Consider the following 217914-nt stretch of genomic DNA (forward strand, 5'->3'; position numbering starts at 1 on the left):
CCACATATCTTTGCATGGTCAGACAACATCTCTGGAGAACTTAGAACAGTCAGCACACATGCACAGACCCGACAGCCCACGATGTCTGTTCCAAACATTCCCAACACAAGACCAACACGAATCTGCCTGCATTTAATCCATTTCCTCCACGTGCCTATCCAAAGTTTCTTAAATGCCACAATCGTATCTGCCTCAACCACCTCTCCTGGCAACACATTCCAGGCACTCACCACCCTCTGTGTAAAAAAAACCTGACTTGCACATCTCCTTTAAACTTTGCCCCTTTTATCTTAAAGCCATTTCCTCTAGTATTTCATTTTTCCATCGTGGGGAAAAAAGCTCTGACTGTCTATCCTATCTATGCCTCTCATCATTTTATATATTTCTATCACATCTCTCCGCTCCTTTGATGTTCCAGATAAATTAATCTAAGTGTCCATCGGCTCCCTGCAGCTCATACCCCCTAATCCAGGCATAAACCCTCATCTGCATCCTTTCCAAAGCCTACACACCCTTCCTATAATGGTGTGTCCAGAACTGCACGTAAGAATCCAAACATGGGCTGACCATGGAGGACTTGGATTGAAGCCATTTTGGGTCATTACGTTTCTTCAGACCCGACCCAAAATGAAACCTATCCATATTCTCCACAGATGCTGCCTGATCCATTGAGTCACTCCAGCACTTTTTTTTTGTAAACCAGCATCTGTAGTTCATTGTGTCTCCAGATGGCACTCAATCAGTTTAGTTCAACTGAAGAAATTATTGCTCAATATTTTCCAGATTACTTTAATGATTTTGAAATAGCATCAATATATTTTGTTTTATTTATTGGGGACATCATGCATTATATTGTGAATTTATTTAATGGAAATGATGCAACTCATTTAGTTAAGTTTAGTTTATTATCGGCATGTGTACCGAGGTACAGTGAAAGGCATTTTTGTTGCATGCGATCCAGTCAGTGAAGAGCCTACACATGATTACTATCAAGCCGTCCACAGCGTACAGATACAGGATAAAGGGAATAATGTTTAGTGCAAGGTAAAGTCCAGTAAAGTCTGATTAAAGATAGTCTGAAGTTCTCCCATGAGGTAGATGGTAGGTCAGGACCCCTCTCTACTCAGTGATAGGGTGGTTCATTTGCCTGAAAACAGCTGGGGAGAAACTGTCCCTGAATCTGGAGGTGTGCGTTTTCACACTTCTGTACCTCTTGCCCGATGGGAGAGGGGGGAAAAGGGAGTGAGACTCATCCTTGATTATGCTGGCAAACCAAATGAAAAATTGAAAGGAAGTCAAAGACTGCATTAAATATTTTTGGAAAAAGAGCTATTAGTATATTGCTAACGTTGCGCTTATATGAGATAACCTCAATTTATCAAATTCTTGGCGTTTTAAAACATCTTAATCTATTACTGCTGTTCATGGTTAATGTGTAATTTATATATTTTTCTTTGGATCTTATTGGTAGCAACAACTTCAGAATTACATGCCTTTTCACCAGGATAAATGGCTATGTGAATCGGTGATTACCCAAGTGAACACAGTATTGTGCCCTGTAGCCCATATGCTAAACATCTTGCTGATGCACCTTTTCAAGTCATTCATGAGCTGGTTAGCAGCACTTTCTGATCAGACTAACGCAACCATTAAACATTTATAATTCCCCTGATTTTTAAACATGGCTGGGATTCTAGCAGACTAAAACATCAGAATGAAAATTCATCTTTAAGCAAAGACTTTACCTTTCTCTGTGAAATCCAAAGACAATCACCATTTTGGATGGGAAACTTTACAACAGTTATTGCAAAAACCTTTAAAAATGGCAAAAACATTTGCAAATGTTGTCTTTTCTCAAAACTTCTATTATAGGAATATTATTTGCTCCCAAATGCTAAAAATGACATAAAATAGCATTGTTCATGCATTTAGTTTGTTTGATAGAATAGCATTGTGCTCCAATGAATTCTGAGTAGGCAAGGCCAGAAGATAAAACAGCATCTACGAGCCACAGAGAAAATATATGATTAGACAGTCTTTGTGACTAAATAAAGGGTTAAATAATTAAAATTCTTCATCCTAAGAATACCCAGGAAAGGTAGCGAAACAACCAATACAGATTGATTAATGAATCATTTCTGAAGAATTTGAGGGATTGGGTGAATAAGTCGAGTTGAGATGAACAGAAAAACAATCTGTTTCAAGGGGCGAATGATTTGTGCATTACATTCTGTTCCACGGTGTGTGGGGCCTTATTACTGCACACTGTGCCAATTAACCCTGACTTAATTTCTCCCCTCATCCACCATCGATTGTCCCCAGCATCTTGATAACCCCCTCCCTATTTTCGCCCCTTCCTCTGATCTCTGCCATTCCCTGTCTCTCTCCCCAGTCCTTCCTTGGAGAGAGTTCTCTCACTTTCTACCAGGCAATGTGAAACATGATGGCAACCAATAATTTTGGAAAACCACCAATGTTGAAAGTGTGTATCTCCTTTAAGTGTATGAAGTCCATGATAACGTTTTCTCAAAGTAATGATGCCTCAGTTTCTAATTTTTTTTTAGTATCACCCAATTTGGCATCAGAGCAGAACACCGCACCCTAAATGGGCAAAATCCATTTTCTTGGTTAATATATTTTTGGAAATGGGCAATTATGGGTTAACGCTGCCATACACATGGGAATTTCATTCAAAAAGATTATTAACGGCAAAAAGTCAAAACTGGACAGCGTAACACTAAATAATCTAGAAACAAGGAACTATAGATGCTGGTTTTTCAAAAAAAGACACTGTGCTGGAATAACTCAGCGGGTCAGGCAGCATATCTGAAGAACATGGATAGGTAACGTTTCAGGTCGGGATCCATCTTCAGACTGAAAACCTACACCATTTTGCAAGTGAGAATCGCTCATATGGTTCACAAAGTTTTATTACTGATTTGTTGTTTGCTTATATGTGTGTCAAAATGATATAAAGCATTTACAAAACAAGCATTGCCATCTTAACGTAGCTAAATTGAAATCTCTATACAAATCTGTGCCAATTTTTTGAAGGACTATGGGGCTTTGTATCAATGTTGGTTTACATTTAAAATTGCTTGATTTTAAAAGAAGAAACGTTGATGTGTGAGACTAGAGCATGAGTATTATATGGATTGAATAATAGATCACAACCTGTGATGTTTGCAGATGCAACAGAAAATTAAATCAAATAACTTTCAAAAAGGTTTTCCAGATTAAAGAATCATTGCATGCAGAACACATCTTTCACAAATTGTGTCCCATTACTTTTGTGCAAAGTTTTTACTTTTGTTATTTTGGCTCTAAATGTTTGTTGATTTAAGTAAATTGCACGTAATTACAAACAGGAAGACATCGTAAAAATGCAAGTAGCACAAGGACCACTTGTAAACGACGGGCACATTCTATTTTGTTTTATCTTTTTAGTTCACCTTTGCAGTCATGGGGTGGTATATTTACCTGCATCAATTTTACCACAAGTTTTCTAGGCTTTGTTTCACTGGTAAGTGCTTCTGTGTGCGATTGTAAGATGCTAGCCCTGTATTTATGCTGAGAAATGCTATCAGTGTGAAATGAAGTGGCCACCCAGCTTGAAGAATAGAATTCTTATGCAGGGACAACTTAAAATGGCTCTGGCGTTGCTAATATTATAGTTTCTTGTGATAAAACGTATTTGCATGGGGAAGTGCATTTGGAAAATGTTGACAAGATTTGTAAGCTTGCCAGATTGTTATTTTTTATTAGTAAATTTGTTGAAATATCAATTTCACATCACACTTACAAGTCACTGATAAGATATTCCCGATGGTGATAATTAGGATTCATTAATAAAATAGTTGTTAGAGAAGCCTTTTAAAATGGGGCAAATTATCTAAGGGAATCATATTTGTATTGTTCTTTTTGCCGTGGATTTAAAATAACTACCAAATTAACATAATAGGCTTAAGCAAGCAAGATTTGGATCGAAAAAATTATGCATTTTACTTATTTGTGAAGTATATAAAAATTCTGCCATGCCTAGTTTAGTAGGTAGACAAAAATGCTGGAGAAACTCAGCGGGTGAGGGGGCATCTATGGAGCGAAGGAAATAGGCAACGTTTCGGGTCGAGACCCTTCTTCAGACTGATGTGAGGGTGGGGGGGGGGGGGGGGGGGAAGAAGAAGGGAAGAGGCGGAGACAGTGGGCTGAGGGAGAGCTGAGAAGGGGAGGAGAAAGCAGGGACTACCTGAAATTAGAGAAGTCAATGTTCATACTGCTGGGGTGCAAACTGCCCAAGCGAAATATGAAATGCTGCGCCTCACTGGCAATTTAGTAGGATTGTATGTCCATACAAATAAAAGTCCTTTTTGATAATGAATTTCATCTAAATCCTTATTTGCTTATTAGTTATCTCAAAATATTTAGTTGGCACATATGAACCAAGGGCCATGCAAAGGCATGCATCTTAAATATCAAGAGACTATGAAAAAATAACATTTTATTTAGTTCCTTGTGAGTGTTAGCTTTAAATTTGGAAGGGTTCAAAACAAAAATGAGCACATAAACAGTGCCGGCACTTCAGTGAAGACGTGCTGTATTTTTGAAGTTGTTGCTTGTGGGTGCCATGTTAGGCAGGCCTTTGTTTACATTGCTGCACATAAGAAACTTCACGGGACCATTTGGGAAGGATTATGGGAATATTTCTGCTTTCCTGGCCACCATTTATCTTCCAAATAATATAAATTAGTCCGTAAATGATCTTATTGTTATATATGTGCTAATGGCTGTTGTGTTTGCATGCTTTACACCAGTCAACACATTACATAAGCATTTCAGGATCTTCACAATACTTTACAAGTGGTAGTCAAGGGGAAGTCCTTTCTTGTTCTAATTACTTGTTCCCCTCATTGTGTTCGCAGCTGAAATTTTAATTGCAGTCAATTGTAAAATTTGTTAATTTCTGTGTTTAACACGGAACTGCAGATGCTGGAAAATCGAAAGTACACAAAAAAGCTGGAGAAACTCAGCGGGTACAGCAGCATCTATCGAGCGAAGGAAATAGGCAACGTTTCGGGCCAAAACCCTTCCTCAGAGAAAGGGTTTTGGCCCGAAACCTTGCCTATTTCCTTCGCTCCATAGATGCTGCTGCACCCGCTGAGTTTCTCCTGTTAATCTGTGACAGTTTCAGCCATTAAAATTGGTTGCTTGTGGACAGATGACTGATACTGTGTGGAGATGAAGGCATGGAGATGCAGCTGGATTTCTCTTAACAAGATAGTTTTATCATCTCTATCATGTCTAGGCTTAAGCTATTGACAAGATTTAGGAACTATTGTTGTTTGAGCAATTAATTACAATGCTCATGTCTTTGTAAATTATTATTATTAAGTTCAAAATAATACCTAATTGTTAATAATTTATAAATCCTTAATGTGGACTGATGTCAATATTTGATAACTAGTTGGGGAGATGGTACTATTTATTGGAATTAAGTAATTTTAATTGGATTGATACCCATTAAAGATGCATATTTATAGCAATTTCCTTTTATGTTAGACTACCAACATTAAATTCCATAATTATCAAATCTCTATCTCAAAGTCAGATCTTCTTAATTCCACAGCTTGCCTGCTATTTACAAGTGTTTTTTTTGTTAATCTTTTCAACATTTCATGTCAGTTACAGCTTTGGAAGCAGTCCCATATTGAAGGACCATGAAAAGCAATTGAGAAAATATATCTGTTAAAAATCAGATGCAAAAGGCACAAATTCTTGAACTCAGAATTAACTCCTTAAGTGCTGAATTGTTTTTATGTGACTTTCAAGATGTGTACATTTTCATGTCAGGAAAATTATTTCCATTAAAATTTTAAATATTGAATATTACAAAATAGAATTATAGAAAAGGTTTCATTTGAATCATGAACATTTCTTCTTTCACATCCTTGGAAAGAACTAAACAGCCATTTGCAGGTTCTGATTTTTGTTGTGGTGCAGTAATACTACTGTTAATCAAAAAATGAATACATCCTCTCTCACCTTTCAAGGTCAGGAGTCTTCTTTTCTAAAAAAAAAGAACTGATTAAAAAATATAAAATAATTGTAAAGGCTTGTAATAGAACCTAATGAGTTGATTAATGTGGTATAATTACTGTCTTCAGCTCATTTTAATCAAAATATTATGAATGTATCCACAACAATAAACAATAGAACATTATAGTTTTGAAAATTGACTTGAGTAGACCAACAAAAAATACAGTAAACTACAGCATCTTGAGTACATTCAGAGTAAATCCTCGTGGATAACCAAATGGTCTTTTCATTTCTTGATGCCAAAACTAAGATAATGTTACCTTTTGTCTAGGTTGTCTACAGTTCTTCTCTTCAAACAATGCATATTAAATCATTGAAGTGATGGGGAAGCATATTTTACCATTCTGTCATGCCACAGAGCTATTTTATTTATGCCATTAACTTTGACTAAAATCCAGTATTGATATCTAGGAAAGGCAAAATGTGAAGAACTTGACCACGTTCTCAGACTTTTTCATATTGAAGTACATCAGTTTTCTTTTACACAGTTCATTGACAAATAGGCATTCAAATAAAAAAGTGGATAAACAAAATGGCGACACCAATGTTTAGCAAAATCACCATAGCAACCAGAATGGGATTGGAGCCCTAAAAGAAAAAAGAAACAAGATTTACAAGTCATTAATATTATGTGTCCACAGCAAATCTCACAAATACATACCTGACATATTTGCCCTTTTGTTTTTAAAGGAAATGTATCTATATTATTATTTACAGATGTTAATTATTATGAATCATAATCTCCTAAATAGTTCATCTTCATCTGTTATCCCATAATTAAGTTAACATTTCCAAAAGATGGAGTTTGTCTGTACACATAGACTTGAGCCCAACATTCTGGTCATAATAGTCACCATTTAAACAAAAGTATTTACATGAAAACAAAGCAAAGGACAGTTGAAATTAATGTCAAATGTTTTCATATAATTCATAATATCTTACATAATTAAAATGATTTAATAATATTTTGTGTTTCAAGTCTCCTGGCCATGTGATCCTATCCCTGGATCATTCATTGTGAAGAAATCACGACTTAAAAATTGTGAAGAAAACCTGCCCAATTTGCTGGAAGAAACTTCACTCTGCCTTCCTTATCAAGAAGTGTCTTGAAAGCATACTTGGGTTGGTGAGTGCTTACCAAAATTATGGCAAAAATGGCAAAAGTGTCTACAATACCGGGAATTATGATGTTATGTTTTAAGTGAAAAATATGAAGTGCCTCTTAGCCAACTAACATTTTGAAATTCTATCCAAAACATCAATGTGTTGTGTCGTGGACTTTCTGTGTTTGTGCTTTTCTTTTTTTTAATTCAATTCAATTTTATTTTTAATATGTTTTATTATTTATTAATTATTTATTTTTATGATACTGCCTGGAAGGAAAATTCATTTTGTTGTCTCTAATTGAGACGATGACAATAAATTTGAATACAATACACAATACAATACAATCCTGGATCATTACGCATATATAATGCATTTCGTTGTCTCTGTACTGTACACTGACAATGACAATTAAAATTGAATCTGAATCTGATTACAATTTTTCACTTTGTGATTTGTCGCTTCAGTGTACAACAGCAAATAATTGTTTTAAGTTATTAAGGTTTAGTCTGTGTTCACATATAACAAGACAACCTTCAAACATCAACTAATAAGGACAAGTAGCATATGTGGCTCATAAATGTTAGGTGAAGGTGGTCTCGAAGTATAGAAAGTCAAAGCAGATTCCCTGGATATATGCTGATAGACACATGTTGTAGAATCAAGTGGCAGAATCTGCGGAGAATTCAAATATCAAAATTCTTTGGTTCAGCAAAGACCAGAAACACAAGTGCATCAACTGTGCCTTGTCTACAAGGACAGATACCTTATTTAATGTTATCTCCTTTCTGCAATCTATGAGGCACACAGGGACTGCTGGAATACACTTTGCATGACCGGATAGGTGCAGGTCCTACAACAGTCAAATACCCTGGCATTATGCTGGATAGACAACTGATCCTTGATAAACACACATTACTTCAACCACCACCAACATAAGGTAACCTGTAGCAACTTATTAAAGTTTCTTCACTACATTTCCCAGTACCATGTCCTCCAGTGCCCAGTGAAGGACAGCAGGACTAGGCTGCTGCCAATTGTAAGTTCCAAATTACTTTATAATGACTTGAAATATATTAAATATATTACCAATTCTTTATCATAGCTGAATGAAAATCCCGGAAATCCCTGCAGAATAGTTCTGTGGGAATAATTTCTACAACCTGATTCTAATGCTTCCAGGAGGTGGCTCACTCCCACTCTATCAAATGTAATTACAATGGCCTTGAGAAATAAAAATACGCTCATTTGCACCTTGTACGATTTCATAACGCCTCTGATAGCTACTCGTAGAACCATTTACTGTATCAGAAACCCATCAACTCTCTCAAGATTCTGCCACATACCCATACAATTTACAACGGCTGTAACCTACTGGTCAGCAGTTGTTTGGGATATGGGGATCCCATAAAATGGCAGGGAGAATGAATAAAGCCAACACAGACGGGACAGGGGATTTACACCATGAAAACACAAGTTATTTAGTTAGCTTAAAACCCAATGGTATGAACATTGAATTCTCCATTTTTAGGTAACGTACCACCACAATTCCACTCATTCCCTCCCCCAACTCTCCTTCCTGTTGCCCACCTGGTCATGCACTTGTTTCTCCTCTCCCCACCCCTCCCACCTACATTCCTTTCTCTAGTTTCACTGTTCGTATGTCACATCTCTAGTCTTTCCATCCTTGGCTTTTGATGAACCATCTACTATATGCTCCCTGTATCCACCTATCCTGCCCGCCCTCTCATCAGTCTGAAGAAAGATCCTGGGCCAAAACATCACCTATCCATGTTTTCCAGAGCTGCTGCCTGACCCTCTCGGTTACTCCAGCACTTTGTATCTTTTTTTTTAAACCATCATCTGCAATTCCTTGTTTCTACATTTTGTGCTTTGTCTAACTCAATTTCTATATGTGTATCTTTAAGCGTTATGAAGGAATGTAAAGCACGTTTTCCATGAATTATTTTATGACTACCTAAGTGGATTGATGCACCATGTGTGTAGGAAGGAACTGAACATGCTGGTTTACACCAAAGATAGACAAAAATTGCTGGATGTAACTCAGCGGGAGAGGCAGCATCTGGCTGTCCCACTGAGTTACTCCAGCATGTTGTGTCTATTTTCCATGCACCATGTTGTACATTGTAAAGCCTATGATGTTATTTGACTCGAGGTAGCAAACTAAGAATCTCTCTTCAGGGGGAAAAAAAATGAAGAAATATTTCCTTGTCTTTTTCAACATTTAGTGCGTTTCCACGAAGGCCCAGAAACGGCCATTGTCAAACCTTGTAGGATGATGGGAGAGAAAGAATTTAAAACTGAAAGGAAAACTAATTTAATGAGAGGATAAGGAATGTTTAATGCTTTCTGCATGATGGATTAATATGCCATTGTAGAAGAATATTAATGTCTACATGAGAAATTAACAATAATAAGCAAGGTTTATCATGCATTATATTTTAGATGATGATAAATGTTTCAATTTAATATTTCTGAGCATAGGAATCTTCAAATAACACTATCTGTAGTGTAACGAGCCTTTGTTTCCCTCCCTTGACCTGACATATATGAAATCTTATCTGACCAAAATGTGAATTCTGCTTTTAATCAAATCTTGCATTTTACAATGACAACAAAACAGTTATGCATATCATGCTCCACTGCAGTGGAGATTAAAAGATGTTTGCTTTATGCAGGCACAATCCAAAGATAATTTATAATGTCCTACAGGAACTTAGATTAAGCACATAATGCCAAGTACTGAATCTGAGCCTGGATTACATGGGCCACTTTCATCAGCCTTTGAACATACTATGAAAACGTATATACTCTTGAAAAATGATTTTGTAATTAGTGTGTATTAATATTTTCTATACAAAGTAGTGTTATTTAGTTGCAGGTAGCACCGTTCATTTCTGGTACTTCAAATGAAATCCAGTGAGCCTTTAAGGTATAAGCTGTTGCTAGGTAACTACCCAGAAAGCCAATGACATGCCTGTATTTCATGGCTCAGCAGATTGGAGGTTGTTGTGCTTCTGAAAATGAACTACATTGGGGCGGAAAAAACCTTGCAATATATTGATGCTTGGATATGAATTGACTTAATAATTAGATATGCCTCCTTGATTCCTTGGTGCTTAACATGAATAAATGATGTATTCATTACAGGATGTGAACAGCTGATTACTATAAATTGATTACACCTATCAATTTCATAAAAATATGTTCCCAGCACTGTAATATTATTTTTCTTATCAGGCATATTTCATTACTTACTCTGCACAATAGCAGTAGCAGTACACCATCAGAATTAGATTTAGTTAGCTGATGCAATTTGTTATATTGTACTTTATTCCATGTTTTATCCTCACACTTCCACTCAAGCAAAATTCATAACTCTCTCTACAGGTGGACCTCTCAATTGCATTGGTCAAATGTTCTTTTTATATAAGAGATATAGTGTGGAAACAGGCCCTTCGGCTCACCGAGTCCACGCCGACCAGCGATCCTAGCACTATCCTACACACTAGGGACAATTTACACTTTTACCGAAGCGAATTAATTTATAAACCTGCATGTCTTTGGAATGTGGAAGAAAACTGGAGCAATCGGAGAAAACCCATGTGATCACAGGGAGAACGTACAAACTGTGTGCAGACAGCACCCGTAGTCAGGGTTGAACCAGGGTCTCTGCTGCTGTAAGGCAGCAACTCTACTGCTGCGCCACCGTACTGCCCTATGGATAAGAAACTCCAGTCCATTGTGTTTTGATTGGAGGTATAGGCATTGATTTGACATAGTTGTGTTAAGTGTATGCAATAAAATTCACGGCCTGAATTACATCTCCCAGTTTTTATTTCTGTTGAAGATGGAACTGATTGTAGAATTCTTATTGCCAAAATGTTTTACCTGCCTTCTCATGGGTATTAAAAGCCTACAGTTATGGAATCTTATGCAATCCTCCAACAACAGGGACGTACACTTCTTTATTGCAGTAAAGACAATCTTTATACCTTGAGTGGGATGAAATATATAGGACGTGTGCCAAAGCCAAAGGCTGCTGGTCTGTTTTAGCCTATGCCTGTTGCAATAGGTTTTAAGGTCGAATTAATACATTCAATAAGGGCCATGAAGAGTCGTTAAATAATCCTGGTATATATACAACTGATGTGGATCTGGGTATCTCAATGATACAAAACTTTGCAACATAGTAAAGTGAACATACTGTAGAACAAGTGAACAAGATATTATCAAACTTTGCAAGGCCTTGGAATGAAATGGGTGACCTCCTGGCAGTGTAATCTAACTGGTACTACTTTGATGTGCATGCACGGTGGCTCGGCAATAGAGCGACTGCCTTACAGCGCCAGAGACCCAGGTTCAATCCTGACTACGGGTGCTGTCTGTACAGAGTTTGTACGTTCTCCCCGTGACCTGCGTGGGTTTTCTCAGAGATCTTCTGTGTCCTCTCACACTCCAAAGACGTACAGGTTTGTAGGTTAATTTGCTTGGTATAAACGTAAATTGGCCCTAGTGCGTGTAGGGTAGTGTTAATGTGCGGGGATCGATCACTGGTTGGTGAGGACTCAGTGGGCCAAAGGGCATGTTTTGGTTCTGTCTCTCTAAACTAAACTAATTTGGGGAGCTTTTTTCTAAATTCCAGAAGATGGCACAGCAAGTTGATAAAGCAATTAAGAAAACATACTTGCCTTGAATACGGGAACGATATTAATGGCAAAACTTTTCAAATCACCGGCTAGGTTTTAACTGCAAAATTATGCAAAATAATTAGACAGGCTATGTAGAGAGGTCAGCTGGAAAGCTTCCAGAGATTAGAGAGTTCAATTTTATGATTGGAAAAGATGGGAATGTTCTCCCAGAGAAGAGAAAGTTAAAGGGAGGCTAAAGGAAAATATTCACAATTTGGAGGGGCTTTGATTAACCACCTGGGGGGAGCTGTTTCAGCTGATGGCGGCAAGTCATTAGAAATCATAGATTGAATGTACTTGGTTGGAAGGATTCATAAACTGAAAACAATTACTAAATATTAGAGAAATCAAAATAAATTCTTTGCAGCCAGAGGGTTGTTAAAAATCTGGAACGTTCTTCTAAAAAGGGTGAAGAAATAGACTCAATAGGAAATTTTAAAAGGTCACTGATTAAGTGCTTGACCAATTGACACAATTGCAATGGTACAACTGGGAGGGTGAATGGATGAATGTATGAATGAATGAATGATTGAATGAATGAATGAATGCATGATGAATGCATGATGAATGCATGAATGAATGAATGAAAGAATGAATGAATGAATGATTGAACGAATGAATGATTGATTGAATGATTGAATGAATGTATGATTGAATGAATGATTGAAAGAATGAATGAATGACACGAGTCACAATGAAATTCTTTGTTTTGCATACCCAAGGTAATTGAGAGGTGAGATGAAGACAGGTGGAGTGTAATGATGAACAATTAGAGGATGTCATCCACTATGGTGCACACAAGGGAAAGGTGAAGTGTTTATTACATGGCGAGAGACTGGCTAGATGTGTTTCTGTACATAAATCATTTAAAACCAACATGCCCAAGGTATGCAAAGAGTCGCCACATAAATGACACTAAATAGAACAGCTGACTTTAACAGCTTGCACAGGTATGTGGGAGCAATGAGCTTATTCAAGGACTCTATGAATATGTATTGATCAAGTTTCTTATCCTCTGCTGATTAGGTTTTTGGAAGAAAGCAGAGTAAGATTCTTAGGAAAGGAAAAGTGACTTGCATATAAAACAAATTGGACATATTACAACATAAATTGCCATGGCAGTATTCTTGTTATGTTAATAAAATATATTTTGTCTGTATGTTACAACTACATTCCAACTTGTCTCACTGGTAAACCATTTACTGGGATTACATGTCCTTCTGTGATCAGTTCATTTTCTTATTTGAGCTATTTGAAAGTTTAGTTTAGTTTATAGATACAGCACGGAAACAGGCCCTTCGGCTCACTGAGTCCGCGCCGACCAGCAATCCCCGTACACTAACACTATCCTATACACACTAGAGAGAGTATTTACCAAAACCAATTAACCTACAAACCTGAAGGTAGACAAAAATGCTGGAGAAACTCAGCAGGTGAGGCAGCATCTATGAAGCAAAGGAAATAAGCAACGTTTCAGGCCTGCTCATCCTCACCCGCTGAGTTTCTCCAGCAATTTTGTCTACCTTCGATTTTCCAGCATCTGCAGTTCCTTCTTAAACCGACAAACCTGTACGTTTTTGTAGTGTGGTTGGAAAACGGAGCATCTGGAGAAAACCCACACGGTCCTGGGGAGAACTCCATATAGACAAGCACCTGTAGTCGGGATCAAAACCGGGTCTCTGGCGCTGTACGGCAGCAACTCTGCCGCTGCGCCACCGTGCCGCCGTAATGTTGGTAGATGTTTGTAAAGTGTACATGAAAAATGAAGCAAAGACTCAACATACAGTTGCGCGTAAATCCCACTGAATAGCAAAATGGTGGTGAGAAGCTGTTTGTCTTCCAGCTGTCCCTGTGTTTCTGTATTCAATTAATTGTTTACTTAATTAATTATGGTTGAGGCTGTCCTTAAATATTCTTATTTATGACTTGCAAAGAAACATTTCCCATTATTATTACTATCCAGAGAATGTGTGACGATTTATTAGCAGCAATTCCTTTTCCTCTTTAGATTTGATAAATTGAAAGCAGTGACAGGAGTGTCCCCATGACCCTGTGAATCCTCTCTGTCCTTCAATCAGATCACTGCGGATCCCTAGCTTTGCTGCCTTATCCTCATATCCTCTGGATGTTCTTAAATTAACAACTAATATACTTAGCAATTTTGACATGTTCATTCAATTTTGTACTGAATTTGGTCTGAATATTGCTGCAAATCTGGATCTTTTTGCAGACAAAGGGTTACTTATTTAATTGTATAATTATTGTGCCTGAAACACATTTAGTGCATTATTGTTGTTTGTTGCTGACAATGTGGTGTTGTGCAACAAATGATAACAATAAGGATCTCGGCGAAAGAGCTACTGCCTTACAGCGCCAGAGACCCGGGTTCAATCCTGACAATGGGTGCTGTCTGTACGGAATTTGTACATTCTCTCCGTGACCTCCGAGATCTTTGGTTTCCTCCCACACTCCAAACACGTACAGGTTTGTAGGTTAATTGGCTTGGTATAAATGGAAATTGATCCCTAGTGTGTGTGAGTGAGTGCGATAGTGTTAATGTGTGGGGATCGCTGGCTGGTGCTGACTCGGTGGGTCAAAGGGCCTGTTTCTGCGCTGTATCTCTAAACTAAACTCAACTCATCTCAAAAGAAACCTACATTTAAATCTACTGATTTCTATGACATTAAAATGACTGGTAGAATTTTATTTTCCGTATGTCAGCTGAACTCAGAATAACTCTGAAGAACCATTTACTCTTGTACTCTGCTTGTACTCGCTAGAATTTAGAAGATTGATGGGGGATCTTATAGAAACTTACAAAATTATTAAGGGGTTGGACAGGCTAGATGCAGGAAGATTGTTCCCGATGTTGGGGAAGTCCAGGACAAGGGGTCACAGTTTAAGGATAAGGGGGAAATCTTTTAAAACCGAGATGAGAAAAACATTTTTCACACAGAGAGTGGTGAATCTGTGGAATTCTCTGTCACAGAGGGTAGTTGAGGCCAGTTCATTGGCTATATTTAAGAGAGAGTTAGATGTGGCCCTTGTGGCTAAAGGGTTCAGGGGGTATGGAGAGAAGGCAGGTACAGGATACTGAGTTGGATGATCAGCCATGATCATATTGAATGGCGGTGCAGGCTCGAAGGGCCGAATGGCCTACTCCTGCACCTATTTTCTACGTTTCTATATCTATGTTTCTATGATCTGCAACCAAATTGGCAGCATGAGTTGTAACGTCATATTTGCCTTGTGGTGCTTTTTAAAGTGAGGGGAGGCAGTGCTGTGGACATGGATACTGAGGTAGACACATCTTTGAGAGTCAGAAGCACAGTTACACCATTGGTAGTTATTGAAATAGACAGGAGCTGCTTTTGTTCTCTGGCCAGGAAACGTCAACAGTGGGAAAAAAATAATATTTCTATTACACATTGGTAAGGTGGCAAGTTACTTACTGAATTAGATTTATATTGAACCATTGTTTCTTCATCAGACTGAGATATATTTACTGACTGTGAGTTTGGTGATGTACTAATGTCATGCCTTGATCGAGGCTCCAGCTTTACATTCATTCTCAGGTTCTCCAACCTCTGTACATTGGGCTCAGAGGGGGACATAAGTATAAAGTTCTCTTTATTTTGCATTGTGGGCTTTAGCCTCTGTACTCCATAGCTAAGGAAATCTGGATGGTAATCTTCCATCATGTTTCTGGAGCTGAGTTTATTGTAGTGTTGTTCTGAATATGTGTCTTGCACATAGGAATCCATGCGTTGTAGGGGTTTCATTTCCATTTCATAATTACTAAGTTTTTCTTCATCCTGTTCATGCAACTGTTTACTGGAATCATGATTATGCAACTGGTAGGATGTCCATGAAAATGTTGGCGACTCGGCCCCCTTTCTGTCAGTGAGTCTATGGTTGTACTTGCATTCGTTGCCTCTCACCCTGATCTCTTCAACCAGTGACGTTGTGTTTGAGCTGCTGCTCCCTTTGCTGCCTCCTCTACGAGTTCCCGATCTCTGCTTCTCATTCCACTTGGCAGATCTTGGATAGTCACTCCTTCCCCCTTCCAGCAACATCTGAATGTCCTGCCCTTTGTCACATTCCATGTTCATCTGCCGGACAAGCCTGGTACCCTTTTTCCTGTACTTTGGTGGCGAGGTGGATGGTGAGGTGGATGACCGGCTTGGCACAGGACTATGTTCGGGAGTGAGATCCGGGGGTGTCGTTCCTTTCCTGTAGAGCTCTGGACTCTCTTCTAGTGGGAGACTCTCTGAGGAAATTCTGTCGATCTCATTCTCCGTTGAGTTTTGGAGTGTTGGCCTTTGATACTCAATTCCTGATGGGAAAAGAAAGAACACAAAATATTTAATACATAGCTTCCTGCCCCTTTGTCAACTACCACAGCATTGAATACCCACGGCACAGTTTCCTCCTGATCTGATTACAAAGGATAATCTCCAACAACCCTGAGCTGTCACGCGGTTCCTCGTAAAACACGTTATCACAGATTAGGTTGAATAAATGGAATTGACATCAATTGCAATTACCTTTGGATAACCAATAGCTTTGGTGGAGAATTATCTCCGTATTTGATACAAAGACAGTCACTTCCTGCAACAACTCAATCCAAGATTCACTGATAGACATCTGGAATATTAGATTGACAACTCTACCATACACGCTATTGTTTTATGACTGCTTTTCCTTTCTAATACATATTGATAGAGTTTGCAAAAATTAATTTTGGACTTAAGTAACGTTGACTATCTTCACCTGTGGTTAACTTAATGCATAATTCGACTTTTTTTAAATTCTGGAATAAATGTAATAAAAAAATATTAACATTGGAATTTCACCCGGAGAAATGAAACTATAGTAGATTTTCTATCAAATGTGTAGCAATGACATAGAGTGTGTAAGAAAGAACTGTAGATGCTGGTTAAAATCCAAGGTAGACACAAAATCCTGGAGTAACTCAGTGGGTGAGGCAGCATCTCTGGAGAAAAGGAATGGGCGACGTTTCGGGTCGAGACCCTTCTTCAGACTGATGCCAGGGGAGTGGCAGGGCAAAGATGGAATGTAGGCAGAAACAGTGATATTAGTGGGAGAACTGGGAAGGGGGAGGGGATGGAGAGGGAAAGCAAGGGCTATCTGACGTTAGAGAAGTCAATGCTCATATTGTTGGGGTGAAATATGAGGCGCTGTTCCTCCAATTTGTGCTGGGCCTCACTCTGACAATGGAGGAGGCCCAGGACAAAAAGGTCAGATTGGGAATGGGAGGGGGAGTTGAACTGTTGAGCCACTGGCTGATCAGGTAGGTTAAGACAGACTGAGTGGAGGTGTTCAGCGAAACGATCGCCAAGCCTGCGCTTGGTCTCACTGATGTAGAGAAGTTGACACCTGGACAGCGGATACAGTAGATGAAGTTGGAGGAGGTGCAAGTGAACCTCTGCCTCACCTGGAAAGACTGTTTGGGTCCTTTGATGGAGTTGAGGAGGAGGTAAAGGGACATGTTTTGCATCTCCTGCGGTTGCAGGGGAAGGAACCTAGAGAGGGGGTGGTTTGGGTGGGAAGGGACGAGGTGACCAGGGAGTTTCGGAGGGAACAGTCTCTGCAGAAAGCAGAAAGGGGTGGAGGTGAGAATATGTGGCCAGTAGTGGGATCCTGTGGGAGGTGGCGAAAATGTTGGAGGATTATATGCTGTATGCGACGGCTGATGGGGTGGAAAGTGAGGACAAGGGGGGACTCTGTCCTTGTTACGAATGAGGGGAGGGGGAGCAAGAGCGGAGCTACGGGATATCGAGGAGACCCTAGTGAGAGCCTCATCTATAATGGAGGATGGGAATCCCTGTTTCCTAAAGAATGAGGACATCTCCGATGCCCTGGGAAAGCTTCATCCTGGGCACAGATGCGGCGTAGACGGAGGAAAGGGGATGGAGTCTTTACAGGAAGCAGGGTGGGAAGAAGTGGAGTCTAGATAGCTATGGGAGTCAGTAGGTTTGTAATAGATGTCGGTCAATAGTCTGTTTCCTGTGATGGAGACGGTGAGATCTAGAAATGGTAGGGAGATGTCGGAGATGGTCCAAGTGAATTTGAGTGCAGGATGGAAATTAGTAGTGAAGTTGATGAACTCAGTGAGTTCTGCATGGGTGCAGTAGGCAGCATCAATGCAGTCATCAATGTAGCGGAGGTAGAGTTCAGGAATAGGGCCAGTGTACGCCTGTAGGGATTGTTCGACGTACCCTACAAAGAGGCAGTCACAACTCGGGCCCATGCGAGTGCCCATAGCTACGCCTTGGATTTGGAGGAAATGGGAGGAATTGAAGGATAAGTTGTTGAGGGTAGGGACCAGCTCTGCTAGGTGGACATGGATACTGTTCAGGGACTGACATATTGCAAGTGGGAATTTCCGTATTTGCAGTGTCTTCTTAGTCCTAGCTTTGCTGCTTTACAGTTGTATAACAGTGTACAATGCAATAAAATTGTATTGCTGTATTGCTGCATTGAATACATGGATCATTGGGCTGCCTCGTTAATTAATATCTCGTGACATCTTCAGTACGAACCGAGTCATTCTCAATTCCATTGTGGTCTTCAAAAGGATAATTAGGGACAGTTAATGGCAATTGAAAAAGAGCATGTTGATTTATTTTACTGACCTTACATTAAACACTTGTCCTTGCTTCATCTCAGTATTGCAGATTGTTACCTTTCCACCTGCATTGCAAACTTGCTCCCACTTTTCCCTGGAGTCCACTGTTCGTTCTATCATTGTAATGCTGAAACTACTTTGAAGTTGGAGTTGGTATTTTTTTAAGACTAATCAAATGCCATTTTCTGGTATAAAGTTGGAAAGCCCAGGCCCTGTGACCAGCTGGGCTCTTCACTTTTGAGTAGACATTGAAAGTGTCTCAGAACTTCTTGGTCTGGAAGTTACTCATTGTGTAAACATTGGACTTGGCAGGAAAAATGGTTCATCCGTGCAGGTTCATGGTTAATAATCAATGTTAGCGTAGATGGTACAGTAACAAAAAGATCTGCTTAAAGTTTCAAAATGCCCAGACTTGTTATTTGAACAGGAATCCTGTTCTTGGTTGTCGAAAGAAAGCACTCCAGATGCTGGTCACTCCAGATGCTGGTCAAAAGGTCACATTGTGTTGGAGTAACTCAGCGGGTCAGGCAGCATCCCTGGAGAACATGGATGGGTGAGGTTTCGGGTCAAGACCCTTCTTCAGACTGATTGTGGTGGGGTGAAGAAAGCTGGGTAAGGGGAGAGGCAGGGTCTGCGGGGGAGGGGATGGGTCGCCACTAGTAAGGGAGAGCTTACAGGCAGCTCTTTGGGGAAAAAGGACAAAGATAAGAAAGGCAGGAAGGAGGATGTGAGACGGTTGAAGAGTTGTGGGTTGTCAAGCCAGAGGGTGGAAATTGGTGGTGAGTGTAGGTGGTGAGGGGGGGTGAGTGGAGGGGGGTGGTGTGGGAGGGGGGGTGGTGAGGGGAGGGGGAATGAGTGGAGGGGGGTGTGTGGGGTGGAGGGGGGGAGTGGAGGGGGTGGTGGAGGGGAGGGGGGGGGTGGAGGGGGGGGGGGGGGTGAGTGAGAGGGTGGAGGGGGGGGGGGAGTGAGGGAGGGGGGGGGGTGAGTGGAGGGGGGGGAGTGGAGTGGGGGGGGCAGTGAGTGGAGGGGGGGCGGTGAGGTGGAGGGGGGGGTAGTGGAGTGGGGGGGTGAGTGGAGGGGGGGGGGGTGAGTGGAGGGGGGGGGGGGTGAGTGAGGGGGGGGGGGGGGGTGAGGAGGGGGGGCAGTGAGTGGAGGGGGGGCGTGAGTGGAGGGGGGTGAGGTGGAGGGGGGGGTGTGAGTGGAGGGGGGGTGGTGAGTGGAGGGGGGGTGTGAGTGGAGGGGGGGTGAGTGGAGGGGGGGTGAGTGGAGGGGGGGGGGAGTGGAGGGGGGGGGAGTGGAGGGGGGGGGGTGAGTGGAGGGGGGGGTGAGTGGAGGGGGGGGGGTGAGTGGAGGGGGGGGTGGAGTGGAGGGGGGGGGGCGTGGTGAGTGGGGGGGGGTGAGTGGAGGGGGGGGGTGGAGGAGTGGAGGGGGGGGTGAGTGGGGGGGGGTGGTGAGTGGAGGGGGGGGTGAGTGGGGGGGGGTGGTGAGTGGAGGGGGGGGTGAGTGGAGGGGGGGTGGTGAGTGGGGGGGGGGGTGAGTGGAGGGGGGGGGGGGTGAGTGGAGGGGGGGTGGTGAGTGGAGGGGGGGGTGAGTGGAGGGGGGGGGAGTGGAGTGGGGGGTGGTGAGTGGAGGGGGGGGGTGAGTGGAGGGGGGGGGGTGGTGAGTGGGGGGGGGGAGTGGAGGGGGGGCAGTGAGTGGGGGGGGGGGCAGTGAGTGGAGGGGGGGTGGTGAGTGGAGGGGGGGGGGTGAGTGGAGGGGGGGGGGGTGAGTGGAGGGGGGGGTAGTGAGTGGAGGGGGGGGGTGAGTGGAGGGGGGGGGTGAGTGGAGGGGGGGGTGAGTGGAGGGGGGGGCAGTGAGTGGAGGGGGGGTGGTGAGTGGAGGGGGGGTGAGTGGAGGGGGGGGGGGGTGGTGAGTGGAGGGGGGGGGTGTGAGTGAGTGGAGGGGGGGTGGAGGAGGGGAGGGGGGGTGGTGGAGTGGGGGGGGGGGTGGGAGTGGAGGGGGGGCAGTGAGTGGAGGGGGGGCAGTGAGTGGAGGGGGGGCAGTGAGTGAGTGGGGGGGGGTGGTGAGGGGAGGGGGGGGGGGGAGTGGAGGGGGGGGTGGTGGTGGAGGGGGGGGGGGTGAGTGGGAGGGGGGGTGGGAGTGAGGGGAGGTGGAAGTCCAGGTGGGGCACAGGGGAGGGAAACGGTGGGGGGATAAGAGAAGGCGGGGTGGGCGGGGGGGGATGGAAAGGTTAACTAAAATTGGTGTATTCAATGCTCATACCCTTAGCTATCCAAAGAGAATATGAAGTGCTGTTTAGTTTATTGTCACGTGTACCTTGTTACGATGAAGCGCATTTTGTTGCATGCTAACCAGTCAGTGGAAGGACTATAGACGGTTACAATCAAGCTGTCCACAGTATACAGATACTGGATAAAAGGAATAACATTCCGTGCAAGATAAAGTCCAGTGCAGTTCATTTAAGATAGTCCGAGGATCTCCAATGAGGTAAATGGTAGCTCAGGACTGCTCTCTAGTTGGTGATAGGATGGTTGAGTTGCCTGATAACATCTGAGGAGAAACTATCCCTGAAACTGGAGGTGTACGTTTTCATACTTCTGAACTTCTGGCCTGATGGGAGAGTGGGGAAGAGGGAGTGTCCGGTGTGAGACTCATCCTTAATCATGCTGGTAGCCTTGCTGAGGCAGCGAGAAGTGTAGATGGAGTCGAAGGAAGAAAGGTTGGTTTGCGAGATGGTCCGGGCTGCATCCACTTGTGCTTATTGGTTACAATTTGAGGAGTATGATGATGCTACTGAGTATGATATGCCAATATACCAGCTAGCAACTGACCTTCTCCATAAAGACTTGGTCATTTACTAGAAATTGTAATTTCTTTACCTGTCTGTTATGGACTTACAGCACATAATACAATAATATTAAAGTTCTGATCTTGAGAATATCACATTTTTGAATTAAGGCAGTCTGGGTGTTTATTACTATTTCCATCACAACGGTCCATTTTGTAATGATCTACATTAGGTAAATAACTAATTATATGCTTTAATTTCAGGTCATCCAAGTAAGATGTTTCATATTTGTTTCAGAATGTTTCAATCTACAATAACTGAACGTTTCATTCAGTTCTCTAAATTTTTAAGAAAGTTATGGGCTTTTGCCTGTTCTCGATCACAGCTTGTGTGTTAATCATTGGAAAAGCAATAGGGAACAAGATGCTAATTTCCAAATATGAAAATTACCATAACGTTTTTAATACTGAAGATATGAAAGTGAATTAGGTGTCAAATTAAAGATCTTTTTATGCTTTATCTGATTTTTAGAATCTCAAAATTTTGTAACATTCCTAGTTATTGTGGTAAGATTCTCATTTACTGTTTTACATTATTCTCATTGGTGACCCTCGGGCTATCCTTGATCAGACTTTGCTGGCTTTACCTTGTACTAAACATTATTCCCTTATCATGTAATCATGTATTGTCTTTCAGCTGACTGGATCGCACGCAACAAAAGCTTTTCACTGTACCTTGGTACACGTGACAGTAAACTGACCTGAACTGTCATGTTATTCCTGGTAACCTTTTAGTCATAGACACAAAATGCTGGAGTAACTCAATGGGACAGGCAGCATCTCTGGAGAGAAGGGATGGGTGACGTTTCTTCAGATCTGAAGAAGGGTCTCGATCCGAAACATCACCCATTCCTTCTCTCCAGAGATGCTGCCTGCCCCGCCGAGTTACTCCAGCAATTTGTGTCTATCTTCAATTTAAACCAGCATCTGCAGTTCCTTCCTGCACAACCTTTAAGCCATGCCAGTCAACTTCCCATTGCAAGATTATGTACATTTCTTCTCTTGGATATTTCACTTTGCAATTACACTGGCTAGCAGAACAGAAAGATCTTTCAGATCCCCATAGAGATCAAAACAGGTTTTAGCTTCACTGTCAATCCTTGGGGGGATGCTGCTCCATTTATTACATTCATTCAAGTTATAGCGAAGACTTTACTTGAACCCGCAAGTTGTAAATACACTTACTGTAGTTACATTGAGAACTTGGTCAATTTGTGCCTTCCAGGAATGTTCTTCAGTGACAATGAAAGAGATATTATTGCGTTTATGAATCAAATTCTTATTTGATCTTTGAGTAACGTGGCCTACGATCTTTAGTGGCCGAATTCTTCTTAAATCGTACATTTGCTCAAAATGCTCCTTTAAGTACCACTAAACACTAAAATGTGGACACACTGTAACATAGAACAGTACAGCTCTGGAGAAGGCCCTTTGGCCCACAATGTTTGTGCTGAATATGATGCCAAGTTAAACTGATCTCATCTACACACCTCTGGTTCCACCAACACCACTGGTACTGCGGTCCACGCTCCCACCCATCTTGGTGTAAATACACTTGCCCCACCCACCCATCTCCATTAAACTTGCCCCTTCCCACCTTATAGCAATGCCCTCTGTTGGACATTCTTCACCCTGGGGAAAAGATCCTGACTGACTACATTCTGACTCTCTACCCTACCAATGATGAAGGAAAAATAGGCCACGTAAAATGTATTAAAAAAACACAAAACTTTGAAATAATTATCAGAGGAAGTGCTAATCCAGACATGCAACATTGGTTGTGTTGGGACCTAAGTGATTGTTAACCTGTAATTATGGTTTTGTAATGTCCCAAAAGACAAGAGAACTTTATGCAATAAAGATCAAAGATTCAAAGAGGGGTTCATATATTCCTAGATGATTGCATGTTTGCTGATTATGCTGGAGGAAGCTGCATGGACCTGTGCAAAATACTGAGTTATGAGACTATCTTCTGGATCTCCGTGGAATTGATATTTCAGAAGTTCCCCTCACTTCCTCGCCCCAATCAGATTGGAATCAGTTGGAGTTCAGAAAATAGGTGCAGGAGCCATTCGGCCCTTTGAGCCAGCACCGCCATTCAATATGATCACAGCTGATCATACTAAATCAGTGTTTAAGAAGGAACTGCAGATGCTGGAGAATCGAAGGTTACACAAAAAAGCTGGAGAAACTCAGCGGGTGCAGCAGCATCTATGGAGCGAAGGAATAGGCAACGTTTCGGGCCGAAACCCTTCTTCAGACTGATCGGGGGCGGGGACAAGAAAGGAAAAAGGAGGAGGAGCCCGAAGGCTGGGGGATGGGAGGAGACAGCAGGGGGACTGAGGAAGGGGAGGAGACAGCAAGGACTAACAAAATTGGGAGAATTCGATGTTCATGCCCCCGGGGTGCAGACTCCCCAAACGGAATATGAGGTGCTGTTCCTCCAATTTCCGGTGCTGCTCGCTGTGGCCATGGAGGAGACCCAGGACAGAGAGGTCGGAGACGGAGTGGGAGGGGGAGTTGAAGTGCTGAGCCACTGGGAGGTCAGCTTGGTTATTGCGGACCGAGCGGAGGTGTTCGGCGAAACGATCGCCCAACCTCCGCTTGGTCTCACCGATATAGATCTGCTGACATCTAGAGCAGCGGACGCAATAGATGAGGTTGGAAGAGATGCAGGTAAACCTCTGTCGCACCTGGAACGATTGCTTGGGTCCTTGAACGGAGTCGAGGGGGGAGGTAAAGGGACAAGTGTTGCATCGCTTGCGGTTGCAAGGGAAAGTGCCCGGGGAGGGGGTGGACCGAGAGGGAAGGGAAGAATTGACAAGGGAGTTATGGAGGGAGCGGTCTTTGCGGAAGGCAGATATGGGGGGAGATGGGAAGATGTGGCAAGTTGTGGGGTCACGTTGGAGGTGGCGAAACTGACGGAGGATTACTTTTTGTATGTGACGGCTGGTGGGGTGAAAGGTGAGGACTAGGGGGACTCGGCCCTTGTTGCGAGTGGGGGGATGGGGAGAGAGAGCAGTGTTGCGGGTTATGGAAGAGACCCTGGTGCGAGCCTCATTTATGGTGGAGGAGGGGAACCCCCGTTCCCTGAATAATGAGGACATTTCAGATGTCCTGGTGTGGAACGCCTCATCTGTGGAGCAGATGCGGCGTAGACGGAGGAATTGGGAGTAGGGGATGGAGTCCTTACAGGAAGCAGGGTGGGAAGAAGTGTAGTTCAGATAGCCATGGGAGTCAGTGGGTTCCTTACAGGAAGCAGGGTGGGAAGAAGTGTAGTCCAGATAGCCATGGGAGTCAGTGGGTTGTCCAGATAGCCATGGGAGTCAGTGGGTTGTCCAGATACTAAATCAGTACCTGGTTCCTGCTTTTTCCCCATATCCCTTGATTCCATTAGCCCTACTTGAATACGTCTCTTGAGTTCCTCTAATTGCAACGGAAAAAAATATTCATAAATGGGCCTAGATAATGTTCATATAGAGTGTTAAACAGGCAACAATGACAGGGCAGTGTGATGCTCATTTAGAATCTGACATACCGTTAAACAACTCTTCCTCCAGGTACCAATGTTACCAATTCACGCTGGATAATAATTGAACCAGTACACTGGATGCCTAAAATTCATGTGCCCATTTGTCTCAATTTATGAATCTCACTAAAGAAAGAAAAGCATTGCAAATGCTTTTTGAGTGAAAGCTGGAAATATTATTCAAAACTGGTTTATAGACACAAAATGTTGCAGTAACTCAGCGGGACAGACAGCATTGCTGGAGAGATTTCTGAAGATCTTTCCTAGACCCAACACACTGATGCAATTATAAAGAAAGCCCATTAATGTGAGAAGATTACAGAGATTCGGTATGTCAGAGAGGATTCTCTTGAACCTCTACAGGTGTACAGGAGAGAGCATATTGACTGGTTGCATCACGGCCTGGTTCAGCAACTTGAATGCCCAGGAGTGAAAATGACTGCAAAAAGTTGTGAACACTTCCCAGTCAAGAAGAGTCTCGACCCGAAACGTCACCCGTTCCTGCTCTCCAGAGATGCTGCCTGTCCCCCTGAGCTACTTCAGCACTTTGTGTCTATCAACATGTACTCACCTCCCCACCATCGGATGGGTTTTACCAGAATCGCTGCCTCAAAAAGGCAACCAACATCATCAGAGATACACATTTTACCCCTGCCATCAGGAAGAAGGTGCAGGAGCTTGAAAACAGCAACATCCAGGTTCAAGAACAGCTTCTTCCCTACAGCCATTACGCTACTGAACACTAAAACCTGCATTAAGCCCTGAACTACATAGACTATTATTGCACTATTATTGTTTGTTGTGTTTTTTATCTGTACGTATGTGTGCGTGTGCATGTGCGTGAGTGTATACATACATAGATATATAAATATTTATGTATAGGATCTGTATACATGTGTATATGTGAGTATGTGTATATATATATATATATACCGACACACTGAACTTTTTTTTCTCGTTTAACATGTTGTTTACATGTACTATGTTTACATATTGTGTTGTGCTGCTGCAAGTAAGTATGTCATTGTTCTATCTGGGATATCATATACTTATTGAAAGTCTGATCTTGTACGTGTGTATATGTGTGTGTATATGTGGTTGTCTTTACATCTTTGCAAAAACACTACACTGTAACAATTACATTTTTACATATCCCGATTGACATTTTTCCCTTCGAGGCCGGGACCACCTTATCTGAACATTTTATGCTTTATTTCTCGACTTATTCTCGACTCATTAATGATTAAAAGTCTAAAAAAGTCAAAAGAGTTTGAAATTAAAACCACCAGCTTCAACTGATGACATCACAATGGCTTAGCTAGCAGAGACCAGCCTCATCCTATATTTGACACGTGATTCGCTATTAAAGCTTTAAATGTACCAACTTCCACAAGATTTTTACATAGTCTGATTCACATTTCCCCCCTCTAGGCAGAGATCACTTTCACTGAATATTTTATGCTTTATTTCTCGACTTATTACTGATTAAAGTTTTAAAAATCAAAATACCTTGAATTTCAAACCGACTAGCTTCAACTGATGACGTCACAATGGCAGCTTCAACTGATGACATCACAATGGATAGACTAGCAGGGGAGGGCGAATTGCTCTTGCAACACACAGGGCAACTGCAACTGGAATTTTTTTTAAAGAGCACCGCTGAGGGAGGCAAGGGGAGTGTTGGAATCTTCCGTTCTGGAACGGCTTGAGTTGGAGGATCACGCCCCCTGTGGGGGCTACAGGTAGGGAACGGGTGCATTGGGGGAGCAGACCCAATGGGTCTGCACTTAGTCTAGTACAACAATAAAACACTCTTGACTCTTGAGAAGGAATCTGGGTCTGAAGAAGGGTCTCGACCCGAAACGTCACCTATTCCGTCTCTCCAGAAATGCTGCCTGTCCCGCTGAGTTCATCCAGCTTTTTGTGTCTCTCTTCGCTTCAATGACTGGTTTGGTAGGAAGGCCATTCATCCCTATGCCTTGAGCCACAATTTGGTGTTTTGCATGTGTATGTCACCTTGCCTGATTGGAATGGCACGGTCTGCATTTCTCATTCAAAATCAGATAACTTCAGATGTAAAGAAATTTGAAATAAAAGCAGCAACTGGACTGCTGGAAACATGTCAGCATCTGTGCAATGTTAAACACAGTTAACCTATCTGGTTGAAGATGTTCGTCTTCACATAATGAGCTCTTTCTGGGTGTGGCAGAGCTGACCATTTCTGCTGGAAGTGTGTGATATTAGTTCTCCATTTGTACAGTCGCCATTAGAACGTTCAATGGTGCTTCATTATCACGTGTGTGAAGTGCAAACGCACTATAACATTTTTTTCTTACAAACAGTCCAGTAGAGTATTGCCATACCTAAGCACACTCCCGATTAGCAATTGCCCAGTAGTAGTCTACTGAGCCTGCATGCATGAGGTGCCATATTTTGCGCCCTTTTCCAAGTCCAGTCCACGCTCCATTTGTTTTGAGTGGTGGTAATTCAGGCAAGGTCCAGGCTGCTGTGGGCCTCCAGCCATTGCCTTCCTTGGTCGACCAGCAAGCAACATCTTCTCCTCGCCCGCCCGCCTTTATTCCCGGGGGAGCCTCCTGCACCCGACCTTGAGGGCGCGGTAGGCCAGATCCCGGTTCCCTCTCCTCTCCTACCGGCCTCGCCTCTCTCCCGCCACATCCGCCGTCGTTGCCGGCTCCATCCTCCTGGCCTCTGGTCTTCGGGGGATGAGCAGCGATGGCTCGCGATGGGCTCCACTTCCATGCGGCAGACCACCGGGTCCTCCAAGCATGGGCGAGCTTGGCGGCTACAGGCCGCTCCGCCGGCTCTTATAGTCGCTCGTGGTCCGTCGGGCCTTGCGTTTTCACTGCATTCCACCGGTATTGGCCGCGGTCCGCCACGTGTTGTGATCGACCACAGTCCGCATGGTCGCGGTTCCCTGTAGGCTGCAGTGCCGTGTTTCTTTGATTGTGTTATCACTCTCTAATTGACACTTTTAACCCATTTGACCAAAGGACAGCTTCATCTTGGGTGCATGACAATCCTATCATCAATATTTGTGTTGCCTTGTCTTCAAACAGCATTCAATCTTTCCTTCTTTTCATAAATGCAACCTAACCATCTATTTGGTCAGAAGCAAAAAGATGGAGTAACTCAGCAGGTCAGACAGCATTGTTAGCTGTGGGCATCCAAATGCAAATTGGAGGAACAGCACCTCATATTTTGTTCGGGCTAATTACAACCCAGCGGCATGAATATTAATTTATCTAATTTCAAGTAACCCTTGCATCCTCTCTCCCTCCATCACCCCCCCCCCCCCCCACACACACACACACACACACACACACATTCAAGTTATTGTACCAGCATCAAAGTCATCTTGTTGAGTCTCATTGTCTGTAACTCGTTTTCACCAAGCCCGCAGCTAACAATGGCCTGTCTCCTTTATCATCGTTACTTTTTTGCATATCTTTCATTCATTTGTTCTATATCTCTCTACATCACCGTCTATATCTCTCGTTTCCCTTTCCCCTGACTCTCAGTCTGAAGAGGGTCTTGAACCAATACATCATCTATTCCTTTTCTTCACTGAGTTACTCCAGCTTTTTGTGTTTATCTTCAGTTTAAGCCAGTATCTGCAGTTCCTTCCTACACATTGTGTTGTTAGTTAGTTTAGTTTATTGTCACGTGTACCGAGGTACAGTGAAAAGCTTTTTGTGGCGTGCTATCAGTGGAAAGACTACACGTGATTAGAATCATCCACAGTGTACAGATACATGATATCGGATAAAATAAATAATGTTTAGTGCAAGGTGAAGTCTGGAGGTGTGGGTTTTCAAACCTCTGTACTTCTTGCCTGATGGGAGAGGAGAGAAGAGGGAGTGTCCGGGGTGTGACACGTCCCTGATTATGCTGCTGGCCTTGTTGAGGCAGCGTGAGGTGTAAATGGAGTCAATAGAAGGGAGGTTGGTTTGTGTGATGGTCTGGGCTGCGTCCACAATTCGCTGCAATTTCTTGTGGTCTTGGATGGAGCTGTTCCCAAACCAAGCTGTGATGCATCCCGATAAAATGCTTTCTGTGGCGCATCTTTTGAAGTTGGTGAGAGTTGTAGGGGACATGCCAAACTTCCAAAGCCTTCTAAGGAAGTAGAGGCGTTGGTGTATTTTCATGGCCATTCGATGTAGCTAGTCTAGGACAAGTGCTGGTGATATATCAGTGTATACCGGGGTATGTGCACCGCTTCCCATCCTGAAGTGGACCACTATCTCCTTTGTCCTGCTGATATTGAGGAAAAGGTCGGTGTCAACTCCTCTTCCCCTTCCCACACTGACCTTTCTGGCCTGGGCCTTCTCCACTGCCAGAATGAAGACACACACACCAACTGGAGGAGCAGCACCTCATATTCCGCTTGGGTAGCTTACAACGCAATGCTATGAACATTGAATTTGCCAATTTTAGATAACGTCCAACAACCCCACCCATCCCATTTCTCGCTCTCAGTGGTCGGCAGGACTGTAGCACTGATCCTGGCTCTGAGGCACAGCAAGGAGGGGTAGTGTCAGGCAGAGTCACAGTGGGAGGAGGTTAGAATCTGCAGCAGCAGTCGAGACTCCAGGATGGTGTGCTGCCTCCCTGGTGCCAGGGTCCAGGACGTCTTGGAGCAGCTGAATGACATCCTCAAGGAGGAGGGTGAAGAGTCAGAAGTCGTTGGGCAAGTTGGCACAAATGTAATGGGTAGGTAATGGGAAGAGGTCCTGTAAATGAATATAGGGAGTTAGGCAAAAGTCTAAAACAGCCGGAACTCTAGGGTAGTGATCTCTGCATTACTCCTCGTGCCACTTGCCAGTGAGGGTAGCAATAGGAAGATCGATGTAGTGATGAGTTACACCTGAACTGGGGGGAACCGACATCCTGGTAGGCAGGTCCGCTAGTGTTTCACGGGTGTGTTGTCATGGTAGGGGATTTTAACTTTCTCAATATAGACATGGTGATACTGTCATGGTGAAAAAGATAGATGGGGTGGAATTTGTCAAATGTGTTCAGGAACGTTTGCTCAGGCAATATGTAGAGGGGCCTACATGGAGAGGGCAAAGCTTGATCTACTCTTAAGAAATTGGGAATGGCTCATAAGGTCTAGGGGCAGAATTAGGCCATTCAGCCCATCAAGTCTACCCCGCCATTCAATCATGGCTGATTTATCTTTCCCTCTGAGCTCCATTCTCCTGCCTTCGCCTCATGTTAGCCTCTTAGGACCAGACACCACTGTTCTATTAGCTTTAAGATAGTGAAAAATAAGGACAGGGCGGGCCCATTAGTTAAAATTCTGAATCAGGGCAAGGCCAAGTTTGATGGTATTAGACAGAAACGTGCTCAAGTTGATTGGACCTGGTTGTTGGTGGGCAAAATAACATCCAGAAAGTGGCTGCTTTTAAGGGTGTTATAACACGAGTTCAGGTCATGCATGTTCCTGTTAGCGTGAGGGCAAGGTAGGTGGGCATAAAGAAACAAGGATGATGAGAGAAATTGAGGCCCTGGTCAGTAAAAAGGAGTTATGGAGCAGGTAGAGGCAGCTGGGATCACGTGTATCCCTGGAGGAGTTTTGTGAAGAGAGGAGCGTACTCTAGCAGGGACTCAGGAGGGGAAAAAGGGGACTGGAGGTAGCTCTGGCAGATAATATTAAAGGAATTCTAAACAAATTTTACAAGTATATTAAAGGAAAGAGGGTGACTATGCAAATCGGGCCCTTCAGAAACCAAAGCGGAGCTGCAGGAGAAGAGCAAATCCCTCAATGAATATTTATCCCCTGTGTTTATTGTGGAGAAAGACTGGGGAACTTGGGGACAGTTAATGGAGGTGTGTTGAGGATAGTCTGTATTATGTCGAGGAGGTGCTGATCGTCCTAAAGCAGATAAAGATAGATAGATCCCCCAGGCCTGATGAGATATGTCCTCGGGCACTGTGGAAAGCTGGAGAATAAATTGCAGGAGCCCTGTCTGTGATCGATGATTCACCATTCACTGCAGTTGAGGTGCTGGAAGACTGGAGGGTGGCTAATGTTGTGCCTTTACTTAACAAGGGCTGCCAGGAACAGCCTGGGACCTATAGACCAGTGGGCCTAACATCTGTGGTAGTAAGCTGGTTACTGGAGAGTATTCTGAGGGATAAGATATATATATATATATACATATGTGTGTTTGGATAGACAGGGGTTAATTCGGGATAATCAGCATGGTTTTCTGTGTGGGAGGTGGAGTTTCGTGAAACTGATTTTTTTTAAAAAGTAACCAAAGGTTAGAAACAGAAACATAGAAATTAGGTGCAGGAGTAGGCCATTCGGCCCTTCGAGCCAGCACCGCCATTCAATATGATCATGGCTGATCATCCAACTCAGTATCCCGTACCTGCCTTCTCTCCATACCCCCTGATCCCCTTAGCCACAAGGGCCACATCTAACTCCCTCTTAAATATAGCCAATGAACTGGCCTCGACTACCCTCTGTGCCAGAGAGTTCCAGAGATTCACCACTCTCTGCGTGAAAAAAGTTCTTCTCATCTCGGTTTTAAAGGATTTCCCCCTTATCCTTAAGCTGTGACCCCTTGTCCTGGACTTCCCCAACATCGGGAACAATCTTCCTGTCCAACCCCTTAAGAATTTTGTAAGTTTCTATAAGATCCCCTCGCAATCTCCTAAATTCTAGAGAGTATAAACCAAGTCTGTCTAGTCTTTCTTCATAAGACAGTCCTGACATCCCAGGAATCAGTCTGGTGAACCTTCTCTGCACTCCCTCTATGGCAATAATGTCCTTCCTCAGATTTGGAGACCAAAACTGTACGCAATACTTCAGGTGTGGTCTCACCAAGACCCTGTACAACTGCAGTAGAACCTCCCTGCTCCTATACTCAAATCCTTTTGCAATGAAAGCTAACATACCATTCGCTTTCTTCATTGCCTGCTGTACCTGCATGCCTACTTTCAATGGCTGGTGTACCATGACACCCAGGTCTCGCTGCATCTCCCCTTTTCCTAGTCGGCCACCATTTAGATAATAGTCTGCTTTCCTGTTTTTGCCACCACAATGGATAACCTCACATTTATCCACATTATACTGCATCTGCCAAACATTTGCCCACTCACCCAGCCTATCCAAGTCACCTTGCAGTCTCCTAGCATCCTCCTCACAGCTAACACTGCCCCCCAGCTTATTGTCATCCGCAAACTTGGAGATATTGCCTTCAATTCCCTCATCCAGATAATTAATATATATTGTAAATAGCTGGGGTCCCAGCACTGAGCCTTGCGGTACCCCACTAGTCACTGCCTGCCATTGTGAAAAAGACCCGTTTACTCCTACTCTTTGCTTCCTGTTTGCCAGCCAGTTCTCTATCCACATCAATACTGAACCCCCAATACCGTGTGCTTTAAGTTTGTATATTAATCTCTTATGTGGGACCTTGTCGAAAGCCTTCTGGAACTCCAGATACACCACATCCACTGGTTCTCCCCTATCCACGCTACTAGTTACATCCTCGAAAAATTCTATAAGATTCGTCAGACATGATTTACCTTTCGTAAATCCATGCTGACTTTGTCCAATGATTTCACCACTTTCCAAATGTGCTGCTATCCCATCTTTAATAACTGACTCTAGCAGTTTCCCCACTACCGATGTTAGACTAACTGGTCTGTAATTCCCCGTTTCTCTCTCCCCTCCCTTCTTAAAAAGTGGGGTTTACGTTTGCTACCCTCCAATCCTCAGGAACTACTCCAGAATCTAAAGAGTTTTGAAAGATTATTACTAATGCATCCACTTTTTCTGGAGCTACTTCTTTAAGTACTCTGGGATGCAGCCTATCTGGCCCTGGGGATTTATCGGCCTTTAATCCATTCAATTTACCCAACACCAATTCCCGGCTAACCTGGATTTCACTCAATTCCTCCAACTTCTTTGACCCGCGGTCCTCTGCTATTTCCGGCAGATTATTTATGTCTTCCTTAGTGAAGACGGAACCAAAGTAGTTATTCAATTGGTCCGCCATATCCTTGTTCCCCATGATCAACTCACCCGTTTCTGACTGCAAGGGACCTACATTTGTTTTAACTAATCTCTTTCTTTTCACATATCTATAAAAACTTTTGCAGTCAGATTTTATGTTGCCTGCCAGTTTTCTTTCATAATCTATTTTTCCTTTCCTAATTAAGCCCTTTGTCCTCCTCTGCTGGTCTCTGAATTTCTCCCAGTCCTCCGGTATGCTGCTTTTTCTGGCTAATTTGTACGCATCATCCTTCGGTTGATGACGGCAAAGCCATAGATATAGTCAATATTAATTTCAGCAAGGTATTTGATAAGATTCTGCATCATAAGCTCCACTAGAAGGTTAGACCGCATGGGATCCAGGCCGACGTTAGAAAATTGGCCATGGAAGGAAGCAGAGGATGATTTAAAAGCTTGCCTTTCGGACTGGAGGCCTGTGACTAGTGGTGTGCCTCAGGGTTCGGTGTTGGGCCCATTGCTGTTTGTGATTTATTTCAACGATGTGGATGAGAATGTAGAAGGCAGGATTAGTAAGTTTGCAGATGATACTATAGTGGGTGGTATTGTAGATAGTGAAGATGGTTGTTAAAAATTACACCAGCACCTTGATCAGTTGGGCAAGTGGGCTGAGGAACAGTTAGTGGGGTTTAACGCAGCTAAGTCTGAGGTGTTGCCCTTTGGGTGGTCAAACCAAGGCAGGACCTTCTCAGTGAATGGCGGGGCTCTGGGGAGTGTTGTAGAGCAGAAGGATCGGGATGAGCCGGTACATAGTTCGTTTAGATTAGTTTAGCATAGAGATAATGGGCAAAAACAGGCCCTTCGGCCCAGCGGGTCCGCGCCGACCAGCGATCCCCGCACATTAACACTATCCTACACACACTAGGGACAAATTTTACATTTACCAAGCCAATTAACCTGGAAGGTTAATTAACCTTGGAGATAGGAGGAAACCGAAAATCTTGGAGAAAACACACGCAGATCATGGGGAGAATGTACAAACTCCGTGCCGTCAGGATCGAACCCGGGCCTCCGGCTCTGCATTCACTCTAAGGCAGCAACACTACCACTGCGCCACCGTGACCGCCCGTGAAAGCTCCATGAAAGTGGCGTCACAGTTAGATAGGGTGGTCAAGAAGGCTTTCAGCACATTGGCCTTCATCAGTCAGGATATGAGTATAGAAGTTGGGATGTTATGTTACAATTGTATGATACATTGATGAGGCCACATTTGGAGTATTGTGTTCAGTTTTGGTCACCCTGTTATAGGAAAGCTGTTGTGAAGCTGGAAAGAGTGCAGAGAAGATTTGTGAGGATATTGCCAGGACTCAGGACCTGAGATACCGGGAGAGGTTGTGTAGGCTATGACGTTATTCCCTGGAACGCAGGAGGATGAGGGGTGATCTTATTGAGGTGTATAAGATCATGAGTGGAATAGATAGTGTAGATACATAGTCTTTTATCCAGAGTAGGAGAATCAAGATCCAGGAGTCATAGATTTAAGATGAGACGGGAAAGATTTAATAGGAACCTGAGGGGCCACAGGGTGGTGGGTACAGGGAATGTGCTGACTGAGGAAGTAGTTGAGGCTATGACAACATTTAAAAGACACCTGGACAGGTAAATGGATAGGAACGATTTAGAGGGGAAAGGGCCAAACTTGGGCCGGTGGAACATGTGTAGATGGGGCATCTGGGTTGGCATAGGTAAGTTAGGCTGAAGGGCCTGTTCCATGCTGTATGACTCTTTGACACCCCTCTGTCTCCCCTGTATCCCACCTGGACACACACCATTATCTCCCTTTCCCCTTCCCTCCACCTACATTCCTCCCCCAATTGGCATCACAGTTCACAACTGGCCTTTGTCCAACTATCGGCCTATCAAAAACTTCCCTCACTTGTGTTCACCTATTACCATCCACGCTTTGTCCTGCCCCTACCCTCTTCTTTCTCCTCCCACCCCCACCACCACCCCCCCACCCCCATGTTCTCCGGAGATGCTGCCTGACCCGCTGAGTTACTCCAGCACTTTGGAGCTCATCAGCATTCTCAATTTATGATGTTTGTCTGTCACTCCCTGAGTAAAATCCGTTCAGATGTAGGTTTAGTTCACTAATTTTTTAAGTTTACACTCGGGCATTTTTGAAACAATTCTAACCTGTTGGTGTTTGTATAAATCCTTCATGTTATTCTCCTTTTTCAATTTCAGCCTCAAACTAAAATGAGAGGAAGTAGTGTTTACTTCTTAGTCCCAATTTAAAAATCCAACTGTGTAAGAATGATTAATTAACGTTCTCTTAACGTCAAATAAATGATACAAGAGGAAGGTTAATTAGGTCCATAAATGTAATACGCATGCTATCATAATGGGAGATTTATGCCAATAAATCTGGTGAAATTACCATTCAAACCTTAGATTGAATTTTTTTTTTTAAATAGATAAGGACGGCAGGGTAAGGTGACCATGGATGACCAAGGAGGTCGTAAACTTGGTCAGGTAGAAGGAAGCATATGTTAGGTTTAAGAAGGTGACCTCAGATGTAGATGATGAGGAAGATAAAGCCAGTAGGAAAGAATGTAAGCGGGCGATTAGAAGGGCCAAAGGTGGCCATGAAATCTGATTAAAGAAAATCCTTAGGCACACATTAAAAAATATCAGGGCGACCAGGGAAAAGATAGGAACATTCAAAGATAAAGGAGGAAATCTATGCTTGGAGTTGGAGGATGCAGGTGAGGAACTAAATGAGTACTTATCTATATTCACCGAGAGAAGGACTTGGAGGATAGCAAGACCAGTGTGGAGAATACAAATATGCTCGGGCAGTTTGAGATGGTGAAGGAGGTGGTGCTGAGACTCTTGAAGAACATTAATGTGGATATATCCCCAGGGCCTGATGGAATCTATCCCAGTTTATTGAGGGAGGTAAGAGAGGAGATTCCGGGAGTCTTATCAAAGATCTTTGCATCTTCTCTTGTCACAGGGCAGGTCACAGAGGACTGGAGAGTGGACAATGTTGTTCGTTTGTTTAAGAAAGGAAGTAGAGAGAATCTAGGGAACTATAGGCCGGTTATTCTCATGTCTGTGGTAGATAAACTATTGGAGAGAATTCTTCGAGATTGGATTTACTCCCATTCGGAAGAGAATGGACTAACTACAAATAGCCGGCATGGCTTGTACACGGTTGGTCGTGTCTCAGTAACTTGATTGAGTTTTCTGAGGATGTGGTTAAGGAGATTGATGAGGGTAGCGTGGTGGATCTTGTATACATGGATTTTGGGAAGACTTTTGATATGGTTGATCATGGTAGGCTGATCCAGAAGATTAGGATGTACAGGATTCACGAGGACTTGGTCGTATGGATTCAGAACTGGCTTAATCAATAAAAGACGGACGGTTCTGGTGGAAGGAAGTTCTGGCTGTAGGTCTATGACCAGTGGAGCTCTGCAGGGATCTGTGCTGGGACCTCTGCTGTTTGTGATACAAGTGAATGTAGATGGGTGCGTGAATATATTTGTTGATGACACCAAGATTGGAGGAGTTACAGACAGTGAGGAATGCTGTCAGAAGATTCAGTGGGACATGGCTGCAGAAATGGGAGGAGAAATGGCAGATGGAATTTAACCTGAGGATGTGTGGAGGTGGTTGCACTTTGGGAGGTTAAATGTAAGGAGAAAGCAAACAGTTAATGGCAAGACCCTTAATTAACAGCAGTAATGTGCAGATGGATCTTGTAGTCCAAGTTCATAGTTCACCAAAGTTGCAAATAGTTGCACATGAGATGGTAAAGAAGGCATCTGGTATTCTTGCCTTCATTGCTAAGGGCATTGAATATAAAAGCTTTATAAGACTTTGGTTAGGCCGCATTTGGAGTTTTGAATTCTGTTCTGATCACCCCATTAATGGAAGCTTTGGAAAGGGTGCAGAGGCCTCGAGCAGTGGCAGAAGATTCCTTGGGAAGCTCAGATGCTGCAGGGGGGTAGCTGGGATGCAGCAGCGGCCAGCTGGGATGTATCCAGCGCCTTCATAGTCGGCTGCAGGTGACGCCCCTGGGACATAGAGGTGGTCGGGCGAGGAGAGGGACGTGGGTTCACAGGGCGAGCTGGTCGATGATGATGAGGGAACAGCAGCCTGGGCTTACCCGGATTGGGTGGCTCTCCAGTATATTGAGTGCCTGGACTTTGAACTTTTTAAACATGCTACCAAAGTATTGCCACATGCATGCGTGAACTATGCAAAAAGAATCTGACCGTGCAGTGTACACGTGACAATAATGAACCATTGAAGAGGATTACAGGGTTTCAGATGCAGGGAGAGGTTGGATAGATTGTTTTCTGTAGAACGTTGGAGCTTGAGGGGAGATATGATAGCAGGATATAAAATGATGAGGGGTGTAGAGACGGTAGATGATCAGAACCCTTTTCCCAGGGCGGAAAATGTTGAACACTTGACATCATTGCTATAAGGTGAGAGGGGGAAGGTGTGGGGTGTGGGGTGGGTATTTTGGGGTGGTGGTGGTCTGGAACTCATTGCCAGTGGTGGTGGTGGAAGCAGATACAATAGTGGTGTTTAGGAGGCTTTTAGATAGGCACAGAAGTGCAGGGAATAGAGGGACATGGATCACGTGTGTGCTGATGGGGCCCATTCCTGTGCTGTACTGTTCTATGTTCCATGCCCCAGGTGATGGCAGTGTCTACGTAATGGCTCCTACATACCATGAAGCACAGAATAACAATCCGTTCAAAGCTTGCCAATGTGAGTTATATGATTGGCAAGTTACAAGCAACTATCAATGTTTTCACATAATCAGCAATATAATCGATGGGAACAAGATGTCAATATCTGCACACAACTAGAAATAACGAATTAAATCCTCTGGAACTGCGGGGCAGCAGAATCACAAGCTCGCTGATGAAATACATTTTTGGGAAAGTTTTATCCCATGAGAATCGTGACATGGTGCAATATATTTTTTCAGGCCATGGTAATGTTCAACAAAGGGAGTCTCACTACTGATGGGACAGCACAGTGTTACAGGGGTAGAGCTGCTGCCTTACAGTGCCAGAGACCCAGATTCCATCCTGTACGGAGTTTGTACGTTCTCCCCGTGACAGGCGTGGAGCTACGGTTTCCTCCCCCACTCCAAAGACGTGCGGGTTTTTGTAGGTTAACTGGCTTGGTACAAATTGTAAATGATCCCCAATATGTGTTAGTGTGCGGGCATTGCTGGTCGGCGCAGACTCGGCAGGCGAAAGGACCTGTTTCCGCGCTGTATCTCTAAACTAAACCAAACTAAACTGGACTATGACATTCAACAGCATTATGTTGGTTGAGACCCCCACCATCTGTCTTGTGGAGATCATCAATGATCAGAAACTTAATCAGGTGTTAGATAGTTCATTAGCCAATAAATATTTCAGTTTGAAAGTAGATCAGAAATTAAATGTTTAAGAAGGAACTGCAGTTGCAGGAAAAACCAAAGGTGGACAAAAGTGCTGGAGAAACTCAGCGGGTGAGGCAGCATCTATGGAGTGAAGGATTAGGCGACGTTTCGGGTCTCGTCGCCTATTCCTTCGCTCCATAGATGCTGCCTCACCCGCTGAGTTTCTCCAGCACTTTTGTCTACCTCAGAAATTAAATGATCTGCAGTTCAAAATCGGACACCCAGGCACTTTCCAAGTTCTATCAGTCATATGTCAGGACGATGAGTTAACACTTTAACTTGGTTTGAGAAGATGGGTATATGCTGAATGATTATTGATTGCTTTGTATTTAGGCTGGGGGAAAACACTACTACAATATCACAACAGAACACATTTACACACAGTGCGATGGCATTTTGATACTCTTTTTGTTCGGAATACATCTGCTTGTGAAGCTATTATTTCAGTTTTACTATATTAATGGAACATGCTTTGTTTTCGCATTTAGATTCTACTTGCATTAAATGTGTTCTGTATTCCTGCAGTATAATTCATCCTTTATATTCTTTTCATTGTATAGAGCAGCACAAGAAAGTGGACAATGACATTTTTGCAGCTGTAAGGATTTTAATTGGGATTTTATAAAACTACTTGGAAGGTGGATGCTATAGATAGAATTCTGAGCTAATGCATGTGGTTGTAATGAAATTGAACATATATATTACTTATAGTGTTGAATTATTAATTTTCATTCATTTAATTTTAAGGTTTCTAGCACCTAAAAATAGAAATAGGTAATCAAGGATTAATCCATGTTAGTTTCATGTTAAGCCACTGTCCCACTTTCCCAAGTTACTCACGAATTCTCCCGAGTTTTGCCCTTGATTCAAACTCGGAGATGCCAGCCGTAGATACTCGGGGCTATCTATTTTACTAGTGGACATTTTTCAGCATGCTGAAAAAAACGTCCCGACTTAACTCATGCCCCGAGTACCTACGGCTGGCATTACGAGCCGCTATGAAACATCTACGGACATTCTCCGAGTTTGAATCAAGGGGAAAACTAGGGAGAATTCGTGAGTAACTCAGGAGAGTAGGACAGGGACCAACATGTTGGTGTTTTTACTTTCCATTTTGAGTCTCAAGCTTTGGAAATATTTAGACAAGAATTTTTTTTTTTTTTTGCCAGATTAAGATGTCATCCATCCTTAAAGACTAATTACTTAACTTTTTAGTTATTTAGACATATTTTTGGTAAACCTTTATTTGATTCAGAAAGAAGATAGACCAGAAAGGTCTTTTCTTGTCATGGTACACTATGTTATGCACAATGTCATTTATGCCATAAGCTATAAAAATATGCCAGGGAATCTTTGAAGTTCCCTGTATCAATATGTAAGGAGAACAATAAATGGGTACAAAAGAAATGGTAGTTTGACCTTATTTGTTCTTTTTTATTCGTAATGATATTTCAAGAGTTATCACTAGCTGGCAGAATTACTTATGTTATAAAAATACATAAAGTGCAAGAGTAACTCAGTGGGGCAGGCAGCATCTCTGGAGACCATGGGTAGGTGATGTGTAGGAAGGAACTGCAGATGCTGGTTTACACCGAAGATGAACACAAAATGCTGAAGTAACTCAGCGGGACAGGCAGCATCTCTGGAGAGAAGGAATAGGTGATGTTTTGGGTGAAACACTTGTTCAGACTGAGTGTCAGGGGAGAGGGAGTCTAGAGGTATGGAAGGGCAAGGTGTGAAAATGACAGATCAAAGCAGACAATGTAGAATGGTTCATTGTTAGCTGAGGGGAAGGTGACAAGGAGGCAAACAATCAGTAAAATTAATCAGAAGGATTAAGCTGCCCAAACAAAATATGAGATGCTGTTCCTCCAATTTGTGCTGGGCCTCACTCTGACAATGGAGGAGGCCCAGGACTGAAAGGTCAGTGTGGGAATGAGAGGAGGGTAAAGTATTTAACAACCGGAAGATCAGGTTGGTTTAGGCAGACTGAGCGGAGGTGTTCAGCGAAACGATCGCCGAGCCTGCGCTTGGTCTCACGGATATACAGGAACCTACACCTGGAACAGCAGATACAGTAGGTGAGGTTGGAGGAGGTGCAAGTGATCCTCTGCCTCACCTGAAAGGACTGTCGCGATCCTTTACGGATTTGAGGGATGGGGTATAGGGACAGGTGTTGCATCTCCTGGGGTTTACCTGGGGAGGGCGTGGTTTGGGTGGGAAGGGACGAGGTAACCAGGAAGTTGTGGAAGGAACAGTCTCTGCGGAAACTGGAAAGGGGTGGAGATGGGAAGATGTGACTAGTGGTGGGATCCTCATGGAGGTTGCGAAAATGTTGGAGGATTATATGTTGTATGCGACGGCTGATGGGGTGAAAGGTGAGGACAAAGGGGACTGTGTCCCTGGTGCAAATGGGTGGAGGGGGATCAAGATGGAGCTGCGGGATACCAAGGAGACCCATGTAAGGGCTTCATCTATGATGGGAGGAAAGCCCTGTTCCCTAAAGAATGAGGACATCGCGGATGTCCTGGTATGGAACACCTCATCTTGGGCACCGATGCGGCGTAGATGGAGGAATGGGCAGTACGATAGGTGATGTTTTAGGTTGGAACCCTTCTTTTCATCTGAAGATGGGTTCCAACCTGATACGTCACCTATTCATGTTCTCCAGAGTTGCTGCCTGAAGGGCCTGAAGGATTTACGTGTCATGCAGATGGCGCGCAAAGATTTTGTACATTCCAATATCCTGGGGCGCCGCTCGCGACCGCGCGTCACTGTCTACATCACCACGCACCATGCGCGTGTCGTGACGCATAAACTATGTCGCGTAAATGATACACAAATGGCACCCAAGTGGGACAGGCCCTTTACTCGCTGAGTTACTCCAGCACTTTGTGTCCTTTTGTACAAACCAGCATCTGCAGTTCGGGTAAGATTAATTATGCTAATATTCATGTACATGTACAGAAGAAAGTGGAAAAAATCCAACATGACATGATTGATTTCCTCTTTAAACATTCAGATGATACCACTAATAATGAAGGTTACACTTTTTCTCACAGAGAATGGTGAGTCTGTGGAATTCTCTGCTTCGCAGGGCGGTGGAGGCTTTCAAGAGAGAGCTAGATAGGGCTTTTAAAAATAGCGGACTCAGGGGATATGGGGAGAAGGCAGGAACGGGGTACTGATTGGGGATGATCAGCCATGATCACATTGAATGATGGTGCTGGCTCAAAGGTCCGAATGGTCTACTCCTGCACCTATTGTCTATTGTTAAAGTTCTCAAGCACTGTCAAACAGTAAAAGGATAATCAGGGGTAAAGGTTCAAACATTAATTTGGTTGATTCACATCAAGTGGTGAATAATAACAGGTCCATCCCAGTTTGGGGAGAATAATACTAACTTTCAACTATTAGGTTTCAACTTAAGGATTTTACAGGGTTCAATTTGATTGCCCTGGTGACCTCTGTGGATATAATGGGAATTCCAGCTTCCAAAAGAAGTGTTTTATGGATCAGGTTTTTAGTTTCAGTTTTAGAGATACAGTACGGAAACAGGCCCTTCGGCCCACCTAGTCCACGCCGACCAGCGATCCCTGTACACTAGCACCATCCTACACACTAGGGACAATTTACAATTTTTACAAAAGCCATTTTTACATAAACCTGGACATCTTTGGAGTGTGGGAGGAAACCGGAGCACCCAGAGAAAACATAAACCTGTACATTTTTGGAGTGTGGGAGGAAACGGGGAGAATGTCACGGGGAGAATGTACAAACTCTGTACAGACAGCACAGGTAGCCAGGATGGAACTCGGGTATCTGGCGCTGTACGGCATCGACGTTAGCGCTGTGCCTACATGCCGTGCCATCCCTAATAATTGAAATATTGAAATATTGCTTTTTAATGATGAACTGAAATACAATGAGGAATGTGCAGCTGTTCAGAAAGTTTTAAAGGAAGCAAATGAGAAATAGTGGCCTGGATTTTCAGGCTGGGGGGAGCCATCTACCTGGGTATTATTTATTCATTACTTAATAGAACAATTCAATCGCTTTGACAAAAAAAAGAGTAAGAAAACGAGGAAGGAAAGGGATGACAAGAACAGAGGTGGTAAAACGGGAAGAAAATAAATAGCAGGGACATGAAAATGACTGAGAATTTGATTAAAATAGTAAATATGATTCATGTCATGTGATAGGAGCAGAATCAGGCAACTACTCCGCCATTCAATCATGGCTGATCTATCTTTCCCTCTCAACCCCACTCTCCTGCCTTCTCCCCATAACCCCTGACCCCATCATGAATCTATCTATCTCTACCTTAAAATTATCCATTGACTTGGCCTCCACAGCCTTCTGTGACAATGGATTCCACAGATACACCACCCTCTGAATAAAGAAATTCCTCCCCATCTCCTTCTTAAAGGAACGTCCTTTATTTCTGAGGCTATGATCTCCAGTCCGAGTTCAAGGATTCAAATAAGGTAAAATAACGTGAGTTTGAGTAAAGTCCTCAATTATGATTTAACTCTGTTAGTTGTGAAAAAGTAATTGACCACTTTTACTAAAATTAAAAACGTAGAAGTACTGGAGACACTCGGCAGAGTTATCATTAGACTGGAACATTCATTATATGTCATCATTTCCAGCTGCTGTTTTCACATTCACATTTTATAATGCAAACACATGAATTGTGAGCAAGAATCGACCACTCAGTCCTTTACAAGACCATGGCTGATTTGATTGTAATCTCCACTCCACCCAACATAATCTTTTGTCTTCTTCCTTATCAAGTATCTATCTGGCTCAGCTTCAAACATAGAAATGTGGCCACTTTGCTTCTGCTGCCCTTTGAAATAAAAAAGTTCCAAAGACTCACAGCCCTCGTACAAAATATTTTGCCTTATTTCATCACAAGCCAACCCCCCCCTCCATTCCAGAAATTAATGGAACAAACCTCCTCTGCAATGTTCCTATTGCGTATGCAACTTTCCTTAAATAAGGAGACCGATATGGTGTACAGTATTCATAGAGTTATAGATACAGCGTGGAAACAGGCCCTTCAGCCCAACTTGCCCAACATCTCAGCCACACCTTTGGCCCATATCCCTCCAAACCTGTCCTATCCATGTACCTGTCTAACTGGGGTGGAAGATTGCAACCTTCACGTGGTCTGCCCTGTTTCGCCGAATGCAATCAACCTGGCGGGCACAATCAAATAAGATCAAATAGAACAAGTTGTCCTCCAACTTTGGGCTGTGCACGCCATACGCAAGAAGAAGAAGAAAACCTAACTGTTTCTTAAACGTTGGAATAGTCCCAGCCTCAACTACCTCCTCTGGCAGCTCATTCCATACACCCACCACCCTTTGTGTGAAAATGTTACCCCTCAGATTCCTATTGAATCTTTTCCCCTTCAACTTAAACCTATGTCCTCTGGTCCCCGAGTTCCCTACTCTGGGCAAGAGACTCTGTGCATCTACCCGGTCTATTCCTCTGATTATTTTATACACCTCTATAAGATCACCCCTTATCCTCCTGCGTTCCAAGGATCAGTGATCCAGCCTACTCAACCTCTCCCTGTAGTTCCCTCTCGTCCCAGCAACATCCTCATAAATCCTCTCTGTACCCTTTCCGGCTAGTCTGGATGATCTTGACAATGTCCAATATAACCGAACCATAACCTCTATACTTATGTCTTCAACTCGCCCAGCATAGTTGATAACATTCTACCAATAAACAATCACTTCTCCAAAGGCTGACTTCACTACATATAGGTGACAACAAGGTGAAACCTTCAAAAGGTAACAAAACTGTACAATGTTGTTGTTACCTTGTTGTTGCATTTGTGTGGCATCTTTCACATCCTTTATGGAATATTCTAAAACATTTTGCAGCCAGAAAAGTGTATGTTAAACAGGACAGTGTAAAAAAATGTATAGCCAGTTCATACACAATAAGGTGCCATAAATAGCAATATGATAACAACAAGATTATCTGCTTTTCTGATGTATCGGAAGGAACTGCAGATACTGGTTTACACTGAAGATAGACACTAAATGCTGGAGTAACTCAGCGGGACAAGCAGCATCTCTGGAGAGAAGGAATGGCCCCAAATGTCACACATTCCTTCTCTCCAGAAATATCCTGTCCTGCTGAGTCACTCCAGCATTTAGGGTCAATTTGCTTTTCTGATACTGACCAAGGTGTAAATATTGACCAGGACACTGAGGATAGCTCACCTGGTCTCCATTCAAAAGTGCCACGGCAGCATCTTTCTCCATCCGAGAGCAGGTGAGGCCTTGCCTCAACATCTCATCTGAAAGATGGCATCACTGACACTGCAGCAGCAGTCCCACACAACTGAACTCTTAACTCCACTTTCTGAATAGGATTTGAAAGGCCTGACGTGGGAAAGTGGATGCCACCAAACCCACGCAGGTCACGGGGAAAACGTACAAACTACGTACAGACAGCGCCCGTAGTCAGGATCTAACCCGGGTCTTTGGCGCTGTGAGGAAGTTGCTCTACCGCTGCACCTCCGTGTCGACTTCTTTTCCACATTTCTATAAAGATCTGCATTTCTCAACAAGATTAACAGGTGCGTTCATCTGGTTGAGGGCATCTTTTCAGAATATAAACATCTTGAATGCAAAGTGAGTATTACCTCCTCTGCCGGGTATAATGTTATTATAAAATGAAATGATAGAAAGTGCTAAACCTGGCTTCCCATATCCTGCATTAGCAGACCATATATTTATCATTACGTTACAGAACAGGCGGTTTAGCAGCAAAAGACACATAGTTTGAAACAAATTGTGTCAACCTCATTATCCATACTGATGGCGGCAACTTCATTATACAGCATTATACTGACCGTTGCCTGGTTGCTGTGTGGATGGTGAGAACTCTTTGGCAGTGATCCTGGCAAGCTGGGCCTCATCCTGAGCTTTTTGAGCAGCTGTATCAGCCACATCCGATTTTGATTTGGCGTGAGATGTCCTGTAAGGAAAGTGAAGAATTACAGATCTTTAACAACAATGACATACCCACTCACCAACGTGTCAAAATCAAAGCACTATTGTGACCAAGTCTACAACTTCCATTCCCCATTTGAATGGAAGATGAAGTTCATTTTGCTGATAAGTCACACCTTAGGTTGTCATTCCTATCTTTTCTATCCTAAACACAAAGGGAGTTTGACCATTATGTTTTTGTAAGAATAAACCCATTATTAGTTTACTTGTTTAAGAAGGAACTGCAGATGCTGGAAAATCGAAGATAGATAAAAATGCTGGAGAAACTCAGCGGGTGAGGCAGCATCTATGGAGCGAAGGAAATAGGCAACGTTTCTGGCCTGAAACGTTGCCTATTTTCTTCGCTCCATAGATGCTGCCTCACCCGCTGAGTTTCTCCAGCATTAGTTTACTTGTTCTAAAGAATAAAAGTTAGATTGCAAACATCTATATCCTTTTTCACCAGTCCACCAATTTTGGATCCATATCTAATGTTTATCTTAATTATCGGAACAAATATTTTCTGTTCAATAACCTCACACAAAATTATCGAAGGAAGGTTTGATTTTGTGTTTTTCTTATCTACATGTTTTTTACACTCATTGAAAGTTGAACTTGATTTTACAATAACAAAACTTTTCACCATTAACATTAAACAATCAAATCAAAAATTGTGAATATATACTAATAACAGGAAAAGCATATTTCCTAACTATGTCTTACATCAGAACAGATGAACAACCCGTAGCTCAGACATAGAGCAAGGATACAAACTTTTCACCCATATTGTTGGCATTGTGCTCACCTATACTAATCCCATTTTAGCTCTTGCACCCCCATTGACGTACCACCCATCTAGAAATGCAGCATTCTTATAAGAAACTCGAGTCATAGTCATACAGCATGGAAACAGGCCATTCGGCCCAACTCCTCCATGCTGACAAAGATGGCCTATCGAACTTAGTCCCATTTGATTGCATCAGGCCAATATTTATCTAAAACTCTATCCATGTCCCTGTCCAAATGTCTTTTAAATTTAGTTTAGTTAAGTTTAGAGATACTGCATGGAAACAGGCCCTTCAGCCCACTGACTCCACGCCGACCACCGATCACCAATTCAAATGTTTTTATTGTACCTGCCTCAATACATCCTCTGGCAGCGCATTCCATATACCACCACCCTGCGTTCCATATACCACCACCCTGCGTTCCATATACCACCACCCTGTGTTTGAAAAGGTTGCCCTCCCAGGTTCCTGTTAAATCTTCCCCCTTGTCTTATACCTACGCCCTCTAGTTCTTGATTCCCCTCCCTCACCCAATCCATTCACCCCATGGTTTTATACAAATATAATATCACCCCTCAGCCTCCTGCATTGCAAAGAATAAATACCGAGGCCCAACCTCTGCCTATTGTTCAGGCCCTCAAGTCCTGACATAAATCTTCTCGGTACTATATCCAGCTTTGTGCCATCTTCCCCACAGCAGGGTGACCAAAACTAAGCAGAATAGTTCACGTATGATCTCGCCAATGTCTGGAACAACTGCAGCATCATGTCCCAACTTCTTCACTCAAATCCCTGACGGATGAAGCATTGTAAGCCAAAACCCTTCTTCACGACCTATCTGTGTGCGATGCCTCCTTCAGGAACTATGCACTGAACTCTTAGATTCTACATCTCCCTGCTCAATATTACCCAGAATCCTTCCATGCACAATGAAGGTTTGACTTCCCAAAATTGGAGAAGCCCTACTCTCATCAACCTTCTTGGTTATTTCTTCAAATAACTCAACCAAATTTGTGAGATTCAATCTCCATTGCACAACCCCTATCTACCCACGTCTTTCCAAATGCATGTTTATCTTATCCCTCAGAATCATCCCAGAATTGGCAGTGGAGGCCAATTCACTGGATGCTTTCAAGAGAGAGTTAGATTTAGCTCTTGGGGCTAACGGAATCAAGGGATGTGGGGAAAAAGCAGGAAACGGGGTACTGATTTTGGATGATCAGCCATGATTGATCATATTGAATGGCAGTGCTAGCTCGAAGGGCCGAATGGCCTACTCCTGCACCTATTTTCTATGTTTCTAAGCCATTTGGCAGCCCACTTACCCAGCTGATCAAGATCCTACTGTCATTCTTGATAAACATCTTCACTATCTATGATACCACCTATTTTAGTGTCATCTGCAGACTAACGAATCATGCCTTGTACATTCCCATCCAAGTTATTGGTAAAGATGACAAACAGCAATGGGCCCATGTACCGATCCCTGAAGCACACACACGTCACAGGCCTCCAGTCTTCTTATCAAAGGCCTTGCAAAAGTCCTTACAGACTATCTCTATGGCCCTGCCCTCATCAGCCTTCATCGTTACTTCATCAAAAAACTCAATCAAATTTGTGAAACTCGATCTCAAATTCACAAAACCATGCTACTACCCATATCTTTCAAGGTGCATGTATATCTTATCCCTCAGAATCCTCTCCAGTAACTTTCCTACCACAGGTGTTAGGCTTACTGGTCTATTGTTCCAAGGTTTTTCTTTGCAGTCCTTCTTAAATAGAGGCACAACATTAGTAACCCTTCAGCCATCCAGCACCTCGCCTATATCGAACAATGATTCATGTATCTCAGCTAGGACTCCTGCAATCTCTTCTCTAGCTTCCCACAGTGTCCTTGGATAAATCTGATCAGGCCTGGGGTGGTTCCAAAGGCCCTGTTATTGTCATGTGCGCCAATTAAGGTGCAGTGATATGCGAATTATCATACAGCCATACTAAAAAAAGCAACAAGACACACAACTACATAAAGGTTAACATCAACATCCACCACAGCGGATTTCCCACATTCCTCACAGCGATGGAAAGCAATAAAGTCTAATCTTCTTCCCTCTTTATTCTCCCGAGGTCGGGGAGATCGAAGATCCCGTGTCGGGGTGGTCAAAGTTCCTGCGACCTGGAGCTCCTGAAGCCGGTCCCCAGCAGAGGCTGCTAGTTAGATAGTTATTTACCTTCATAAGTCACAGGTGTCCAGCATCTACTAGGCTATAACGCAGAACGCCCTTGAGACAACTCCATTAAAGTTCCCAAGTTTCCAAGTCTTTTGTGTTTCTCCTCAATAAAATAGAGGAGAAATATTCATTGCCCATCTCCTGTGGCTCCACATGTCTTTGCCCCTCCTCGCGGCCTACCACCTGGATTGGTGCAGCCTTTCCTGCCAGAGACCGGCAGCTTCAGCAGCGGCACAGCACGGGATTCCATCGCGGAGCGAGCGGTGCCTTGCTGGGAATCGCCATGTTGGAGCTCCGGAGTGCTGGGACTGCCGAATTTGACACAGTGGAGCTGTGGTCTGCAGAGCTTCCAGCCGCGGGCGGCGCTGACTTTCCCGTCGCGGGCGGTGCTGTCTCTGACTTGACGTTGACGTTTCAGGTTGAGACCATTCTTCAGAGTCTGAAGAAGGGTGTCAACCCTGAAAGGTCACCCATTCCATCTCGCCAGAAATGCTGTATGACCCGCTAAGTTACTCCAGCATTTTGTGTCTATCTTTGGTGTAAACCAGCATCTGCAGTTCCTTCCAACACTTTCTATTATACTATCTTTTTAAAGCTACTTAGATAAAAGATTGAGTTGTAATGAGGAATATTGAGAAGAATGTAAATTTTGTTTGAATTTTCAAATTAATTTTGAACATCCAACGATTTAATTAATCTGTTTACTGAAAGAAAGCTGTTTCATTATCTAAATAGTCAATAAAGGAGATGGTGACATCATCACTAGGTACTGTAGCTTTTTACTTAATGACCAACTTCAATGAAATGGCGCAGTTCAAGTTTGGGTTTCATTAATCATTAATGTTTGCTTCGTAATCAAGGAGAATAAATCAGTGAACCATCAGTCTTAGTTCATGGCAACTCCTGGAGAATATGGTGCCATCTTTACTCCAATCAAGCAAGACATTTTGCACTAAAATAACCTGTACCCATTTATTATTTTTAATTGCTCTTAATTACAATAAATATCATAAACATTCCATGATGAAAGTTATTATTTTCCCAGTTTTTTGATGTCTATTGATTAACCAATATTGATTAATTTTTGGAATGGAATTGAATCGTTTATCGTCATGTGACAATCACAGTGAAATCCTTTGCTTGCATATGCATGGTATGCAAATAGTTACAAAGTACCCCTGCCAGCTCCCCCTTTGTTCTTCCCCCTCCCCCTCCCCATAGAGTTCCCCCACGCCCTCATCGACTGCCGACCGCAGGTTGACCCGCGAGGGTCCCACCATCGGCGAGGCTCCCACTGTCACCGAGGCTCTCACCATTGGCGAGGCTCCATTTTAACTTGCACTGAACGATATTCTCTTATCCTGTATCTATACACTGTAAATGGGTCGATTGTAATCATGTATTGTCTCTCTGCGACTGGACCTGTAGCTTTTCACTGTACCTCGGTACACGTGACAATATACTAAACTGAAGTTCTGAAACAAATAAGATAAATCAAAATTGCTTTGGTAGCTAACAAGGGAATGGAAAGTGGGTTAAAATCAAACTTATCGATGAAAACAATTTATCAGTCAGCACTTGTTATTGATTCATTGCAAAAGAAGGATTACTTTTAGAAAAATCATGATGAAGTATACAAGTAATGTATTCTATGTACTATGTTCTGCGTTTTATGAAGTAACCTTTCATCTTTTTTGTTTTAATTGAGGTAGGATGAGGGAACTGTCTAATATGAGGGTGAGAACACCCATTGGAAAACAGTTCTGCAGAGCAAAGGCAAGGATAATTAGTTGAAAATAGATACAAAAGCTGGAGTAACTCAGCGGCACAGACAGCATCTCTGGAGAGAAGGAATGAGTGATGTTTCAGGTCGAGACCCTTCTTCTCGACACGAAACATCACCCATTCCTTGTCTCCAGAGGTGCTGCCTGTCCCGCTGAGTTACTCCAGCTTTTTGTGTATATTTTCAGTTTAAACCAACATCTGCAGTTCCTTCTTACACAAGGATAATTAATGCAGTTCTGCTCTGAGATTTACGTCATTTAAATATTTTGTTCAATTCATCTAGTTGTGAATAATGAACAAGGAACATGGGGTAGCTAGGAAAGCATATTCCATCCAATTTCTGTTGATGTAACGTTTATGTATTGATTATGCTGGCAGTCATTCTTCTTGCCCTGAAGCTGCGTTGGTCTTTGCGGATGATTGCGCTCTCCTGGCGTCCAATTAATCGTGTGCATATTTGCAGAGGCGGCACAGTTGTTTGGTCTTAATATCAGTCTCAATAAGACAGAAGTCCCCCACTAACGAGCCAGCTCCATGTGTACACATTGACAACACACAGCTGAAAACAGTTGACGCTTTCAAGTACTTGGGCAGCGTAATATCTTCTGATGGTTCGCTGAGTAATGAAATATCGACCAGTCAGCAGGGCCAGTCAAGCACTTGGTCAACTCCGAGTACGGATGTTAAACCACCACAACATTAAGCTGCCAACTAGGCTGAAAGTCTACAAAGCTGTAACACTCTCCAGCTTGCTGTATGGATGTGAACATGGACCTTGTACAGGAATCACATCCACCAGATTGAGAAATGCCGCATGCACTGACTCTCTGCGGTCCATCACGTGCATTCGCTGGCAAGACAGGGTGACAGCGTGGACGTGCTGGACTGTCTGGTTTCACGAGCATCGAAGCAATGATCATAAAGGCCCAGCTTCCATGGACAGGCCATGCGATCAAGATGGATGAATCCTGCATGCCTTGTCAACCCCTGTATGGAGTTCTGCCACTGGGTCAAAGGAACCCAAGGAAACGCCCAAAGAACCGGTTCAGCGACTGCATCATGGCCCACCTCCAGCACGCAGGCCCAGCCCCTAAAGAACTGGAAACCTGTGGCAGTGACAGGACTGGCTGGTGTACAACCACGAGGAAGGAGGTCAGCAGTTTCGTAGACAATTGCCGAAGCCGACTGGTTCATGGCAGTGACCATCATTTCATTAGTTTTAAAGTAGCTATGCAGAAGGATGGGACTTAAAATCCTAAATGGCCCGGACTGGGTGGGCCGAAGGGCCTGTTTCTGTACTGTACCTTTAAACTAAACTAAGTCAGGGAGCTCCTGGCTGGTAAGACTGACGTCAGTAGCCTGAACGTTGGTGGGGACTCTTAGGAACAGGATCTACTACCATTTGGATAGGCAATCTAATATGGACAGTCTCACGAATCTGATAGAGATCTTTGTAGTACTCACCGAGGATTTATATGGACCTTAGCAAGTACTTTGATAACTGGAAGGTTATATTGGATGGAATGCAAGGGGAGTTAGCCGATTGAATTCAAAATTGGCTTAGAGGAGGGTCAAAGGGTACTTATGAGGGATAGACACAAAAAGCTGGGGTAACTTAGCGAGGTAGACAGCATCTCTGGAGTAAAGGAATAGGTGATGGTTCAGGTTGTTTTTAAGATTGGGGGCCTGTGACCACTGGAGTCCACGGCTGTTATTTATATACATCAACGATTTGATGACAATTAGCTTAGTTTACAGCATTTCAACGTTCTCGCACTAAATGTTCAACCCTTTATCTGTGGACAGCTTGATCGTATTCTTAGTGTTCAAGAAGGAACTGCAGATGCTGGAAGATCGAAGGTACACAAAATTGCTGGAGAAACTCAGCGGGTGCAGCAGCATCTATGGAGCGAAGGAAATAGGCGACGTTTCGGCCTGAAACGTCGCCTATTTCCTTTGCTCCATAGATGCTGCTGCACCCGCTGAGTTTCTCCAGCAATTCTGTGTACCTTCGATTGTATTCTTATATGGTCTTTTCTTCGACTGGATAGCACAGGGAAAAAAAAAGCTTTTGCTGTACCTTGGTACATGTGACAATAATAAATTAAACTAAACTAACATCTAGATCAGTTGGGAAGATGGCCCACGACAAGGGGAATGGAATTGAATTTTGACAAGTGTGAAGTCTGTGGTGTGTCAAAACAGGGCAGGACTTTCACAGTAAATGATGAAGCTCTGGATAGACACAAATCTGAGCGTACAGATCCATAGGTCCCCCAAAGAAGCGAAAATCTCTCCCCTGGGAAAAATACAGTTAATATTCAACTTATCCATGCTTTCGTGATCTTGTACATCCCAATAACGTTACCACTCAATCTTTTACGCTCCAAATCCCCAGCATATCGAACCTTTCCCTTTAACTCAAGCCTTAAAGGCCTGGGAACATATTGGTGAATCTCTTTGGCACCCTTTATAACTTAATGACACCCTCCCTCTCCCTGGGCAGCCAGAACTACACGCAGGATTTCAAGTGTGTTGAATCATGATGTCCCAACTTTTGAAGTCGATAGTTTTCCCAATGCTGTTGGATTCCACCTCTTAGAATCCCCTCCAACAACTTTCCCTCAACTGATGTCAGGCTCACTGACCTGTAGTTCCCTGGCTTGTCAAACAAACTTCTTCAATACTTTGTCCACCGGACTCACTACTTTTGGTTGTTTGACCAAACATAGAACACTGACCAGTACAGCACAGGAACAGGCCCTTCGGCCCACAATGTTTGTGCCGAACATGATGCCAAGTTACACACAATGTGCTGGAGTAACTCATCGGGTCAATAGAATAGAAAATAGTATAGAATAGTTTCTTTATTGTCATTGTAACATGAACCATGTACAACGAAATTTAAAAATGTCAGCCAGTCAGTGCACCATTCAAACATTTCTAAAAGCTAACGATACATACAAGATAAAATATACAAGCTTAACTAATGTCAAGCAACATTTCTGGAGAAAAAGGATGGTTATATTGGATGGAATCCAGGGTGAAGTAGCCGATTTAATTCAAAATTGGCTTGGAGGAAGGATAGTTTAGTTTAGTTTAGTTTAGTTTAGTTTAGTTTAGTTTAGAGATACAGCACGGAAACAGGCCCTTCGGCCCACCGGGTCCGTGCCGACCAGCGATCCTCGCACATTAACACCATCCTACACACACTAGGGACAATTTTTACATTTACCAAGCCAATTAACATACAAACCTGTAAGTCTTTGGAGTGTGGGAGGAAACCGAAGATCTTGGAGAAAACCCACGCAGGTCATGGGGAAAATGTACAAACTCCGTACAGACAGCGCCCATGGTCGGGATCGACCCGGGTCTCCGGCGCTGCATTGGAGCCACGGTGACTGTTATGGAAGATAGACACAACAAAGCTGGAGTAACTCAGCAGGTCAGACAGCATCTCTGGAGAAAAGGAATAGGTTACAATACGTTTCAGGTTGTTTTAAGATTGGAGGCCCAACCCAAAACATCCCCCATCCAGTTTCTCCAGTGATGCTGCCTGACATGCTGAGTTACTCTAGCACTTTGTGTCTATCTTTGGTATAAACCAGCATCTGCAGTTCTTTGTTTCGACTGTATATGATGCCAATTAAAATTGACCTCTCACCGGCTGGTACATGATTCATATCCCTCTATCCTCTGCACTTCCATGTGCCAATCTAAAAGCTTCAAACACCATTATCATATCTGTCTCCTCCACCACCTCAAGCAATGCAATGTAGGCCTCTACAACCCTCTATGTATAAAAACTCACTCCTCACCTCTCCATTGAACTTTTCCCCTCTCACTTATCTAATGCCCTCTAATGTTGGACATTTACACTCTGGGATAAAGGTTCTGATTGTCTAGATTACTTTGGAATGTTTTTTTCCCCTTGCTTCCAATGAAATATGTGACCTGATAGAATAAAATATACAAGCTCTTTACCTGTGCAAGGGAAACCCAGTCCATAAAAGAGAAATTAACATTGTTGACTAATTCTTCCCTTTTACCAATTAGCCCCATAATAATTATCTGCAATCTCCCTACAGGGCAACATAGTGGTTCAGTGGTAGAGCTACCGCCTTACAGCGCCAGAGACCCGGGTTCAATGCTGACTACGGGTGCTGTCTGTACGGAGTTTGTACGTTCTCCCCGTGACCTGCGTGAGTTTTCTCCGAGATCTTCGGTTTGCTCCCACACTCCAAAGACATACAGGTTTGTAGGTTCATTGGCTTGGTAAATGTAAAAATTGTGCCTAGTGTGTGTCGGATAGTGTTGATGTGCGGGGATTGCTGTTCGGTGTGGACTCGGTGGGCCTGTTTCCGTGCTGTTAAATTTGTGTTGATTGTGTGTTTTTGTCATTTTTTAAATTATATGTATGACTGCAGGGAAACAAAATTTCGTTCAGATCGAAAGGTCTGAATGACAATAAACGAATCTAATCTAATCTAATCTGTATCTCTAAACTAAACTACACATCTGCTCCCTTAATTACCACTGTCAAATGCAGGCAAATAGAAGTGGCTTTTGATGAGGCGGTACCCGGACGTGGCGTCGAAAGACGAGAAGCCGAAGCAAAGAAGTCGAAGCCAAATAACCGAAAACATACGAAGCCGAAACGCCAACGAACCGAAAGGGTGGGACGCCTAAATACAAGCTAACCGAATGGCCGGGGGGGGGGGGGGGGGGGGGGAGTGGGACGAGATAAAATTATTCGTTGCCATGCACGCTTATCATCTGCCCAGCAGGAAATTTGTGTACCCCCTCCATGTTTTAAAAGCAATTTACAGTGGCTGCCAATGACACGAGCCGCCTGTCCCCGCGGCCGGGGTGGGGGTGAATCACCCTGGTGTGGGGGTTGGGTCCGATGGCGGTGCACCGTGGTCAGTGACTCTAGGACCAGCCTGTCCCACACCACTGCTCCACCCGGCACTGCCGACGCACAGCCCGTCACAGTGCGGGCGCACGGGGGAGACGAGGCAGAGGGCAGCCGTGGCCGTGGGAGAGTGGGGGCAGCCCTGAGGGATGCGCTCCTTCGGCCGCTTACAACTTGGTGCTCGGGTTCAGATTGCCCAGTCACCTATGGCTTGTGTGGGAAAATGACCCCCACCCTCCCGTCTCCACCGGCCAGTGATGTGATGGGCACGGGGGTCTGGAACAAACGCTGACACGTCCCGCCCCCTGGCGTCGTCATGCCCGTTATTTGACTTTTCGGCAATGCGGCATTCGGTTCGTTGGCTTTTAGGCGTCCCACCCTTTCGGTTCATTGGCGTTTCGGCTTAGTTTCCATTCGGCTATTTGGCTTCGACATCTTTGCTTTGGCTTCTCGTCCTTCGATGCCACGTCCGCACAGGGATGAGGCATCTTCTTTGGCATGGATGAGTTAGGCTGAAGGGCCTGTTTCAATGCTGCATGAATCCATGTCAAATTGGCTTCCTTGAAATAAAATATATATATATCTGCAGAAAAATGTCAGAACCAAACATTGGCCCATGCGTTAGGCGGATGCGTTAGGCGGAAGCGTTAGGCGGAAGCGTTAGGCGGATGCGTTATGCGGCAAGAAAGTGTACCCAATCTGGTCAGGAAAATAGCAAATGGAAATGAATCCCAGGAAGTGGTAGGTAATGCATTTCTGGATGTGCAAGAAGACAGGAGGATTGAATATGAATAGGAATCAGTTAGTGGTGAAGCACAAATGCTCCTTGGAGCATGTGCTGAAAGATCCTTAAAGGTAGCATGGCAGATCAATAAAGACATGCGTGATGCTATCATTTTTAGCTGTGGCATAAAATAAGAGTAGGCCAATTATGTTGGAAGCTGTATAAAACCTTATTTAGGCTGATGTCTGATAACCACTTTAGAGCAAATTTGCAGGGTGTATTTACAAAGTTGTTGTAGGCACTTACTGGGAAACTGTGGTCAAGAGAAAAGATAAAATACTACCATTTACCTCGAGGGAGAAAATGAGGGGGCAATTCCGTGGTATAAAGTGATGAAGGGCCCAGACAGTTTAGTTGAGTCTAGTTTAGTTGAATGTCAGGTGTACCAAGGTACAGTGAGAGGCTATTTGTTGCAAGCTAACCTGTCAGTAGAAAGACTATACAAGATTACAATCAGGCCGTCCACAGTGTACAGACACATGATAAAGCGAATAACATTTAATGCAAGATAAAGTCCAGAAAGTCTGATTACAGATGGTCCGTGGGTCTCCAATGAAGTTGATAGCAGCATAGGACCGCTCTCTAGTGATGAGCAGGGTGCGACTCATCGTTGATTACGCTGCTGGCCTTGCCGAGTCAGCATGAAGTGTCAATGGAGTCAATGAAAGGGAGGTTGGGTTTGTGTGATGGTCTGTGCTGCATCCACAATTCCCTGTCATTTCTTGTGGTCTTGGATGGAGCTGTTCCCAAACTATGCTGTGATGCATCGTGATCAAATGCTTTCCATGGCGCATCTCTAGAAGTTGGTGTAAGTTCTTGGGGACATGCCAAACTTTCGAAGTCTTCTAAGGAAGAAGAGGCATGGACATTGTTTCTTGGCCATTGCCTCAATATCAACCATCTCTATTTCAACACCGTCAACGTGTACCGGGGTAAGCGTACTGCTTCACTTCCTAATGTCAATCATTCTCTCCTTTGTCTTGCAAACATTGAGAGAAATGTTGTTGCCTTGATACCAGGCCACAAGGTTCACAGTCTCTGTCTCATCTTTAGTTGACATCAGAGATGGCATCAGCCGTGGACCTGTTTTGCCAGTAGGCAAACTGCATAGAGTCACAGAATGATACAGTGTGGAAACAGGCCCTTCGACCCAACTTGCCCACACCGGCCAACATGCCCCAGCTACACTAGTAACACCTGCCTGCATTTGGTTCATATCCCTCCAAACCTGTCCTATCCATGTACCTGTCTAACTGCTTGTTAAATATTGGGATAGTCCCTGCCTCAACTAACTCCTCTGGCAGCTTGTTCCATACACCCGCCACCTTTTGTATGAAAAAGTTACCCCTCAGATTCCCATTAAATAGTTTCCCCTTCACCTAAAACCTATGTATTCTGGTCCTCGATTCCCCTACTCTGGGCAAGAGGCTCTGTGCATCTACCTGAACGATTCCTTTAATGATTTTATACACCTCTATAAGATCACCCCTCATCGCCCTGCATTCCAAGGAATAGAGTCCCAGCCTATACAACATCTCCCTATAGCTCACACCCTCTAATCCTGGAAATATTCTTGTAAATCTTCTCTGTACTCTTTCCAGCTTAACAATATCTTTCCTATAACATGGTGCCCAGCCAATGGTCTAAATGCGGCCTCACCAACATCTTATACAACTGCAACATGACCTCCCAACATCTATACTCAATACTGACTGATGAAGGCCAATGTGGCAAAAGCCTTTTGACCACCTTATCTACCTACAACTCCAACTTCAAGGAACCATGCACCTGTACTCCTAGATCCCTCTGCTCTACAATCCCGAGGGCCTACCATTCACTGTGTAGGTCCTGCCCATGTTAGACTTCCCATAATGCATCACCTCACATTTCCCTGTAACGACCATTCCTCCGCCCACCTGGCCATCGATCCAGATCCTGCTGCAATCTTTCACAACCATCTTCACTATCTGCAAAACCACTCACTTTTGTATCATCTGCAAACTTGCTAATTTTGCCCTGTATGTTTGTTATCATCCAAATCATTGATGTAGATGACAAACAGTAACGGGACCAGCACCGAACCCGGAGGCACACCACTAGTCACAGGACTCCAGTCTGAGAAGCAACCTTCCACCATCACCCTCTGCTTCTTTCCATGGAGCCAACTTGCTATCCATTCAGCTATCTCTCCTTGGATCCCATGCGATCTAACCTTCCAGAGCAGCCTACCATGCAGAACCTTGTTGAACGCCTTACTGAAGTCCATGTACACAACATCTACAGCTCTCGCCTCATCGACCTTTTTGGTCACGTCTTCAAAAAAATCAATCAGATTTGTGAGACATGACTCCCACGTACAAAACCATGCTGACTATCCCTAATCAGCCCTTATCCATACAAATGCCTGTATAACCTACCCCTCAGAATACTCTCTAGTAACTTACCAACTACAGATGTTAAGCTCACTGGACTATAGTTCCCAGCATTTTCCCTGCAGCTATTCTTGAAAAGAGGCACAACATTTGCCACCCTCCAGTCTTCCAGCATCTCTCCTGTAGTTAAGGACGACTCGTAAATTTCAACCAGGGCTCCCGCAATTTCCTCTCTAGTTTCCCGCAATGTCCTCAGATATATCTGATCAGGCCCTGGAGATTTGTCTACCTTCATACATGACAGTACCTTCAGCACTTCTTTGATGGTAACACTGACTGCTCTCAAGACACTGCCATCAACTGCCCCAAGTTCTTCCATCCTACTGTTTTCTCGGTAAATACCGAGGAGAAATACACATTGAGGACCTTGCTCATCTCCTCTGGCTCCACACTTTGATTCCTGAGAGGTCCCACTCTCTCTCTAGTTATTCTTTCCCCCCTTATGTATTTATAGAATATTTTGGGATTGTCCTTAATGCTACTTGCCAGAGCTTTCTCCTGGCCCCTTTTGCCCTTCTGATCTCCTTTTTTAATTTTCTCCTTAATTCCCAAAACTCCTCCAGGGATGCACTTGATCCCAGTTGCCTATACCTGTCCCATGGATCCTTCTTGTTTTTGAACAATGCCTCAATTTCCCACGTCAGCCGAGCTTCCTTCCGTTTGCCTGCTTTGCTCCTCTCTCTAACGGGGACGTACATATCTTGATCTTTCTTCAGTACACTTTTAAAAACATCCCACTTGGCCCATGTTCCTTTCCCCTCAAATAACCTGCTCCAGTCAACTTGAGCGAGACCTTCTCTCAAAGTTGGCCTTACCCCAGTTGAGCATTTTAACACATGGGCCCTCTCTGTCCTTATCTATAACGATCTTAAACCTAATCGAACTGTGGTCACTGGAAAAATGTTCCTCCACACACACTTCATTAACTTGCCTTCCCAATTTCCCAATACTAGATCCAGTGTTGCCCTCTCACGTGTGGGGGCCTCCACATACTGCTTAAGAAAACTCTCCTCAACACGTTTGAGGAATTGCACCCCATTTAAATCCTTCACGCTATGATTTCCCCAGTCTATATTGGGAAAGTTAAAATCCCCTACTACAACAACCTTATTTGACCAGCAGCTGTCTGCAATCTCCTGGCACATTTGTTCTTCTAATTCCCGTTGACTATTCGGGGGTCTGTAGTACACCCCCAACAAGGCGATCATCCCTTTCTTGTTCCTCAGCTCCACCCATATAGCCTCACTAAACGAACCGTCCGTAATGTCACCTCTGAACACTGCCGTGACATCCTCCTTACCCAACAATGCAACCCCCCTCCTCTTTTTCCCTCACCCCTGTCTGCCCTGAAGCTCCTGTACCCCGGGAACATTGAGCTGCCAGTCCTGCCCCTCCCTTAAGCAGGTTTCAGTCATGGCTACAAGGTCCCAGTCGCTCGTACCTATCCATGCCCTCAGCTCATCTGCCTTCCCCGTCAGGCCCCTTGCATTAAATACATACATTTCTTCCTCCCTCGTTATTCTGTCCTCTAATCTTTCTCTCACCATCCTCCACACCAGCTTCTCACCTCCCACCTGCCACTGTCCTGTATGGAGCCCACCCCCCACCAATCTAGTTTAAACTCACCTGTGTAGCACTAGTGAACCTGCCTGCCAGTGGATCAAAGCTGATGGGTAGACTGGACTGGACAGCAATGATCTATTTCCTTCAGCAGAGAAGGCAAAATACAATTTAGAATAATTGTTAAATCAAAAGGTAGATAAGGAGAATTTATTACATCCAGTATGTGGTAGAGATTTGGAACTCATTACCTAAAAGGATAGTCTCCCATCGGGCAGAAGGCATAGATCTGTGAAAACGCACACCTCCAGATTTCTCTGTCCTTTCTGTCCTGAGCCGCCTCGACGGCCAGAGTGAGTCCCATGGCATATTGGAGGAGCAGCACCTCATATTGCGCTTGGATAGTTTACACCCCAGCGGTATGAACATTGCCTTCTCCAATTTCAGGTAGTCCTTGCTTTCTCCCTCCTTCCCTTCCTCTTCCCAGCTCTCCCACAGCCCACCGTCTCCGTCCCTTCCTTTCTTCTTCCCACATCAGTCTGAAGAAGGGTCTTGACCCGAAACGTCACCTTTTTCTTCGCTCCATAGATGCTGCCTCACCCGCTGAGTTTCTCCAGCATTTTTATCTACCTTCGATTTTTTCAGCATCTGCAGTTCCTTCTTAAACATCTCCAGATTCAGGGACAGTTTCTTCCCAGTTGTTATCAGGCAAATAAACCACCCTACCACAACTAGAGAGCAGTCCTGAACTACTATCTATCTCATCGGTGACCTTTGGACTATCTTTGTTCATGCGTTACTGGCTTTACCTTGCACTAAACGTTATTCCCTTATCATGTGTACACGTGTCAGGAATCTATACATTGTAAATGGCTCTAATGTAATCATGCATTGTCTTTCCGGTGACTGGTTAGCACGCAGCAAAAGCTGTTCACTGTACCTCGGTACACGTGACAATAAACAAAACTAAACTGAACTGGTGAAAGCAGAAACCCTCGACATGTTTAAACAACTTTGGGATGTGTTCTTTGAGGTCCGTTGACCCTTGTGACTATGGGCCTTGTACCAGAGAGTGGTATTGGTCTATTTTTATGTCCAGTGCATAAAAAATAGACCATATCTGCTCTTTCTCTTTTATGAATGATTATTTATGATTCCCGGTTGTCAGGCTGATGGTTTGTGGCGATGGCAAAATTCCACAACTTCCAATGAGTCGTCAGTGAATTGTTGCATGTTCCAAGTCACAAAATCAAAGAACTTCTCATTCTGAGTGAGAAACAGTGAGGAACCTAAGAACACAAGAATACAGGAGAATAGGCCAAACATATACTCTCATCCTCATGCTACCCAAGAGGACACAGTTTCAAAGAATCAAATATATACATCACACAAAGAAAGACACAAACCTCTCATTCTGGGCTACACCACTTAAGATGAACATAACATCAGAGGTAGCACACAGCAGATGTAGGGTCAGCACATCACAGCGATGGGCAGTGGTGTAGCGGTAGAGCTACTGCCTTACAGCGCCAGAGACCCAGGTTCAATCCTGACAACGGGTGCTGTCTGTACCGAGTTTTTACGTTCTCCCCATGACCTGAGTGAGTTTTCTCTGAGATCTTCGGTTTCCTCCCACAATCCAAAGACGTACAGGTTTGTAGGTTAATTGGCTTGGATTAAATATAAATTGTCCCTAGTGTGTGTAGGGTAATGTTAATATGCGGGGATTGCTGGTCGGTATGGACTCGAAGTGCCGAAGGGCCTGTTTCCGCGTCGATTCTCTAAACTAAACTAAGCAGAAGGTATATTACTTCAATAATCAAAATATATCTCCACAGAAAGACAACAACTCAAAATCACACAACAAAAACACAAATGTACACAAAATTATTGCCTGAGCTTTTGAGATAGCAAATGGAGTATGGATCGAACCTTGTTCTGAAAACTTCAATACATTCCAACTTAATAAAGTTGATAACGCAAGGCATACACCATAGAGATTACGATGGGCCTATGGATAATATGGGACAGAATCCATCTCTATCCTGTACCATAACTGATAAGCAACGTGTTGTTTCCATGCTGTATCTTTGAAAGAAACTAAACTAACATGATGTATCAACTCATCAGAAAGAGAGAGGGAAATAGACAATTTGACCCTACTCATGCAGACTAACGGCACAGAAACAGGCATCTTAGCCCATCTCGTTCACACCAACCAACTTGCCCCATCTAAACTAGTTGTTTGCCCGCATTTAGCCCAAAACCCTCCAAACCTTTTCTATTCATTTATCTGTCCAAATGTCTTTTAAATGGTGTTATGGTACCTGCTTCAACTACCTCCTCCAACAGCTCATTCCATGTATCCACCAGGCTCTGAGTAAAAAATACTGCCCTCAGTTTCTTATTTAATCTTTACCCTTGCAAATGATAAAAGGACTGGACAAGCTAGATGCAGGAATAATGTTCCCAATGTTGGGCGAGTCCAGAACCAGGGTCCGCAGTCTTAGAATAAAGGGGAGGCCATTTAAGACTGAGGTGAGAAAAAACTTTTTCACCCAGAGAGTTGTGAATTTGTGGAATTCCCGGCCACAGAGGGCAGTGGAGGCCAAGTCATTGGGTGGATTTAAGAGAGAGTTAGATAGACCGCTGGGGGCCTAGTGGAATCAAGGGATATGGGGAGAAGGCTGGCACGGGTTATTGATTGGGGACGATCAGCCATGGTCACAATGAATGGCGGTGCTGGCTCGAAGGGCTGAATGGCCTCCTCCTGCACCTATTTTCTATGTTTCTATGTATCTTAAACCTAGGCCTTCTAGTTCTTGACCCCCCCTACCCTGAGAAAAAGACTATGCATTCACCCTATCAATTCCCTGCATGATTTTATACACATCCATAACGTCACCATTTTCCTGCGCTCCAAGGAATAAACTCCAGACGGATGAGTCCATTGAGTCCTGGCAGCATCCTCCTAAATCTTCGTTGCACTCTATCCAGCTCAGTGACGTCCTTCCTATATTAGGGTGACCAGAATTGAACACAATACTCCAAATGTGGTCTCACCAACTGCAACCTGACATCCAAACTTCTATACTCACTACCCTGACTGATGAAGGCTGATGCACCAAAAGCCTTCTTTACCACTGACATTACTTTCAAGGGACTGTGTACCTGTACTGCTAGATCCCTCTGCTCTACAATATTCTCTGATACATAGCATTCACGGATAAGGTTGTAGCCTGGTTTGACTTCCTAAAATGCAACACCTCGCACCTATCTGCATTAGACTCCATTCAACGTTTCTTAGCCAACTTTATCGCAGCTGATCAAAATCCTGCTGTGATTATTAATAACTATCTTCACTGTCTCCGACTCCACCTTGCTTTCGTGTCAGCTGCAAACTTACTGATCAACCCTTGTACATTATACACCACAAACAGCAATGGGCTCAGCACCGATCGAGGCACATCAGTAGTCATAGAGCTCCAGCCAGAAAAGCAATCTAATATCACCCTCCTCTGCTTCATTTAATGAAGCCAATTCTGTACCCAGTCATTTAGCTCTCCCTGGATCCCATGCAATCTAACTCTTCAGAGCAGCCAACCATGCTGAACCATATCAGAAGCCTTACTGTTTATATAGTAAATATATAATATAGTAATGCCTTGCCCTTGTCGACCTTCTTACTTACTTCTTCAAAAAAAGCTCAATCAAATTCATGAGGCACGATCTCCCAGATACAAAACCATGCTGTCCTGCAAAGACTCTATCCCAATTCCTCCGTCTACGCTGCACCTGCGCCCAAGATGAGGTTCCACACCATCACATCCGAGACGTCCTCGTTCTTTATGGAATGAGGGTTTCCCTCTTCCATCATAGATGAGGCCCTCACACAGGGCCTCACATATCCCGCAGCTCCGCCCTTGCTCCCCCTCCCCCCCAGTGGCAACAGGGACAGAGTCCCCCTAGTCCTCACCTTTCACCCCCATCAGCCATCGCATACAGCACATAATCCGCTGGCATTGTCACCACCTTCAACGGGATCCCACCACCTCCCATCATCCCATCTCCACCCCTTTCCGTTTTCCACAGAGACTGGCCCCTCTGCAACTCCCCGGTTAACTCATCCCTTCCCACCTCATATCTCGCTTGGGCAGTTTACAACCCAGGAGAATGAATTTTGATTTCTCAAACTTCAAGTAACCCTTGCTTTCCCTTGCTCTCCGCCCCCCCCCCCCCCCCCCCCCCCACCCTAGTTTCCGACTAGTTCCATTGCATCCTGATTAATTTGACTGTGTTTACTGTTGTTGTAACCTTCCCCTCAGCCAACTATGAACCAGTCTACATTTTCTTGATCATCTTCTACTTTGCTCTGCCATGTAAACACCTTACCCTTCCTGATCTCTAGTTTCCCTTTCCCCTGACTCTCAGTCTGAGGAAGGGTCTCGACCCAAAGTGTCACCCACTCCTTCTCTCCAGAGATGCTGCCTGTCCCACTGAGTTACTCCAGCATTTTGTGTCTGTCTACTGACTATCCTTAGTCAGCCCCAATCAAACCTCAAATCTATACCCTCGTTCTTGATTGGGATGGCAGGCACTGGAATATTGCATCCAGTTCAGCCTCTTTATCGAAAACCTAGAGGAAAATTCCTGGCCCTTCCAATCCACAAGAATTCTTGAGAAAATATAACATTGGCTTGGCTTCCTGCAGCCCATGATGAAGGTGTCAAAGTATTTGTTTGATGTTGGAGATTGTGTCTTTTCCAACTATTTAAGACCAGACTCTCTATCTCCTGCAGACAAACACAAGATGTTGGATTAGCTCAGAAGGACAGGCAGCATCTCTGTAGAAAAGGAATGGGTGACGTTTTGGATCGAGACCCTTCTTCCGACTGAGAGTCAGGGGAGAGGGGAGGGAGAGATACAGAGATAAGGAGGTGTCAGATGTGGGGACGAGACATCAAAGAGGGTGGACATCAAGGAAAATGTAGAATAGATCATTGTTAGCCAGGAGAAGGTGACAACAAAGTAAACAGAGATAAAATGTAATCAGGGACAGTCAGACTGGTCAGAGAACTGGGAACGGGGAGGGATGGAGAGAGAGGGAAAGCAAGGGTTACTTGAAATTAGAGGTCAATATTCATACCGCTGGGGTGTAACCTGCCCGAGTGAGATATGAGGTGCTGTTCCTCCACTTTGTGCTGGGCCTCACTCTGACAATGGAGGAGGCCCAGGACGGAAAGGTCAGTGTGGGAATGGGAGGGGGAGTTAAAGTGTGTATCTTTATCTATCTCCTGCACATGGGTATATACTGCTCGAAGGTCCATTTTCATCTGGGCACACACGGGAAAGATGGGAATAACAAATGCTCATTATTTTAACTGCCACCCACTCAATAGAATTGTGGCAATAATTTAACTTAATTTCTCATTAATTAATCATGCAAAAATCCAATTATAAAATAGTGATCCATGTTGTTGAATATTTATACATCACAGGCTTAGTGGTAACCATGCTACAAAAAATTTAGGTCAAGTTGGTCGATGTTACTGTTTACACGGAAGTCTCATCTCACTAATGTGCCCCCATACAATTCTATTCCTTCCCCCTTACATATTTACAACGTTTTTCTTCTCATCCATCAGTGCTATCTTCTTCATCTATTCCTGCCAGCATTCTTGCAATTCTTCAATAAAGAAATGATTCTTAATTTTTCACATTTGTTTTCATGGTGATTATTATGTGCTGGACTTGCTCACAAGTGATGCCTTCGCTCCTGCTCCACCCATGTAAACCTCTTTGTAATGTTCAAATCCTATATTTGCTATATTATTATTCAGACATCTTCCATGCTTCAAGTCTGTGTGCCCTAGTTACATGCTTAAAAGTACAATAGGGTGGTGAATCTGTGGAATTCATTGCCACAGAAGGCTGTGGAGGCCAAGTCAATGGATATTTTTAAGGCAGAGACAGATAGATTCTCAATTAGTGTGGGTGTCAGGGGTTATGGGGAGAAGGCAGGAGATGAGAGGGAAAGATAAATCAGCCATGATTGAATGGCGGTGTTGACTTGATGGGTCGAATGGCCTAATTCTGCTCCTATCACTTATGAACTTATGTATTTATGAATTCAAATGTCTCTGAATTTTGGCATTATATGCATGACACCAGCTAACATTCACAGCACGTCAAAGAAAGAGAATTCCAATAATCTATTTTGTATAAAAGATTTCTGCTCAGCACAGTCTTAAATGGCCCAAGTCTTATCCTCATTTTTGATTTTCCACTGAGGACCCACAATCCTGTTTACATCAATGGGACGCTGTGGAGAGGGTCAAAAACGTCAAATTCCTGGGCATGCATATTTCCGAAGAACTTTCCTGGACCCAGCACACTGATGCAATTGTAAAGAAGGCACATCAACACCTCTGCTTCGTGAGAAGATTACGGAGAGTCGGTATGTCAAGGAGGACTCACTTGAACTTCTACAGATGCACAGTAGAGAGCATCGTGGCCTGGTTCAGGAACTTGAACGTCCTGGAGCGGAAAAGACTACAAAAAGTTGTGACCACGGCCCAGTCCATCACCGGCACTGAACTCTCCACCATCGAAGGGATCTATCGTAGTCGCTGCCACAAAAAGGCTGCCAAAATCATCAAAGACCCACACCATCCTGGCCACGCACTCATCTCTCCATTATCATTGGGAAGAAGGTACAGGAGCCTGAAAACTGTAACGTCCAGGTTCAGGAACAGCTTCTTCCCCACAGCCATCAGACTATTAAACACAACAACGAATAAGCTCTGAACTGCAACAGACTATTAATATTATTGCATTATATTTGTTATTTATTCAGTATATGCGCATGTGTATTTGAATTTAATTTGAATTTGATTCCTTTATTGTCATTCAGACCTTTCAGTCTGAACCAAATTACGTTGCCTGCAGTCATACACAGTAACAATAAATAACAAAACATACAATAAACACAAATTAACATCCACCACAGTGAGTTCACCAAGCACCTCCTCACTGTGATGGAGGCAAAAGTCTTAGTCTCTGTCTCTTCCCTCCTTGTTCTCCCTCTGCGCTGAGGCGATCGATCCAGGCCGAAGATGCCGCTCTCCAGTCCAGCGGACCTCCGTGGTGATGTCGCCGCCGCCGAAAGCCGGAACGCCGTCTCCGCTCCGAGACAGCCCGCCACAGCCTCAGCCCCGAGTCCCGCTGCATCAGCTCCGAGTCCCGCAGCCCGAGCCGTGGGCCACTGCATCAGCTCCGAGTCCCGCAGTCTCAGCTCCGGGCTGCTGCCGAAAGCTGGAACGCCGCAACAGCGAGTCGGGCCACCGCTGCCTCGGCCCCGAAGACGGCCAGCCTCGCGTTGGTAAGTCCTGGCTGGCTCTGCCTCTGGAGCCTCGAGGTCAGTCGCAGGTTGGAGACCACCAGCTCCGCCATTAGGCCTCAGCGCAGACGGAGGCAGAGAAGGGGGATACGACAAGAAAAAGTCGCATTCCCCCGAAGGAAGAGACAAAAAAAGATGATTCACCCCCCCATAACACAACCCAACAAACTAAAACTTAGCCAAAACAAGACAAAAAAAACAACAACAAAAAGTAAAGACAGACGGACTGCAGGCGAGCCGCAGCTGTTAACAGCGCCGCCACTTCTGGTATACACACACACTGAACATTTTTCTTCTCCCATTATTCACTATGTTTACATATTCTGTTGTGTTGCAGCAAGTAAAGGCCCTGTCCCACTTTCCCGAGTTACTCACAAACTCTCCTGAGTTTTCCCCTTGATTCGAACTCGGAGAATTACGGTAATAGCTGTTCGTAGGTACTCGGGGCTATTTTTTTAACTCATAGACTCATTTTTCAACATGTTCCAACTTACCTGATGCCCCGTGTTCCTACAGCTGGCATTACGAGTCACTATGAAACATCTACCGATTCCTACGGGCTCGCTACCGACATTCCCCGACATTCCCCGAGTTCAAGTCAAGGGGAAAACTCGATGGAGTCCGTGAGTAACTCGGGAAAGTGGGACAGACCTTAAGAATTTCATTTTCCTATCTGGGACATGTGACAATAAAACACTCTCTTGATTCTTGACTTGAACTTAGGAACTTCTGAATAACTCATTGTTACAGCTGACTATTGCAGTGACCAGTCGATTCCTCGGATCATCACGACTCAGGCAGCAGCACAGATTGTTAAGTCTTGAAGCATTCTGCAAATATTGGGATGTCAGCTGCAAAATGATGGTTTCACATCCGCACATATAATAGCCAATGCATCAACACAGGCGAGGCCAATCCACATGAAGCTGTGGGGAGGATGGGGAAAATGCAACAGTATCAGATGTCGTGTGATTAATGGAGAGGTGGTGCAGGATTGAGACCAGGCAAAACCTACGCACTTTATACTAATGAATATGCAACACTGATGGGGTGGCAGAGCCGGCAGCCTGGAGAAACTGCTGGAGGAAAACGTTTGAAAAATATTACATTTCATGACAGCAACTATTGTTGTCAGGCGGATAATAATAAAATAATGTTTGGAGAAGCCCATGAAAATGCACACAAGGCAGCTTACAACCCAGCAGTATGAATATTGATTTCTTTAACTTCAAGTAACCCTTGTTTTCCCTCTCTCCCCATCCTTCCCCCATCCTAGTTCTCCAACTAGTTCTACTGTCCTCCTGATTAAATATTACTGTCTGTATGCCTCGTTGTCACCTTCCCATCAGCTAGCAATGAACCATTCTGCATTTCCTTATCATCATGTGCTTTGATCTCTCATTTTCACTCCTTGCCTTCCATATTTCAGGACTCCCTCTCCCCTGACTCTCAGTCTGAAGAAGAGTCATGACCCGAAGCATCACCTATTCATTTTTTCCAGAGATGCTGCCTGTCCCGCTGAGTTACTCCAGCATGTTGTGTCTATCTTCGGTGTAAACCAGCATCTGCAGTTCCTTCCTACATACAGTATATTTCACAGGGTTGCCACATCCTACACATGCCTGTTCAGTATGCGTTTAGTTACAGTGCAATGCTAATTATTGGCCATTTTCCATTATCCACTGAGGAATTCTCCTCCATTACACAAAATGATTGAAATCCCAATGTATTAAGCGTTGTGCTAGAGGAGATTTCTGAATAATAGCTCCACTTGAGAACTGTCCAGGTTTGATCCAGAATCTGCAAGGGCTTCAGAATGATATCTGGGGCACTGTAGCCTGAAAAATCCACACCTACCAACTCACCATCAGCCATCTCCCATCCACCCACTCCACAAGGACAGATGTGCAGCTGTATTTTTTTTTAAATCAGCGCACTATTTAATCACGCAGCAGACTGATCAATGTGACAACAGCTCTGTGGAACTTCACATGATTGCAGATTCAGAATTCCCTGCATTATCGTGAAACTGAACCATTCATACCCCGACTGGAGAGCAGTCCTGAACAACTATTTACTTCATTGGTGACCCTTGGACTATCTTTGATCTGACTTTACTGTCTTTATCTAGCACTAAACGTTATTCCATTATTATGTATCTGTTCACTATGAATGGCTCAATTGTAATCATGTATTGTTTTTCTACTGGCTGCTTAGCGCGCAACAAAAGCTTTTCACTGTACCTGTATAAGTGACAATAAACTAAACTGGACTGAACTGAACCGAACTGAGTCAGTTTGAAACCCAGGGCAAGGGAGGGAAATACTAATGGTGGTTTCAGGAGTCACCCTTTTGACGTTAAGTGCATTAAGGACCTGTCCCACGAGCATGCGACCTGCATGCGGCGAGCGCGACCAAACCGGAAGCGGGGGCCGCGCATAGGCCGAGTGAGTGACGTGAAGTTCGAGCAAAGTCCTCGGGAAGTTCGCACGTGACGTACGGTGTCAAGACACTGCGCATGCCTGTCAAGGCGGCGCGTACGGTGTCGAGTTGGCTGCGGGCCGGCAGGCTGTTGCCGCGCGGAATTTTTGAACACGGTCAGTTTTTCGGAGCCCCGCGCGATGTCGGGACCAGCTCCGCACAACTTCATACGGCTCCAGCGATCGAAGTGGGACCAGCCCCGCGAGGCTGTACGGCTCAAGCGACCACGTTAGGTCGCGCTTGCCGCATGGAGCCGCATGCTCGTGGGACAGGCCGTTTACAAGCTTACTTAAATATGACTTTCAGGATGTCGAGTGCAAGCGTGCAAAGGAATCATGCATGTAGCTTTTGAATACGTTGATTGCTTTATTGGATATCCCTATGAGAAGAACAAGTTACAATATAAGGGATATGAGTACGGTAGGCAGCACGACTCTCGTCAGCAGCGGCCTCTGCAGCCCGTCTGCGTTTTTATTATTTTTTGTCTATGTTTTTATGTAGTTTTTGTTATTTTTTGTTGGGGTACGTGTGTGGGGGGGTGGGGGTGGGGTGGGAGGGAGGGGGTAACTTTAAAATCTCTCCCTGCACGGGAGACCCGACCTTTTCTTTGTCAGGTCTCCGTTGTCGATGGGGCTGCAACGAGGAGCAGCCTCCAACAGGAAGACCGGGGGCTCTGGTGCCGACTACTCACCTCACCGTCGCGGAGCTGGCCGAGTCCAGAGCGGGTGGAGCGGTGGTGGAGCACTGCTGCGGCCCGACCTCCGGAGATTCGGTGGCTGCAACTGCGGGTCTGGCGGACGGCGGCACCGGGAGGGTCCCTGGAGGGTGACCGCTTTTCAGGGCTCCCGCAACAGCGACTTCTCCCGCCCGAGTTGCGGGGTTGAAGAGCTCCTGGAGCGGGGCCTTACAGCACCGCCCCGCGCGGCTCGGAATGGCCGCGGGACTCTGCGAGCGCACGCCGGGGGCTCTAACACCAAGACCCGGTGTGCGACCTTGCATCACCCGGCGTGGCTTTAATGGCCGCGGGACAATCACCATTGCCAGCCGGGGGCTTTGACTTTGACTCTGACATCGGGAGGGGGAGTGCAGTGGAGAGATAAGTTTTTAAGTTTTTTTGGCCTTCCATCACAGCAATGTGATGGATGTTTATTTAAATTATGTTGTGTCTTGGGTCTATTTGTTTGTAATGTATGGCTGCAGAAACATCATTTCGTTTGGACCTCAAGGGGTCCAAATGACAAATAAATTGAATCTTGAATCTTGAGTTACAGGTTTTTGAAAATACTGCATGGCAAGGACTGAGAAAAAATGAGAAACAAGTAATTTCATACCACATGAACTCTACAGCATGTCGCCAGTGCAAGGTTCAATGCCTACTGTACCGTTAAAACATAGTGAAATGATTGCTACACTAAAATCCAGATTTAGCTCCAAATGCAACATACTTTCCGTCCAAATTTTATTATGTAATCACATTATCAATATTTCTGCACTGTAATATTATGTTTCCATAATGTGGATTAATTAATCCTTTTGTATATTCTTGAAAGGCTTGTGTTCAAATAAAAGATATTATGTGGCTTTTTATTGTATCTTATATTAACAATACAACAAGGTATTTTTGAAATGTAGTTAATACTGTAACAGCCAATCTACATAGAGTAGGCTTCCACTATGGGATAACCTGCCGGTAATCTTTGTTTTAATAAGATTAGTTGAGGTATAAATATGTGTCAGGACAATAATCACTGACCTCTACAGGGTATGTCCCTGACAACTTGATTAGGCTTTGAGGCCTACTATGTAGTCATGACTACTATGTTCTGTTGTGCTGAAGCAAAGCAAGAATTTTATTGTCCTATCAGGGACACATGACAATAAACTCTCTTGAATCGTGAATCTTGAACCTTGAGGTAACTACTTGGAATGCTCAGCACTGAACGAGAGGCCTTTGTACATTTATGGAACTTTTGTGGGTTCCATTATCAGTGGTTGCCACTCAGAGCCACACTAGTTCAACCAATGTTGTGGCTACCCAAGTGCCAAGTCACAGCCTCCAGCTAGGTCACAGTGTCAACTAACATCATGAGTTCCCAGATAGACACAAAAAGCTAGAGTAACTCTGCGGGTCAGACAGCATCTCTGGAGAAAAGGAAAGGGTGACATTTCAGGTCGAGACCCTTCTTCAGATTCAGTCTGAAGAAGGGTCTCGACCGGAAACGTTACCTATTCCATCCCTCCAGAGATGCTGTCTGACCCACTGAGTTACTCCAGCTTTTTGTGTCTATCTTCGGTCTAAACCTGCAACTGCAGTTCCTTCCCACACAGTAAGAGTTCCCAGGCCTGACACTTCCATTTTGACCAGGAAAAATAATTTAAAGTTTCTAACTAATTTATGGAGCATTTGAACTACTGTTCAACATTGGTGCAATGCTGACCTGTACCTCACGTATAAGGCTCAAACCAATTCAAGGCAGACAGACGAAATGTGTAAGAAGGGACTGCAAATGCTGGTTTAAACTGATGATTAAAGATGGAGTAACTCAGTGGGTCAGACAGCATTTCCGAAGGAAAGGAATAGGTGACGTTTTGGGTCGAGACCCTTCTTCAGACTGAGAGTCGGGGAAAGGGAAACGAGAGATTTAGATGGTGATGTAGAGAGATATAGAACAAATGAATGAAAGATATGTAAAAAAGTGACACTAATATAGGGGACAGGCCATTGTTGGCTGTGGCTTAGGTGAAAACAAGTTACAGACAACAATTGAACACTTTTTGTATCGCTGCTGGTCAGTCCAGACTTGCTTCAAGCTAGTGTGAGCTAATATTATTTTTATTTAAATATAAGCTTAGACGAAGCAATAAATCGGGAAAAAGTACTTGGTAAATCCAAAAAGCTGGAGTAACTCAGCAGGTCAGACAGCATCTCTGGAGAAATCTGTTTCTTCTGTCCCGCCGAGTTACTCCAGCGTTTTGTGTCTATCTTCGGTTTAAACCAGGTTTAAACATCTGCAGTTCCTTCCTACACAAAAGGACTTGGTATGTATAAATGGGAAACCAGTATTATCTAGTTTTCCACATTTCTGCAATGCAACTGTTGCTGACAAAGACACTGCAGTAACATTTCCCCAGCAAGCATATTACATGCAAGCCCTGCAATTTCAATACCACTGCATTAATCAATTGTAGAAATGGTTCTTGAGTTTTAAAGGCACAAACAGATGGAGAGGAAATCTCTCCTGGGGATGAAGTGGCATTTTATTTCTACTCTCATGTTACTTTGCTCCCTGCAGAATTATTAGTTAGTATGAACTGGCAGGCTCGTGCTTCCATACAGTACAGGCCAGGTAGTAATGTTATTTACAGGCATCCAAAATCTGAATGTTGGTTAAATTCATTTTTATCCGTGACAAGAAAATATTAAAATACTTGAATAAATACATCATCAATTAATGTTAGCAAGCTAATCACTGTTTAATGGCAGCCAATGAAACAAATATACTTCAAATAACCAGATATAATTTGCTTTTGGTTTTATTAGCTGTAACCTGGGAAGCTGACTCAGCAAATGCAAATATCTGCAGAAGCTGGGCATCTAAAATAAAAACAAAATTGTTCAGAGCTTCAAATGAGATATTTTTAAATTATTCACCTGATTTAGTTTAGTTTAGTTTAGAGATACAACGTGGAAGCAGGCCCTTCAGCTCACCGAGTCCACACCGACCAGCGATCCCCGCACATTAACACTATCCTACCCTAGGGATAATCTTACATTCATACCACACCAATTAACCTACACACCTGTACGTCTTTGGAGTGTGGGAGGAAACTTAAGTTCTCCCTTAAGAGAAAACCCACGCAGGTCACGGGGAGAACGTACAAACTCTGTCCAGACAGCTCCCGTAGTCAGGATCGAACCCGGATCTCTGGTGCTGTAAGTGCTGTAAGGCAGCAACTCTACCGCTGCGCCACCGTGCAGCCCTGATGTTCAAAAAAGTATTGTTCCTTTGCTCTTGGACACAGTACTCTAGATGTTGCCTCACCAACGTCTTGTACAATTGTACCATAGCATCCCAACTTTTATACTCAATACACTGACTCATGAAGGCCAATGTACCAAAAGCTCTCTTAACAACCCTTCTTAACCACCTCAGGGTAATATGCACCCTATTCCCGGATTCCTCTGCTCTACAAGCCCCACCATTCACTGTCTGGGAGCTACTCAAAGATATCGGGGGGGAAAACCAACACGTCACGGAGAGAACGTACAAACTCCGTACACAGCACCTGTAGTTGGGATTGAACCCAGGTATCTGGCGCTGTAAGGCAGTAAATCTACCGCTGCGCCACCTTGCCACCCTGCAGACTTACAAAGCATGCCTTGTTCATTCTCATCCAATTTGTTGATATAGATGACAAGCAGCAATGTGCCCAGCCAGCAGTAATCCATGAAACACTAACTAGTCACAGACCTCCTCCACCACCATCCTTCCTTGTAGCCAATTCTGTATTATTATTTATAAATGTACAGAATCATCTTTATTTCCCGCTTAAATATTAATTACAAACACATAAAGTCACAATTTAGGCTTTACCAGATAGTTGTCGATTCAAAGTACTGATTTAATCAAAAAAATGTGTAAACATGATTATTTAAATAGAAGATAGACACAAAATGCTGGACAGGCAGCATCTCTGGAGAGGTAACGTTTTGGATCGAGACCATTCTTAAGTCTGTAGAAGGATTTTGACCCTAAACGCCACCCATTCCTTCTCTCCGGAGATGCTGCCTGTCCCGCTGAGTTACTACAGCTTTATGCGTCTATCTTCAGACTAGGAGTCAGGGGAAAGGGAAACAAGATATATAGACGGTGATGTAGAGAGATATAGAACAAATTAATGAAAGATATGTAAAAAAGTAACGATGGTAAAGGAAACAGGCCATTGTTAGCTGTTTGCTAGGTGAGAATGAGAAGCTGGTGTGCCTTGGGTGGGGGTGGGACAGAGACAGAGCAATCTAGGAGTTACTTGAAGTTAGAGAAATCAAATTCATACCACTGGGTTGTAAGATGCCCAAGCGAAATATGAGATGCTGTTCCTCCAATTTGCATTTGGCCTCACACTGACAATGGAGGAGGTCTAGGACAGAAAGGTCAATGTGGGAATGGGAAGGGGAATTAAAGTGTTTGACAACCAGGAGATCAGGTAGGTCCAGGCGGACTGAGCGAAGGTGATCAGCGAAATAAATGCAATTTGATAAAAGCAGGGTCAGTGAACGGGAAGAGAATCTTGACTTGGCATAAATAATATATATTCAACATTGAGAGAGATGGAGTGAATTTCTTGCTAAATTTAATTTCTCTCTTTCGTGAAGATTGATTTAATTATTAATATTCTCCCTGGCTCGCTCACGGTCTGTTCATAATAAAGAAAAAAGCCACTTGCTACTAACACTTAATTAATTTACAATGTTAATTTTCCGATAATTAACACTGTTGCAATGGGTTTTAAATGTGAAAATTGTTTTAACTAAAGAAAAACACATACATTTTCCCTCCTGCAGATTTCCCCAGTTTAGTTTTCAAGTAATATATGTTGTCCTTCTATGATCTGCACATTTGTCTTTAAAGCTATTTAATCTTGGTCTGCAATTATCTGCCTTTATTGTTTCAGCAATTTTTGTTGCAGAGTGATTCCTTAATAATTAATCTAGTACATTCCTTTCTTAATCATGGCATAAGGTGAGCAAGGAATGATCTTAGAACATACAAAGAACATAGAACTTCAGCCCACAATGTTTGTGCCAAAAACAATGCCTGGCTAAACTGGTCTCATCTGCCTGTAGATGATCCATATCCCTCTATCCCTCACTTCCATGTGTCGATCTAAATGCCTGTAAAACACCATCATTGTATCTGCTCCCACCTCCACCCAGCCCCCATCACTCTGGGTCAAAGAAAATGCTCCGCACATCCCCGTCTCACCTTAGAGCTATGCCCTCTAGTGTTGGACATTTCCACCCTGGGGAAAAGGCTCCGATTCTCTATCCCGAAGTTAGACACAAAAAGCTGGAGTAACTCAGTAGGATAGGCAACATCTCTGGAGAGAAGGAATGGCAGACGTTTCTGGTCGAAACTCTTCTTTAGACCAGTCTGAAGAAGGATATTGACCCGAAACGTCACCAGTCTGAAGCCCGCCTACTATGAGGAACCTTATCAAAAGCTTTACTAAAATCCATGTATACAACATCCTGCACGCTATCTTCATCAATCCCCTTTGCGTCAAAAAGCTCAATCAAAATAGAGAGACATGACCTGCCATGTACAAACCATGCTGGCTACCTCTGATTAGCCCATTCTCTTCCAATTGGGAGTAAATCCTATCTTAAAGAATTCTCGCTAGAGGTTTCCCTACCACTGACGTGAGGCTCATCAGGCTGTTTAGTTCCCTGGATTTCCTCTACTTCCCTTCTTAAATAAAAGAACAACAATGGCTAATCTCTAGTCCTCTGGGAGCCTTGGGATTTTCCTTAATCCGACTCCCCAATGATATTTCATGGTTCCCTTTGTCCCTTCTAATCGCCCTCTTGAGTTCTTCCCTCCTTGCTTTATCTTCCTCATCTTATGCCACCTTCTTAAACCTGACATGCGCTTCCTTTTTCTTCCTGACCAAGTTTACAACCTCCTTGGCCATCCACAGTTCCATCACTTTGCCGTCTTTATCTGTCCACCGTATATGCGGATCCTGCACTTTGATCAGCTGGCCTTTAAACGACTCCCATGTGTTGTCTGTGGACCTACCCAATAACAACTGCTACAGAAGATCAGGTCACTATGATTCTCACTGGAGCAGCTTAACCTTACAAGCATGTACATTGATGGAAAGAAGCGATAACAAGGATCTAAACATACTGAAGGCTGTACTTCACAGCTCTGCTTCACTGTAAATGTGCTATTATTACACCAACTATGAAGACAGTAGAAGCTGCAATCATAGGTAAATAATATCCATCACAGGCTTTAATCTTCATGATAGACTAAACATCAACTTGGTTAATGTAACTTGGTGGGCAGGTTTATTAAATATTGTTGCGCATCATGAGACAAAGTTAAGATAGACACAAAAAGAGTAACTCAGTGGGTCAGACAGCCTCTCTGGAAAAAAGGAATAGGTGACGTTTCGGGTTGAGACCTTTCTTCTGAAGAAGCGTTTTGTGTCTATTTTCAGTTTAAACCAGCATCTGTAGTTCCTTGCTGCACATTAGACAAAGTTAGTTGCTCTGTAGAGTTATCATAATGCAGAAGAACAGTGACATAGGAACATAGAGAATAGGTGCAGAAGGAGGCCATTTGGCCCTTCGAGTCAGCACCGCCATTCATTGTGATCATGGCTGATCGTCCCCAATCAATAGCCCGTGCCTGCCTTCTCCCCATATCCCATAGAAACTTGAAGACCTTGAGAGAACAGTGCATGACAATACAAGTATTTCACCCTCACCTTTGGTTTTTCTGCCAATTACAAAAATCATGTTTTTAGTTTAGTTTAGAGATACAGCACGGAAACAGGCCCTTCGGCCCACCATGTGCACACCGACCAGCGATCCCCGCACATTAACACTATCTACACCAGGGACAATATTTTTTAAACATTTTATACCAAGCCAATTGCCCTACAAACCTGCACGGCTTTGGAGTGTTGGAGAAAACCAAAGTTCTCAGAGAAAACCCACGCAGGTCACGGGGAGAATGTACAAACTCCGTACAGACAGCACCCATAGTCAGGATCGAAACCAGATCTGTCATAGTCGTAGCGGGTCGCCGAACCGGCGACTGGGATATGATAACGTCTACAACAACCGGCATCATAGCCGACGGCAAGCTACGGCAAGCTACCGACCCATTAGGACGTCCGCTTACGTCCACCCGCAACAAGCTACAACAAGCGACGACCATTCAGTCGCCGGTACCTGTCGCCGGTTGACGTAGGTAGTCGCCAATGGAATTCACCAAAGTCAGCATCAGCGGCAACCTGCGTCATCCTGGTGACAGCACTACGTCAGGCTACGATCATTGGCGTCAAACCCACGGACGCCGACTGTCGCCGAAAAGTTTGTTACATTTCAAAATCCAGCGCCGACCAGAAAAATGGTACGTCTCTTTGGGCGACTGAGGAAACCATACAGGCGACACCCCGGTGACCATGTGGCAACAGCCTAGTCCCTTGTAGTCGCCTTAAAAAATCGCCTAAGTGGGACAGGGGCATAAGGCACTCTGCCACTGTGCCACCGTGCCGATGTATTCTCCTCCAAATATAGTAAAATGTCACAGAAAACAAAAGTGCACAGGTCTCCGCGTGAATGGTCACAGGATCTTCCACTAGTCACCTGCCTTTGAAGCATAAGCTTTCTTTCAGACAGTGTTTTCCACTACAACTGATTGGAGAGGCCCAGCTTCACAGGGCAGTGCAGTGGAGCTGTTCCCTAACTGTACGTAGCTGCCTGCATTCCCAGAATGGTTTAGACAGTTGCAAAAACCCCATGACCAAGCCCATCAGCTGTCAAAGCCATCACTGAACTCTCATGTGTGTCAATGTCTTTTCATATGGACAAGCATTCATAATGTTTGGGGAACTATAAGAAATAAAAATATTTTTGAAAATAAAATTGACAAATCATAAAAAAGTTAAAATAATTAAATAGATGAAATGTTTTGACTTGTGTCAAATGCAATGCCTATTCACCCTTCTGTCTGCAGCTGTTTGCTCCAATCCCAGTGGGAATGCTGCATTTGTTCCAAGACTAACTTGGCACAGCTCAGCAGACATATGCTCGGCTCAAGAACTCCGACATTTCCATAAGTCTCCACTCCCTTATTGGACTCCAATGGGAGTGCAATAGTGTGTCACAGATGCCCCGTGGCCACACAGAGTCCATCAAATACACTGCACTTCACTCTGCTCTAAGAAATCCCAAGCATTTGCCCACTACACAGCATGGTGGCTCAGCGGTAGAGTTGCTGCCTTATGCCCCTGTCCCACTTAGGAAACCTGAACGGAAACCTCTGGAGACTTTGTGCCCCACCCAAGGTTTCCATGTGCTTCCTGGAGGTTTTTGTCAGTCTCCCTACCTGCTACCACTACCTGCAACCTCCGGCAACGACCTGCAACCTCTGGGAACCGCACAGAAACCTTGGGTGGGGCGCAAAGTCTCCAGAGGTTTCCATTCAGGTTTCCTAAGTGGGACGGGGGTATTACAGTGCCAGAGACCTGAGTGTGATCTGCCAACGGTGCTGTCTGTACCGAGTTTGTATGTCCTCCCTACAATCACGCAGGTTTTCTCCAGGTGCTCCAGTTCCCTCCACATCCCAAAGACGTACATGTTTGTAGGTTAATTGGCTTCGGTAGGCATTGTAAATTGTCCCTAATGTGTACGAGAGTGCTGCGGACTCTGTATCTCTAAAGTACACAGCTGCCAGATACAAGCTTTTCATCATGTAGCTTAAATACAATTTGGATGAATAATAGGAGATTACTATGTTGAACTTGTTCAAGAAGGAACTGCAGATGCTGGAAGATCGAAGGTACACAAAATTGCTGGAGAAACTCAGCGGGTGCAGCAGCATCTAAGGAATGAAGGAAATAGGTGACATTTCGGGCCAAAACCCTTCCTCAGACTGATGGGGGGTGGGGGGGAGAAGGAAGGAAAAAGGGAGGAGGAGGAGCCCGATGACGGGGGGATGGGATGAGACACCTCGAGGGTTAAGGAAGGGGAGGAGACAGCAAGGGCGCTAGCCCTTGTTGTCTCCTCCCCTTCCTTAACCCTCGAGCTGTCCCCTCCCATCCCCCCGCCCTCGGGCTCCTCCTCCTCCCTTTTTCCTTCCTTCTCCAGCATTTTTGTGCACTATGTTGAACTTGACTGGGTCAACCCGTTAAAATAAAATCAAGCCTAACTTGTGTATTGAATAAAATACTTCCATTGGCAAATTGTGTGATACTATTCTTTATCATTACAAGTGGTGAAAAGGAGCCATCATCATGGACAGTTTGAAGCGACAGAAACCATTATAAATACACTGCTCTGTGCCAACATTTTCATAAGGTCATAAGTGATAGGAGCAGAATCAGGCCATTCGGCCCGTCAAGTCTGCTCGGCTATTCAATCATGGCTGATCTATCTTTCCCTCTTAACCCCATTCTCCAGCCTTCTCCCCATCAACCCCTGGCGCCCATACCTATGACTGCAAAGTTGATTTGAGTTTTGTGATTATCATTGTAAAGTATTTATCTGATGTTCTTTGTACGAGTTTTATTTGGTGAAAGAGTTTTATTTGTTAAAACAGTCTCTCCAAAATGGCTGTCAACTACACATTAGTAACCACATAGACCATTCACTGTTTCTCCAAGAACACTACCCACACCCTCCTCTCTACCTCTTCTGTCAATCATAAAGCCCATTAATGCCAATACTTGAGAAGATTCAGTATTTCAACGAATACTCTCTTGAACTGCTACAGTATATTGACTGCTTGCATCACGGCCTGGTTCGACAACTCGAACAACACACAGGAAGAAGAAGATTGCAAAAGGTGGTGAACACTGCCCAGTCTACCACTGATACCGGGCTCCCCGCCATGAAAGAGATCCACAAGAGTCGATGCCTCAAAGAGGCAGCTAGCATCATCAGAGACCCACACCATCCTGACCACGCTCTCATTTCACTTCTGCCATTGGGAAGAAGAATATAGGAGCCTGAAAACTGTAACATCGAAATAGTCTGAAGAAGGGTCTTGACCCGAAACATCACCCATTCTTTCTCTCCAGAGATGCTGCCTGTCCAGAACTGCACACAGTGCTCCAAGTATGGTGTCACTAGTGACATGTACAGTTAAAACCTGTCCCACGGTACGAGTTCATTCCAAGAACTCTCCCGAGTTTAAAAAAAATCAAACTCGTGGTAAACACGGAGAATGAACGTAGCGGGCACGTCGGAGCTCGGGGACGTCTCTTAGCGGCTCGTAACGCTAACGGCAGGTACTCGGGAAGACTCATTAATGGCAGGGAAGCACGGGAAGACTCGTGAAGATTTTTCAACGTATTGAAAAATGTCCACGAGAGCCCCAAGTACCGACAAGTGGCCATTACCGTAAATCTCCGAGTTCGAATCAGGGCAAACTCGGGAGAGCTCTTGGAATGAACTCACACCATGGGACAGGGGGTTTATAATGTGATGTCCTAACTCCTGCACTTAATGCGCTGACAAATGAAGTCAAGTGTGCTGAATGACTTCTTACCATCATGTCTGTATCAGGGATCAATACTGGCACACATGGAACAATAACAAACATGAAGCCGATGCCGTTGGGATGGGTGGGGAAATAGAACTAGTCCTAAATCAATTGGACATGTTCATAATTTGTAAAATAATAACATTCCAGGTCTGGTGCTGAAGATGCATGCTACAGAGCTGCTTCTGCCTTTGGCCAAGCTGTACCCGAAGCTTCAATACAGGCGTCCATCAGACAAAATGATAAAATGCCCAATGCATCGAATGCAACCAACTATTGGCCAATCAATCTACTCCTAGATTATCAAAAACATTGATCAACTGTGTCATAGACAATCAAATGCATTTTCACATCACTACCTTCCTCATTGACACTATGCTTGGATTTTTTCAGGGCCACTCAGCTCCAGCTCTAAACAAAAGCTTGATCAACATGTTGGCAAAAATAAAGCTGCATTCCAGAGTAAATGCCTTTGACATGAAAGCAGCGTTCGGCTTGATACTGACTACTGTATTAAGACCAAGGAACATTGAAGTCAATGGGAAATGGAAGGAAATTGGCTGGAGATGCATTTCATATCAAGGAATATTGTTATTGTTGTGGGGAATTTGATTTCTCAACCATAGGATAGTGATCCAGTTCTTTTCCACAAATCAATCCATCTTCAAATATTTTACCAGTGGCCTCTTTCCATGGATTCAGAGGTGAGAACGTTGGCAGATGTTTGCAGTATATTGATTCACTTTTAAAACTCCTCAGATAATGAAACAGTCTTCCCATGTGCAACAAGATCAGATCAATATTCAGGCTTGGGTTTTAAGGTGTGATTTATGAAGCATGAGTGCAAGGCAATGGCCATTTCACACAACACTGATCCCGGCTAGCTCCCCTTGCTATCTGACAGCATTGCCATTGCTGAATCTCTCACAATAACTATTGAAAGCTCACAATATTCCATGAACTTAACTAGATCAAACTACCTGGTTGTAAGAGCAGGACAGAACTGGCTATTCTACAGTGACTGTGTAGAAAAGGAATACGCGATGTTTCAATAGAGGGAAATGTTTCCCTTTCCCCTGACTCCCAGTCCGAAGAAGGGTGTCTACCCGAAACGTCACCAATTCCTTTTCTCCAGAGATGCTGACTGACCCGCTGAGTTGCTCCAGCTTTTTGTGTCTATCTTTGGTTTAAACCAGCATCTGCAGTCCCTTCCTTCCTCTACAAGACAAGGCAGGATTGAGGTGAAATACTCTCCGCTTGCCAGGATGAATGGAGCTCCTATTCATGTGGATCCCAGGTTACGGTAATTTGGCAACATCCCAAGCAAAGCTGCCCTCATGATTACCACTGTATTCATCATCGTAAACATTCAATACCCGAACTACCAACACAAAGTGGTTTCAATTGCAGTTACATTTCATCATGGATTCTTCTCGACAGATGATCTATGTTGCATGGAAGATGAAGGGCCTTGTGGACTTACCTAAACCTCCTTCTCACACACATGAAGAGCTATTTCTTCATCATGACAAGGTAGAATGGAGAAGCTTTTGGCAACCAACCCAAGGGGAAACTCATAACATGCCCTCATTATTCACCAGTGCTATAGTCATCATCAGGTACACATGACAGCCCCGTAGTGACAAAGAAATACATGGCAACATTCATAAGTGGTGTTCATATACTTTGCTGAAAGGTTTTAGGAAACTAGCCTCTTTCCACAGAATCATGAAATTCTTCAATTCAATTCAATTCAATTCAATGAATTTTCATGTTGGACCCCTGGAGGAAACGAAATGACATCGTGCAGCCATACTTACAAACAAATACCCCTTAATTTACATAAACATCACACATGCTGTGATGGAAGGCCAAAAAAAACTATTTCTTCATCATGACAAGGTCAGAATGTCAGAAGCTGGCGATTGTCCCGCGGCCAACCACAAGCAAGGTCGAACTCATATGTTGGAGCCCCCGGCGGGCGCTGATATCAAGCCGCGCGGGGCGGTTAAGGAGCTCTTCGACCCCGCAACAGTCGCCGTTGCGGGAGCCCTGAAAAGCGGTTCCCCCACAACCCGCGGGCTCCCGGTGCCGCCGTCCGCCAGACCCGCACAGCCTGAAATCAGCGGAGGTCAGTGCAGCAAAGAACCACCGCTCCACCGCTCTGGATGGCAAGGATTCATAAGACCCTATTCCTGTAGGCTCCTCGTTGCAGCCCCAACGACAACGGAGACCCGACAAAGAAAAGGTTTCCCGTGCTGGGAGAGGTATTTAGAAAACTAGCCTCTTGTTCCACCCTACCCCCCCCCCCCCCCAACACACACACCAACAAAAAAATAACAAAAACTACATGAAAACATGGCCAAAAAATAATAAAAACGCAGACGGGCTGCAGAGGCCGCTGCTGACGAGAGTCGCGCCGCCTTCCGATACATCCTTCAATACATCTTTTTAAAATTATCCAGTCTGAAAAACATTTTAATGAGTTCCAACAAATCAATATACACCTATGAGTGATGAGGAAACCATGTGAGAATAATTGATATTTTATTGGGGTTTTTTGTTGTTGCATCTAACGTGTCTGTAAAGCTGTAGCTAATAAGAATTTCATTTTTTTCCGGTTCATACCATATGAAAAATAAACACTCTTGAATCAGAGTCATAGAATCATTCAGCATGGAAACGGGCCCATCAGCCCAACTCATCCTGCCACAGAGGGCAGTGGAGGTCAAATCACTGGATGGATTCAAGAGAGAGTTAGATAGAGCTCTAGGGGGCTAGTGGAGTCAAGGGATATGGGGAGAAGGCAGGTACGGGTTATTGATTGGGGACGATCAGCCATGATCATAATGAATGGCGGTGCTGGCTCGAAGGGCCGAATGGCCTCCACCTGTACCTATTTTCTATGTTTCTATGTTTCTATCCATGCCAGCCAAGATGCCCTATCTAAGTTAGTTCCATTTGCACTTGGTTGGGTCATATCTCTTAAAACCTTTCTTATCCATGAGCCTATCCAAGTGTCTTTTCAGGCACTTGCTGTTATAGTAGCTGCCTCAACTACTTCATCTGCAGCTCGTTCCATAAATTCACCACTCTCTCGGTGAAAAAGTTGCCCCTCAGGCTCGTATTACAACTTCACCTCAAACACTCTCCTACCCTGCATAAAAGACTATGCATTAACCCTATCTAATCTATTCCCCGCATGATTTTATACACAGTACCTCCATAAGATCACTTCTTAGTCTTCTGCTCCAAGGAATCAAATCCAACCCAGCCCAATCTCTTCCTTGGACACAACCCATCAAGTCCTGGCAACATTCTCGTACAGTTTCTCTGTGCACTCTTTCCAGCTTAATGACATCCTTCCTATAGCAGTGTAGCCAAAACTGAACACGATACACCAAGTAAGTCCGCACCAACATCTTGTACAACTGTAACATAACATCTCATCTTCTATGCTCAATTGCCTGAGTGATGAAGGCCAATGCACCAAAGGCCTTGACCACCCCCATCTATCTGTGAACACTTAAGTAGGTGGCAACTGACACTAAAATGGGTGCTATTGTAGATAGCGAAGATGGTTGCCAAAAATTGCTGCCAAATCTTGATCGGTTGGGCAGATGGCTGAGGACTGGTCGGTGAAGTTTAATACAGATAAGTGCGAGGCATGGTACTTTGGGAAGTTAAACCAGGGCAGGATCTTCACAGTGAGTGGCAGGGCTCTGGGTAGTAGAGCAGAGGGATCTAGCAGTGCAGGTAGAAAAAGTTATCCCCTCAGGCTCCTATTAAATCTTCTCCCCTTCAACTTATGTTCAGCCATGTCCTCTGGTTCTCGGTTCCCTTACTCTGAGCAAGAGACATTTACCTCATCGATTCCTCTCATGATTTTGTACATATCCGTAAGATCACACCTCATCCTCCTGTACACCAAGGAATAGAGTCCTAGCCTGCTCAACATCTCCCTATATTTCAGGGCCACGAGTCCTGGCAACATCCTCGTAAATCTTCTCTGCACCTTTCCAGCTTGACAACATCTTTCCTATAACATGGTAACAAAAACGGAACAATACTCCAAATGTGGCCTCACCAACATTTCGTACAACTGTTACATAACTTCCCAACTTCAATACTCAGTACTCTGACTGATGCAGTCAATGTGCCAAAAGCCTTTGTGATCACCCTACTTGTGACTGCATTTTCAGGGAACCATGTACTTTCATTCCTACATCCCTCTGCTCAACAACACTCCCCAGAACTCTGCCATTCACTGTGAAAGTCTTGCCCTGGTTTGACTTCCAAAAATGCAGCACCTCACATTTATCTCCATTAAACACCATTAACCATTCTTCACAATCACAATAATACTTTATTAGCCAAGTATGTTTTGCAACATACGAGGAATTTCATTTGCCAAGTCTGTCATACAAAGAAAAAGCAACGGAACACATAAAAACACATTTTAGAATAAACATCCATCACAGTGACTCCTCCGCATTCCTCACATTCCATCAAATCTCTTCCCTTTGCTCTCCCGCGGTTGAGGACCTTGAGCCTTTCATTGCTGGGATGAGCTTGACTCCCGTAGCTGGTGGCGGGACCTCCGCATGAAGGCGATCAGCTCCTGTATCGGGGGGGTGTCAGCTCCCCTGCGCCAGACAATCGAACCCCGCGTTGGGGCTTGTCGAACCTTCCGCGACGTTGGAGCTCCCAACATCCACGGCCTCTCCCGAGATTACGAGCTCTAGATGTAAAGTCTACAGGCAATCCCAGGCAAGGGATCGACTATGATGTAAGTCCACACCCTGCGGTGGGGCCCAAGGTCAGTCCGAGGAGGCCTCCAGCTTCATCGATGGTAGGCTGCAGAGTGACCGGGGAATGCCATCCGAAAATTAATCTCATCACCGGCAAGGTAAATAACTAAAAAATAAGTTTCCCCCAACCCTTCCCCCTCCCCCCACATAAAACAAACCAGAGAACAATTACACAAACTTTTAACACTCACTAAAAAATGTTTAAAAGATGAAAAAAACAAACAGACTGTTGGTGGGGCTGCCAATCGTGCGGCGCTCCTGGTAGATTCTTCAGCCCACCTGCCCAACTGATCAAGATCCTGCTGCAATTTTTGATAACCATCTTCGCTATCTACGATACCACCCACTTTAGTGTTTTCTGCATATTTACTAATCATGTCTACTACATTCTCCTCCAAATCACTGATACAAAGCATAAACAGCAACGGACCCAGCATCAATCCCTGAAGCACACCACCAGTCACAGGTCTCCAGTCCAAAAAACAACCTTCCACCACCACACTGTGTTTCCTTCCATGAATCCAAGCCTGTTCCAAGTTTAGCTAGTTCTTCCTGGACCCCATGCGATCTAACCTTCCAGTGCACTCTATAATGCGGAATCTTATCAAATGCCTTGTTGAAGTCTATGTTGTCCACATCCACGGCTTTGCCCTCATCAACATCTTCAAAAACCTCAATCAGATTCATGAGAAGCGACCTGCTACATGCAAAACCATGCAGATTATCCCTAATCACCCACTGTCTAAATGCATAAATACCTTATCCCTTAAAATTCTCACCAGTAACTTGCCTGTAATATACAGATATTACGTTCACTGGTCTATAGTTCCCAGGCTTTTCCCAGCAACCCATTTCCCAGCTTGTTCTTATGCTGTACAATTCTTTGTTCTATATTTTCGATGCCTACGAGATGGTTTCTTAGAGCAGCTTATAGTTTAGCCTACAGGGCCTGTCCCAACTGGCCATCATTTACGCAACATGCCGGTAGTAGCAGTCCGCACAGCATGCGTCCGCACAGCCGTCTGGAGCGGTGACATCATTTAAATACCCAGTTTATGATATTTACCCAGTTTATGATATTTACGGTGATTTTCTAAAATGTTCCAGTTTCTTGAGTGGTGCTAGCAATTGGAAAACTGCAGATGTGATGCCCCCTATTCAAAAAAAGAGGTGAATGAAAAGTAGCAAGCTGCAGACCAAATTAATCTGTGGGAAGGAACTGGAGATGCTGGTTTAAATTGAAGGTAGACACAAATTGCAGGAGTAACTCAGTGGGACCGGCAGCATCTCTGGAGAGAAGGAATGGATGATGTTTCAGTCTGACGAAGGGTCTCGACCTGAAACCCAAAACGTCACCCTGTCCCACTTGGCTGTCATTTACGTGACAGGCCAGTGGCACGCGAAGATTTCGAGCAGCATGAAATCCTGGCGAGCAGCGCGATGCCGCGCGCAACTCCACACTCCTCTGCGCCACTCCATGCGACTGTCCCACACGCTACCCACACGCTACCCACACACTACCAGGTTGTGTAAATGGCACGCAAATGATGGCCAAGTGGTACAGGCCTTTAACAGACAAAAGGTAATTCTGGATTTGGTATTGCTCAATGAAACAGATTGGATTAGGGAGCTTACGGTAAAGGAATCACTAGGAGGTGGTAACCATGATATGATAACATTCAACCTGCAAGTTGAGAGGAAGAAGATGAAATCAGATGTGTTGATATAACTGTTGAAGAAAGGTGACTACAGAGGCATGAGGGAGCAGCTGGCTACAGTTGCTTGGAAAGGGACCCTCGCGGGATTCACGGTGGAACAGTAACGGAGGAATTTCTGGGAACAATTCGGAAGATGCAGGATCTTTTCATTTCAAAGGAGGAAGAAAGATTCTAGGGAGAATTAGGTGACTGTGGCTCAAAGACAAAGACAAAGTGAAGGCATAAAACATTGCAAAGATTAGTGAGAGGCTGGAGGATTGGGAAGCTCTGGCCTCTCACTGAAAAAAACAACAGATAGACAATACACAATAGACAATAGGTGCAGGAGTAGGCCATTTGGCCCTCGAGCCAGCACCGCCATTCAATGTGATCATGGCTGTCTAAAAAAGCCAAATGGGGGGAGAAAAGATAAAATGTGAAAGTAAGCTAGCCAATAATATAAAAGAGGGTAGTAAAAGTTTATTCAGATATATAAAGAGAAGGAAAGAGGCAAGAGTGGACGTTGGTCTGCTGGAAAATGATGGGGAATGAAGAAATGGCAGAGGAATTGAATATGTTTTTTGCTTCAGTCTTCACAGTCTTCAAAGCCAACACCAGCAATGTGCCAGAAGTTCAAGAGTAGCTGTTACTGAGGAGAAACTGAAAGGTCTTTAGCATGGAAACATGCTTTTTGTGCCAATCAGTAAGCACGCATTTTCACACTGATCCTATATTGAAGCTGTCTATTCTCCCTATCTACCTGTCAATGGCCCAGCTCACCCATTCAACCACTCACCTACACACTAGGGGCGATTTATATGGTCATAAGTTCGTATGTTCTAGGAGCAGAATAAGGCTATTCGGCCCATCAAATCTACCCCGCCATTCAATCATTGCTGATCTATCTTTCCCTCTCAACCCCATTTTACTGCCTTTGCCCCATAACCCCTGACCCTCGCCACCCTTACACCCTTACTATTTACAGAGGCTAAGTAACCTACCAATGTTTTGGAATGTGGGAAGTACCAAAGCCACCCAGAGGAAACTCATACAGTCAGAGGCAGAGCATTCAAGCTCCTCACAAAGACCAGCCAAACTCAGATATGAACCCAGGTGACGAGCTACTAATTGTGCCCTCGTATTGCTCAAAAGCCTTCATCATCTGTTGTTGAATCATGAGATATATCTCAAACCTCAGGCTTCCCATTACATTGACATTTAAATGAGTTTTTTTTTAAAAAGTTTTTTTAAAGAATGCTACCATCTGTTAAATGTAACTATTGATAATTCAACTACAAAATCACATTAAACCTGTGAGATAAAAAGAGCATTTCATGTCAAACAAAATGTTTTTTTAATTGATTTTAAAATATTATGTTCATTCAAATTAATACCGAAAATTAAGAGATGAAATGACCCATTCTTCACAATGGTTGGTTAAAATATGGTGTTGAACAAACACAACCTGTGAAACCTTGTCATGTTTGGAAAATGTCACTTAAGAAATCTTAAAGTTTGTAATAACTTTGAAAAGCATTTTTATTTCAACATAATTATTGATCAGAGCGCTGTATTTAGGATTTCCCACTTAAAATTATACTTGATATGATTTATATTCTTGGAGGAAGATGGGCAACAGTTGGTTATGAAGGGGCAAAGTCATATGGGTAGAACTGGAAAAGATTCGGACATTTCCAGCACTCTCCATCCAGCAGGATCACTGTAAAGCTTCTAATTAAGATTGTAGTTAATGTCAAACTCAAAAGCTTTCTGACACTGACAGAGAAAGTGATCACAATCCTATGCCACATGTTCATTCTGATCTCAATGGCTGCTGTCATCCCTCTGCAAGGCAGGCCACCATTTTCCTCCTTGCCAAGGCACAGAATGCACAGAATGTGACTGTGATAGGGCAGGTTTGGAGGGATATGGACCAAACGCGGGCAGGTGGGACTAGTGTAGTTGGGACATGTTGGCCTGTGTGGGTAAGTTGGGCCGAAGAGCCTGTTTCGACTGTATCACTCTATGTCTCTGTCATACGTCTTCAGAAGGGCAAACGTTCTCACAAAGTAGGGATAAGAAATAAACAAAGTTGAACATTCAATGGAAATTTCTGGTGCCCACCTTTTGGCCACCGAGCCCACCTTGCACAACATTATCTGGTCATTTTAAACAGCTAGGATATGCTTCACAATTAGTAATGAACTGCTGTTTGATTCTTGAGAATGCTGGAAAACGTAAATAGACCAATACCCAAAACACATAGAGCAGTGTCTCCCTGACATCTAAGAAGCAAATATGTCCCCCCACATATACACAGCTAAAAAATAATAAAAACTAGAATCAAAAACATACATTTAACGAGACAAAAATTTAAAAAAAGACAGACGGACTGCGAGAGCCCCGAGTACCGACCAGTGGTCGTTACCGTAAATCTCCCAGTTCAAATCAGTGCAAACTCGGGAGAGCTCTTGGAATGAACTCTCACCATGGGATAGGGCTATTTGTAGAGGCTGGTGAAATCAAGAGAAGGCAGGCACGGGGTATTGATTGGGGACGATCAGCCATGATCACAGTCAATGGACGAAAGGCCTCCACCTGCACCTATTTTCTATATTAACACAATATTAACAAATAAATATAAAACAATCAATAATGCAATAATTTATCAGTAATACTAAGTAGTCAGACCATAATAGTGCAAACCGAGGTACATGGTGCAACCAAAACAAAGTCCATAGTAGATTGTTGCTGACATCGGACTTTGTCGTGAGTTTCAAGGTGCTTGTTGAAGTTGATGCAAAGAAACCATTCTTGAACGTTGAGGTCATTGTTATCAGGCTCCTGTACCTTCTTCGTAATGGTAGCAGCAAGATGAGAATATGGCCAGTGTGGAGGAGGTCTTTGATGATATTTACCGCCTTTTTGAGGCAGTGCTTCCTAGACGTAGATCAATTTAATTGAAGTGATGTCAGGACTTGTCAGGACTGGGCAATATCCACTACTTTCTGCAACCACCTTTCTTTCTCGGTGTTTGAGTTCCTGAACCAAGCCATGGGGTGGGAGATTGCAACCTTCACGCGGTCCGCCCTGTTTCGACGAATGCAATCAACCTGGCGTGCACAATCAAATAAGATCAAATCGAACAAGTTGTCCTACAACTTTAGGCTGTGTATACCATACGCAAGAAGAAGAACCAGGCCATGATACAACCAGTCAGTATGCTCTCTAGTATACATGTGAGGCAAAAACGGGAAAGCAGATTATTATCTAAACGGTGGCCGATTGGGAAAGGGGGAGATGCAGCGAGACCTGGGTGTCATGGTACACCAGTCATTGAAGGTAGGCATGCAGGTGCAGCAGGCAGTAAAGAAAGCGAATGGCATGTTGGCTTTCATAGCAAGAGGATTCGAGTCTAGGAGCAGGGAGGTTCTACTGCAGTTGTACAGGGTCTTGGTGAGACCACACCTGGAGTATTGCGTACAGTTTTGGTCTCCAAATCTGAGGAAGGACATTATTGCCATAGAGGGAGTGCAGAACCAGACTGATTCCTGGGATGTCAGGACTGTCTTATGAAGAAAGACTGGATAGACTTGGTTTATACTCTCTAGAATTTAGGAGATTGAGAGGGGATCTTATAGAAACTTACAAAATTCATAAGGAGTTGGACAGGCTAGATGCAGGAAGATTGTTCCCGATGTTGGGAAAGTCCAGGACAAGGGGTCACAGCTTAAGGATAAGGGGGAAATCCTTTAAAACCGAGATGAGGAGAACTTTTTTCACACAGAGAGGGGTGAATCTCTGGAACTCTCTGCCACAGAGGGTAGTTGAGGCCAGTTCATTGGCTATATTTAAGAGGGAGTGAGATGTGGCCCTTGCGGCCAAGGGGATCAGAGGGTATGGAGAGAAGGCAGGTACGGGATACTGAGTTGGATGATCAGCCATGATCATATTAAATGGCGGTGCAGGCTCGAAGGGCCGAATGGCCTACTCCTGCACCTAATTTCTATGTTTCTATGTTTCTATGTTTCTACACCTGTAGAAGTTTCATACAGTGTTCATAAGCATGCCAACCTCCTCTGTCTTCAAAGGAGGTAAAGGAATTACTATCCAGAGATGCTGCCTGTCCCGCTGAGTTGCTCCAACATTTTGTGTCTGTCTAAAGGTATTGATGAGCTTTCTGTTGTTGATTGTACTGCCTCAAAAGGGAAGTCTATTGGATCCAGCACAAATCTTCAAATATCAGATACTTGTTGTTGTTGGCTCTCCCCATCACCACCCCATTGTTGAAGACCAGTTCATGAATCATCAGCTCCCTCTTCCTGATCTTAGATATCTTCATTCCTTTCATCCCATACTTGGTGGCCATGGTGTTATCATTAGGTTTTGACATCTTGCATTTTCTACTATGATCTCTCCACCATTCTCTCATGTAAATCTACTTCTTTGATCAAACTTTCAGTCATTCCTCCTTATTTTCATCAATTAATGTAAACTTGAATATGTTTCTACATTTTCTCAAATTAAAGCGATGATATAAATATATGTTCATGTTTTCGTGTGTTCATTGTTTCTGCACGTGGCCTGCACTCTTATGTTTGATGTTTCTTCTCGGGTATTCTAAACTTTACATTCACCCTAGAAACATAGAAATAGAAACTAGGTACAGGAGGAGGCCATTCGGCCCTTCGAGCCAGCACCGCCATTCATTGCGATCATGGCTGATCGTCCCCAATCAATAACCCGTGCCTGCCTTCTCCCCATATCCCTTGATTCCATGAGTCCCTAGAGCTCTATCTAACTCTCTCTTAAATCCATCCAGTGATTTGGCCTCCACTGCCCTCTGTGGCAGGGAATTCCACAAATTCACAACTCTCTGGATGAAAAAGTTTTTTCTCAGTCCTAAATGGCCTCCCATTTATTCTAAGACTGTGGCCCCTGGTTCTGGACTCGCCCAACATTGGGAACATTTTTCCTGCATCTAGCTTGTCCAGTCCTTTTATAATTTTATATGTTTCTATAAGATCCCTCTCATCCTTCTAAACTTCAGTGAATACAAGCCTAGTATTTTCAATCTTTCATCATATGACAGTCCTCTTTGTAATTTATTTAAGAAGGAACTGCAGATTCTGGAAAATCGAAGGTACACAAAAATGCTGGAGAAACTCAGCGGGTGCAGCAGCATCTATGGAGCGAAGGAAATAGGCAACATTTCGGGCCGAAACCCTCTTCAGACCATGTATCTTTGTAATTTAGTTCAGTTTAGTTTAGTTTCTTGTCACGTGTACCGAGGTACAGTGAAAAGCTTTTGTTGCATGCTGACCAGTCAGCGGAAAGACAATACATGATTACAATCGAGCCTTTCACAGTGTACAGATACATGCTTGGGGAATAATGTTTAGTGCAGGGTAAACAACTGTCTGTTGTCCAATCAGCGTTCGATCAAAGATAGCCCGAGGGTCCCCGATGAGGTAGATAGTAGTTCAGCACTGCTCTCTGGTTGTGATAGGATGGTTCAGTTGCCTGATAACAACTGGAAAGAAACTGTCCCTGAAGTGCTATTGCGCACTTTCTATTCCTTTTGCCCGGTGGCGAGGAGAAGAAGGGAGTGGCCAGGTGCGACTCGTCCTTGATTATGCTGCTGGCCTTGCCGACGCAGCATGAGGTGTATGGAAGAGAGGTAAGATTGTGTGATGGTTCATAATTTGCTGCAATTTCTAGCCTTCTTGGATGGAGCTGTTCCCAACCCAAGTTGTGATGCATCCTGATAAAATGCTTTCAATGGCGCATCTGTAGAAGTTGGTGAGAGTTGTGGGGATATGTCAAACTTCCTAAACCTTCTTAGGAAGTTGAGGCATCGGTGTGCTTTCTTGGTCGTTGCTTCAATATGAGTGGTCCAGGAGAAATTGTTGGTGATATTTACTGCTGGGAATTCAATCATCTCTGCTTCGGTGCCGTCAATGCAAACTGGGGTATGTGCCTCGCTTCACTTCCTGAAGTCGATCTCTATCCCTAGTCTTGCTGACATGGAGGCAAAGGTTGTTGTCTCGACACCAGGACACAAGTCCAGCAGCAGCTTTCCATACCAACTTTTAAAACGTTAAATCTTACCCTTTTGCCTTTTTTTTGCTGCCAGTACAACGTGTTCTGAGAGTCAGGCAGCTCTTTAATCGTATGTAGGCATTTAATACAGAAATTAAATCTCTGCTCTGCTGCCTATCCTGAGTTTTCTCCCAAGTATGTGTGGTATTGGTGGAGGGATTCCTTCATTTGTCCCACATTGTCCCAAGTGACTTTTCATTTGCTGATCCGAAGAATGGTCTTTTTTAGTGTCTGTGCCTGTAAATCCATTTCTTCCACTAATCAGTAGTCTGACATTCTTTCAGCTTCCTATTTATACTTGAAGTTACTGGTTTCTGCAGGTGGGAGTGGTGCAACATAGATGCCATTTCATCAACATTACATCTTACATTGAATTTAATCTTCTGCATTGGGACTGATTTTATCAAGTAAAAATGAGCAGAGATTTATATCACCTATTTTGTGCCACCAGTTTAGGTTACTTTAGGGAAACAACATGGAAACAGGCCCCTCGGCCCATCGAATCCGCACCAGCCAGCGATCCCCACACACTAACACTACCCTACACACATTAGGGATAATTTTTACATTTACACCAAAGCCAATTAACCTACACACCTCTACGTCTTTGGAGTGTGGGAGAAAACTGAAGATCTCGGAGAAAATGCACGCAGGTCACGGGGCGAGCGGACAAACTCCGTACAAACAGCACCCAATATCAGGATCGCACCTGGGTCTCTGGTGTTGTAAGACAGTAGCTCTACCATTGTGCCACCATTCTGCCCTTCATTCCTATCCCTTCATTTCCAGAGATGTTATCCTTTGCAATTGCTCTGATCAATTTATAATATTTGCCAACATACTTTATATCCGAGCTATACTACAACTGGCTGAATAAACAGTAGTTTAACATTAATACAATGTTCTTTCCTCTGATCACCAACAATTGGGAATTACTAAAAAACTTTGCTTGTATTGTGAAATACTATTCAAACCCAAACCAGTATTATATTTTATTCAAATTAAAAAATACTTCTTCTGCATATAAGCTTGCTTTAATAGTGTTTCATTTCTTGTTCCCTTTATCATGTACAGGAAGGAACTGCAGATGCTGGTTTACACTGAATATAGACACAAAATGCTGGAGTAACTCAGCAAGACTGGCAGTATCTCTGGATAGAAGGAATGTATAACTTTACGGGTAGCGACCATTCTTCAGACTGAGAGTCAGGGGAGAGGGAGACACAGAGATAAGGAAGGTTAAGGTGCGAAAATGAGACATCAAAGGGTACAAAGTTCAAGGAAAATGTAGAATAGATCATTGACAGCCAGGGGAGATGACAACGAAGCGTATAAAGATAAAATTTAATCAGGAAGACAGCCAGACTGGTTGGAAAATTAGGATGGAGAGGGATGGAGAGAGAGGGAAAGCAAGGATTACTTGGTTAGAGAAGTCGATATTCATACCGCTGGGTTGTAAGCTGCCCAGTGAAATATGAGGTATCATATGACCTATTGGAGTATATGTATCTGTACACTGAGAATGGCTCGATTATAATCGTATACTGTATTGTCTTTCCGCTGCCTGGTTAGTATGCAACAAGCTTGTCCCTGCAACTCAGTACACGTGACAATAAACTAAACTAAACTAAATTTCTGACAGGTAATTGTACCTTTACTCTCTGCAATCTCCTGTCTGATGAGTTCTTTATAGTTGATATTTGCTGATTTTGTCCCAAGCATAGATTTGCACCACTGATCATAGATCATTACAAACTCAGGAAAACACAAATAGCTTTTTCCTCATCAGTACATTTGGGTGGCTGTAGATGTGGACTTTAACCACTGATTAAATGTCTTTGATTAATTGTCCAGTCTGATTGTTGCCTCAAAACCTTCAATTTTATAAGCATGTTCCCTTAACTAATCATTTAAAGTGAATCTATTATGGTCCAACCACCCAGTTGATCTGGTCAATAAATCTTCAGCAGGTTTTTAATTTATTTTCATAGTCAATGAATTCAAAGTTAATAATGTCTACCTGGACAAGCTCAGTGTTGTGGGGATGATGAGTACTGGAGTATTAATGTCCACAGTCAGATCTGGGTGTGATGCTCTCTCCTCTGTTCCTGATGTGAGCTGCAGATTCAGTTCCAATCACAAGTTGATGTGAGCAGCAATTTCAAGGCCGATTAGAGGCTGTGCTGCACCTCAGCAGATGGTTCCCGTGGCCTGCTGAGGGTAGCAGCCAAACCGGCCTATGCTTGGAGGACCCGGCAGACTGCGGACAGGAAGTGGAGCCCACCGAGCCATCGCTGCTCATCCCCGAAGACCAGAGACCAGGAGGAGACCTGGAGCTGGACAGCCACGCCCTCAAGGTCGACTGCAGGAGACTCCCCTGGGAATAAAGGTGGACGGGCGAGGAGAGGGTCGACCAAGGAAGGCAATGGCTGAAGGCCCACGGCAGCCTGGGACCTGCCTGAATCAGGCATTGCTTAAAGAACTGGAGCATGGACTGGACTTGGAAAATGGCGGCACAACATGGCGCCTCTTGCACGTGGTCAGTAGACTATTTCTGTGCAAATGCTAATTTGGGATGGTATGGTGATATCTAACTGGGCAGTTTGTAAGAAAAGAATTTGACTGAGCATTTACACTTCACACATGTGACAATAAAGCACCTTTATAGAAAATAGGTGCAGGAGGAGGCCATTTGGCCCTTCGAGCCTGCACCGCAGATCCATAACTGTAGCATGTCGTGCCAGATAAGGAAAAGATGCAAAAACAATTTTAACAAATTATAAAACAGCACAGAAACAGGCCCTTCAGCCTATCTTGGCCACGCCAAACAAGTTGGCATATTGGGCTAGTCACATTTACCTGTATTTAGCCTAAAACCTTCTAAATCCATATTTCCCAAAATGTCTTTCAAAAGTGATAATTGAATCTGCTTCTTCGAGCTGCTCTTTTTGGATACAGATTACCCTCCTAGTGGAAAAGTAGACGCAGCAATCCTTTTTCAATAACTCTCTTCTCACTTTAACCCTGTGCCCTTGAGTTTTTGACGCTGGGAATAACATTGTGAGTGTTCACTTTATTCATGCCCCCTTGTGATCTTGTACACTTCAATAAGGCAGGTCGGTCGCTGGCTAAATCTTGGAAGCAGTCACTTTTTTCCTCACCGAAGGATCTCAGAAGATAGGATGACTACCAAACATCCCAGCACGATGCTGACACATTGGCTTGGATATGTTGGACTAATTCTGCAACAAAAGGCTGCAAATCTGCCCTCCATTCCAAGAAACGTTACCCTGGAATAAAACAATATATTCTCCAGATCCATCAATGCAGCAAATAGCTACATTCCATGCAAAGATTTTGTCCTTTGCATTGTCCTTTTGCAGTGCAATGGCTGAATCTTTTAGTGATCCCTGCACATTAACACTATCCTACGCAAACTGGGGACAATTTTACATTTATACCAGGTGAATTAACCTACAAACCTGTACGTCTTTGGACTGCGGGAGGAAACCGGAGCACTCAGAGAAAACCCACGCCATCACAGGGAGAACGTACAAACTCAATACAGACACCACCCGTAGTCAGGATTGAGCCTGGGTCTCGGGCACTGTAAGGCAGCAGCTTTACCGCTGTGCTGCTGAGACACCCTAAAGTGGTGTCGGCACACTTTGCAGCGTTCCACTCTGAAGCTCACATGAGCCAGCCTATCACTTTATTCCCTGACTGATATTGTGATTCGATTTAATTGGCCAGAGCATTAGAGTCAACAGACCCTTTGGCCCAACTTGTCCATGCAGACGAACATGCCCCATCTACACTAGTCCCACCTGCCTGCAGTTGGCTCATATCCTTCTAAACCTGTCCTATCCATGTACCTGTCCAAATATCTTCTAAACATTGTGATAGAACCTGCCCCAACTACCTCTTTGGCAGCTCGTTCTAGGACCCCCCACCCTTTGTGTAAAAATCAATGAACTCCTTCCCCCCTCATCTTAAACATATCCTCTGGTTCTTGGTTCCCCTACTCTGGAATAAAGACTGCACATTTTGCCTGTCTATTCCTGTCATGATCTTATACATTTCTGTAAAGTCACCCTCATCCTCCCGTGCTCCAAGGAATAGAGTCCTAGCCTGCCCAACCTCTCCCTATATTTCAGGCCCTCGGGTCCTGGCAACATCCTCGTAAATATTCTCTGCACACCCTTTCCAGCTTGACAACATATTTCCTATAACAGGGCCACAAAAACTGAACAATACTCCAAATGTGGCCTCACCAACATTTTGTACAACTGTTACATAACTTCCCAACTTCTATACTCAGTACTCTGACTGATACAGTCAATGTACCAAAAGCCTTCTTGACCACCCTAACTACTTGTGATGCCATTTTCAGGAAAACATGTACTTGCATTCCTACATCCCTCTGCTCAACAACACTCCCTAGAACTCTGCCATTCACTGTGAAAGTCTTGCCCTGGATGACTTCCAAAAATGCAACACCTCACATTTATCGGCATTAAACACCATTAACCATACTTCGGCCCACCTGCCCAACTGATCAAGATCCTGCTGCAACTTTTGACAACCATCTTCACGATCTATGATACCACCCACTTCCGTGTCATCTGCAAAATTACTAATCCTGCCCTGTACATTCTCATCCAAATCGTTGATGTAAACCATAAACAGCAAAGGGCCCAGCACTAATGCCGGAGGCACATCACTAGTCACAGGCCTCAAGGCCGGACAAAACAACCTTAACCATCACCCTCTGTTTCCCTTCATGAAGTCAATTCTTTATCCCGTCAGCTAGCTCTACCTAGATCCCAGGTGATCTAACCCTCCAGAGGAACCTACCATGCAGAACATTTTCATATGCCTTGCTGAAGTCCATATAGGAAATGGTTGTTGCTTAGCCCTCATCAACCATTTTAGTAATTTCCTCAAAAACCTCACTCAGATTTGTAAGGCACGATCTCCCATGTACAAAACCCTGCTGACTATCCCTAATCAGTCCCTGTCTATCCATATGCATATATATATATATCGTTCAGAATACTCTACAATAATATGTCTTACACAGACATTAGGCTCATTGGTCTATATTACTTATGCTTTTCCTCACAACCCATCTTAAATTGAAACAAAAGATTAGCCACCCTCCAAGGCAATTTTTTTACATACAGAGTGGTGGGGGCAGGGGACACACTGCCAGGGGTGGTAGTGGAGGCAGATATGATAGTGGCATATAAGAGGCATTAGGATAGGCACATGGAAGTGCGGGGAAGATTATGGATCATGTACAGGCAGATGAGATCAGTTTAACATGTCATGGAGTGTGGCTAATCTTTAGTTTCTGTTTAAGATGGGTTGCAAGGATGCTGCCTGTCCCGTTGTGTTACTCCAACATGTGTCTATCTTTGGTGTAAACCAGCATCTGCAATTCCTTCCTTCGCATTCATTTGGCATCATGTTTGGCATAAAAACATTGTGGGCCACAGAGCCTGTTTCTGTGCTGTGTTGTTCCAGGTAACTTTAAAGAATAAACAATTGTCTGTAATACTACAACATGTTGGGTCTGGAGATCTGAAGGACAGTATGTGGAAAGATGTCCCTTTTGTGTGGAGGCCAGATATTAAGCTATTAATTCTGCAAGAGTGTAATCTTTAGTCATTTGCACGAAACACTCTTCCAGATTGTTTGATTCTATTTAATTAAATGCAACTGGATTTGGTGCGATCATACAATATCCAGCTGGGAAGACATTTCCTGCTCCTTCTAATTCAGCAATAGAATCAAAGTCTGATTGGATACAAATTGCATAAAAACAGGGATTAATTTAAAAGCTGTTTAATCCACACTCCAGTTTCCATAAACCACAGTTCACTATTGATGGAAATGCATCTAAGCACATCCAGTGAAGAAAATAAATTAGCTTTCAGGTCATTTCATTTACTTGATCCACAGTTATATGTGACTTCTCATAAAGTCATAGAGTAATACAGAGTGGGAACGGGTCCTTTGGCCCAACTTGCCCACACCGACCAACTTCTATTGCGTAAGTAACCCCACAAAATTGAATTTCTTTATGATTTGTTTTTAATTTTTTATTCACGAAAAGGTAATTATTTGCCTAAAATACAATTATCAGTTGTACAAATGTAAGGCTCTCCTGTAGGGCAAAGTACAAAGGGCAAAGGATATTTATTGTCACATACAACAATTGGTGCAGTGGGATTTGAGTTACCTTGCAGCACACAAATAAGATAAACACAACACTATAGAATTTAACATAAAACATAAAACATCCCCCACAGCAGAATCAACGTTTCCCACTGAGTGGGAAGGCAACAAAGTCCAGTCCTCTTCCTCTTGTTCACCCGTGGTCGAGGCCTATTGAGGCCGCAACGGCGGCCCGATGTTCAGGCCCTCTCGCCAGGATGATGGAACTCCGGCGTGGGAACGGAAGAACACTCAACGGCTTGGACTTTCCAAATCGGCCACTTCCTACCGGAGACCGCTGCTTCCGAAGTCCACAGGCCGAGCTGCATGGAGCTCCAACACTGACGATCCTCGGTGAAAGATCCCAGGCCTCCGCAATGTTTAAAGTCAGCGCCGCCCGTGGCTGGAAGCTTCGCAGACCACAGCTCCACGGTGTGCAAGTCGGCAGGCCCAACGCTCCGGAGCTCCAACATGGCGATCCCAGTAAGGCATCGTCCTGCTCCGCGATGGAATTCAGCGCTGCACCACCGCTGAAGCTCTGGACGGTCTCCGGCAGGAAAGGCCGCGCCAATCCAGATGGTAGGCCGCGAGGAAGAGGCAAAGACGCAGCTCGGAGGGAAAGCCGCATCCTCGGCCAGGTAGTGACTGAGAAAAATGGTCCCCCCCCCCCACCCCACATAAAAAAGACTGAAGATCTCCAAAAACAAACTTTTTGACAGACTAAAAATAACAAAAAGGATGAAAGGACAGACAGCTGCTGGCGAGGCTGCTACACTCAATTGCACCACCACTCAGAATTTATGCTGTTCGGTTAAAAATGATCTACATAACATAATTCTGGAAGTGCTATCTACCCCATCTTACATACACAAATCACAGATTGATGGGCTACCATTTCATAAAAATGTAGTAATGTTAGACTGCCAAAATCACATATTTCTGCATTGATGTCAAATTGTTGCAATGATTAGCCTGGTGGATGCACGTACCATAACTCCATGAATATCACAATACAGGCCTATATGTCATCTCATGTTTCTCTTTGTCACTAACTGCAATGCTCAGGGTTTTGACAATGCAGTATGTCAAACATGCAAAAGTTGCCAATGTCAGTACAGCATAAGAATAGAACAAAACCATTTCAATCTTTTATGTTTGGAAAGGAATTGAGTTATGGAGAGATATTTGAAACAAAACCTATCAAATACTGGAAGTGTGGAATGAAAACAGGAAATGAAGAAGACAGAAAACGGATCAAAATAAATGTCACTTTATATTTTGTGTTTATCTTTTTATGAGAAAATGGGCGGTAGTTCGTTACAGTAATACGTGTACTGCCTGGAGCCGCAGGCTGACAAATAGGCCTGGATTTTGCTGAGACCAGCAATTCTCAGCTAAGTTGCCAGCACATTCAGGAGTGTTCCATGCACATACAAGTCTCGCAAATACTGCCCAGCATCATCATCATTTCCCATAACTTAGTTTAAGTTTATCAAGATACAGTGAAAGACTATGTATTGCATGTTGTCAAAACAGATCAGATATACTATAAATAAATACAATCAAATTAAACTCAAGTTTTATGGATAGAGCAACGGGGAAGATGCAGAATGCAGAATATAGTTCTCAATATTGTAGCACAATAGACACAAAAAGCTGGAGTAATTCATCGGGTTAGACAGCATCTCTGGAGAAAAGGAATAGTTGACTTCCGGGTTGAGACTGTCTTTCAGACCAGTCTGAACACTGAGCTTCAGCCCCATCCTACCCTTTCGAGCTTTGATTACTGCAGTTTTTTTCTTGGAAAACTAGCTCAAAAAACTATGGTCTTCCCTAAAAGGTTATATTACAGTAAATTTGGGAAATATCCTGCTACTTTGAAATTAGAAAACTACAGGTAGAGAGAAAATCAGACAATACCCTTGTTATGGAAGGATTGTTCTGAGGCCTGATAACAGAGGGAAAGAAGCTGTTCCTGAGCCTGGTGGTGCTCATGTTCAAGCTTCTGTACCTTCTGCTGGATGGGATCAGGGAGAAGAAGCAATGACCTTGGAGGGACCAGTCTTTAATGATGTTGTCTACTTTTCCAAGGCAGTGAAATGTAGACGGAGTCAATGGTGGGAAGTCCGGTCTGTGTGATGGACTGCGCTCTTTCTACAACTCTCTGCAATTCCTTGCAGTCTTGGCAGAGCTTTTCCCAAACCTAGCTGTGATGCAACTCAACAACATACTGTATGCTTTCTATGGTGCTTCTGCAGAAGTTTGTAAGAGTCTAGGGGCTAGTGGAATCAAGGGATATGGGGAGAAGGCAGGCACGGGTTATTGATTGGGGATGATCAGCCATGATCACAATGAATGGCGGTGCTGGCTTGAAGGGTTGAATGGCCTCCCCCAGCACCTATTTTCTATGTTTCAATGGAGACATGCCAAATTTCCTCATTCTACTCTACTCTACTAGAGGTGTCATTGCGCCGCTTGGCTGTTGCATCAACGTAGTTGGTTCACATTTCCCTCATCTCATATCTCCCCTATACCCTGAGGATTTATCTATCTTAGCCTTCAATAATGCAATTCTTCCACCTCCACAGCTCCTGGAGTAAAGAATTCTAAACGTCAGCACTTGCTGAGAGAAGAAATCCCTCTGCTTCTCTGAAATGAGGTTGCCTGATGCCACATTCCCCAACAAGGCAAATGTCCCCCCAGGATCCACGTTCTAGAATCTGACATCTTTCAATACAATTGCTGGAATATAGATGAATTTGACGTATAGGCCCAAGTGCTCAGCCTTTCCTCATAACACAACTCTTTCATCACACAATCAATCCAGTACACCTCTGAACTGCTGAAATAAAACAGAAAATGCTGCAAATACACAGCAGATCAGGCCATATTTATGGCAAGACAGGGCCTTCAACTTGAAACATTAATTATGTTTCTCCCCCCACAAAAGAAGCCTGCCCTGTTACAGCATTTTCTGTTACTAGCATCATCTGCAGTCTTTTTTTTGTATTTTCACATCTCTAAACAGCTTCCATGGTGACCAAATCTTTTAGCAGTGGTCTAGACCTTAGTTTAGTCCTTCTTAAACTGGCGAATGGGTTCACCAGGTTCACCACCGTTCACCCAAGGGTGAATGAAATTACTTTGGGGTGAATGAAACTAGAGGGGTGAATGGCAATTTATTCAGATATTCATATAATTTTTTCTACACTTAAAAAAAGCATTGCCATTAGTAAGCTCTTATTGGTTTTAATGGCAGTGGAGCTGGAAATATGATGTTTTTTTTCTCTCTACCTATGGTTTTCTAATTTCAAAGTAGCAGGATATTTCACAAATTTAGTGTAATATAACCGTTTAGGGAAGACCATGTTTTTTGAGCGAGTTTTCCAAGAAATAAACTGCGGTAATTAAAGCCCGAAAGGGTCGGATGGAGCTGAATCCCAGTGTTTAGATGTTGCAATGTTTTTTTAATCAGTCTAATCGAATGATTTTCCAAATCCAGTGGTAATCAAACTTCTTTCTTTTCACTCTGTTTTCTTTACATATTTTTAGGATGTTCAAAAAGTTGAATAAAATAAACACTTAAGAAATTAGTTAATTTATGTTTTTTGCTCATGTGACAAAATAAATGATATATAAAATTATACACAAGGGAGGATAAGATGAAAATTACCAAAAAACATAAGAAAGTTTAGTCGAGAGTAAATTAAATTTTGTGATAAAGACTCATGGGTGAATGACACTGAAATAGTTTAAGAAGCACTGGGTCAGATGCGGTTTCACCACAGGAGGTTTGCTGGAGTCTTCAACACCAAAGACAAATTCATAAGGGGCTGAGCTCCAAGGCATTGCCTGCTGTTTCATTGATGAATACAACAGATAGACATCACATCAATATCTGCAAGACACATGTCTTCCATCAGCTTGGCCCTGGAGCACCACCCATATTTCACAGTTGTACATTTAAAAACCTTCTGGGGTTGACCAAGTGAGCCTCAAATCCGTTTGATTGTGAAGTAATCATTTTACTTCAAGGGCAAAAATCAACTTTGACCTAATATCATGCACTGGTTAAATGTGTGCAGAAATCAACGTGCTGCTTTTCTTTCTAGGGTCTTATTTCTTTTCTTTACTTCTGTAAAGGGACTTAGTCTGACACACTGTAACCTTTACTAGAGTCTTTATTATAGCACATGGCACACACGTCCCAGCACTGGCTGCATCCAGCCTTCAGGCGTACCAGGACAAAATGGGAGGAAGGAAGGGGAGGAGATCATAGTTATACTGATATGAGAGGGCGTGTTAATGGTGATGAGGTAGCTACATTATAGGTTGCATGCATAAACCATCTACAACTTCCTTCTCTAATTCCTTCCCTAAGGGGTTCTCTTCTCCCAACACTTTCCTGCACCTTCATGATTCTTGCTTACTTTCCTTACTTCTTTTATTTCTATCTTTTTTAAAGCTCAAAAAATGAAGTGGTACAACATAATGTAATAAGATATATGCGATGCATCAATGTGATTTACTGTACTGCTAATAAAAATAAAATTAAAAAAAAAAAAAAAAAAAGAAATTACAGTTACAGTACAGCATTACAGTTTTTGTAGGACATGGGACTTTCCCACAATAATGCAGAAAAACATTCCACATCCCACAATAAAAAACATTCCCACTTTTATACATTACAAGACTATGTGGGGCCCGTTGGGTCCCAGTCACACGGGAGGTCTGGTCCCCCAACGCAACCTGTGCCCCAACGCAATATTCCACCACTCACCCGTTCCCCCAATGCAACCCGTTCCCCCAACGCAATATTCCACCACTCACCCATAGCCCCTAACTGCACAGGCGCGGCTCATTTCCCCTCACCCCCCAGCACTCCCTCCCCCTCCTCTTCAGCCTCCCTCTTATTTCTCCTCTCCTCCTCCCCAATCCCTTTCTCACCTCTCTTTTTCCTTTACCCTACCCTCGGTCATTCCCTCCCTCCCTCCATAACTCATCTCCCCTCCCTATCCCCCCGCCAATCCCCCTATCCCCCATCTCCCCACCCCTCACCTCCCCTATCACCCCCCACTATCCCTCCTGACCTCCCCCACTGCCTTCCTCGCCCTCTATTCCCTACTCCCTACCTCCCCTACTCCCCTCGCCTCTTCCTCTCTCCTCCTTCCCTTTTCTCCCCTCCTCACCTCCCCCACTTTCCCCCCCCACTCCCTCCCCCCCCCCTCCTCTCCCTCAATCCCCCCACTCTCCCTCGTTGCCTCCCCAGGACCTCGAGGTTGCCGGAGTCGGCCTCAGAGTTGGCCTCGGAGTCGGCCTTGGAGTTGGCCTTGGAGTTCGACTCGGAGTCAGCCAGGCTCTGCTCGCTCCGCTCCTTCAGCTTTATTCTTCCCGCTGGTGAGTGACAGAATAATAACTTTTAAACTATACCATCAATCGCAACTAAACTTGTTGCTCTTGAGCACAGGAGAATGGTGAGTAAGGTGGCGAAAAATTATTGCGCTATCATGTACTGTTTTTGCGTAAATAGTAAAACCACGCAAACCGGAACACAAGATCTGAGTTTTAATTATGTATAGATGTTATTCATATATTCAGCAAAACAGGAACAAAATCCTAAAAAGCGTTTATGCCTGCGTATTTAAATGTAATATTATCATTTATTATAGATAATTTGTCACCAGACATCACATAGCACTTTTTAAACTAGAAGTTTATTCTCCAATGTGGCATTAAGCTTCCTTTTGTTAGCTGTGATACTAATTAATTATTAAAGACCCTGGTCGTACCCATAAAATAAGCCTATTGCCTACTTCCTTTCTGGAATCATTGCAGTCCATGTTTGCTTTACTTTCTAAGTAATGAATTCCCATTGTATGTCATGCTGTTCCATCAACTCAGACATAAAATCTGGACATCAAGAAGTGTTTTGTCTCATTTTGGAATGTGCTGGGAATAAGCTGCACTGTAACAATGATATTTTTGAAAGGATTGCAAAATAAAATCTTTCTTTATTATGCTGTATCACTTCAAAATGAACATTGTGTGCATTGGAGCTATTCAAACTCTCTCTCCAGCTTTCCTTAAGATACTGACCTATTGTTGGGATGCAGCTTAGTGGCAGTGGCCCAAAGAGGGATCCTTTATTTATGAGCCATTGCAGTAAACATTTACCATCTGTTTAACTGCAAGGGGCAGAATAGTCATATCTATTATATAGAGAACTATTATATGGAGATGGTGCCCAACCCAGATGACTATCTCCGTACTACCCACAGAAGCAGATCTACCATCATATATTACACTCGCTCCACACTCTAAAATCTCTGCTCTTACAGCGACATTTCAAACTTTGCTGGCTTTAACTTGCACAAAGTGTTATTCGCTTGTCGTATCTATACATTGAAAAATAGTTTAATTGTAATCATGTATTGTTTTTCTGCTGACCGAATAGCACGTGACAATAATCTAAACAGAAACGGAACTGAATATTAAACTGTGAATCCACGAGCACTCGTTTCTACATGTATCATATCTCAGCAAAAGCCTTTGTCCTCACTTAAATCCTTTGGATCTAACGCCAAATGCGTTGCATTTAAAATACCTCTTGCAGATATCCAGAGTTCAAACTGGATCAAACTATTGGAGGTTTTGAGATTTAAGGAAGGATTGTTTCCAATGTACAAAAGACAGTTCGTATCCTCAGTAGATAGACACAAAGTGCTGGAGTAACTCAGCGGGACAGGCAGCAACACCGGAGAGAAGGAATGGGTGACGTTTCGGGTCGAGACCCTTCTTTCATATTCTCAGAATTGCTGGAATAAGTTCTAAACGTTTTCTTCCAAATCGTTTTGAGAGCATTTTGGAACGTATTATTTAATTGTTATTTGCTAACAATGATCATTACATAAAACTAATTGAAATAAAAACTTTAGTTACAAAATAATTCTTCACATCAATAGTTAAAATATATTGTGATATTGTCAAAATTCTTGTTTTGACCATATATCGATATTTAATTTTGTTATTGACATGTTATACTATGAAAATATTTTGGACATATGGACAGTTACATGGATAGGAAAGGTTTAGAGGGATTTCGGGATGCATCACAGTTTGGTTTGGGAACAGCTCCATTCTAGACCGCAAGAAATCACAGAGAATTGTGGACGCAGCCCAGACCATCATACAAACCAACCTCCCTTCCATTGACCATTTATACCTCACGCTGCCTTGGCAAGGCCAGCAGCATAATCAAGGATGAGTCGCATCCTGGCCACTCCCTCTTCTCCTCTCTCCCCAATCAGGCAACATTTATAAAAGGTACACAAAAATGCTGGAGAAACTCAGCGGGTGCAGCAGCATCTATGGAGCGAAGGAAATAGGAAACGTTTCGGGCTGAAACCCTTCTTCAGACTGATGGGGGGTGGCGGGGAGAAGAAAGGGAAAAGGAGAGGGAGGAGCCCAAGGGCTGGGGGATGGGAGGAGACAGCTCGAGGGCTGAGGAAGGGGAGGAGACAGCAAGGACTAACAAAATTGGGAGAATTCAATATTCATGCCCCCAGGATGCAGACTCCCCAAGCAGAATATGAGGTGCTGTTCCTCCAATTTCCGGTGTTGTTCACTCTGGCCATGGAGGAGACCCAGGACAGAGAGGTTGGATACGGAGTGGGAGGGGGAGTTGAAGTGCTGAGACACCGGGAGGTCAGGTTGGTTATTGCGGACCGAGCGGAGGTGTTCGGCGAAACGATCGCCCAGTCTCCCGCTTGGTCTCACCGATATAGATCTGCTGACATCTAGAGCAGCGGATGCAATAGATGAGGTTGGAGGAGATGCAGGTGAACCTCTGTCGCACCTGGAACAACTGCTTGGGTCCTTGAATGGAGTTGAGGGGGGAGGTAAAGGGACACGTGTTGCATCTCTTGCGGTTGCAAGGGAAAGTGCCCGAGGAGGGGGTGGTACGGGAGGGAAGGGAAGAATTGACAAGGGAGTTATGGAGGGAGCGGTCTTTGCAGAAGGCAGACATGAGGGTATCCGACCTCTCTGTCCTGGGTCTCCTCCATGGCCATATGTAGCATTGTAACAAAACCTACCATCAGCGGCGCTCCAGATTGGCCACTACATGTGTGTGTGATTCCGGAGGCTGGAGGGGGGGGCGGGATTAAAATTCAGGTTTGTATTGGTTGTCGGAGAGGTATTTGCTCGGACCTACAAGTTGATAAAGAAAATTTGTTCTGCGCTTCCATTCCCGTTTTTTTTTTAAGTTGCTGATCGATTGCATCGCTGGAGTGAAGTTAAACGTGACTTCTAATGCCTTCAACATCACAGATCAAAATCAGCAGCAAGATTTTCTACATCAGGCCAAAACAAAAGTTTTTTTTTTTTTTTAACATCTTACCATGCTTTTTGGTGTGGTTTCATTTTAATCTGATGATTCAAAATATGTTATTTAGCCCCGATATCGTCCGTGTCTTGCCTGCTGATATTGGGGGGCTTATCATGGCAGCGGCCACATTCCGATCTATCACAATCCACTCTCAAGATAACCAAATTCATTATTTTTTTGCACAATCATGTCACTAGAACATCTAACTCATCTATATTTTGTGTTATTGTCTATTTAAAAAATGTGGCTATTTATAAAAATATTTTTTGCCTTTTAAGAATGGGATAGATGGTGATGTAATTGAATTTAGATGAATTTAATTGATTTGATGACATTGATGAATATGATTTTTTTGTTGGGTATTCACTATTAGTTTTAACGTTACAATAATATTAAAGTTCTGATCTTGAGAATATCATATTTTTGAATTTTCAAGGCAGTCTGGGTGTTTATTATTATTTCCGTCACAACGGTCCATTTTATAATGATCTACATTTAGGTAACTAACTAATTATATGCTTTAATTTCAGGTCATCCAAATAAGATGTTTCATATTTGTTTCAGAATGCTTCAATCTATAATAACTGAAAATTTCATTCAGTTCTCTTAATTTTTAAGAAAGTTATGGGCTTTTGTGTCAATTGACTGTCCTCGATCACAGCTTTGTGTTAAGTTAATGGAAAAGCAATAGGGAACAAGATGCTAATTTCCGAGTATGAAAATTATCATAACATTTTTAACACTGAAGATATGAAAGTGAATTAGGTATCAAATTAAAGTTCTTTTTATGCTTGATCTGATGGGATAAATTAGATTGATTTTTAAAATCTCAAAATGTTATAACATTCCTACAATATGATGCGATAGAAATGTATTTATCCCAGGAGGGAAATCGATCTGGCAACAGTCATAAAACATAAGGTACATGAAATTAAAGTGACGAGTGCAAAGGATTGGGGATGTTAAAAGATTGGGGGGTGCGGGGGGGGGGGCGGGGAGTCAGTCTACCCCATGACGGAAGGGGTGGAGTTGTACAGTTTGATAGCCACAGGGAAGAAGGATCTCCTGTGCCGTTCTGTACTGCATCTTGGTGGAACCAGTCTGTTGCTGAAGGTGCTCCTCAGGTTGACCAGTGTGTCATGGAGGGGCGAGCTGTATTGTCCAAGATGCTCCACAGTTTGAGGAGCATCCTCACCTCCAAGACCAACCTCCCATGAATCCAACTCTGCCCCCAGGATGAGCTTGTTAATCCTGTTGGTGTCCGTGGCCTTCGCCCTGCGGCCCCAGCGCACGGCAGCGCAGAAGATGGCGCAGGGGGTGACTGGCAATCTGGGAGATATTTCACCATCGTATACCTTAAGACGTTCAGCACTTCTTCAACTTTAACACTATCCTCGAGTCACTTCCATTACCTGTCCCAAGTCCCCAGTCTTCACATCTTTCTTCACACTAAACACAGAGGAGAAATGCTCATTGAGGACCTTGCCCATCTCTACTCGTGAAAAAAAACTGTTTTTATGTCTGGCTGTGGCAACTTTGACGGTCCGGAGTTGCCTTCCAGAGGGAAGTGATTCAAAGAGTTTGTGGCCAGGGTGAGAGGGGTCAGAGATGATCTTACCCGCTCGCTTCCTGGCCCTTGCAGTGTACAGTTCGTCAATGGACGGAAGGTTGCAGCCAACAAGCTTCTCAGCTGATTGGACGATTCGCTGCAGCCTCTGGATATCGTGCTTGGTGGCTGAGCCAAACCAGACCATGATGGAGAAGGTGAGGACAGTCTCTACGCTGGCCGTATGGAATTGGACCATCATTGCCTGTGGCAGATTGTACTTCCTCAGCTGCCGCAGGAAATACATCCTCTGTTGTGCCTTTTGGACTGTGGAGTCGATGTTGGCGTCCCATTTAAGGTCCTTGGAGATGATAGTTCCCAGGAACTCAATAGACTCCACAGATGTGACTGTGGTGTTGTTGATGGTGATTGGGGGGAGGGGAGAGGGAGCTCTCCGAAAGTCTACTCACAATTCCACTGTCTTAAGAGCATTGAGCTCGAGGTTGTTGCGATGGCACCAGGGCACCAGCTGTGTCACTTCCTGTCTGTAGGCTGATTCCTCCCCATCCTGGATCAGTCCAATCAGGGTTGTGTCATCTGCAAACTTGAGAAGCTTGACAGAGGAGTCAGTGGAGGTGCAGTCATTGGTGTGGAGAGAGTAGAGGAGCGGGGAGAGTACGCAGCCTTGCGGTGCCCCTATGCTGAGGGTCTGCGGGTCCGGGATGTGGCCAGACGCTGGTTGGTAAACGAAGTAGGGTCTCATCCTGAAAGGTCACCTATTCCTTCTCTTCAGAAAGGCTGAGTTACTCCGGCTTTTTGTGTCTATGTACGGTACGCTGCTGTTCATCAACTACAGATTGCCGTTCAACACCACTCAAACCATTAAACTCCGTCTCAGCTTATCCCCATTTAACTGGATCCTCGACTTGCTCATCAGCAGGCCACATTTGTACTGATTGTACCACAATCGGTACAAATGGGCAACAACACATCCTCCTTAATAACTATCAACACAGGAGCGCCTCCAAGGCTGTGTGGTCAGTGACATGCTCTACTCCATCTATACCCATGACGTTAGAGCCAGACACTTTCAAAGCCATCTTTAAATTTGCAGACAATACCACTGTTATTGGTCACAAAAGTAAGGCAGAGTACAGGACAGAGATTAAAAATCAGGTTGAATCAGATTGAACAACAATCTTGCTCTCAATGTCAACAAGGAGCTGATTGTTGACTATAGGAGGGAGGAGAAAGCCGAGCACCCATGAGCCTGTCTTCATTGACGGGACAATGTTGGGAAGAGACAGCATCAACTTCCTGAGCCTGCATTTCTGTGAAGATTTGTCCTGGGCCCAGCACGCTGATGCAATCACAAAGAAAACTCACTAACACCTCCAATTGCTTGGAAAATTGTTGAGGTTGAGTATGTCAACATTGGCATCTTCACTATCGACATTCTACAGATGTATGATAGAGAGATACAAAACATAGTGAGCACTGCCCAGTCCATCACGGGTTCTCATCTCCCCACCATCGAAGAGTGGGGAGAAGAGTCGCTGCCTCAAAATGGCAGCCAGCATCATCAAAGACCCACACCACCCTGGCCACACACTCATTTCACTCCTGCCATCAGGGAGAAGGTACAGGAGCCTGAAAACTGTAGCGACCAGGTTCAGGAACAGCTCCTTCCCTTCAGCCATCAGGCTATTAAACACAACAACCTGAAATAAGCTCTGACCTACATAAACATTGGTTATGTGTTTGTGCAGCATTATTGTTTTTTTTTAATGTGTGTGTGTATACTTACATGTGTGTATATGTATATACAGTATATGTGTATATACACACACACACTGAAGTTTTTTCTCATTTATAATATTGCTTACAGTGTACTATGTTTAAATATTCTGTTGTCCCGCTGCAAGTAAGAATTTCATTGTTCTATGTGGGACATGGCAATAAAACACTCTTGGCTCTCTCTTGGCATATTGACTGGTTGCATAACATGCTAGGAATGAAGGAGATTACAGAGTGGTAGATACAGTCCATCAGGCACTGATCTCCCCACCACAGATACATATGAGTGGTGTTGCCTCAGAAAGGCAGGACAATTCATCAAAGACCCACATCACCCACACTGCACTCATTCACCCTTACTATTGGGAAAGAAGTGACAGAGACCTGGAAACCATGATTGCCTCAGGTTCTTGAACACTACCCCCTACAGTACACAACATGAACCTCAGCGGCAATGAATTTCTACGGACTGTGGCTTTGGGTTTAATTTGCAACATTATTAGTTCCAAACTTATTGAATATTTTTTGTCAATTATATTTATCTGCGTGTGTTGCGATTATGGGCCTACTAAACTGTTGCAAGTAAGAATGTCATTGTTCTGTTGTTGGTACATGTGACAATTAAACACACATGATGATGGTGGGGGACTGGAGGAGTGACCAAAATGGGTAGATCAGCGGGGGATAGGACAGAGATAGAGAGGAAGAGGATCAGGACCATCTGTGGGTTACCTCAAACTGGAAAATGCTCTGTTCTTACCATTGAATTCTAGAATACCCAGGCAGGCCAAACTCCATCCATTCTCCTCCTCTAGGGTGGCAAGGTGGCGTAGAGGTAGAGTTACTGCCGTACAGTGCCAAAGACGCGAGTTCATTCCCGACAACGGGTGCTGTCTGTACGGAGTTTGTACGTTCTATCCGTGACTTGGGTGGGTTTTCACCGAGATCTACAGTTTCCTCCCACACGCCAAAGACGTACAGGTTTGTAGGTTAATCGGCTTGGTATACATGTAAAATTGTCCCTAGTGTGTGTAGGATAGTGTTAGTTTACAGAGATCGCAGATCGGTGCTGACACAGTGCCGAAGGTGCTGAAGGACCCTTTTCCATGTTGTATCTCTATACAAAACTAAACTCTAAATGGCTCAATCTGCCAGTCCTCCTTCACCATTCCTCAGTCTTCACATAGGTCTTTTCTCATCCCTCCCCCTCTGTATTCTGGCAATCTTCCATATCAGGTCTGCCAACATTGGGTGAAAGATGGGAGTGAGAAATTGTGAGAGACCAAGCCCGAGGGAGCGTAGCAACCGAGGGGGGGGGGGGTGGTGTGGGAGGGGGGGGTGTCTCCCTCCCATTGGTATGGAGCTTTAGCATTTTTCAGTTTGAAATTGTGCAATCTGGTGCATACTGTAGCGAGTCTTTTAACTTACACTTGAATGCAATATTTATGCTTTAAATTGGGTTAGCTATGAAAAAGGTTAGGCTAAATTACATTCCTAATTACATTCCACCGCAGAGCCAGACTCTGATCAACAGGTGCAGCATATGAATGATCTTAGTGTATTCATGTATGGAAATCAGATTATAATCAAGCACTTGGCCCATGTTGACCAACCTGGGAGTCACTGCACACCTGGTACTACTCCTGACCCTGACTCCAGATGCATACCTTCTCTCATTTTGACCCTGAGTCCAGCCTTACACCTGCCCCCCTATTCTACCCTGATCATAGCTGCTTACCTGCGTAGGTTCCCAGTGCTGAACACTCCCATTGTCCCAGCTTTGACATCACACCTAGTACTATTCCATACCTTGACTGGATGCACACTTGGCCTTGCTCCTAGCCCCTCTGCACTGGCAATATATCTGGCCCACACATAAAGCCTAAATCCAAACCCCCAGACTTAACCTAGTCCACAGGTGCTTATCTAATGCAGTATTTTTTTATGGGGGACTTCACAGACCAAATTTTGTATAACACAATTTGCTACATCTATTGGTTTCCCTATTATCTAACATGCTAGTTACTTTGTCAAATAAGTCACCGGTTGATTGAACACAATTTCTCATCCATAAAATTATACTCACTCAGCTGTATAAGTATTCTGTTACCATTTCCTTCATTTTCCTAACAAACTGTCCTGAAGTCATTTTCACCCCCAATATTTTCAGTATTTTGCTGTCTTCCTCTCAGCTATGACTTTTCCGCAATGCAAAGTCCAATAACTATATATTTATGCAATATTATTCTATTAAATGTGATCTTGAGAGTACATCATATTTTCTGTGATATTCCCAACACACCAATGATAAAAAGATCTTTGTTTTGATTGCATTTACCAACATGCATAGATTATTATATTACAGTTAATATGTACCGAGGGCAAATTTTTGTTCCAATGCTCCCTATTCCCAATTACTTTTACATTGAAATGATTGAACTCCAAGTGAAGTTTAAATGGCATCAGAAAAATAAAACCACCGGAATAGATGATATTCATTATGTGGTTGGTTGGAGTCAGTATCAGCACAATTACTATATTAAACTTTGAATCTTCGGATATCCTGGTTCAAGCTAAAACTAAAGACAAATAATAACCTCCTCACACTTTCCCCTGCAAGTATCTCTGTCACTCCTTTAAAATATTCCCCTTCTTTGAACAAACTCTTAAACATCACATCTAAATCAGTTTTCGTCTGATTACACTCCTTGAGGATGTTCATCTACGTTCAATTAATAAAACAATGAGATTGGAGACATTTCTATTCAACCTGTCAAAGGGATTTGGGGGGGGGGGTTAAAAAAAAGTCAGTGAGATAAACAAACATAATAGTTAAGTGGCAAATGAAAATAGTGCTACCTTCCAAATATTAACTGAAGGAAATAATGGGTTGTCGGGACTGTATGTATTCCAGAACAAGGGGTCACAGTTTAAGGATAAGGGGGAAATCTTTTAGGACCGAGATGAGGAAAACTTTTTTCACACAGAGAGTGGTGAATCTCTGGAATTCTCTGCCGCAGAAGGTAGTTGAGGCCAGTTCATTGGCTATATTTAAGAGGGAGTTAGATGTGGCCCTTGTGGCTAAAGGGATCAGGGGGTATGGAGAGAAGGCAGGAACAGGATACTGAGTTGGATGATCAGCCATGATCATATTGAATGGCGGTGCAGGTTTGAAGGGCCGAATGGCCTACTCCTGCACCTATTTTCTATGTTTCTATGTTTCTATGACAGACAGCCTGACACCTTGCATCTCATTTTAATATTACACTTATCCCATCCCTCTGGATATTCCGGATTAATAAATTAAGGTTTTGGCAACTAATTACAAATCAATAACATTAGCCAACTCCGAAAGACGAAGTGCTAAGCATTGGGATCCAGACATCACAGAAAACGTCCAGTGTCGTGGTTCCCAGAGCAGACTGCCCAGCTTGTCTGGCAAAATGCCTCATCGCCAGAACTGACCAACAAGCACCAAGACCTGGCTTGGCTGGCGGTGAGGGGAGCCCTCCCAGTTAGATCCTTCCTGCACCGTCGGAAACTCACTACCAGCTCACGCTGCCCCCGGGACGGCTGCTATGGAGAGGAGACGGTTGCCCACCTCTTTGCAGAGTGTGGATTTGCAAAAAGAGTCTGGAGAGGTTTGCAAGGGTCCCTGTCACGGTTTATCCCGAACAGCTCCGTCACAGAGGACTCTGTGATCTACGGACTGTTCCCAGGGACACATTCAGAGGCTGACATCGAGTGCTGCTGGAGGGTCATCAACTCGTTGCTCACCACCCAGCAGAGCGAGATGTCCGTCAGGGAATGTTGCCGACTGGCCCACTGCAGACTGCAGGAGTACGTGCTAAGGGACTCGCTGAAGCTTGGTGCAGCCAACGCCAAGGCTCGGTGGGGGAGGGCCACAGTCTAGGGTCCTTCCGCTGCTGGACATGGGGGGCACGGTATGGTGGAGACGCCCCTCAAATTAAATTAAGGGAAGGAATCCCACGCCAGGGGGCCACATGAGTGGCACGGGTGGGGGACATTTTTGTGGAACTTAAAAGACATAAACTGTATTGAACAATCTCTATAGCCGACGAAAATGTCAGATGGAATTTTCGCACTGTGCACACATTGTATATATTTATTACTTGGACAGGGGCCACAGAGTGGCACGGGTGGGGGGCAGGGGCCACAGAGTGGCACGGGTGGGGGACAGTTTTGGTGGAATTTGACAAATGTAAAAATATTGTACTGAAAAAAATTTGTATAGTCTCCGAAAATGTCGGATGAATTTTGTTTGTTCGAATGGTTCAGGAATTGTATATATTTATCAATTGAATAAAGTCTATTTTGAAATAAAAAAATGTGTCCCTGATGTTAAATCTCTGTCTGGGTTGCAGAAAGATACCCATGGCAGGGAGTGCCCAATTGAATTTTCAAAGTGAAATGACCTGGAAATGATTCATGCTTCAGAGATGGGAAATAAATCAATTTTCAATTGTATAATGCTGAATGAAAGATGTAATAGAACTGAATTTCCTGCCAATGATTTTCAGATAGCATCTTATCTTTCTGGCTTTACTAATTGAATGAATGAATGAATGATATCTTTTATTTCGAACGATTAAAAAAAAAAGAAGAAAAGAAAAGATGAAAATGAATAAATAAAAGGAAAATTATATATATATATATATATATACATAAATACATACACACATACATACATATACATATATACATACATACATATACACATATACATAACATATATGTACATACATAAATTAAAAAATCAAAAGCCAATTTCAACATAATACACATTAGACTCGTTGGAAAAGGGATAGGAAGCAGCCTATGCTTGTCAAGTCCTACCCCCATTCTTCACCATTAACAAATGCAAAATTCAATAAAATAAACTAAACAGACAATTCAAATAAAACTACTCCAATCAAGCTATTAAGAAAAAAAGAACAAAAAAAAGAAAAGAACAAAAAGAACAAGCACCAGTAACATCTGTGAGATTTACATTCTCCTTCCTCATTACTGAACTTTTCAAAGATATATCTTTTGTACATTTTTTAAAATTGCATTATATTCATACTTTGTTTAATCGTTTCGTCAAGACCATTCCACAAAACCACCCCACAAATGGAAATACACATACTTTTTAAATTGGTCCGAGCATAATGCTGTTTCAAGTTTAGTTTCCCTCTAAAGTTATAACCCCCCTCTCTGTCTTTGAACAATTTTTGTATGTTTATAGGTAGCAGTTTATTTTTTGCTTTATAAATTATTTGTGCAGTCTTAAATTCTACCAGATCCTTAATCTTTAAGGTGTGTAATTTTAAATACAGTATATTGGTGTGTTCATGATATCCTACATTGTTCACTATACGAATAATTCTTTTTTGTAGTGTGCTTAGTGATTGTAAGGTGGTTTTGTACGTGTTGCCCCATACTTCCACACAGTAATTTAAATACGGTAACACAAGTGAGCTGTACAGAATATACAGTGCTCTCTCATTCAAAACATGCCTTGCTTTCCCCCATCACTCCAATACTCCGTGCTACTTTTGCTCTCACATGTTTTATATGGGGTTTCCAGCAGATTTTGTGATCAAGAATCACACCCAGAAATTTATTTTCATACACTCTTTCATACACTAATTCACTTGTTATTTTAGTTCATGGTGGATGCACCTACTGTGATTTGCAAGGATTTTCCACTAAAGCATTTATTCACAAGCAATGATTAACTGGAAGTGATGAGTGTAAAAATTATCCCAACCCTCAAAAAAAAAGTACCATTTTTGATATTACCTTATTATGGACGTTATGATTTTTATTTTCCTCCCATTTTCCAGCAAGATCAAAACAACAGTAGTCTGGAAAGGCATGATTTGCTCAGGGAGTGAGGCCAGAATTAGAAAGTATTGTAGATTGGAAGATTGGGTACAGCCGGCAACTGGCCTTCACTGTTATTAGTGATCGCCACTCATGTGTCTAGAGGGCTACACTGGATCAGGGTTGCAATGACGTTCAGAGCCGTCAACTGAATTTCGAGCTTTGGCATTTAGTACCCTGGAGGAGAGGTAGGCATAAGATGAACTCTAAACAAAAGCAATCGATTAAAAAAAAAATAAAGGGGCCCCTCAGGTAAACTTTTTCCCACAAAGGATGGTGGATATATGGATCAAGCTGCCAGAGGAGGTAGTTGATGCAGGGACTATCCCAATATTTAAGACTTACATTTAAGTTAGACGGGTACATGGATAGGACAGGTTTAGAGGGATATGGACCAAATGCAGTGAAGCTGGGACTACTGTAGCTGGGACATGTTGGCTGGTGTGGGAAAGTTGGGTCGAGGGGCCTGTTTGCACACTGTATCATTCTATGATTCTATGACTATAATTCTATGACCTTCATCAGGCTCTCAATTCAAAGCTGGAGCGCACTCAGAGAAATCGCTTTTAAATCATTTAACTGCAAAGCAAGCAGCATTTCAAGAATATACTTCCGTATGATTATTGCCTTCTCTAACTTCAAGTACCCCTTGCTTTTCCTCTCTCTCCACCCCTCCCCATCCTTGTTCTCCGACCAGTCTGACTGCTCCCTTGATAACATTTTAATGTTATCTTTGTATGCTTCATTGTCACCGTCCCCTAACTAACAATGATCTATTCTACATTTTCCTTGACCTTCATCCCCTTTGATGTCTCGTTTTCACACCTTTCCCTTCCTTATCTCTGTGTCTCCCTCTCCCTTGACTCTCAGTCTGAAGAAGGGTCTCGACCTAAAACGTCCCGCATTCCTTCTCTCCAGAGATGCTGCCTGTCCCGCTGAGTTGCTCCAGCATTTTGTGTCTATTTCAATCAATGCATGTTGAATCTGCCAATAACACACAAAAATTAAATGTCCTTATTGCACTGGAAAACAGATGCTCGACAACATGTGCCCAGCAACATTCCTGGAGCGTCACACTTCCACATGCATTGGGAATCATTGATTTTCACTAACATTGAACTAGAAAAGGCAGTGCCACCCAGCTGTCTATCTGGGAGAGCGTGTTCCCGCTTATCAAAAGAATTCCAATTTTTAACTTTCAAATTTAAATGACTTTGCCCTAAGCAGTAGCTACAGTGTAATAATGGTCCAGATGTTCACTGCGCCTGGGCGCTCTTCACTCATCCTAAATAATTGATAAAGGTCGTCATGTCTCAATCAGGATATTCCTTGGGGAGACTATTGAAAGATGCTGCAAAAGCTCGTGAATTATGTCAAGAAAAGAATCTTACCTTCTCTACCTTATTTACCTTCTTACTTCCACAGACAATAAAGGTGATTTCATCATTAGGAAGTCGGTTTACAGGCAACGAATATGATAATAAATGTAACTTGAACTTGAACTTGGAAACTGGACAGCCAACATTTCCTGCCGGAAACCCAGTTTATTTCTGGGCCTGAGCTTCATTGGCATTCTGTTGGTGAGCTGCTCGTCCTCTTTGATGTCTTGTTCTCACACCTTACACTTCCTTATCTCTGTGTCTCCCTCTCTCCCCTGACTCTCAGTCTGAAGAAGCGTCTCGACTCGAAACGTCACCCATTCCTTCTCTCCAGAAATGCTGCCGGTCCCGCTGAGTTACTCCAGCATTTTGTGTCTATCTTCAAACAGACCTCCCTGGCTCAGAGTTGCTGTAACAGGACAGAACCCAAGAGCAGGCCTTTGGTAGTTCTGGAACGGAGAGAACAATTGTGAAGAGGAAATCACAAGGAAAGATGTGCCAGCTGATCGGGGAACTGGCCCATTCAGCCCCTCAGATCAGGGCTGATCTTTTGGCTCCACAGCTCTTTCTTGTACTATCCCCATATCTCATTTTCTCCACGTTCCTAATCCCATATTCCTTGATCCTTTTAATTTATAAAACATATATTCTTGATAGTCGAGTCTTGATGTTCCCCTTTGTTAGTGAATTCCAAAGTTTCACTCCCCCTGGACATTTCTTCTCATCTTTGTCCTGAATGGTTGGCTTCTCATATTGAGACTGCTCTGCTCTGGATACCACAACAAGGAGAAACACAAACATTGTTTTCTAAGAATTTTGATAACACCGCATCTCATTTTTCCAAGGTCATAAGTGAAAGGAGCAGAATTAACTCATTCGGCCCATCAAGTCTACTCCACCATTCAATCAGAGCTGATCTATCTCTCCCTCCTAACCCCATTCTCCTGCCTTCTCCCCATAACTCTTGACACCCGTACTAATCAAGAATCTATCTATCTCTGCCATAAAATTATCCATTGACTTGCCCTCCACAGAATGAATTCCACAGATTCACCACACCCTGGCTAAAGAAATTCCTCCTCATCACCTTCCCTGAAGAACGTCCTTTTATTCTGAGGTTGTGACCTCTAGTCCCAGACTCTCCGAGTAGTGGAAACATCCTCTCCATATCCACTCAATCCAAGATTTTAATTTTCGGTGATTTTCAATGAGGGTCCCCTCATCCTTCTAAACTCCAGCGAGTACAGGCCCAGTGCCGTCAAACGCTCATCATATCTTAATCCACGCATTCCTGGGATCATTCTTGTAAACCACCTCTGGACCCTCTACAGAGCCAGCACATCTGTTCTCAGATATGGGGCCCAAAATTGTTCACAATACTCCAAATGCGGCCTGACTAGCGCCTGATAGAACCTCGATGTTACATCCCTTACATTACAACTCAAGTGAGTGTAGACCTATTCTGTTTCATCTATCCTCCTATAACAAACCTGGAGAACTGTTTTGTATTCCGGGACTCAGAAGAGGTACCACAGAAAAATTGCAGTTCAGAATGAAGTAATTAATGATATAAAGAGTATAACCAAATACCATGAACATGGGAAACTGGCATATTGTTAAAATACTGATGTCGCAGTTTGGATCTTGAGACGTAGCTGTGAGTTCAACACCCATTATGGCAGTTGAAGGAACACAAATTAATTTAAATTAAATAAATCTAAATATATTTACATTCATAATGTAATCACTGTAAAACCCCATCTGGTTACGAATGTCCTTCAAAAAACAAAATCAGTTCAGAGGCAATTTGGGATGAATAATAAACCTTGCATAACTGGAAACTGGAAAGAGAACAGGTTTAACAGAGGTAAAGTCAGGGTGGATTTATTTAATGCTCAGAGAAATGAGGAAAGTGATCAGTTTCCTAATTTCAGTTTTCCAATCATCCATTTCTGTCTCCCACCAGTTCCCATCCCCCCTTCCCTCCAGCGTGCCCCTTAAATCTGAAGAAATCTTGTCCATTGGGTGCCAGAGAGAGAGTTATAACCAACAATCAAATCCCTTTGTGGGTGAGGGTGAGGCCAAGTTATATGATCACTGAATCACTACTTGGAAAATGCTATGTCCAGCTGTTTCTGACATTATGTCTCATTTAAAAAATTACAAATTCCTACACATTCGAATTTAGAAGTGAAGAAAAACATTCCGTAGTTTGGATTTGAAAATCAAGATAAAGCTGTAGCCAGTGAGGTAGCTCTGTGGTGAAGCAAGTGTCTCAACTCAGAAAATTACCGTAACGGCAGCACAAGGCCAAACCTCTCATTCAATTCATTTGTATGATGACAAACAGTAATAGACACAGCACTGATCCCTGAGACACAGACTAGTCACAGGCCTATACATATTGACCAGAAACGGGCTACAAACAGCCCAGGATTGTTTATTTTTGAGATACAGCGTGGATACAGCGTCTGACCAAATAACCCGTCAATCTCCATTTTGTGAAAAAATCAGAGATGATCACTTTAGCAAATCAAATCTGAAGTTTAGGGGTAACATGAGGGGGAACTTCTTTACTCAGAGAGTGATAGCTGTGTGGAATGAGCTTCCAGTGAAGGTGGTGGAGGCAGGTTCGTTTTTATAATTTAAAAATAAATTGGATAGTTATATGGATGGGAAGGGAATGGAGGGTTATGGTCTGAGCGCAGGTATATGGGACTAGGGGAGATTATGTGTTCGGCATGGACTAGAAGGGTCGAGATGGCCTGTTTCCGTGCTGTAATTGTTATATGGTTATATGGTTAAATCAGTAAATAATTACTATGCTTGTCTGCCTTATCCCGTTTCCCATCGCTCCAAGTAATGTTTGGAGATACAGCGCAGAAAAAGGCCCTTCAGCCCACCGAGTCCGCACCATCCAGTGATTCCCGCACATTAACACTACTCTACACACACTAGGGACAATTTACAATGACACCAAGCCAATTAACCTACAAACCGGTACGCCTTTGGAGTGTGGGAGTAAACTGAAGATCTCGGAGAAAAACGCACGTGGTCACGGGGAGAAAGTACAAACTCCATACTGACAGCACCCGTGGCCGGGATCGAACCCAGGACTCTGGCGCTGGAAGTGCTGTAAGGCAGCAACTCTACCGCTGCGCCACCGTGCTACGCAAAGAGCAGAACTAAAGGCAGCCTCAGCAATTGTCAGTGATCGGAATGAAACTGCTTTGTCACCAGCCATTATTAGCACAGCTCCTGTATAACTCGATGCAGAAAGTTACAAGAAAAACATTGAAAAAACAGAGCAACAGTTGGCTAACGTGTACGAGTCCTTCAAGCAGTATTACTGAAGGGTCACCACCCAATGAGTTACTTAATGGACTTGGGTAGCACTACTTTATAGGCATATAAGAAAGAAATAGGTCATTTTTAATCCTTGTCCATCATCCAATATGATCACGGCAGATCTGCCCCAAGCCTCTTCTTCTCTACTATGTCACTTTCCCACAGCCCTCAATTCTCTGATCTGTCCAAAAATTCTTCCTCAAGTACTGCAATTCATCTAGCCTCCCCAATCCTCCCGGCATAAAATAATTCCCAGAAACTCCTTACACTTTTCTTATGCACCTGAATTACAGCGGGATCTTGATCGGCAGGGCGAGTGGTCCAAGGAATGACTAATGGAGTTTAATTCAGATAGAGTGATTGCATTTTGAGAAGTGAAACCAGGGTCTATGCCGTGAACAGTGGGGCTGTGGGAAGAGGTGTAGAGCAGAGGGATCTAAGAGTGCAGGTACATAGTTGCCTGAAAATGGCATCACAGGTAGATAGGGTGGTCAAGAAGGCTTTTGCTACATTGGCATGAAAATAGTGTCACAAGTCGATAGGGCGATGAAGACAATTTTTGTTCATTGGTTGAATTGAGTATAGACTTTGGGAGATGTTACAGTTGTACAAGACATTGGTGAGTCCGGGCTTGGGGTATTGAGTTTAGTTTTGGTCATCCTGCTATAGGAAAGATGCCATTAAGCCAGAAAGAGTGCAGATAAAATTAATAACGATGTTGCCACAATTCTAGGGCCTGAGCTGTCAGGCTAGGCTCAGACTTTTGTTTTGAGTGCTGGAGACTGTGATGATTTTATAGAGGTATATGATATCCTGAGGGGGATAGATATGGTGAATGCACAGAATCCTTTCCTTTTTCTTCCTTTTTCAGGTCAGACCAAACACAACAGGGCTGCGCGGAGGCAAAGTTGCTGCCGTACAGCGCCAGAGACCCAGGTTCGATCCTGACCATGGGTGCTTGTCTGTACAGAGTTTGTCCATTCTCCCCATGACCATGTGCATTTTCCCCAAGTGCTCCGGTTTCCTCCCACACTCCAAAGACGCACAGGTTTGCAGGTTAATTGGCATCGGTAAAAAATGTCCCTCGTGTGTAGGATAATGTTAGTATACGGGGAACGCTGGTCGGCGTTGGAGGCAGGAGGACTGTTTCCATGCTGTATCTCTAAACTTAAAAACTATACAACATCTCACACTTATCTGAATCAACCAGAGGGCATAGGTTTAAGATGAGAGGGGAAATTTAGTTGGAACCTGGAGATAACATTTTTACACAGGAAGTGGTGGGTATATGGAACAAGCTGCCGGAGAAAGTAGTTGTGGCAGATGCAGAAACACCATTGAAATGATATATGATTAGGAAAGGATTTGAGGTGTATGGGCCAAACCTGGACAAATGGGGCTAGCTTAGATGGGGCATCTTGGTCTACATTAATGAGCTGGGCCATAAGGCATGTTTCCATGATATATGATTCATTGCAGAGTATTTTTGAAGATTTACAATGCATAAGCAGTCCTGTGCCATTTGGCTATTCAGGTTTTCTCCACCATTCAATAAAGTCATGGAAGATCAAGTCTTGGCTTCAACACCTTCCTGCCTGCTCTGCAATAGACATTAAATCTCAGCCTAGAATATACTCACATATTCAGGCACCACAACTTTATGAATAAAGGGCTTGTCCCACAGGCTATTTTTTAATCATAGCAGGTCGTCGGCGATGATTATACCGGCGACTGGATAACATTTTAAATAGAATCATTACTTTAACAACCTATGTTCACCTGGTGACAACTACGACAATCACCTACTTCAGGAGAAGTCAAACTACGCCACATGTTGAAAATCCAGCGGTGACCAGAAAGACGCTACGACTCTTTGGGCGACTGAGGAGACGACTCACGGCCGTACAGGTGACACCCCGGCGACCATGTGGCAACAACCTGTAGTCGCCCAAAGAATGGCCTAAGTGGGACAGGCCCTTTAGAGCACTGCATAGATGCACAATCCCCAAGGAGAAGAAATCCTTCCTGATTTCAGGTTAATTATGTGAAACTCTGCCCTCTATTTCCAGCTTCCTCCATGAGGGGAAACATCCTCTCTACATCGAATTTGTCTTGTTCCCTCGCAATCTTCAATCTTTCACTGGTCACCTTTTATTTCTCTAAGCACCAAAGTGTGTAGGCTCAACCTGGTCAACATCTCTTCATATAACAAACCTTTATTTCAGGAATCAACAGAATCAACTTTATGTAATAACATAGAACATAGAACACGGAAGAGTTATGTGTAGGAAGGAATTGCAGATGCTGGTTTACACCAAAGACAGGCAGCATCTCTGCAATGGGTGAGAAGCAATGGGTGACGATTCGGGTCGAGACTTTCTTTCTTCATAGTCTGAAGAAGGGTCTCGACCCGAAATGCTTTGTCAAATTGAAATTGATTTGTCACCCATTCTTTCACTCCGGAGATGCTGCCTTTCCCGCTGAGTTACTCCAGCATTTTGTGTCCATCTTAGGTCCACCATAATTGCTACTTATGAAGAGAGTAGTTTCTCTCATAAAATGCCACGATAGGTTTGAGAATGACCAGGTGATCGGGAACTAATTAGATTGAAACCAAAGCCATGCCTCAAGATGCAACTTGATAAACATCTAAAAATTGAGGCCCAGAGACTGAAAGAGCAAATGGAAATGAGTGTTGTAGGTGCAGCAAATCATCGTTTTCCATGACATGCATGGATCTGATTGCACAGTTGCGGCTATCTCTGGCCCAATGTCCAAAGGGCAAAGGTGACCATGTCAAGGACAGAGTCCATTACCCACTAAACAAAACACTCCAAAGAATATCTTGACAACATCGGCACACTGGCGCAACTGGTAGAGCTGAAAGTGGCTCGTGACTTTAAAGACCTGGGTTTCATCCTCACCTGTGGAATTCTGTGTGGAGTTTTCTTGTTCTCCCTGTGACCATGTGGTTTTCCTCCAGTTTCACCCACATCCCAAAGACGTGCGGGTTTGCTGTTTAATTGGCCTATGTAAAATGACCCCTCGTGTTTACGGAGTGGATGAGAAATGGGATGACATAGGACTAATATGGATGGGTGATTGGTGGTTGGCATGGACTTGGTTGGCTGAAGGGTCTATATCCATGCTGTGTGCAGAGTACATAAAACAGTAAAGCACAATAACATGCCCTTTGGCCCACAATGTCTGTGCCGAATATGATGCCAAGATCAATCCTTATCTGTTTGAACATAATCCATATCCCCACAGTCCCTGCATATCCATATAGTTATCCAAAAGTCTCGTCAATGCCACTATTGTATCTGCCTCAACCACCACCCCCAGTAACACATTTCAGGCACCCACCGTCTCCTTTAAATTTTGCTCTTCTCACCTTAAAATTTGCCCTCGAGTATTTGTATCTTTAAAGTTAAGCTAAATTAAACTCTGGCCTTGATGTCAGTGCCTTGGTTCCATCTTCATAAATCTATCCAGTTCAATCTCAGGACCAAGCCAATGGTCAAGGATGAAAATGGACACTGACAAAGAAGGCTTTGGGAAACGATAATATTTTGCCTAAGGTGCTACACTTGACAGGAAGGAACCGCAATCACAAATCCACAACCCCATCTCCAACACGAGGGAAAAGAAGAACGTCAGAATCTTCAGAAACTCCATCATTGATACTATTAGCATGGATGGAGAAAAATATGATGATGATAACTACTGTCTGCCGCAGGAAACGTTAATGCCGGTGTTCTCCCGAAACGCTTCCTCGTCATGATGGAGGCCTACTCTCGGGAGGGTAGCGTGGATCCCAATCCTCTACAGCACAATGGCCAGGATCTTCAATACACTCCAGCTCAAGAGAAAATAGACGCAAAAAGTTGCAATAACTCAGCAAGACAGGTAGCATCTCTGGAGAGAAGGAATGGGTGACGTTTTGGGTTGAGACCCTTCTTCAGGCTGGTTAAGGATAAGGGAAATGAGAGATATAGACGGTGATGTGGGGAGATAAAGAACAACGAATGAAAGATTTGCAAAAAAGTAACGCTGATAAAGTAAACGGGCCATTGTTAGCTGTTTGTTGGGTGAAAATGAGAAGCTGGTGTGACTTGGGTGGGGGAGGGATAGAAAGAGAGGGAATGCCTGGGTTACCTGAAGTGAGACAAATCAATATTCATACCACCGGGGTGCAAGCTGCCCAAGCGAAATATGAGATGCTGTTCCTCCAATTTGTGTTTAGCCTCACTCTGACAATGGAGGAGACCGAGGACAGAAAGGTCTGTGTGGGAATGGGAAGGAGAATTAAAGTGTCCAGCAACCGGGAGATCAGGTTGGTTCACGCAGGCTGAGCGAAGGTGTGGTCTCGCCGATGTATAAGAGCCCACATCTGAAACAACGGATACAGTAGATGAGGTTGGAGGAGGTGCAATTGAACCTCTGCCTAACCTGAAAGGACTGTCGGGGCCCCTGGACAGAGTCGAGGAGGAGGTATAGTGACAGGTGTTGCATCTTCTGTGGTTGCTGGGGAAGGTACCTGGGGAGGGGGGTTGGTTTGGGTGGGAAAGGATGAGTTAACCAGGGAGTTGCGGAGGGAACGGTCTCTGCGGAAGTCGGAAAGGGGTGGAGTTGGGAAAATGTGGCTCGAGGTGGGATCCCGTTGGAGGTGGTGGAAATTTTGGGGGATTATGTGTTGTATGCGACGGCTGATGGGGTGGAAGGCCAGGACTAGGGGTCTCTGTCTCTGTTGTGACTAGGGTGAGGGGGAGCAAGGGCCGAGCTGCAGTGTACTGAGGAGACGCAAGTGAGGGCCTCATCTATGATGGGAGAGGGGAACCCTCATTCCCAAAAGAATGAGGGCATCTCAGATGTTCTAGTATGGAACACCTCACCTTGGGCGCAGATGCGGCGTAGACGGAGGAATTGGGAGTAAAGGGTAAACTCAAGAGAAACGTAGGGAGACACGAGCATCACAAAACATTATTTTATATCAATAAAAGACCATGGAGAACCAGCTTCAAATGAACTGTATGGAAATTTGGCTCCATTTTACATCGGATGGTATGTAAGCTGTGATCTTAACCCAGCAAGTTTACAACATGTAGAGTAACAATGCAGGCTGATATCAAGTAAGATTGCATCTTTAGCCCAACATTTTCCTTCATTTTCTTTTAACTGCATCCTCATCTGTCATCTTAACTAAACTCCCTGCTTGAATGGAGCTAATCTACAGCACAAATGGGAAATTGATCAACTTAATATCAACTCTCTTCATTAAGTACAAGATTATTTATATTTCATAACCATGGAGGCCATCTCAGCCCACTGAGTCTGCTACTAATTTCCCATCCAATTACAAATGGAATGTGAATTCAGGCATCTTCAATTTTTGTCTTTTTATTCCATTTTCCTCTGCTGACCCTAATTGAAGCTATATTCTTATGACTCTATATTTGTGCCCTCTGTCTATTCCTTACGTATTCAGTTATCATTCCCCATTTTGTTATCCTGCACTAAGATCCATTCTTTAAATAACCATTCCCCAACCTCAGTCCACCCCACCCACTACTTAACTTATCCTTATCTACAGCCCCAGTTATTTAATTCAGTTATTTTGTTCTTACTCCCAGCCCAGTTTAAGTAGAGACATTGCCAATGGAACAGCTCACTCTGTCCAAGCAGCGGTCCCAATACCAATGGATGAAACCCCTTGCATGTAAATTACTGCTCCAATGTTCACATAGCTCCGGCAGTGATCCAAACATTATTACCTTTGTGGTTCTGCTTTTTAATTTGGACACAAGTTGCTTGGACTTCTTTGGCAGAATTTCACCCTTTATCTATGCTACATGGACATCTGTGACTGGATTTTTCCCAACCACGTTCCTGTCCAGCCCTGATTTTTGGGCTTAAGGTAGACAATGCCATTTTCTGGACTCACTCTTGCAGTGTAAGTACGTAGTCCCCTAATTCCATTTCCCTACACTTTTTCACTCTCCCAATTCGAACACCTTCATCCACCCCGACCCCACCCATTTCACAGTCAGTTTATTCACTCGTCATCCCTATAGTCCCTGCTATCATCTACACAGGTTGTAAGAATTGTGCATTGCTGGGCAAGTTCAAGGCTCCTCATAAAATATCACTCACAGTCACAACCTCCTGTTCCTCTTGCCTGATCAATTCTGCAATGATGATTCTGGGAAGGGTTCAGCTAGATTCCTTCTTACATTGTAATATGAGAATTTGGATTCCAGTTCATCTAGTGAGTTGAAATTCCTTGAACTGCGGATAGTTCCGTTAGATTTGATGGCCATGGACCTGATTCTTTTGGAGAAGGCAACTTTAGATGAACAAGATAACCTGATCTGCATTATTCTGAAACATGTAATTTTGTAACAAAAGACTGATCCAGTCCACATGAAGTAACCTTTCAAATGTCTCATTTGGAGACTGATAAAATACCTAATACTTCCAGGACCCAAATAGAAATTTCTCAGTTGTGTTGAGATTTCAACCAAGTAACTACATATGGTTTTGGCTTCTTTTCGCCACTAGTTTAACCTGATGACAGCTTTGGGAAAAATTGATGAGTCATGTAAAAGTTAGTGAATGATTCATATGTGACTCTCTCTCACACAAACATCAATGAAAACAAACAGATTCAAGTTGAACACCGATCAAATACAAATTTCACTTAAGTTCAATTTAACATTAGGTTCAAACTGGGCTGGAGCTAAGGTGAAAGGGTAAGCAGAGTGATTGTCCTTGATTTGGTCCCTTGATTTGGGAGTGGGTCAATGGTAGCTGAATGTAAAATCACGGCAAAATATATTTTAGTAGGAGAGGATATGTCTGTGTTCCTCTTTATTTGGATGCCAGAATCTTTATCATGGGCCCACATTGCACATGGCATGCTAGCATTCATTGCGAGATGATTTGCGTAAAGGTGCAAGGAAGTCCTACTGCAGTTGTACAGGGCCCTAGTGAGACCGCACCTGGAGTATTGTGTATAGTTTTGGTCTCCTAATTTGAGGAAGAACATTATTGCTACAATACAATACAATACCATTTATTGTCATTTGAGCCTCAGTGAACCCACAGTGAACCCACTGTGATGGAAGGCAAAGTCTTTTCTCTCCCCTGTTTTCCATTTCTCTCCCAATGTTCAAGCCCCAGGCGGGCGATGCCAAGTCCCACGGCCATTTTAGGCCATGCCAGGCGATTTACGGCCCCGTTCCTGGTCTAAAAGTCACAATGTTGGAGCCCCCGGCGGGCGCTGGAATGTCCCACGGCCATGAAGCTGCGCCGGGCTATGTACGTCCCCGCTCCGGGTCATTCCAACCCCGCGACACGGGCTGGAGAAGTCACGTTGCGGGAGCTCCAGGAAGTGGTCCCTCCCCCCGGACCCGCGAGCTCCCGATGTCCCAGTCCACCGGACCTGCGGCTGCGTTGCTGGAGCCTCCGAGCCCCAGGAGTCGAGTCGCAGCAGCGAGTCACCGCCGCTCCCCACGCTCCGAGGCCGGCCAGCCCCACGATGGTGAGTAGTCCGCAGCTCCGCAGTCTCCCGAGCCCCCGGGTCGTTCAGGTTGGAGGCCGCTCCACGGTGCTAGGCCCCAACGACAACAGAGACCCGACAGGGAAAAGGTCGGGTCTCCCGGACAGGGAAGAGATTTTAAACAGTTTCCCCCTCCCTGCCCCCCACATATACACATTTAAAACCAGTATTAAAAAAACACCAACACTACATTTAACTAGACAAAAAATAAAAAAAAGACAGACAGGCTGTAGGGGGCGCTGCAACGGGTGAGTCGCACTCCCTGTACTATTGAGGGAGTGCAGCGTAAGTTCACCAGGTTAGTTCCCAGGATGGCGGGACTGACATGATGAAAGAATGGATCGACTGGGCTTGTATTCACAGGAATTTAGAAGGATGAGAGGTGATCTTATAGAAACATATAAAATTCTTAGGGGATTGGACAGGCTAGATGCAGGAAAAACGTTCCCGATGTTGGAGGAGTTCAGAACCAAGGGTCACAGTTTAAGAATATGGGGTAGGCCATTTAGGACTGAGATGAGGAAAAACATTTTCACCCAGAGAGTTGTGAATTTGTGGAATTCTCTGCCACGGAAGTCAGTGGAGGCCGATTCATTGGATGTTTTCAAGAGAGTTAGATATATCTTAGAGCTAACGGAATCAAGGGATATGGGGGAAAAAGCAGGAACAGGGTACTGATTTTGGATGATCAGCCTTGATCATATTGAATGGCGGTGTTGGCTCGAAGGGCCAAACAGCCTACTCCTGCACCTATTTCTATGTTTCTATGTTTCTATGCCAACTCTTACATGTTTTGCACTAAAATTTGCATGATGGGCATTTTTGAATTTTTGAAATATTGCTGCATTTTTCCACTTTGCAATATTAGTCACTGTATTCTCCATTACAAATCCTGGTCAAAGCCGAGCATATTTGGCATTTCCTTATTTTTTTTGAGCCTATCCAAAAGTAAAAATCTGCCCAGGGCCACATATGGTCAACATACCACTAACAGTTGAACAAAGAGACCCCCACAGCCTCTACCAGTGTTTAGAATCTACACAGTGTCATTTAGTTTTAGTTTACAGATACAGCGCAGAAACATGTCCTTCGACCCACCAGGTCCAGGCCTACCAGCCATCCCCGCATATCAGCACAGTCCTACACACACGAGGGGCAATTTTTACATTTACCAAGCCAATTTACCTGCATACCTGTACGTATTTGGAGTGTGGGAGGAAACCGAAGATCTCGGAAAAAACCCAGCAAGAATGTACAAACTCCGTACAGACAGCACCCGTAGTCGGGATCGAACCCAGGTCTCCGGAGCTGCAATCACTGTAAGCGCTTCTCATCTACCATTTTTAAACACGGTCTTCAGTCCTGATATTTTTATTATGTACATAATCCTTACAATTAAAGATGCCATTACATTGCATTCAATGTTTATATTGTCGACATGAACTTGTATATATTAAACATAACGGTAAATTCTGTAATCTGAAATGAATGAACAGACATCTTCCTACCTGGATGCAGAAATCTCAGCTTTCTGTTTGGCAATAGCTGCAGCTCGCTCTGCTGCCTCCACTGCCCTATCCACTTTGTCTCGAATCTTACTTGTCCGTAGAGGAATCAGATTCTTCCTTTTCCCACTCACCAACACATTCTGTTTATATTTGCCTTCTTCTTTAGTTCCGTCAGGGAATGTTGTACATCCATAACCATGCCTCTTGTTGCTCAGCCACTCCCCTTCAAATTTCAGACCATCAGACCGGTGGCTTAACCCAAAGCCAGAGCGCTTGTCGTTCTTCCATTCACCGACATACATTTCCGTGGTGGTGGCGTCTATGTCATCCTCAATAACTGACAGGTCTGTCTCCCCCTCACCAAAGCTAATAGTGGAGTTGATATCGCTGGCTGTGGAGCTGACGGTACTCATTCCAGCTTCACTTCGAAACGAACTCTGCTTGCTTCTTTGGCTGGCCAGGGAGCTTTTGGACTCGGACTTTCGGAGTTTCAGTCCACTCAAAAGGGACCTGCGGAAGATGCCTTTTTTTTTGTTTTTGGCTGAGAGAAGCTCGTTGTTGCTGTGCATCGTGAGAACAAAGCCTCCCCTGCATCCAGCAGGACTTCCAGCTGGCGTGTCCGGGTGCATGGCTGTGCCATTGCTGTGTTCACTTCTCAGAGAGTTAATAGAAGTTCTAAGAGGAGACCTGATAACAGCAGCAATCCCATAGGGAACACTCTGGCGGACACCATATCCATGTCGCATTCCGCCCACCCATTGTCCCTGGTAGGTGCCTGTAACAGAAGAAACATCGTGGGACCGTTAAATGAGTCATGTTCGCTTCCTTTGTTCAATACATTCACAGGTAGAAATATAACATTGTTTTTTGACACTGATCAAACACGAGACATTCATGAAAAGTTTGATGCGAAAAGGAACTACCTGCTTCTCAAGGAATTAAGTAAAAACATTGTGATTAACTCCCTATTTACACAATTGAAATGTAGTTCAGTTTACTAAATAGTCACGTGTACCGAGGTACAGTGAAAAGCTTTTTGTAGCGTGCAACCAGTCAGTACAGGAAGCAACTAACAGACACCAGGTGTGGGTGGGCTGAGGGAACTCTGGACAGGCTAGGCTTGGCGCCACTGTTCAGAAGAGCAGGTGGGGAATGAATTGAAGAATGTAAGATTGTGAGGGGCTGTAACAGGGTGGATGTGGAGAGGGTGCTTACTCTTGTGGGGAGATCTACAACTGATTGAGGAGGTGGAACGTTAGATTGAAGCAGACATCGATCACTGAGCTAGAGGCAAAGCACCAATTAAAAAGGGAAGCACAATACACAATCGGTGAGAGAGCGTTTGTTTCTACCTTCAAAACATGAAGACAGTGGGAGAGCAGCCATCTTGCTGAAAACAGAAAGTAGCGCTGAAAGATCAGCGGGAAAAAGTAGAAGAGGGTTTTTATTAAAGATCTACACTATAAAGGCTGCAGTGACTCAGTGGGGCAGACCTACAAGGAATAGGTGATGTTTTGGGTTGAGACCCTTTTCAGACTTGCTGATTGAAGAGGTGGGACATTAGAATGCAGCAGGCATCCGATAAACTGAAGTAGAGACAGAGGGACAAATACAGTGGGCAGTGGGTCTCGGGCAGTGGGCAGTGGGCAACAGGCAGTGGGCAGTGGGCAGTGGGTCACGGGCAGTGGGCAGTGGGCAGTGGGCAACAGGCAGTGGGCAACAGGCAGTGGGCAGTGGGCAACGGGCAGTGGGCAGTGGGCAACAGGCAGTGGGCAGTGGGCAACAGGCAGTGGGCAACAGGCAGTGGGCAGTGGGCAGTGGGTCACGGGCAGTGGGCAGTGGGCAACAGGCAGTGGGCAGTGGGCAGTGGGCAGTGGGCAGTGGGCAGTGGGTAACGGGCAGTGGGCAGTGGGCAACGGGCAGTGGGCAGTGGGCAGTGGGCAGTGGGCAGTGGGCAACAGGCAGTGGGCAGCGGGCAGTGGGCAGCAGGCAGCGGGCAGTGGGCAGTGGGCAGCAGGCAGTGGGCAGTGGGCAGTAGGCAGTGGGCAGTGGGCAGCGGGCAGCGGGCAGTGGGCAGACAGTGGGCAGTGGGCAGTGGGCAGTGGGCAACAGGCAGTGGGCAACAGGCAGTGGGCAGTGGGCAACAGGCAGTGGGCAGTGGGCAACAGGCAGTGGACAGTGGGCAACAGGCAGTGGGCAGTGGACAACAGGCAGTGGACAGTGGGCAACAGGCAGTGGGCAGTGGGCAACAGGCAGTGGGGCAGTGGGCAACAGGCAGTGGGGCAGTGGGCAACAGGCAGTGGACAGTGGGCAACAGGCAGTGGGCAGTGGGCAGTGGACAACAGGCAGTGGGCAGTGGGCAACAGGCAGTGGGCAGTGGGCAGTGGACAGTGGGCAACAGGCAGTGGACAGTGGGGGCAGTGGGCAACAGGCAGTGGGCAGTGGACAACAGGCAGGGGCAGGGCAGTGGGCAGTGGGCAGTGGGCAACAGGGCACCAGGCAGTGGGCAGTGGGCAGTGGACAGTGGACAGTGGGCAACAGGCAGTGGGCAGTGGGCAACAGGCAGTGGGCAGTGGGCAACAGGCAGTGGACAGTGGGCAACAGGCACCAGGCAGTGGGCAGTGGGCAGTGGACAGTGGACAGTGGACAACAGGCAGTGGGCAGTGGGCAACAGGCAGTGGGCAGTGGGCAACAGGCACCAGGCAGTGGGCAGTGGGCAGTGGACAGTGGACAGTGGACAACAGGCAGTGGGCAGTGGGCAACAGGCAGTGGGCAGTGGACAGTGGACAGTGGGCAGTGGGCAGTGGGCAGTGGGCAGTGGGCAGTGGGCAGTGGGCAGTGGGCATGTTGAGGCAAAGTGTGATTTGTGGCTTTGGTTGAGAGGCTACAGTGAGTAGGAAAGAAGTGCTGAGCTGTCAAGCCCAGAGCAGAACAGCAGCACGTGGGAAGTGTAAATAGGTGCTGTTAACAACACACAGAGGAGGCATGCAGTGTCAGGCGATGTGCTGCAGCTGCACCATGTGGGAGCTAGTGGACCCTTCGAGGTTCCTGGTGACCACATCTACAGCAAGTGATGGATAATCAAAGAGCTTGATGACCTGGTGTCTGAGCTTCATATGCTGCATCAGTGACGGGGAGATTTACCTAGACATTGTGTTTTTGGAGACAGTCACACCTGGTAGAGTAACTGCTTCCAACGTGGCCCATGGCCGTGAGTGTGTGACTGCAATAGTAAATAGTAGGGGGTGTCTCAACAACTTGGTGTGGATGAAGTTAAAGGGAAGGAGAGTGCAGTACTGAATTCTACAGAAGTAGCAGGACAGAATGTTTAAGAAGGGATAAGAGTCTAAGATCAGGCAACATTGGGGCCAATGTGAGAAGCGGGGTGGTGAAAACTGAACTATAGGTGAGTGCACACTGTATATGGGACAAAGTGGATGAGCTTGTAGTGCAGTTAGATGTTGTGCTTGTAGTTGCAGTTACACATTGGCAGGTACGATATTGTGGACATCACAGAGTTGTGGCTGCAAGAGGATCAGAGCTGGGAGCTGAATATCCGTTACACGTCCTATCGAAAAGACAGACAGGAGAGCAGAGGGGGTGGGGTAGCTCTGCTGGTTAGGAATGAAATTCAGTCTTTAGCCTGGGGTGATATAGGATCTGAAGATGTAGAATCCTTGTGGTTAGAGCTAAGAAACTGCAAGGGTACAAAAACCCATGATGGGAGTTCTTTACAGGTCCCCGAACAGTAGCCAGGATATAGGGCATCGGGCATGTAAGAAGGGCAATACTATACTGGCCATGGGAAATTGCAATGTGTAGTGTAGTGTACTTTCTCGGTAGTATGGAAAGCAAATAAAGAGAGCACATGGGCCACAGTTTAAGAATAAGGGGGAAGTCATTTAGAACGGAGATGAAGAAAACATTTCCACACAGAGTGTTGTGAGTCTGTGGAATTCTCTGCCTCAGAGGGCGGTAGAGGCCAATTCTTTGGATGCTTTCAAGAAAGAGTTAGATAGGGCTCTTAAAGATGGCGGAGTCAGGGGATATGGGGAGAAGGCAGGAAAGGGGTACTAATTGTGGATGATCAATGGTGTCGCTGGCTCGAAGGACTGAATGGCCTACTTCTGCACCTATTGTCTATTGACAGCTTCTTTAGTAAGGGTGTCAGGGGTTATGGGGAAAAGGCAGGAGAATGGGGTTAAGAGGGAACGATAGATCAGCCATGAATTGATGGCGTAGACTCGATCGGCCAAATGGCCTAATTCTACTCCTGACTTATCAACTAATGAACTGGAAGTTACTTTTAAAAATATGGAGTTGAGTGTGAGAAAGACAGCAGAATTTTATGTCCCTCAAAAGGTTGAGAGACTTTGGAATTCTCTATCTCACATGGCTGTTAGAAAAAGGCAAACCCTATAAATAGCTTCAAGGCAGAGGCGAGTTAATAGGATAGGTGGCAATGCACAGACGAGGTTATAATCGCATCAGCAGTCTATTGAATGGCAGAACAGATACAGGGCCTACTCCTGCTCCTAATTTGCATGTTAGTTTGCAAACTAAAACAGTGAGTAAGAAATAATCGAGACTGAAACAAAACGGTGAATTATGAATTAAGAAGAGATAATGCTGGGATGACCTTTCAGGTCAAGCAGCATCTGTGAAGGATAAAACAGTGACTGGTTTATTTGGATGATCTTTGTCAAAACATGGAGAAGAGAATTGACTTGAAACTTGGTGTAAGTCCCTCCTGGAATGGTGCAATCAGAACTGTGCAATACTCTTATGGTGACCACACCAAATTCCTATAGAACTGCATCATGGTTTCCTGAGTCTGTGCTCACTGAAGACAAGCCTACATTATGCTCGATTTACACTGTTGCCAAGGAAGCTATGGATATGGATCCCAAGATCCCTCTGCACATCAGTGCTGTTAGGACCTTGCCATTAACTGAATACTTGCATAGGAAGGAACTGCAGATGCTGGTTTAAACCAAAAATAGGCACAAAAAGCTGGAGTAACTCAGCTGGCCAAGCAGCATCTCTGGTGACGTTTCAGGTCGAGACCCTGACATTCGACTTCCCAAAGTGCAACACCACACACTTGCTTGGAATAAATTCCATCTGTCATTTCACCACCCATGTCTGCAGCTGATCTATATCCTGCTGTAAACATTAGCACACTTCCTCTCAGTCTACCACTCCAGCATTCTTGGTGTCTGCAAACCTACTAACCAACCCATCTATATTAATGTCCAAGTCATTTCAAGATTCAATTTATTTGTCACATGCATCAATTAAGGTAGAGAGAAATGTGAGTTCCCATACAGCCATACTAAGTAAAAAGCAAAAATACACACAGCACATAACATAAAGTTTAACATAAACATCCACCACAGTGGAATCTACATTCCTCACTGTGATGGAAGGCAATAAAGTTCTGTCATCTTCCAACTCATTTATATATATCACAATGAACAGTGGCCCCAGCACCACTCCACTGGTCACAGAATTCAACTATCTTTGGTCATTCCCCTACCTTCCTATCCTCATCCCTCCTCCTCTCAGGATCATGCCTGTGCCCAGCTTTGGTCAATTGGCCATTGAATGACTTCCACGTGTGGATTTACCCAATAACAACTGCTCCCTAACGACAATGTAATCTGCCTTACTCCAATTTAGTACCTTCCCCAGTCCAGACTTACCACTGTTCAAAACAATGGGAGTTTTGATCACTACCTCCAAAACGCTCTTCCACTCAAACCCCAATCACCTGGCCAGACACATTACCCAACAAAACAAACACAAAAAGTTGGAGTAACTCAGCGGGTCAGAGTGCATCTCTGGAGAATAGGAATGTGATGTTTCAGGACTGAAGAAGGGTCACCAATTCCTTTTCTCCAGAGATGCTGCCCGTCCCACTGAGTTACTCCAGTTTTTTTGTGTCTGGCTCGGTTTAAACCAGTCTGTGTAGTTCCTTCCTACACATTACCCAACAAATGCCCAGGATGGCCCCTTCATGAGCTGGACTATCCTCATTTATTTTAGGAAATCCTCTTGGATACTCCAGCCAAATTCTGCCACTGTCTGAACCTTTTGCACAAAGTAGGTCCCAGTTAATATTGGTAAAGTTATGTCCCTGCCCCACTTAGCAAACCTGAACGGAAACCTCTGGAGACTTTGCGCCCCACCCAAGGTTTCCGTGCGGTTACCGGATGTTCCCGGAGGTTTTTGTCAGTCTCCCTACGTGCTTCCACTACCTGCAACCTCCGGCAACCACCTGCAACCTCCAGGGACCGCACGGAAACCTTGGGTGGGGCGCAAAGTCTCCAGAGGTTTCCGTTCAGGTTTCCTAAGTGGGACGGGGCACTAATGTCACCCACTGTGACAACCCTGTTCCTTTTGCATCTTTCAGTAATCCGTTAACATATCTGTTCCTTTATCACCCGCTGGCTGTTAGGGAGGGGAGTCTATAGCACAACCCCAATTACATCTTTCTTAGTTTTGAGCTCAACCCATATCACCTTAGTGGATAAACCTGCAATATGTCTTCTCTGGGTGTCACCATGATACTCTCCCTGATGACAAGAGCGGCCCCTCTTCCCCTTTTACCTCCCTCTTTTTCATGTCTGAAACATTGAAACCTTGGAACATTGAGCTGCCATTTGGTCCCTCTCACAACCAAGTCGCCATAATGGCCACACCATCATAACCCAGCCACTGATCCCGGCTCTGAATCCATCTACTTCACTCAAAATATCAAACACTGCAAATACAAATGTCTTCAAGTATAAATACAAATCAGATACAAATTGCTTCAGGTATTACTTGAGTTCCCTCAATTTGCCACGTTGCTCTAAAAATCATTTAAGTCAAAGCTTCACACACAAAACTGGCCATGACCCCAGTTTGAAGCAATGATCAAGACAGGTTTGGGGTAGGTATTGCCCGTTTATGATGTTTATGAAGAATCAAAATTGGAAATTTGATTACCGATTACTCTAGTGAGTTTTAAGTCTTGTCAGAGTTTTTAAATAGGGTTACATACAGGTTGGGAAACTGATAATAATACTGAAAAGATATACGTTTAGTGACACACTTATTTTCAACTACATGTTAATACCCAGGATATAACAACTATTTGTTTTATTACAAAGAATAAAATAAACTAGTCCATTTTATTATAGACAATAGACAATACTGACAGATCATTCTGTTTTATGAAGAGGTCATGTTTGTAATCATGCAGATGAATTTTTTTACAAAGTCTTAAATTGTTTTCTAATTATCTAATTTCAACCTCAAATTGAATCCAATGTCATGGTGATTTTTCAGGCATTTAAAAAAAAATTGAAATAGAAAAAATGTATCTACTTGCAAAAAAATCAGAAATAAAGATTGAGAGACTTAGATTGGATTTGTTTATCAATACATTGGGTGACACGGTGGCGCAGCGGTAGAGTTGCTGCCTTACAGCGCCAGAGACCCAGGTTTGATCCTGACTACGGGTGCTGTCTGTACGGAGTTTGTACGTTCTCCCCATGACCTGCTTGGGTTTTCTCAGAGATCTTCGATTTCCTCCCACACTCCAAAGACGTACAGGTTTATAGGTTAATTGGCTCAGTATCAATGTAAATTTGTCCCTAGTGTGTGTTAATGTTGAGGGGGGTGGGAGATTGCAACCTTCACATGGTCCGCCCTGTTTCGACAAATGCAATCAACCCGGTCGGTGTGCACAATCAAATAAGATCAAATAGAACAAGTTGACCGACAACTTTAGGCTGTGCACGCCATACACAAGAAGAAGTTAATGTGCGGGATCACTGGTTGGTGCAGACTCGGTGGGCTGAAGGGCCTGTTTCTGTACTATATCTCTAAACATTACTTGGAGCAATCGCAAACATGAAAAGGAAGACAAGCAAAGTAATTATTTGATGATCTGATTTGCTCAATTGACCATCTCTGATTTTTTTGACACAATGTTGATTGTTGATTGACTGGGTCTGTGTTCCGTATACATTGATGCATGTTAGCTTTCCCAACCCTGGCCTATGAATGGAAATTATTATTGATTACTTTGCATTTAATCAGAAGGATATTAAAACTGATTGCCTGACTGCTTGAACCAATTATGTCATCTTTACTGTACATTAACTTGCATCCAGCCACTTACACTTGCATTTGAGATACAAATACTTTTCTGCAGTTAGTCTGAAGAGGGGTCTCGACCTGAAACATCACCCATTCCCTTCTATCCTGAGATGCTGCCTGTCCCACCAACGTTTTGTGTCCAACTTTAGATCATTATTAAAGTGTATTGAATTCAAAGCTAGGTCCAGGAAATCCACATTTAGACAAGTCTAGATTAAAACCCGTCAGCAAATCAGCACATTTTGTTCTTTGCAACATGACATGGTTCCAGGATTTCAGCTGGGCCAGATGTCACTGAGCAGCAATGGTTTTACAGTTTGCAGCTAAGCCACACAATGTTGAGCACCCATAAGTTACTAGTTACAAACATTGGACAAGTTCCAATAGAAGCAACCGCAACTTTCCAACCAGCATTTTGGAAGCCACTGGGAAAGTATTTTAAAGGGATAGATGTTTTTAAAGGAAGTCAGTTCTCTGGTGAGGAATGACTCCAAGGTAATTACTGGATTTGCCATTATCAAAAATGCATTTAACAACTTGGGTCTCATTGTAATGCAGCTAGTGGAGTTACAGTGATCTGAATCCAAACTTGACCTTGGGTGCTGTCCATGTGCCGTTTATGTATAACTTAACTTTCTTTAAATTATCATTGTTCTAACATTCATTTTGGCCAAAGCCAACATCCTGCCTGAGTTCACGTCTGCCTTTGGGTGCTGTCCATGTGGAGTTTCACATTCTCTCGGTCATTTTGGACGTTATTCCCAGGTGCTCCAGCTTCCTCCCACATCACAAAGATGTGCAGGTTAGTTAGTTCATTCGCTACGGCAAGTTGTCATAAATATGGGTCATTATTTATTCTAATATAATATAGTATAGGTGGGAGTTTACCAGAGCATGGGGAGAATAAAATGGGGTGGTGAAGGTGGTTGGCATGGACTCTGTGGGCTGAAGGGCCTGTTTCTGTGCTCCATGATGTGATATGGTTTTATAACAGCTTTTAGAATCTGCATATGTCAATATGTTTTTGATTTGGTGGATGAATGGCACAAATTTTCGGGACTTGCAATATTATACAAGTATTTCAACACTGGAATCTCTGGCAACAAGCATTGACGTGGCCCAATTTCAAATTTATTATATAGCGGTAATTATCCTTGTGGCGTTTGATGAGAATACTGAGGGATCTTGTGCTATTGTGTAATTACATACCACACCACACAATCATCCATAAGAACATAGCTGATGAAGGCAAGCTAGTGTGCATTTATTCAACCAATTTGACAGAGTATTTTGCTGAGTTTACAGATGGAGTTGATGAGAGTAGGGTGGGCCATGTTGGTAATTATCTTGTGTAAAATGTACGTCCAGGGTTTTGATGAGACTGATCAGCAAAAATGGAGCTGATGGCACAAAAGGAATATTGATTGCATTAAAAATTTGTTCAAGAGCAAAGGAACAATACTTTTTTAAACATCAGGGTGGCATGGTGGCGCAGCGGTAGAGTTGCTGCAACACTGTGGTGGAATGGGCAGACACAGGGCAGATGAGGTTTAATGCAGATAAATGTGAGGTGACGCATTTTAGTAGGAAGAGTGTGAGGCTGTGTAAAATAAATGGTACAGTTTCAAAAGGGGTGCAGGAGCAGAGAAGAGCTGGAGGTGTTTGTGTATAAATCATTTAAAATCACAGGGCAGCTTGAGCAGGTGGTTGATAAGGCATAAACGCAGTCCTGGGCTTAATCAAAAGAAGCAAAGTGTATAACGGCAAGGATGTCATGCTAAACCTTTGTAAAACTATGGCCAGCCTCAGCTACAATGTCAGGTTCAATTCTGGATGCCACATTATTGAAAGGATGCGATTATATGAATTCATTATAGGTTTATGAGAACATTTTCTGAGATCAGGTTGAAAATGAGAAGTGTTGGAAGGAGAGATTAGATGGGTTTGGTGTTTTTGTCCGGGGCGTGGAGGGGAGATTTGAAAGAAATACATACAATAATGACAGGATTAATAGTGATAGGCTGTTCCCTTCGCTGTAGAGTCAAGGACTAAAGGCCATTGGTAAAATATAAAGAAGAGCATTAAGAGTGGCGCGGGGAGAATAATTGCAATCGACCATACTGCCCAAAGATGTGCTGCAAACACATTAAAGTTTGGTGTTTTCATGAGAGGAATTGGGAAATATATAGTGAATAAAAAATAGCAAAGGTATAGTGAAAAGGCCAGGATGTGGAAGCAATGATATTTTTTTCTGGTAGAGAGCTGGTGTTGACTTGATGGGCCGAATGGCATCTTCCTGTGCTGTGATCATTACTTGATTCTATAATGCCAAAGAGGAGCTGGAATAGGCCATGTAGCAACCTGAGTCTGCTCTGACATTCAATATGGTTGTGCCTGAACTGATCTTGGCCTCGTCTCCACCTTCCTGCCTGCTCTCATAACTCCTGATTCCCCTGTAAACCAAAACTGTGTGTTGAATATATCCAGTGATATATTCAATGATTCAACATCCACTGTTCTCTGAGGGATTGAATTCCAAAGATTCAAAAAAAGAATTGTACTGTACCTAGGCAACGATAAAGTTCATCACTGAACTATGGATCCACAGGGAGAAGAAATTCTTCCTCTTTGCCGAATGAAATGCACACACATAAGGTCATAAGGTCATAAGTGATAAGAGCAGAGTTAGGCCATTAGGCCCATCAAGTCTACTCCGCTATTCAATCAAGGCTGATCAATCTCTCTCCCCTAACTCCTGCCTTCTCAGTTCAGGCATAACGTCTATAGACACCCATACTAATCAAGAATCTATCTATCTCTGCCTTAAAAATATCCATTGACTTGGCCTCCACAGCCTTCTGTGGCAAAGAATTCCACAGATTCACCACCCTCTGACTAAATAAATTCATCCTCATCACCTTCCTAAAGGAACCTCCTTTAATTCTGAGGCTATGACCTCTAGTCCTAGATTCTCCCACTAGTGGAAACATCCTCTCCACATCCACTCTATCCAAGCCTTTCACTATTTGGTACATTTCAATGAGGTCCCCCCTCATTCTTCTAAACTCCAGCGAGTACAGGCCCAGTGCCGTCAAACGCTCATCATAGGTTAACCTACTAATTCCTGGAATCATTCTTGTCAACCTCCTCTGGACCCTCTCCTGAGCCAGCATATCCTTCCTCAAATATGATGCCCAAAATTGCCCACAATATTCCAAATGTGGCCTCAGCATTACATCTTTGTTTTTGTATTCCAACCCTTTTCAATATAAATGCCAGCATTGAGTTTGCTTTCTTTACTACCAATTCGACTTGCAGATTAACCTTTTGGGAATACTGCACCAGCACTCCCAAGTCCCTTTGCACCTCCAATTTCTGGATTTTTTTCTCCATTTAGGAAATAGTCTACGCCTACTAACAAAATGCATGACTCCACACTTTGCTACACTATATTCCATCTGCCACTTCTCTGTCCACTCTCCCAACCTGTCTACGTCCTTCTGCAGAGTCCCTGCTTTCTCTACACTACCCGCCCTTCCACCTATTTTCGTATCACCGGCAAACTTGGCCACAAAGCCATCAATCCCCTCGTCCAAATCATTAATATACAACGTGAAGAGTAGTGGCCCCAGCACTGATCCCAGCGGAACTCCACTGGTCACTGGCAGCCAACCAGAAAAATGCCCCCTTTATTGCCACTTTACCTTCTGCCATCCAGCCAACCTGCTATCCACGCTAGTATCTTCCTTTTGATATCGTGGGCTCTCATCTTCTATAGCAGCCTTACCTGTGGCACCTTATCAAAGGCTGTCTGAGAATCTAGATAAACAACATCTACTGACTCTCCTTTGTCATGCTATTCACTTTTTCAAAGAATTCCAGAAAATCTGTTCGGCAAGACTTCCCCTTCACAAAGCCATGCTGACTTCAGCCTATATTGTCGTCAACTTCCAAGTACTCCGTAACCTCATCCTTTATAATGGACTAAAATCTTACCAACCACTGTAGTCAGAGTAACTGGCCAATAGTTCCCACTATTCTGCTTTACTCCCTTCTATTCTGCGGGGTAATAGTGGCAATTTTCCAATCATCTGAGACCACTCCTGTCTCTAGTGATTCTTGAAACATCACTATTAACGCCTCCACAATCTCTACGCCAGCTTTTACAGAACCCTAGGGTGTAGTCCACCTGGCCCAAGTGACTTATCCACCTTCAGCCCTTTCAGCTTCCCAAGCACCATCTCCCTAGTAATAGCCACTCCACTAACTTCCACCCTCTGACTCTCTTGAATTTCAGGCACGTTGCTGGTGTCTTCCACTGTGAAGACTGATGCAAAAAATTTATTCAACTCCCCTGCCATTTCTTTATTCCCTATTATCTCTTCTCCTGCATCATTCACCAGCGATACAACGTACACTCTTTCTTGCTCTTTATATAACTGAAGAAACTCTTGCTATCCTCTTTTATATTATTAGCGAGATTTCCTTCGTATTTCATCTTTACTCCCCTTTTTAGTTACCTTTTGTTGTTCTTTAAAAGCTTCCCAATCCTCTGGCTTCCCCCAATCTTTGCTATGTTATAAGCCTTCTCTTTTAGTTTTATACTGTCCTCGACTTCCCTTGTCAGCCACGGTCGCCTCATTCACCCCTAGAATCTTTCTTCCTCTTTGGAATGAAATGATCCTGCATCTTCCGAATTATTCCCAGAAATTCCTGCCATTGCTGTTCCACTGTCATCCCTGCTAGGTTCCCTTTCCAGTCTACTTTTGGCCAGCTCCTCCCTCATGACTCTGTAGTCATGAAGAAGGGTTTTGGCCCGAAACGTTGCCCATTTCCTTCGCTCTATAGATGCTGCTGCACCCGCTGAGTTTCACCAGCAATTTTGTCTACCTTCGATTTTCCAGCATCTGCAGTTCTTTCTTGAACACTCTGTAGCCCCTTTGCTCAGCTGCAACACCCCTTCTCCCTCTCAAATTGCAGGTTAAAACTTACCATATTGTGGTTGCTTCCTCCTTTACATTGAGTTCCCTTATCAAATCTGGTTCATACACAACACTAAATCCAGAATTGCCTTCTCCCTGGTAGGCTCCAATACAAGCTGCTCCAATAATCCATCTCGGAGGCACTCTACAAATTCCCTCTCTTGGGGTCCAGTATCAACCTGATTTTCCCAGTCTACCTGCATATTGAAATCTCCCATGACAACCGTAACATTGCCTTTCATACATGAACCTCTTTCCTTGTGCTACCTACGTCATTGGTGCCCACATGGACCGCAACAGATGGATCTTTCTCCTCATACTCCAAGTTCCTCTGCAGGTCAGACGAGATGTCCTGGACCCGGGCACCAGGCGGGCAACACAGCTTCAGAACTCTCGATCCTCGTGACAAAGAATAGTGTCTATTCCCCTAACTACTATCCACAATAACAACTGTGCTTTTCTTCTATTTCCCCTGTTGAATGGCCCCATGAATCATGGTGCCCTGGCTAAGTTGCTCATCCTTCCTACAGTCTTCCCACTCGTCCGCACAGGGAGCAGGAATCTCAGACCCGCTTGACAAGCTCGAGGGCTGAGGCTCCTTTAACACTGTCCTTGCCTCTATTCCCCTGCCTGCCTCACTTGCAGTCACACCCTCCTCCTGACCACAGACCACGTTGGCAGCAATTGCTCTAACCGGTGTGACTGCCTCGAGAAACACAGTGTCCAGGTCATTCTCCCGATGTGTCGCAGTGTTTGAAGCTCACACTCCAGGTCGTCAACTTTCAGCTTGAGTTCTTCAATCAACCAACACTTGCTGCAGGTGTGGTCACCATGATTGACCAAGGGGTCCCCTGGCTGCAGCGCATCATGCAGTTGCAGCACATCATGCAGCTACAGCACATCGCATTATCCTGCACGCCTCCACAAATCTTCTTGAAACTTCCTGCTTGCTGCTGCTCTGGGTCTGACAGGTCCGCTCCTCACTTCTCAGCCCTTTCTCACCGAAGCCTCTCGGGCCAAAGCCTCAAGAGGCACTTTTCCTCCACACGGCCACTGCCACCACGCTGCTCTGCAAGTCTGGCCTCCCTTTCACCTGCTGCAAACAATCTCCAGCTAAGGCTATTGGACGCATGCTTCACTCTAATGTCCCTCCTGTACAATTAGCACTCTGAAACTGCAACTGTGTAACTTCTTCTCACCAATGTTTAAAATCTTTTGTCCTTAGAGCTAGCTGACTGAATACAGACTTATTGGAGCAGAGGGCAGTGGTGGAAGGTTGCTTTTTCAGACTGGAGCACTGTGATTGGTGACCTGCCTCAAGGTTCAGTGCTGAGTCATTGATCTGTGTCAGATAGATCAATGATGTGGATGAGAATGTACAAGGCATGACTAGTAAGTTTGCAGCTGATAGTAAATGATCAATGAAATGATTAGCAAGAATAACCGCAGGATTGTGATCAGCTGGACAAGTGTGACTAATCAAGATAGGTGTGAGAATTTGCATTTTGGGAAGTCAAACTAAAGCAGAACCTTTACAATAAATGAGCGATCTTTCTGAAAACACATTGGCTGTTAAAAATATCAGTAAGTTAAAACATATAATTTTTAAATTGCTGATATTGGAAATCTGATATAAAAACAAAGAGATACTGGAAACTTCAGCTGGTCAGGTTGAAAGGAGAAACAGAGTTAATAACTCAGGTCCAAGATTGTTCCTCAAACCCTTCACAAACTGATCTCCAATCTGCCTTTAGTTTCTTTCATGTGGAGGAGGCTGACATTTCATTTCTGTCATTGGGAAGAGAGAGTCTGAAAACTGTAACGTCCAGGTTCAAGAACAGCATCTTCCTTAAAACCGAGATGAGAAGAACTTTTTTCACACAGAGAGTGGTGAATCTCTGGAACTCTCTGCCACAGAGGGTAGTTGAGGCCAGTTCATTGGCTATATTTAAGAGGGAGTTCGATGTGGCCCTTGTGGCTAAGGGGATCAGGGGGTATGGAGAGAAGGCAGGTACTGAGTTGGATGATCAGCCATGATCATATTGAATGGCGGTGCAGGCTCGAAGGGCCGAATGGCCTACTCCTGCACCTAATTTCTATGTTCTATGTTTCTATGTTTCCCAACAACCATCAGGATATTGAACACTACGAACTCCAACTGAACTCTGGACTACAAACTGCCAGGGTTGCACTGGGGAGCTTTGGGCTGTGCTGTGAATTACACTATATTGAGTATTTTTATTAAACTTTTTATTTATTTTGTTTATGATATTATCTATCGTATACTGTGTTTACAAACCGGTTATGTTGCTGCTGCTGTGAGTAAGAATTTCATTGTTCTGTTTCAGGACATTATTTATCAGGATACTTATTAAAACTCTGATCTTGTTAGTGTGTATATGTGTGTATATGTGTGTATATATATATGTGTGTGTGTATGTGTGTGTGTGTGTGTGTGTGTGTGTGTGTATGTGTGTGTGTGTATGTATGTGTGTGTGTGTGTGTGTGTGTGTATATGTGTGTGTGTATGTGTGTGTGTATGTGTGTGTATTTCATAACAAGAGGATTTTATTCATAACAAGAGGATTTCGGTATAGGAGTAAAGAGGTTCTTCGGCAGTTGTATAGGGCTCTGGTGAGACCACATCTGGATAATTGTGTACAGTTTTGGTCTTAATCTGAGGAAGGACATCCTTGTGATTGTGGCACTACAGCTAGGTTCACGAGATTGATCCCTGGGATGGCGGGACTGTCATATAAGGAAAGATGGAAAAGACTAGGCTTGTATTCACTGGAGTTTAGAAGGATGAGGGGGATCTTATAAAAACATATAAAATTATAAAAGGACTGGACAAGCTAGATGCAGGAAAAATGGTCCCAATGTTGGGCAAGTCCAGAACCAGGGGCCACAGTCTTAGAATAAAGAGGAAGCCATTTAAGACTGAGGTGAGAAAAAACTTTTTCACCCAGAGAGTTGTGAATTTGTGGAATTCCCTGCCACAGAGGGCAGTGGAGGCCAAGTCACTGGATGGATTTAAGAGAGAGTTGATTAGAGCTCTAGGGGCTAGTGGAATCAAGGGATATGGGGAGAAGGCTGGCACGGATTGTTGATTGGGGATGATCTGCCATGATCACAATGAATGGCGGTGCTGGCTCGAAGGGCCGAATGGCTCCTCCTGCACCTATTTTCTATGTTATTATGTATGTGTGTGTGTATGTGTGTGTGTGTGTGTGTGTGGTTGGCTTTACATCTAACACTACGCCGTAACAATGACATTTTTACATATTCCGGTTGACATTTTTCCCGTCGAGTACGGGAGCACTTTATCTGAACATTTTATGCTTTCTCGAATTTCTCGACATTCTACACTCATTACTGATTAATTCAAAAGACTTTGAAATTAAAACCAACAGCTTCAACTGATGACATCACAATGGCTCGGCTAGCAGAGACCAGCCTGAATGGAGATTTCATCCTATATTTGACACATTTTAAAAGCTTTAAAAATGCCAACTTTCACAGGATTTTTACATATTCTGATTCACATTTTTTTCCCCCTCGAGGCAGAGATCACATTCACTGAACATTTTATGCTTTATTTCTCGACATTACTGATTAATTACCTTGAATTTCAAAGCGACCAGCTTCAACTGATGATGTCACAATGGATAGACTAGCAGGGGAGGGCGGATTGCTATAGCAACACGCAGGGCAAGTGCAATTGGAATTTTTTTAAAGATCACCGCTGAGGAAAGCAAGGGGAGTGCTGGAATCTTACATTCGGGAATGGCTTGAGTTGGAGGATCACGCCTCCCATGGGGGCTACAGGTAGCGGACGGGTGCGTTGGGGGAGCAGACCCAACGGGTCTGCACTTGGTCTAGTATGACAATAAAACACACTTGACATTCTGTACGAAGAAAGGTATCAACCCTAAACGTCGCCTATTTCCTTCTCTCCACAGATGCTGCCTGAATTTCACCCGCTGAATTTCTCCAGCATTTTTTGTCTACCTTGACATTATTGAGGCCACATTGTGAACAATGAGTGTAGTACATAACACTGGAAATGCAAGTGAATTGCTGCTTCACCTATCTAGATCTTGGAATGGTGGAAAGGAAAAAGGTGAAAGTTGCATCTCCTACAGTTTTATGGGAAAGCAGCAAATAACATACGTGCCCGCGGGTGTAGAAAGAGCAGACCAGGGAGCCACAAAGGGAATGATCTCTTTGAAATGCTGAAAGGAAGGAGTGGGAAAACGTGGACAAACCGTGTCAGAAATTGCCGCCAGGAATTGCAGCGAATTGTGGACGCAGCTCAAACCATCGCACAAACCAACTTCCCTTCCATTGACTCAATTTATACCTCACGCTGCCTCGGCAAGGCTAGCAGCATAATCAAGGATGTGTCACACCATGGCCACTCCCTCTTCTCCCCTCTCCCATCGGGCAAGTGGTATAGAAGTGTGAACACACACACCTCTAGATTCAAGGATAGTTTCATCCCAGCTGTTATCAGGCAACTGAACCATCCCACCACAAATACAGAGCAGTCCTGAACCTCTACCTACCTCATTACTATCTACCCTCAGACTATCTTTGATCACTCTGTACTGGCTTCACCTTGCTCTCAACGTTATTCCCTTATCATGTATCTACACACTGTAAATGGCGCAATTGTAATCATGTATTGTCTTTTCACTGACTGGATACCACACAACAAAAGCTTTTCACTGTACCTCGTGACAATGAACTGAACTAAACTGCCATGCTAGATATCGCAAAGGCATGGTCTACATTGGAGAAACCAAACGTAATGCGGTTGATTGTTTTGTGGAGCCATAATGAAAGGATTTGAAGCAGAAAATCCTTCCCCCAGAGCAGGTTGTAATCTGAAACGTAGTTCCTGAGGGAGTGATTGATGCAAGTACTTTTATGGCATTTAAAGAGATTTTAAATTAGCATTTGAGATGATATGGCAAAAAGCTCTAAAAGCAGGAAAAATGAATTTATATATACAGTAGGTACTTGATGTCAGATAAATGAATGCAGTGGACCAAGGGGCAGTTTCCATACTCTGATTTTGATACCACAAATAATTTAACCACAAGCAATATTACAATAGTTCCTGAAGGAAAAGATTGGCTGAAATCCTTCTGATGAAGCTATTGACTATAGCTCAGAACCAACTATCAATAAGATGTCTACTGGGATAGAATACATGTGGGGACTTTGGTAAATAGAATTAAAGTGATTAATTTGCCCTCAATTCATCCATTGGCAATAACAACTGACATGTGGAACCTCCCATATACATCCTTCAAGAAGACACATTTTGATAATATTTAGTTTCTCAACCGGATGACTATCGAGCTGTATATCATTGAGATTCATTACTTCTCATCGTCATATAGTCTTAGAGCATGGACACAGGCCCTTCGGCCCCACTCGCCAGTGCTGATCAAGATGCTCCATTGAAGCTAGTCCCATTTACCCACATCCGGTCCTTATCTCTCTAATCCTATCCTATCAGTGTGTATTTTAAATCTTGTTATTGTACCTGCCTCAACTACCTCCTCTGGCAGCTTATTCCATATACCCAACACCCTTTGTGTGGAAAAGTTGCTCCTCAGGTTCCTATTAAATCTTTTCCCTTTCATCATAAACCTTTTTCCTCTGGTTCTTGATTCCCCTACCCTGAGTAAAATACTTTGTGTATTTACCCTATCAATTCCCCTTATGAATTTATAAACCTCTATAAGATCACCCCTGAGCTTCCTGCGCTACAAGGAATAACTTGCTAGCTTAACCAATCACTCACTATAGTCCGGGCTCTTGAGTCTTGGCAACATGCTTGTAAATCTCTCCGCACTCTTTGCAGCTGTATCAGGGTGACCAAAACTGAACATAGTACTCCAGGATAGCCACAAAAAGCTGGAGTAACTTAATGCCATGCATTTTAATGCCATGCAAGTGTATGAAATAAGATCAAAGATTGATTCCCTGCATTCGATCTACTTGACTCTGACGGGCCCAACACTCTCTTCCTATCAAATACCTGTACTGACTCTCTTCAATCTAAAGAGGAAGGTAAATGCTTCAGACTCTAATAGGCAGTAATAACGTTTGACAACTTATGTGGATGGTGAAGATTCAGTCATGAATGGATCTGTCACTGAGGAATTAATTCATTGTTTTTGTTTGAACAGTCCAAGGAAAATACGAGTGGCATTATCATTTAATTATTAAATTTAGTTTAGTTTAGTATAGTTTAGAGATAAAATGCAGACCACCGATTCCGCGCAGACCAGTGACCCACACACATTAACACAAGACGACACAAACTCTGGACAATTTACACTTATAATAAGTATATAAACCCAAGCCACTTAACCTACATAACTGTATGTCTTTGGAGTGTGGGAGGAAACCGAAAATCTCAGAGAAAACCCACGCAGTCACTGGGAGAACGTAGAAACTCCGTACAGACAGCACCCATAGTCGGGATGGAACCCGGGTCTCAGTCACTGCAAGCACGGTAACGCAGCAACACTACCACTCTGCCACCGTGCCGCCCCAAATGTATTTATTTATGTGCCAACTGGTCTTACTGAATGTACAGGAATACAACTACACAGCAACTTAATGTATATTTTCATCCGGAAATGTTTACAGTGTCATGCCATGTGTAATGACATTTGAATCCTATTTTAAAGGATCTATTCAGATTGTTTGTCTCCCTGTCTGCATATGTTTTCATAATTTTTATACCATTAGAAAAATAAATAAATGATTGTGTATCCAACTGAAAGGTAAAATTTTCTTCATTCCATCATGATCTCATATCGAAACATAAAAATCACAACATTATCATAGGGCCATAGCACAGAAACAGTCCCTTCGGCCCAACTTGCCCATCATCGGGAAAAATTGCCATATATCATGGTAATACTAAGGAGTTACAGAACAGTGTTTGATGAAGAAAAAATATGTTCTCTTTTGAGATATGTTGAAATATGCATAAAGGTTTCAAAAACATCAGCATGACAATTTTCATGTTTTTTTAAATCGTCAGATAGATATCAAAAGTTAACTGACGGCCATATGACGCTGTGAAGTCAGTGTTATATTACAACGGTAAGGCAACATATATTGAGACATTTCAGGAGTATTCATCAGTCTGAAGAACACTCTCGGCCCGAAATGTCATTCCTTCTCCCCAGAGATGCTGATGTCCCGCTGAGTTACTCCAGCATTTTGTGTCTATCTTCAGTATAAAACAGCATCTGCAGTTCCTTTCTACACAAAATATCTAAACTTGACTCAAGGCAGATTACAGTAGATAATCTTCAAATCACCAACCTGCTTAACAAAAATGTAAATAGGCCTTGGATTTGATTTCTAGCATTAGGATTCTGCCATTACTACCCAGACGGTAAATATTATTTCTATAAAACACAAATAAACTCTGAATAAAAAGATGTAATGCCACCAAAGAACTAAGTTAATTGTTGTTCCATTAAATCAAAATTTAAAAAACTCAAACTGGCATTTGACGTTTCATTGGAAAATTCCCCAACATAGTTCTGTCTGTGCTGTGTGAGTGATCATTAATAGCCAGACAATGAGAATAACAATCTACCTTGCTTGTTGTTTAGTCATGGAGAGTGGTACAATGTACTTCTGCATCTTTAGTTCAGGAAAAGTCAAGCAAAGGTGCAGTGTGGCAGATTAGACCAAAATAACATTGTCCACCTTCACAACCATGTATCCTCTGGAAACCTCCACTAAAGCTCACATGTGAAACTTTTCTATTGGCCAAAATAACAAAATATTACCAATTGCTGATTAAAGCCTACCACAAAAAGTAGACAAACCATTGTAAAGTGAAGGAAACAAATGAGTCATATTCATGGTCAAACTGCAGGGAAACAGGCTCTTTGGCCCAACATGTCCATGCCGACCATCAATGCTAGTCCCATTTGCCCGTGCTTGACCAATAACCCAAATACATTTCCTATCCATGTGGACACAAAATGCTGGAGTAACTCAGCGGGACAGGCAGCATCTCTGTAGAGACGGAATAGGTGACGTTTCAGGTCGAGACCCTTCTTGTTGGACAGGCTAGATGCAGGAAGATTGTTCCCGATGTTAGGGAAGTCCAGTTTAAGGATAAGGGGGAAATCTTTTAGGACCGAGATGAGGAAAACATTTTTCACACAGAGAGTGGTGAATCTCTGGAACTCTCTGCCACAGAAGGTGGTTGAGGCCACAGTTCATTGGCTATATTTAAGAGGGAGTTTGATGTGGCCCTTGTGGCTAAAGGGACAGCGGGTATGGAGAGAAGGCAGGTACAGGATACTGAGTTGGATGATCAGCCATGATCATATTGAATGGCGGTGCAGGCTCGAAGGGCCGAATGGCCTACTCCTGCACCTATTTTCTATGTTTCTATGTTTCAGGCTGATGTCTGGGCAGGTGGCGGGACAAAGATAGAATGTAGTCGGAGACAGTACTAGTGGGAGAACAGGGAAGGGGGAGGGGATGAAGAGAGAAAGCAAGGGTTATCTAAAATTAGAGAAGTCAATGTTCATACCACTGGGGTGTAAGCTGCCCAAGCGAAATATGAGGTACTGTTCCTCCAATTTGTGCTGGGCCTCACTGTGACAGTGGAGGAGGCTCAGGACAGAAAGGTCAGATTGGGAATGGGAGGGGGAATTGAAGTTCTGAGCCTCTCCTATCCATGTATCTGTACAGCTGTCGTTTCAATATAATCTGCGTCAACTACCTCCACTGAGTTTGTTCCATATACCCAAGACATCTGAGCGAGCAAGTTGCTTCTCAGGTTTATATTGAATCTTGACTTTACCTTACTAAATGTCTTCTTGTTTTTGATTCCTCTACCCTGGATAATAGACTGTGCGTTCAACGTGTCTATTCCCCTCATGATTTTATACACCTCTATAAGATCACCCCTCAGCCTCTTGCGCTCCAAGGAATAAACTCTTAAGGGCCTGTCCCACCAGCATGCGATTGCATGCGTCTAGCGTGACCAAACGGAAGCGTAGTTCACGCTGAGTACGCGCTAAGTTCGCGGTAAGTACACGCTAAGTACGCGCAAAGTTCGCGCGTGACGTAATTTTCGTCAAGCTCACCAATCAGCTGGGCAGGAGGCGGGCCGACTGAATTTGGACGTCGCACACGTCGGGCGGTGACATCATCGCGCAACGGCATGCCACGCGCTAGGCGTACGCCGTCAAGACGCTGCGTACATCGAACGTCAAGACACTGCGTACGCCCGTCGAGACGTTGCGTACGGCCTCGATGCGGCTGCGTGCCGACAGGTCGTTGACGCGCGGAATTTTCGAACAGTGCAAGATTTTTGGAACCCTGCGCGATGTCGGGACAAGCCCCTACACAACTCCATACGCCTCAGCCGGTTGAAGTGGGACCGGCCCCGCGAGGCCGCACGCCTCAAGCGACCACGTTTGGTCGTGCTAGACGCATGCAATCGCATGCTGGTGGGACAGGCCCTTAAATAAAAGCCTTCCTGGGCCACCACTTTCACGGAACTAAGTGGCTGCACTCCTAGATCCTTCTGCTCTACCACACTCCCCTGGGCCCTGCCATTCACTGTGAATGTCCTGCCTTGGTTTGACTTCCTAAAATGTAACACGTTGCATCTATCCTCATTAAACACCAGCAGCCATTCCTCAGCCCACTTGCCCAGTTAATCAAAAGCCTGCTGTAATTTTTGATAGCCAATATCTACGAACCACCCACCTTAGTGTGTTCTTCAAACATACTAATCATGCCGTACATTCTCATGCAAATGGTTGATGTGAACCATACACAGCTACAGGGCCCTGCACCTAACCAACGCATTCATTACAGGCCTCCAATCCAAAAAACACACTCTGTTTCCCACCATGAAGCCAATTCCGTACACATTTTGTTTGATCTCTTGAACCCTATGTGATCTAATCTTCCAGAGAAGCCTAGAATGTGGAATCTTACCAAAGGCCTTGCTGAGGTCCATATAGACAACGTAAAAGATCTTGTCCTCTTCCACCTCTTTGGTTATCTTTTCAAAACACTCGATCAAATTTGTAAAACACGATCTCCCACATACAAAACCATGCTGACTATCCCTAATCAGCCCCTGTCTATCTTATCCTTCAGAATCCTGTCCTACGGGACTTATCTCCAGGCCCCCAAACAGTAGCCTGGACATAGGGTGCAAGTTGAATCAGGAGTTAAAATTGGCATGTAGCAAAGGTAATGCTGTGGTTGTTGTGGGAGATTTCAACATGCAGGTAGACTGGGAAAATCAGGTTGGTACTGGACCCCAAGAAAGTGCCTTTGAGTGTCTTAGTGATGGATTCTTAGAGCAGCTTGTACAAGGGAGGAGGAAATTCAGGATTTAGTGTTAAGTAATGAACCGAATTTGATAAAGGAACTTGAGGTTAATGAGCCATTAGGAGGTAGTGACCATAACATGGTCAGGTTTAATCTACAATTGGAGAGGGAGAAGGGTGGATTAGAGGTGTCACTGTTACAGTTGAATAAAGGGGACTATGGGGCCATGAGGGGGGAGCTGGCTAAAGTTGACTGGAAAGATACACTAGCAGGGATGACAGTGGAAAAACAATGGCAGGTATTTCTAGGAATAATACAGAAGGTGCAGGATCAGTTCATTCCTAGGAGGAAGAAAGATTCCAAGGGGAGTAAGGGGCGACCGTGGCTGACAAGGGATGTCAGGGATAGTATAAAATTAAAAGAGAAGAAGTACAACGTAGCAAAGATGAGCGGGAAGCCAGAGGATTGCATCCCAGGGTACTTAAGGAAGTAGCTCTAGATATCGTGGATGCATTGGTGATCATTTTCCAATGTTCTATAGACTCAGAATCAGTTCCTGTGGATTGGAGGGTAGCTAATGTTATCCCACTTTTTAAGAAAGGTGGGAGGGAGAAAACTGGGAATTATAGACCAGTTAGCCTGACATCAGTGGTGGGGAAGATGCTGGAGTCAATTATAAAAGATGAAATAGCCGCACATTTGGATAGCAGTAACAGGATCGGTCCGAGTCAGCACGGATTTACGAAGGGGAAACCATGCTTGACTAATTTTCTGGAATTTTTTGAGGATGTAACTAGGAAAATGGACAAGGGAGAGCCAATGGATGTAGTGTACCTGGACTTTCAGAAAGCATTTGATAAGGTCCCACATAGGAGATCAGTGGGCAAAATTAGAGCACATGGTATATGGGGGTAGAGTGCTGACATGGATAGAAAATTGGTTGGCAGACAGGATACAAAGAGTAGGGATTAACGGGTCCCTTTCAAAATGACACGCAGTGACTAGTGGGGTACCTCAAGGCTCGGTGCTGGGACCGCAACTATTTACAATATACATCAATGATTTGGATGAAGTGATTCAAAGTAACATTAGCAAATTTGACACAAAGCTGGGTGGCAGTGTGAACTGTGAGGAGGATGCTATGAGAATGCAGGGTGACTTGGACAGGTTGGGGGAGCGGGCAGATGCATGGCAGATGAAGTTTAATGTGGATAAATGTGAGGTTATCCACTTTGGTATCAAAAACAGGAAGGCAGATTACTATCTAAATGACGTCAAGTTGGGAAAAGGGGAAGTGCAACAGGATCTGGGGGTCCTTGTTCATCAGTCTATGAAAGTAAGCATGCAGGTACAGCAGGCAGTGAAGAAAGCAAATGGCATGTTGACCTTTATAACAAGAGGAGTCGAGTATAGGAGCAAAGAGGTCCTTCTGCAGTTGCACTGTGCCCTAGTGAGACCACACCTGGAATATTGTGTGCAGTTTTGGTTCCCTAATTTGAGGAAGGACATTCTTGCTATTGAGGGAGTACAGCGTAGGTTTACAAGGTTAATTCCCGGGATGGTGGGACTGTCATATGCTGAGAGAATGGAGCAGCTGGGCTTGTACACTCTGGAGTTTAGAAGGATGAGAGGAGTTCTTATTGAAACATATAAGATTGTTGAGGGTTTGGACACGCTAGAGGCAGGAAACATGTTCCCGATGTTGGGGTAGTCTAGAACCAGGGGCCACAGTTTAAGAATAAGGGGTAAGCCATTTAGAACAGAGATGAGGAAACACTTTTTCTCACAGAGAGTTGTGAGTCGGTGGAATTCTCTGCCTCAGAGGGCGGTGGAGGCCGGTTCTCTGGATACTTTCAAGAGAGAGCTAGATAGGGCTCTTAAAGATAGCGGAGTTGGGGGATATGGGGAGAATGCAGGAACGGGGTACTGATTGTGGATGATCAGCCATGATCACATTGAATGGTGGTGCTGACTCGAAGGGCTGAATGGCCTACTCCTGCACCTATTGTCTATTGACTTACCTACCACAGATGTTACTGTCATTGTTCTATAGTTGCCAGGCTTTTCCTTGCAGCCCTTCTTAAACAGAGGCACAACATTAGCCACCCTCCAGTAATCTGGCATCTCACTCGTGGCTACTATATCTCAACCAGGGCTTCCGCAATATCTTCTCCAGCTTTCCACAGTGTCCCTGGATACATATTTAGTTCAGTTTAGAGAGACAGAGCGGAAACAGGCCCTTTGGCCCACTGAGTCTGCACCGACCAACAATCCCTGCACACCAACACAATCCTACACAGATTAGGGACAATTTTACATTTACACCAAGCCGATTAAACTTGACCTTGTACGTCTTTGGAGTGTGGGAGGAAGCTGAAGATCTCGCAGATAACCCACGCAGGTCATGGTGGAGAACGTACAAACTCTGTACAGACAGCACCCAGGGGCAGTATCAAACCTGGGTCTCCAGCGCTGTAAGGCTGTAGCTCTACCACAGGCCAGCGAGATTTATTTACTTTCATATGCCCTAGGGCATCCAGTACCTCCTTGATCGTAATGTAGGCAGTCTTCAAGATTTCTCCATTAACTGTTCTAAGTTCCCTAGCCTCCGTGGTTTTCTCCACGGTAAAAACTGAGGAGAAATACTCATTACGGGCCTAGCCTCGTCTGTGGCTCCACATGTAGATGACTGCTTAGTTACTGAGGGACCCCGTTCTCTCTCAAATTACCCTCTATGTGTAAAATCTCTGGATTCACCATATTTGAACAACTCAAAATATTTATTTGTCAATTCTTACAAATATTATGACATTACATTGATTTAATGGTAGACAAAAGCCATTCTAAACTAGGTCTAATGCACATTATTTCAAAATTTCTTTCAAAATGATGCATTTTGTTTTTACAGTTTGAGATTTCATCAACTCTTGATTCTGAAACCAAAATTTCCAAACAGTGAACGATAACTATTAAAACCTCCCAAATATTTTTAAAGCCCAGCACTGCTACTTCCTTTGTTCATATAATCATGGAAATTTCAGGTTACCCCTCACCTAGGGATCTTATAGTCACAGATGAAGTCATGGAATTGTACAGTACAGAAATAGGCCTGATGGCTCATCACGTTTATGTTGACCTTTTTACCCATATACACTAATCTCATTGCCTGCTCTGGGTTCTTCTGTGCCTTGCCACTCCCTCTTCTCCCCTCTCCCATCGGGCAAAAGGTATCAAAGTGTGAAAACGCACACGTCCACATTCGGGGACAGTTTCTTCCCAGCCGTTATCAGGTAAGTGGATCAGCCTACCACAACCAGAGAACAATCCTGAACTATTATCTACCTCATTGGTGACAGTCAGGCATCCCTTGGTTGGACATTACTGGCTTTACTGTGCACTAAACGTTATTCCCTTATCTATACTCTGTAAATAGCTCGATTGTAATCATGTATTGCCTTTCTGCTGACTGGATAGCACGCAACAAAAGCTTTTCACTGTACCTCAGTACACGTGACAATAAACTAAACTGAAATAAACTAAACTGCCTGAAGAAGGGTCTCGACCCGAAACATCACTCATTCCTTCTCTCCAGAGATGCTGCCTGTCCCGCTGAGTTACTCCAGCATTTTGTGTCTATCTTCAGTTTAAACCAGCATCTGCAGTTCCTTCTTACACATAAACTATTTAAGTTCCTTTCTAAATGGGTCTGAAATGTAGAAATTGTGTCAGGCTTTAACACTTCCTCTGCCGACAAATGCCAGATATATCGACCACTTTAAATTTTTGATTCCCTTTAAAACTCCTTCCTCTCATATTGCCCTTTGCCCTTTTGTGTTTGATAACCTTACTCTTGGAAAAAGATTCTGAGCATTGTATAAGGTAACCCGCAGCTTTCTCCACTCAATTGATCAGCTGCAAAGCGTACAATAATGCACGTACCCGGCATAACCTGAATTACCTGTTTTTGCCTTTTTTTGTCAGTACATTCTTTGTTGTACATGGCTATATCTAATATTTCTACAACAAACAGAATAATACAACTATCCTAATCATGGTCTGAAGAACACATTAATATTGTCCATGGTACACCCTGAACATTCATATCGCAAACATCATAAGAATATCAGAAACAACATCATGCCAACCCTCAAGCATGTTCCAATATTCAATTACATCCTGGTGATTTTTTTTTCCTTAACACCATTTCATTTGCCTTCTCCATATCCTTTGATTCCTCTAATATACAGAAATCTATCAAGCTCAATAATGAAAATCAATGATGGAGCATTCACAACATTCTAGGGTAGAAATTCACAACATTCTAGGGTAGAAATTTTCAAAGATTGTCCACCCTCTGATTAAAGAAGCGGAACTAGTATCATGGTTATTGTGTACTAGATGGGCTGAAGGGCCTATTTCCACGTTGTATCTTTCAATCCATTCTCATTTCAATGAAATGCCTCTTATTGTGAGACTATGATTTCCATTTTCGGGATATCAAACAAGGGGAATATCCTGCATCTACTGGGATTGATACGATTTCAATTAGGTTATCATTTTTCTTCTAAACTATAATGAATAGAGGCATCGCCTCCTCATCCACTTCTCACATGACAGGTCGGCTGTGCCAGGAAATATTCTGATTAATTCGATGCATTCCATCAGTGGCAAGTCCGTCTGGCTTTTGGCAAGGAGGCCATGATAAGACACCACATGTGGCCTCAACACACCACATAATCATTGTAAGATATTTTTCTTCTTGTGTTCAAAGCTAATTAAAATTTGCCTTCCTAATTGCCTGCTTCACCTGCAATTTACCTTTCAGTGATTAATGTAAAATGACATTCCGGACCAGTTAGCCATTAATATTTCCCATTCATTCACTATTTTTAAAAAATACTCGGCATCTCTTTTTTCCTTCACTGAAGTGGATAGATAACCTTACAGTTTTCCACATTGTACTCGATCGACCATATTTTGCCTATTCACTCATCTCATGTCCATTCCTTTTAAGACTCTTTGCATCCATACGACTTATTCCTACTTAGTTTCATGTCTTCAGCAATCTTAGAAAATGATTGACAAGGATTGAAAATAGTTGGGGTCAAGCTCCAAATGCTGCATCACCCCACCGGTCAACGGTTCCCTGTTCTTGTCTCAAATAGTGGAGCCACGTTTGCTACTCCACAATCTGCACATATTATTTCAGTAACATTTGAATTTTGAAGTTGACAACTGCAGCGTGACCACCACCTTCAAAACCCAGTGATTTATATCAACAGCTCTCTGGAAATTAAGAGTCTTTGGGGTCATTAACTTTCTGTGTAGTTTCTTTTCCTAATACTAATTTATTTTTACGTGCTAGATTGAAGAGGAAGGACTCCAACTGGGCTGCAAAATGACCAGCAAGAGGGGTCAAATGGAGGGGAGCGCACCTAGGATGCCAGGTGTTGCCGTTGAGCCCTCTGGAGGTGTCGTGGGCCTATCAACGAAACACCAAGGAAGGTGGGTGCCCACCTGATGACCCCAATGAATTGTTTACCCCTACCCCCACTCAAGATAGTAAGAAGGTGCCAATCATAGTCGGGGTTGTCATATCAAGTCCTATAAGCTCAACTGTACTAGATTTTTGTTGCTCTATTAAGTCTTGGAGGTTTTTAACCTCTTCTTCCAAGATAGACACAAAGTATTTGTTCAAACTCATAAATCATCTTCATTGTAACCATAACAATATTTGGTGAAGACCGACAGAAACTCAGTCTGCTGCTATATTTTAATTTCAGTCACACACCATATGTTAGCCTGCTACCCAGTTAGCCTGCTACCCAGTCTCAGAGCAAATAGACCTTTGTCTAATTTTTGATTTCTAACCTTATTTACATTTTTGTACATCATTGTTAATGTCCATCATCCATTGCTGAGGGGTGATCCATTGCTGAGGTGTTTAAAGTCACGAGGTAAATTAATAGGGTGAATGCACAGACTCTTTTGCACAGGCTAGGGGAATCAAAAACAAGAGGATTTATGTTTAAGGTGTGAGGGACAAGAGAGAGACAAGAACTTGAGGAGCAAAATTCTCACACAGAGGTTGGCAGGTTTTCTGGAACAAGCTGACAGAGACAATAATTGAGGTAGATACTGTAACAGCATTTAAAAACACATGGGTCGGTGCATGGACAGGAAAGGTTTAGAAGGATATGGGCCATATGCGGGCAACTGAGACTTGGATGCGGCGTCTTGGTCAGCATGGATGAGCTGGGCTGAAGAGCATCTTTCCATGCTGTATGACTCTATGACACTATCCTTGCGGTGTAGAGAGATGAACTGAACCCACTCTTCGGATTCAGACATCAAGGTCAAACTGCCAATGACATAGATTAAGAGGGAACTGCAGATGCTGGAGAATCGAAGGTTACACAAGAAAGCTGGAGAAACTCAGCGGGTGCAGCAGCATCTATGGAGCGAAGGAAATAGGCAACGTTTCGGGCCGAAACCTTTCGGTGACATAGATTGTGTGGCTTGGCATGGATTTGGGGTGGAAGATTGCAACCTTCACGTGGTCCGCCCTGTTTCGACGAATGAAATCAACCTGGTGTGCACAATCAAATAAGATCAAATAGAACAAGTTGTCCTACAATTTTAGGCTGTGCACGCCCTACGCAAGAAGAAGAAGGCTTGGGTTTGTAATTTGGAGGCAGTAATCATCACCAAGAGAAATCCCTGCTCCTTCACAACCCATATTTTGCTTAGATTTGTCTGAGCTTGTGAGCTCCATCACCCAGGAAATTGCTTCAAGACTACACCATGTTAAGTCTGTACATGAGTCGCAATGTAAGGAGTTAAAGGTTACAAATAATCGGCCAATTTCCACCTTAACTACGACCTTAGAAGTTAACATCAATATTTATTTTTACAAACTTTTAATTATGTTTGTGTTTAATGTTTCATGCTTAATAGATGTATCCCAATGCAATTGTTGCAGAAATGTCATCCTCCCGTGAAATAATGCTGAAAATTTATATTCAAAGTATTTACAAAAACCCGGCATTTTTGTGAATTTAGAAAAATCCGCCACTGCATGGTTGCTGTAAAAATCAATAGCAAATTGCTTTTAACATTTCTGTAATTTTTGCTGCATGGTTTTATTCGAGTCACAGAGTGATACAGTGCAGAACCAGGCCCTTCACCCCAACTTGGCCACACCAGCCAACATGCACTAGCTACACTAGGCCTACCTGCCCACATTTGGTCCACATCCCTCCAAACCTGTCCTAAAGGGTGACACAGGATCAGAAGATGTAGAATCCTTGCGGGTAAAGCTAAGAAAATGCACAGGTGGAAAGACCCTGATGGGAGATATTTACAGGCAACTGAATAGTAGCCAGGATATAGGGTACAAATTACATCAGGAGATACAATTGGCGTGTAAGAAAGGCAATGTTATGGTGGTCATGGTGGATTTCAATATGCAGGTAAACTGAGAAAATCAGATTGATATTGGACCCGGAGAGAGGGAATTTGTAGAGTGCCTACAGATGGTTTATTTGAGCAGCTTGTTGTTGAGCCTACCAGGGAAAAGGCAATCCTAGATTTGCTATTGTGTAATGAAAAAGTTTGATTAGGAAGCTTAAGGTAAACAAACCCCCCAGAAGGTAGTGACCATAATATGAAAAAATTCAACCTGTAATTTGAGAGGAGAAGATGAAATCAGATGTGCCGGTACTACTGTTGAGCAAATGTGACAACAGAGGCATGAGGGAGGGACTGGCTAAAGTTGATTGGAAAGGGACCCTAGCAGGGATGATGGTGGAACAGCAATGGCAGAAATTTCTGGGACGAATTCGGAAGACGCAGGATCTTTTCATTCCAAACAGGAAGATAGATTCTAATGGGGGGAATGAGGCGACCGTGGCTGACAAGGGAAGTCAAAGACAGGATAGGCATATGGATGAGAAGGGAATGGAGGGTTATGGTATGAGTGCAGGCGGGTGGGACTAAGGGGAAAAAAAATTTGTTCGGCACGGACTTGTAGTGCCGAGATGGCCTGTTTCCGTGCTGTAATTGTTATATGGTTATATGTTATATGGTTATAAAACTAAAAGGGAAGGCCTATAACATTGCAAAGATTAGTGGGAAGCTACAGGATTAGGGAGCTTTTAAACAACAACAGAAGGTAATTAAACAGGCAATACGGGGAGAAAACATGAAATGTGAACGTAAGCTAGCCAATAATATAAAAGAGGATAGTAAAAGTTTCTTCAATTATATAAAGAGTAAGAAAGAGGCAAGATTGGGCTGCTGGAATGTTATGCAGGAGAAGTGATAATAGGGAATAATGAAATGGCTGATAAACTGAATATGTTTTTCATCTATCTTCACAGTGGAAGACACCAGCAATGTGTCTTAAATTCAAGAGAGTCAGGGGGTGGAGGTTAGTGGAGCGGCTATTACTTGGGAGAAGGAAACTGAAAGGTCTGAAGGTGTATAAGTCACCTGGACCAGATGGACTGCACCCTAGGGTTCTGAAAGAGGTAGGTTTAGAGATTGTGGAGGCATTAGTAATGATCTTTTAAGAATCCAGGAGTGGTTCTAGACAATGGGAAAATTGCAAATATTACTCCGATGTTCAAGAAAGGAGTGAGGCAGAAGCGTGAAAACTATAGGCCAGTTAGCCTGACTTCAGAGGTTGGTAAGATTTTAGAGACCATTATAAAGGATGAGATTTCTGAGTACTTAGAAGCACACGATAAAATAGGCCAAAGTCAGCCTGGTTTTGTGAAAGGGAGATGTAGCCTAACAAACCTGTTGGAATTTATTGAGGAAGTAAATAGTAAGATAGACACAGAAAAATTAATGGATGTGGTTTACCTGGATAGTCAGAAGCTTTTGATAAAGTTCCACACAGGAGGCTACTATAGAAGATGGGAACTCACGGTATCGGAGGGCAGATACTAGCATGGATAGCAGGTTGGCTGGATGGCAGAAGGCAAGGGGTGGCAATAAAGGGGGCTTTTTCTGGTTGGTTGCCATTGACCAGTGGAGTTCCGCACGGGTTAGTGCTGGGGCCACTACTCTTCACGTTGTATATTAATGATTTGGATGAGGGGATTGAAGGCTTTGTGGCAAAGTTTGCAGATGATACGAACATAGGTGGAGGGGGCAGGAGGTGTAGAGAGAGCAGGGACTCTGCAGAAGGACGTGGACAGGTTGGGAGAGTGGGCAGAGAAGTGGCAGATGGAATATAGCGCAGTAAAGTGTGGAGTCATACTAGAAATGATGGCGTAGACTATTGGGGAGAGGATTTAGAAATTGGAAGTGAAAAGGGACTTGGGAGTGCTGGGGCAGGATTCCCAAAAAGTTAATTTGCATATCAAATCATCGTAAGGAAGGCAAAGGCAATGCTAGCATTTATTTCGAGAGGACTAGAATATGAAAACAGGGATGTAATGCTGAGGCTTTCTAAGGCACTAGTCAGACCACATTTGGAGTAATGTGAGCAGCTTTGGGCCCCATATCTGAGGAAGAATGTGTTGGTATTGAAGAAGGGCCAGGGGACATTGACGAGAATGATCCCACAATTGATTGGGTTAACATATGATGAGCGTTTGACAGCACTGGGCCTGTACTCACTGACGTTCAGAAGGATGAAGGGAGACCTCATTGAAACTTACCAAATAGTGAAAGGCCTGGATAGAGTGAATGTGGAGAGGATGTTTCCACTACTGGGAGAGTCCAGGACCAGAGGGGCACAGCCTCAGAATAAAAGGACGTACCTTTAGAGAGAAGATTAGGGTGAATTTCTTTAGTCACAGGGTGGTGAATCTGTGGAATTTGTTGCCTGTGGGGGCCAAGTTATTGTTTTTTTTCCTAAGGCACAGATTGGCAGATTCTTGATTAGTACGGGTGTCAGGGGTTATGGGGTGAAGGCATGAGAATGGGATTGAGAGGGAAGATAGATCAGCCACGATTGAATTAATCATTTAATGGGCTTAATGGCAATTCTGCTCCTAGAACTTGTGAACTGCTGAACCTTGGGGCCACAGCAAGTTCACTGTTGTTGTGAAGTGTCTCTATGCTTGCACTTTCTTTAAGTTTCATATAGCAGTGGAAACTGATATTATGTGATTGGATATTTTTGTTCAGGACTTTAGATGATCAGTGTGTAGGATGTAAAACATTACTAAAAATAGATATCTTCCCGTCTTCATCATTTAAAAAGTGCCAGTAATCCCAGTATGGTGATTAATGGTATCATGATGACACAGCAAACTGGGTTTGTTTCTGAACATGGGTGCTGTCTATGTGGAGTTTGTACATGTCGGAAGGAACTGCAGATGACAGTTTAAACTGAAGACAGACACAAAAAGGTGGAGTAACTCAGCGGGACAGACAGCATCTCTGGAGAAAAGGAATAGGTGACATTTTGGTTTGAGTCTGAAGAAGGGTCTTGTCCCAAAACATCACCCATTCCTTTTCTCCAGAGTTGCTGTCTGACCCGCTGAGTTACACCGGTTTTTTGTGTCTATCCTCTAGAGTTTGCACATTCTCCCTGTGACTACTAGTTTGACTACTCTGATTTTTATCTCATACTCTGAAGATGTACTAGTAGGCTGGTTGACCACTGTAAAATGTCACCAGTGTGGACGAATGGCAGAAAAATCATGGGAGTTGCAGGGCAATGTGAAACTGAGTAGGCTGCAGAGAAATAGGAAGGGGGTGGGACTGATGGAGTAACCTTGCTGGGAGCCAACATAGGCAGGCATGATGGGCCGAGTGGCCTTTTTATGAGTAGTTCGGTCATTTATATCACACCATGAAAATATAACACACAACATCCTACAATTGACAATAATGTGTCAGGCGTGTGAGTAGTTCCAGAGGAGGCGGAAAATAACTGCATTCATCTGTTGACATTCTCACTGCAGGCTCCGTGAACTCAACGCCAAAAACACGAGTTCAGGAAAACAAGCACAGCCATTTGATTTTGACGGTGCTTTTTCATAGTTGCGTTTTAAGGAGACATATTTAAATGCCAGAATGAGGAGGAAGGACCTGCAGATGCTGGTTTACACCAAAGATAGATACAAAATGCTGGAGTAACTCAGCGGGACAGGCAGCATCTCTGGAGATGAGGAATGGGTGATGTTTCGGGTCGAGACCCTTCTTGAGAAAGGGCAGGGTCTCGGCCCGACCCGAACCTTTAAACGGCAGGGTGCTGGTTCCTCATACATTGCATGCCGCGGGAATGGGGAGAAAATATGTACATTCACCGCCATTCTGGTGTCGTTCGGATTTGCTTTGTATTATTATCAGCTTCCGCTCCCATCCTACTTTAGGTAATTTAAAAATATTATGTCATGTAATTGGAGTAATCAAAACATATCGTTTCCGGTAGGTTAGAAATTAACAACATATCATGTTGAAGAGACTGTTACTATTAGCACCCTAGTATTTATTCTCGGTACTGCCCAAATATGCTTTAAATCAGTGGCATTATCTCCACAATCTGTGCTTTGTTAATCGATAATGTTTGTCGGATCCACCTCTTTAACGCGTTGCTGGCCACTTTTTATCTGCTCATTTCCTTTCCCTTCCGTGTTCCACATAGATATCTGGTCGCATTTTATTGAGGCCATCGCCATAGAATTGAAATCATGAATTCGCCCCATGCAGAGTTGAAGCAAGTCCTCTCTTGCTTCGCTGTGAAATCTGGTGCATCATGTTCTCCAGCTGAACACCGGCTCCACTAAATGTGAAAACCGCATTTTATTCCACAATGCGGAAAAGTTTTGTACGATGGCCAAGAGGACACAAACTAGTTTATTTCAATCATCTGAACCCTTCGATGCAACCATGATAAGATTTCTGCTAAGTCAGCAGATCTGGGTATTAACTTGCAAGCGTTGCCTAGTCATCACAAGCCTATCATGGTACCTTCGCAGTGTACGCGGCCTCCCATCTTATTTCATCCTATCAACCGGTCGACATGTTGATTATTGATTTCCATTTCCATGGGTTTTATAAAGCTCTGCACATTTTAACTACAGAATGTTTGGCTTTACATTTCGTTAAAAAAATCGCTTATTCACACCTGGCATCGCAGACAAAAATGTCTATATTTGTGCACTATTGTCTATAGCCTTGTAGCTGGCATTGTATCGCTTGTTCTATTAACAAGAAACTATTCTGCATCTGATATATGTTATGTCTTTCTATCAGGCGTCTACTATATTAAAGCCACATGGAAGTTTTCTCTGCTGATCGCCATTACTTTTTTTTTTAGAAATAGGCTTTCAAACTAACAAAGATAAATGTGTTGGTGTGTCCTTAGTTACACTTCTCCATCTATGGTATAGTTGGTGATCGTCGCTTCCAGTAGCTCATGAATGTATGTATTTTCTGTGACGGTTACCTATCTGCTGTGGCTTTCCTTATGGTTTGGACGTTGAATCAAGTTCCTCAGTTTCATAACTCATTGACATTCTGGTCAATGGAAACTCACTTTCTGATTTTAGAATTTTGGATTTATAATAGCAAAGCATTCGGAATTAATTACTAACTTACAGATTATAGAAAATATTTTTTTTTTGTCCCTGGAATTCCCTTAAGATGAATGTGAGTGCAATTATTTACTCTGTGGCTGCCTTACCATTACAAGATGCCTCTCGCCCAGGCGCTTATTTCATTACAAATGTCACCGTTTGAATAAGCAGATTGAAGTTGACTTATCCTACCTCCATCTCTATAGGTCTCTGTTCCGTATCCATCTTGAAGCCCGTTGTTCCACGTTCCCTCATACTTGGCTCTGGTGCCAATGCTCTCCCGCGCCCCATATCGTCCCTTGAATCCGTGGCACCATTCTCCTTTGTAGACCCATTTCCCTTTGCTTTCCACTCCGATGCCGTGTCTCTTCCCCTGTGCCCATGTTCCCTGGTAAGTATTGCCACTCGGCCAGGTGTATACTCCCACCACCTCGAAACCGTGGCTCCAAGAGCCCGCGTACTCTCCTTGCCCCTTTGGTCCGGTACAGATGCCATATCCATGGGCCTTGCCATCCTCCCAGCCCCCACAATACGACCCTCCATCATCAAAATCGAACCTGCCACCCCTGGACATGCATGAAATGAGGATTACAATTCAGAGCAAAGAAGGCGTTTGGTCTATTCAATCGGATTTAAACAAAAACAATCAAAAAAGCACAAAAGGCGAGCAACGCCTTCAAATAACGTGATGGATCCACTAAAGATGAACCAACGGCTGGTTGCTAACAAAATCCAGTCATCTGGGATCCGACTGTCTTCGATAATTATTCACAAATGCTGGCATATTTGCAGGGAAATCTTGTAAAGAAGCGATGAGGTTCAGTTGGTTAGGATTACGCCTTTTGGCACAGCAATGCGTCTCTACACCTCAAGAGAAAAACAACAGACCTGATGTTTTTTTCCAATCTTGCACCATTGCTCTAATGCTGAAGGGAGGGTGCTTGTGTTTTCTGAGCTGTCTGGAGTGGATGTTGCTGAACCAAGGGATCTGCGGAGATGCACACACTCTCTCCCGTCCCCGAGTCCTGGTGCTTCTGTTTATAAAACCCTGTTGGAAGGAACAGGGCTCCTCGCAAGCCTTCTCGATAAACTGGAGGCGCAGGAGCTTGCGTAACGTTCACACACACTTAGAGAATCCCACTGCTCGGATCTGTTACTGCTGCAGAGAGCAGGCTAATCTCTCAACACTCGCCCGTTTCAAAGCCACGCCGAGCCTGCTTCTGTGCATTTAGAAAATGATCAGCGCCAGCTAGCTGTGTCGGAAATGGAGCTCTGTCATCATTTACATCGGAAATTCGGTATTATACTTACATCTTGTATCAACGATGTATTTATATGTACACACACGCACACACATATACATAAGCACACATATAGATAGATCGATAGATAGATCGATGGATACAACGCGAAGCTGGTATTCTGGAATGAGCGACCGAGCCCATCTTTACAATTAATATTGAGTATTGTTGTTGTCGAGTTGATCCATATTCTGTGATTCTAGAGCTGTTCGCTCTCTGCCTTCGCATCAATTAGATGGGAGAGTCCAATAAACGGCAAGATGTTATTCAAGGAAACGCTGTCGATGCAAACATCAAATGATAACATTGTTGTTGAGGACATCAGGTGGCATTGCCGGGGTCGGTACAATGATATTTCTGACCTTAGTTCTTTTAATGACTGGTTTACTCGTCGATTGCATAAACAAGCTTTGAATGGAGTGTGTGTGTGTGTGTGTGTGTGTGTGTGTGGTGACTTGCACGTTGCAAAATGATGCATTAATCAATAAGGCCAAAGCAGCCCTGGAGGCAGAATAATATTATACTAGTTGGCCTGCTTGTTTGGTAGTTACTTTACCTACACATAATAATAATTTTCGTCGGAAGCTTTTACCGGCTTTATTGGGGGAGGGGTGATGGAGAATAAACTCATATGAATGTGTTGCTGCCTGTAACTCGCCGTCTAATTAGCCCTCCCGGCCAATTGCCAGCAGATCACACTGCTGCCTTCAAATAACGAACACCCCCTCGCAAATGGCATACATACATACACAAACATGTGTGTTTTAATCTCTTTTTCCACGTTTTACTGTCAAAATAATGTACAATTTGTCCCCTTTTCCGTGTATTTCTAAAGCCTGTGGTATTGGGTGTAATCTGTGCTGGCAATCATCCAAACTGATTGCTCGTCTGTTTTGTTAGAAACGGAGGTGGCGTGTAAGCAGGAGAGACACCATCTGGCCTCCCGTCTTCTTTGCAACTGGCGAAAAGTTCATTTTAAACAATTGTGGAACACAGTAAAACAAAAACAAAAAAACGCTGACAATATCCAGCAAATCGTGCCGCGTCTGTGGGGGGGAGAAGGAACCGAGCCAGCGTTTCAGGTGGAAAACCCACCCTCTGAATTGAAAAGGATACAAAGCTGCAGGCCTTGGCTCCATAGGGCGGGCACACCATGGGGATAAACTGTAAACAAGGTCATCTGGTCAATACGTGAATGAGAGCGACAACATTGATGAAATAATGCGGGAGGTGTGATTTGGGAGCAGGAGGCAATGTCCAGTGTGTGTAGGAAGGAACTGCAGATACTGGTTTACACGGAAGATAGACACAAAATGCTGGAGTAACTCAGCGGGACAGGCAGCATCTGTGGAGAGAAGGAATGGGTGATGTTTCAGGTCGAGACCCTTCTTCAGACTGAGAGTCAGAGGAGAGGGAAGGACAGAGATATGTAAGTGGAATATCCCTTTTGATGTCTTGTTTCCACACCTTACACTTTCTTATCTCTGTGTCTCCCTCTCCCCTGACTCACAGTCTAAGGGTCACCCATTCCTTCTCTCCAGAGATGCTGCCTGTCCCGTTGAGTTACTCCGGCATTTTGTGTCTACCTTTGGAAATGTCCAGTATGTCAGGCTGCTGAGCAGTTCCTCCATTCCCAGGGATCATTCCCATTCCCAAGCTGATCCTATGCCACAGATGGATGACCGAAACCAAGACCAAGAAATCAAGCTGTAGTATTCAATATTGAGTCCAGAAGGCTGCAGATGAAAGTCACAAGGAAGATGAAATGCTGTTCTTGGAGGTTGCTTTGGGCTTTATTGTGACGTAGAATGAGGCCATAGAATGATAGGTCGGATGGGAGTGGGATGAGAAATTAAAGATGCCACTGCAGACTGAACATAGGAATTCTGCAAAGTGATCTCCCAATCTGCATTTCTCCAAACTAGAGGAGCCCACATAGTTTACATAGCCCATGCTGTACACCAGATTGGAAGAGGTGCAAATGGTTTGCTGCCATACCTGTAAAAAATGTTTTGGTCCCTGGAAAGGAAAGAAGTAAAAAGTCAACTGTTGTATCGCCTGCAGTTATAAGGAAAAGTGCCACGAGAAAAGGGTGATTGGTGGGAATGTAAAAGGGGATCAGGGAATCTCATAGGGAATGGCCCTGCAAAATGTAAGATGTAGCATTATTATTTATTTTATTATTATTATTATTATTATTATTATTAAATCGTTGAAAACATCAGCGACGCAGTGGGTGCTGATTTCTAAAAGGGCACGGTGACAGGCGCACCACACATCTCTGTCCTCCGTCCACCGGCAAGCTCCTCTTTTGTCTCTACACATGTGTCTTCCATCAACGTCTTCAGCATCGTCTTGATTGGCCGTCCCGGGTCACGTCTTCCATGGGGGGGGTTCCCACAGCACAACCTTGTTTGCTGGTATTTCTGGGTGGTGGTGGCAGTGACCAGCGAGCCTCATCCTTCTCCACCTGATCCACTTGCTCAGAGGTGGAATCTCCCCCATGGAGCTGGGCGTTGGTGACGTGGTCCCCCCAACTGACATTCGGGTGTACGTACCATCAAGAGACTTGGACAGTGCTTGAGCGAGAGTCCATGCCTCACACCTGTACAATAATATGGTATCTACAGTTGCATGGAAGAATCTCAGTTTGAGACCCTTAGACATCCGAGACGTCCAGATTTTCCCCTTGTTATTGAGGGCTTTCCATGCGAGTGCTTTCCATCCGGACCTTGATGTCATTCTCCGAGCTCTACATCCTCGCCCCAGGTACTTGAAGTCCTCCACTTTCTTGAGAGATGCACCGCCACTGGCCTTGAAAGGCTTATGGTCACCAACATTGAACGCCATGTACTCCATGTTCTTGGCATAGAGGTGGAGGCCCACTTTCCCACACTCTGTCTCGACTCTGCCGAGCAGCTCCTGTGTCTCCCTCATCTGGTCTGACAGCAGGACGATGTCACTAGCGAAGTCGAGGTCTGACGAGTTGACTGGCCCGATTCCTCTCGAACGCCTTGGGGTGAATGTGAAGCCGAGGTTCCCATGTTCCTTGAGCGCCTGCCTCATGGCATAATCAAGGACAATGACCAAGAGAAAGGGTGCCAGCGTGTCTCCCTGTAAGACCACCGCAAGGATCTCGAACGCTTTGCTCTCACCATCCGGGGTGACAACCCTGGGCCGTGGTGCCCGAATGCATATCCTCAATGGCTCTCAGGAGACGAGCCTTCAAAATCCTCATCATTTTGCATGGATGAATCGAGTCAAACGCCTTCTAGAAGTCTATGAAGGTTAGGACAGCCGGCAGATTGTTATTCTTCACCTCCTCAATGATTCTTCGAAGGGCAAGGTTCTGTGTGACCATGTTCCTCTTCTCTCTGAAGCTGTTCTGATTATAACATACCTTCAGGTCGATAGCAGCCCTAATCCAGTTGAGAATGAAGTGGTTGTAGACCTTGGCCAAGGCACACGTCAGGCTGATGCCACGATAGTTGTCAGTCTTGTTCTGGCTCCCAGATTTGGCGACGGGGATGACGTTGGATTGTGACCACTATGTTGGCTTGTCATTCATCATTAGCACTGTGTTGCAAAACTTGAACATGATGTCGCCAAGCTCACAGTTTTGCAATACCTCTGGAGGGATGTTATCAGGGCCTGGAGTCTTCCCTTGCTTCAGAGGTCTTCACATTTCGCAGCTCCTCCATGGTGAAGGGGCCGTGGCGAATCTGTACATCCATGACGACAGTCTCGATCTCCATTCATTATTGTGCATCAAAATGTTACTTTCACATGCATGACCAAATTACTTTCATATTAACAAAATTCAATTATTCCTTTAGTTACTCATGAAATTCAGAGCGGTGGTGACAATTGAAAACAGAGAAACATGTTAAAGATAGTTTTTAATGAAACTGCGCCCTGTAAATTCTTCCTGAGAATCGTGCAATTCTTGTTGCAGGTACTACAGAACACCTGGTCTGAAGTCGATAAGTGTTCCTTGTGTTTGGCAGAACTCCATGACCATACAGATCTGGTGTTGGATGTGACATTATGGCACTGCAATTGTTACACAATGCTAGAAGATGCTGGTGAATCCACTTACAGACCTTAACTGAGTTAATCGATGCCAGCCCCAGCTGAAAAGGAGTGTCAAGCAGAAAAATGTTCCCAATGTTGGGCGAGTCCAGAACCAGGGGCCACTGTCTTAGAATAAAGGGGAGGCCATTTAAGACTGAGGTGAGAAAAAACGCTTTCACCCGGAGAGTTGTGAATTTGTGGAATTCCCTGCCACAGAGGCCAGTGGAGGCCAAATCACTGGATGGGTTTAAGAGAGAGTTAGATAGAGCTCTAGGGGCTGGTAGAATGAAGGGATATGGGGAGAAGGCAGGCACGGGTTGTTGATTGGGGACGATCAGCCATGATCACAATGAATGGCGGTGCTGGCTTGAAGGGCCAAATGGCCTACTCGTGCTATTTTCTATGTTTCTATGATAATGAATCCCATTCCAATTAGTTGAAGTGCATATTTGTCAGGAGCCTTGTGAATTTCTGACAGTACCCAAAAGCGACGACCAAGCGTAACTGATTATTTAATTCAATTTTGCATATGTTGTGGAAAAAAGTAGTAATTATGGTCCAGGAACACTGAGGCCCTGTACAAGAAGGGACCGGGCCGGCTGTACTTTTTGAGAAAGCTCCACTCCTTCAATGTCTGCAGTAAGATGCTGCAGATGTTCTACCAATCAGTGGTAGCCAGTGCCATCATCGTTGCTGTTGTGTGCTGGGGCAGCAGGGCAAAGGCTGCGGATGCCAATTGGATCTACAAACTCATCAGGAAGGCTGGCTCTGTCCTGGGGGCGGAGCTGGATTCATGGAGGTTGGTCTTGGAGGTGAGGATGTTCCTCAAACTGCGGAGCATCTTGGACAATACAGCTCACCCCCTCCATGACACACTGGTCACCCTGAGGAGCATCTTCAGCAACAGACTGGTTCCACCAAGATGCAGCACAGAACGCCACTGGAGATCCTTCTTCCCTGTGGCTATCAAACTGTACAACTCCTCCCCCTCCTGTCATGGGGTAGACTGACTCCCCCCCCCCCCACCCCAATCTTTGCACATCCCTAACCCTGGACTTTCCACTCATTACTTTAAATCAATGTGTCATGTATCTAGTGTTTTATAAATGTATGCAGATCAATTTCCCTCCTGGGATAAATAAAGTCCTATCATATCGTATCTTTAATAGCCTGATGGCTGTTGGGATGAAGCTGTTCCTGAATCTGGACATTACAGTTTTCCTATACTGTCTTCACAATGGCAGGAACGAAATGAGGGCGTGGCCAGGGAGATGTGGGTGCAGCTGGATGATGCTGGCTGCCTTTCTGAGGCAGCGACTCTTGTAGATTCCTTCGATGTTGGGCGGGGGCGGGGGGGGGGGGGGGGGGGGGGGTTCAGTACATGTGATATACTGGGAAGTGTTTACCACTTTTTGCATTCTTTGTCATTCCTGGGTGTTTGAGTTTCCATAACTGGTGGTGATGCAACGAGTCAATGTGCTCTCAACTGAACAGGTTTGTGGATCATTGTCCTTCCTCTTCCAAAGTCCCCACAAGCAATTCCTTGGTCTAAAGGGCCTGTCCCACAAGCATGCGACTGCATGAGGCAAGCGCGACCCAACATAGAAACATAGGTGCAGGAGTAGGCCATTCGGCCCTTCGAGCCTGCACCGCCATTCAATATGATCATGGCTGATCATCCAACTCAGTATCCCGTACCTGCCTTCTCTCCATACCCCCTGATCCCTTTAGCCACAAGGGCCACACCTAACTCCCTCTTAAATATAGCCAACGAACTGGCCTCAACTACCTTCTGTGGCAGAGAATTCCAGGGATTCACCACTCTCTGTGTGAAAAATGTTTTCCTCATCTCGGTCCTAAAAGATTTCCCCCTTATCCTTAAACTGTGACACCTTGTTCTGGACTTCCCCAACATCGGAAACAATCTTCCTGTATCTAGCCTGTCCAACCCCTTAAGAATTTTGTAAGTTTCTATAAGATCCCCCCTCAATCTTCTAAATTCTAGCGAGTACAAACCGAGTCTATCCAGTCTTTCTTCATATGAAAGTCCTGACATCCCACTAACGTGGTCGCTTGAGCCGTACGGCCTCGCGGGGCTGGTCCCACTTCGATCGCCGGAGCCGTGTTGTGCCGAGCTGGTCCCGACATCACGCGCGGCTCCGAAAAACTGACACTTCAAAAATTCCGCTCGGCAACGGCCTGCCGGCCCGCAGCCACATTGAGGCCTTACGCACCGTCTCGGCGCCGTATGCATTGTCTTGACGGCGTACGCCTAGCACGAACTCCCTGCGGACTTCGCTCGAACTTCACGTCAACTCGTACGGGATCACTCGACCTCCGCGCGGCCCCCACGTCCAGTTTGGTCGCATGCTCGTGGGACACGCCCTTTACTGAGCGAGGTTGGTATTCTAGCACCAATTGGTCAGTTGATCGATCTTTCTCCTACACCATGGCTGATCATCAAATGTCATTCGTCCAACATTAGTGGGGTCGTCTGCAAACTTGAGACGGGGTTTAAACTGTGTCCGGCTACACAGTGAGGAAAGGTGACTTCAGAAACCAAGGCCTGGGATGATGTGGAGAGGCCAAAGGGATGTCAGTCGTGGAATCAGATAAAGAAGGTGGGGATGAAATATAGAACTAAATGGGGGGATGGTGGCAAGAAAGGGTTGGGGAGAGGAAGGAAAGATCCCAGGTGCTGAGGGGTGGGTGATGAGCAGATGGAGGAAGGGGAAGGCACTGGGTGACAGGGAGGGACCAGTGCAAGCATTTGGGGGGGGGAGGGGGGGAGGGAGTGGAAGGCTAGGTAGAGCAGCAGCAGGGGAGAAAGCAGGAACGGGGTACTGATTGTGGATAATCAGCCATGATCACATTGAATGGCTGTGTTGGCTCAGAACTTGGCATACTCCTGCACCTATTGTCTATCTGAATTGGAGCTTTTAATGTTTATGCCATCAGCGATGCGATGGGCCTAAATGCCACCGGCTACGGGAGTCAAGATCATCCCGTTAGACCAGGGGAGAACAAAGGGAAGAGATTGAATTTTTTTTCACCTTCCATCACAGTGAGGAATGTGGAGGAGTCACTGTGGTGGATGTTCATGTTAAAATGTGTTATGCGGGTTCCTTTGCTTTTTATTTGTATGACTGACTTGGCAAATGAAATTCCTTGTATGTTGCAAAACATACTTGGCTAATAAAGCATTATTGTGATTGATTGTGATTGTGCTTGATCGGGCTGTAGGCTAGGCAAACAAAATAGAAGATGCTGTTCTTACACTTTGTGTACGGGCTCACTCTGGCAGTGGGGGAGGCAGAGGACAGAGAGGTGGACATGGGAACCAGTAGAGCAGTTAGCAAGTGGGAGCTCCAGCTGGCCACGGCAGACAGAGAAGCCTACAGTACAATGCCATGAGCACATGGCTTCTCCGGCTTCAGGTAAACAACCCAGCCCCCGACCTTCCCATTCACTTCCCCTACCCCCCCTCTATCCGCTCTTCACCCACACTTCCCTACTCTGGATCACCCATTATTCTCCCACCACCCACACCCCACCTTCCTTTCCTGTCAGATTTCACTATTTGCACCCTTTTGTCTTCTCCACCTATCTCTCCCACCCGTGGTTGCTTTCTCCATCCTTCTCCCCCACCCCCTACTCACTTGCCCATCCCTCGTCCTTATCTGCATCCACCTATCACTTTCCAACTCTTGCCTCATCCTATTCTGCCATGTCTCGCCCCTCTACTCCATCGGTCTGAAGAAAATACCAATCTGAAGGGTCTCGACCCGAAACGTCACCCATTCCTTCTCTCCAGAGATGCTGCCCGACCCACCGAGTTACTCCAGCATTTTGTGTCCACCTTCTGCAAGTCTAATATCAGTTATCGTCTGGGGGAAGTAGATTGTAGATTGTTTGCCCAAAGAATTTAGGACGGAATTATTAAATAGCAACCTCAACCATTGCAACCGAACAGCCATAGAACAGCACTTTACAGTTCCTTCTTACACATCCATAGACCAGATGTTTACCTTCTCTACACAATATTTCGGGCTTCATGTCTAGTGCTGAGAAACAAAATAGGAAGAAAAAATGTACACATAATGAACAAAATAAAAACATATTTTTACTTTAGACTCTTTATTACACTTTATTTGCTGTGTCAAAATGGTTTATTCATTCAGAAATAGCTGCACAACTTCAATATCTGGTACCTTTTCTATGCTTCTATTAAAAATAGTGATTCTAAAAAAAATTCAAAACATTACCAGTTGTGTTTGCCAATCATTAGATTAAATCCCAATTTTGCATTTCATTCTCAATTATAGTACCATTAATAGAAAAAAAACATATGACATAATATGGCAGATGTATCCATTTCTGTTATTGTTACAGATATACTCTTTATACAGTATTATCAATTAATTCAGTATTCAAATTATATTTAAGGTTGCAATGTTATTTATCACATTTAGCATGTGCACCATACATTTGATTGTTTATAGTTTTCAGCCCAGGGAATTACCTCTGCTTCTGCTATAACTTTATTTTGTATCTGAAGTGGATTAACCGATTCTTTATGATGTTTCACATATAATAGGAAATGATGATGATAAATACTTTATTGATCCCCTCAGGGATTCAGAAACATGGCTTATTCTTTCCTCAAGAACACATCTTAACATTCTGAGGCTCTAAATTTGGTAAAAAGCAAACATATTGGTTAATAAACAAATAATCCAAAGCAAATAGATTATTCTATCCTGGATGTTTAAGAAAGAACTGCAGATGCTGGAAAAATCCAAGGTAGACAAAAATGCTGAAGAAACTCAACGGGTTAGGCCGCATCTAAGAAGAGAAGGAATAGGCGACGTTTCGGGTCGAGGCCCTTCTTCAGACTGAGCGGTATGACATTTGACCTCCAATTCCAGGTAGTCCTTGCTTTCTCCCTCCTTCCCCTCCCCATCCCAGCTCTCCAACAAACATACTCTCTCCGCCTCTTCTTTTCTTTCTTTCTTTTTCCCGCTCCCCCCCCCCCACCCACCCCCGACATCAGTCTGAAGAAGTGTCTCGACCCGAAACGTCACATTCCTTCTCTCCATAGATTCCATCCTAGATAGTATTTAAGGATGATATTGCTGGTTTACTGAGATATTTATTTATGTATGAATTGGTACTAAGGGCATTGTATATAAACTCCAAGAAGACACCTATTCTTTTCACAGCACATAAAATACAATGGATTATTTTAAATGATTTGTTTATTTGTTCATTATAGGATGGTCCATTTAACATGGGATTGATTACTGCAGTTATTGCTTGATGTGAAGAAAACAGCTCTTATTCCATTTGAAATGCAATTGGTTTGCCTCTTTCCCAAATGTTATTATCTGGGCCTCTGATTAATAAAACATTATTTCTTGATCATTGGTCCAAATAGGTATAATTTTGCTTGAAGGCTAAAAAATATGTTCCCATCGTTTGCAACCAGAATAGCAAAAATATGTTTTGGCACAAGAAAAACAAATTGCAAAACCAATGTTTTTTTGTGCAGATATTACGAGATCATATCCACATTGTTATTGGTCATTTTTACATACAGCACATTTTCCACATAGCACATATTCCAGATACTAACATTATTGGATATTAGATCAGCTGCTGAATGAGATCACATGTTTTCTTTGTAGAGAGGAGGGAATAACTGAACAGTAGGAATGATACAAATATAGGAAGGCCTATCTAATTTTCTATATATTTAAATGAATGAACAGTAAAATGACTCCCTTACAATATGGTATCTTTCCTTCACAATCTTCATGTCCTTGCTACACAGGCCTCAATCATGGAAGAAAAAAAAGGTTTGGCCGAACGGATTTAACTCTGGGAACTAGAGGACACAAATTAAATGAGTAGCAGTCCATTTAAAGTAGTTCCGGGCTCACCTTTATCCATGTATCATGGCTCACTATCTTATAGTTAAATCTTTTATAATTGCACAGGTCCTGTTTTCTTATTTCTTTGTTTGCCTCATAAAGATCTTTAAAAACAGGTGGCAAAGGGTCTCTTTTGGCCAAAGACCTTAATTCATTATTATATTCCCATTGAAGACTATCCAATTTATGAAAGTGTCTGTGAGGAATTCCATTTTGTAAGGAGGACTGGTATTCATGTTCTGTGGTGGCATCCATCTTAGATTTAGATGGTAGTCTGTAGGTACCATCCAAACTTGCTAATGCAAACAAGACCTGATTGTGGAACAAAGGAAAAGGGCAAACGGTTTTGCATATACCAATAAAAAAGAGAGTTGGAAATGTGGTGTGTACAATGTGCTTGTAAAGCGGTGTAATTCTGTGATCTTTGACATTTAAACCCACGTCTTTTGCAAGGAAAGGAAAAGTGTAGTTATAGCCAGTGCAAAACATTAATACATCTGCAGGATACTCTATTCCATCATTACCAATCACACCAGTCTGTGAACATTTGTTCACACCCTTGACTAATAGACAATTTGAAGGCAAGAGTGAGGATGTAAATGAATCTTTATATACCAAGACAACTTGATTTGCAACCAAGCACAACTCCAGTGCAATGTCTATTCCAGATGAACCAGCACCAAGCAGGATAAGGTTCTTCCCTCTGAAAGGCTCAGCAAACCGGTACTCATGACTATGCATCGACTGTCCTTTGAAGTTTTCAATTCCAGGAATGTGCGGGATCAAAGGATCAGAGTAGTGGCTAAAAATATAAAATTATAACTTACTAAAAATACTTGGAAGCTGTTAATTTAATAACAAATACATTTCAAAGTTCATTTGCAAAATCTTGTTGACTAGGTTCACTTTTGGTGTAATATTGTATTCAATTAATTTTTGCGATGCTTTCTTATTGAAAAAATTGTAGTTAAGGGAATCATGGCCTGGAATTTGCAGTTAATGGCAAACTAATGAGACTAGCAATCCAGTCTTAGAATTAATCCAGGTTTAGTATTAAAATTCTGTTGGGATGCGAGTGATATTTTTACTTGATGAGTAAACCTGGCTAGAATAGTCCCCACTATAAAGAGGATAAATGGCATCTATTTTTTGGACAATCAACACCATACGATTAAACACTATAAGGATTAGTCCAAGTCAGCATAGATTTATGAAAAGAAAATCATGCTTGACTAATCTTCTGGAATTTTTTGAGGATGTGACAAGTAAAATGGATGCCAGTGGATGTAGTGTATCTAGACTTTCAGAAAGCTTTTGATAAGGTCCCGCACGGGAGACTGGTGACTAAAATTAGAGCACATGGTATTGGGGGTAGGGTGTTGACGTGGATAGAAAATTGGTTGGCAGACAGGAAACAAAGAGTAGGAGTGAACGGATCCTTTTCAGAATGGCAGGCAGTGGCGAGTTTAGTGCCTCAAGGCTCGGCGTTGGGGCCGCAACTGTTTACGTATTAATATTTTGGAAGAGGGAATTAGGAGCAACACTAGCAAGTTTGCGGATGACACAAAGCTGGGTGGCAGTGTGGACTGTGAAGAGGATGTTAGGAGGTTGCAGGGTGACCTGGACAGGTTGATTGAGTGGGCAGATGCGTGGCAGGTGCAGTATAATATAGATAAATGTGAGGTTGTCCACTTTGGCGGCAAAAACATGGGGGCAGATTATTATCTCAATGGGGTTAGGTTAGGTAAGAGGGAGGTACAGGGAGACTTGGGTGTCCTTGTTCACCGGCCGCTGAAAGTTGGCTTACAGGTACAGCAGGCAGTGAAGAAAGCTAATTGGATGTTGGCCTTCATAACAAGAGGATTTCAGTATAGGAGTAGAGAGGTTCACAAGATTGATCCCTGAGATGGCGGGACTGTCATACGAGGAAAGATTGAAAAGACTAGGCGTATTCACTGGAGTTTAGAAGGATGAGGGGGATCTTATAGAAACATATAAAATGATAAAAGGACTGAACAAGCTAGATGCAGGAAAAATGTTCCCAGTGTTGGGCAAGTCCAGAACCAGGGGCCACAGAATAAAGGGGAGGCCATTTAAGACTAAGGTGAGAAAAAATGTTTTCACCCAGAGAGTTGTGAATTTGTGGAATTCCCTGCCACAGAGGGCAGTGGAGGCCAAATCACTGGATGGATTTAAGAGAGAGTTAGATAGAGCTCTAGGGTTATTGATTGTGAACGATGAGCCATGATCACAGTGAATGGCGGTGCTGGCTTGAAGGGCCGAATGGCCTCCTCCTGCACCTATTTTCTATGTTTCTATTTTTCAATTTCAACAATTAAATTCTGAAAGAGTAAAAGTTTACAGTTATAAAATTAAATGGTATGTTGGTAGTAATTAAAACTTTTAATGCCATTGGACTCTATCCCTGACTTGGAGTGGCTATGAGGAAGTAGAATACCAACATTTTGCAAAGGAATGGTGGAGAAAAGTTACTCAAATAATTTTCGTAAAAAATAATTACATTAAAAAATACATTTCTCAAAACTGCTAAATGTATCATGGTCTCACCCATTACAAACAATAACTGAATCATATCTCTCCAAACTACGACTCTGACTCTTCAGATTCAAAGATGTTATTTCCCATGAACTGTGAGCATCTTCAGTAGGTCTGGAAACAGGTTTCAGTAGTTCAACATATGTTAGAAACTGTGAAAAGATTTACCAAAGATTCACATATCTTTTGTAGATACAAATGCCATGTAATTTCTAAAAAAATGCCCAGTATCCTTTCAACCCAAATTAGAACATAATATTGTTCTATCGGACCTGAATGCCCTTAACTCCATTTAATATCATGGATAGCCTTTCAAAAACCATGACCTCAATATTCCTTGGTTTCTTTAACATCTATATATTTGTCAATCTTTCTCGTCAATATACCGTATTACCTGGCAAAGAAGACGCACCCGACGCCCTCCTTCTTAACGCTCCTGCCCTCCCCGCAACTTTACCCCTGGCGTCCCAGCCAAGTTTGCTACTTTGTGCAGCCCAGGCTGTGCTGACCCGGCCAAACTCTCCAGCGGCGCTGTCCTTTTTAAAGCCGCTTCCCACTTCACACAGTTCCAGGGACGATGGCATGGCAGGTTCCGCGGAGCAGTCGCTAGGAGAATGGCATTGCTCGGCCAATTCCACTACAGTGGACGGCCTGCTGCCCTGGTGGAAAGCTGCTCTGTCTACTCGCCCTGGGGACCGGACCTGAGTCCTGGTACAATGTTGTCATTAGCAAAGTGTCTGCAAGGGTGACACTGGACCTAGCCACCTAGCCAGAGAATGTAAATCAGCTGCCAACAATGGGGAATAGACTTGGCTGTCCCTCAGTACAGCAACATCGTTCTTGATGTGGTTGTACTGAGGGACAGCCAAGTCTATCTTTCTTGGCTAACAACCTAGCCTTCGGCCTCCAAGACGCAGGTAAATTTTCGGGCCTTATTATTAGGGTAAAAAATAGCGTCTTCTTCGCCGTGAAATACAGTACTCATCCACAAAACACCACTGTCCTTTTTAAAAGTGAATACCAAAGATTCTCCAGGCTCTGGGTGAAATTTTTTTGTAATCTTCTTTAAGGTTGGCCAATCCCTTATGACCCAGCCAGCAGAAACGTCAATTGCTTATTTACCCTGGCAAGCCCAATAAGAAATATAGCTTCGTTTTCTCTGAGAAAGAGTTTAATTTAGAGATTTAGCACGGAAACAGGCCCTTTGGCCCACCGAGTCCACACTGACCAGTGATCCTGGTACACCAGCACTATCTTAAACACAAAGGACAATTTACTTTTTTTAAAAACCAAAGCCAATTAACCAATAAACCTGCACGTCTTTGAAGTGTGGGAGGAAACCAGAGCACCCGGAGAAAACCCACTCGGTCACGGGGAGAACGTACAAACTCCGCACAGACAGCACCCGTAATCAGGATTGAATCCGGGTCTCTGGCGCTGCAAGGCAGCAACTCTACCACTGTGCCGCAGTAAGTACTGGCAGATGACACTGTGATGTGTAAAGACGAAAATTAAGTGAAGAATGAAAATCATTTTTGTATAATAATCCTGCTAAATACAGCTATTAGAATTGCTGCACAAACCCAAGCCTATAGCACACATCACTGGAGTATCAAGTTAACTTCACCGAAGCTGCAAGTCAAACAGATAATTGTTACTCAAATAGACTTCTTATGCACAAGAAATAAAGAAAAATGCTTGCAAAATTATAATGGCCCCTAAAATGAAGCAGATGATAGAAACATAAAAACATAGAAATTAGGTGCAGGAGTAGGCCATTCGGCCTTTTGAGCCTGCACCGCCATTCAATATGATCATGGCTGATCATCCAACTCAGTGTCCCGTACCTGCCTTCTCTCCATACCCTCTGATCCCCTTAGCCACAAGGGCCACATCTAACTCCCTCTTAAATATAGCCAATGAACTGGCCACGACTACCCTCTGCGGCAGAGAGTTCCAGAGATTCACCCATCTCTGTGTGAAAAAAGTTCTTCTCATCTCGGTTTTAAAGGATTTTCCCCTTATCCTTAAGCTGTGACCCCTTGTCCTGGACTTCCCCAACATCGGGAGCAATCTTCCTGCATCTAGCCTGTCCAACCCCTTAAGAATTGTGTAAGTTTCTATAAGATCCCCTCTCAATCTCCTAAATTCTAGAGAGTTTAAACCAAGCCTATCCAGTCTTTCTTCATAAGACAGTCCTGACATTCCAGGAATCAGTCTGGTGAACCTTCTCTGCACTCCCTCTATGGCAATAATGTCCTTCCTCAGATTTGGAGACCAAAACTGTACGCAATACTCCAGGTGTGATCTCACCAAGACCCTGTACAACTGCAGTAGAACCTCCCTGCTCCTATACTCAAATCATTTTGCTATGAAAGCTAACATACCATTCGCTTTCTTCACTGCTTGCTGCACCTGCATGCCTACTTTCAATGACTGGTGTACCATGACACCCAGGTCTCGCTGCATCTCCTCTTTTCCTAGTTGGCCACCATTTAGATAATAGTCTGCTTTCCTCTGATCATTTTAAGTTGTGTATCATATTTCTGTGCAGAGTTTGTATGTTCTCCCCGTGACCGTGTGTCTTTTCTCTGGGTACTCCATTTCCTCCCACACTCCAAACATGTACAGGTTTGTAGGTTAATTGACTTCAGGAGGGATCCATCAAATTGTAATAGTCATACCATATAACCATATAAACCATATAACCATATAACAATTACAGCACGGAAACAGGCCATCTCGACCCTTCTAGTCCGTGCCGAACACACATTCTCCCCTAGTCCCATATACCTGCGCTCAGACCATAACCCTCCATTCCCTTCCCGTCCATCTAACATAACTATCCAATTTATTTTTAAATGATAAAAACGAACCTGCCTCCACCACCTTTACTGGAAGCTCATTCCACACAGCTACCACTCTCTGAGTAAAGAAGTTCCCCCTCATGTTACCCCTAAACTTCAGTCCCTTAATTCTCAAGTCATGTCCTCGTGTTTGAATCTTCCCTACTCTCAGTGGGAAAAGCTTTTCCACGTCAACTCTGTCTATCCCTCTCATCATTTTAAAAACCTCTATCAAATCCCCCCTTAACCTTCTGCGCTCCAAAGAATAAAGCCCTAACTTGTTCAACCTTTCTCTGTAACAACTTGCCCATGCTGACCAAGGCGTGCCTTCTATACTGGTCCATCTGCCCACATTTGGTCCATATCCCTCTGAATCTTTCCTATTTACATACCTGTTCAAATGTCTTATAAATGTTGTTATAGTACCTGCATTAACTACCTCCTCTGGCAATATTCCATATACGCACCACCCTCAGATTGAAAATAAAATGCCTCTTGGGTTCCTAATAAACATCTCCCCTCTCAATCAATCAAATACTTTATTGTCATTCAAAAATACACCAACAAATGCAAGTCTGAACAAAATGTTGTTGCATCTGGCTCACCGTGCAACAAAAGGATAAAATGGATAAAAAAATATAAAATAGATAAAAAGATAAAATAGATTAAATTAATAATTGTTGCGGCGCATTATATGGAATTCAAGAGTCTGATGGCTCGGGGGAAGAAGCTGTTGCAAATCCTGGCCGTTCTGCTCCTTATACTGCGATACCTTTTGCCCGAGGGCAACAGAGTGAACAGTCCATGATGGAGATGTGTGGGGTCTTTTATAATGCTGTTGGCCTTGGACAAGCAATGTTTGCTCGCAATGTGGAGGAATTGAAGCAAGAGAAGTCCCAATGATTTTTTCAGCCGTCCTCACCACTCTCTGCAGGGACTTCCAGTCGGAGGCTTTGCAGTCCCCAAACCAGACAGAGATGCAGCTGGTCAAAATGCTCCCTATGGTGCCCCTGTAGAAAGTGGTGAGGACGGGATGGGGGAGGTGAGCTCTTCTCATCCAGCAAACGCTGCTGCGCCCTCTTAACTAGTGATGCAATGTTTTGTGACCAGGTCAGACTGTTCATGAATTGCACCCCCACGAACTTAGTGCTACTGACCAACTCCACATCGATGTCATTAATGTGTAGTAGTGTATGACTGTGCCGGTTTCTCCTTAAGTCAACGATGACCTCTTTGTTCTGTCAACATTCCGGATCAGATTGTTCGTGTTGCACCAGTCCACCAGTTGTTGATCCTCACCTTTATTGATCCTGCGATTCTTTATTCTCATACTTTGGGTAAAAGACTGTGCATTCACCCTGTCTATTCCCCCCATGATCTTATACAATGCGATAAGATCAACCCTCAATAAAGTCCTAGTTTGCCCAACCTCTCCCTGTAGCTCAGGTCCTCAATTCCTGGCAATACCCTCAAAAAGGCCGGAGGCCTTTATCGAGGCGTGCTGTCTCGATGCCTCCGGAGCGCCACGTAGATGCCCAGGTCAGGGCCCAGGTGGCCGGGGCCTCGCGGGTCGGAGTCTGGGTCGGCGGAGCGGTCGGTGGAGCCCGCAGCTGGGGCCCGTGTCGACATCACGGAGGTGTGAAGAGGGGCTTCTACAGCGGTGAGGTCTCAGCGGCGGTGAAGCTTCCCGGGTTGACCCATGGTCGATGGGAACGTGGAGGACCACCATTGAGGGGGGGAGGGGAGAACAATGGACAATTGGGGAAGGACAAAGGACAATGGGGACCCCGGCGTGGGGGAACCGCTGTGGGGGGTGTGGGGGCAGAACAAAGGAGGAGCTGGCGTACTTTGTAACTGTCAGCACAGTAGGTGGCTGCTATTTGATTACATTGGGTATACAAGCAAAGACTTTCACTGTGCCTTGTCACATGTGGCAATCACGTAATCCATTCCAATATTCCATTCCAAAAATCTTCTCTGCACCCCTATCCAGTTTCGGGTCAGTGTCAGGTCAGAGCAGGAGCAGCAGCTTTCAGAAGCAAGCCCATTGATTGTTTGCAGTATCCAAAAGGGTTAATTCAGTAGCAAATAAAAACAAGGTAAGTTGTAGCAGAGAGAAGTGGTCCTGATAAAGGGTCTGGGCCAGACATGTCACTCATTCCTTCTCTCGAGATACTGCCTGTCCCGCTGAGTTACTCCAGCTTTTTGAGTCTATCTAAGGTGTAGCAGAGCAACCTTTTGGGAGTGGCTGTTTTGAGGTCAAGTGGGAGATTTTGGGTGTGCTGTGTGGAGGTCAGCTATTAGTCTCTGGCTCAGGACTCTTCAGTGAAGGCTGAGGCTATCTGAGGTGAATACAGGGATAAGGTACCGTTTGCTCTGGTGTGTGAGTCTTGTTATTTTTGTTTATTTCTCTTTATTCTCTGAACAATATTTCTATTTGTTCAGTTGCAGTGGTGATAGGAGGTAAATATACACACTGCTCCTGCTGCAGGATGTGGGGACTCAGGGAAACTGCTTGTTTCCCTGATGACCACACCTGTGGGAATTGTGGGTAGTGATCTCTGGATTGCTTCCAGTGCCATGTGTTAATAAGGGTGGGGACCGGAAGGTAGGGGAGAGAATGTCTGGCTGAGGAGTTGGTACAAGTGGCTGGGATCCAGATTTCTGTAACACTGAGATCTCCTCTGGGGCAGAGGTGACCTGTATGCGAGAGATGGGCTGCATCTTAACAGGAGGGGAAGGAATATCCTAGCATTATATGAGATCATGAGATGATCAAGGTTCCAATGAGTATGTTTCCTTTGTTCTTAACCACAAAGTAAGACATGAGAATTGAGGAACTTGGGAAAGTCAATGGAAGTGTCTTGAGAGTAGTCAGTATTACGATCGAGCAGATGCTGACTGCTTATGGAGGTGGACAAGCTAACGTTTGTGGAGGTAGTCAAGCCCCCAGGGCCTGATCAGATATATCTGAGGACACTATGGGAACCTAGAGAGGAAACTGCAGGAGCCCTCGCCGAAATTTATGAGTCGTCATTAAATATGGGCGAGGTGCCAGAAGACTGGAGGGTGGCAAATGTTCTGCCTCTATTTATGAAATGTTGCAGGGAAAGGGCTTGGAAATACAGGCCGTTGTGTCTAACATCTGTGATCCAAAAGTATTCGGAGGGAGAAGATATTGTGCATTCAGATGGACAGGAAGCTAGAATTTAGAAGATTGAGGGCGGATCTTATAGAAAGTTACAAAATTCTTTAGGGGTTGGACAGGCTAGATGCAGGAAGATTGTTCCTGATGTTGGGGAAGTCCAGAATAAGGGGTCACAGTTTAAGGATAAGGGGGAAATCTTTTAGGACCGAGATGAGAAAAACATTTTTCACACAGAGAGTGGTGAATCTCTGGTATTCTCTGCCACAGAAGGTAGTTGAGGCCAGTTTGGTGGCTATATTTAAGAGGGAGTTAGATGTGGCCCTTGTGGCTAAAGGGATCAGGGGGTATGGAGAGAAGGCAGGTACGGGATACTGAGTTGGATGATCAGCCATGATCATATTGAATGGCGGTGCAGGCTTGAAGGGCCGAATGGCCTACTCCTGCACCTATTTTCTATGTTTTTCTATGATTAGGGATAGTCAGCATGGGTTTGACTGTGGGAGATCATGTCTCACAAATCTGAGATTTTTGTAAATGTGACAAAAAAGGTTGCTGAGGTCAGAGGGCAGATGTTGTACAAATGGATTTCAGTAAAGCATTCGACAAGGTTCCACATGGTAGGCTGCTCTGTAAGGTTAGATCGCCTAGGATCCAAGGAGAGAAAGCTGACTGGATAGAAAATTGGCTTCATGGAAATAAGCAGATGGTGGAAGGTTGCTTTTGGGACTGGACGCCTGTGACTAGTGGTGAACCTCAGGGATCAGTGCGGGCCCGTTGCTGTTTGTCATCTACATCAATAATTTGGATGAGAACGTACGTGGCATGATTAGCAAGTTTGCAGATGACATTACCGTGGGTGGTATTGTAGATCGTGAAGATGGTTGTCAAAATTGCAGCAGGATCTTGATCAGTTGGGCAGGTGGGCTGAGGAATAGTTGATGGAATCTAATGCAGAGAAGTGTGAGGTGTTACATATTGGGAAGTTTAATCAGGGCAGGACCTACACGGTGACTGGTAGTGCTCTGGGGAATGCAGTAGAGCAGAGGGATTGAGGTACATAGTTCCTAGATGGTGGCGTCATGGGTAGATCGGGAGATCAAGGAGGCTTTATGCACATTGGACTTCTTCATCAGTCAGAGTATTGAGTATAGACGTTGGGAGGTCATGTTACAGTTGGATTGGTGAGGCCGCAATTGGAGTATTGTGTTCAGTTCTGAGCACAATGTTATAGGAAAGTTATTGTTAAGCCGGAAAGGGTACAGAGAAGATTTACAAGGATCTTTTCAGGACTTGAGGGCCTGAGCTCTCGGCAGAGGTTGAGCAGGTAAGGGCTTTATTACTTGGTGAACAGGAGGAAAAGGGGTGATCTTATATGGGTGTACACGATCATGAGAGGAATAGATACGGCAAATACAGTCTTTTACCCAGAGTAGGGGAATCTAGAACCAGAGGACATGGGGTTTAAGGTGAGGGGTACAGGCTTAATTACATTTAATAGGAACCTGAAGGACAGTACTTTTTTTTTACTCACAAAGGGTGGTGGGTATATGGAACATGCTGCCGGAGAGGTACAGTGCCCTCCATAATGTTTGGGACAAAGACCCATCATGTATTGATTTACCTTTTACTCCACAATTTGAGATTTGTAACATTAAAAAATCACATGTTGTTAAAGTGCGCATTGTCAGATTTTAATAAAGGCCAATTTTATACATTTTGGTTTCACCATGTAGAAATCACAGCTGTGTTTATACATAGTCCCACCATTTCAGGGCACCATAATGTTTGGGACACAGCAATGTAATGTAAATGAAAGTGGTCATGTTTAGTATTTTGTTGCAAATCCTTTGCATGCAATGACTGCTTGAAGTCTGCGATTTATGGACATCATCAGTTGCTGGGTGTCTTCTCTGGTGATGCTCTGCCAGGCCTGTATTACAGCCATTTTTAGCTTATGCTTGTTTTGGGGGCTAGTCCCCTTCAGTTTTCTCCTCAGCATATAAAAGGCATGCTCAATTGGGTTCAGATCAGGTGATTGACTTGGCCATGCAAGAAATTACCATTTTTTAGCTTTGAAAAACTCCTTTGTTGCTTTAGCGGTATGTTTGGGGTTATTGTCTTGCTGTAGAATGAACTGCCGGCCAATGAGTTTTGAGGCATTTGTTTGAACTTGAGCTGATAGGAATTGTCGATAGACTTCAGAATTCATTATGCTACTACCATCAGCAGTTGTATCATCAATGAAGATAAGTGAGCCAGTACCTTCAGCAGCCATACATGCCCAGGCCATAACACCCCCACCACCGTGTTTCACAGATGAGGTGATATGCTTTGGATCTTGGGCAGTTCCTTCTCTCCTCCATACTTTGCTCTTGCCATCACTCTGATGTAAGTTAATCTTCATCTCATCTGTCCACAAGACCTTTTTCCAGAACTGTGGTTGCTCTTTTAAGTACTTCTTGGCAAACGGTAACCTGGCCATCCTATTTTTGCAGCTAACCAGTGGTTTGCATCTTGCAGTGTAGCCTCTGTATTTCTGTTCATGAAGTCTTCTGCGGACAGTGGTCATTGACAAATCCACACCCGACTCCTGAAGAGTGTTTCTGATCCGTCGGACAGGAGTTTGGGGATTTCTCTTTATTATAGAGAGAATTCTCCTGTCATCAGCTGTGGAGGTCTTCCTTGGCCTGCCAGTCCCTTTGCAATTAGTAAGCTCACCAGTGCTCTCTTACTTCTTAATGATGTTCCAAATAGTTGATTTTGGTAAGCCTAAGGTTTGGCTGATGTCTCTAACAGTTTTATTCTTGTTTCTCAGCCTCGTAATGGCTTCTTTGACTTTCATTGGCACAACTTTGGTCTTTATGTTGATAAACAACAATAAAAGTTTCCAAAGGTGATGGAAAGACTGGAGGAAAGACTAGGTGCTGAGAGTTCTCTTATACCTGCATTAGGGAGGCATTTAAACACACCTGAGCAATTACAAACACCTGTGAAGCCATGTGTCCCAAACATTATGGTGCCCTGAAATGGGGAGACTTTGTATAAACACTGCTGTCATTTCTACATGGTGAAACCAACATTTATAATAATGGCCTTTAATAAAATCTGAATTTGTGTTCTTTAACCACATGTGATTTTTTCGATTACAAATTTCAAATTGTGGAGTACAGAGGCAAATAAATAAATGATGGGTCTTTGTCCCAAACATTATGGAGGGCACTGTAGTTACATAGAAAACATAGAAAATAGGTGCAGGAGGAGGTAATTCGGCCCTTCGAGCCAACACCGCAATTCATTGTGATCATGGCAAGTACTATCACAACATTTAAGATACATGGATAGGATCGTTTTAGAAGGATATGGGCCAAACACAGGCAGGAGGGACTACTGTAGATGGGGCACGTTGGACAGCATGGGCAAGTTGGGCCGAAGGGCATGTTTCCATGCTGTATGACTCTAGACAACATCCTTCGTATAGCAGGCAAAACTGAAGACAATACTCCAAAAGCAGCCTCACTAACATCTTGTACAACTGTAACAGAACATCCCAACTTCTCTTCTCAAGACTCTAACTGATAAAGGCCAATGTACATGAAGCCATCTTGTCACTATGTATCTATGATACCACTTTCCAGGAACAGTGATCCTGCACTCTTATCTACAAAATCCCCAGTGCCCTGCCATTCAATGTGAAGGTCTTGCCCTTCCCAAAATGCAACACCTCGCAGTTATCTGCATTCAACTCCATTAATCATTCCCCAGCCCACCTGCCCAACTGATTGAGATCCTGGAGTCATTTTTTGATAACCACCCTCACTGTCTACAATGACACCCACTTTTATGTCATCTGCAAACTTACTAATCAGGTATTTTATATTCCCATCCAAACTACGAGCAGCAATGGGCCCAACACTGATCCCCGAAGCACACCACCAGTCACAGGCTTTGAGTCTGAAAAACAACCTTCCACCATCACCCTCTGCTTAGGTATGTTACAAAACCTACCTGAATCGTCGATGAGAATCTGCCCCCATGCCGTGTGTGTGATTTTGACGCTGTTTATAGGGGGCTGGTTTAAAACGCGATTTTTACTAGGCTGTTGCAATCGAAAATGTTCAGCCTAGTAAATCATTAACGGAAAATCGCTGAAAGACCCCGTCGCAAAAGGTATTATTAGTTTTTATGGCCTTGTATAATAGTTATAGTAGTTTAAAAACCACTCTCTCAACCCGCGACCTCTCGCAGCCCCAGGGTTTTATAAAGCAAACAATTAAAGGTATGTACCTTATTTTTACATTAAAAGGAGCTTCTTAAGAACCCTGTATTTAAAGTTTTCTATAGCGAATAGTTCATTTTGGGCTCTTTATATCCCGCAGTATTTTTCTGGGCATTTGGGGGCACAAATCCAGCGCAATGTAAACGTTCTAAACCAGCGCGTTCACAGGAACCCACTAGAAAGCCGATTTAAATTGACTTTAATTTACAGCAATTGAACACTAAATTCCTTTCATTTGGCCTATAAATTGATGTAAATGAGATTTAAAAATCATGTTTTATTGTGAATTATTTGTGAATATTATTTGGACACTTAGACTATTTAAAAATGTTAATCATTTATTAAGAAATGGATAGATGTTTAGATCTAGTAATTGAAGTTTGAAATTAGCTACAATTGGGTAACTAACTAATTATATGCTTTAATTTCAGGTCCTCCAAGTAAGATTATTTTATATTTGTTTCAGAATGGTTCAATCTATGATAACTGAAAATTTCATTCAGTTCTCTTAATTTTTAAGAAGGTTATGGGCTTTTGACTGTCCTCGATCACAGCTTTTTTGTTATGTCCATAGAAAATCAATAGGGAACAAGATGCTAATTTCCGGGTGTGAAAATGGCCATAACCTTTTTATTACTTGAGATATGAAAGTGAATTAGGTGTCAAATTAAACTTATTGTTATGCTTTATCTGATGGGATAAATTGCAGACGATTTTTTAAATCTCAAAATTTTGTAACATTGCTACTCTGCTTCCTTCTAAGAAGCCAATTTTCAATCCAGTCATCTAGCTCTCTCTGGGTCCCATGTACCTTCGCTCTCTACGACACCACCAACTTTGGTGTCATCTGCAAACTTCTTCATCATGTCATTGATGTAATCGTTGATGTAATCAGTGATGCAATGCAAAGCACTTCTATTCATCTTCCAAGGGCTTAAGATTGTACATTTTTGGTCAGATTAGCAATTCTCCATATAGAGACACTGAATAATACAGCATGTTATTCATTGTGATGCAAAGGACTGTTTATGTTGACCAGTGATCAGTTCTGCAGCCAGACTAAGCTTGCACATGAAGTGGATGTAAACACTTCAGCTTAGTTTAAAAAATAGGACTAAACTGCAGAGAAAATCTAAATTACTTTATAACCTACTTGCCTAACTCTACATGGCCAACCCGCTATCCATGCTAGTATCTTCCCTCTAATACCATGGACTCTCATCTTCTCTAGCAGCCTGACGTGTGGCACCTTATCAAAGGCCGCCTGAAAATTTAGATAAATAACATCCACAGTCTCCCCTCTGTCTGTCCTGCTATAAACTTCTTCAAAGAGCTCCAGCAGATTTGTCAGGCAAGATCTTCCCTTCACAAAACCATGCTGACTTCGGCCTATTTTATCCTGAACTTCTAAGTCATGCATAACCTCAGCCTTTATAATTGACTCTAAAATCTTACCAATCATCATGGGGAAATGATTATGCCCGATTGCTACTCCCAAGAGAGAGAAGAAATCAGTCACCTTTCTTAACTGATTCATGATACTTGAGACAAATACCTGGAATGACTTGCTTGGTACTTTTAATGATTGTGAAATTGGTGAAAAACTGGAACGAGATGGAAAAAGTTCAAGGACTGGAATAAGTCATCCACGAGTCAATTAGTAACTCATGACTAATTTGTATCTCAAACCCACCTATCCTCACCCACACATCATCCTCCGTACATTTCCGTCACCTCCAATGAGATCCCACCACGTCTTTCTATCTCCACCCCTTTCCACCTTCCACAGAGACCACTCAGTCTGTAACACAGTTGGACCTTGTGGTGAAGCTTATCTTCACTGACATGATTCCTTGAGTATGAAAGTTGGGATATCACGATGCAGCAGTATAAATCGTTGGTGAATTCACACTTGGAGTGCCGTGCGCAGTTTTGGTTGCTCAGCTCTGGGATTGATGTCATTGGGTTGGAAATGGTGCAAAAGAGATTCACCAAGATGTTATCTGTGCTTCCAGGCTCGAGTTATAGGAAATGATTGGATATGCTAGGACTTTCCTTTTTGGAGTGCAGGAGGCTGAGGGGTAACCTTATTGAGGCATACAATATTATGAAGGGCATGGATAAGCCAAATACAGTGCCTTTTTTCCAAGGAAGATGGTTCTATACCTGGAGGGCATGGGCTTAGATTGAGAGGGGAGAGATTTAAGCGAGATCAGGACAATGTTTTCACACAGTATCTGGAATGAGAAATCTATAGAAGCATTTGCAATAATGACATATAAGACATTTGGACAGATATATGGATAGAAAGAGACTCAAGGGCCAATGGGACTAGCCCAATACAGAGCTTGACAGATTCTTGATTAGTGAGGGTATCAAGGGGTAATTGGGAGAATGAGGTCAAGAGGGAAAGATAGATCTGCCATGATTGAATGGCGGAGTAAACTCAATGGGCTGAATTACCTACTTCTGCTCCTGTGATTTATATATTTGGTCAGCAAGGACAAGGTGGGCCGAATGGCCTGTTAGATCGCATGGAGCTGTTTAGATGTGGAAGTGTGGAAATCCTAACGTCGATATGTTTTGAAATATAAGGACAGTGATTTTAAACAATTCAACACTCATGACAGTAATCTGCAAACTCCAGGCTTTTACCAAGAGCTATAGAATTGTTAAACTTCAAAGGCAATACTTGGCTTCATTAACAATGCTGTATTTCCAGGCTGAACTGAACCTCTTCTCAGTAGAAATTCTTATGATCTTACAGTTTAGAAAAGTAATCTATCAGGGGCTAACCCTTTTACATTTTACATGTACCTTTATGTGTCTCTGAATTTCAAAGTGTTCAGTGTACTTTTCCAGATATGATTTGACGTCAGTGTGATGAATGAACGAGGTGGGTGAAGCTTCAAATGGAAAATCTGGAAAGCCCATGATCTCCTTTGGAAGATTTGTCCTAAAGAAGAGATTGAAGAGAATAAACAATATTATTTTGGTAATCAAACATATCGAGTCAACAAATGTAAATTAGCTTGAACATAATGAAGGGAATCACAGTGGCACAGCAGTAGAGCTGCTGCCTCACAGCGCCAGAGATCCTGGCTACGAGTGCTGTCTGTGAGGAGTTTGTACGTTATCGCCTTGACTGAATGGGTTTTCTCCAGGTGCTCCGGCTTCCTCCCATATTCCAAAGACATTCAGGTTTGTAGGTTAATTGCCCCCTGTAAATTGTCCCTAGTGTGTAGAGAGCAAAAGTGGGATAACATAGAACTAATGTATGCTGATCCATGGTCGGCGTGGACTCAATGGGCTGAAGCCCCGTTTCACGTCTTATCTTAAACCTATGTCCTCTGGTTCTTGAATCCCATACACTGGGTTAAAGAATCTGTACATCTACCCTTTCACTTCTCCTCAGGTCTTATCCACCTGCATGAGATCACCCCTAGCCTCCTGCGCTCCATGGAATAAAGTCCTAGCCTGCCCAACCTCTCCATATAGCTCAGGCCCTGGCAACATCCTCGTAAGGGAAGTAAAGGGGCAGCAGGGTCGTGCAGTGGTAGAGTTGCTGCCTTACAGCACCAGAGACCAGGGCGGTCATGGTGGCGCAGCGGTAGAGCTGCTGCCTTACAGCGAATGCAGCGCCAGAGACCCGGTTCGATCCAGACTACGGGTGCTGTCTGTATGGAGTTTGTACGTTCTCCCTATGACCTGTGTGGGTTTTCTCCAGGATTTTCAGTTTCTTCCCACACTCCAAAGACGTACAAGTTTGTAGGTTAATTGGCTTGGAATAATTGTAAATGTTCCCAAGTGCGTGTAGGATACTGTAAGTGTGCAGGGATCACTGGTCAACACAAACTAGGTAGGCCAGTGGGCCTGTTTCCGTGCTGTATCTCTACATTAATCTAAAGCTAAATTTTCTTTGCACTCTTTCCAGCATAACAACATCTTTTCTATAGCAGAGTAAACAGAAATGAACACAATACTCCAAATGTGGCCTCACCAATGTCTTATACAACTGTAACATTACATCCAACTTCTATACTCAGCAGTATAAACATTAATTTCTCCAATTTCAAGTAATTATCTGCATTCTGCCTCTCTTCGTTTAAAGATTCGGGTCAGGCCCCTTCCCATTCTCAAGAAGGGACTCGACCCGAAACATCACCCATTCCTTTTCTCCAGAGTTGCTGCCCGTCCAGACGAGTTATTCCAGCATTTCAGTTTAGTTTATTGTCACTTATACAGTGAAATAAAAGTACAGGCTCGGCGATCACTTCGCTGAACACCTTCGCTCAGTCCATCTTCACCAACCTGATCGGCAGTTTGCTCAGCACTTCAACTCCCCCTCCCATTCCCAATCTGACCTTTCTGTCCTGGGCCTCCTCCGTGGCCAGAGTGAGGCACAGCGCAAATTGGAGGAACAGCACCTCATATTTTTCTTGGGTAGTTTTGACTTCTCTAATTTTAGATAGCCCTTTCTTTCTCCCTCCTTCTCCTCCCCCTTCCCAGCTCTCCCACAAGGCCTACTGTCTCCACCTATTTCCTTTCCCCCCCCTCCCATCAGTCTGAAGAAGGGTCTCGACCCGAAACATCGGCAATTCCTTCTCTCCATAGATGCTGCCTCACCCGCTGAGTTTCTCCAGCATTTTTTTATGTATCTTCGATTTTTCCAGCATCTGCAGTTCTTTCTTAAACAGTGAAACAGATGTTGTGTCTACCTTCTATATATGTCGCTCTTCCAGGGAGATGCTAACTGCATTTCGTTGTCTCTGTACTGTACACTGACAATGACAATTAAAGTTGAATCTGAATCTGAATCTGATATCTTATCCCTCAGTTTTCTTTCCAGCGACAAAATGCTGCCAAAACAATCCAGAACATGGTGCGGTGCTCTCTCAGCCTGGTAGTGGTAGCGAGTGATGTGATGTAGGGTACCTGAGGTCTCTGTACATACTGGATTGTATGGGCAGCCCATGGTCATCTTTGCCCGTCCTCTCGGTGTAAACCCAAGTGCCTCCAACACCAGTAGACTGCTCGTACACCACTGGAGGGGCGAAGATGTGCGGCTTGGCCAGGAGGTGCCGGGCAGCACACAGTCCGCTCGCTCCTGCTCCGATCACGGCCACTTGCAACTGGCGGCCCGACATTACTGCCGACCAGATCTTTGCTGCTGACTTTCACGACAAAATAAAACAGTCAATCTCTAAGCCCTTCCCCTCGCCAAACATGCCTGTGCCCGACGCACTGCCTGCGGCCGCGGCTGCTGCAACTCAGCGGCGAGCAGCGCTCTCCCGCTCTCAGTAAAAATACAGCCCACACCGGACAAACAACGGAATCATCTCAGCGCTAAAACCGGGGACGCATTCCCTTGAAAAAGTCTCCCGGCTCCAACGGACCGAGAGCGTCTACTATCTACGCTGCCGCTTGGTGGGTGTTGATTGTTAACCACATGTACCGCCGTCAATCATTATAGTGGCAGTGGGCGGTACCCGATGAAAGAGAAACAAACATTTATGTTCATTTTATAAATCCTCCCTCTCTGAAGGTTTTCGAAACATAAAATTCACGTCCTTGGTTTGTGCCATTTTGTGCAGTTGCTTTTGAATTTCCCCATGTCTGTGGCCAGCCCAGTGCCTGCCGGCCTTGCCTGCCCAGTGTCTGCAATGGCTTCACGTTACTGCTGTCTCATGTGGACGCGTTGTGTGGCGCTCCGGCACCGCACCGGGCTCTACACGGCAACTGATCGTAACATGGAAAATAGGTGCAGGAGTAGGCCATTCGGCCCCTCGAGCCAGCACCATTCAATATCATGACAGATCATCAAAAATCAGCGTCCCGTTCCTGCTTTCTCCCCAAATCCCTTGATCCCAAAGAGCACTTTCCAACTCTTGAAAATATCCAGTGAATTGTCCTCCACTGCCTTCTGTGGCAGAGAGTTCCACAGATTCATAACTCTCTGGGTGAAAAGGTTTTTCCTCATCTCAGTCCTAAATGGCCTCCCCCTTATTAGAAACATAGAAATAGAAAATAGGTGCAGGAGGAGGTCATTCGGCCCTTCGAGCCAGCACCACCATTCATTGTGATCATGGCTGATCGTCCCCAATCAATAACCTGTGCCTGCCTTCTCCCCATATCCCTTTGATTCCACTGGCCCCTAGAGCTCTATCCAACTCTCTGTTAAATCCATCCAGCGATTTGGCCTCCACTGCCCTCTGTGGCAGGGAATTCCACAAATTCATAAATTCTTATTCTTAAACTGCCCCCCCCCCCCCGGTTCTGGACTCCCAAACATCAGGATTAGCTTCACCATGCATGTTCACTGTTGCTCGGCGGTGGCCCGTTTGACCAGGGTCGAGAGATGGCAATAAGAGTAGAAATCTTGGCTGATTTGTCTTGAGCCCAGGCTCAATTATAATTGCAGAAACACAACCACTGCACCTTCTCAGATTAACCCCTTATCTGTAGATTGGGGATTAAATTTTGTAAATGTGTGGAATACGTACAACATTTTAATTTACTTCGCACAGTGAAGCAACCCAAAGAAGCACTGATGATCTAGTTTTTTTTAATTGTCTTACATGTAGGATTCCAGTAAAACTGGAGAAATAAGTCAATAAATGGTGGTGGCCCATGGTGGATGACGATGTCATGGTTGTGCAGCCCTGTGTCTTGTGGCATTGAGTGTGACTCAGGAGCCACACCCGCGGGCGGGGGCAGTGGGGGCATGTGAAGGCTGCTGTGGGGGGATTTAGCGCTGCTGCCTTCCTCCTATCTCTGCCACTACAGTCAGCTTCGGCAATTGTCTACGAAACTGCTGACCTCCTTCCTCGTGGTTGTACACCAGCCAGCCCTGTCACTGCCACAGGTTTCCAGTTCTTTAGGGGCTGGGCCTGCGTGCTGGAGGTGGGCCATGATGCAGTCGCTGAACCGGTTCTTTGGGCGTTTCCTTGGGTTCCTTTGACCCTGTGGCAGAACTCCATACAGGGGTTGACAAGGCATGCAGGGTTCATCCATCTTGATCGCATGGCCTGCCCATGGAAGCTGGGCCTTTATGATCATTGCTTCGATGCTCGTGAAGCCAGACAGTCCAGCACGTCCACGCTGTCACCCTGTCTTGCCAGCGAATGCCCGCGATGGACCGCAGAGAGTCAGTGCATGCGGCATTTCTCAATCTGGTGGATGTGATTCCTGTACAAGGTCCATGTTCACATCCATACAGCAAGCTGGAGAATGCTGCAACTTTGTAGACTTTCAGCCTAGTTGGCAGCTTGATGTTGTGGTGGTTTAACACTCGTGCTCTGAGTCGACCAAGTGCTTGACTGGCCCTGCTGACTGGTCGATATTTCATTGCTCAGCGAGTTATCAGAAGATATTACGCTGCCCAAGTATAAAGCTAAAAATTTAGAATGTATCTGTTGTAAAGGTTTAGAGATATAGAGTGAAAACAGGCCGTTTGTCCGAACCATGTCTATGCTAATCTAATTCTATGCCAACCATCGTTCACTCATGCACACTAGTTCTATGTTATCCCATCTTCGTATTCACTCCCCATACACTGGGGCTAATTAACCTACAAATCCTCACATGGTTGGGATGTGGGAGGAATCCCGAGGACCCAGATAAAGCCCATGCTGTCACAGGGAGAACGTGCAAACTCCAGTTTGTGGCTCCAGAGGAATTTTTGCATCTTTTCATCTCTCCTCCTGGCTGCTGTCTGGTACTGCTGTAACTATCTTCATTCATAACCCAAAAGAGGCTGTCTGCATTGTACAATGTATAACCTGTGCTGCATCATTAGTCGCAGGTCGTTGAGTTTATTGTCGTTGGACAAGTCTCGTTTTTTAGTGTGCAGGAAGGAACTGCAGATGCTGGTTTACACCGAAGATAGACACAAAATGCTGGAGTAACTCAGCGGAACAGGCAGCATCTCGGGAGAGAAGGAATGGGTGATGTTTCGAGTCGAGACCCTTCTTCAGACTTCAGACTCAGGGGTCTCAACCTGAAACGTTACCCATTCCTTCTCTCCAAAGATTTAGTTTTAGTTTTAAAGATACAGTGTGGAGACAGGCCGACCAGTGACCAACCCGTACACTAACACTACCTACACACTAGAGACAATTATAATTTTATTGAAGTCAATTAAGCTACAAACCCATGTCTTTGGAGTGTGGGAGGAAACTGGAGCACCCGGAGAAAACCCATGTTGTCACAGGGAGAATTTACAAACTCCATTCAGACAGTCCTCGGAACCAGGATCGAACCTGGATCTCTGGCAATGTAAGGCAGCAACTCTACCCCTGCACCACTCTGCCACACATTAAGTGAGTTTATTTTATATGTACAAGTGCTGTACAGTGAGGTACAAGTACAATGAAAATCTTACTTTCAACAGCATTACACAAAATAGATTGAGGTACAAACAATAAGCATAAATTATTACATAAATGACACATGAATTCTACAAACAGTGGAAAGAAAACTATTATGCAAACAAGAGATTAGTGTAAAACACAATTAGAAAACAAGTCCTTAGAAGGGCCCATTACTGTGCTGCACTGTTCTATGTTCTATAAATCAGTTTAACAGCATCATGTTCGGTGCAACCATTAGGGGCCGGAGGGCCAGTTATTCTGCTGTACCATTCTATTCCAAAGTATTCTGTTTGCCGAGGTAGGATTAGAGCGGTGCGGGTTGTTTCAAGAACTTGATGCCTGTAAGAAAATAGCTGTTCTTGGACCAGGTGATGTGGGATTTCTGACTTGTGTAACTCGTGCCCAATGATAGCAGTGAGAAGCAGGCATGGCTCGGGCGGTGTGGAGCCTTGATGATAGATGTTGCCTTGGTGAGAATGGTCTTGATGTCGGAGAGGATTGAGTCCAGCATTCCACGCAGCCTCTTACATTCCTGTATATTGGAATTGTCATACAAGCCCATGATGCAACCAGTTAGGATACTGCAATACATCTGAGGGGGTTTGTTGGAATATTTGGTAAGAAGGTGAAACTCTTTAAATTTTTAAGCAAATATTAGCACTCGTAGGCTTTTTACAACTACCTCAAGAAATTTTTTTTTTTGATTGAGCATTGAAACAGGACTTTCAGCACAACTTGCCCATGCCGACCACGATGCTCCATTTACACTAGTCCCACCTGCCTGCTTTTGGCCCAAATCCTTCTAAACCTTTTCTATCCATGTACCTGTCTGAATGTCTTTTAAATACTGTGACAGTACTTGCCCTAACTACCTCCTCTGACAGCTCGTTCTATACACCCACCATCCGTTGTGTGAAAACATTGCCGCTCAGGATCCTGTTAAATATTTTCCCTCTCATCTTAAATGCCATGTCCTCTGGTTCCTGGTTCACCTAAACTGGGTAAAAGGCTCTGTGCATTTATCCTATCCCCCTCATGATTTTATACATCTCTATAAGTTCATCCCTCATCCTCCTGTGCTCCAAACAATAAAGTCCAAGCCTGCCCATCCTCTCCCTATAGCCCAGGCCCTTGAGTCCTGGCAAAATCCTTGCTACACGGGAGGGTTTAAACTAGATTGGCAGGGGGATGAGATCTCGAGTAGGGCAGAGGCACGTGAGAGGCTAGAAGTTGGTATGGATGGCAGTGTGGGAAAGTTTAGTGGGCAGAATAGGCAGGTGAAAGGCTGAGAGCGAGGAAGGAGGGTTGGTTTAAACTGCACGTATTGTAATGCAAGGAGGCTGACAGGTAAGGCAGATGAACTTAGGGCGTGGATAGGTACGAGCGACTGGGACGTTGTAGCCATGACTGAAACCTGGTTAAGGGAGGGGCAGGACTGGCAGCTCAATGTTCCGGGTACAGTAGCTTCGGGAGAGTTAGGTGAGGGAACAAGAGGACAGGGGTTGCATTGTTGGCTAAGGAGGAAGTCACGGCAGTGATCAGATGTGACATTACAGACGGATCATCTAGTGAGACTGTACGGGTGGAGCTGAGGAACAAGGAAGGGATGATCACCTTGTTGTAGATGTACTACAGACCCCCGAACAGACCCTTGTGCCAGGAGATTGCAGACAGCTGCAGGTCAAATAAGGTTGTTGTAATAATGGCATTTTGTCACGGCTCATTTCCCCTCATCCCCGAGAGGGCAGTGGATGAGACGGACGGTCGCAACCATTCACCCGAGGGGACGGGTAGACGGGACCGACATTGCCGCAGAGGGCAGGCGGGGGAGAGGGGTGAGTGAGGGAGAGAGAGACGGGACCAGGGCCTCCACTGAACCCTCCCGCCACGGCCGCCACCAGTTGTGGGGGAGACGGTAGACAAGTTACTGTGAGGAGGGGAGAGAGGAGTTTGTGAGTGAGGCAGGAGAGGCCGAGGGGCAGGAAGGGGCGTCGCCATCCTGGCCTTGGCGTTGACTGACAGTAAAGGAGACCAATCTACGTGGCGCTGACTGACAGGAGATGAGACCAATCTGCGCATTCGCGGTTTTTAAGATCTTTAAACCTTAATAACTTTTAATATACACCACCAAACAGAACAAAACTTGTTGCACTTGCAGCACAGGAGAATGGTGAGTAAGGTATGTAATGTGTGCTATCGTGTACCATTTTCGCGCAAATAGAAAAACCACGCAAACTGGAAGAGCATACGATCATAGTTTTAGTTATGTATAGATAGATAGATAGATAGATAGATAGATAGATAGATAGATAGATAGATAGATAGATAGATAGATAGATAGATATATAGATAGATAGATAGATAGATATAGATAGCTACTTCTGTTGACGCTGCCAACACATGGATTATTATTTCTGTAAAATTATAAGCCTCTTTGGGAATGTGGAATTCTCTCACTGCAAACATTTTGAAACGGCATTGGCATAATTGAACATGCGATTATAGTTGATTTCATAGAGAATAATGTGGCATGGTAAAAGGCCCCTCCGCCTGATTTGTCCATGGTGACTAATGTAGCCTATGCTAATTCAATTTTCTTCCATTTGGCCCATATTCCTCTATTCCTTTCCATCCATGTACCTGTCTAAATGCTTTTTCAGTGCTGTGATTATACCTGCTTCTAACTTGCGTCACCCTCTGTATGAAAAATCTGCTTTTAATATTTCCCCTGTGAGCTTAAACCTATGTCCTCTAGTTTTGGACTACCCTACTCCTTGGGAAAAATATGTGAATATCTACCCTATCTTGGGCACTCAGAATCTTATAAATGTCTGTACAGTCACCCCTCAGCTTCTTGCTCTCCAGTGAGAACAATCCCAGCATTTGCAACTTATAACTAAAGCCCCCCATTCCAGGCAACTTTCTGGTGAATCTCTTCTGCATTCCTTATCGCATTCCTTTCTACAGTCTGGTGACCAGAACTGCAGATAATATTCCAAGTGTGGCCTAACCAATGTATTGTGCCGCTGCAATATGATGTCCCATCTCTTATCCTCAATACCTGTGCCTATGAAGACAAACAAGCTACATGCCTTCTTCACTTGTGCGACCATTTTAGGGGAACTATGAATTTACACCCCAAGTTCACTCTGCACAGTAATGCTTCTAAGGACCCCACACTAAGGACATTCCATCTGCTAATTGATCCACTCAAATCTTAATGGTTAAATGGTTCAATGTTACATTAACGTCACATGTACCGAGGTACAATGAAATTCATTTTTGCATTCAGTTCAGTACAGGTCCACCACTGATTTTCCAGTACCCTTTGTTCCAGAGTCTTGCCATATTTTCTGTTTTTCCTGACCAACAGAGGTCATGGCCTTGGGGGACCGAGCTACTGACCCACAAAGGTGGCTGCGGTGGTCAGCTATGGGAATGGATCTGCCGGCTCCGGCCGGGCCAGGCTGGAGTTCTAGAGGCCAGGCACCAGGTGGGCCAATTCCACCCGCAAATCGGCACCGAAGTCCAGATGAGGTCGGGAGGGATCATCTCACTCGCCTTAGTTGCCTCATTTTCAGGGGGACTTCAAGTACGCTCTCCTGTTGTCGGACCATAAGTTGCTGGAAATTCGACAGTGGACCTGTATCACTATACACAAGCACATCTTAGATACAGTACAAGTGTATTGAAATAGTATACTGAGACAGTATACAAGCGTCGCATGATTTGGCACCATTTTCGAGTCCCAGTTGTTGTAAGTGCAGAGTTTCTTAACCTGGCCGTGCAGGGCAGTTGTTCTGGCAGTGTTGTAGTCTTTGATGTCCTCCACTGCTGCTCCACAACTCCATGCATCTAGTCCACGTGCTTGGCCTCTTGGAATGGCGTCTGATCCAGCCGAGCCCCAGGCTGCTGCGGGGCCTCCAGTGGCCCACTCCACCGTGGAGGTGCACTGCACTGTCTCCCATAGCCGGTCTGCTTACAGCCTCTCTGTCCCTCATCTACCGTCCTTGGGGTGAAGCAGGGGCTTGGCTCGGTAGCTTCCCTCTCCAGGCGGGTTCCCAGTTCCACGACAGGCCTGATGTCGGGTATGGCCGTGGCTCGGTGGGATCCTTCTGCCGCATGGCTGACTAGGATTCCATCTGATCTATCAGCATCTGCAACCATCCTCGTTATTTACAACTCTAATAATCTTCACATCACCAGCAAACTTCCTTATCAGACAACAGCATAAGATAGCAATGTTACAAAATTTTGAGATTTAAAAAATCAAGTCTGCAATTTATCCCACCATATAAAGCATAACAATAAGTTTAATTTGACACCAAATTCACTTTCATATCTCAAGTATTAAAAAAGTTATGGCCATTTTCATACTCGGAAATTAGCATCTTGTTCCCTATTGATTTTCAATGGACATTACAAAAAAGCTGTGATCTTGGATAATCAAAGGCCCATTTCTTAAGGAAAGATTAACATTTTTAAATAGCCTAAGTGTCCAAAGATTATTCACAAATAATTCACAATATAACATGATTTTTATATCTAATTTACATTAATTTATAGGCCAAATGGAAGGAATTTAGTGTTCAATTGCTGTAAATAAATGCCCATTTAAATCGGCTTTCTAGTGGGTTCATGTGGAACGCGCTGGTTTAGAATGTTGACAGCGCGCTGGATTAGTGCCCTCAAATGCCGAGAAAAATACTGCGGGATATAAAAAGCCCAAAATGAACTATTCGCTATAGATAACTTGATATATAGGGTTATATATATGCCCCATTTAATGTAAAAATAAGGTACATACCTTTAATTGTTTGCTTTATAAAACCCTGGGGCTGCGAGATGTTGCAGAATCAGAGAGTAATTTTAAACTATTATAACTATATTATCGAGGCCTATAAAACTAATAATACCTTTTGCGACCGGGTCTTGCAGCGATTTTTCGTTAATGATTTACTAGGCTGAACATCTGCGATTAGTACAGCCTAGTAAAAATCGCGTTTTAAACCCGCCCCCTCCAAACAGCGCCAAAATCGCCGACCTGGCTGTGGGCAGATTCCCAATGGCGATTCAGGTAGGTTTTGTAACATACCTACATAAGATGCTGGAGTAATTCAACAGATCATTCAGCATATAACCATATAACCATATAACAATTACAGCACGGAAACAGGCCATCTCGGCCCTACAAGTCCGTGCCGAACAAATTTTTTTTTCCCCTTAGTCCCACCTGCCTGCACTCATACCATAACCCTCCATTCCCTTCTCATCCATATGCCTATCCAATTTATTTTTAAATGATACCAATGAACCTGCCTCCACCACTTCCACTGGAAGCTCATTCCACACCGCTACCACTCTCTGAGTAAAGAAGTTCCCCCTCATATTACCCCTAAACTTCTGTCCCTTAATTCTGAAGTCATGTCCTCTTGTTTGAATCTTCCCTATTCTCAAAGGGAAAAGCTGCTCCACATCAACTCTGTCTATCCTTCTCATCATTTTAAAGACCTCTATCAGGTCCCCCCTTAACCTTCTGCGCTCCAGAGAATAAAGACCTAACTTATTCAACCTATCTCTGTAACTTAGTTGTTGTTGAAGCCCAGGCAACATTCTAGTAAATCTCCTCTGTACTCTCTCTATTTTGTTGACATCCTTCCTATAATTGGGCGACCAAAATTCTACACCATACTCCAGATTTGGTCTCACCAATGCCTTGTACAATTTTAACATTTCACATCCCAGCTTCTATACTCAATGCTCTGATTTATAAAGGCCAGCATCTCTGGAGAACATGGATACGTGACATTTCGGGTTGTTCCCTTCTTCAGACTAATAGTCATAGGGGGGGAGAAAGCTCAGAAAAGAGTGGGGAAGAGACATGGTCTGACAGGTGCCAGGCAGATACAGGTAAGGGTTTTGTGATTGGCAGATGTGTGGACATAGGCTAGAAATGAAAACAAAAGGCTGTAAGATGAGTGAAGAGGAGTAAATGATGAAGAAAAAGAGGAAGGGATAAATGTGGAAGGGAACTGGGGAAAGGGTGAGGGATAGCGGGAGAGATAGGTGCTTGTCCAAGTGGGGAACAGGGAAGAGAGGGGGAAAAAGGGAGAGGATGTGATGTTACCTAAAATTGGATAATTCAATGGTCATACTGTTTGGTTGTAAGCTACACAAGTGGAATTTGAAGTCCCAGGGACAAGACTTTCCTTTTGGATCCTGAAGGGTCTACTTTCTGCCCAGCTATCTTATTGTTCCTAATATTTTTAGAAAAGGGTTTGGAATTCTCTTTAATTCAGTTGGAGTGGACCATTTTACATCCCCATTTTGCTATCCTAGGTAAAGATCTCTCCTATATCGCAATAACAATTTTAAAGGACTCACAGAGTCATGCCGCACGGAAACACGCCCTTGGACCCAATTTTCCCATCGACGCTAATACCGCCTGCCTACATTTGGCCCATATCACTCTAAACCTTTCCTATCCGTGAACCTGTCCTGTGACTTTTAAATGTTGTTATAGTACCTGCTTCAATTGCCTCCACTGGCAGCTCATTCCATATATTCACCACCCTCTGACTGAACAAGTTGCCCCTCAGGTTCTTATTAAATATTTTCCCTTTCAATTTAAACCTCCAGTTTTTGAATTCTCCTACACTGGATAAAAAAAACTCTGTGCATTCACCTTATATATCCCCTTCATGATTTTATACATCTCTATAAGGTCACCCCTCAGCCTCCTGCACTCGAAATAATAAAGCCCTAGCCTGCCAAATCTCTCCTTATAGAACAGGGCCTCAAGTCATAAGTGATAGGAGCAGAATTAGGTCATTAGAGATATAGGTGCATGTCCTAGTGGGGAACAGGGAAGAGAGGGAGGAAAAGGGCGAGGCTGGGTTGTTACATAAAGTTGGAGAATTCAATGTTCATACCATGGAATATGAGGTGCTGTTCTTTCAGTTTGTGTGTGGCCTCACTCTGGCAATGGAGGAAGCCCATGATACAGAGGTCAATATAGGAATGGGAAAGGGAATTAAAATGGTTTGCGACTAGGAGATCTGCCTGGCCCAGGAACAAGCAAGAAAGTCCCATCTATCTCTCCCTTACAAATTATCCATTGACGGCCTGTGGGAAAGAATTCCACAGATTCACCATCCTCTGACTAAAGAAATTCCTCCTCACATCTTCCCTAAAGGAACATCCATTAATTCTGAGGCTATGCCCTCTAGTCCTAGACTCACCCACTCTCGTCTAAGTGGAAACATCCTCTCCACATTCACTCTATCCAAGCCTTTCACTATTCGGTAAGTTTCAATGAGGTGCCCCCCTCATCCTTATAAACTTCAGCGAGCACAGACCCAGTGCTGTCAACTGGTCATCATATGTTAACCCACTCATTCCTGGGATCATTCTTGTAAACCTCCTCTGGACCCTCTTCAGAGCCAGCACATCCTTCCGTGGTTATGGCGCCCAAAATTGCCCACAATATTCCAAATACAGCCTTGCCAGTGCCTTATAGAGACTCAGCATTACATCCCTGTTTTTGTATATTTGCACCTCCGATTTCTAGATTCTCTCCCCATTTAGAAAATAGTCTACGCCTTTATTTTTACTACCAAAATGCTTGACTCCACACTTTGCTACACTATATTCCATCTGCCGCTTCTCTGCCTACTCTCCCAACCTGTGCAAGTCCTAGATCCCTCTGCTCTACAACACTCCTCTGACATTCAGTGTGAAGTCCCTGCTGGGGTTTAACTTCACAAAATGCAACATCTGTTTTTACCTGCATTAAATTCCATTAAGCATCCCTCAGCCCATTTGCCCAGCTGATCAAGGTCCTGTTAAAATTTTTGATAACCATCTTTGCGACCTATGATACCATCCACTTTAGTGTAATTTGCAAACTTACTAATCATGCCTTATACATTCTCATCCAAATCATTGATATAAATCACAAACTGCAGTGGGCTCATGACCTATCGCAGAGGCACACCACTAGTCATGGGCATCCAGTCTGAAAAATAATCATCCACTATCACCCTCTGCTTCCTTCCATGAAGCCAATTCTACATCCAGCCGTCTAGCTCTCCCTGGATCCCATACAAATCAACCTTCCAGAGTAGCCTACCATGTGGAACCTTATCAAATGCCTTGAAGTCCATAAAGACAACATCAATATCTTAGCCCTCGTCAACCTTTTTGGTTACTTGTTCAAAAAACTCAATCAGGTTCATAAGACAGGATTTCCCACATACAAAACAATGCTGACTATTGCTAATCATCCCCCGTCTATCCAAATACATATACATCCTATACCTCAGAATCCTCTCCAGTAACTTGCCCACCACAAACGTTAGGCTCACTGGTCTACAGTTCTCAGAGCTTCCCTTTGTGGGCCTTCTTAAATAGATGCACAACCAGCCTCCAGTCTTTGGGTACCTCGCCTATGCCTAATGATGAGTCATTTATCTCACCCAGGGCTGCTGCAATTTCTTCTCTAGCTTGCCACTATGTCCTTGGATATATCTGATTAGGCACAACATATTTATCCACCTTCATATGCCTTAGGAAGTCCAGCACTTCCTTGACCATAATATGGACTATCCTCAAGACATCTCCATTAACTGTCCCAAACTCCCAAGTCTTCATGTCTTTCTCCATGATAAAATTGAGGGAATATTCTAATTGAGGACCTTTCCCACCCCCTGTGGCTCCACGCAGATACGGTTGCTTTGGTTTCTGAAGGCCTACTCTCTCTCTAGTGATCATTTTCCACTTAATATAACATTTATTTGGATTTTCCTTCACGTTATCTGCCAGAGCTCTATCCTGCCTCCTTTTTGGCCTCCAGATTTCCTTCTTAAGTATGCTCCTCAGTTCCAGTAACTCCTCCAGGGACTCACTTGATCCCAGCTGCCAATACATGCCCCATAGCATTTTTTTCATGACCAGGGCCTCAATTTATGTTAGCAACTAAGCTTCCTTACTCCTACTTGCCTTACCCTTCAACATAACAGGAACATGCAGGCCCTGAACTCTTGTCATCACAGATTTAAAAGCATCCCACTTTCTAGATGTTCTGCTCCAATCAACTTGAGCAAGTTCCTATCTAAATCCATCAAATTGACTTTGGCCCAATTCAGAATTTTAACTAGTAGGCCCACATTGTATTTATCTATAACTGTAGTAAAGCTCATTGGAACTGTGGTCGCTACTCCAAAAAACTTGCCCTCAGACACTTCAGTCAATTAACTTTCCCTGTTTCATAAGAGTAGATCAAGCTTTGCCTTCTCCCTTGTAAGGCCCTTTACAAATTGCCCGAGAAAACTCTACTGAACATGTTTGACAAATTCAAGTGTAGGAAGGAACTGCAGATGCTGGTTTAAACCGAAGATAGATACAAAATGCTGGAGTAACTCAGCGGCACGCCAGCATCTCTGGAGAGAAGGAATGGGTTTCTTCGGGTCTGAAGGGTCTCGACCCAAAATGTCACCCATTCCTTCTCTCCAGAGGTGCTGCCTGTCCCGCTGAGTTACTCCAGCATTTTGTGTCTATCTTTGATAAATTCTACTCCATGTAGGCCCTTGACACTCTGGCAATCCCAATCTATATTGGGAAAGTTTAAATCCCCTACTATGACTACTCTTGCAGCTACTAACAATCTCTTGGCATTTTGCTCTTCTAATTCCCGTTGACTATTAGGGGGCCTATTGTAGATGCCCAACAAGGTGTTCATCCCTTTTTGATCCTCAGCTCCATCCATAAAGCCCAACTGGACAACCCATCTGTAATGTTATCTCAGACCGTGCAGTAGTCCGAGATGACATAAGGAGAATGTCTATTCTCCTTAATCAATAAAGCACCACCCTCTTCTCTTTTACCCTCACCTCTCTCTCACCTGTTGCAGCTGTACTCTGGAACACTAAGCTGCTAATACAGTCCCTTTCTTAGCCAGCTTTCCATAACGGCTTCAACGTCCCAGTTGCGTGTACTGATCCACATCCTGAGCTTTATCCATCATGTCTCTCACAGTAAATTAATTGGAATTCAATTCCTTCCTCACCCCCGCTGCTCAAGTTTATTCCTACATTCTAGAGACATGCAGGTTTTGTAGGTTAATTAGCCTCTGCAAATTAGTGTGTATGATACAAAACTAGGATAGATGATCATTAGTTGGCACAGACACAGATACTGTAGCTCTAAAGTAAATGAACCATTCTGGTAGACCTCCACGGCACCCTCTCCAAAGCCTCAACATCTTCCCTGCAAAGGGGCAACCAGAACTGCATGCAATACTCCAAATGCAATACTCCAAATGCAACCTAACCAAAGTCATGTAGAGCTGCATCATGACTTCCTGAAGCTTATGGTCAATGCCCCTAGCAATGAAGGCAAGCATACCGTATGCCTTCTTTACCATGCCATCCACCTGTGCCGCCACCTTCACTTAGCTATGAACCTCAAATCCAAATTTCCTTGGCACATCAATGCTGTTAAGGGTCTTGCAATTAACTTTATACTTTCTCCTTACATTCAACCTCCCAAAGTGCAACTCCTTGCACTTGCCTGGCTTAAGCTCCGTTTGCCATTTCTCTGCCCATTTCTGCAGCTAGACTGATCGATATCCCGCTGTATCTTCTGAAAGCATTCCTCGCCATCTGCAACTCCTCCAATTTTGGTCAACAGCAAATTTACTGACCAAACCATCTGTATTTACATCTAGATCATTGATATATATATATATATCACAAACAGCAAAGGTCCCAGTACAGATCCCTCTGGAACTCCATTGGTCACAGACATCTAGACATCATGCCTACCTTCCAGCACAACCCTGTGTCTTCTATGAATAAGCCAGTTCTGAATCTACACAAACTAGCCATTGTGAATCACACACATCTTAATCTTCTGGATCAGCCTACCATGATTGAGCTTTCTGAGGAGGTGAGGAAGGGGATGTTGTAAGGCTTACTAAAATCTATGCATACAACATCCCCTAAGAGGAGAGAAGTGGGAGAGTGGGGAGGAAGGGGTAGAGAGACTGGTGGAAGAGGGGCAGAGTGGTAGGGGAAGGGGGTGGGGTAGAGAGGGAAGGGGGGTGGGGGAGAGAGAGAGATGGGTGGCAGAGGGAGAGGGGTGAGGAGAGGGACACATAGAAACATAGAAATTAAGTGCAGGAGTAGGCCATTCGGCCCTTCGAGTCTGCACCGCCATTCAATATGATCACGGCTGATCATCCAACTCAGTATCCCGTACCTGCCTTCTCTCCATACCCCCTGATCCCTTTAGCCACAAGGGCCACATCTAACTCCCTCTTAAATATAGCCAATGAACTGGCCTCAACTACCTTCTGTGGCAGAGAATTCCAGAGACTCACCACTATCTGTGTGAAAAATGTTTTCCTCATCTCAGTACTAAAGGATTTCCCCTTTATCCTTAAACTGTGTCCCGCTTGTCCTGGACTTCCCCAACATCTGGAACAATCTTCCTGCATCAGACAAATGCAATTCAGGACTTTTCTCTTCACAAGCAAAGTCAGAATGACAGTTAGTGAAGAATTCGAATAATCACTGAGCGTTCTCTATGGCAACAATGTATTTGAGCATTGGGCATTGTGACATCACACGATGGAACGTTCACCATGGGCTGGGCTCCTGCAATGGCATATGTAAATGAATCCATTCCGATTGGACATATGTGAACATCAGGCATTGTGACATCACACGATGGAACGTTCACCAGGGGCTGGGGCAGGTGCTGCTTCTATGGGTGAGAAGCCAGTTTATTTTTGAAATATTGAGGTGGGGGGGGGGGGTGAAGGATTTGATTTAAAAAAGTGTACTTAAACACGACGAAATGTAATGAGGAGTGGATACTTAGAAAGAAAAGTGAAATCTCTACCGAAATGGAAAATATGTCGCCGATTCTGCGTCCGGTTTCGGAGTTGTGGGGAATCAAAGGAAGAAACGCGGCCGGAAGCCGTACATGCAAATGGATCCATTCTGATTGGACATCTGCGAGCATCGGGCATCGCGATTGGACGTCCGCGAGCATCGGGCATTGTGACATCGCACGGCGGGAACGAATCGAAAGGCAGGAAGGGCGCCGTACGGCAGGCGGTCGGATGGGGCGAGAGTTTTATATATATACTAGACCAAGTGCAGACCCGTTGGGTCTGTTTCCCCAATGGCGTTCGCGGGGGGGGGGGGAGGTGAGAAGAGGGGAGGGAGGAGGAGGAAACGGGATAGATTTGGGAGTGAAAGGAGAGCGGGGTAGGGGGTGAGGGATGGGGAGAGAGCTTTGGGGGAGGGGGGATGGGGAGGGAGGGGAGGAGGGGGGGGACGGGGAGAGCGGGTGGGGGGAAAGGGGGAAAGAGTGGGGAGGGAGGGAGGAGAGGGGTAGCGGGAGTGATGGAAGAGGGACAGAGGGTTAGGGGAAGGGTGTGGGGGGAGAGAGGGAAGGGGGTGGGGTAGAGAGGGAAGGGGGGTGGGGAGAGAGGGATGGGAGAGGGGTGAGGAGAGGGGGGAGGAGGAGAGAGTGGAGAGAAGTGGAAGAGAGGGGGGGGGAGGGAGGGGTAGAGGGGTAGCGGGAGTTGTAGAAGAAGGACGGGGAGTGGTGGAAGAGGGACAGAGGGGTAGGGGAAGGGGTGGGGGAGAGGGGGGAAAAGGGGGGGGGAGAGATGGGTGGGGTTGGGAGAGGCGTGGTGTAAGGGGGGTAGAAGTGGAGGAGTGGGGAGGGATGGGTAGGGGGGAGTGGTGAAAGAGGGACAGAGGGGTAGGGGGAAGGGGGTGGTGGTAGAGAGGGAAGGGGGTGGTGGTAGAGAGGGAAGGGGGGTGGGGGAGAGAGAGATGGGTGGCAGAGGGAGAGGGGTGAGGAGAGGGACACATAGAAACATAGAAATTAAGTGCAGGAGTAGGCCATTCGGCCCTTCGAGCCTGCACCGCCATTCAATATGATCATGGCTGATCATCCAGCTCAGTATCCTGTACCTGCCTTCTCTCCATACCCCCTGATCCTTTTAGCCACAAGGGCCACATCTAACTCCCTCTTAAATATATCCAATGAACTGGCCTCAACTACCTTCTGTGGCAGAGAGTTCCAGAGACTCACCACTATCTGTGTGAAAAATGTTTTCCTCATCTTAGTACTAAAGGATTTCACCTTTATCCTTAAACTGTGTCCCGCTTGTCCTGGACTTCCCCAACATCGGGAACAATCTTCCTGCATCAGACAAATGCAATTCAGGACTTTTCTCTTCACAAGCAAAGTCAGAATGACGGTTAGTGAAGAATTCGAACAATCGCTGAACGTTCAGATGCTGCGCGCACCTCCAGCACCAAAGGGGGGGGGGGGGGGGGGGGGGAGCGTGTGTCGTCACGCACAAAGATCTTGTAGCGGTGAGCTCCGCTATAAGATCTTTGGTCACACACTAAGCTCGCGCCTCCACAAACAGATGAGCGTCTTCTTGAATGGAGAGCGCGTGGCTGCCTCCACAAACAGTCACACGCACTGTGGACCCGCCCCCACAAAAAATATTGTGTGAGGAAGGGGAGGAGGAGGGTGGAGAGGGGGAGGGGGAGGGGGAGGAGAAGAAGTGGAGAGGGGGAGGGGGAGGGGTTGGAGCGGGTGTGCATGAGTCGAGAGAAGAGAGAAGGGGCAGAGAGAGAGAGAGGCTGGAACAACAACAAAAAAGCTGGATAAACTCAGCGGGTGCAGCGGCATCTATGGACCGAAGGAAAAGGGCAACGTTTTTGGCCGAAACCCGGAAGAAGGGTTTCGGCCAAAAACGTTGACCATTCAATTCGCTCCATAGATGCTGCCGCACCCGCTGTGTTTATCCAGCTTTTTTTATGTCGGCCATCGATTTTCCAGCATCTGTAGTTCCTTCTTAAAGGCAGAGACTGTGCACGGTAAGGGAATGAGGAGGGAGAGGGGGAAGAGTGTGGAGGGAGGGGGGAGGAGAGTGGGATGGGGTGGGGGGAGAGGGGGGGGGGGAGAGAGGGGGAAGAGGGTGGGGGGGGGGGGGGGGAGAAGAAGGAAGAGTGGGGAGGGAGGGAGGGAGGGAGGAGGGGGGGAGAGGGGTAGCAGGAATGGGGAAGAGGGACAGGGGGAGGAGGAAGAGGGACAGAGGGGTGGGGGGGAGAGAGGGGGAGGGGAGGGGGAGACAGGAGGGAGGAGGGAGAGAGGGGTGGGGTAAGGGGAGAGAAGGGGAGAGGGAGGGGGAAGGGGGAGTGGTGGAAGAGGGACAGAGGGGAAGGGGGTGGGGGGGAGAGGGAAGGGGGTGGGGGATAGAGAGGGAAGGGGTGGGGGAGAGAGGGATGGGAGAGGGGTGAGGAGAGGGAGAGGGAGGGAGGGGGAGGAGGGGAGAAGGAGGAGAGAGAGTGGAAGAGTGGGGCAGGGAGGGAGGGGTAGCGGGAGTGGTGGAAGAGAGATGGGGAGTGGTGGAAGAGGGACAGGGGTAGGGGAAGGGGTGTGACAGGGAAGGGTAGAAAGAGGGGTGAGGGAGGGAGAGGGGTGGGATAAGAGGAGAGAAGTGGGAGAGTGGGGAGGAAGGGGTAGAGAGACTGGTGGAAGAGGGACAGAGTGGTAGGGGAAGGGGGTGGGGGTAGAGAGGGAAGGGGGGTGGGGGAGAGAGAGTGATGGGTGGCAGAGGGAGAGGGGTGAGGAGAGGGACACATAGAAACATAGAAATTAAGTGCAGGAGTAGGCCATTCGGCCCTTCGAGTCTGCACCGCCATTCAATATGATCACGGCTGATCATCCAACTCAGTATCCCGTACCTGCCTTCTCTCCATACCCCCTGATCCCTTTAGCCACAAGGGCCACATCTAACTCCCTCTTAAATATAGCCAATGAACTGGCCTCAACTACCTTCTGTGGCAGAGAATTCCAGAGACTCACCACTATCTGTGTGAAAAATGTTTTCCTCATCTCAGTGCTAAAGGATTTCCCCTTTATCCTTAAACTGTGTCCCGCTTGTCCTGGACTTCCCCAACATCTGGAACAATCTTCCTGCATCAGACAAATGCAATTCAGGACTTTTCTCTTCACAAGCAAAGTCAGAATGACAGTTAGTGAAGAATTCGAATAATCACTGAGCGTTCTCTATGGCAACAATGTATTTGAGCATTGGGCATTGTGACATCACACGATGGAACGTTCACCAGGGGCTGGGGCAAAGGCATATGTAAATGCTCCATTCTATGGGTGAGTGAAAAGCAGTTTATTTTTGAAATATCGTGGTGGGGGTGGGGGGGGGGGGTGGGGGGGGGGGGGGGGGGGGGGGGGGGGGGGGGGGATTTGATTAAAAAATTAAAAAAAGTGTACTTAAACACGACAAAATGTAATGAGGAGCAGATACTTAGAAAGAAAAGTGAAATCTCTACCGAAATGGAAAATATGTCGGCGATTCTACGTCCGGTTTCGGAGTTGCGGGGAATCAAAGAAGAAACGCGGCCGGAAGCCGTACATGCAAATGGATCCATTCCGATTGGACGTCTGCGAGCGTCGGGCATCGCGATTCGACGTCCGCGAGCATCGGGCATTGTGACATTGCACAGCGGGAACGAATCGAAAGGCAGGAAGGGCGCCGTACGGCAGGCGGTCGGATGGGGCGAGAGTTTTATATATATACTAGACCAAGTGCAGACCCGTTGGGTCTGCTCCCCTAATGGTGTGATTCCCCCAACCCAATATTCCACCATGCACCCGTCTCCTCCAATGGAACTGAAGCCGTTGCCAAATGTAAGTTTCCAGCACTCCCCTGCCTCCCTCAATTGCACCTCCCCTGCCTGCTGCAGCAGTGAAAAGTTCAGTGTTCCTCTCTTGCAACTTTGTTTCGAAGTGTGTTGGAAGCTGATAGGAAGGAGCAGCCGTCAACAAATCAAAAGGCAGGAAGGGATCCGTACTGCAGGCGGACGGATGGATTTGAGTTTTATATATTAATAGAATAGATAGATAGATAGATAGATAGATAGATAGATAGATAGATAGATAGATAGATAGATAGATAGATAGATAGATAGATAGATAGATAGATAATAAAGTTTAGCGGGCATTTTACCTACCGTTTGGTTTTCCCTGGTCCTGAAAACTCTAATGAGCTGATCAAAATGCCTGGTCAGCGAAGGAGATTGCCTACGGCTGCCCTCGACTGCCTATAACTACATAGCAACCCCACTCCATTGCACTACGAATCAAAAAGAACCATGCCGACCAGATTTTACTTGCGGAAAATCTTTGAACATGCTGAAAAAAATTCCGCGACCTAGCTGAGGCCACGAGTATTCGGGAACTTCCCTCGAGCATGAAGGAGTGTTCCAGTGACCTCATAGGACCTCCTAGGACCTCATGTTGACCATGCTATGGGTTTGAGTCGAGGGCAAACTCGTCTAAACTCGCAGATTAGGTCGCCGCAGTGTGACAGCCCTTTTACCACGATCTATTCTACATTTTCCTTGATATCTGTCCCCTTTGGCTCGTTTTCACACCTTACATTTCCTTATCTCTGTATCTCCCTCTCCCCTGATTCAGTCGGAAGATGGGTGTTGACTGGAAACGACACCCATTCCATCTATCCAGAGTTGTTGCCTGTCGGTTGAGTTACTGCAGCATTTTGTGTCTATATGCACTTCCATTTTCTTCCTGACCAAGTTTACAACCTCATCAGTCATCCACGGTTCCCTTGTCTTGCCGTCTTTATCCCTCCTCCACTGGATGAGCTGATCCTGCACTTTGATAACCATTTCCCTTTTCGACATATGAAATAAGTTGCATTCATTACTGCTTTTCACGAAACCTGGACATCTCTAAAAACGTGTTATGGTAAAAGCTATTATTAATGGGTTTTCATGAAGCTTGGATATTACAAAATGTATTATGTCAAAGTACTTTTGAAGTACTGTCATTATTGCATTGCAGGAAACAACGCAGGAATTGGTGTATAGCGGGGTTTTAAGTAAACAGCAATGAGATAAATGGCTTGCTGCGGGGTACTAGTTTGAAAACAAAACTTGGCCAGCGGTGAGTTTTATCAAGCTGCTGAGAAATCTTTTATTCTCAATTAAGAAGCCAGAGGAATTTAATGTCCCATAAAAAAGGCAACGTCTCCGTCAGTGCAGCACTTTCTCATTACTCGTTTCCCCGAGACTTTGATGTGCAGAGCTTTGCCACCAAGAGCCAAAGCTGAAATTTGGAGCAAGATGTTGGTATCTAGCCAAACTTGAATTTCTTTACATGTTGCAGTATTCTATTCTAAAAGTAATCATTTTCTCACTGAGAAAGAAAAATCAACAATTGCATTTTCGCCGTCCTCTATCCAGAGAATAAACAAGCACTTCCTGCAGAAGCATCCAGGAAAGAGGGATATGACCTAAGAAACAACCAACATCCTGTCCATTTCCAAGTGAAAGGAATAAACTTTGAGGAAGTTATGGAGCCGTGTTTTTTTTGTTAAGCCGTAACAAACATTTATTATAAATTCTTTACGAAATAATTTAACTCCTGAAATATGTGTTCCTATTCGTCAGCAAATATGGCACAGGGTTGAAGGATTGGGCTTGTAAAGTATAGACGTTTTTCATTCTTCCTTCCAATACAATCCAGTGGAAGATTTCACACTACCGTTTCAATATTTAAAGCCATTGAAATCACAGTATTTTTGACTAGCAAAATCGGGTCTTTAATCTTCCCGATTTTTTTTAATATAAAGATCATATTTCAATTTAGTGAAAGACTTGGCCTGTCTATTCGACATTCTTCAATGAGTTATCCTCTATTTGCAACGTATTACGTAACACAGCTTCCCTGAATGTAAATCGAGCCCCACAAACTTCAACCACTCCGTCCTGGTAAATACATTCTCAGGCGACCGATCTCAACCCAACCCATCCCATTTGCAAGAGATAATTGACATTGATATTCAGCAATACAAGGGCCAGATTTTGGAGAGTTGTCCCTTTGAAAGGCTGAATGGGGGCAGGACATGCGTCCACCAGCTTTGGTGGGGAGCACAGTCCTTTGGAGGAATTCTAAACAAAACTTGAGGTCAAAC

General features: G+C 44.1%; 2 protein-coding genes across 3 annotated transcripts; both read right to left on the minus strand.

Annotated features, from left to right (window-relative positions):
• Positions 1-6120: 6120 nt before the first annotated feature.
• Positions 6121-170052, minus strand: jph3b (junctophilin 3b). The gene is made up of 5 exons (XM_055649061.1): positions 167546-170052; positions 131323-132097; positions 45284-45408; positions 15362-16245; positions 6121-6681 (listed from the first exon to the last, which is right to left on the minus strand). Exons 1-5 carry the CDS (start codon positions 167925-167927, stop codon positions 6601-6603), a joined length of 2247 nt encoding a protein of 748 aa, XP_055505036.1. The 5' UTR covers positions 167928-170052; the 3' UTR covers positions 6121-6600.
• Positions 170053-177968: 7916 nt separating this feature from the next.
• zgc:77439 (uncharacterized protein LOC378987 homolog) lies at positions 177969-197108 on the minus strand. Of its 2 annotated transcripts, XM_055649062.1 has the most exons (4): positions 196423-197091; positions 194305-194443; positions 181230-181369; positions 177969-179463 (listed from the first exon to the last, which is right to left on the minus strand). In XM_055649062.1, exons 1-4 carry the CDS (start codon positions 196632-196634, stop codon positions 178650-178652), a joined length of 1305 nt encoding a protein of 434 aa, XP_055505037.1. In that variant the 5' UTR covers positions 196635-197091; the 3' UTR covers positions 177969-178649. The 2 variants fall into 2 exon arrangements, with proteins under 2 accessions (XP_055505037.1, XP_055505038.1); XM_055649063.1 differs by lacking the exon at positions 181230-181369 and having other exon boundaries at positions 179304-179463; positions 196423-197108.
• Positions 197109-217914: the final 20806 nt, after the last annotated feature.

This window comes from Leucoraja erinacea, chromosome 17 (assembly GCF_028641065.1).
Source record: "Leucoraja erinacea ecotype New England chromosome 17, Leri_hhj_1, whole genome shotgun sequence".
NCBI lineage: Eukaryota > Metazoa > Chordata > Chondrichthyes > Rajiformes > Rajidae > Leucoraja > Leucoraja erinaceus.

What these genes read in the sequence shown, in the direction of transcription:
- jph3b (XM_055649061.1), bottom strand. Translation starts at nt 167,927, where the DNA reads ATGTCCAGGGGTGGCAGGTTCGATTTTGATGATGGAGGGTCGTATTGT. An exon ending in GCTGAGATTTCTGCATCCAG is followed by an intron (nt 45,409 to 131,322) that starts GTAGGAAGATGT and finishes CTTTCCTTACAG; the next exon opens with GACATCTCACGCCAAATCAA. An exon ending in CACACAGCAACCAGGCAACG is followed by an intron (nt 16,246 to 45,283) that starts GTCAGTATAATG and finishes TTTTCCCATCAG; the next exon opens with GAATTGAGTATCAAAGGCCA.
- zgc:77439 (XM_055649062.1), bottom strand. Translation starts at nt 196,634, where the DNA reads ATGTCGGGCCGCCAGTTGCAAGTGGCCGTGATCGGAGCAGGAGCGAGC. An exon ending in AGTATGTACAGAGACCTCAG is followed by an intron (nt 194,444 to 196,422) that starts GTACCCTACATC and finishes TCTCTTCTTTAG; the next exon opens with GACAAATCTTCCAAAGGAGA. An exon ending in TCAGTTATTGTTTGTAATGG is followed by an intron (nt 179,464 to 181,229) that starts GTGAGACCATGA and finishes TTATATTTTTAG; the next exon opens with CCACTACTCTGATCCTTTGA.